Source organism: Rousettus aegyptiacus, unplaced genomic scaffold (assembly GCF_014176215.1).
Source record: "Rousettus aegyptiacus isolate mRouAeg1 unplaced genomic scaffold, mRouAeg1.p scaffold_m13_p_17, whole genome shotgun sequence".
Classification (NCBI taxonomy): domain Eukaryota; kingdom Metazoa; phylum Chordata; class Mammalia; order Chiroptera; family Pteropodidae; genus Rousettus; species Rousettus aegyptiacus.
In genome coordinates this window covers 755,465-1,037,655 of record NW_023416292.1, presented here as the reverse complement: position 1 = coordinate 1,037,655, position 282,191 = coordinate 755,465, and the positions used below count along the sequence as shown (strand labels likewise).

Sequence of the window (282,191 nt, the reverse complement as noted above, 5' to 3'; positions counted from 1 at the left end):
AGTAATCCGGTCAGTAAATGCTGTAGGAGCCCAGAGCAGGGATGTCACTGAAGCTAGAGTGGCACGAAGAGACCTCATAGAAAAAAAGAGACTTAAAGCTGGACCTTGAGGGTTGGAAGGGGCTTGAACAAGAAGTGACAAAAGTGGAGGACAATTTCAGTCAGGAGTCTGACATGCCAGGAATGGGGCAATGCAGCTTGGACAACGGAACCCAGGGGACAGCAGGGAGCCAGTCACTGCCTTGTCTTCAACAGGCAGCGACAGTTTGCTAGGTAACTGATGATCAGAGAACTATCCATTCCAAGGAACCAGTGACATGAGCTGAACTCATGGTTCTTCCTGGGGAGCTGTAACAGCCATGGTGTTCATCCTTTAGTCAACACCCAACCTCAGGTCCTGTCTCATGGGTCCTGAGGGATGCTGGGGATAGGGCTAGGGTGAGGGGGTACCCATATTCTGAGCTGTTGAAAATGGAAGTAAGGGGAAGAGATGCTCAGATTACCTGGTTCTGTACAGACTCATTTTTCTGAGACATGGGATCTGTGTGCATCCAAAGCTCTAGTGAATTTCTTAAGGCCACCTGGGAGAAGGATGAGGAAGCAAGACTTATAATCAGTCTCTCGTTCCAACCCATGCCTGGGAGAAAGGAGTGGGATCAGAAGAAAAGTCAAGGGAAGAGGTGGTGGTACCTGCAGTGAGGACAAGAGGAAACTTTAGGAAGGAAGGGGGTGGGGACACATGCTACACACCTGTTTCAGCTCCACGAATGAGTCAATGTTTTCTAATCGTATGGGAAACTTGCCCTTTTCCATATCATAGACCATTCTCGAGCTGCCAATGTAGTCAAAGGTTTCCTGAGGGGCAGAGATGGTAAGAAATGGAAGAGAGATTCCAAAGGGTTAAAACAGCCTTGGTTCCTTGAGGCCAGATCATCAAAGCTCTCGGCATGAAGGCTACTGTCTCATGCCATCTCAATTGCTGGCAATCATGTGACTGTGCCCTTCTCCCTACCCCCACTCCCCAGTTGTGACCATCCATCACATGTATCACAGGACTCCTTGAGCCTAGAAATGGGTAGAGCAGCGGCAGTAAGGCCCAAAGCAAACATTGGCTGCTATATGGCTGCTTCTTGCCCCTCCCACACCTCCGCCAACTCAGCCACAGTTGCTGTTTCCTTATTCCAGGGCTAGGCTGTGGGGATAGTGGGGGAAGTCAGGAGCTTCAGGGCTCCTGGATAGAGATGATAGTATAAGGGGTCCAGAGGATGCCTTAAGTACAGGGGAAAGAGGGGTAGGAAGTACACCATCTCCAGGTCCTAAAATAGGGGAATCTGAAGTGCAGACACAAAGAGACATATCCAGAAGCTCTCTGCTAAATAACAACTTAGGTCAAGTGTTGAGATCTTACCCAAACGATGGCCACTCTCACCTTTACCCCCTACTCCAACCCCATTCTCTGTCATTCCGCTCTCGTCAGAGAGCCCTTACCCCCTGGAAGAAGACAAACATGACGTTATGTGGCAAGGTGGTCACATCAGGTGCCTTGTGCAGAGCTTCCGCTGCAGCCAGCTGGGTGACGAAGGAGGCAACAGCACTCTCAGCCCCTGGGGCCACATTCCAGAAAAAGGAACGACTGTCCAGCTGGATCCAGCAGAAAAAGCAGGGAGGTACATTTTAAAAATGAAAATTAGGACCAGACCCCAGGCACCCTTCCTGTACTAGCCAAGAGAACACTCATGTCTTGGAGTGATGGCTAAAACCAGGAGTCTCTTGGCCCAGATCCCTCTCCATTTGAAGCTCCCTACTGTAACAACTCTGAAACCTGATATGCCCAAAAGAGGCCTGCCAGCCTTTTCTGTGCCAGCTCTGCCCACCATGACCAGGGACTAACACTTACCTGGGTGGCAGCTACCACAACCCTGTCATCAGGCTCTATTGTCCCAGATGCATTTATAGGCTTAAGCATGCTCCATACGTTGTAGTCGGACAGGGGATCACAGACAATTTCTGAGCAGGACACAAACAGTGAGACATCAACATATATAAGAGAGAAGGTAAAAAGCAAGCATGGAATATCTGACTAGTGCCCCATGGACTCTGTGAGTCATGTTCTCTATCTCCACTGCTCTAGGTCGGTTTCTCTGCTGCCATACCTTCAGGGACAAGCTGTGATTGTTCAGAACTGTTTCCACTTCTCCCGCCTAGTGCTCCTTACCTGTGCTCATTCCTTCCCTACAGTAGTCTCCCAACATTCCCTGGCTTGGTTCGCTTATGCTCACCCAATGCACCCAGTATGCCTCAGATATGTCCTACCTGGGTTGATGCTAAAGGTGCTCTGGATGGAGCTTCGCCTCATGCAGGTGACAGTGCTGATAACAGCGTGCATGTGTGAGAAGAGCTGCATGGCACACAGTGGAAAAGCTGGTGCTGAACCATTCTGATTCAAGTTGTGATCTCGATAGCACTAGAAAGGGAGATGGAACCTGCTGAGGCAGCTAGCTGTGGAGTCCCTCCCATACTTCCCAGAAAGAGGGCCCAACTCTATCCTGAAGCCACTCCCTCATCTGTCCCTGAGCTATAGTTGTCCAGGTACAAACACAGGATCTATAAGGTCAGAGGGAAAAACTTGTCAAGACGTACAAAAGGGCACTGACTCAATTATTTATTTGGGGCAGATGAAATTACCCTGTACCAAATGACCTGGCCCAATTGGGAGCATTCAGCTACTGTTCCCAATGTGGTTTGATGTAAACAGCACTGAACTGGAGATCAAAAATCAAACTCAAGACAGCTTGGACATCAATTTACCATGTAACTTTGGACAAATCTCTTAACTGCTCTATGTGTCAAAGTGAAGAAGGTAGACCAGAATTAGAGAATATCAGAGATAAAAAGAACTTCAAAAATTATTGAATTGAATCTCTCAATTCTTAGTATAATGCTTTTTTTTTTTTTTTTTTTAAATCATACTGTGGGTTCTTAACTGGGGCTCTATATTAAATACCTTTTACATTTTCTTCCTGTCTAAAAGCCTTTAATGCTATTAAGGTAAGAGAGAAATGACGGAGGGAAATGTGAGAAAAATAAACTTCTTGGCCCTTATTGAAGTAACTGTCTTTAAAAGGGCACGCTAGTAGAATGAAACGCCCTCTGAACAGGAGGAGAAGCTATAAAATAATTCTCTAACTGGAATTGTAAGGAGCTGGCAGAGTTGTTACCTGCTTGATGACATTGGTTTCATTTTCATCTTCGAGAAGAAAGATGGGGAAACTAAAGTCTTCATAAGCCAAGCCATTGCCTAGGTAGTTCCACTGTATTTCTCCACAGTGCGCAAACTCTGGACCATAGGAGTTGGAGTAAATACCTAAAAGGGAGGAGGGGGATGGGATGTTGGGACACCAAGCACCTAGATAGCAGGTGAAGAGGAAGGATAGGATATCATAGGGTTGGGAATAAGAGTTTTACAAGAGGAGGACTCAATGAAGCAAATGTCACCTTGTCATCACCCATAGTAAAATAAAACACCAGTATCAGGGAGCCCTAGGCTGGCCAATTAGAGATCTGAGCATGTGACAAAAAGGAAAAATGGAGGATTAGAAGAAGGGAAAGGAGAAGTGGCAAAGACAAAGAAACATTATTTTGTGTTTGGGAGTCAGTTGCTCATATTACACTCAGACACAAGACAGAAAGATCTCCTCCCCCACTCCCCGGCTACAAAAGACACGAGACTGATGCAACAGTGAGCTTTGAGTGACAGTAGGTTCCCTCTTTTGGAGGCTCTTACCAAACCCATCATTGGGACACTGCACACTAGGAGAGAAGCCTGAGGGAGGGCTGGGCTTGGCCAAGGACACTGCAAGACCAGCAATTCGACTGGTGCTCCCCTTCAGCTTCTCCATCACCTTCCTGTGACACAGAGGGAATGTCATGAAGGAAGACAGGAGGGTTGTCAGGTAGCCCAATATCCTGGCCCAAGGATGGAAACAAATGGGAAACTAGGGGAATCAAACTGCTGACTCATTTCTTTCATTTTCAGTCTCTGATTTCTGAGGGGACTATGACTCCATCTGAGCTCAAGGCTTAATCTCATCTACCCTGTGTCTGAGTGACCCTGTATAATCCTCCTTCCTCCCTGGGGTGCTTACTCACTAGAGCTCTACGTATAAGGTCACCGAGATGATTCCTTTTGATGGTGCATCTTTTCTTCTAAGGATCACCCTATCCCCTGTCCTGATCAGGCCAGGGCAGCCAAAGTAAGTTTTCATTCATAAGTGTGAGGACGGCTCACTGAATTTCCCCCTCTCTGCATGCAGTTTCCAGCAGGTACATGCAGTTCTTACCTGGTAAAGAGTGTGCCCTCCAGAAGAACCACATAAGGGGGGTTGGGGCCATCAGTCAATACCCATTGCAGGTCCTCTTCTTTTTCCACTACATGGATAACCCCTGTGTCCCCACTAATGGAAGCTGCCAGGACAGAATGGGTCAAAGTAAAGCTCTAGACTTTACCTTACTGATTCTGCAGATCAGATCATCTATACCCCAAACACATCACAAGACATTTGGGTAAATGCAGCCATGTCTAGACTCGAACTAAAGAACTGAAAGACCCCATTACACCCGAGGGCTACCTGGAGGAACTGGAAGACGAAAGAGCCCAAGAAGCCTACTCATGAGGTCTTATTCATTAAAGGTCAGAAAGGCTCTGTGATCGTCATTTTCTTGCCCTCTTCTCTCAACCTCATTTAACCTATATACAAGATTCTATGACAGCAGACACCAAAGTAGTCAAATCTGTTATTTTCTTCAGGAAATGGCAGGCTCTAAATCTCTAGCTCATTATTCTAGTAGTGAATCTTCCTTTCTGAAAATATATGTGAAGATTCTGTTAGCCTCCCTGGATCTCCATTCCTTTGCCCTACTTGGGAATAACTTTATTTGCTTTTGGCCAGTTTTAGGTAAATTTTATCTAGAACTCTGAGGTCTCTAGAACACAGCTTCCCAACTGATGAGCCTTAAATGGACCAGAGATGTACCGATATTGATTCTCTTCATTTCTGGGGACCTAGTGTTTCCAAAGACCCCAGACTGGTCAACCCCAGCCAGGAGCAGACTCAACCACTACTCTACAAATGGATGCCCTACAAATATCATCCATTTCTGTATGTGTCAGAATGCCATACAAATAACGTTTTCTATGTGCCTCATGACATGACAAAGATCAGGAAGCACTGCACTAGAGGATGGATCACCTTGAGTTCTATGTAGCAACACCTCTCAAGTCCTTAGTGATCCATGTCTCCCCATAAGTCTTCTCCCCAAACATAAATGTGTAATTCATAACTTGTTTTAGAGTAGTAGTTCTCAACCTGGGCTGTGTATAAGAATCACTTTGGAGTTTTAAAAAATAGATACTTGGGCTTTATATCAGATCTACCAAATTAAAATCTTTAAAAAGTGAGGCCCAGGTATGTGAATTTTCAAAACATGCCACTTGTGGTTTTTTTATTACACACAGCCAATCATGAGACTTATGGCTCTAGACCAAGGCACTGAAATACTTTTAACTTGCATGAGACAAAAATCATAAGCACTTTCAGATTTCCAGCGAGGTAGTATTTTTCTCCCATGGGATCTGGTAAAATCTAGACATGGAAGCAGGTCTCCAACAGTCAACTATGTCTTACATACACCAAATACTTATGTTCATGTTAACTGTGACAATAATAAAAGACAAAGGGCTATCAGAATCTGGAATAACTTTAGTAAAGATTTACCTGCGAACATCTGAGATCTGAGATCTTGCCACCAAGCATATGTCATCAGTTTGGCTCAAATAAATTTTTATTAAGAAAAAAAAGTTCTGCCTACCAATGACAGTACTAAGTAAAATAAAAGATAAAAGAGTCCTTGCCACAGCATTTAAGACACGGGAAAAGAAAAAGTTAGTCTGGCAAATAAAAAATACATAACTTCAGCTGCAAAGAGAACAGATAGAAGACAAGCTGTGACACTAAACTGAAAAAACCTGGATTCTAATCTGGGCTCAAATGAGTGACTGCAGTCTTAAGTAACTTGCTTACTTGCTGTGGGCCTTCAACAAAGAACTTTTCCATCCCCATTTATCTCACACTATGGGGACAAATTAAAAAAGGAAAGGAAAGAAACCTACATAAGCCCTTTAAGTATTTTAAAAGGGTCCAAGAGACACAGAGCATTATAATCAGAAAAGCAAACCTGGGTCTTTCTCCTTAATTTTATCATGCTAGCAACCCTAATTAAAGAGGGTGTAGCTTGCTCGGGACTGGCAGGTATGATGAAGTAAGACTCAGAAATGAGGAGGTTGAAAAAGAAATAAGACCTTAATGAGGAAGGAGCCAGAGTCCAGCCCCTCCACACTTGTTTCTTTATACTGGCACTTGGCTTTATCTCTAGAGGCTACTGCTCTGCTTCCCACAGGGCTGCTCTAAAAACATGCAGCAAAGTGACTTATTCCCAAAAGGGGTATCTTGGAGGCCAGCTCCAGAAGGATGGGGTCCTAGCCTTTTGCAATAAAATGGGGTTTCAGCAAGACCGGCTCCTTTCTACCCACAAACCCAGTTTAAGAAATAAGTTCAACAAAAATCTTATTTGGAACTGTATGGAACCAGTTAACCTACTTCAAGTACTTCCTATAGCAGAGACATGGGACAATGAACATAAGAGTATAGTATGGGAAGGATAGGTAGAAAAGTAGAAACTGCCTTTCACTTCCCAGTTGTCCCAGTTTTCTCCTATGAAAATTGAGAAGTTTCAGAAAATCACACAGTACTACTTAGCATCATCAATAAACATCTACTACTAAAGGTTGTCTAACTTTCAGCTTTGTGCAGGTATATTTGAACCATTTTCATAGGAGTAAACTGAAATTCAGAGGTGACTAATTTAATCAAAGAGCCAAAATCTGATTCTGTGTCCTGCTTACTTGCAAAACTATGTTCTGATAGAGCTACTATCCACAGAAGAACAAAATCTGAAGATAGCAAGTTAAGCAGAAGAGGAACAGGGATTCTGCCTTCAGATCACAACTTTTTCCCCCTTTCTTAATTTTATAGCCATGTTGTCATGGAACCGTTTTGGAACACATTTACAAAGCATAAAGACAAATCCAAATGCTTTATTAATCCCCCTTACAATTATTTGGCTTTATCATTGCCTTCTCTTCAAATAGTTCATTGCCTTAAAGAAGCCCACTTTGGTTCCAAAAAGTTCAGAGTGCAGGTGATAAATGGACTCCATAGAATGAGGTTTCTTTCTCCTCAGAAAACAGTTTAGTTCCCTACTTGATCTACTGGGTGGTTAAGAGTCCTGGCTTGGAACCTGGACCACCAGGGCTCAAATCCTGGCTTCATCACTTAATAGCAGGATGATGTTGGAAAAGTTACTCAACTTCTTTAAGCCTCACTCAGTTTCATCATTTGTAAAATGAGATAATAATAGAACCTACACCATGGGGTTGTTGTGAGGATTAAATGAGGTGCATGTATAAGAAGCTTAGTATGCATCAATTACTAAGTGTTAGCTGTAATTATATTGCCTAGTTTGACAAAAGGTTCTCTACCAGCTCCCACCTACATAGCCTAATTTGTGTGCTGAGACTCCCGAGGAGAACTTGAATCTATATCTAGGGCATAGGCTGAAATGTCAACGGCCATAAACACAAATTCCAACCTCAACTCACAATGGCAGCCAATCTGATGAGTGGCATTCAGCAGACGGACACAGGGAGCTGTTTTATTTAAGGGGATGTAGATCTTCCTCTCCACTGAATTTCCCCTGCACAGACCTGATCAGAAGATAAAAGTGTTAGAAAAAATTGAGAGATGATAGTACTAGCCTCCATCCTGTTATCAGCCCACTGTATGGCTTGGGCATATCATACTTTCTAAAATGGGGCTAATGTACATTCTTCTCACTTCTTGGGTACATTATTGGAACACATAAAATACACCCAACTATGTGTCTCAGAAGGGCTATTACAAAGTCTACATAGAGCAACTGACAGTAAGCTAAGAGAAAATTTCATTTGTCAAAGGAAATACATTTAACCTTAGGTGTACCAGCTTCTGGTTGCATGGGTGACCACTACTTTTTCATCCTGTATGTATATTACTCATTAGTTAATAAAAAGGGTCCAGTCTAGGACTATAGACTACAATTTAAATAATTTTTCTGAGACATTTTTTCAGGAGTCTGAACAGAACTGGGAGAAAACTTATGCCACACACCTGTCAGTTAATCTAACATTGGTAGCTCATTTATGTGTGCCCACAGTGTGAGGCAGCTACAGTTTCTCCTTTGGGGACTTTAAAATATAATGTTATCTTGGGGAAAGGTATGGTCATGGTTATATACAGGCACATGCGCATTTTAGGGCTTGACAAACTAGAAAGCCACATACCAGAAAATAAATGTTTGCATGTAAGCAAAAACTTATATACATTATAAATGCCTGAAGTTCCTTAACCATTATTTCATGTTTGAAACAGTTAAAAGTACCCATATCCTACCTTTGTCTCACTTTACTGATAAGACAAACTGAGTCAAAGTATGGGGACGCGGGTTTATGGCGGTATCAACAAAGAAATAAGGAATCTACTTTCCTAATAAGTGCTGCATTGCACGCAGTGAACAATGCTGCTTCATTTTGAAATGTCTAAACGCTTTGGGAAGGACGCTTGAACTCTGACATCTGTCCTTTCTGATTGTGGGTGGGGTGGCTGGAGCCCTGGGGAAAAGGAGGCATCAGGATAAAGTGGGAAAGTCGGGCTGGGAGTCCAGAAGGAGACCTGCAAGAGGAAATAGGGTGACCCGACGTGCTGCGGTGGAGAAGAGACCTTAAGGTTCACGTAACGGGGGAACTTCTGTCGTGGGAAGGAAAAAGAAAGCAGATTTCCAGGGTCGGGGAACAGAGGGGCAGCGGGAACGAGAAGAGACGGCGACGCTCGCGGGTAGGCCGATCCGAAGGGTTCTCCTTACAGAGTGGAGCTCACGGGTGGGGGAGGCCTCACCTGCCAGAAGGGCGAAGAAAGACAAAAGGTGAAGAAGACCCGGACTTCCCAGGTTAGCCACAAAGCCGCCCGCAGCCGTGGCCATCTTGCCTCTCCGCAGAGTGGAAGCCTCTATTCTCCTCCAGTCCCGCTGTGGCCTCTCTAGGGCCACACTAGCGCCGTCTCTGTGACCCGGAGCTTCAGGGACCGGAAGCTCTTGTCTAGAGGAACTTCCGGGAGGAGTCGCAATAGAGGGCCGCTGACGTGGAGGCAACCGAAGGGCCGCAGGGAGTGGCAGGGCTCGGACTGGGAGACCGGAGCCTTAGACCTGAAGGATGCTAACCAAATTCGAGACCAAGAGCGCGCGGGTCAAAGGTAGTAGAGGAAAAAGTGAGGGGTAGGGGGTGGGGGGACACAGTGGCTGAATGTCAGGGCTGGCGCTGTCATGGGGGAAGAGAGAAATTAGACCTGTGGGCCTAATTGGACCCACGGAACGAACCCAAAGGAAGATAGGCAGGAGGGAGTTTAGATCTGGCAGGCGGCTCTCCAGCTCGCTTTTCTTTGGCGTGTCCTCGGAGTTTGTTGTACCTATAATGGTTTCCACACCTCGGGAGATCCTTTAGGTCCCTTCCCCATTCTTTCCCTTTCCTTCCTTTCCTGGGGCCTGTATTCTCTACTTTTATTCCTCTGCCCCCAAGGCCCTGTTCCCTGTTGGCTTTTTGATGACCGTGTTGTAGGGAACGTCCCTGGGGATTGAGTCGCAACCTCCGTCATTCGCATCCAAGTACATAACGTTTTTGGAAAGGAACACTGGTTACCTCGCTTAAGGAGGCCTTGGTGCACCGGATCAACATCCAGTGACTCCACTGGGCTTTATTTCTTATCTGGAGATAGGACATTTAGGCCTGTAACCCCAGTAAAGTCTGTATTGTTTGTGTTTTAAATCTAAAATTTAAATTTAACTAGGCATTTTTATTTCCTAAATATGGCAACTCTAGAGTTTGAGTATCAGTGGATGGGAGTGGAGGGCAAATGACTGAAATTGCAGCAGTAGTTTTTTAGAATGGTAAAGGCAGAGAAGTAAGGTCTTCTGTGATTTGGAAAAAATATATATCGTGAACATTTACTAAGATGCTGCTTAGCAAAGTGGTTGGGAACTTGGCACTTGGAGTCATATGAGCTTGGCTTTGGAATGCTCAAACATCCGTTAGCAAGGTGTATGACCTTGAGTGACTTACTTAACATTTCTAAATCTCTAGTTCTTTATCTGTAAAATGTAAATAGTTAATGTTCTCTTGTAGTGAGAATTAAAATGGGAAAGTGTATTAAAAGTGCTTGTTATAGTGCTTGGCATAGACCCAGCTCAAAAACCGGAGGCCATTTTTAATGTGAGAATAGATTTTGAGCAGTTTCTAAGTCTCGTGGGAATCTTGATCATGAAGAGTACCATTAAGAATTCCCGGATGGTTGTCACGGGCCTTTATAATCTTTGTGTTTTCTCTTCTCCTGATTTCTTATTGGGCAATAAAAGAAGGAAAATGGGGGGAAAAAGGTGTCAGTATATTTGAGAGTTAATATCTATTAATGAGTGTTTTTATGTATCGTAAAGAAAAAGTAAACAACCTAACGGAAAAATAGTTTAGAAGAAGAAATGTAGATGTTCAATAAATAAATGAAAATATTACATGACTCACTAGAATTAAAGATATATTTTTTAAATAAAGATGAGAATATCTTTATTTTTTGGTATTAGATTAATAAAATAAACAAAACAATAACCGATAACATCCCATGTTGGCCAGTGTCTGCAAATGGATACTTTCAGGAAATGTATATTTATATATTTGTTTTGCAGTCAGATAATAACCAAAATGTCAAATGCACATACCGTGTTCTTGAACAATCCCACTTCCAGGTCTTTAGCCTAAAGCAGTAGTAATGCAAATAGGCTGTATGTTGAAGTATCTCCTTGTTGCCCTATTTTCAGCTGGAAAAGTTAGGAAAAAGATTTAATGCCTGTTAGTAAAATAATTTTAAGATGGCGCATTTGTACCTTGCAGTTGTTAAAAAGAATGAGGTTTTGTTTGTATATACTTAAATGTAATGAGATCCACGCCATATAGTTAAGCGATAAAAGAAGTTTGCAAGAAAACATTATAATCTTATCATTATTTTCGTAAAATAATATGGTCTGCATTAAAAATTTGAAAGAATACACTCCAAACTTTTGACAGTTTTTACTTTCTTAAAGTTCCATTTCCAGTCATGATAGAGTGACAGAGACCAGATTTACCTTCCTACCTTAAACAGCTGCACAACTGAACAAAATGTATAAAGCGAAGGTGTTCAGACATTGGATGACAGGTAGTGCAGGAGTGCTTCTTGAGAAAAGGGAAATAAACAGCATGAATCCTATGATTGTTTTTAGCTTACCACCTGGGTAGAGTTTCCAAGCTGCAGTACAGGGAGTGGGAAGAGCTCCATGGTCTCACTGAGGAGATAGAGTTTAGAGTTCAGGGAAGCCATGACAGAATTGCTGGGCAAAATACCAGAGAAGAGGGAGCTGCTCAGAGAACACTGGAGAGTTCTGCTGGGGATCCTGTCACATGAATTCACATGAATTCTAATGCTAATCTCATTAATGTGAAGAAAGGACCCAAGTCCTGGGAAAGAACCATTGGAGAAGGTGGACACTCCCTGGAGGTAGGACTGGGAATAATTCGTGTTCCTACTAGTCAGGATGGAAAGACCTTCTAATACTACAAGGCATCGTACAGAGACCTCAGAAGCATATTGCCTTAATAGTGGTACTAAATTAGACCTACTCTAAAGGCTGCTGTGGACCCACCCTAACAAAACTTAAAAAGCAAGCCTTGAAAGGACCAACTGATTCCAAGTAACTTAACTGCAAATTAAAGCAAACCCCAAACATATTTAATGAAACATAATAAAAATCCAGCACCTTATAACTTAAATTCACATTGTTTGGCATCCAGTGAATGAACGAATTAACCTAGGGTTAACCTAACTGTTCCTTTTTCTTATCAGAATGGACAGGAAGGTGACATTGTTGGGCTTACTTCATTCATTGGATCATTCTCTGTTTTTTTTTTTTTTTTTTTTCCAGGGCTCAGTTTTCACCCCAAAAGACCCTGGATCCTGACCAGTTTACACAATGGGGTCATCCAGTTATGGGACTATCGGATGTGTACCCTCATTGACAAGTTTGATGAACATGATGGTAAGATAATAGTTTCTAGGAGGAAGTTAAAAAAAATAGAAGTATTTATTGTCCTCTAGAGTAGTTTAAGCCTTGTTTGACATTGCTTCCTTTAGGTTTAAAGAATAGGGTAGAACTGAAGATCCTGAATAAGAATCACCTTAGCAATTAGGAAGCATAGCTCTCTTTGACATATATTGTCTGCCTTCTTCCCCAGGTCCAGTGCGAGGCATTGACTTTCATAAGCAGCAGCCACTGTTTGTCTCTGGAGGAGATGACTATAAGATTAAGGTACAGAGAGTCTGTCATTACTGGGAATAAAACACAGAGGATATGGAGTTTGCAAATTGTGGAAGGAACTGAAAAACAGTACATCTTATTCATACAGAGCTCAGGCTTTTGACAACGTTATTCAGAGCACTTATCCAGCAACATTTATTGAATGTTTACTATGTACCAGACACTGTTTTATTTTTTGGGAATATGAAATGGTCTCTGTTCTCGAGGAGCTTTTCTTCTCATAGAAGAGATAAATATATACTCAAATAATAGTTGCGTAGTTTAATAAGTGATACAATAGAAAGATAACGAAAGTGAAATAGGGAAGGGCAATGCAGGTACAAAAACAAAAAGGTATGAGGTAGCTGGATACATCCGAGAACCTATAATTGTTTTTGTGTGGGTAAAATCTGGAGAAATGGAGAGAAAAAGGGCCAGATCACGAAGTTTGCAGTGTTCAGGATTTTGTATGTTATACAGATAACAAAGAACCATTAAAGGGGTTTAAGTAGAGGAGTGATAATCAGATTAACACATTTTTTAAAAATTACTTGGGTGGTAGTATAGAGAAAGACTGAATGAATTGGGCAAGACGACGCAGATACCAATTAGAAACTGTAGAGATGAGTAGAGCCTGAGCTTAAGCAGTAGCATTCCAAATGGAGAGAAAGATAGATGTAAGCGCTTAAGGAAATGAATCAGTAAGTCTGTTCCATGGGTGTGATGATAAGGGAAAATAAATGAGATTACTTTATCTCAGGCTTCTTCTAGCTTAGGTCACTGGAAGGAAGGGGTACCATTAACTAGGAAAGGAAAAACAAGAGGAGGTACAGTTTTCTGGAGTAGAGGAGGATGGTATCTCAGTCTGTTTGGGCTACTATAACAAAAAAGATGCCTTATAAACAACACGAATTTATTTATCACAGTTCTAGAGGCTGGAGGTCCAAGATCAGGGTGCCAGCATGGTCAGTGTTTGGTGAAGATCCCCTTCCATGCTGCAGATGGTTGACTTCTCACTCTGTACTCACTTGAGGGCAAGAGATCTCTGGTGCCTCTCTTATAAGGACACTAATCCCATTCCTGAGGGCTCCACCCTTAGGGACACCTCTCGAATACCTCATCTCCTAATTTCATCACCTTGGGAATTAGGATTTCAACATAAATTTTGAAGAGGACACAAACATTCATTCCATACCAGATGGGTAGTAATTACCATCTTGACTCTGATTAGTTTGGGTTACCCGAGGGACAGTCTAGTGGAGATATGTCTGCACTGGAAATATATTTGGGAGTTGCCATCTTGAAGGAGGGAGCCAAAACAGAAGTAGTTAGTACATATCACTCAGGATTATGTTGAATGAAAAAACAAACTTATTTAAAAGAGAAAGTAGAGCTAGTATAGGAAAGAAGAGGCTGAGAGGTTGAAGATGAATCAAGAGGGAGAAGCAAAAGCCTTTTGGACACCAAGGAAGGAGAGAATTTTGGAAAGGAGAAAGTAGTCAAAATAAGATATGAAGACCAAGTAACCTTGTATTGCTTAATCTGTGGGCATTAGTGATCTTAGCACTTTAATATGAAGTGAGGAAGCATAGACAGAATAGAGGCTCCCCCCCCCCCTTTAATTTTCCCCCAACACACACACACACACACACAAAATTCTACCCCTGACCTATGGATGTTGCCGTTTCCCCTTAAGAACTGGGTCTGTGAAGGCAGGGTGTCTTCTCCCACATGCTCGCAGCGAGCACCCGGCGCCTGGGGCACCCGGGGCCAGGTGCACCCAGGGGCCTGGTGCCCCTGAGACCTGGTGCACCTGAGACCTGGTGCACCTGGGGTATGGTCCGCGACTCCACCTGGAGCGTGAATCCAGGAGCTTCTTTGTAAAGCAGACATGCTAACCACTACACTATGGAGCCACCCCAGGTATTTCTTTTAAGAAGCTCGACTGTGATAAAGGCAAAAGCTGGAGCCAGAGACTTTGCACCTATATTTAAAAAAATCAAAATTTGTTCTGTTTACTTCCACAAAGTTTTTCCAAAATGATTAATATGTTTAAAAAGGAGTTACCTTCCCCTTATGTGAAATGTCCAGAGTAGGCAAATTTATAAAGCAGAAGGCAGATTATTGGTTGCTTAGGGTCGGGAAGAAATCTGAAGTGACTACCAGTGGGTTGGGGTGATAAATAGTTCTCAAATTGATTGTGGTGGTTACATAACTATGAATGTATTAAAAACCATTGAATTCTATACTTTAAATTGGTGAATTATATGGGATTTGAATTATATCTAAAGGGATGTTTCAGCTAGCAGATAGATATGTAGTGCTATCATGCTTTGGTTTTATATTTCTCTCATAAAAGGGGGATTATCATATTGTTTGCTATATCCAAATTTACAAAGAGTAAGATAGGAAACCCAGCAAATGGTCAGAGTCTACAAAACCCTATAGTTCTTTAAGAATTCAGAGTTCCGGAGTTTGATAGAGGACTGTAAAGGAGTCAAGATGATTTGAAGTTAGATATATGAAAATTCAAATCAATGAACTTTATAAGGAGAAAAAAGACTACAGAATAGTATTTATGATTTGACCTAATTTTTGTGTGAAGGTCCTACTCTGCTGTATATGTGCTATTTATTTATAGATTATTCAACAGATGAAGGTGGGTATTGGCATACTTTCACTTTTCATGTTATTACTTTTTCTACACATACCTGTTGGGCACCTACTAAGTGTTAGCCACTGTATTATGTGCTAGGGGTATAGTGTTGAGCATCATGGATAAGGATCCTGCCTTTAGGAAGCTTATATTCTTATTTGGACAATCATAGTTTTGGGTTGTTTGAATTTGTTATGGAAAATGCTGTTACTTTTTAAATGTAATTTACAAAAGAAAATTAAAAATTTTTAAAGTAAAAGAAAAGAAAGAATAGTAACAAAGTGGCCCAGAGAGATTATAAACAAGTATTAAATGTTAAAAATGCATATAACTTCTCATTTTTGTACTTTGAGCGGGGTGGGGGTTTGGATGGGGAGCATGGGTTATCTTACATTTATGGTTCTGATTTTAGTGCCTTCCTCAGTTGTGCCCACTGATGCCTGATAGTTGACTCAACTTTATTTCTGAATGTGATGTTTCTCTGCTTTGCTCGACCATTAACAGAGCATGTAGTATTTTCTATAGTAATGAGTTAAAGTTTGTTTACATGGTAGATTAGTAGAGATCATGAATGTTTGGCATCATTTGCCACCAAGTTAAGAGTCTAAGAGAAGATGATATCATGTTATATTATTGTTTCCTTGGGAGTTATGGTATCTGTCCTTTTTTTATCCTGAGCAAAGATGATAGCTAAAGCACTAAGAATCTGTATTCAAGCTGAGAATGCAGTTACTCAGTAGAAAGAATTCCAAGTTAAGCCTGGATAAGCATCTTGTGTTATATTATATTTTTTAAAGTTTTATTTATTTATTTTTAAAATTGAGTTCAGCTTTTTATTGAACGTATTACAAAAGAGGCTTAGTCAAAAAAGACCAAAGCCCATGTCATCATTGGACTCCTCAGATTCTTCTTTCTTTGCTTCTACTTTCTTCTCCTCAGCTAGGACAGCAGCAGTGGAGGGGGCAGGACCTCCTGCTGGTGCAGCACCAGCTGCTGGAGCAGGTCCACCAGCCCCTACATTGCAGATGAGGCTCCCAATGTTGACATTGGCCAGAGCCTTTGCAAACAAACCTGGCCAGAAAGGTTCAATGTTTACACTGCTGCTTTAATGAGGGCATTGATTTTATCCTCCATGACTATCACCTCATCGTCATGCAGTATGAGGGCCAAGTAGATGCACATGAGCTCTGAGATGGAAGCCATAGTGCAGGCGGTGCTGGGTGAGCGCTGCCGGGCGTGGAGCTAGTTGCCGGATCAAGTGAGGGCCTCACCTCAACGTGGTCTTAGCTTCCTCAGAAGGACTGAGCACCTTGTCTCATATTATTAAATAGAGATGGTTTCTCCCCAAAGAAAGGAAAAACCTTTTCCATAGCTTTAGCTGTAGGTTTTCCCTAGCCTTGCCTTTTTTCCTCCACACATGCTATTTAGATAACTTACATTTTCATTCTTGTTCTTTTTCCCTGCAACCTCAAACGAGATTCCTTATCACAGTTCCCACTTATTTAGAAATGCCCAAATATAAATCCAAACTTGTTTACTGAGAAATCCCAGCCTTTTAGAGTCTTAAGATCCTCAGGTCCTATTCCTTAGCTGTACTTCCCTCTTTGCAGGTTTGGAATTACAAGCTTCGGCGTTGTCTCTTCACATTGCTTGGGCACTTAGACTACATCCGCACCACGTTTTTTCATCATGTAAGTAGCCATGGTGCCTCTAGTTTTATAATATTCTTCATTTTTCCTGTAGGAATCATCTTGTACCTCAAGAACCCATGCTTTGATAACAATTATGTTATCAGAGTGGGTCTTCTAGGATCTATGTAGTGTTGACCTTCCTGCTTTGTTTCCTTCTGTTAAAAAAAAAAAGCACTCAGGGTTATATTGAATAAATCAGAAGCAGCATTCCCTTTATTAATATAGTTGAGATGTTGGACAATGGAATGCTCCCTCCAAAGAGAGAAGTGGTTACAGGAGTCTGAAAGAATACTTTGGTTAAATGTCAAACCCTTTATCTGGAATATCTTTCAGGAATACCCTTGGATTCTGAGTGCCTCAGATGATCAGACCATCCGAGTATGGAACTGGCAGTCTAGAACCTGTGTCTGGTAAAGCAATGGACAGAGGGTTCAAAAAGTGTCCTCATTCTTCCTAATGTTTTTGTCATCACCTTCTCTTTAGAACAGTCATCTCCCTTCTCTAATGGGCAGTGTTTGCTGATAATAACTACTGATTGTATCTGTACAATGCTTTTACATACAGAATGATAAATATAGAAGCAATTTCATAAGTAGTGTATGAATCTGGATTTTCTGATAATTACTTACCAAAGAAAGGTCATATAGCTAGGCTTTTAGAACAAAACTTCTAGCTGGTTTTCACTTCTGTTTCTGTGAAACCTGAGTCAAGGTACAGACCTCTGTCTTGCTATGTGTTTGGATCTCAAGCTTTCCATGAAAATGAAACGACCATTTAAGAGGAATATTCTACTAAAATACAACAGATAGTTTCTAGTACAAATTACTAAGATTCCGTTTATTTTGACACTTTAATATATTTTCAAGAAGAATGGTACAGTCTCAGTTCTCTTAAAATTAGTAATATTAAACACTAAAGCATTAGAGGTAAAAAGAGAGCTATTAGAACAGCTGACCTTGCTTTTATGAGTTCAGAATTGTTAGGATGACTTGCCTTTGCCTCAGAAAAGGTATAATTAGATCTGCACCTGTCGAATATGGAGAATATTATTTAGTGTGTAGGAGTCTGTTGATTCCTTTCTCTAATTTGGCATTGTCTTTCTTTTTTCTTCTTCCAGTGTTTTAACGGGGCACAACCATTATGTAATGTGTGCTCAGTTCCACCCTTCAGAAGACCTAGTTGTATCAGCTAGCCTGGACCAGACTGTGCGTGTTTGGGATATTTCTGGTGAGCTGCCCAAGTTCAGGGGACAGCCTAGTCAAGTTTGCTGCAGAACTGCAATTGCTTAAAGTAGTGAGGGTAGTTGACTTAGAACGTGAAAATGTAGAATATTCTGTTCCCATATGATAGCATCTTTGTTTCTGAGGGTATTAAATCTGCTTGATGATTTCTCATGTTAGGTATTTCCTTAAAAGAGTGGTTGCTCCAGAAAGTTCATTTGATTTTAGAAAGTTTCACTTTTTAGTTAGATCAATTTTAGTTAAAATCTATATACTATTGGCAGTATTTGATTAAGAATTAAGCTTTCTAATAAAATAAAATAAAATAAATTTTTGACAAACAAATTTGGGGAATGAATTAGTATAGGGAAATAGGACTCTTGGACCCTGTGGCCTCATTTAGAAATAAGAAAATCTCTCTTTTATATTTCTTCTAACATGAGGAGCATGGGAAGGTGTGAGTGTGTATGTGTGTGGGGGGGTGTTTGTCCAGAATACCTTATAATATTAGGATAGACTTCTAGGACCAGAAATTAAAATAACTTGTAGATTTTTGGATAGTTAGAATATTCCCTCCTTTCACAGCTTATATATCTTGATTTTGTGATTGTATTTAAATGTTTAGTGCTGTATAGAGAGCTGACAAGTTGCTAACCAGGAAATTTAAATACAGAAGCTATGAGATTGAAATGCTGGAGAAATGAAAAATGCTTTGCTGAGAGTCGGAATAGGGAAATGCAACTCTAAATGCTCTTATTCTCTGCCCAGTTAAGTTTACTTGTCACCTGCCGAATCATCTCTGTTCGTTACCTAGAAATTGTTGGAGATTGGGTTCTCTGAAAGGTCATTGGCTAGACTATAAAACAGTATTTTCATTCTATTAAAGGAAGGTCCCCTCATAGGTCCTTACCTAGTTCTACGGTAATAAAGGAGTCACCCATTTGTATTGTATGGCCGAAGTGATAACTTTTCCCCAACTCCTTTGTGGCATGGTGGGCTGGGGAAGTGTGATCTTGCTGTTCCTACAAGCTGTTAATGAACAGCAAGTCGAAAATTTGTGGATTCGTGGGTGCAGCATTTGGAATGTTAAGATAGCAGTTGTTTAAGATTCATGTAGCATAGAAACTAGCCAAAGGGAATATGAAGACAGTCAGCGAATAGAACCTCTAGAGCATATGATGGGTGTTTGCACTTTTCAGAGATTCTGAATTAGAAGGGAGTGGTATAAACAAAGTTGTACTGGAGATAGGGCAGTTGGACCTTCTTCAGCTAGAACTTTTGCCATTGCAGTTTTTTTGTCAGACTGGCTAGGTGTTTTGAAGTACACCCAGATGTGACCAGTCATGCCAGCAGGAGGAGTTAGGCACAGGAGTTAGGAGCCTGTGCCGCTCCTCACTGCTTGTACAAGGGAGCTTATTATTCATTCTCCCAGTAACCTATCTATGGCTTTTCATGGGTTTTTAATATGCACACATTCAGAGCACCCTCTCTATCTCAGAATGTAGGAGTTGGATCCTAGCTTATGTTGATAATTACCCTAGATGATCAGGGGTAATTATTTAGAATAGCTTTTCCTAACTGGGTTCTTGAGAGAATTAAGACTACTCAAATACTTTGACCGTTTTCTCAGTTCTAAGAATGGTGCTCCACTAATGCCATTCTAGGTCATAAAGAAGTTAATTTGTTACATGCATAAACTGATGCTTTGATCATTAGGGCTTAAGTCTTTCCTGGAGCACTGGGTTGAGAAGGGCTTTATACTGCTCTACTCTAAGAGTTTATGCCACCTGATGGTAACCGCACGGCATTTTCCCTATAATGGCTAAAGCAATTTTGGGCAGTCAGGTGGATGGATTCTCATTGGTGATCATGAAATGCTTAAGGCAAGACGAAATCCTTTTTTTCCTTTTTGTGACAGGAGAACATCTTTGCATCAGTATTAAGGGTCTTAAATCAGAGAAGAGAGGGAGAGAGTATGACCCCAATTGGGGTTTATACTTGCTTTTGAATGTGTGAAATGCAAGCGTTACTATACTATGTAGTAACGTTGTAATTGCTATACTTAGTATCTCTGATATTGAAAAATCTGTGTTAACTGCTACTCTAATGTTATAATTTCTGTACCACTTTTAAGTGTTTTTCTCTACTTAAAACTCTTGATTTCCAAAACTCTTTAACCAAAGTAGAAGGGGATGCTTTGGTATTAACCAAATGGAAGGAGCTTTGGGGTTAGACTTTTACATGTATTCTTTCCTTTTCTAGAAGTAAGCATACTCTTTTTAGCAATTATTTTTGCCTGAGTTCCAATAAGTCTGAACATAGGAAGAGGAATTAGCTTTCAGGTCTATTAAGGCCTTTTCCAGGAAAGGAATAATTAGTTGTGAGTCAGAGAATAAATACGCTCACATTTAGAGAACTGGTGAAAATTCTAGTTTTTCTGAGTGTCTGAAAGGAGATACTCTGAACCAGGGAAGCAATAAGAAATCTTTAATGGAAAACCTGTATTCTTCATACCTCTCCCATGAGAATTGAGCCCCATGGGGCTTAGCGTAACCTGAACCTTTTGTGTTAGCCTGTCAAAAAATATTTGGTTAAAAGAGAATGTATTTATAACCTAGATATCAAAGATAGATTGCTTTTTTACTATGAGCTTCTAAGTAAATTGAAATTATCTTAAATGTGCTTACACCTTTGCATGTCAAGCCCATGTAATTCAGTTCTAATCTCTGAAATGACAACTTAAAAAGTATTAATTTGCTGCCAACTCCTGTCCTCATCTCTCTGTCTCTTTTCACTACTTCCCTTGGTCTCCAGTGGGAGGCATGCGTCAAACTGGTCCATTCTGAGAGTGTCCTGTCCTCCCTCTGGATTTGAGTAGCTGCTGTAGAAATTTTCCATCTGTTGTTCACTCCTAGTGAGTGGATTGTCAAAGGCTCAAATATTTCTTCTCTAAGTATCTTTTCACTGCCTGTCACTATTCATCTATCTGTTTTTGCCCTTCCCTTTTTCCTGGATCGTTATAAGCAAGTGCAACAAAGGCTTCCATTCTATTGTACAGCTTTCCCTTTTACTGTGTTTGTTGAAGCTTATTGGAGTTGAAGTTCCTCACAGTGTTCTGTCTTTGTATCTTTCTTTGAATCTGTTTGGTGCCCCAGAGTCATTAGAAAAAGTTGACACATCACAATTAAAGGGACAAGCGAGATAAGTGAAAGGAGGCACCCCTGTAATAATGTATTTATGAAGCTTTGGGAGAATGCCGTTTTTTTTATTTTGTTTTGTTTTGTTTTTAAAGCATCAGCTTTATTTCTCTCTAACTATTGGTTACATGCTTATCTTGGACAGGGTCAAAATAATTAAAACTGTCATATCCTTTTAAGTACTTCTCCAATGCTCTTATTTAGTGCCACTATAATAAAAAATATAATTTTAATACAGTAAAGGTAAATATTATCATTAAATTTAATGTTTGTATTTTCTTACAGATGCTAAAATTTAGGCTTAAAACTAAGTTTTATTTTCAATGATAGCTTTTATTTTTTTCTCCATTATAGATTTTTGTTTTTTGTTTTTTTGGTTTTGTTTTGTTTCGGTTTTTTTTTTTTTTTTTTTTTTTTTTACAAATGCCAGGAATTTCATTTTCTTCTTTGCCCCTCAAATACTTCAAAAAATAGTATTTTAGTTCTGATCCTATAATCTCATCTATAAACTGGTATGCCTGTCTCAAAGATTATCAGAATCAAATCATATAACATGTCAGAGTGCTTTGAAGACCACGAAGTTCTTTTCAAATGTGAGGTAGTATTGTTATCATAATTTTGATTCTGACCATAGCAAAATAGTTAGCTTTTAAAGATAATTGTAGTTTTGCCATAAATTTGGGTCCTGTACAAATAAAACTCTTATCCTTGTGTCTTTTTTTTCCGTTCTTTTCAAATTATGGGCTAATTCCTCCCAATGAAACCAGCCTCCAAAAGTTTTAATGGCAAAATACACGTATTCAGATCTATTATCAGCATTTTAAGCAAGAGCTTCAAAGGACATGACAGTCTTAACTATTTTGTTCCCTGACCAAGAGTCAAGTAGAAGACATGAGTACACTTTTTGTGTAGTTTATAGTATCTTCCACCAAATAGCCATTTTATATTTAATAGGTCTAGTTTCCTTAACTCCTTTACAACTTCCCCATGAGTCACCTAAAAGCTTCTAGTTATAGAAACACTGAGCTGTGGCCTCCCCAAGTGGCTTTTCCTTGAAAATCCTTCAAGATGATGGAAGAAAAGTTGCTATAGATTTCTTAAGGTTGAAAGTGGAAAAGTGGAAATTGAATGTTTACGTTTTGAGGCCACATTTCAGGAACACTGACGAATAGAAATGGTCAAGTAGACAATTCTTAAGGTGAAGTTTCTTGAAGAAGTTAGCTGTGTCGGAAGTTTAGATCGTCCTTCTCTGGAGAGAAATCCCAGTAGTGGGTCTATTAAGTGTTAAAGAAGCAAAAAAGAAGATAGTAAACATTTTTAGAAAGAAATGCTTTTGAGTCTCTCTACGTTCTTCAGTCTCTCAAAATGTTTCTCCTTTTTCTCTAATGTTAGTCTGTCACTGTACCTTTCTGTGTTTCTGTTACTGTGCTCTTTTTGGTAACATGTTTATATCTTTTATCCCACTCTTTACCCCTTCAAAGGTCTAAGGAAAAAAAACTTGTCCCCTGGTGCCGTGGAGTCAGATGTGAGAGGAATAACTGGGGTAGATCTGTTTGGAACTACTGATGCAGTTGTGAAGCATGTACTGGAGGTAGTTATCTTCTTAACCATTGGCTGAATATGGGCTCTTCTCTGGGGAAACAGTGATAGTATATTGTTCATTCCTTCAAGAAAGGTTTATGCAGTGCTTAGGCACTGTTTTGAAACACTGGAAATAGAATAGTGGGTGAGCCAACAGAAATGAAGCTTATATGCCATCTCAGAGAGAGTCATGTTACCTTATAAACATAGTGGGAAGAGAGTTAGAAAGCTGCCATAGACTCCATCACCATCCCAAAGCAGAGCCCATTATCAAGCCTTTTGTAAGGGAGGAGTGGGGGAGAATTTAATGAAAGGTACTGAGAACCAACTAACCAACCATGTATAAGTAACTCTCATGCATAGTAGGAATATACAAAAGCATAAGACAGGAAATAGATTTTTTAAAAATATCTAATTTAATCCTTATAGCTATTCATTGAAATAGACATTACTAACCTAATTTTACTGAAATGAGATTTAAAAATAGAGATTTAAAAAAATTAAGTGGTTTACCAAAGTCCATGTTTATCTTATAAATGGATATAAACTTAGATCTGTCTGACTCCAAAACCTACATGCTTTTCACCACATGTTATCTCAAAAAATACTGCTAATTTGAAACTTCCTTATTCATGATTATATCACAATACAAAGAACAACTACATAAATAGGGTATAATATATCTTAAAATTATCAGTACTTAAACTTTTTGGTCTGAGGACCTCTTATACTCTTAAAACTTATTGAGTACCCCAAAGTTTTTGTTAATATGGGTTATATCTGTCAGTTTTTATCATATTTGAAATTAAAACCAAGAACTTTTTAAAACATGAAATATATAAGCACTCATTCCTTTAGCCATTAAAAGCAGTGACATCATCATATGTCATATGTTCTCTGGAAAATGCTACACTCATGAGAAAATAAGAGTAAAAAAGCAAATAATGTCTTAGTTTAGTTTCTCAACTATACTTTGAGAATTTCTTTATTAAGTTATAAAATTGGTCTTTATTCTTGAGATGTTATAATTAGTTGGAGAAATTTATAAATAGATAAGTAACAAATAAGACAGTATATTCCAAATACAAATGAAGTAGGAGAACTCTCAGAATTTGGAGGTAATATTGGATAGATTGACATAGTAACTCTCATGTTCAAATCTTAGAGCAGCATAGTCCCTGAAGAGTAAAATCAGAGACATCTTTTATAACTATCAGAGTGGTCCATTGGTTTGCTTTGGGTAATGGACATAAGCCATTTTAGAAGAACCACTTTTTTCCCCCACAGGGTCATGATCGCGGGGTAAACTGGGCTGCCTTCCACCCTACTATGCCCCTTATTGTATCTGGGGCTGATGACCGTCAAGTGAAGATTTGGCGCATGAATGGTGAGTGAACAGTGACGGTATCATCATGTCTAAAAAATTGACTGCTGGCCAGCACAATGAAATAGCCAGGTCTTCTGAACTTCGTGACCATTTTTCTACCTTAGGTGGTTATGCTAATCCTGGGAGCGTAAAAATTGCCTCATTTCCTGTTTTTTCTTGGCATGTTGATTTTGAGGAGTATGAACATAGTGAAGAATAGGAATTCATTTACTCAACACATTTATTGAGTACCTACATTGTTCAAGGCTCTGGAGATAAAACAGTTACTAAAATAAAATTCTTACCATATAGAGTTTACGTTGTAAACTCTAGTGACAAATAAGTCTGGGTAAGGGGATAAAGAATGATGGAGAAGAGGTACCATAATTGGTAGGAGGGCCAAAGCAAAGAAACAATTAAATATGTAAAGATTCAAAGGCTTAAATAAACAAAATTACCCTATTAGAAGTTGCTAATTTATCACTTTGTGGTAATACCTAGCATTTGGTTAGATGATGTCATAATTCCAAATCTGAAACTTAAAGTAGTAGGGAGTTGTGATGACCTAATTCTTTTTTGTCCTTCAGAATCAAAGGCATGGGAGGTTGATACTTGCCGGGGCCATTACAACAATGTGTCTTGTGCTGTCTTCCACCCTCGCCAAGAGTTGATCCTCAGCAATTCTGAGGATAAGAGTATCCGAGTCTGGGATATGTCTAAGCGGTAAGGAGGTTAAGATTTCGTGGGACCAAACCCAAGGGAAACCCCTTTTTCTTTCTTACTTTCTCTTTTTAAAAATTAGATTAGAATACTTCTGTTAGTTTATCATCATCTTCAGCATGCAGAAATTTGAAGCATATACAGGCATAACTCAGAGATACTGTGGGTTCAGTTTCAGACCACTGCAATCCAGTAAATAGAGCAATACAGTAAGTCATATGAATTTTTTGGTTTCCCAGTGCATACAGAAGTTATGTTAACTCTCATATGAGCCTATTGGAAAAATGATGCCCATAGACTTACTTGACACAGGGTTGCCACACACCTTCAATTTGTAAAAAACACAGTATCTGCAAAGCACAATACAGCAAAGCTTGGTAAAATGAGATATACCTGTATTATGAAAACTTTTGAAGAGGTCTAGAGATCAGCCAACATTTACAGATTTTTCAATAAATAGAAATCTGCATGTGTATTTTTTCTTTAAATTTAAGCATGTTCTAATGTAGCCAGAGAAATAAGTTGAAATGAAAGTAGCATAGTAGAAAATTATGGATGGAGGAAATTGAAATATCAAAATAATAATCAGTTTTGGAGTTTCCTCTTTCTGTTTTTTGGTAGAATTTATCATGATTGCCTTTACTTAGGATAATGCAGTATACTGTCCCTGATTTAAATCAGCATACTGGCTTACCACGCAATACTCTTGTATATGATAAGCAGAAGACTTCTTAGAAATTTTTTTGTGCACCTTTTGTTTTCCTAGGACTGGGGTTCAGACCTTCCGCAGGGACCACGATCGTTTCTGGGTCCTAGCTGCCCACCCCAACCTTAACCTATTTGCAGCAGGTAAAGGCCGTATCTTCTCTTTTTTTTCTTGTTTTAGTTCAAAGTTTATAAGACTTGAGAGTGATTCTCTATTAACTTTTTCTCCAGTAAATGCATAGTAGGATGACAAGGAGAAATGGAATCCTCAGAGCCACATAACGAGGCTTTTCTTCTTTTTCCCCTTTACCGTCTTGGAGTAGTATTCTTTTGGTGTTCTTTTTCCACCAAAAACCACTTAACCATAAAGCCTATTAGTTCCTAGGAGACTTAGGGAGCTAATACTAGACACTTGGAGTGAAAAATGCTTTGGAGAAAAGTTAAGCAAAAGTAAGGGAGATAGAGACAGATGAATGTGAGAACCGCTACTTCATATTGGGTGTTCAGAAATGTGCAGGGGATGACAAATGCATCGACAGTGGGAACAGCAAATGCGAAGACCATGCTGTGAGGGATGCTGAGCATGTTTGAGGAACATGCCAGTTAGGAGCACAGTGAGTAAGGGGCTAAGTAAAGGAAGGTGAGACCAGGCCAGATTATGCAATTTACTCTGATCGGAAAGCCATTGGAAGTGACATCTGGTTTATGTGTGAAGAGTAGGCTAGAGGACAAAAGTCTAAAGTTTCTCCAAGGATAGGTGATGCCAGGGAAAAAGCAAAACATTTTGAAAAAACAGAACCACAAAGGCTTTTAAAACTAGTATCCATTTGTTTAGCAAGTATTTTTATGTTCTTATAAGCTAGAGACTGAGGAAGGATGGAAATTGTAATTTCTGCCTTCAGAGAGCTCATGACATAGTGGAGGTGATAGACCTACACAGTTAAACTCTAGGGTGATAAGTGCTATGATGGAGGCTTGTACAAAGTGTTAGAACACAGAGGAAAGCACGTCTAAATGTGGCAGTGTGATAGAGTACAGCAGGTCTTCAAATAACATCATTTGGTTCAGTTTCATTTTGTTATAATGTTGAGATGCCATAGGAACTTAACTCTTGTTTATATCAATTACCCTACGGTAAAATTGGTTTCATTATATGGTTTCGCTTAAACTTGCAGAACCTACCCACTAATTAAGTGAGGACTTACTGTATTAAAGGATTCACGGAAATTTATATGAATAAAGATTCCAAGAATCATGATAATTTAGGCAAATAAAGGATGCATTTAGATGTCTTCTATTTGTTTTTAGCATATATAGATAATCCTTGTCCTGTGTATCTCCTGTTTTTAGCTTGCTCTCTTGCCTAACTAATTCTTTCCTCTCTTCTCCCTGTGTCCCAGGCCATGATGGCGGCATGATTGTGTTTAAACTGGAACGGGAACGGCCAGCCTATGCTGTTCATGGCAATATGCTGTATTATGTCAAAGATCGATTCTTACGTCAGTTGGATTTCAATAGCTCTAAAGATGTAGCTGTGATGCAGCTGCGGAGGTAAATCAGACTTGTTTTTCCCCCCAAACCCTCTCTGTCACCATGATATATGCACAAATCATACTGTGTTCTTTTAACAACATTTTGGATCTCATCTCCTGTCGCAGATCAAGCCCCCAATGGCCAAAGCTGCTCATTTTAAAGCTCAGGAACATGGTGGGCAAGGAGGTGGCCCTGAGGGGAAGGGAAATTCCCCTGTTGAGAATGGTAGTGACTCTGTGGAGAGGAAATTATCCTGCCACAGCTCTTCAGGTCTCTTACAATCTAGAGAAAGCTTCCTGGTAGAGAATAGTCCAACTTGGTGATAGGCCCTTTTGCCTTTTGCATTTCTATAACTCATTTTTCCTTTCCAGCAAAATACACGCAACTTTAAACCAGAAATATGTCTCTGGAAACTCTTTAACTCTGAAGATATGATATGATAACCTCCGGGATGCCTGGCAAAAGGAACTGTCCTCTTAGAAAGCCAGCTGCATCAGCATGCTGAAACATTCATTGTGCAAACTTTGGCATGCGGGTTTGATAATCACTCTCTAGCATGACTATAATAAAAAGATGGTTTTATGTGAACACTTCAAGGGATATGAGAAATTAGCCAGAGACATCACATCATGTTACTCTGTGTCATTTATGTGTAGGAATTTGTACATATAAGAACCAATTCCACTCACTATAGTAAATGTTAACCCTACCTTCTGTTGAATAATTTAACTTGTACTAGAGTTGCATTTTAAAGACTGTTTATGTAAAGCTGAGATAGAGAAATCCCCAAACCTTAAGGGAAGGAAGAAAATAGATGCAATATTTATTTATTTTTTTCCTAATTGTAGAAGTGACAAGCATATGTGTAAAGATTAAATAAGTAGGAGGTATAGGAATAATTCCTTTTTTGTATTCTTTATGCCTCTTTCCTTTTTTTTCCCTCTAAATATTTCTAGTGGTTCCAAGTTTCCAGTATTCAATATGTCATATAATCCAGCAGAAAATGCAGTCCTACTATGTACAGTAAGTAACCATGGAGTCCTTTTAGGGCCTTCCCATTTCCTGTAGGTCTTTTTCTCATGCTTTTGAAATCTCTAATGTATTCTTAGAAGCTATTTAATGGTCATTTTGAGAGAGCTAACACAGAAAACAGAGGCTCACACTCAGTAGGTTTTAGTTGTCATAAACATGTTAAGGGTTTGTGAACCTATGTCTTTCTTAAGGCTGATATCTTCTAAACTTAATGAAGCATTAAGATGAATGACTCAAATCATTAAAAGTAATTCGAGAGAATGTTTAGGACTATATCTTAGGTAAAAACAATGCTTACCTTGATCCCTCTGGGCAAAAACAGAGCTGATTTTGAGAGGGATTTCTTTCAGTTCAGTTGCCTTCAGGATCATCAAATAGCCTTTCTCATTTCTTGCCTTACAATTCAAAAAAGAAATGACATTCTATTTTTAGAGCCCTGGATGCCAAATTAAAAATAATGACAACCTGTCTTTCCCTTTATGACTTCTAGTGTTGGTGATCCCCGCCCCTTTTCAATATCTAGTAGTTCCACATTTGCCCCCTGGCCTTTTTTTAAATGTCTTTTCTTTGATGCCTTTTTCCCCCCTTCAAACAGACTTTCAAGTTGTTGAGTATATTTAGGTGGGGCACTAGAATATTGAGGTTTTAGTCTGTTTATTTGTGAAATAGAGAGTGATCCTAGCTTTCATTCAAATAATATCTGCATATTTGGAGGATAAAATAGAGATGGGAATGATGAGTTCCTTGGCAATGAGCCCTATTTGTTTTAGCTGTGGAGATACTCAAATGCCATCTGGGTGAAGGGTGAGAAAAGTATAGTTTCATGTTGTTGTCTGTGTAATTGTACTGTTTTCTCTGTCAGAATAAACTGGTATCTTGCGTGCCTCTCACTAACAGTTTAATTTCTTCCTTCTACAGAGAGCCAGCAATTTAGAGAATAGTACCTATGACCTGTACACCATCCCCAAGGATGCCGATTCCCAGAATCCTGATGGTACATGTTCTATTTGTCTACCCAACTCTGCTTCCACCTCTCCTTCCCCACATCATCACTCCTCTTTGAATTTTTCACATTCCTTCCCCAGGCTGTGGCTACATCACTCAAGTCTATGGCAGGTGCTGCTGACAATTGCATCAGAGGCGACCATGGTGTGAAATATTCATGTTCCGCCTCCATTTTATTACTCCAGTTAGATATATATATTTTATAATTTGGTTATTAGAAACTCTCCAATTTCTTTTTCAGCGCAGCATGTTATCCTAGTTTATTGTCAGTTGATATGACTTTCACCCTGGTAATTTCATTTATTTAAAAATGTGGTTCCAATCTTGCAGTGTTTCATCCTGGCAGTAGGGATTTATGCTCTCCCATCCACATCCAGATCCAATTTGCTTTCTTTTGCATGTCAAAAAGATGGAGCTGATAACAGCCTCACATTCCACCAGGGATCCCAGAATCCAGCTGAGACCCCTGCTTACCTCTTCCATCACCACCATCTCTTATTGATATACTTACTATTAGAACTTGCTGACAAAACATTCTCAGAATAGATTTGAGTCTTACTAATACTCCTTTCAGTGTACTTTCTCAGGTGGTATATAGGTCAGAGGTTTAGTCCTTGGTCCCCACTCTTAATTAGCATACTTTCATGATATTTTAGACCCATCAACAAATTCTGAGAAATATTTTGCTCACTCTGTCCCTATCGAGTGCCATTGTGTCATTGTTTCTGCTAATATAATTTACTCTCTTTAAATGTGGTTATAGCCAGAAGAGAGAAAACCTATAGTCTCTGATATCTATAAATCAAAGTTTCCATTATAAATTAACTAGCTAAACCATTTCTGACTGAATTTTGTGATTTGGCTCCTCCCTACCCACAGACTTGCTTTTTTTCTTCCATGTGTTTACAGTGAATAGAGTTCAAAATATCTTAGTTTTGTCTTCTTTTATTTTTGCTTCTCCATCTTTTGAGAGAGATGATAATTAGTAAAGGAGTAAAGGTGCATTCCAAAGGTAGGCAGCAGAGAGGAAGAAGAACAAAGCCTGAGTAGCGAGGTTCATCGGCCCCTGGAAGATAGGAGTGTTGGTTGTCATAAGAATTTGTTTTGTAAATCACCTGTCATCCCCAGGTGCCAGAGAAGTACAAAGCAAGTCTGGCCAGCACATTCTGACCAGTTTTCTGCTGATGGTAATAGATAAAAGAATATTTTAGCATACCTTTTCTTGTATCCCCCTTGAAGTTTTCCAGAGTTGAGTGCCGACTCAGCATTCTCATCAGCTAGTGAAATGTTTGGGTACTGAGGAACATTTTTTAACTTTTGTCATGAGAATGACCAGCTGACATTTATAGAGCAACAGCTTGGTGCTAAATACTCCCTAGCATTGAGCTTGCCTGTCAAGATTTGTTGGGAGCTCTATCCCACCTTGTTCTATTTTGAGGTCTACATTTGCATATTAAAAGCAGCAAGCAGCTGCATCCTGAGCAGGGGGCTCAGTCTCTACTACAGCTTGTTGAGATAGGAGGTCCTATGACACTGACAGACTGTTTAAAATGTGCCACATATTGGCCAGCAAGGCCCTGCTCGTTAGTTTGATGGAGTGTGCTGTCTCCCAAGATGGGCAGTCCTTCTGCCAGTACATGGTATTGGCTGAAATGCAGCCACTTGGCCTAGAGAAGAGAGGCTTGGCAGGGGTGGAGGTTGGAGTTTGGAGCGAACTGGTGGGGAAAAGTCACTGACAATAGCCCCAGGTTATGGCTGAATTAGTTATGAAGCAGCTGAACTGGCAAAGCCAACATGGCAGCCAGCAAGACTGGTGGCTCCATGGCACCTGACTTTGTCACCTGCCAGTGGCTCACCACATGCTTCCGCCCTTCAATTTTGTTCTTCTAGCTCCTGAAGGGAAACGATCCTCGGGCCTGACAGCTGTTTGGGTTGCTCGAAACCGATTTGCTGTCCTAGATCGGATGCACTCAGTGAGTTAAGACTAAAAGGGGAAACTAATTTGGGGGGTATGATAGCAATGGCTGTGTATTGCAGAATAAAGAACATTTTTTTTTGCCTTTCTGTACTCTGGGCAGCTGTGTTCCTTATGTATCATCTCTACCTCTATCCTTAGTACTATCCCTATCCTCCCAGGAAAAAGACCTTAAAATTGATTTGATTGGGTCAATGGTCACTCTGGTTCTGGGCTTAAGAACCAAGCTAAAGTCACTTCAACAACCCAGGAGCCAAAAAAACCCCATCAAATTTTTAAAAGGTGGGCTGGATAAGAAGTTGATTCTTCTCTTTATCTTACTACTTTCATTGGTACTTAAAATGTAATAGGTCCTAAACAAAATAAACAAAGCTCTCTCAAGAAAATATTTAACAAATGCAAGCTAAGAAGCACTGTTCTCTCTGGTTGATTGAGGAATTAGGACTATTATTATTAGGAATTTGGTTGGACTACTCAGAATATTTCAATTGAAAGAAAAAAGAGCTATCAGGGCCCTTGGAGAGAATCTTGGTTGGAGGGTCTACCTAGACCGCTGATTTACCTGCACAGGAAAAAAAGAAAAAAAAAATGTTTATCGACGCTAAGGAATAATGGGTAAAAGACATTGTCGACTGTTGTCGTTTTATATACACGTACTTAAGCCTCTCTCTAATACTCATTTCAGCTTCTGATCAAGAATCTAAAGAATGAGATCACCAAAAAAGTACAGGTGCCCAACTGTGATGAGATCTTTTATGCTGGCACAGGCAACCTCCTGCTTCGAGACGCAGAATCCATCACACTCTTCGATGTGCAGCAGAAGCGGTAACATGTCAGCTGTTCTGGGTAGACAGGCATATGGTGGGGGAGAGTAGACATCTTTAGTGGGAACTTTTTACCCCCACATGAGTTTGCTTCTTGGCTTGACCACTTCTTGTGCTGTAATTCTAAGACTTTCTAGCCATGTTTTTCCCTCAGTGATCACTCTTTATCCTGTACATGAGCATTAGCATTACAATGAAGGGCTTGTATTTAGATCACTTACCTAACAAGAGTACTCTTCAGACTTAGAATGACAGGAACACAGGAATGAAAAATGCAGTTTCTGTACTTAAAGGAGCTTACAGTTTAGTGTTGAAAACAGCCATACAGAAATCCCTAATAATACTTGGGATAAGGTCAGAGAGATGAGGAAGAGAGAAGTATACAGTGGGAGCCAAAATGTTATAAGTCACTGCGCTACATTATAGAGAATTTTTATTTGATATTATTTTAAGAAACTGGAGTTTATATTAATTTGGTGGTGAGAAGGAGGTGTAGTTCACAACCTGGGACAAGGGGATCAGATCCACTCATGTTTGCCTTTCTCTCTGTGTCCCAGAACTCTGGCATCTGTGAAGATTTCCAAGGTGAAATATGTAATCTGGTCAGCAGACATGTCCCATGTAGCACTGCTGGCCAAACATGGTAAGTCTTCATATATCCACCCTGATTTGGAGACCAGTCCCTCCCTCCCCATCCCTGCCAGTCTACTTCATTCACTCTGTCCAGCAGAACACTCATGCCCTTTGCCTCTTACAGCCATTGTGATCTGTAACCGCAAACTGGAGGCTCTATGTAACATTCATGAGAACATTCGTGTCAAGAGTGGGGCCTGGGATGAGAGTGGGGTATTTATCTATACCACAAGCAACCACATCAAATATGCTGTCACCACTGGGTAAGTTAATTATCTGAGATACAGAGTGGGAGAAGGTGCTTCTTGAAATCATTGTCCCGTCTCAAGAGATATAACTGAAGTCCTCCCTGAACTTTCTTCGTGGAAAAGCTTTGTCTAGCATATATGTGCTAGGGGCATGAGAATATGCTTTATTCAGCTCTTTTAAAATTGTGAAATATGACACAAATATAAAAAAACAGATTTTATATATACAGAATAGCAAATAGTTATGTAGTGAACATCTGTACAACTGCTACCGGAGTCAAGAAATAGAACAGTTCTGACACCCCAGAAGCACCTTACCATGGGGTCATTATTGATCACAACCTCCTCCATCCCCCATCCAAAGATAACATTATTCTAACTTTCTAGTAGTTTCTTCCTTGCTTTTCTTTGCAATTTTAGCACCCAGTGTGTGTCTTAATATGATTTAATTTTGCATGGTTTTAAATGTCATGTAAATGAAATAATACTGAATACATTATTTTGTATTTTGCTTATTTTGTTCAATATTTTATGAGATTCATTCATCCATGTTATAGTTCTAACTTATTTACTTTTATTGTTGTATATATTATTTTATATGAACATACCACAGTTTATCAGTTCTACTCCAGAGGGATATTTGAATGATTTCTAGGTTTTGGCTATTAAGAAAATGTCCTTTTAAATATTCTTTCACATGTACTTTGGTACATATGAACATACATTCCTCCAGGGTTTCTACTTAGAGCAGAATTGCTGAGTCATGGAGTGTACATGTCTTTATATTTTCTAGGTAATGTGAAAACTGCTTTCCAAAGTGGTTGTACCAATTTGCATGCCACCAGCATTGTGTAAAAGTTTATTTGTCATCCTGGCCAACACTTGCCTTTGTCAGACTTATTTTTGTCTATCTGGTTGATGTGTGATTGTATCTCATTGTAAGTTTACTTTGGTATTCTGTGATTCCTAATGAGATTGGACAATTTTCATTTGGCTATCAATCAGGATTTCATATTCTGTGAATTCTGTTAAAATCTTTTATCCATTTTTTTAATGAGTTATCCTTGTTAATTTTTAGGATTTCTTTACTTACAGTTGACCTTTGAACAAGGCTGGGATTAGGCACACTGACATCTTCCCACCCTGCGCAGTTGAAATTCCTTACTTAACTTTGACTTTCTAAAAACTTTACTAATAGCCTGCTGTCGACTGGAATCCTTACAGATAACATCAGTAGTCGATGACAAATATTTTGTATGTTATATATATATTCTCATGAAAAAGTAAACTAGAGAAAAAATTGTTATTTATCATAAGGAGAAAATACACTTATATTATATACCCATGCAGTTCAAACCCTTGTTGTTCAAGGATCAAGTGGATGTGAATATCATTCCTTTGTCAGTGCTATGTGTTGCAGATATTAGTATCTCCTACTATTCTATAGCATGTCTTTTGACTCTATTAATGATATCTTTTAATGAACAGAAGTTCCTAATTTTAATGTAGTGAATCTATGAATCTTATCCATTATAGATATTGAATTTTGTGTTCTATTTAAGAAATCTTTATTAACTCCAAGATCATAAAGGCATTCTTTTTATATTCTCGTATAGAAACTTCATAGTTTTGCCTTTTATATTTAGGTCTATAATCTACCTGAAGTTTTGTGTATGGTGTGAGGTATATGGGACTCAGTTTCACATTTTTTCTGATAACTTTAATGCAATGTGTCTTGCTGAAGGCCTTTTTAGGTTGAGATAATTGGGTGTTCTGTTGACTTCTTGAATTCCAAGCTCCAGTTCATTTCTTAGATTTGGGAAATTCTCAGCAACTCTTTGTCTGAAAATGCTTTCTAGTCCCTGCGCCTTTCCCTTGCCTTTGATAATGCCCATTATTCTTACGTTTCTCCTCCTGATGGTATCAGCTAGTTCTTGTATTTCTTTTTCATTATTTTTCATTCTTGAGTTTCTCTCTTCTTCCTTCTGATTTATTTCTAGGTTTCTGTCTTTGATATCACTGATCCTTTCCTCCATTAGGTCAACTCTATTTCTCAAGCTTGCTATGTCATTTTTCAACTCTTGCAGTGTGCTTTTTATCTCCAGAAGATCTATTCTATCCTTTTTTAGGGTTTCGGTCTCCTTGCTAAAGAACTCATTCTGCTGATCTAGATGTTTTTTCAGTTCCTGAAATTGTTGATATGACTCGTTTCGGAACTCACTGAGTTTTTTCAGAAGTAACATCCTGAATTCTCTGTCATTTAAGTTGCATATTTCTATGTCTGTAAGCTTATTTTCTGGAGATTTTTCTCTTTCTTTCTGAGATGCTGTCTCATCTTGGTTGTTCATGGTGTTTAATGGACTATTTTTCAGTCTGGGCATTAATGGAAATGTATTCTGCTTCCTCTCCGAAAAAACATTTACTATATAAAGGTCTCTCTTTAGCCTGCTGCAAAGAAGGTGCCTTTCTTTTGGTTTCCAGTAGGTGGCATCTAAACCTCTTGCATTCTACTTTCTATAAAGTTTTAATAATGCCTTTTATTTTCTTGTAGATATTTAATCACGCTCACTACCCTCAGTCTCAGTCCCTGTCAGTGTTAGTGACAATGTCGGTAGTGTTTGCTTAGATTCCCCTGGGGCTCCATGCCATTTGGTCTCAGAGGATTTGGGGAAGGGGCCCTCTGGGTTGCAAGTTAGGGGTTGCAGCTTAGTCTCAGCTTTCCAACCATGGCTAGTAAAAATCAACTGTTGTTTCTCTGCCGTCCCGCTTCTCTGCTTTCTGCCCTGATGACTGGGTACTGCCGCCAGCTGCATGAAGCTCATGACTCTCCCAGGCAGGGCAGTCTCCCAGGCTGGGTTGTTCAGGGAAGTGGCTGCACCTTCGCCCCTCCCCCTCCTCCTACAGGGAGCTCCAGTGTCTGCAAGAGGCAGCTTCTTTATTTCTCCCAGTCCACCCGGGGTTCTGACTTGTGGTAGCTCGTAGGCGCAGATCCCATGTTCAGATGTGCTGGTGGGCAGTTTGGGTGAATTTTAGATGTTTAGCTTATTGTTGTTTCAAGGGGAGAGATCTGGGGATATCTCTCACTCTGCCATGTTTCTCCAAATTCCCACATTTTTAAAAATTAAGACACTCAGCTGTCTGGTTTATTGTCATATATTGAAAAGACCAGCCTTTCTTTATAGTTCTACAGTTCCATCTTTGTTGTATATAAATTATGTTTGCACAAATGCAAAGATCTGTTTTCTATGGACCGTCTATCTCTGATCTAATTCTATACTTTAAGTATTATAGCTTTATTAGCCTTCACATCTGATAAAGCAGGTCCTCAAATCTTTCCCACTTTTATTTTTTTTAGTTATTAGACTATTTTCAAAATAATTTTGTCTTGAAAAGGAAAATTTCAAGTAATTTTTTGCCTTGAAAAAGTAAAAGTTTTAGAATCATGTTATGAAATTCCACACAAAATGAAACAAAAAAAAAAACTTTGTGATTTCAATTTGGATTACATTTATCTCTATGTCATTTTGGGCATAATTGTCATCTTTACAATATTAAAATTTTCTAATCTGCAAACATCGTATAGTAGTTCTTCATTTACTTAAGTCTTATGAAACATCTTTCAGTAAAGTTTTATGATTATCTCTATAGAGAATGTGCATTTCTTTTTTAGATTTATTCTTTGGCACTTGATACTTTTTATTATCCATTTAAAATTTTAATTTTCTAATTTTTGCTGATATTTAGAAATAGAATTAAACTTTAAATTGATTTTATTTCAGAGACCCTGCTAGACTTGTATTAATTCATTTGTATTTTCTTTACAAACCATAGCAATTGTGAGTAATGTCAATGACAGTTTCATTTATTCTCCAATACATATACTCTCATATGTATATATATATATTTTGTCTCCAGTGTTGAATAAACATTGTGGTAGTGAACTTTTTTGTTTTCTTTGAATTTAAAGGGTGAGCTTTCATTGTATTGGCATTATGTGTACTTGTAGATTTTTATAGATGTCTTTTATTAAGGAATTTCCTTGCTGTATCATGAATAAATACTGAATTTTATTATATACCTTTTCTGCATATACTGAGGTGGTCATACAGTTTTTCTCTCCTTTCATTGATTAATTAGTAAATTAAATTGATTTTTTAAAAATGTTCGACCAACATTGTATTCCTGATACAAATCTAATTTGGTCACAATGTTTTACCTTTTTCAAATATTGCTAGTTTTAGTTTGCTAATATTTATTTAGGACTTTTGCATCTGTAGGTATGTGATTGGCTTCTGATTCCCTCCCCTCCCCCTTTTTTTCTGTTCATGTCAGATTTTGGTATTGAGGTTGTGCTTTATTTCATAAAATAAGCAAAATAATATGCTACCTTTTTCTCTTATCTTAATGAGTTTGTATAAGATTAGAACTAATTCCTTGAATGTAGGGTAGAATTTGCCAGTGAAGTCATCCAGGACTGGGACTTTATGTATAGAAGGATTTTTTTAAAATCTGATTCAGTGTTTTTATGTTGTAAGTATACAACCGTATGAGTTTTCTATTCCTTTTTAGTAAGTTTGGTAAATTTTATTTTTCTCAGAATTAGATCATTTTTATAAAGTTTACACTTAGCCTCCTCATTCTGCAGGATCTATAGGGATATCCCCTTTTCCATTCCTATTATTGTCATTTTCTCTTTTTTTAATAAGCCTCACAAGAGATTTATCCATTTTATCAAGCTTTTACTTTTATTGAACTTCTCTATTGTATTTTTGTTTTTTTATTTCTTAATTTCTACTACTGGCTTTATTATTTCCTTCTAAGTATACTTCTTTAGTTTAACTTCAAAAAAGAGCAAAAGTTTCGAGATAGGTGGTTAGTAATCTTTAGTTTTTCTCCTAAAATATGCATTAGAGCTCATTAGTTTTCAGTATTCTAATATAGTATATGCATTTTGTGCTATAAATTATCCATCGAACATTGTGTTGGCTATACCCATAAGTTTTAATGTGTAAACTTTTTATTTTCATTCAATTTAAAATATTTTGTGCTTTTTATCATTTCTTTGTGTGTCAGAACTCTTCACCTCTCTCTTCTACTTTCTCCTGTAGCTTAAATAGTGGCCTAGTGATTATTTAACTTTTAGGTCAGATTCCTATAGCCATATCTGTTAGCTCCTAGAGTAATAGTTTATGAAGAAAGAATACTATCTGCCCCATATTTTCCCACTTCATACAAAAGAATAAAATAAATAAATATGGCATTATAGTTTTCCTTGTTTTGAATCACTTTCCATCTGTGTACCATTGTTCAAATGGCACTTGACAAAGGTGATGAGAAGATAAAAAGCTGTGTCCTAGGCTTGTTCCATTTTTTTACAGGCTGGATTTTCCCCCTTTATTCACTGAAAGTTGTGCTCACTAACTCCCTTTCTTAGGGACTATGGGATCATCCGAACTCTGGATTTACCCATCTATGTCACGAGGGTGAAGGGCAACAATGTATACTGCCTAGACAGGGAATGTCGTCCTCGGGTGCTCACCATAGATCCCACTGAGTTCAAGTTCAAGCTGGCCCTGATCAACAGAAAATATGATGAGGTATGAAAGGAGAGAGCATACTGGGAGTATAGAGAGGGGCAGCGCTTTCTTTTTTCCCTATAAGTAATTTCTATTTGTTACACCCCAAATGTCTAGGTACTGCACATGGTAAGGAATGCCAAACTAGTAGGCCAGTCTATCATTGCTTATCTCCAGAAGAAGGGCTATCCTGAAGTGGCATTGCATTTTGTCAAGGATGAGAAAACTCGCTTTAGTCTGGCACTGGAGTGTGGAAACATTGAGGTGAGAGAAATGTGGTATTAAGCCCCATATCATTGTAGAGATGGTAAGAGGGTTAGGGTGGCACTGAGAAGGCATTGCTCTGGGCTTGTTTTTTTAGCCAGTATAATATAATTTGGGATTTTTTAAGTTGTTAGGTATAGCCATATTTCTGTTGCTGTTCACCCATCTCTACTTTTCCAATCTGTTTCCGCCATAGCATTTCTACTGTTGTCATGCTCAGTTATTATGAAGCCAGTAATTTCTAGAATGGGAGTGAGATAGCAATGGGATTTGAAAAATCTTATTACTTAATTAACATTTGACTTTACTGTTTGGTTGCTTAAATGATGGAGTACTTATTAAATATTGAGCATAGCGTCTATAGGCATTATTTTAAGTGGTAGAGGGCTTAGGAACTTTGACTTTCCAGTTCCAAACTTTATTATTTTATTTCTTCTGCCTTTCCTAAAGCCCCTGTGGATCTTCATACTTGACAAGTAGGAAATAGGTGGCTAAGAAAGAATTGGCCCTATGGAAAAACAACTACTATGAGATAATTTTGTTGTAAAAATAAATTTCTGAGGAAAGTAATGTGATGCGATTCATCTATCCATGGATCCTATTTGTTAATAGGATTTTCAATACAATTCGACTGAAAGCTAGATGTGATTGAAAGTATAAAGTGTTGCTTGGGAGAATTATTTAGAGATAGACACTTTGTACTCCCTGGTTTGGAGCCACACTATCCTCCAATTTTTAACCCTGACCCTGGGGATTCTTTAGATTGCTTTGGAGGCAGCTAAAGCACTGGATGACAAGAACTGCTGGGAAAAGCTGGGAGAAGTGGCCTTGCTACAGGGTAACCACCAGATTGTGGAAATGTGTTACCAGCGGACCAAAAACTTTGACAAACTTTCCTTCCTGTACCTTATCACTGGCAACTTAGAAAAACTCCGCAAGATGATGAAGATTGGTGAGGCCCCAGAAACTAAGAGTTGGAATAGGGATTCGTGGGGGAAGGAGGAAGGCAAATAGAGGAGAGAACCTAACTTGGTTCTGTTATTGGCTTGGTGCAGCTGAGATCCGAAAGGACATGAGTGGCCATTATCAGAATGCCCTATACCTGGGTGATGTGTCAGAACGGGTGCGAATCCTGAAGAACTGTGGGCAGAGTAAGTATTCACTCATAGGCTCCTTTGGGGAGTTATTTTCTCTTCATGGTGAGTTATTCATGTATAACAGTGAGGGATTTGCCTTCAGTGTATTTTTTTTCAGAAGAGACAATATTCTCCTTCCATGCTCAGAAGATTTTCTTGAAAGCCAAATAGAGGTACAACCAGAAGATTCAGTCTGGCCAAGCACTCTTAGGAAGATAGTTAATAGTCATGGAGGAGATAGTAGGTTTTAAAAGGTTTTGGAGCAGATGCCCTAGTAAATACAGTTGGTTGGATGCCATTAGAATTTTATTCTTTCACTTCAAGTCTGAAGGTTTTACTCATATATTTCTTTATATATTCAAGGGAAATTTTTCGAGAAGCCACTCTATACCAAACATTATACTAGCATTTGAGATATATTAGGACAGGAGTCTCCAACCTCTGGGCCACAGACCAGTACTGGTCCGTGACCTGTTAGGAACCCGGCCGCACAGCAGGAGGTGAGTGGCAAGTGAACAAGTGAGTGAGCCAGCGAAGCTTCATCTATCTGTATTTGTAGCTGCTCCCTAGCACTAGCATCACTGCCTCAGCCTCACCTCAGATCATCAGGCATTAGATTGTCGTAGGAGCACTGGCCCGTGGTACCAAAAAGGTTGGGGACCGCTGCATTAGGGAACAAGAAAACTAAAAGATGTGGTTTTGACCAAGGTGCTAGCAGGGAGGAGATGAGCAATGGTCAGATTCAGCATATAAAGGTAGATTCAACACGATTTATTGAAGGGCTAGACATAGGATGTGAAAAAGAGGAGTCAGAGGATCCCAAGATGATCATCAACACTGATCTCAAAAATAAGCAACTCTATTAGTTATCTATTGCTGTGTAACAAATTACCACAAAACTTAGTAATTTAAAACAACAAACATTGATTATCTCAGTTTGCAGCATAATTTTCTGGATGCCTCTGGCTCAGTGTCTCATGAAGCTGCAATCGAAGAGTTGGCCAAGGCTGCAGACATCTCAAGGCCAAGTGGGGAAGGTCCACTCCTCCACTCACTACATGTCTACAGGCAGTCTTAGGTCCTCGCTGCTGTTGACTGGGAGATGACAAATTTCTGCCATGTAGGCTTTTCCATAATGCAGATCACAACATGACAGCTAGTTTCCCTTAGAGCAAGTGAGCGAGAGAGGGTATCCAAAATGGAAGCTATAGTCTTTATATACTAATCTTGGAATTGACATCTCATTACTTCTGTGTTCTATTCATTAGAAGTGAGTCAGCAAGTTCAGCCCACACATAAGGAGAGGGGATTATGCAAAGACTTGGATACCAGTAGGCAGGGATTACTATGGGGACGTCCTGGAGTCTGCGTACCATAGCAATATTCACTTGGAAATGTACTTATACCATAAAGTCTGTTTTCTCGGCACAGAATCACTGGCCTATCTCACAGCTGCTACCCATGGCTTAGATGAAGAAGCTGAGAGCCTGAAAGAGACGTTTGACCCAGAGAAGGAGATAGTGAGTCTTTATTTACATGAATGTCTCTGATTACAGCATTAACTCTGAGATCTTGGGGCAGTTTAAACCAAATGTCACTCTCCTACATGATCTTCTATAACCTTCCCTACATGATTTCTGAAAGCTATTTATTTTTAACCTTCCACCTTTCAGATCCCAGACATTGACCCTAATGCCAAGTTGCTCCAGCCACCTGCACCTATCATGCCATTAGATACCAATTGGCCTCTACTGACTGTGTCCAAAGGATTCTTTGAAGGCTCCATTGCCAGCAAGGGTAAGTGCCCACTTCTCCCATAGCATTTTGATTGGTTGTTCATTTTTTGAAGAACTGTCCCAGAGAATACCATTGGTCTTTCTGACTTTCTGTCCTTTTTTTTGTATGAAGCCTCATGGAGCACTGAGATGCCAGAGTTATGGTACAGTCTTTTTAAAATCTAAATAAAAGCATTATGAGATCCTTGACTCTTAGGCATTTTGTGCCTAGATCTGCATTTTCCTCCATCTCCTCTTACCTACTCAATGTCTCATGCCCTGTACACACCGCAGTGGTGATAACTTAGCAAAGATCCCAGCAAGAAATTCTAAGAGTTGGTAGCCAAAGGTTGGTAGGTAAGTAAAAACTGATTTAAGAGGCAGTTTTGGGTAGCAGGAAGGCCAATTTTTCCATCTCTTTTCTATTTCCTTTCTCTGTGAAACCTACTGAAAGTTAGCATAACATATATATTGCAAAAATAAATAATAAACAAAAACAATAAATGGACAGGACCTTGACACCTGTGTTTTTAAGGATGCAACTTACCTGAAGAGGAAGCCATATCAGATTTGCCAGACAACAACCAGCTCCTTTTTGTCCCTTTCCTCTGTAGGGAAGGGAGGAGCACTGGCTGCTGACATTGACCTTGACACTGTTGGTACAGAGGGCTGGGGAGAGGATGCAGAACTGCAGCTGGATGAAGGTAAGAATGCTGTGCTAAGATTGGTCTAGGCAGATGGACCCCTTGGGTTGGGACTGGGCTGTGCGCAGTTGCAGGGTTCCAAACCATGGGACCAACAAGGATTTCAGCATTTTGCTTTCCTTTGGCTGAGATTGTGTCACTACGAAGATCTATTGAGACTGGATTTTTCTTACAGATGGGTTTATGGAGGCTACAGAAGGTTTAGGGGATGATGCTCTTGGGAAGGGACAGGAAGAAGGAGGTGGCTGGGATGTAGAAGAAGATCTGGAGCTCCCTCCTGAGCTGGTATGTGGAATTCTTATTCCAAGGTTCTCTCTATTTCTCCTTGTGGAAGCCAGTGGCCTTATTGCCCCTGACACCCTTGTCCTGAAGTCCCCAAAAGGGAAGGGGTCTAGATTCTCCTAATCTGATCCTTATCTCCAATTTGAAAAAAAGAATGAAATAGTCAGGTTGTGCCAGTGGCAGCTTAAAAAAAGGCAGCAAGCTTTTTTTGTCAACAAGCTTTTGGTATATCACCAGCAGTTAGTGGTGTAGCTCCTCCTCTTTTGAGGGTCTTCTCTCACCAGTGCCACCCTTCCTCCCTGAGAGAGGCTGGGAATAAGGTGAAAGGACTCTGTTTAGATTTATAAGGACAGAATGCTTCAGTGGTTTAAAAAATGACACACTTTTTGTTTTCCCCTAGGATATACCCCCTGGGGCAGCTGGTGGGGCTGAGGATGGGTTCTTTGTGCCCCCCACCAAGGGAACCAGCCCAACTCAGGTAAGCAGGGATACACAGCTCTGTAGGGATGAGTGTTTCCGAGATGGCTATATTTGATTAATATGTAGGAAGTGCAGATACTTTTCTATTGTAGATACAGAGTTAGGATAGTTTGGGTAGAGAAAGAGCAAGATTTCATTTGATTTGGATTTTTTGTCTCTTGATAGATCTGGTGCAATAACTCTCAGCTTCCAGTTGATCACATCCTGGCAGGCTCTTTTGAAACTGCCATGCGGGTAAGTCTTAAAGTAACTTTTATTGAGTATGGCTTGCCTAGGGCCCCAGAGAGATTCACCTTAACCAAATGAAAATTGTCCCACCTGCAAGGGCAGAGGCATGTATTTATCATGGAAGCCCTTAGTCTTGATTAAGGAAACTTGCATCATAAGGCCTTCCTCTTAACTGCTTTCCATTTGCCTTAGTAATCTCTTAAGGTGGATCCTTCCAGCCATATTCCACTCATTTTATAGCCTGATTTCTGGTTCACATTAGTCAAATCAGCACCCCTTCATGAACAGATAAATGTTTTGAACACTAAGCTATGTGTTATAATAGCAATAACAACAATCACCACAACTGCAACAACAACTAACATAGTCACTGTTGACTATGTGCCAAGCACTATCCTAAACGCTTTATAGGTATTATTAAATGAAGACCCTATAATTTAGTATAATTTACTGAGGAGGAAAAAGTACAGAGGAGTTAAGTACCTTGCCCAAGGTCAACTAGTTTTTAAATGGTATGGCCAAAATCCTTATATATCTCTTTACTCCTGTATTCCAGCTCCTTCACGACCAGGTGGGAGTAACCCAGTTTGGCCCCTACAAGCAACTGTTCCTACAGACCTACGCCCGAGGCCGTACTACCTATCAAGCTCTGCCCTGCCTGCCCTCCATGTATGGCTACCCTAATCGCAATTGGTAAGGCCCCTTGCTCCTGGCTTCTATCTATTCCAACTTGGGGTAGACGTTTCAGGTGGCAGCCTGAGAGACAGTCACAGTTGTCCCAGAGCCAAGGTTTCCTAGTCGGAAAAAATCTTTGGCCACTTGAGGTTTTGTTTACACCTTCTGCATCTATTCCCCAGCTACTTTCACAACAGAGTGGTTGTGATCATGTTGCCAGAAAAAGAAATTGAGTCCTAGTGGGCTTCTGATTATCCTGTCTTCTTACTACTTTTCCATTTCTAGGAAGGATGCAGGGCTGAAGAATGGTGTTCCAGCTGTGGGTCTGAAGCTTAATGACCTTATCCAACGGTTGCAGCTATGCTACCAGCTTACCACAGTCGGCAAGTTTGAGGAGGCTGTGGAAAAATTCCGTTCCATTTTACTCAGTGTACCACTCCTTGTTGTGGACAATAAACAGGAGATTGCAGAGGTTAGGAAGGGTCTGGCCACTTGTCCTAGTCAAGGGCACCCTCACATTTCTTCTCTGTACCATGACCTTTCCTCTCTCTCCAGGCTCAACAACTCATCACTATTTGCCGTGAGTACATTGTGGGTTTGTCCATGGAGATAGAAAGGAAAAAGCTGCCCAAAGAGACTCTGGAACAGCAGAAGCGCATCTGTGAGGTAAGTTCTCTGAGTTTTTGAGCAGTACGGAGACATCCTCCCCTTCATCCTCCATTAGGTCTGAATTCTTTAATTCTAAACCCCAGAGTTCAATCTGAAGAGTTAAGAGAAATTTGGTCCCGTTTCTTTGAGGAGAGAAATGTATATCTGTCTCCACCCTTCCTCATTCCATCGTCTTCCATACCTAGAAGAAGACTTCTCTACTTTATAGCCTGTCCTGTTTTTATTTTTATTTTTATTTTTATTTTTAATTTTATTATTTTTAAGTAGTTTTTTATTTTTCAATTACAGTTGGCATACAATATTACATTAGTTTCAAGTGTACAACATAGTGATAAGACATTTATACAACTTGTGATCACCCCAATAAATCTGGTACCCATCTGACACCCCAGATAGTTATTATTACAATATTATTGACTATATTCTTTATGTTATACTTTACATCCCTGTGACTATTTTGTAACTACCAATTTATACGTCTTAATACCTTCCCCCTTTTCACCCACCCTCTTAGCCCCCCTCCCATCTGGCAACCATCACATTGTTTTCTGTGTATATGAGTTTGTTTCTGTTTTATTTTATTCTGTATAGATTCTACATGTAAGTGAAATCATATGGCATTTGTCTTTCTCTGTCTGACTTGCTCCTCTCAGCACTATATTCTCTAGGCACATGCATGTTGTTGCACATGACAAGATTTAATTGTTTTTTATGGCTGAGTAATATTCCCTTGTATAGATGTACCACTTCTTTATCCATTCACCCATTGACAGACACTCAGATTGTCTTCATATTTTGGCTCTTGTAAATAATGCTGCAATAAACATATAGATGCACATGTCCCTTCAAAGTAGTGTTTAGGGTTTCTGCAGATAAATACCCAGAAGTGGAATTAATCGGTCCTTCTTTGTCTCTTGTTATAGCCTTTATTTTAAAGTCTGTTTTGTCTGTATTGCTACCTCAGCTGTTATTGTTTTATTTTCATTTTTATGAAATACCTTTTTCCATCCCTTTGCTCTCAGTCTGTGTGTATCTTTCGATCTGAAGTCCCTTGTAGGCTGTATATGTAAGGGTCTTGTTTTCTTATCTATAAAAGCATCCCATCTTTTGATTTGTGCATTTAATCCATTTACATTTAAAGTCATTGTTGCAAGATAGGTAGTTATTGCCATTTTATTATATTTTTGATCTTTTATTTTTCTTCTTAAAGAAGTTCCCTCCCCTCCCCCACCCCCAACATTTCCTATAATACTGGCTTGGTGGTGATGAACTCCTTTAGCTTTTTCTTGTGTGGGAAGCTCTTTATCTGTCCTTTGATTCTACATGATAACTTTGCTAGGTAGAGTAATCTTGGTTTTAGGTACTTGCTTTCCATCATTTTGAATGTTTTATGCCAATTCCTGCTGGTCTGCAAAGTTTCTGTTGAGAAAACATTCGACAGTGAGTCTTATGGGAGCTCCCTTGTAGGTAACTAACTGCTTTTCTCTTGCTGCTTTTAAGAGTCTCTTTGAATTTAACCTTTGGCATTTTATGTATGATGTGTCTTGGTATGGGCCTCTTTGATTTCATCTTGTTTGGGACCCTGCACTTCCTGGACTTGTATGTCTATTTTCTTTGCCACGTTAGGAAACCTTTCTGTCATTATTTCATGAAATAGGTTTTCAATTCCTTGCTCTCTCCTCTTTTTGGTACCCTTATAATGCAATTGTTGATATAATGATGTTATTCTAGAGGCCCCTGGATTTTTTTTTTCTTGTTGCTCTTTTGATTGTTTTCTGCTACTTTATCTTTTAAATCACTGGTTCAATACTCTACTTCATCCAATCTGTTGATTCTCTCTAATGTAGTCTTCTTTTCAGTTATTGTATTTATTTTTGATTGGTTCTCTTTTATGTTTTCTATCTCCATTTTGATGTTTTTTGTCTCTTTGTTAAAGTTCTCACTGAGTTCATATACTTTTCCCCTAAGTGCCTTGAGTATCCTTATAACCAGTGTTTTGAACTCCGTATCTGGTAGATTGCTTGTCTTCATTTTGTTTAGTTCTTTTTCTGGAGCTTTGTTATATTCTTTCATTTGGGTCATGTTTTTTTGTCTCTCCATTTTTCCTATAGCCCTTTGTTTGTTTCTATGTACTAGATAGGGTTGCTATTGTCTCCTGGGCTTAGTAGAGTGGCATCATATAGCAGGTGTGCTATGGGTCCCAGTGGCACAGTCTCCCTAATCACCTGAGCCAAATGCTCCAGTTATGTCTTTCATATGGATTGTGCATACCCTCCTGTTGTAGTTGACCCTTGGTTGCTATTGCATATCAGTGGGAGGAATTGACTATTGGGCTGATTGGTTGTGAGGACTGGCTAGTGACTACCATAGAGGAGCTGTAATGTAGGGGCTGACCCTACAGAGCAGGATTCGTATTAGCATGGCTCTGATGTCTGCCCACTCTGCCCTTTGCGTGTGTTGTCCTTAGATGTGGCCCCAGGTGGTGCTCTGGCACAGTCCAAAGCTGGTTACCAGCTGTGATGGCCCTAAGGCCTCCTGGAAAGGGTTCATCCATGGCCTGTGCACTGCCTGGAGCCATCTGGTATAAGCCACCAAGCAATCTGCAGTTTGCCACCACCCACACTGGGCTGGTGGTGCCTCGAGAGGCCAAGCTGTGAACTGAGGCTGGCTGCCACTAGTGCCCAGCTTGGGGCTGCTCAGCAAGAGGTATGGGGCACATCAAGGCCAGATGCTGCTTATTTGGGTTTCGTGAACCTTTGAGAGATTTTAGGAAAGTCCACAGCATGAGCCAAGACAGGCCATTTGCATGGAAAAGCCATTGGAAGCAGCTTGGGTGAGCTTGCAAGTTGGGAGGGGTGGGGTCTCAAAATCACCAGGACAGAATGACCAGTGTTAGCTTGGTTGATGAGACTCAGATATGGTATCTGCCTGTGTCTGCATGCCGGGTCAGGGGAGGGCTAAACAAAGATACTGCCAGCATTTCTGTCTGAGAGAAAGCTACTCCATCAGCCCTCGCCCTGAAGCCAGACAACTCAGTTTCTCTCTCTACGTCCCTGGCACCTTTCAAGTTGCTGCCCCAGTGCTAGAGCTCAAAGCAATTGAGTTCATCAGTAAGTCCACATGTGGGTGCTCTAAGAGGAGCGCCTGGGAGTCCAGCTGCCCTCTGTCTCACTCATCCACAATCTCTGTTGGTATCCACAGCCAGCATTTACAGGAACTTCTCTCCCTGGCACTGGAACCTTGAGTTGGGGAGACTGGTATGGGGCTGGAACCCCTTGCTCCTCAGAAGAGGACCTCTGTAGCTGGGATATCCCTCCTAATTTTTAACTGTCACATGGGTTTGGGGCAAGCTCATTTTGCATATCTACCTCTCCTATCAACCTCAAAGTGGCTTCTGTGTGTCCTTAGTTGTGGGACTTCTGTTCAGCTGGACTTTGGGCAATTTTGATGTGGTCATGAAAAGAGGCGAGCACAGTATTTACCTTACTTTGCCATCTTGACTGGAAAAAAATGCATGTATCTATTTTTTGTTTTGTTTTTAATGAATGTATAGCAGCTGTGATTGACCTGTAGCATCAGCCTGGCATATGTTCTTCTTTTTGTCCACCAGATGGCAGCCTACTTCACCCACTCAAACCTGCAGCCTGTGCACATGATCCTGGTGCTACGCACAGCCCTCAACCTCTTCTTCAAGCTCAAGAACTTTAAGACAGCTGCCACCTTTGCTCGGCGCCTATTGGAACTTGGGCCCAAGCCAGAGGTGGCTCAACAGGTGGATACGAACCCCTTCAGTGAACCAGATCTGCTCTTACATGAGGGAGTAGAAGACCAAAGCTCTTGACTCTGAAACAAAGCACTGAATGACATTCAACAAAAAAGAGCCAACAGAGTGCCCTCCTATGTTTACTTACTGGCATGGGTGCCTCCTTTTTTTCCTGGAAACTGAACTTATAACTTATTCAGACATGGTGCCAGTGTGACGTTGACTGGCAACCTAGAATAGCTCCACTGCACTTGGAAAAAAACCCATTCCTGTAGCTCCAGATCTCCTATAACCACCACCACTAACCTCCGCATACATGTCCCATTACTTGTGTGCTCCAAAAGCATTCTTGGGCAGTGGAAGCCGGTTCTAACTCTTTCAGGCCTGATAATTCCCAGGCTTGGTGGAGGAGTATAGGTATAGATCCATGGAGCCTCTTTGGTTTTGGGAAGGGGAAAGCTTGATACCATAGGAATAGTGATTGTTATCTCTTTATAATGTCCTATACAGAGGGCATATTCTGTATTAATACAGTACAATTGCAGCTTGTATCAAATAAACTACTAAACCGTAAAGATGAGATCATTTGAGTTGTGGTGTGCAGCTTTTGGTCCTCTTAAATAAAATATTCCTTCTCTCCCTTAGACCCGCAAAATCCTGTCTGCTTGTGAGAAGAACCCCACAGATGCCTACCAGCTCAATTATGACATGCACAACCCTTTCGACATCTGTGCTACATCTTATCGGCCCATCTACCGTGGAAAGCCGGTGGAGAAATGTCCACTCAGTGGGGCCTGCTATTGTCCTGAGTTCAAGGGTCAAATCTGCAGGGTCACTACAGTAAGTACTGTCCTTGAGAAATGTATCTCGGATATTGAGGGAGGGGGAAGGAGAAAGAAACACGTTGGTCCTATTTCTCCTGTATTTGCCCCTAGCTTCTTGAGGTAGTGATACTCGAGAAAGCTAGAGCTTCTCCCCGCTGCTCTTTACCAATCCCTCTACTATGCTCATTGAGGAGTGGAGGGAGTAAGCTTTCTAGGCTTCTCACCCTCACAAACCTCTAACTTTTTCCTCTTTCCTCTCCACAGGTGACAGAGATTGGCAAAGATGTGATTGGTTTAAGGATCAGTCCTCTGCAGTTTCGCTAAGGCCTGCTTTGAGTGTGTAGAGTCAATCACCATATTTCTCCCCATCTTCTCTCTCAGATAATTAGTCTCCCTATCCTTGTAACTCCCTGTTCTTTAACTGCCTTTCAAATTGACATTTAGCTATCCCTGCCCTAAAAATCTAGTGTCTTTTTCTCTTCAATGGCTAGTCAAAAGTCTAAACTTGACCTTTTTTTTTTTTTGCTTCTGAGAACCTTTAATTCTCTCAAGGTCACTACAGTGAACTTGCCTTCCAGCTTAGCTCTTTCAAAGAACAAATGAAAACTTAGTGGTGAAATTTACTTAGTAAATTCCTTCAATATTTATCCTTTTCCTCCCCACCACCTTTTTATCCTTTTTTGCTAGAAAGAAGTGAAATGTAATAAGGAAGATAGTATCTTCTACTCAGCCACAGCTGTTAGCCGTTGCCCAGTTTAAAGTCCCAGGCAGGTATCCTCTGTGTGCCCAGAAATGTAAAGTCTGAGAAGAAACTGTTTGGTTTTCCAGAAATGCACGTCACTTTTTATTGACTTGTTCATATTTTTGTTTACAATCATTGTTCTTATTTTTTATTTCTCACACTAAATAAATTTCTGCAAGAGTTTTGTGGTTTGTCATTTGTTTCCTGGACACTCTTATGTTCCTACTTATTCCATGCAGCTGCCCCACCAAAGCAGATATCTTTCCTTTAATAATCATCTTTAATTACAAAAGAAATAACCATTTCTTTTTAAAGCACACATAGGACATATTGAACTGCTGTGAGAATGGTAGAAGTAACTTTCCTAATCCATTATTGATTGCATCCTTCCATCTATTGCTAATTATAGCCAGTATTTATTGAGCGCCTATCATGTACCTGTCACTATTCTAGATATTTTACATGCAACATATATATCTAAGATTAATTAGTAGTAGATACATTGTATTTATTATAGTGATTACATTGGCAGTACATTGTATTGCTTGTCATGTGCTAAGAATGAGTAGAGTGACATGCTGTGACTTCGATTAAAATATGTACCTTTTTTCTTCATTTTAAATTAATGTTTTCCATAAATGGTACACTCATAGTTCAAAAATCAGTAAATGTAAAAAGCTGTTTTATGATGTCTTCTTCCCACCCCTTTCTTCAGCCACCCAGTTCCTAACACCTTCCCCAAAACAAATAGCAACTGTTGTTTGCTTCCTTATCTTGCCAGATATTTTTATGTGTATACAAGCAGATATGAATACATTTTTCTATATTCTCCTGTTTTACATGAGTGGAAAGTATAGTATTAAATGATTTTGCACCTTATTAGTTTTTTCACTTAACATATTGAGATTTTTTTAATTAATTATTTTTCAGTTATAGCTGGAATACAGTACTAGTTTCAGGTGTACAATGTAGTGATTAGGCATCTATATAACTCACAAAGTGATCACCCTAATCTAGTGCCCCTCTAACACTATACATAGGTGTTGTTATTGGCTACATTCCCTTATGCTATGCTTTGTATCCCCATGACGATTTCGTAACTACCAATTTGTACTTCTTAATTATTTCTCCTCTTTTTACTGATCCCCCCAACCCTCTCCTGTCTGGTAAACCCTCAAAATGTTCATTGTATCTGAATTGTTTCTGTTTTTTTGTTTGTTTATTTTGTTCTTTAGATTCCACATATACATGAATTGTGGCATTTGTCTTCCTCTGACTCCATTCAGGACACTACACTCTAGGTCCATCATGAAATATCTTTCTCTGTACCCTTACTTTTAGTATGTGTGTCTTTAATCTGAAGCGAGTCTTTGTAGGCAGCCTACGTAAGGGTCTTCTTTCCTTATCCGTTCAGCCATCTTATATTTTGATTGGAGCATTTAATTCTTTTTCATTTGAAGTACTCATTGATAGATATGTAGTTATTGCCATTCTTTGTTTGGACCTTTGATACATATTTCTTTTTTCCTTCTTAAAGTCCTTCTAACATTTCCTGTAATACTGGTTGAGTGGTGATGAATTCCTTTAGCTTTTCCTTATCTGAGAAGCTCTTTATCTGTCCTGCGATTCTAATTGATAATTTTACTGGGTGAAGTAATCTTGGTTATAGGTCCTTGCTTTTCATCACTTTGAATATTTTGTGCCAAGCCCTTCTGGCCTATAAAGTTTCTGTTGGGAAATCAGCTGTCTTATGGGCATTCCTTTGTATGTAAATAATTGCTTTTCTCTTGCTGCTTTTAAGATTCTCTCCAAATTTAACCTTTGGCAATAATTATGATGTGTCTAGATGTGGGCCTCTTTAGGTTCATCTTGTTTGGGACTTTGAACTTCCTAGGGCTGTATGTCTATTTTACCAGGTTAGGGAGGTTTTCCATCATTATTTCTTCAATTAGGTTTATCTCTTTGTTAAAGTTTTCACTGAGTTTATCTACTCTTCCCCTATGTTCTTTGAGCATCCTTATAACCAGTGTTTTGAACTCTGCATCTGGTACATTGCTTGTCTCCATTTAGGTGAACTTTTTCTGTAGCTTTGTTCTGTTCTTTCAAGCAGGACATGCTTCTTTGTGTTTGCATTTTGGCTGCCTCCCTATGTCTGTTTCTATATATTAGGTAGGGGTCCTAAGTCTCCCAGTCTTAGTAGAATGGCTTTATGTAGTAGTTGTGTTATGGGACCCCTTGGCACAGAGCTGGGAAGGGTCCAGCTGCAGGCCAAGTTTAGTTGCAGCCTATGTACCTCCGGGGCCAACTGATGAGAGTCACCAAGCAATCCACTTATAGCTGCCGCCTGTGCTGGGCTTATAGGTGCCTCAAGGGGCCAAGTCAGAAAACGAGGCTAGCTGCCACTGGTGTGGGTCTTGGAGCTGCACACTAAGGGGTACAGGGCACGCTGAGGCCAGATGCTGCCGCTTTGGGTTTTGTGAGCCTTTGAGAGATTCTATGAAAATTTGCAGGTGGAGCCAAGACAGCTTGTTTGTATAAAATAAATCACTGGAAGCTGCTTGGGTGGGCCCACAAGTTGGGAAAGGGGGAGTCTCAGGGAATTCCTCTGGGTTGAGGAACCTGTTATCCAGGTTGATGGTGCCTACATCTGCAGCCTGGGAGGGGGAAGGGCTCAACAAAGGAACAATGGCTTCTGCCTGCACTCTATCCAGGGGCCAGCCACTTCTCCTGGCCTTACCCTGAAGTCCAACAGCTCAGCATCTCCCTGTATGACTCTGGAACTCCTTGAGCAGCTACCCCAGAGCTGGAGCTCAGAGCGAGTGAGTCTTGTCAGTGAGCAAGGCTGGGCGTGGGCCCTTTAGAAGGAGTCTCCATTTCCCGCAGCTCTCTTTCTCACTTAGTGGCATCCACTGCTGGTTTTCATAGCCAGAGGTCATGGAGACTTCTCTTACTGGCACTGGAATCCTAGGCTGGGGAGCTCAGTATATGGCCGGGACCCCTCACTCCTCAGGTAGGAGAGGGGCCTTTGCAGCCAAGATAGCCCTCCTAATTCTTGATCGCCACACATAGTTGTGGGACCAGGCCTTTTGGCATCTCCGCCCCTCTTAGCATTTTGAGGTGACTTGTTATTTGAGGTGATCTAGTTGTAGGGCTTCTGTTCAGTCAGACCTCTGGCGATTCCATGAACTGGTTGCTCTGTAGTTTTGTTATAATTTTGGTGTGGTTGCTAGAGGAGGCGTGTACAGCCTTTACCTTCTATACCATCTTGAATTGAGAATCAGAAATTTTGTTATATCAGTATATTGAAGAGCTTCACATTTATTTCATACTTCTCTGCGTAGTACCATGTGTACATGTACCATGTGTTATTTACTATAATTTATATAAATTGCTTTCTTGATGGATATTTAAGTTATTTCTTCAGCTATTATCAACAGTGGTACAATGAATAACTTGAACGTACATTGTGCATGCGAGGGGAAGTGTGTTTGGAGGATAAACTAGAAGTGGAATTCCTATGTCAAATGCATGGCCATTTTTTTTTTTTTTTTTTAGCTATGAGAATCACTTTCTTTAACATGGTATCCCCTATGAGCCTGCTGCCTCAAAAATTTTCATATTACTTTGATAATACTTTCTCAAGTTATAAACATTCTTTCTGTAAACATTGGCAAGTTGGTGATAAATTTGAGCAAAAAAATCTATTGTAAGTTTAAAGATTAAATTACAAATATAACTGTATATAAACATAAACATTATTCTGAACTTAGGGATATGAAAAAAAGTAGGCAGTCCATGCTTCTTGAAGCTTATGGAATTAGGGAAACAAAATAGATATGTGCGAAATAATTGTGAATACCAGGTAAGAATTTGAAGTTAGTCAATAAATAATGGAAAACCATTATGTCCTTAAACGAGAAAGTGATATAAAGAGAACACAGAGACTGCATTTCATATAATCAACTTTTGTCACTTGTGTCCATTTTAATAGGTTCAAAATGATTTTATGTCTACCCAGAAATATTAGAAGTATATGAGGTGACAGATAAAGATGGAGTGCCAAATCAATATTTTTTCCATGTGAAATCCCAATTTGCTAAAATATGTACTTTTGTCATTAAATGGTTTATTCTAAGTAACTAAAGTACAGAATATTAGAATTTTATAGTTTAAAACCATTAGCATGACTAATAATGCTAAATCCTATTTTTCCTTAATATTCTTCTATACCAAGTTTTAAAAGTGAAAAAAAAAAGTGCTGTAAGTTACTGTGTGCAACAGTGTTCTCTATATATTAGAAAAGCAGAAAGTGAGTAAAAATACTGAGATGAGGTGTTAAGAGTATCAGTAGTAAAAACAAAAGCAGAAGCAAATTTATGAATGCAAAAGAACCATGCTCATTTTAAACTCCATCTTAATTTTCTCAATTACTATCTAGTATTTTCCTTATTAATATGATCATATTACTACATTAATGAAAAATGTCATTTTTAAACATGTTTGATATAACTATAGTCATTTTAGAGATACACATGTAAATTTGGAGTTGAATGAGAAAGTTAGCCTGTAATAGATTGTTACAGGTGTTGGGGGAGAAAGGTTAATCAGAAAATTAGAATCGATACAGCCAAAGTGGATCTGCCTTTTGAGCCAGCAATTATACTTCTGGGTATTTGTCCAAAGAAAACCAAAACACTAATTCATAAAGATTTATGCACCCCAATGTTCATGGCAGCACTATTTACAATAGTCAAGAACTGGAAACAACCTAAATGCCCATTAACAGACGATTGGATAAAGAAGTTATGGTTCATATATGCAATGGAATATTACTCAGCTATAAATAGAAATCCTACCATTTGCAATGACACAGGTGGACGTAGAGGTTATTCTGAATGAAATAAGTCAGAGAAAGACAAATACCACATGAGTTCATTTATGTGTGAATCTAAGGAACAAAAAAACTAAATGAAAAACAGACTCACAGAGGGCTTTTTGTGACTGCCAGAGAGGAGGGGGTTGGGAGGCCGGGAGAAAGAGGTGAAGGGTTAAACAGGTACAAATTAGTAGTCAAAAGTGGTCATGGAAATAGGGAGTACGACATAAGAAATGTAGTCAGTATTGTAGTGGCCATGGGTAGAACCAGATGGGTGACAGAGTAATCGGCGGGATCATTTCATAAACTGTAAATGTCTAACCAATGTACTATACACCTGAAACTAATAAAAAAATTTTTAAAAAGATTAGCGAAGTTTAGTATTGAAAAGGATCCCATCTTTATTGTTACATATTTGTAATCTGAGTCCTAGAGTAGTGAAGGGTTTTCAACAGAGTAAATTTTTGACAGAGTTTGGACTAGAATTTAAGTCTTCTGACTTCTAATTCAGAATGTTCTCCCAAGCCACACCACTTGTGCTTGGAAGAATATAGTAGTTTTTGCACAAATATGATTTTATTAGTCTGTGCCCAATTTGTAAAGCAATGAGCAAGTACCTAATCTGGTGCTTGACCCATTATTCAGGTGTGTGTTTGGGAAGCTAAGGATGAAAACCATGAAGTGACCTTTTTCATTTTGAGGTGATTTCTCCCTTTTAAACTTTATCGGACTTTACTCTTACCTCTTTTAAGACACTTACCTTGTGCCATTCTTACTGTATGTCTGTTTCTATCTCCAGCCTAATTCCCAGTCAGCCATTTTACAGCAGGGTCTGCTCCTGATTTATCTCTGTCCTCCACCATTCACGGCACTGGGTCATAAACCAACAGTAGATGTCTTTAAGTGCTAAAATAGATTTGTGTCTGAGATGGTTGATGTATGGTGACAGATATGAATAGGAGAACAAATCCGGTGGGGGGGGGGGGGCTGGTTCCAGAGTTGTCTATTTGAGTCTCCACAACTTCACTCCATTGGAGGTTCGGTTCTGTACAGAGAAAAGGAAACAGATCAGGTAAGGCAGGTCTATTACAATATTCAAATTGCCCTCTTGCTCCATCTAAAGTCCCAGAGTCGCTTTTCCTGGCTGAACCGATTCAACCGACATTGAGTTGTAACTAAGTTCCTAGCCCTGTGTCCTTTAGTCTAACAATTCTAATGGAGAATAGGAAACCAGAGATGTCCATTAGATTCTGAAGAGAAACATGCTTCATACGGGGCTGAGAGAGCAAAGTGTGGCCAACGAGTGCCTACTAAATTTTAGACCCGACCCTACAGCAGTGAAGACACAGGACTAAAATCCTTGCCATCATGGTGCTGAAATTCTAGGGTGGAGGAGTGAGGGCGGGGAAAGAGGAGGCAATAAGTACTATAAGTAAACTATACAGTATGTCAAAAAGTGTTGTGTTGAGAAAAATAATGGAAAAGCTACTTCTCTGGATAATATGATAAGTTGAATGAACACAGGCCAGGCCAATAAGAAACCTAGCAAAAGATAACAGGAAGTTCCCTTCTGTGGGGTCAATAATTCCTGGTGAAAGTAAAAAAAAAGAAAGAGAAAAACAAAAACCCCCAAACCAAAACTTCCTGTCCCTTTAAAAATGACGGTTCCGCACTGGCCGAAATTTCCATTGGTCTCAGAGACGGAAAAGGCGTGGCGTGGCGCTGCGGAGTCCCGCCTCCTACGGCGAGTCGAAGGTAGCAAGATGGCCGCCGCGGAGGAGGACTGTCCAGGCGTGACCGAAGCGGACCAGGAATTGGAAGAGCTTCTAGAAAGTAAGAGCTTATAATGGAAAGGCCCGTGGAGGGCGAGTATGAGGACCTATTCACGGGGTCAAGTGAATCTGAGCTATTTGGGGCAGGACGGGGAGGCTGCGCAGAGATTGGACGGGGGGCGGAGGGTCTGACTGCGAGTCCGAAGATCTCTGGGTCCCCCTCTCCTACTGCTGCGGCGGGAGCTGGGAAGTTCATGTTGGACCTCTGAGAACCCAGACCGTTGATTTCTCTGTGAGAGGGGAAACAGTAACCCAGAGTTCTGCGTTTCACGTTCTGGCTCTAATCCGGCCCCCATCTTAGTTAAGATTAAGTTCTTGAGAACTAACTTCATTCAGTCCTCGGTGGGCAGCGAGCCCGACACTCACGGACAGTTTACATTAACTCTTAACTAGCCTGCGGTGCGTCCTTCTGTGCAGTGTCCTGTCCTCCTTAACGCAAAAGACACTTCTTTCCTTCTTAGTCCTTTCATCTTTCTCTCACCAGGCCTCTTTCCAGTTCTTTCATCAGGTCATAGCTGAAACCGACTCTCTTTCCATTATTTTTAAAAAGTGAGGATGAGAGGTCTTAAGGGGACACAGTTCACCCTCCCAAAAGAGAATGTATGTTCTTTTCTTCCTTAGCCCTGCCATTCACTCATCTTGGCTTCTTGCCCAGAGTGGGACCAGTGCCCTTCCCCTAGGCCTGGCAAGCAGAATGTGAGGACAGGCTTTTCAGGACAGAGGTCACAAAGATGTGGGCAGGTGTAAGGATGAACACAGTGAAGGGTGCCAAGTGATTTTGTGTGAATTGGCACATAGTTATTTGCAGAGTTGGGGCCAGAGGGAGCTAGTTCTAGGAGCTTTGCCACGGAAAGTTATGTTGGAGGATAAGAGATGAGAGTTTGATGCCATTCCATGGAGTACAGTATAGAGTCCCTCACTCAGTTTGTACTAGTACCAGGGTACATGGGAGGTTAGATGGGACATCTTGTCGCTTATGCCCTTTCGTCAAAGATTATTCCTTTTAGGGCTCCAGAGGGAGTTCAGGGGGTTAAGGACATCTATGTTCTCTGATCCTGTTGGATATTTGTGTGGGGTTCCTAGGGAATCATTAGAGTGTGGCAGGGAAGGCACTGTAGATGGAGATGTCTCTGTAGAACTTCCTTTAACTCCTTCCAGCTCTGAGAGAGACACCTGTTCCACCTTAAGGCATTTCTTCCCCTTTGATCTTAATAAATTAGGTAATGAGGAGGGAATTGGGAGGCTTACTGAAAAGTGGGCCAAAAAAGGGAGACTCAAAAGAAAAATCTAGGAAGGCTGGCAGTTTGGAAGATTGTTCTCTCAATGCTTTGCTCAGAAACCCCTCAGCTTTCCATCATCGTCCATCTTCAACACACATACCATGTCTCTTTGTCTCTGAAGGTGCTCTTGATGATTTCGAAAAGGCCAAACCCTCCCCAGCACCCCCTCCTACCACCATGGCCCCTGATGCTTCGGGACCCCAGAAGAGATTACCAGGAGACACTGCCAAAGTATAAATTCCACTCGCTTAAGGGAAGGGGTGGGGATAGCATGCAGCTCTGAGCAGAGGTGTGGCAGGCCCCTGTGGGCCAAAGGGAGTGGGGAGGCGGGTGCCTTGACCTCACATTGCTGAGTGCTCTTGCAGGTTTCAGTCCTTGTGAAACAAGGACTTAAGGTGGAAGTGAGAGATCTTAAAGAAGTTCCTTGAGAAAAGAGAAGGTTGAAATTGTTTGGGAATACCACTCCATACCCTTCCTTTTCTTTCTATCCTCATTAAGAGAGTGAGTTAGAATGTCCAATGGAGGTGAGTAGGAGAGAGGCACTATACTTCCAATAGCCTCTGCCTGTGGCTTTTGTCAGAGGCCAGCTGTAGTGCAGTGCCAAATAAGAGATTCATTTGGCTACTTCTCCCCTGCAGGATGCCCTCTTCGCTTCCCAAGAGAAGTTTTTCCAGGAACTATTTGACAGCGAGCTGGCTTCCCAAGCCACTGCAGAGTTTGAGAAGGCAATGAAGGAGTTGGCTGAGGAAGAGCCCCACCTGGTGGAACAGTTCCAAAAGCTCTCAGAGGCTGCTGGGAGAGTGGGTGAGGGGGGTGCCCAGACAACTAGAAATATCTAAACAAACCTCTTAAGTCATCGTTGCTTGAGTACACCAAAATTCTTAGTAAAGTTGATAGCAATCATAATACCACTGCCATGGGGTGGGGCAAGGAGATGGGAGGAAGGATGGGAACCCTTTTTAATGAAAGGAGTGAGATAAGTAGAAAGTAATAGGAAGAATTATTGAAACCTTTTAAAGGTTACAATGTTATTTTGGATGTTCTCATGGATAACAAATTGATATACAGATCATGTAGTTTTGTGAAAATGACTATAAAGATAACCATAGAGCATTCAAAGATTTGGAGTGCTAGTGACTCACTAGTAAATGCTCCATATCTAAGCTCATAACCAGGCCAGTTTAGATAAGCAAACAGTTAAACTCCTAAATGACTTTGGCTCTTTCGATCTCTACTAGGCAGTGATGCAACTTCCCAACAAGAATTTACTTCTTGCCTAAAGGAGACACTAAGTGGACTAGCTAAAAATGCCACAGATTTGCAGGTGAGAGGGAGGAGGAGGTAGGAGTCTACAAGGGGCCCACTCCCAGACACTTTACCAACAGAGTCTCAAAGATGGACTCTTTTGGGTATCATATCCCTGACACACTCTTTTGCTACAGGCAAGTTTAAATGTTCTTTCCCACCTGAAAGGGTAGTAAGCATCCCAATGAGACCTTATACTTGCTTATATTTCTCTTTCTAGAACTCAGGTATGTCAGAGGAGGAGCTGACCAAGGCCATGGAAGGGCTTGGCTTAGACGAAGGGGATGGGGAAGGGAACATCCTCCCCATCATGCAGAGTATCATGCAGAACCTACTGTCTAAGGATGTGCTGTACCCATCACTGAAGGAGATTACAGAAAAGGTTTGTGAACTTCTATTTTTGCTTTTCCTCCTTGCTCTCCATTGTATCAATTCCTTTGGGCTACTTTGTCTGCTTAGAGCCTGCAGAGATAGAGAAATTTGAGTACACAAGTCCATTTGTTTTTCTTTTCTCTTTTGTTTATTTATTTGGAGTGGGGAGAATTGGAGAGGAATTGTGTCTTTAAGAGAATAAAGCTACCACACTGAGGATATATAAGGTAGAAGAGGAAATCCTTTAGCTCTCATTTTCTGTAAACTGATTTGAAACTCTTTCATTGTCTGATCAGATCCTTGCATTTCTAAAGGTCGCAGATCCAAAACAAAGAAAAAAGAAGGAAAGAATATATGACAGAGACTATATGTGGCCCTTAAAGCCTAAAATATTTACTATCTGGCCCTTCACAGAAAAAGTTTGCCATCCTCTCATGGCCATGAATGCTCGCAAAACCAGAGGATCTGGTTGGAGTCAGCACTACTTCTCATTCTGAATTAGCTAATTTACCTTTTCCTTCTGTTATGTCTTTCTTCCCTTCATACTTTATTTTTCTTCATATTTTATTATCCTGTCTTCCTCATTGTTCACTTAATTCTTCTCCTCCCATTTTCTCTTTCCTTAGTATCCAGAATGGTTGCAGAGTCACCAGGAATCTCTACCTCCAGAGCAGTTTGAAAAATACCAGGAGCAACACAGTGTGATGGGCAAGATATGTGAGCAGTTTGAGGCAGAGACCTCTGAAGATAGTGAGGCCACTCGGAAAGCTCGTTTTGAGACAGTGCTGGATCTTATGCAGCAGGTAAGGCTTCCTTCTTCCTGCCCACTGGTGCTGTTTGCTTGAGTGTTTGGTGGAGGAAGCATCTAGAAAGGAGGCCACATTGCCAAACCCAGGTGGAGGAGGATGCACAAGAGAGGCCACATAATACGGTCCTCAGGAGAGAACAAAGATCATGGCTCAGATTCTTTGCGGCTGCTATATTGTCTTCTGAGATTTTCTCTGTCTCATGTTCCTCTCCTTATTTTCCAGCTACAGGATTTGGGCCATCCTCCAAAAGAGCTGGCTGGGGAGATGGTGAGTATATCTTCCAGATTTTAATTTGAGCCCAAGTTTCCAGAATTCTTTAACCTTTAGTGATTCTACCTCAGGTGATAATTGTGGCTACTAGGGATGGACCTTTACATACTGTGACCTGAAATACGAGTAGTTGCCTGAGTACCTTCATCTCTCCCCAGCCTCCTGGCCTCAACTTTGACCTGGATGCCCTCAATCTGTCGGGCCCACCAAGTGCCAATGGTGAACAGTGTCTGATTATGTGAAACACAGCATGTTTTTTTCCTCGCTTCTCAGTCATGGGGAACATCTGGAGTCAGCAGAACTACTGGAAGCTGAGGCAGGAGTGTCGTCTGCAGGAGTGGTCTGCTCATTGCCCTCTGTCATCCCACCCAAGATTGTGCCATACCAGTTCAGGCTTTTTCTCTGTCTTTTCAGGAATTAGACCTGTTGAGCAGGCCATTTTTGTGAGCTCTTTCAATTGTGGTTTCTGCTGCTAGCAAAGGTCCAACTACCTATGAGGTGAAGGAAGGCATCCCTTTTGGGACATGTATCTTCCTTCTTCCAAAGTAATGTTATATTTGGCCACATTGATGTTCACCTTTGTACCCGGAGTCTTTGTGCTTTTTCTCTGCTTTCCCTCTTGGACCTGGGGAAAGGGGACAGAGTCCTGTGACTCTATTTCTGTGGTTTTCTTGGACAGAGTCTTTGGGAATGAATGGGGAGAAACAGCTTAGACTGGAGCTATAGGTTTGTTACCATGCCATCTTGCCTTCAGACAGACCTTTGAGAATTCTCTGAAGGGAAAGGAAGTGGAGGCTTTTGTATTTAATCACAGTAAGGTTGAGAGAGAAACCCTGGTATTCCTTCCTCTGTGGGTGCTGAGTCCTCTAGTCCCTGTTCCAGCCTGAGAATTCAAGTTGCTGCCTTGGTTCTTTCTACAATGCTGTGTGATCTGAGTGAACCCAGCCCTTGACCTTCCTTTGTCCTTTGCCTCTCCTCTTATCTCCTCTCTTGAAAAATACCTGTTTATTCCAACTCTTCTCTGAGCCCAAACTGACAAAGCAGGGCCCATCCTGTTTCCCATTCATCTAGTCCATCTACCACTCACTGGCCCCGTCTCCCTGGAAAACACATATAATTATACTATCAGGTCTAGGAAATGAATGACTGCTCTTCCCTAGACATTCTGGCTTATTTGAGCCATCTCTTTCCTTTGAATCCTGTCCCTTGATTCAAAGAGGTAGCTTGGGAAAAGGGTTGGGGTGCAGCCTGGGTCCTTTTTCTTAACTAATAAATATTCTGAGTGAGGAGTGTGGCCTATTTTTCATCCAGGTCTTTTTCTGATCTTCCACAGCTTCTGTAAGCTGCAGCTTGAGTAATGTTAGACTAGTTCTGCATAACTGCAGTGCTGGGTTCCACCACCATCCCCCTTCTCCAGCTCAGTCTGCACCTCATTTGGCAAAGGAGAATGAATGGCCTCTCCTCATTTCCTCTGAGTACTTCAGTCTGGGAAGTCCTTTAATTAGTATTGATTTTAACATTTCACATTATTGATAATATATTATTAACATGTTTTCTAAATTATTTTTCTTTGAGCTGACCATGTCCTCCTCTATGGGAGCCAGTGGATCTATGGACCTAGGCTGCCTTATGTTGGTATACTCTGGTCAGACCAGCTAGCTATCCAGTTCTGCACACAGAAAATAACTACCAGAGCAAATTCACATTCATCATTTGAGTCACTTTTGAGCTCCTGACATGTCACTTTGCCCCGGGATAAGACTTTTCACCCCTTAAGATCTCACATGTTCTGTGGTATTCGCAAGGAAGGAAACATTCTTGAGCCCTCAGGCTTTTTGGGAAAGTCTAGCTGCTGTTCCTAATCAGAGTATGAAAGAGCCCAGGTCTAAATCTAAGACTCCTTTATTCTCCATGAGATGGGAGACATATTGACAGATTTGTGATTATGGTTATGGGCCTAAATGGCCCAAATTCTCTCCTTACAGCTCTAGCCAAAAGCTGAGTGAGGATAGAGGTGGGAGGGAAGCACAAAGGGATCCTGCCTCTTGAACTGTGTGCTTGCTGTCTTGCCAGTTTTCATTTACAATTTCTCACTTTTTGCTGGTTAGGGCTTAATCCAGGAATCTGAATAGATACCCCAGTCCACTTTAGTTTTGTTCTCAAGCCATTTGTTTTCACTTTTATTTTGATTGAACATGAGCAAATTGACCTCAGGGACTCTCTGTTCTAAAAGCACTATTTGAATTATTCTAGGACTTGTGGTAGGATGGAGCACTCCTCATACTGTCTGTGGTAAAGGACCAGGTTTTTTGTTTTATAAATATCCAATTCTTCATACACCAATATGTGTTCCTATTGCCCATGACAAGTGTGCAGTTCACACTGTATGCTCCTCGCAACGCAAGTTTGTCAACACCCAAACTGGCCAGACCTCATTCACCAGGATAAGTCCACTGATCAAGCACTTGTATATCACAGCAATATCAAAATGCTAAAAAGTTTCTAAGCTCTCAATTTCTAACTCATGTTGCAGACTGGTAAAATGTTCACAGACCAGTGTATATCTTCTAATCACCTTTGAGTAGCACTGCTCTGGGGCCCTCCTCAATCTGTTAGCTCCATCAGCCAAACATACGTTTCTATTTGTAGGTCTCTCCCTCCTCAGTGCAGATTGCTACTAAGTGAACTTTTTCTTCAGCAAGAATATGTCACTGTAAGGACATTAGTGTTTTTTTTAGTCTGCATTTTCTGTGACTTAAAAATAACCATTACAATGCTTATGTTTAAGCTATATTTGAAGTGTTCATGCTACTCTCAAACTTAAAGGAGGTACCTCTGTTCCAAAATTCTGTATGTTAAAAAAGAAATTTGTGGTTTGGATTTATGAATTTAGAATCAATTTTGTACAGAATTTGTGATAATAGAGGTATTTTCCTGAACATCCTTAGCGAGGCCCCCATGAGGTGTTTATAACATACTTTGGAATTGGTTTTGGGGAGCTTGGGAAAAGTGATGACCCACAGTAAATGAAGTGGAGAATACAGACTATAAGAAATAATCAAAAAGAGGAAGTGGGCATGTGAGAATTAACATATATTATGATGGAAAACCCACCAGCTGACTATATCCTTCAGGAAGGCCTGGGAAAAACTTAAAGGAAAGGCACTAAAAAAGGGATCACCAGCATCTTTGAGAAGTTTAGAAGTGTCTGTCTCTGGGTGGAGGCTGGTGGAAGGGAATGTTGTTTAACATCTGGTTTTCCTAGTAGCAGTCAGGATGACAACTCTGGCATAGCAGAGGCCAAATGGCAACACTTAACTCTCAGAGGCAGGGTGAGTGGATTTCCATAAGGGCAGTGGAGATGACTAATGGAACATGGGTGGTCTTAGGGATTAGAAAGGTAGGCAGCCAAGGAGGGTACTGATTTCTATATAATTAAAAGATCAAGAATGGTTGACCAGGACACTGAGGTGACTAACTTCAATGAAAAGATAGAGTTCTCTGCCCAATTTTTAGGTCTGAGAGAGTTCTCAGACTCAGCCTAGCAACTGAAAGGAGCCATTTACTTAACCATACACTAGAGAAAGGATACCCAGATATTTTGAGTTGGAAAACAGATAAGGGGTCTGAATTGACACCACCAAGGACCCAAAGCATCATCAAAGCGCCTCCCCTACCCCAAGCTCCACACTCCACCCTTATTACAGTAGGAAAGTAACGGGGTCAGGTAATAAGTGAAATGCTTACCCAAATCTGTCTCACAATTGGTCCAGAAAACCACTTTCGGTCATTTTTCCAGTTTCTAATGTATAATCAGAATAGATATATGCGGCGTAGTTTGAGAGAAAGGTCAAGTAGAATCCCCTGAAACTGCATTCCCACCTCTACAAGAATAGTAAATAAAAAATTTTACATTCTGGGGAAATGACAGATTAGTTCTGCCTTTAAAACTTAAAAGGATGCAAGGTATTAGTCTCCATATCATTTACTTTCACATGTGTGGCCCTTGCAAAAACTGGATGGCCTGTGGCGGATTACAGAGGACTACTACAAAATTAAGCAAGTAGTAGTACTACTTCAGTCCTGTACTGGATGTGTTTTCTTTACTGGAGAGAGTAACATAGCTTCTGGTATGGATATGTAGCATTAATATGTACTATCTGGTCCTTTACAGAAAGTTTGCTGACATTCCTAATGATAATAGTGAATACAGTAAGTCTTCATTTATTGATGTCAGTAGGTTTTGTGACTTTAAGGGAAATGACATATAATGAAACCAATTTCCCATAGGCTAATTGATACAAACAGGAATTTGATTCCTTTGGCATCTCATCAATGTTATAATGAAATGTTATTTGAGGACCTGCTGTATTCTAGATTCCTTGGTAAGACACATACACTACAGAGGGCAAAGATGCAGAGCCCTGTCACATTGGTTAAGTTTACCATTCCAGCAATCTGGAGCATTCTGCAACATCCTCTCCAAAGTAAGATAAGTTATTGCATCTTGTGTTTTTTACCCCAAGAAATAAGTACAATGCCTTGGTAGGCCTCTTTCAGTTTTGTAGGCAGCATATTCTGTACATGGGAATGCAAGAAAGGCCTCTGCAGCAGGTCCAGACTATGATACAAGTTGCCCTCCTGCTTGGGCCATATGACCTGGAAAATTCCATGGTATTAGAGGTATCTGTGGAATGAAAAGATGCTGTGTGAATTCTCTGACAATCCACAGTACAGATCTCTAGGTGTGAGTAAGGTGATGTTATCTGCAGTAGAGAAACTTTTACCATTTGAAAAGCATCTCCTGGCATACTGTTAGGTTCTGATAGAGACTCAGTGCATGACCACAAAATGTCAAGTTGACTGTGTGACCAGTTACTCATATAACAAGCTGGTTCTTGTCAGACCTGCCAAGCTGTAAGATAGGGTGGATACAACAGCCATCCATGTTACAATAGTAATTGTACATTTGGAAAGAAGCCCAAGCAGACTTGGTGGGCGCAAGTAAGTTAATTGAACAAGGGGCCCCAGACCTCCCTATTACCTACATCTGTTGCACTGATAGCTAGCTTTCTTTTAGTTCATACCTATAGCAACATAAGAATTCCTTCAACCATTGGATAGAGAAGGAAAAAATTCAGGTCTGGTTCGTGGGTAGGGTGGCTTGATATGTTAGGGCAAGCCAAATATGGACTACTGCTTCTCAACAGCTCCATCCAGAGTAATCCTGAAAGACAAAGGGGAAATTCAATGAGTAGGTCTTTAGACAATGTACCTGATCATCTACTTTGGAGAGAGGAGTGGCCTGAGGCAAGGGAATACAAATGAAGCACAGTCGGTGGGCTAGTTGGTCAGGGGCCCAGAGAAGCTAGACAGGAAAATGGGGGCAAATAAGGTCTGGCATGGAGCATTTGGGTGATCTATGAGAGTGAGAGCTATTAAAGTATTCACCAGAAAAATACTAAATAATAACCAATATAAACAAGATGATTTCAGGACCACCTAACCTGTCCCAGTTCTTACACAGTTTGCCCATAAGTAGAATCACCCCAGTAGCAGATACGAAAGCTCTTGACCGACCTATTAGCATAGACTCCTCTCTCACCTAAAGCTAACTTTGCTAGTGCTACCAACCTGTCAGCAACAAAGCAATGCTGATCCCTTAGTCCCACTGCTCAAGAATAACCAGCCGCTTGGTGACAAGTTGATTATATTGAACATTTTCCATTCTGAAAAAGGCAATAATTTATTCTGATCAGGACTGATATATGTTTTGCTTTGCCTATCAAACCTAAATGCCTCAGCTCGTACTACCATCCAAGGACTCAAGAGATGCTTGATCTACTGGTGGCATAGGGTCCTATATAATAATGCCTTGGAACAATGGACCCACTTAATGACAAAGCAGGTGCAGCAGTGGGCACATGACAGTGTGATCTGCTGTTCCTACCAAATACTATTCCATCCCAAAGATACTGACTTGGCAGAGTAGAATGACATTTGAAGGTGCATTTGTGGTGCCAGCAAGGATGGGGTGCTGTCCTTTGCAATATAGTATAAACCTACATGACCATAGTAAGGTGGTTTATCCTAAGTAGAATTCATGGGCTCTGGAACCAAGGGGTAGAAATAGGAATGACCCTATTCAAAATCATCCCATTTGTGCTTCCCATTCCTGCTACTTTAAATTCTGTGGGTCTGGAGGTCCTGGTTCCCAAAGAGGGGATGTTTCTACCAGGCACAACATAAGAATTTCAATAACCTTAAAGATACGGTTGCCGTGTGGTCACTTTAGGTTCCTAATGCCAGCAACTATCAAGCAAAGAAAGAAGTTACCAGATCATCTGGGAAAAGTGACAATTTGTTTTGAGGAGGTAGGGCTGCTGCTACATTATGAATGCAGAAAGTAAAGTGATGCACATGTGATCCCTAGGATATTTCTTGGTCTTCCTATACTCAGTTTTAACTGTAAATGAGTAAGTAAACTATTATGACCTAATAAGGACATCATGTCCAGGGGCTCAGAACCTCTTTTTGTAAGTTTCCCCAGAAATTGTGACTAACCAGAACACTAGAGCAACTGCCTGGATAGAGTAAACTTAATATACAAAACAAATATATCTGACTGATGCTAGAGGTAGACTGTAGTAGACATTGCTGGTACCCTGTCCAGGAAGTCTGAGTGTTAGCTGCTAATAGCTTGCATCTGCATCCTCTTGAGAATTACCCTCTGTGCCAGGAAGAGCCATTTCTGGAAACTTCAGGAAGGTTATGCCCTCCCAGAGACAGCACCACAGCCAATGGTATAATGTCAATTCCTACAAAGTCGTCAGTTGAGATTGATAGGGATTGTATTATCAGTGATTAAGTTATCAGTAAATGATACTAGCGTACAAAATTCCTTTCCCCTTTTCTCAAGGTGGGACAAATGTGCCATTTGTGTGCCAAAAGTTCCCAGTGGGGGCTAAACCAATCAGCTTAACCCTAACTTTTCCCCTTGTCCTATCTTTCTTCCCTCATTACATTACAGGTTTTACTTGAGAGCACTTCATCAATAAACTACTTAAACAGAATCCCTTTCTGAGACTCTGCTTCAAGGGAATCCAACCTAAGATAGGAGAAAAGTACTGTCAACTAATAAGAATAGGAGCAGTTAGAGTTTGACAGAAAATAGAGCAAACATGAGTTCAGTTTGGTAATGTCGACGTGCTATTCTCTGGAATAGAAGGGAACATTCTCAACTTGATAAAGCGCATCTACAAAAAAGCTACAGCTAACATCATACTTAATAGTGAAAGACTGAATGCTTTCCTCCTAAGATCAAGAACATGATATCAGCTCTCACCACTTCTAGTCAATATTTTGCTGGAGGTTCTAATTGATAGAGCAATTAGGAAAGAAAAAGAAATGCATTAAGATTGGAAAGGAAGAAATAAAACTATTTGCAGATGGCATGATCTTGTTTATAGGAAATCCTAAGGAATCCCCTAAAAAACTATAAGAACTAAGGTATTCAGGCTGCAGGACATTAACATCAATATACAAAAATCAGTTGTATTTCTACAGATTTGCAATGAACAATCCAAAAATGAAAATAAGAAAGTTCCATTCATAATAGCACCAAAAAGAATACTTAGGTTAAAAAAACAATACTTAGAAATAAATTTACAAAAAATTGCAAAATTATAATGTGAAAACTACAAAACTTAGTTAAATGAAGACCTAAATAAATGGAAAAACATCTCATTCATGGAGAAGACCTAACATCATTAAAATGGCAATACTCCCCAAACAATCTACAGATTCAATGCAGTTACAGATTCAGTGCAATCCCAGCTGACTTTTTTTTGTGGAAAATTTACTAGCTCATTCTAAAATTCATATGGAATCACAAGACTCAGTAAGAAAATGACCATGAAAAAGAATAAAGAGGATTCACACTTCCCAATTTCAAAACTTACTACAAAGTAATGGTAATCAAAACATTATGTTATTGGCACAAGAACAGACACAGATACCAGTGAAACAGAATAAAGAGCCCAGAAATAAACCCATACATCTGTGGTCAACTGATTTAAAAAAAAATTTTTTTTTTAATTTCTTTTTTTATGGTGACATTGATTAATGAAATCCAGTAAGTTTCAGCTGTACATTTTAACAGTAAGTCATGTATATATTTACAATGTATGCTCACCTCCCATAGTTATATTTCTGTCACCACATATTTGATTCCCTTTTACCCCATCTACCTTCCCCCTCCCCTCTGGTAACCACTAGTCTGTTGTCCATGTCCATAAGTCTCTGTCCCGTTCATTTGTTGATTTTAGGTTTATATCCTACATATAGGTGATATGTGGTTTTCAACTTTTTCTGTCTGGCTTATTTCACTTAGCATGGTTATCTTGAGGTCCATCCATGCTGCCGCAAATGGCAGTATTTCATCTCTTATTATGGCTGAGTAATATATTCCATTGTATAGATGTACCACAGCTTCTTTCACCAATCATCTGTCATATGACACTTCAGTTGCTCCCATATCCTGGCCATGGTGAATAATGCTGCTATGAATATCAGTGTGCAAATATCTTTTTGGATATGGGTTTTCAATTCTTTGGGGGCTAAATACCCAGTAGAGGGATTGCTGGGTCATATAGTATATCAATTCTTAGTTTTTTGAGAAAAGTTTTCCATAGTGACTATCCCAATTTGCAGTCTCACCAGCAGTGTATGAGGGTTCCTTTTTCTCTGCATCCTCTCCAACACTAGTTCTTCTAACAGGTGTGAGATGTTACCTCATTGTGGTTTTGATTTGCATCTCCCTAATAGCAATGTTGAGTATCTCTTCATGTTTCTTGGCCATTTGTATGTCTTCTTGGGAGAGATGTCTGTTCAGGTCTTCTGCTTGCTTTTTTAATTGGATTGTTTGGGATTTTTGTTGTTGCTGTTACTGAGTTGTATGAGTTCTTTGTGTATTTTGGATATTAGGCCCTTACCGAAGGTGTTGTTTGCAAATACATTTTCCCATTCGGATGGTTGTCTCTTTACCTTGTTGATGGTTTCTTTTACTGGGCAGAAGCTTTTTAGTTTGATTTAGTCTCATTCATTTATTTTTGCTTTTACTTCTCCTGCCTTTGAGGTCAAATTAATAAAATCCTCTTTAAGTCCAAGGTCCCGTTCCTATGGGTTTTTTGTTTTTGTTTTTTGCATTTTATGTTTCACATCTTATATTCAGGTCCTTAATCCATTATGTGGTCAACTGATTTTTGGCAAGGGTGCCAAAACCATCCAGTGGGGAAAGAATAGTCTTTTTAACAAATAGTTCTGAGACAATTGGATAGCCACATGCAAAAGAATGAATTCAAACCTTACTTTGCACCATATACAAAAATTAACTCAAAATAGACCAAAGATCTAAAATTAATAAAACCATAAAGTTTTTAGAAGAAAACACAGGAGTAAAACCTTCATAACTTTGGATTTGGCTGAGGATTCTTAAACATGACACCAACAGCATGAGCAAAAAGAAAAAAAAAATAAATTGGACTCAACAAAATTTAAAAAGGACACCATCAAAACAGTGAAAAGACAGCCTATAAAATGGGAGAACATTTTTGCAAGTCACATACCTGATAAGGGACTTGTATCTAGAATATATAAAGAATTTTTACAACTCAATAATAAAAGGACAAATAACTCAACTTAAAAATGGGCAAAGGATCTGACAGAAATTTCTCCAAAGAAGATAACAATGTTAAATAAACAGGAAAAGATGCTTGATCTCGTTAGTCATTAGAGAAGTGTAAATCAACCACAATGACATAAACACTTCAAACCCACTGAGATGTCTAGAATCAAAAAGTCAGATATCAAATATTATTAAGGATGGTGAGAACTGGAACCCTTATACATTGCTGGTGTGACTGTAGAATTTTATAACTTCTTTGAAAAACAGTCTGCCAGACCCTCAAATGATTAAATACAGAGTTAATTATCTGACCCAACAATTCCATTCCTGGGTATATATACCCAAGATAAATGAAATGAAACATCCACATAAAAATTGCACATGAATGTGCAATTTATAGCAGCATTTTTCATAATAGCCAAAAGGTAGAAACAATTCAAGTGTTCAACAACAGACAAATGGACAAACAAAATGTGGTACATCCATACAATAAATATTTGGTTATAAAAAGGAATAAAGTAAGCATACATGCTACAACATGGATGAACCTTGAAAACATGCTAAGTGAGAGAAGCCAGTCATAAAAGACCATATACCATATGGTTCCATTCATACAGAAGCCCAGAATAGGGAAATCTGTAGAGATAATGTAGATTCATGGTTTCTTGGAGCTGGAGGGGATGAGAAGATGGGCAGGGGCGGGGGGTGATAGCTAAAGGGTACTGGTTTTCTTTTCGAAGTGATGAAAATGGTTGAAAATTGACTGTGGTGATGGTTGCACATATCTGTGAGTGTACTAAAAGCCATTCAATTGTACATTTTAAATGAGAGAATTGTATGGTATGTGAATTTTATCTCAAGGCTGTTTTTTAAAAAAGTGCCATTGTCAATCAGGTATGTGAGTCTAAAGCTTGAAGAAGTCTGGGTTGGAAATAAAGACTTGGGAATCATCACTATGTTGTTGGTAGTTTAAACTGATAATAAGTTCACTTTGGAAGAGCATTTAGAATTAAGAGGAAGAGAAGCTTAAAAAATAAATGGGCAGAGAAATATAAATAGAACTACGGAATACAGTGTCACAGAAATCAGTGGGATTGAATATCTTAGAAGGGGTAATGATCACGACAACCTCAAATGCAATAGGAAAGCCCAAAATAAAAGAAGATATGGTGGTAATAACAATTAATTTGGTGGTGTCCATCAAAGCAGTGAGCACAGAAACCCGATCACAGAAGATCTTTATAGTTCCACTAAAATCACTCTTGTTAAGATCTTAAATAACATCCATGTTTCTAAAGGAGTGGTCAATTTTCAGTCATTTTCAACCTCAAACTCTCAAACAGGAATGACAGCTTATAGTGTCCTTCTGGAAATATTTAAAACATTTATAAGACCCCTTGCTCTCTTGGTTTTTAAATTCTTCCTATTTTCTGGTTGCTTCTTTTAAATAAATTTTGCTGGATTTTCTTTCTCTTTGCCATATACTAGTTCAGTGCCTCAGGATTAGAGACTCAGTCTATAGACAATCTCTCTTTCCTTCCACATTAACAAAGTGAGTGCTCCTCATCCCATGGCTATCTTAGTGACTCCCCAGATAATATCACCAATTGTCCCTTCTGTTAAATTCAGATTCGTATTTCAATTGTTTACTCAGTAGCTCCATTTGGAAATCTAATAGGTATCTGCTGCTTAACGTGTCTAAACTAGAATTGGACAATTCCCCTTCATACCTGCTCCTGTCCTCCTACTCAGTAAATGGCATTGCTATTCATCCTGTTGAAGTAAAAATATAACTGAGATATCTTGACTTTTTATCTTGCACCTAAAGTATATCCTGAATCCAACCACTTCCATTGTAACACTAGCCTTTTAGGTCTGCAATAGCTTCCTAACTGGCCTTTCAGCTTCTATTTTGCCTCTCTACAGGCAGTCAAAGAATCAACCAAAGTAAATTTCTTCATTGATAAACTGGATCATAGCACTCTTTTATGCAAAATTCTCCATGGCTTCCTAGCACTCTTAGGGGAAAACCCAAAGTCTGGCTTCCATCTTGTTTCCCTGAACTAATTTCTAACCTGCTCTTTTGCCTTCCTTGCTATTCTTTGAATATGTCAAGCACACTCAAGGTTCAGGGTTTTTTGTTTGTTTGTTTGTTTGACCTTCCTGTTTTCTCTGCCTGGAAGGTTATTTTCCCAGTATGTATGGCTCACTCACTTCAGATCTCTATTCAAATGTCACTTCAGCAGAGGGGCCTTCCTTGAATCCCCTATAAAAAAGAGCACACTCTGCTCTCCTTTCCTTCACAGTGCTCTCCTTTCCTTTACAGTGCTCTTATCTGTGTGTCCCGCTCTTCCCCCTATACTCCCAACTCCTACACTAATAAATAAGTTCCATGAATGTAGGAATCTTGATTTGTCTTATTTACTACTGCAGCTCCAGCACCTAGAACAGGACCTCATATGTAGTAGGAATTCAATAGTTGTTGATGGAATGAGTGAATGAGTAGAATGGTAGGGTATTAGATAGCTTTGTGCTTTGGCACTTTTCTAGATGTTGGGGTTACAAAGATGAAAAACACAAAGAACCTGCCCTCATAGAGCTTATATTCTAGCAGTACAATTAGATTTAAAAACATTTATAATTATAGATTAAATGTTACAGGTAAAAAATGTTATGGAAAAAATGCAGAGTAAATAAATGCAGAGTAAACATGGCTGCCTTATGTTTAACTAACAGGACAAAAAAAAGATGGTGGTGTAGGGTCCCATTTTAGTTGTAATAGTCAAGAGCTGCCTCTCAGAGGATGTAGATTTGAGTAGAGAGCTGATTAAGCAGAGAATGCAAGTCTAGTAAAGATGTGTTAAGGGATTTAAATTGGTGCAGCCACTATGGAAAAATAGTATGGAGATGCCACAAAAAATTAAAAATAGCTGCCATATGACCCAGCAATTCCACTTTTGGGTATTTATCTGGAGAAGACAAAAAAACTATGTTCATTTCAGCATTACTTACAATAGGGAGGTAACCTAGATGAATGGGTAAAGATGATATGGTATACATACAATGGGATATTACTCAGCAATAAAAAGAATAAAATCTTGCCATCTACAACAACATGGACAGACATAGAGGGTATTATGCTAAGTGAAATAAGTCAAAGAAAAATTTGTATGATTTCACTTATATGTGGAATCTAAAAAAAAAAAAAGTGAATAAACAAAAAACTGAAACAGACCCATAGATATAGAGAACAAGCTGATGGTTGCCAATGTGGAGGGAGGTGGGGAGATGGGAGAAAAGTTCTGTTTTGGAACATAAATAACACCAGTGTTCTTAACTAGTATACTATGATTATATATGTAGAAACCCAAACGAACCTACAAATGAACTATTAGAATTAGTGAGCTTAGCAAGGTTACTGGATACAAGGAGAGCACACTAAAATAATTTGCATTTCTAAATATCAGAAGAAAAGATGTTAGATGAACATTCCAAAAAGAGGGAACATGTGCAAAAGCCCCCGGCTGCAACATGTTTGGGCCTGCAACATGTTTTGGTTGGCATTACAGGGGGAAGGCCAATAAAGCTAGAGCAGAACTGGGCAGCATGGTAATTCATATCGGAGAAATAGGTGCCAGATCATGGAAGGCCCACCTTGAAAGCCATTGTGATCATTTTCATTTTTATTGTGTCATGGGAAGCTTTCGGAAGTTTTGAGCAGGGAACTATGACCTTGCAGTTTAAAAGGGCACTCTGGCTGCCTTATGCTGAACTAGCATGACAATAATGGAAATACACAAAACAGCTAGGTGTCTATTCCAACAGTCTAATACATGACTTACAATAGGAGGGTAGCTGTAGAAGAGGTGAGACGGAGTCAGGTTCTAGCACCTTGCACCTGGGAGTAACTTTGTCAGGGATCTTCTGCAGCCTCCTTAAGGTGTCGGAAGCAGAGAGTACATCACTGGGCCCATTCTTGGGAACCTTCAACACACCACCACCCTTTAGAGAAAAAGTCTCTAGTAGTTTAGCTGCACTTCGAGCTTCTGAATCCCTTCTTAAAAAATGGGTAAATAGAGATTCTCAGGGGGAAGTCGGCCTCAAAGGTATAGAAACCACTTAAGAAAATGGTCTTCATAGGAAGTACGGTTTTCAGAGAAAAAATGGTGAGAACTGCTGGTCCCAGTATTCAAAAACCGGGTAGAAAATGGAGGCCGCCTGCCTGCCCGTTAGGACTGAATTTTATTATTACCACAACTCTAAGCTGGCCTTAACTTGCGTTTGTTCTTAATATCGCAAGGGATGCCACCCTCCGAAGGACTACAAAAACAACGTCGCCTCCTAGGTAATGCGCACGCGCCCCCTCGCCCTGTTTTCCGTTACCCTTAAGCCCCGCCCCTTACGCATCCTTCGAGGAGAGTTGGGAGCCGTGATCTCGCGCGACCACTCTTGCCTCCGTCTTTTCCAGCATCGTCGCAAACGGGGCCGGAAAGCGTGGCAGCGCAGGCGCAAGCGCAGAGAGCGGAGGCGGTGGTGGTAGTGGTGGTGGTGGCGGCCGCTGGCCTTTGTAAGATGGCGGCGGCGTTGGTGGCGGCAGTGGACAGGGCGGCTGGGCCTGGAACAGTCGGAGCAGCTGCTAGCAGAAGGATGACCCGAAACGGGAAGCGGGCTGCTGAGCCTCGCCGGCTCACATGCTTGTAACTGCCCCAGCCGGACACCCCCCACCCCTTGACCTACCCGGTCCGTGTCTCGTTCCGGCTTGGCCTGCCCCTCTCTCCGCTGGTCCATTCCCCTTCAGAATAGGTTTGACTTCTTTCCCAAGCTCCCCGGGCTCAGGTCCTTTTCCCCTGACCCAAGTCTCCGCTGGGAGGACTGGCTGCCCTTTCGTCTGGTCAGCCCTGGGGTTGCCCCCAAGAGCCTGCCCCATAATCCACTGGGACATCTTCCTTCGTTGGGTGACCCATTTGTGTGTGTTTTTTCTCCCTCTTAGATTGAGGGACACGGCTCGCCCTACGTTTCCCGTCACCTCGGGGCCACCGGGCAATGCGCACCCTCCCCCATCCCGAGTTCTCGGGCCCAGCACCTTGTACGGAAGGCCGAGGTCCAAGAACCCTGGAGCCAGTTGTTGCAGGCTGGTCTTGCACCCTTTGTAATATAATTCTTAGTTTACCTTCCTTCACCCTGAGATCTTTCAGGACACTGTAGAACGGTCCTGTTTGGTCCCTGTTAGTTGGAAAGCATCTTGTGGCTTGAATTTCTGACTCATGATTGTTGCTGGAGTCTGTAAACAAACCGGCCCCAGCGCTATCACGTTCTCTCCAGGATTCACCCCCACCCCCGACTGTGTGGCTTCTTTTGAGAGGTTCGCTTGTGGGTTAGGGTTGAAAAGATTCAGGTTTTCCTTTTAAATGACTTTTACGCGTTAGTGGAGCTGGGAGATTACTTGCCTGGTTCATTTTATTTCTGTAACTTTGTAGGTTATGTACTCACTAGTAAGGATTAGATAAATTAGATACTCTGGATTAGATACTCTGGTTTTAAATAATTTTGAGGTCTAAAAATGCTAAAATGTAGGCATCAATTTTTTTTATTATGTGTAGTAGAGGAGACACCGTTGCCATTTAAACTTTAATTTTTCTCAGTCCTTCAGTGAATCTACAGGCCTATTTTCTCAGAAGCTCAGCTTGGCCCTACTTCAGTGATAAAGGAGGAAAGGTGAGTAGGAGTTGAGGGCATTTAAATTCCTGAATTCAAGATCCCCCCCCCCCCCGCCCCCGTGTTCAAGAGCTGACCACTAAAGTCACAAAATTCTTACCACAAGTTCCAAAAGAATTGGGGTCTTGTTTTTGGTTGTGTTCCAGCTCTGGTTAAATTACTTTTACATGTTTGATTGGCTGTTGGCGTCTTGACTTTTTCTGTCCAGAACTATTGTTGTATATCTTCAAATGACTCAAGCCTAGAAGTAAATGTGTTTCCCTCACTTGCATTTTGTTTTGCATTTGTGGATCATGTTTCTCACATTGTTAAAAGCTGGGAATTAGTTTGCCTGAGTTCTGTTTAGCCTTTTGCCAAATCAGATTTCTTTGAGAGCTTTGCGTTGTCAGTCCTTGCAATTTAGAGGGGAATATTTAACTGCTTGTCAATAAAAACTGGGGAGTGATGAGTGATGCTACCTTTAGCTGGTGTCTGTTTGAGTTCAGTCCACCAACTTTTCAGGTCATAGTAGTAAATTTTGGGTAGGAAAAAAGTGGCTGCTTTTTGTAGCTGATATGAAGAATTCTTGGTCAGCAGAGGAATCATCCTGTACATTCAGCAGCATGGACAAGTGCCAAAGAGGAAGTCGGAACATACTTGTAAATGTAATTTTTGAAAGACTTGGGTTTTGGTAGTAGAGAATAGTGCTATGGTGGGGGTTCATGGGATGTGACAGAAGAGCTGAGTGGCCCTGGAAGGGAAGCCTGGCCGATTCTTAATATCTTCATGATTTTATAGTAGGAAAAGATTGAGTGTGACACTGGTGAGCTTTATTTCACACGATGTTCTGATTAGAAAATGCTCGTTATGAACTGGAATAAGGTTGTTATTAGAGGTATGTATTTGCATCAGTAAGATATGAAGGGAAAAAGTACAGTCTTTAGAGCTAGACAGGCCTGAGTTTAAATACTATGCTAAGATTTATTAGCCATATGACCTTGGGCAAGTTACTTAAACTTCTGTCTTAATTTTCTCTAAAGGTGGGATAAATACCACTTACCTCCTAAGGTCAGTGTTAGTATTATATGAGGGAACCTATATAAAGATTATGCCTAGCATATAATAGACACAAATTTTTTTCCTCTGTTTTTTTGGTACATCTTCGATATGACTTTGACTAAGTTAGTTTACACTTCTTTGCATTTTGCTTTTGAACATGTTTTCCTGTTTATTTTTTCAAATTCGCTTTTAATTGGTCAGCTTAGCTGTTTGCTTTGTAGGTGCCCACCTGGGGTTGGTTTTCTTCTGAGCATGCTTCAGGTCAGTTCATGACCAAAGGACAGCAGGAATATTAGATATTGGTGTATGTATATCAAAATGCATTTTTAAACTACACATTGATAAGTTTCTTTTGTTCATTTCTTTCTTCCTCTGGTCTCTCTATTATTACACCTGATCAAAGTTGACACAGGTATTGTGCAGGCATATATCAGAGAGATTATGGGTTCTGTTCCAGACCTCCGCAGTAAAGCCATAATTGCCATAAAGCGAGTTGTAATCTTTTCGATGGTAGAGAGTCTTGTCTTTAATTTGTAAAAAACACAACATCTGGGAAGCACAATAAATGAGGTATGCCTATAATTCCTTTTCTTCCTGCTTCAGTGCTGTTCACCACCTCTGCTCCAGCAATATGTATGTCTTTTCCTTTTTTGACATACAGGGAATACATTTTTTTCTAAGTTGTTGGGCTCTGCAGTGGCCTTCATCAATAGATTATCAAAGAACTAGACCATGAAAAGGTCTCCTTTCTCTCTGAAGTGACTCTGGGCTAGGGAGTTAGGCGTGCAGAGTTTTTTATTTCATCTCCCAGCTAGACCATCTTAATAATATGACAGCACAGATGAAAAGTTTTTAATCTTATTGGCTTTTTTCCACATCTTTTGGTGTAGGTAAAGGCACATGAAAGTGTTAATTATATTGTGATGAAAGCAACTATATTCATTCAGGCCAGTGATCAACTTAGAGTTCATCAACTTGCATTACCACCATGCAGGGTCTAAGTTCTCTCTGTTGAAAGGTAAAGCCTTGAGATGAAGAGTGGTGAGGTGGGCCAAGACTGCATTTTTATTGTTTGTGTTTTTACGAGATCTGGAGATCTATGTTGGGTAAGAGTAGAAAAGGAAATATATTGAAAGAGGCATAACTGTTCCTTACTTTGTTTGTTGGTTAAGATTCCCCCTCCCCTGTCCCCAAGGAAGGGTTTCACATAGTATGCTCCAGGTGACATCTGTGTATACAGTGAATCAGTATTCTTAGTCTGCAGACCACAACTTTAAAATTCTTATCTTTCTGAAGCTATTTCATATTTCAGGGTGTTGCATAAGAATTGTCACATCTTATTAGGAAGTATTATGGCTGGAGTGGGAGAGCATACTTAATTTCCAGCCTAACAGAGCATTTTATATAGCACTCTATTAAATGTATAAGATTCATTTCCATTGCTATGATCCTTGGTGTTGACAGGGATCAACCTAAGACAGACGTTTGTCTTCAGAAAGGGCTAAAAGAAAGCAGCTTTTTTGTCACCAGTTTAAAACACTGGCATTTCAAAAGCAAACGGACACTAGAAGAAGGCGTTGTATAGAAATGCACCCTGTTGTGAGAGACAGAGATCTTCAGAGTTTCATACTCTAGGTCCTGTATTCTGTCAATGAGTTATAGGCTTTTGAAATCATGAAGTGACTAGTTAAACTTTGTTTTCAGTAAATAGATTTATTTCTGGATATAATCTACTGTAGAAAAGTTATTCTAAACATGTCTAGGAAATGTCCAGATTATAAAAGACAGTTATTCAAGCAGAGCTCTTTATTTAACATTGGTGTTAAAGCTAGTTTTTTATTTAACATTGATGTTAGAGCTAGTTTTTAAAATCAAATTAAGATTTTTTTTTTTCTTAAGTAGATTATCAGTGAGCCAAGATAATCTGTTATTTATCCTCACCCATTTGGAACCCAGGCAACTGAAAGAATTGAATCACCAACAGGCATAGAGGTAGTGACTATGCATATCTTAATTTCAGGGCCAAATGTAAGTGATTTTAGGTTAGCTATACAGTAAATTGAAAACTTCATCTTTCATTTTCGTGAATGTACCCAAGAAACTTCATCACTATTAAAACTGGTCAGAAAAAGGGGCTACCTGTCTTGTTTACTGATTCAGTTCTTTTGGAGTGAGAAGAAAGTCCTTGAAAGCTCTTTAAAAATTCGTGTGTGATGAATTTTTTGAGTTCGTTGCTTCTTTACAGTAGTCTTTTATCTCTACCTCTACAGGGCATAATTTCTGGGCCCGAAGCCCAGTTTCTCAAGTACTACCTTAACCCCAAGAATGTGTATGTGAGAGATAAATTAATGAACTGAGTCTGTTCTGTGTTTGCGAATTGAGCATGATGAGTGATTAATATGACAAAGATGGCATTTTATTAATGAAATATATGGTATGTCTGATGGATTGGGTTATTACAAAAAATTTTCATCATTGTATCTGAGAGGTTAGGTATTTGCTCTTATCCTCTGAAGATACTGTTTAAGGAGGTTTAGCCAAGTTCTGATATGAAGCATCCATGCTTGTCTCACATGTCATTTTTTTGTTGTTCTTGGTTTTTCTTAGTTATCTGGAAAGCTACTATAGGATTTACTTCTAGTGGTAGCCAAGAGGCTGTAGTTCTCTAGTGTACTTTAAGCACTGCCACAATCTCAGATATGTCTTGTGATGTTTTTAGTCTCTCTTTATTATTTCATTGTAAATTGCACCTTTGGAGCATCACCCTTTTATCTCTCTCATGTCCTTTCCAGCGATTTGAGAAAAATTTAGAATGTGAGTGGCAAAAACTGGTAATGGGGACTGGGTTCTGAAATAAAGGTAAATCATTTCATAGTGGAAACACGATGGAATTTCCTCAGAAATGGATTTTCTTAAGAATCATTTGAATTGAGATAAATGGATTTAGCCATTCTAAAAAATTCCTTAGCTCTACAGCTAGAGAAAGCATACAGGGTTAGAGTTCTTTCCTAACATACCTGCATACTGTTATTGGAATTAAAACCAATAAGCTATAAATGCTGGGCATTGGGTACCATCAACAGGGAAAGGAAGTATTCATCCAAAGGAGGAACAAATTTCCTTGTTCATAGGATAGTTGTGGTAGGACTTCCTTATCTTTCATCTGTGGTCATTTTGAAGTTCTCATCTTGGCTATCCTTTGAACCTTCTAGAGGAAGAAGACCTTAGTGGGAGGGTTATGTTGTGGGCTTCTGGGTATATTGCTTTATCCTGGTTCTTAGAACATGAAAGTGCGCAAAAGATGATGTTGACAGAGCTCTCTGAATTCTTTAAAAGGCCAATGAGAGCAGGTAAACAGATTTCATAGACTCATGATTATGTCCTAAGTTTTGTACCATTTTTGGAGGATCATTGCTGTGTGGCAAAGAAGCCCAGGTTTCTCTAGGAAATGCATTCTGGAACCAGAGATGAGAGGCTAGGAAAATAGTATAAATGCTACCATGTACAGACAGCCTCTTTGCAAACATCATCTTTAATCCTCTAAACCAATTTCTGGAGGGTAATGGCATTATCCCATTTTACAAAAAAATAAACACTCAAAAGTAGGTGGGAGAAATAGAAGTCAAACCCAGGTCTGACTGACACTAAAGCCCTTTTCTTTCTATTATACCATATGCTGTCTTTAAACATGGCTGTTCTGCCAACTGATGAAGCAAATGAGCGGAAAGGTAGAATTCAGTATATTTTTAAAAAGCATATGTAAGTTATAAAAGGTCTGTCCAAATGACAGCATGAAAAAAACATTTTTCAATTGTTTAAATGTGGAACTCAAGTTATGATTAATTGGTAAGCCAAGGAGTTTTTTAAAGAAATAATTTTAATGGACTTAATAACTAAACTGAAGAGATGGCCGAATTCGTTTATAATCCTTGAATAGGGAGAACACGAGGATTCTGTCTCCATAACTGAGGTAATCCCATAGAAAAGCTGTTCTGACTCTTAATGGCCTTTTCTCAGTATGCATGTTTCTATATTTCTCTGTAGCATTTGAAACATAGACCATTCCTGCCTTCATGAAACCTTTTTATCTCTTGCCTTCTAAGGCATTTAACACCCTCATTATTCCTTCTACTTCTCTGAGCATTTTTCTATCTCCTTCTCCTTTTTTCCTAAGGGTAGGTATTCCATAAAATTCTTTCCTTGGACTCTCAGAGCTTCCTTGGGTACTTAATTTACTTATTTGTTTTTCAAGTGAGATATTATTTACAAGGTATTTGATTTTGAAGCTTCTCTGTGCAAATAATTTCCAAGTCTGTATCTCTGGCCATAATTTATTTCTCAAGTTTTCAGACCATATAGGTCTAAAATCAGCTTCGATTTTAAACAATTAAAATCAAATTTATCTCTTCCCCCATGTGCCATCTTCTCATTTATGGCACTTGATTCCCTCTGGGTACCCAGACTCAAACTTGCCTTTTTGACTTTTCGAGCCTTATTGAGCTAATCCTATTAAATTTTCCTCTATAATGCTTCTCACATTGATCCCCTTTTAATTTTCTCTGTCATCAGTCTAAGACAGGTAGGAACTTCATTGCTTCTTACCTCAGCAATGTAATAATAACTTTTAAACTTGTTTCTCCTTTTTCTGTCCATTTCAGTCCACCTTATAATACTTGAGAAAATAATCTTTCTGATCTCACACACACACACACCCCCTCCTACTAATACTTCTTAACTAATCAACTACACCCCATCATCTAACCAAACCAGACTACCCATGTATTTTCTTGAACGTATTAGGTTTTTCATCTTTCTCCTTTTTTTCTCATTCTTGTCCTGGTGGAATGTCTTTGTCACTCTACTCATTAAAAATTATTTATTAGCTTTTAAGACCAGCTGAAAGCTAATTTCTCCATGGAAGCTTTTCCTTTCTCCCTGAAACTAATTCTTTCCTCTGTTCAACTACAACTGAATTTTTATATATATATATACATATATGTGTGTGTGTGTATAACTTTTTTTAATGATACTGATACTTGTATCTCTTGTATCATAGTTGTATACTCATTTTTTTCTAATTGATTATTGGCTACAAAAGGGATGGGAACTGCTTTGTTCATATTTGTAGCTCCTGTATTGTCTTGTACATTATTGCATTACTAGGATGTCTATGTACAGATGGGCCACTGGGTGGTGCCAGATGCCTCTAATTTGGATAAACAAGGGAGGCTAGAGCAGTGGTACATTGGGTTTCCCTGTGTTGTCAAATCTTCTGCACAACAGGAATAGAGATGAATTTCCATGATCCAGAAACATTCATAGTTTCTTTCTGCTCTTCTGTTCATTCTGCAACTCAAATGCCCAACTCTCCTATATAGACACCAATATTTACATAATACAAAGTTTTACATAATACAAAGTTTACCAGAGGAGATAGTGTATTATATTTTAACTCCTCCAAGTACTTAATAGAGAGTCAGATCTAAAGGCCTGTTCCCTTATATACACGTTTTATACAGTCTCAGCTTCCTGGGCGGGGGGGCGAGGGGAGTCATCCTTTGAATTTGAGTGCCTGTAGGTCTCTGATTAATAAACACTGTATTATTAGAGTGGCTGGGTGCCCAGAGGAAATCAGTGCCATAAATAGGAAGCTGGCAAGTGGCTGGTAGCAGGAGTCAGTAAAGTTGGCTTGGAGAAGTGTTTATTGTAAAGTAGGAAAATAGCAAGGTAAGAGGAATGAATTTAAACCTCTTTCAGCTTGAAAACAAAAATTGGGGATGGGGAAAGTAGAACTGGTTGATTCCAGATGGACTGTGGGACTTAGGACTGAAAAGCAAATTTGTACTTTGGATGGATCTCAGCCCTGAACAGCTGTTCAGTTATGAGTGGTATGGGACATCTGTCCTCCCAAGAGGAACCAGGGACTGACTGTGTGGTTCTCAGATATCTGTCTTAATAATAATGGAAGCATTTTCTTCTTTTAGTTTCAGAAGAAATTCTAAAACTTTGTATTATGTAAATATTGGTGTCTATATAGGAGAGTTGGGCACTTGAGTTGCAGAATGAGGGGATGCCAGACGAGACTGCTGGATTGGCTTGAGAGAATGCTGGGATTATGTAATGCATGGGGACTCACCGAAAGTGAGTTTAGATCTTAGTAACAGAATAAAGGATTAATATTTAGACATTGAAGTTCTGTTGGGTAAGGTAGAGTTATCAGTTTTCAGAGACAATAGACTCCAAAGGAATTAAGATGAACTTGAGAGAAATTTAAAAATGAAAATGAAAAGCATAAGTATATGGACTGCAATCACTAGAATTACTTTAAACTACTTTAAGCCTCTGATTATCTTAGTTGTCCATAAGGTTGGATGCCTTATGAGTTCATCTTGTCTCAAATGTGGTTGTTGCTAAATCATACAGGCAGCTTTGGTTGCAGCAAAAATAGTCGTGCACTTTAATTTTTAAATAAGAAGACCTGACATTTTTCTCTCATTTACTGTAGTATATTGACCAATTTAGGTAACTTCTATTCATAATCACAGCCTTGACAATTTAGTATTTTTAATTGTGGGTTTTATCTGTCATTTAATACTTGACATGATTTCTCCCCCTTCTTCCCCTTCTCTCATTCTCGCTCGCTCGCTCTCTCCTTTTTCTTTTTTTTTTTTTTTTGGCCAAATTTATCGGGATATGATACATGTACAGTAAAATTTACCCTTTTTTTAGTAACCCATTCTGTGGATTCTGACAATTACATTGTCATGCAACACCATCTCGAATGAGGCATAGAACAGTTTCCATTCCAAAAAGTTTTCTTATGTCACTTCCCCCATCCCTAACCCCAAGCAAATGATGTTTCCTGTCCCTGAAGTTTATTTTTTCCAGATCGTCCTATAAATGGAATCATATTATGTAGCTGTTTGAATCTTGCTTCTTTTACTTAGCATGATATTTTTGAAATCCACATGTGTTGCTCTGTGTATCAGTAATTCATTCATTTTTATTGCTCAGTAATACTCCATTGTGCGGATGGACCACAGTTTGTTTTATTCATGACCAAGCTGAAGAACATTTGTTTCCAGTTTTCGATGAAGCTAAATAAAGCCACCAAAACATTCACCTACAGGTTTTGGGTAGACATATATTTTCATTTTTGAGAACATGCGTGAATGGGATTTCTGGGTTGTTTGGTAAGTGTATGTTTATAAGAAACTGTCAAACTGTTTTCCAAAGTGACTACCATTTTGCGTTTCTACTAGCAGTGTATGAGAGTTCTAGTTGCCCTACTCCTTGTTAGCACCTGATAAAGTAAGCTTTCATTATTTCTAAAATTTTAAACATTCTAATAGGTGTGTAAAGGGTTTTCATTGTGGTTTTAATTTTTATTTCTCTAATGACTAGTAGTATTGAACATCTTTTCAAGTGTTTATTATTTAGTTGTGAGAGATTTGAAATATATTCTGGTTGCTGTCCTTAATTAAATATCTGTTGCAGATGTTTTCTTCCAGTCTGTAGCTCGTCTTTTCATCTTTTTAACCGTGTCTCTTGAAGAGTAGATTTTTAATTTTGATATGTCCAGTTAATTAATTTTTTCTTTGAAGGTTTGTATTTTTTGTGTGTATGTCCTATTCAAATAAATATTTGCCTAACCTGGTGTTATAAAGCTTATCTCCTTTGTTTATTCTGGAAGTTGTAGTATTTTAACGAAAGTTGTATTATTTTAGCTTTTACATTTAGGCTTATGATCAATTCTGAGTTACTTTGTGTATACTATACAAATGTAGCAATTAAGTTTATATATATATATATTTTTGCATTTGGATGTCCTATTGTCCTAGTATACATGGTCCGTTATACGGATCTTTCATCAATATTAGGGAAAGGAAGCAGCCCCATTAATTTCAAATGGGAGACATTGACACAGTATACTTACTTATTGTTCTAACTCCCTTGGGATTATGTAACACATGGGAACTCACTGAAAGTGAGTTTAGATCTTAGTAAAGGAATCAAGGACTAATATTTAGATGATGAAGTTCTGTTGGGCATGAGGTAAGGTAGAGTTATGTTTTCATAGACTACAAAGTATTACTTAATATTTTGTTATGTATTTGGTTAAAAACTTAAGGCCTTTTTAAATTTAGACAAGAAAAATTCAGATCACTGGAATTTCTTAGGTAGAAGTTAAAATGACACCTGCGTCTTTTTCTCCCATCCCCCAATAGTTTATGCTTTAACCTTCAGTTTGGCAGGGATTGTAGTTATTTTTAGAGTACAGGCAGTAGAGCCAATCTAATTTAAACTCCCCCAGCTACCTGGGGCAGTGAGCTCATCAGCTCTTCTAAGCTCAGTCTGGTTTGCTCTGGACTAGATTGTACCTGGACATTAATTAAGCATTTGTTAGGAATATAGTACATTAAAGAAGGAGAAAGATAGTTTGGGTCAAGTATAGTCCCTAACCTCAGTTTACAAATAAAGTTGTATTTTTTTGGTGATGGATGAGATTCTAGAGTAGCCCCTATACTTGAGACAGTCATAGCATCTTAGCTTGCTTTAATGTGGGCACTTACGCTCTTAATTCCTGCCCTAGAGTTAAGATTGTTTTAAATTTCTTCATTTTGACTGGTTTATATGATAAGAGTAACAGTTCACTCACTAAGCAATTGAATTTTACTATTGTCATTGTTCTCGACTTTCTAGAGAAGTGGTCTCTTGAAGTGGGAATGTATGCACCCCAAGGGATATAGAAGATGATCCAGTGGTATACAGAAAAAATGTTGACATTTCTATTTTTTCTAGAAAAATTAAGCTTAATATTTAATGTGAATTGATTAAATGTACGTATACACATATTGAAAGTTCCTGCTCAGAGTTTTCACTGGTGGAAGTTTATTAATCAGTTTTGAGACCACTGCTCTAGAGCATCCTTCTGCAAAAGTTTTAACATGTGATTCTGTTTACTTTTACCATCTCCAGAATTACTGATACTGTTGTACAAAAGAAGAAAATGAAGTCCAGAGACAATTAAGCAGCTCATCCAAGGTCACAACATATATTAATGGCTTAGCTGATACTAGAATCTTGGACTTTAAATTTTCATTCTAGGATAATTTTGCTAAATTCTGTGGCCCCTAAAATGTGACCTTTAGAAGCCATCTGCCTATCAACTTACTGATTAAACAGAGTTGACATAAGCATTCACAGAGTTTTCTCTATTTCTGAATTTAGCAATAAATTTGGTCAACCTTTTTCCTCAAAGAGGAGATCCCTTCTTGCAAGAACCTTAAACCAATATCTCCAAAAGATGAGGTCTGCAACCTCTGGGTGTGGGTTAACTAGGCTTTGGTTTCTCCTGGCCATTGAGGCTGGGAAAACAAATGTGTTTTCTAGAGTCAGTGAGTCTAAAGTTCAGAGAGTCTGGGCTTCTATAGACGTTGATGAGATTCAGTTTTGAGAAAGGTTCTCTGGAGCTGATTTTTTTTCTCTGAGAGTGGATAATAGTAGGGTGGGAAATATAGTATGGTTGACAGTTTTGATTCTAAAGGCCAGAAAACATTAGCTGTGTTCTCATTTGACCATGTATGCTTACGACCTTATTTTTTAATCTTAACAGTAGTACAGTTGTTTTCCCGCTTTTGCAATTAATATAATTAATTAAAACTATGTGGGGAAGAAGATATTGCTGAGATATTAAAGAATATAAACAGGGACTTCTAAGAGGGAAAAACAAGTGCAATGTGAGGAATGTTGTACAAAAATATATCACAGAAGTAGGAGGGAAACAGGTTGCTCTGCAAACAGCTCTTCACTATTTTCCTTTATGTTGCTTCACAAATCTGTTTTTGTTGTTGTTGTTGTTTTGGCTTTGTTTTTCATCATCGCTCTTTCAGGTGTTCCTCCCTCAAATTCAGCCTTGGTCCTGCTCTTCCATTATTTCCACTCTCCTGCCTTGGCCTACTATGAGCAAGCTTTGGGCAGCTGTCTCTTGGCACAGGACACTTTTTTGGATTTCTGTAGGGGAAAGTAGGGGGTAAGGATAAGGATGGGGCTGGTTCTGTGATAATTATTATGAGAACGAAAAGGCTTTTGAAAGATGAGAGGCCAGAGTGCCTGGGTATAAATAAGTATTGGAGTCATAACCATACTTTATCTTTTCCCCAGTGTCTTTTGTCCAAGGGAGTGAAAGGGCTTAACAAAATTCTGGTCTACATAATATTTTTCTTTGCTCTTTGGAATTTGCTCTAGGGGAGTGAGGTCCTCAAAAAATAATGTGTTACAGTGATATAAAAGGAAAAAAAGCTGATTCTTAGTGAGGGCTTTGTCAGAAAGATAAATCTGTCGAAAGTTGGTGGAATTAGGTGAAATAATGATTGTCATTTTATGGAATGGACTGAGATGTTTTAATGGAAATTTCACCTTTTTCTTCAGCTTTGCATTTGGTGACTGACAATTATTAGTTATAAGAGGGGAAAAAAAACCCCAACCTTTACATTCTTTCTTAGGTAGGGGGCTTCTGAGTTCTAATTAGGCTCTACTTCGTATACTATCTGTGTCCTTAAGTTTCAAGCTAGGCATGTGAGTGAACATAAAGCCCAAGCTCTTACTCCATGAACTTGAATTCTCTGATCTGTTGGTTTGTGTAAAATGATAGTCTGACCTACCTCTTCATGTTGTGAAGACAGTGTTTTATAGAGTTGGATACATATGACTAATATTAGCAGTGGAAGATTCTTGCATAGAGGGCAGTGCCGAAGCTAGCTTTTTGTATCGAGTTAAGGCTCTCTGCTTGCAGTACCTGTCACATGATATATGCCTGCTGTTCCAGGTTTTATTTCAGTTCCCTCTTTTCCATCTGAAAAAAAAATACTACCAGTTACTCAGTGAGTAAGGTAAAGAGATTGCAGTTGACTTCCCAAAGATATGTCTGTCTCTTTACAGAGTTTATACATGGCAGGGAGGGGAATCTGGTATGTTCAGCAGTCGAGAAGCCCTGTTTGAGCACATGCACAAAAATCATTTTTTTAATAAAAATGACAAAGGCTATACATTGTTAAATCTCATTATTCCTTTTATCATCTTTTCCAGGTTATTTCATGATTGTTTCATTTTCTTCCTCTTCCATATCCAGGCTGGCTACAGTAAACATCATTCAAGATGTCCAGCAAAGGGAGCAGCACAGATGGCAAAACAGACTTAGCTAATGGTAAGGGGCCAAAATGAAGGAGAGGCTATTTTTGCTATCAACTGAGGTTCTCTTCCCCTAGAGAGAGTGGAGACATGGATTTTAGTGGAGGGAGGGAAATCTTTCGTAAGAACGAACCCTTCTTGTATTGTTTTGAGTACAAGAAACTACACAGGAAACACCTTGCACTGTCTGGTACTTTTGCTACTTCACATTTTATCTGATTGTTTTCAGAAAATCAGTAATAGAACTGTGCCTCTAAGAGGCCAGATGGTTTGGAATTCTGAAAGGTAGTAAGGGTGGATAAAACCTAGGAGATGCTGTTAATAAAGATGGTGGGAAGAAAGGGGTTGCTGGGACGGTGAGGGTCCCTAGTTACGAGAAGTCTCTTTCCATGATCATAGTTTGAGAGATGTTAGAGGAGTGATGAAATTATAACCTAAAACAACTGGTATTGGTCCTGCTGGCCTACCTTCCTCTCTCTCTCCTTCCCTCCCTTCCACCTTTCTTTCTTTAGTAGCTGCTGCTACTAAGTGTTAAATCGTTGGGCCTAGGGCAGATTTCAAGGCAGGATATCAAGATTTTGATAAAGTTAGCTACTACCTGGGTTATTCTACCAATGCTTCAACTCTGAGCCAACTTCTAAACTAGAAAAATGTCCTTCAAATGGACGATATATTTGGGCAGCACAGCGTCCATCATTCCTCAGTACTTTGCAAGTCAGGATAATAGGCTAAAGTCTAGTTAATGTGATTGGCAAAGTAATGAAATTGAGGACAGAAAATGAGATTTTTCAACATGTTTCAGTGCCTTTTTCTTAACCACTGTTTATTCATCTTCTGTAAAGGAATGTGATTCACATTTTTCACTGGACTTAGTTGCAAGACATAGGGTTCTACAGGGGTTTGAGTTATACAATTGATTTGGAGTTTGGCCATGAGCTAGATCAGGAACTGGCAAACTATGCAGGCCAAGTCCAGTTTGCCAATGTTTTTTAAAAACTTGTTGGAACATAGTCACGCCCCATTATTTACATAGTCTTTGGGATTGCTTTTTTGCTACAGCAGTGGAGTGGAATAGTTGTGACAGAGATCCATATGGCTACCTGGCTTTTGACAGAAAAAACTTACCAACCCTTGAGCTAAATCTGATCATTGACCGTAGAATCTTCTTGTTGAGCTTGTGATATGCTCTGGCCTTCATGTGAATATGATAGGCCCCCAGAGTTGATCATAATTTTAACAAGTGCTAGGAGTTCTGAAGTTTTATTTTTCCTTCTCCCCCTGAAGTGGTAGGTGTAGTACTTTATCTCTTCTCACCACTCCCAATCTTAAACCCAGTTGCATTTAAAAAACCACACTGTTAGAAACAAAAACAAAACAAAGAAAACCATACTATTAGTCTTTCTCAGCATATATAGCAGTCTCAGCAAATGTGGTTCCTAGGAACAAATTGCTGCACTTTTCCTCTTAGCCCATTTGTTTTCACACTGTGTTCTTAGTTGAAGTGCTTTTTGCAGAGAGCTTTGGTTATGTGTCTCCCAACCTTCTATCAGTACTTGAACCTGTGTTCTTTATTGGGCATTGAAAGCCTTGAGGATTGTTTAAAATTATTCTTCCCCCATCCTTTCTTCACGCCTTGACCTTAGGCTGGAAATTGTGGTCTAGAACATTGCCAAGTGTTTATTGGAATATGATTTGGCTATTGTTTGATAGTAGAATGCAGTATTTAATTGGAAGGGACTATATCACTCAAAATGACCCAGTTATTTTTTAGCTACCAACATGGCAGACCTAAAGATGGTGAACTTTTCTCTCAAGTACCACTGTAGTACCCCTCCTTTTTAGCATTTTTATGTAGCTCCCTGATAGAACTTTGTCTCAATAAACAGTTGGTATAACTAAAAATAGTATTAAGGTTATTTAATTAATGGAAGTGAGAATACATTTATTAGCAAAGAGTGAGCAAGAACCCACTCAAATGATCACAGTTCTCATTTGTCACTTCTCCTTCCTAGATTCTTAGTGGACTTTTAGGACATTGGGGAAAGAAACTAGGATTTAGGAGTCAAAAAGTAGGTAGTGGTGCTTTTTTAAGTGGGGAAAAGTTCAACTCCACATCCACTGTCAGAGTGATTTTAATCAGTTATTTTCCATCCTTCTCTAAGAAGATGGCTATACTAACTCTTGTGAGGATGGCTATTCTTTTTCTTATATTTAGTTAAATTATTTGCTGTAACTAAGGGATCCAGCAGAATAGAGCCTAAAGTAGTTATATCAAGCATACTTTCATCCAAATCTGCCAATGCTTTGCCTTTCAAAAATTTATCATAATCTTAGGTTCTGGATTTCTTCACTTCTGTTGAAATACCTTTATTCATGTGTGGCTTTGGTCTTAATCTTTTAAATTTCTTTTTCTTTATAAGATTCCCCCTCAAAAAGTACTCTTTATAAGCATTTGTAATGAAAACACTTTGAGCAAAGTTGGTTACTGGGTTTTTTCACATGATAATTTCTTAGACTAAGGAGGGAAAATGCTTCTGATCACTTTCCTATTTCCTCCTTTTTTCCTCTCACCTATCCATTTTTCACTTACATGCAGGAAGCCTGTCTAGCAGTCCAGAAGAGATGTCTGGAGCTGAAGAGGGGAGGGAGACATCCTCAGGCATTGAAGTGGAAGCCTCAGACCTGAGCTTGAGCTTGACAGGGGATGATGGTGGCCCCAACCGCACCAGCACGGAAAGTCGAGGCACAGATACAGAGAGCTCAGGTGAAGACAAGGACTCTGACAGCATGGAGGACACTGGCCATTACTCCATCAATGATGAAAATCAAATCCATGATCGCTCAGAAGAAGAGGAGGAGGAAGAGGAGGAGGAAGAAGAGCATCCTCGGCGTCGTGTACAGCGCAAGCGGGCCAACCGTGACCAGGACTCATCAGATGATGAGCGGGCCCTGGAGGACTGGGTGTCCTCAGAAACATCAGCCCTTCCCCGACCTCGCTGGCAAGCCCTTCCAGCCCTTCGGGAGCGGGAGCTGGGTTCAAGTGCCCGCTTTGTATATGAGGCTTGTGGTGCAAGAGTATTTGTGCAGCGTTTCCGCCTGCAGCATGGGCTTGAGGGCCATACTGGTTGTGTCAATACTTTGCATTTTAACCAGCGTGGAACTTGGTTGGCCAGTGGCAGCGATGACCTGAAGGTGGTGGTTTGGGACTGGGTGCGGCGGCAGCCGGTACTGGACTTTGAGAGTGGCCACAAAAGCAATGTCTTCCAGGTGAGGCAAGGGAGCCAAATAGCTATTTAGAAAATCAGGCATGAATTAGACAAATCTGAGCTGTTACCTGGAGTAGTAGCTGATAGTGAGTCATAGGAATTAGACATCAGAACTCGGTCCTACCTTGGCTCCCATGATACTCTAGACGAGTTAAATACACTGAAAGACCCATGGCAGCCTTTTGTTTCCTTGAGCATAAAGACTGTCACAAGTCTCATAAGTAGGAATCTTGGAAATCATTAGGAAGGTACTTAGTATATACGTACCCTGGTAGGAGGCACTTGTGCCAGACTCCTTGGGTTCAAATCCTGGCCCTACTCCTTACTAGCTTTGTGAGTTTAGGCAAGTTATTTAACCTCTGTCTTCAATTTATCGATAATGTAGGGCTAATAACAGAATTTTAAGGATCAAGTAAGTAGAAGCTAAGTGTTTAGTACCGTGCTTGGTACTTAATTAACATTTGATAAAAGTTAATATTATTATTCTCTAGAAGTTTTACTTATCAGCCCAATAAATCATACTGGTTCTGGCCATTCCTCAGTAAGTTCTCTTTCCTCCCCCAACATCCTCTCTAGTTTTCTTTTTCTTTGTAGTGAATTTATGTTTGCTTCCTGAATCAAGAGTTTCCTCCTTTTTTCCTTTTATTTTCTCCCCTAGTAGGTAGAGTCCTAGTTCACCTGAGCATTTATTCTGTACCAGCTTAACCTTCCAGAGTCAACTAAAATGCTCTCTTACATCAGATAAGTTTTTTCTTTTCCTCTCCTTTAAATCTTGGAAGGAATTGGACTTTAGCCAATTATGTGAGAGTAGGGGAGCTAAATTTCCAACTGTTGTGCAACAAAAGGGGGTGAGTTGGGGTTGTCATCACATTTTTTCCTCTCATATTCACCTCAATTTCTTGTATGACTCTTTTTTTATTCTTAACAACCAGGCCAAGTTTCTTCCTAACAGTGGTGATTCCACCCTGGCCATGTGTGCCCGTGATGGGCAGGTGCGGGTAGCAGAGTTGTCTGCCACACAGTGCTGCAAGAATACAAAGCGTGTGGCCCAACATAAGGGAGCGTCCCACAAGGTAAGCAAGCCTTTGTCTCAAAGGATGTGAAATCCAGTACCTCTAAATCTCAGCCAAGGCCTTCTCCTATCTCTGCTCATTGTGTCCCCTTTGTGTGGTCACCTGCCTCCCTCCTTTCAGTTCTAAGATTTGTAGATTGGAAGGGAAGGAAATCAGCCACCACCCTAAACTTCTTGGAAAATAAGTATTTGAGAGATCTGTAGATCTTACACAGGCAGTATTTAGTTGATTATACCTAATCCCTAAGGTGAGCCAGGGGTTTAGTTTGGAGATGCTTGAGGTCTCCTAGGCCTTCCAAACCTTTAAACTTTACTCTGATCATATTTAGAACATCTCGTTAACAACTCCAAGGTGCTAGTGGTTGACTTATCATAAGTAAGAACTTCAACTTTTCTGCTTACAACTCTTAGTGTACAGACAGCACTGTTTTTGGAAGCTCTATATAAACCAGGGAAAATAGGCCAAATAGTCACGGTGGCAGCCAATGAGGAGCTAAGAGCTGTCTAGTTTCATAGTGGGTACCAAGTTCTTTTCATGCCATGGAAAGAATGGTCCTCTCTTCTTACAAAGCCTAAGTAAATATGTAGTTGGACCTAGAGTATCCTTTCCTAGATGACTCTGCCATTGTGGAAATTACCTGTTTCTTTGAATCCTAAGTATACCTCCAACCCACTAGGTAACTAGTTTTTAGAACTGAGATGTAGAGAATGAAACTTGGGCGCCATTTCTCTCCCCACCTGAGGGTGTGGAGCTGATTTAATTTGAGAATGAGGACTAATGGCTGATGTTTTCCTTTAGTAGCACTGTTTACAACCTTTGGGTACTTAGTTAACATAGTAAAGCAGCTGTCCTTTTGACTTGTATAGAGTAAATAAGCTGTAAGTAATTCACATGGAAACAGAGAGGGTGGACTTATTAAATTATCTCCTTTTGGGGGATTTTACAATGACATTTTTCTAGATGAGACATTTGATTTTTTTTTTTTATTATTTTTTGATGAGGCATTTTAAATGCAGCTCTTCCTAAAGATAAATGACTTCTAATTCTAATCTTTAAAAACCTCATCCTTTCCCTTTTTTCTCTTTCAGTTGGCCCTGGAACCAGACTCTCCCTGTACGTTCCTATCTGCAGGTGAAGATGCAGTCGTCTTCACCATTGACCTCAGACAAGACAGACCAGCTTCGTAAGTATAGCAACCATATTTTTACAGAAGTGCTCAGCTTTCTGGTCCATCACAATAGTCCATTTGTGCCTGTGATAAGCAGATCAGGGGTTAGGGGAATTCATTACTACTTTGTTCTTATTTGTCTGTCAGCAGTGAGTATTATTCAGTCTACCTTTATTTTTAAAGCAAGGTTCAGTTATCTTATGCGTGGGCTTTAATAACTCCATTCACTTAGGTACAACTTAACTTATCCACAAGAATCATATTACTCTACAAAGTAGCTTAAAGATATGGTCCTATGTAGTTATCAGTTCAGTTACCTATAAAATATGTAAACAAGTAAATGATAAATTTTGAACAAAAATATTGGTAGTTATAGTAGAACTCATAGCACAGCTTATTTTTACATGAATTTGAAACTTATGGAAAAATTATATCCCTTTTAGCTGTGTGATATCATAGCATCTTGTTTGGATCCAGGCAGTCTTGGGTGGGTAGGTGTGTTTGTGTGTGTCTATCTGTGTCTGTCTCAAGTAAGAGATTCAAATAATAAAGTATATGGACAAAATGTAAATGCTCCCTCACGTACACCTCCTCTGCCCCCTACTTTTTGGGCTACTGGTAATCATCGTTAAAATTTTTTAATTTTGTGTATTTTTATGTATCTTAATATATGCATTTACACTTTTCCCCATAAATGGAATAATTATGTTTACATATATAAACATGTATGTGTATAGAAACATGCATGTTCCTGCAATTTTCTTTGTTCATGTTATCATGTATTTTAGAGCTCTTTCTCCATCAGACCGCAAAGGGCTACCTCATTTTTAACCATGACATATCTGTTACAGCATTGTCGTACTACAGTGTGTTTAACCACAACCTCGTTGGTGCATTATTATCTAGAATACTTACTGTCTTGTTCGTCTTAAAAATTATAATAATAAATTACAATAACAAATCTTGAATGTCAATACCAGTGTCGAATAAGAGATGTCATTGATTTACATAGCATACATGTAAAATACAAGTTAATTTAGAGAACATAATCTTAAGGCTGATTAAGATTAGACATAAGTATAGAAGAAGTGGAAGAACTTAAAAAACTGATTAAGTGATGGCAATGTTTTAGGCTTGTGGAAAGGATATAGTGGTTACTTATATAAACTTTTCTTCGAGAGGATGAGGGTTGAGAGATACCGGGTTTATACTGGAAAGGGAATAGGCCTGGGTGACAAGGGATGTGCCTTCTAGTACTATCTTGCAATTATTTAGCTTTCAGAAAACCATTTATTCTCTTGAACTGAATGGTGTTAGTTTGAGTTCTAAAGTTCCATGGTTCTGTGATGATAATGGGATATTAGTGAATTTTCAAGAGGGGAGAGGAAGGGCAAAGATGGGAAAAATAGTAAGAGTTTGTTTGGCCTGTCTGGTAGAGAGAGTTGTGAAGCAGAGTGAGATCTTATTCTGTGGATCAGGGTCTGAGGAAACTACTCTTAGGCGACAAGGAATTGGGAATCTATTTCTAATGATGGAAAGAGCAGATAACTTTGGCAGATTATTGAATTTGGAATGAAATGAGGTAGGCAGAAAAATCTGGCTGAGAGATGACCAGTGGATCTAGATGATAGATGGACTAGAAACTAAGAGGGGAAACATAGGAGAAACTTAAAGTAGGAAGAGGCCCAAATTCTGGATTTGGGAAATAAGAGACAGCCTTAAAAGAGATTTCATTTTAGGTGTTGAAAAAGTGGTAGAAGGCTAGAGTGCAGTGGGAGGACTGAATGTGAAGGTCATGGCCAGAAAATTTAAGCTATCCTTATGTGTTAAGCTGATGCCTGACATGTGCTTATCTCAGAGGCATTGTTGTGTGAAGTTGGCAGAAGGGAATTTTTCTTTTGTGTATATGATAGCTGAGTCTCTGGAAGCTGGTGAAACTGGCTAACATCTCAGGAAAAAGAGTTGGATTTGAATCTGTGGGTAGATAGTCCTTTAGCCAGTGGAAGCCAGTTTGAGATATTCTTCAAAGGAATCCTTTGGTCTGATCTATAATTATTTTTCCATTTTTGCTGTAACATACCTGCTCATTAAAAAACTGCAAATTTTAAGGCAAAATTTGGTTAGAGAGCTCAAGGTACTCTGTGCATTTTACATTGGGAGAGAGAATTACTTGGTTTAAGTGAGTATATTGAGACATGGAAAGATTGAGCTCTTTTTCAGGATTACATGACAGTGGAGCAGGTACTTTATAATCAATTCCTACACTTTTTTCATTTTGCTTTCGTACTTTTATATTTGTCCGACCCTCTTCAGAAAATCCAAATTGCTGATGAAATAAGATGGTCTTGTGAAAAGGAGCAGCTTTTGCTCCTACTACTTGTCCCTGTCTAAAACCCAATAGAGCTGCCTTTTATCCATTGCTAACTGTGTTCTCGAAATTCTTTTTTTGATGTTTTCTGCCTGGTGTTTTGAGGGTTGTGTGTGTATGTGTGCGTTGTCTGTAATGGCATTGATTTTTAATGACTTTTATACACTATTCTTTTAATGGATGGCTATAGAGATTTTAAAATCAAATAAAATCTCTCCACTTTACCTAGAGCAGGTCTAGGCTGGAGTGACTGACCATGCAGAGAGGACTAACATTGTGTCTTTACAAGAAACTTGTTGTCATGGTTATATTTCTTTCAGTTTTCATAGCAACCAAAAATGAGCAAAATCTTAGATTAAAAATGAAAGCTAAAGACCAGTTCCTTTTTTTCCTGTCTTTCCTTTTTCTGTAAATTTATTAATCTTTATGATGTCATATTTGACTGGTTGAACACTTAGATCTGGGAAAAGTATTCTTAGTGTTAAGCTGGAACAACTTATAGCTGAAAGCCAGAATTTTCTAAAACTCTGGGATTTCATAGCATTTCCTCAGGGCCCCATGCTCTTCTGAGGAACCCCACTCCCCTTTTTTTGTGGTAAACTAGAAGAATAATTTAGAAATTATTTTCCAGCCTTAAGAATAGCCATCTTCATAAGAATCTTCTCTCAACTTGTTTCAGATAAGGGAAGCAGAATGCTATTTTCCTTTGGATTGCCCCTGTGCTGGAAAACTGTAGCTTGTCATTTCTTTGCATTTTTAACACTGAATTTTAAGTGACATTATTCTGAAATCTAGGAGGTAGACTCTGACCTTAAAGGTCTTTTATGTCCATTCTGTGATTCATCCTTCCCTCACTCCTTGCTTTCAGATGATTGAGAACATGTATTTATAAATGAGGGATGGGAAGATGTGGACAGTATTGTCTGTTTAACGATTGGTTATCATGTGGGACTCCAGCTAAACAGACTACTTGAGGAGCAATACTTTCATATACCTTTAACTTATACTTCTTGAGGAACACCAGAAAAATGATTTCACTACATTTTTTTCAATCTCCAAAGTAGCAAAGTGCTTAGAACGACTATAACCACTTTTTTTTTTTCTTTCCAAATGAGAATCTGTTTGGTTTCTTATTAGCCATGTCTGCATTACTCTCTGCTCTCACTTGCTGTGACCATCTGGATCTTTTGAAGAATATAACTTCTTTGCTTTTATACTCTTCAAGGAAACTGGTGGTGACAAAAGAGAAGGAGAAGAAAGTGGGACTGTATACAATCTATGTTAATCCTGCCAATACCCACCAGTTTGCAGTGGGTGGACGAGATCAGTTTGTAAGGTGAGTTTGAGACTCTGATGCATTGTGTACTACCAGGTGTCCTTTATGGAAAGGTGTGAATTGCCTATGAATCCATTAACCACCATCTTGAGTTTTTTACCCTTATGAGTTATTCTTCTCCCTAATAGAACAATCTCTGAGGAATAACTTAACATAGAGATTATGAAGTTTTAAAGAAGTTTAATGAATTAACCAAGGTCCCCAGATAACATAAACCCAGGTTTACTAGTAAATGCTATATTAGTGAATGTCTTCTACTACTTTTCAAATATATGCTAACATGCACTAGAAATTTCGAATGCTGGTTTCATGTACAGAAATGATGTGACTTGGGAATACTCAGTGTGAACTCAGATTTTTGGCTACCATTAATTTGAACTATCCGTAGTGATATTTTTGTTACTGTGAACACTGTGTAACACTGGCTGTTGAAGGCTTATCCTAAGGAAAACAGTTTATGGATTCAATCCCCATGTATACCAGTTTCCTTCTGGTCCTTAGTCACAACTGTATCCCATCCCTATCCAATTGGCTTATTTTTAACTATATTTCTTCTTTCGCTGAGGGATTGTCAGTTTGATGGTAAGTGAAAACCATTATCTTTCTTTTTAAATGACAGCACATTTTAAATAATAAATGACAGCACATTTGTACAACTATATTCTGAAATTAATTTTATTTATAAGAGGAGAAAAGGTAACTATTTCCCCATAAAGAAGGACAAAGAGCGTTAGATACTGAAGAACACAGAATAGTCCATACAGCAAAGTATTAAATATTCAAATTTTTAAAATTAATTTGCTGACTTGCTGAAGTTTATGACGGCTTAGTGACATTTAAGAGCTGTGATTTAGACTTAGTTTAGAGGGGGGGAAAATCTGATTTTCAGCTGATATATGTTTGCTGAAGAGTAGTAATTGGTAGTATAGCAGTACTACTCTTTTCTTTTTCTGATTCATTTAGAATAGCAGTCCCCAACCTTTTTGGCACCAGGGACCAGTGCTCTTATGAGAATCTTAATGCCTGATGATCTGAGGTGGAGCTAAGGCGGTGAAGCTTTGCTCACTAGCCCTCTGCTCACCTCCTTCTATGTAGCCCAGTTCCTAAGAGGCCACGAATTGGTACTGGTCTGCAGCCCAGGGGTTGAGGACCTCTGATTTAGCAAATGCTTCCTGGATATTCTCTTTATTCAGGATATTAAACAAGGGATTGGTGGAGAATACAAACATATATTGATTCATTTATTAATCTAGCATTTACTGAGCATCTGTTGTGTGCTAGATAGGCACTTGGCTAGACGTAGTCTCTGTCTTCAAGGAACTTTTTGGAGAAACATATAAGTACTACAAATATTAAGTACCCAATATTACTCATCTAGTAAGTGGCAGAGTTAATATTTGAACTCAGATCAGACTCCTTAAATGTAGTAGAAACCATTTCACTATGCTGTTCTTCCTCACAGAAGTATTAAAGACAAGATTGAAATATTCAAATTAGTATTGATATTCAAATGAGAAATTAGTATTTCGGATAGAGGAACAATATGTGTAGAAGTAAGATTACAAGATGTGACATGGTATGTTCAAGGAGCATTGTTTTTTTGTTTTGATTTTTATATAATGTATGGGATCTATGAGAAGTGGTAGGTAGCCATACTAAGGAGTTTAAATTTTATTTAATAGAAAGTACAAAATCACCGAAGAAATTTAATCAGGAAATTTACATAAAATTTTGCATTTTGGTCATAATTCTGGTGACAATATAAGCAACAAAATCAGTTTAGAAGGATGCTATATAATCTAGGCAAAAATTGGCTAAGCTCGAAGAAAGCAGATATAGTCAAGAAATACGTCCAGGTAGTTGGATTGACAGGACAGAAATTAGTTGCATAGGAAAGAAAGGACCTGATTTCTGGTTCGACAACCTCAATTTAGGATAGTGCCATTAACAGATTTAGGGGAAAGGGTAGGTTTAGTTTTAGAAGAAGTAGCTTTAGTTTTAGAAGAAAGAGAATGAGTTTACTTGTGGGCATCCCATTACAACATCCAGTTGGCACGTAGTTATGAATCTGGAGCTTAGAATAAGTGTGGGCTGGAGACAAATTTATGAAACATGTCTGCATATAGGTGGTAGTTAAAGCATTGGTAATGGAATTTGATCACCAAAGGAAAGTGTTAGAATTCTTTCCCCCACTCCTCTTTTGATTCTGTGGTCTCTTTGAGAACATAAGGAGAACTGATCTCTTCTTCCTGGAAAAAGCACATAAGCACAGTTTCTGGACATTCACATACTAGTTGGACACTAGGTTAAAATTTCCTTAAGAGTCAGTTGAGAACTTAAGATCAAACCTCAGGGGAATGTCAGCATTTAAGGGATGGACCCAGAAAGACAAGCCTATGAACAATAGAGAGTGGTTGGACATCAAGGGAAGAAAGTATTTCAGGGAAGGAGTAATGAACAATGTCAGGATGAGAGAGAAAGGCCTAAAAAGTATCTCTTGTTGGCATTGGCAGTTAGGTTACTGATGACTTTAGCCAGAGAGGTTTCAGTGGTGAATAGTCCAAAGCTAAATAGGAGTGGATTAAGGAATGCGTAAGAAGTGAGGAAATGAAAATAGTGAATGTAGATTATGTAATTTGACTATAAGGGGAAGGACAGAAAAAGCTATAATAGAAAGGACAGTCAGTAAAAGGAGGATTTTTAGGAAATGGGCAGGGAGAGTGATGAGGAAGAGTTTGAGAATGGACTAATCAAACAAGATCCTTGGAGGGATGAGCTGCTGTGGAGAAATGAAACTCTGAGATCGGAGGAGACTGGTAGGTGAGGACAGTGATTAGATCTATCTTGCCCCTCGCCATATTTTCAGCACCTAGCATAATACTTGGCACATAATATGTGTCATAAAAAATTTGAAGACATGATTAAAGTTTGGATTTGGAGAGATGAGGGAAAGTTTGATGCTTGATGAAAATGAAGGGAGGAGAGGGGTTTTTAGATATAGGTAGTGGTTTATAATAGTTGTGCGGTATGATAGAGAGAACTGGCCAAATGTTTCAAGAAGAGATTGAAGATCTACTAATATGTAAAGCATAACCTCTTCCCATGAGTAATAAGCCCAATTGGGCAGGCAGCAGACACACAAAAAGCTCTATAATAATGTTATTTATATGAAAATAAATAGTGATATAAACGCTGAGAGGAAGGATAACCCATTTTAAATTGATATAACTGAGGCTTGATTACCACGTGAAATGAGAAATACCTGGATAAAAGAGTTAGGGTTTGGAAAGGGAGAGATAGAGGAGGACCTTCTGGCTTGCTTGGGGAATGTTCTTTATCTGTTGTGACATCCCACTGACAGCTGTTCTGCCACTACATTGAATTGCATCTTTTTAAGGGATCAGTTTGTAACTTTTGACATTTTCATTGCTTCTTCCACCGCAGGATTTATGATCAGAGGAAAATTGATGAGAATGAAAATAATGGAGTACTCAAGAAATTCTGTCCTCATCACCTGGTAAGATTCATGAAGGGCCAGTGGCTCCAGGCTTCCCTGCCCAAACTTGTTGATTTGCTGAGAAGAGCTTGGACATTCAAGTCAGATACCTGGATTTGAATCCTGGCTCTACTACTTAACCAACTTTGTGGTCTTGGGCAGTCACTTCACCTCTGTTGGCCAGTTTTCTTATCAACAAAGTAGAGATAATTGCCTTGTACTGTGATGGTAAGGCCTAATGAGATAATGTATATATAAAAAGGCTAGCACGCAGAAGACAACCAACAGAAAGTCTTCTCCCCCCGAAAGTGGTCACACTTCATCAGTTGTATTCCTTTCTCTGTCTCTGTCTCTCAGTCTGGGAGAAGATATAGGGGAATTTGAAGGAAAACCTGTTTCCTGAAGATGGTATAACAAATGGGGGGAGGGGGGTGGGGCATCAGTCAGTATCTGCTCCTTATTGCAGGTGAACAGTGAGTCCAAAGCAAACATCACCTGTCTTGTGTACAGCCACGACGGCACAGGTACGTGAGCAGGGCCCAGCTCCTAGGCTGGCACGCCCCCTCTGTCTGGGGAGCTGCTGAGCAGTGAGGCATGCGCCCTCCAGTGCTCACTGCTGTGCTTTGGCTCCAAGTGGAGCAGCTTGGGAGTAGTTGCTGATGGTGAGCACACAGTGGGAGGATGCAGGAGATGACCCTTGGAGATGCCAGGCACCACGTGCAAGAATGCTACAGATGAGATTTAGCATTGCCTGTCCTCAAGTCCAGGCTATTTGCCTAAGCAGGTTCTTAGACCTTTGACTCATTCTTGAGTTTTGGGTGTGATCTTTCTGAGCATTCTGCTACCCCTGGGTTGGCAGTGTGTTCCTAGTCTACTCTAGACACTTGACTTGCCTGCTATTCCGGTTGTCAGATGGGTGCTATATACCTGGGTATTAAGAGGGGGCACTACTGGCAAGAAGCCCCACCCCAACCCCCAGCTCCTGATCCCAGCTTTTTTCAGCCTTTGCCTTCACTGCTGTGTGCTTGTTCTTGGCAGAGCTCCTGGCCAGTTACAATGATGAAGACATTTATCTCTTCAACTCCTCTCACAGTGATGGGGCCCAGTATGTTAAGAGATATAAGGGCCACAGAAATAATGCCACAGGTGAGGCTGTCTTTCTAGGTTTCTGTAGCCAAGTCTCTTGGCTTGGAGAACCACAGGTTCTCATTCAGGTTGTACAAATAGGAACTACCTAAAGGAGTAGACTGCTTGCCACTGAGGGTGTAGGAGGGGATCCCTAATTGGGCTGGAGTTGCCATGGGCTACTGTGCTAGAGGAGAAGGCTCAGGGGCATCTCTCACAACTGCAGTGACATTACTTGGTTTGAGCATAAGGAGACTGATTTTTCAGTTAACTTCAGAATTGAAAGGCTTGTAGGGAAGTCAGTGGTATTGAACTTCCTAGAACATGGTGAGCTTATACCTCTAGGGAGGAGTAAGTCAGAGGAGGAGGAACGGTGAAATCCCTCTCCCAAGTCTGCAATGAAGATTGGCATTTTTTTGTTCTGTCTGTGGTTCTTCGCTATGCATTGGAGCCACGTGACAGTCATAAAAATAATGATGCCTGGCTCCTATCCCCAGGCATTCTAATTTAATTAATATTGGATACAACCTGATTGGGATGTTTAATTCCAGTGTACAGAGAAGTTGGGAAATCACTGCCCTTTGTTGTTGCTACCACTTCTAACAAATGTGTCATAATTCTGACTTGGAGAGAGCAGTTCATTTCTTTTTTTCTCTTAGGCCGGTGAGATTAAGAAGGAAAAACCTGTGTTTAGGTCTTAGTACATGGGCATACTAAAGGAGTGCCAGTCTCAATACTGGTATGAGACTGGACAGAGAATGGAGCCCTGTTGTTCAGAGTCTTGGTAACAAGCACAGTTCAAATGCTTCTTAAAGGCAGTTGTGGTATGTATCCCTCCAGTGTCATGTCAGCTGATGACCCAGGAAGCATTGATAAGGTACCAATGAAGTACCCATCCCAAGGATAATCCTAGGGCATAGGACAGTGCTGACAGTGCTGGGACAATTCAGGTTGGGAGGGTAAGGCATTAGTGAGGCCTGTGGTTGCTTCCTAGGGTGTAGACTAATGAGACTTAGGCTGTTGCTGAGAGACTGCCAACTTCTTAACCCTTGGAACTCTTCAGGGGAATAGAAATAGTCTCAGGGACTAGTGTGATTGTTATATCTGTCTGTTATGCATGCATAATCCTTTGATTGTTTTGTGAAAATGAAAGGAATTCTTTGGCTCTTAACTGATTTAGAATTTGTGAATAACTAAGTTCCCTGTGAGGTAAATACATATAGGCCTGATGCCAACCCTCATGTGGTTTATTCCCTCATTTATCATTTCAGTAAAAGGCGTCAATTTCTATGGCCCCAAGAGTGAGTTTGTGGTGAGCGGTAGTGACTGTGGGCACATATTCCTCTGGGAGAAATCATCCTGCCAGATCATTCAGTTCATGGAGGGGGACAAGGGAGGTGTGGTGAGTATGGTGTGCTGGGCTGGCTTGCTCCCTACTCTCTTCAGTCATTAAGGTAGGTTTTGGCAGGGCCACTGAATTCCCACTGTGAAAATGTAATACCATGTCTTATAGGGCTAGCCAACTAAGAGGCAGTGTGGTCTGGGGGTGCTAGGGTTTCGATGGGGTGTTTTCTTTCTTCTGCTCCTCTAAAGCACAGTTTATTGAGAGGAGAAAGTGATCTTAGGGAAGAACTTATGGCCTGACTGAGATATCTCTAGGTATGGATCTCCCAAAAGAAAACATCGGAGTTGAGGGCATACCATCCCACACAGTGCCAAAGCTGTCTCCATGTCTTACTCCTGATGAGCAGCTAAATAGTGATCTTGATTATAAGATTCTGGACCAGCAGATACAAGTTGGAAGGAGCATTGTTCAGAATATTGGGAAAATCAGAATATGATCTATACATTAGATAATGTGGCATTCAATGTTAAATTTATTTGATGTGATGATAGCATTCTTTTTATGTACTTAGGAGATACATATTAAGTAGGATGAAGTAGTGAAGTGTCATGCTTACATTTAAATGTATAAAAACATAATATATATGAATATACAGAGAGAGAGTAAATATGGCAAAATGTTTTTGTTTTTGTTTTTTTGGAGAATGACTGGCCTGCTGTACAACCCATGATCATATCACAATCTGCCTGTCCTTGAATTCTACAGACAAATAGGGCATAAAGGAAGCATGAGGATTCTTGAGTTGAGGAGTGAAGCATGGTCAGCTCTTAACATGTATCTGGCTAGCCATGTATATTTTTGCTTTTTTGAGAGAGCGTTAGGCAGTAGTTCAGCAGCTTTTCAGAAGATGTGACAGTTTAGGAGACCGCATTATAGTGATTACCCAAGGTAGTCTGGTCAAAAGCCTCTAAGGAATGGCTGAGACAGCTTAGGCTCTCTTCCTTTTCATCCTTCTAAGCTGTGGGGAGTTGTAAAGAGCCCAGCCATCTCTTGATGAGTTTTATTGAGAGAGTGGTTTTAGAATTTAGAAGGATTTCTTGCAGTCAAGACCCCATTCCTTGTATGGCCTGCCTTGGTATGAGACTGAGATTTTCTTTTGGTTTCCTCTAAGTTTCTGGTACCTGTGACCAGAATAGATCCAAAGCTTCTAGGCCTGAGTTTAAGTAGAGAGGACTGCAGAACTTGAAGGTGTATATCACTGTTATCTGCTTCATTTCCTTCTCCTCCATAAGTCCTCTTGTATCAGCTGCAGTGAACAAACCCAAAACACTGGAGTATTAATGAGAATTCTGCAATAGGCATATAGTCAGAAGGTAGTCAAAAGGGGCCATTAATCCTTTCTTGATCATAAACTGTTGTGTTGAATTCTGCTCCAGATTTGCAGGCCAGTTTGCTTTCAGTCTAGCCAGTATTAGGGTTTGATGATTAAACTAGGTACTCAGGTGGGGAGGGCATCTGGTTGGGGTGGGTGGGTCCCAGACCTGAGTTTTAGTAGTCATAGGAGTGAGGGGTTGTACCAAGAAGTATAGAGACTGTACCCTGAAGTGAATTTCCTGGCTTATTCTTGTGTAAGCTTAGTGGTCCATGTGGTCCTCACTTGACTTTTTTTGTTGTTTTGTTTTGTCTTAACCTCCCAGCAGTGGGGTCACCACGCACCAGCTTCAGTGCAGACTCACAGCAGTTTTGTATCATAAAGTAGAATGTTAGAACTAGAAGAGATCTTAGAGATTGTTGTCTACCTTGCCTAGGTTTCTTGACTCTGTTTTTGGCTCAGACTCTAGTCGTTTCTTTGTTCCTATTCAGGGACAAAGGTGGGAGATGATATCAAGGGACAACTCTTTGTCTCCCAAAAGCACTTTGCTGCTTCATCTCATTCCCTGTATCCCCTAGACCAGTCCTCTAAGGCCAGAGATCTTTTCTCTGCTTGGGCATTATTGACAGGATAAGTCCTGGCATTCAGACAGGTCTAGTGAAGTGACCAGGTAGGTACCCTGGCCCAGAAGCTTTCTGTCGGCTCCCCCTGCAGGCTCCAACTCAGGTACTGTGTGTAATTTATTATTGCTCCTTTTGCCATTGGCTTTGTCCTTAATCTTAAGTTCCAAGGAATTTCTTCTCTGTGCTTTTTTATTTTACTGACTTGTCCAAGCAGAACTAGGTCAGAGTAGAGGAGTAATGGGCTTATCAGGAGGTGGATGAGTGAGTGCAGCTTTGTGTGTGTAAGTTGTCACATTATCTTTTGGTAATGTTCCTGGGCAGTGGAGTTTCTCTCTAGTGCCTGCTCATACTTCAGATGCTGGAACCTCTTCCACATTGCCTTAAAGAGCCCAATAAAAACGACATGAGCTGGTAACGTAGAGTGAGAGAAGAAGGGGGGAAATGAGGTTTCTATGTTCCTCAGGCTCAGACTTAGCTTCCAGCCTTTTCTCAGCATTTGTTTATTTGTAAAATGGAAGACAAAGAAGATTGGAAGTCTGTAGGTCAGTTTTATTTTCCATGCTGGCCCAGCTTCCCCTCAGCTGCCTTGTGTGTGCAGGCGAGACAGAGGAGGTTGGTCCAGAGAGAACTGAGCTAGGCTTTTTGCCAGGGGTTGTTTTCTTGGACTATAGGGCAGCTGCAAGGCGGGGTGGGGTGAGGTGAGGAGTGGGTAGGACCACACCTTCCTTTTGGGTGCCTTTCTTGTCTATTCCTCATCTGACTAAGAGACCAAAAATGCTTTAGCAGCCCAGTCTGGACTAGCTCTTTCCGCGGGGATGGGAGCTGCCCTGCCCTTGCCCTGCTTTGTTAGGAAGGCTGAAATGTCCAAGTCAGACAGCAGGGGGCATGGAGGCCTTCAGACAGAAGGAAGCCGCTTAAGCCTGCCCTAGTTCATTTCTCCTGCTGAGTGAATATACCCAGAGGGTGGCTGAGATTGAGGCTGTGGGCACCCCAGGAAGCTGCCCTGCTATGCTGTGCCGTCCTATAGCTAAGTCTGTTGTGCGTTCAGGGCAGGTACCAGGATGCTGTCCCCTGAGATGTGTAGGGTCCTCAACCAGATATGAATGTGCCTCCATTGCCCCACTACTCCCCAGCTCAGACTCTTTCCAGCCTGTGCTTTCCTCCAGTTCTAGTAAATAGTGCCAAGTGAATATAATTGTTCTCTGACTGACTCTTCTCTGGGGGCTCAGTGGCAGTTTCTGCTTTCTTTTTTAAAATTTATTTGCCACTTGGTGAAAACCACTGAGATGGTTTTTTCAGCCTTGGGCAAATTGTAGCTGTGGACTCCATAGTGAATGAGGTCACCTGGACCTCATTGCCTTTTTGTGAAGCTAGCAGTAAGCTTGGCTGGTCACCCCTTACCCCTAGGGCTATGTCTAGGGATGAGGCTATTCCTGCCTATATGTAGGAAGTGAGAGATGGGCCTGGTGTTATACCCAGTCTGTGTCCAGGGTTTCTTCCACCTTCAGGGTTCTTTGGCCTAGCTTCATAATGGGTGGGCCTACCTTTCCAGCAGCTGCCTCAGTTCTAATTGGAGATAGTGATTTGGCTCAAGGTGAGTAGAGGTTTTTAAACCCTGCTCCCATATACCTCAGCCTTTGCTTTCTCTTCCTCCCGATCAGGTAAACTGTCTTGAGCCCCACCCTCACCTGCCTGTGTTGGCAACCAGCGGCCTAGACCATGATGTCAAGATCTGGGCACCCACAGCTGAAGCTTCTACTGAGCTTACAGGTTTAAAGGATGTAAGTAGCTGACTGCAAATGTTCTTTTTCTTTATTTGCATACTGTTTTGAGTCTTTTTCGTCACAGGAGAGAATGACTTGCTGCCCAGTTCTTTCAAGGCACTGATCTAACACCCTCTTCCCCGACACCTCTAGAAAGTCCTATTCCAGGGGGCAGCTTTGAAGTGCTCCTAATTCGTGCTAAAATGGGGGTAGGGGGCATTTTTAGGAAAACTCATTCTGTTTTAAAGCTGCCTATCTTCTCAGTGGATGAGCCTGTGGCATCATTTCCTAAATTAGCTCCACATCAGCTTAACAGTTCCTAAGGGAAGTTTTTATTGGGATAGAACACCAGCCTTTTCTGATCAGGTCCAAGGTCCCTATTCATTACCTATTCCCCACATCCGCAACCCTTTTTGGTTCCAGGTGATTAAGAAGAACAAGCGGGAGCGGGATGAAGATAGCTTGCACCACACTGACTTGTTCGATAGCCACATGCTCTGGTTCCTCATGCATCACCTGAGACAGAGACGCCACCACCGGGTAAGCTGGAGTGTGAGAACTAAACTCCCAAGGTCCAGTGCATACTTAAAGAGGAATCATGTGGTCTTGGTTGGGTTTCCTATCCATTGTCCTCCGTCCCCATCAGAGCCTTTTGTAGCCTTAGAAGAGCCACCAGCAGAAATGGGTGGTGTCTGTTTTGTTCTGTCACCGTGCATTCACAGTGCTGCCTTCATAAAGGCCAAGGTCCTGAGGGTGGGTAAGGAGTTGAAAAGGATTAAGGTCAGGGTGACCTTCCTTTTTTTCCTTTCATGCTAGAAGAGGTCTAGGGCAGAGAGGTTAGCAAACCATGGCAGTTGGTTGGCTGCCTGTTTTTATAAATAAAGTTTTATTGGAACACAGCCACACCCATTTTATGTATGGTCTGGCTGCTTTCACACTACATCAGCAGAGTATTTGCGACAGAGCTAATGGCCCGTTAGTCTAAAATATTTACTCTCTGGCCCCTTAAGAAAACTTCTGCTGACCCCTGGCCTAGAGCATCTGAATTATAGCTAAAACACCCAACAAGCTTATCCTTGTTCCGGGGAAGTTACTAACAAGCCTTTCCCATTTTACAGCGCTGGCGAGAACCTGGGGTTGGGGCCACAGATGCAGACTCGGATGAGTCTCCCAGCTCCTCAGAAACATCAGACGAGGAGGAGGGCCCTGACCGAGTGCAGTGCATGCCGTCCTGAAGCCTCGTACCCAGGAGGGGCAGGCTGGGGCTGCCAAGCCGATCCTGCCTGGGAGCCCTTTCCTGTCCCAGGCCCTTACATTCAGCAGAAATGCACTTTGGACTTTTTGCTTTAGATAAAAGAAAGACATCCCAGGAGAAGGACAAACTGGAGAGGAGTGAACCTACAGAGAGTACCTAGGGGTGGGGTTGAGCCCTGGAATGGGGTTCCATAGAAAGGTCCATAGGACTGAGCAGAAATGGCCTCTCCCAATGCCTTTTTTTGGGAGGGAGTGGGTCGTCTATCTTGTTAACTGCTTTGGGATAGGGAATGGGGTTTCCTTTTCTTTAATCTCCCTTGTTTCTTGGGTGGGGGTTGGGGATATAACTGGCTGTTCAGTACCAACGGGCCAGAGTGAGGGTGGTAGAAGTGCCACTATCTCTTTGGTTTAGGTTTTTTGACTTTTTTTCTCCTTTATTTTTAAAAAATCTGTGACAGTTTTATTATTCTTCCTCCCCACCCCCTGCCCCAGCAACCCCATCCCAGGATCCTGTTTTCCTGGGAAGTCCTCAGAGCCCCTAACTGTCCCATACTCTTCACTTTCTTTTCCACCCCATTCATTCTCTGTACTTACCACAGTGTTTTGCACTTGATTATGTATCCTTTACTTTCTTCTCTTCATCCCATCACCCCCTAAATATGTCTGGCGAGAGAAATTGGGGGCAAGTGGGACGAGGGGCAGAAGTGGAGGAAGAATAGGAAGGATGTTACCTCTTCTGTTACTTTAAAAAAAAAAAAGTTTGATGGCAGCAATCTCCCTGTCCCTATCACTGTTAGAGGCCTAATTTTATATCTATAAATATATTAAAAAGCAAGTCAAACTTGGATATATGACGTTAAAATTATTGTCAAAGTTTAATACCTATATATTCTCAATGACTGCAATAAAGGGACTTAAAGGAGAGAGAGTGAAAATAATGATGTGGACGTGACACCTGGGGTCAATGTACCCTCTCTGTATGGCCATTAGAGGTTGGGGTTTACTCCTTAGGTTTTAGGAGGCTCAAGAATGGAAGGATCCTCAATTTTGCCCTTCCCTGCTTCCTTGCCATGGTTTCAGGGTTCGGGAAATGGGAAATTGCTTTCAGCTCTTTGCCTCAGATCTACCTCTCCTTAAGTCTTGTGGAGGTTCCCAGGAAGGTTCTTCTAACCAGAGACTGGCCTGTCTTTAAAGCTTGACTGAACTTTGACTTCAGGAAAGATCCTGCCACTGCAGGCTGTCTCTTTTAATATCTTGTGCGACAGAAGACACTCACTCTGGACCTTTAGCTGCTTCATTCTTTACGCCATCCAACCCCATACCAGCTTCCTTACTGATAATGGAAGAGTATATATAGGAGAAGACCTGTCAGATTTGACTTTATACCTTTTCCACCTCTTAATATCTAAGGATTGATTAAGATAGCTGGGCCTTGGACACTTGTCTTATCACTGGTCACTGAATATGAAAGTCCCAATTAAATTCTTGCCCTTAAATGCTTTTGCTATTTCTTTGCGTCCCAACATTCTAGGTAGGATTCTGCATTCTAGGACAGTCAGATTCTATTAGAACAGGCCAGGAAGGAAGGGAAGAGTAAAAGGATGGGATTCCCTGACATCTTCCTGTCCCTTTTCCTAGCAGCTTTCATACCATATGCTAGCTGCTGCACTTCCTTTCTGAGGTAGGGAATGTGGTATCCTAATGGTCTGTGCTCCTGTTGCTAATAGGGTGATGGAATGGGCTAAAAAACCATGCACTCTGGAATTTGTTGTGTATTTTCTTTTAGTAAAGCTTCCCGCCCCCCCCCCCCTCCCCGCCAACTGCTGCTCTGTGTGATATGTGAGCCATTCACTTGTGATGGGCTGATTTTGCTCCTTCCAGCATAGGTACCTGGCCCTGCCCTTATTATAGTTTTAAGAAGCCCAGTCTGAGATAGCCGTGTTTCGTCTTGGAGTCCAACTGGAGACTGCTGTATGTGGAATAGGCCCCATGGCTCAGTGATATATAGAAGATGAGGACAGGTAAGGTACTATTAGAAGTGTTTTCCTGGCTTCTTTTCTGGCGGTAGTGAGGGATTTGGAGGTAAATTTTGCTCCCCCTCCCTTCCTAGTTATCCAAAATCCTGATCATTCATAAAAATTCTAGAATAAGTCAGGTACATTTATAGTCAATTACCTTTATTCCAGGGTTAGAACAAGGCCGTGCACATCACACACAGGAGCACAGGACGGAGCAGTCTCACAGCAGTACAGGGGTGGGAGGGCAGGTTAGTCTTTTTAGATTATTTTGCCTTACAGAGAAATTACTAGACTGCTAAAAATGACTCTGTCTTCCTTCTCCCATCTCATTCTCTCCTCTCTTCAAAGGAAGGCTCCCTATTCATTCTCATTCATGTTCTCTCTTGCTTGCTCTCTCATATCCTGACTGGAAAGACAATTCATTTCCCTCTCCCAATTCTACAAGTATCTCTCCTTGAGGGAGAAGCCCAGACAGGGTTGGGGGAACTTGGGGAGGTCCTTTAAGGCAAAACTGGAGTACTCGAGGTTGCATGTGTTAAGGCAGGTGTCCGCAGCAATGGCCAGAGGGGACAGACAGGCTGGGCTAGGCTAGGAGTAGAGGGTACTCTCCAACCAGTCTGGCTTCTTCCCTCTTCCATCAACCAGGCCTCCCTTCCAACTAGAGTTTTGCTCCCACATCCTAAAAGCCCCTAACTTGAACTTTCTCTAAATAGTGTTTTGAGATTGCATGTGAATTTAAAGTTTAAAAGTTTTCTTTTTGTTTTGACTATGTAGCAATTTGACTCTGCCACTGTGGCATTCCCCCTCCCACCTCCACTCTGGCCTGGACAATAAGTTAATGCTAGACACCACAAAAAAGGGCAGACATGGCAGTGTGGGTTTAATATACATATATGTAGAATATATATGTACACACAGTTAGCACGGTCAGGATAGGGAAGGGCATCCTGGGACAGGCAGGAGGCTGGGGTCACGGTACTCTAGCAATCTGTCTCAGAGGTGATCACAAGCCCAAGTCTCCAGAGTATTGAGAGAGTGTTACCAAGTCTACCGGATTGAACTGGGGATCGGTGCAAAGGAAACACTAATTCTTCACTTCTTTCGGACTTGTGGTGTCCTAGACAAGGGAGGAAGGAAGGTTGCCTACAAAAGCACACTGGGATCCTGTAGATGGGGGCAGAATTAGAGTTAAATCCTAGGAATCTCATTCCCCAACCTCCCTAGGTCAGTATGTGCAACAGTCTGAGTAGGAATAAAGGAGTGGAAAAGGGGCCCCCTCTCTGTCCCTCAGCCCCAGCTTGCTCAGTGGGGCATTCATTCTCCCAGCAGTCTCTCCAGGGCAGAGGTGGACAGAGAGTTAACTAAAGATGGGTGCTCAGTTGAGTTTGAACTTTGGGGCCAGGAAAGAATCCAGTGGTCTTCTGTCATTAGGTCCCTGGCTTATACCCTGCCTAAGCCCCTAAGAGGGGTACAGTATGGGTTACAGACACTGAAATCTGGCTTTTCTTTGCTTCTCCCTGGTGGCAGTTGGGTAGCCTCTTCACCTTTCCTCCCACTGCTCTTCATTAGATCCACTTACCTCTCCTGTACCTCACCCCCACCTCAGCTGCTCAGTGTAGGAAAATGCAGGTCCTTTCTGCTCCCACACTTGAGAGATGTTGGGGAGAGTGGAGGAAGGGGAAATAGGAGGAATACGCCCATTTCTATATGCATAGAAGCAGACCCTACCTCCCCCTAGAGTGGGAAAACAGTCCCCCCAAGCCTCTGACCCCCAGCTCCTCATGAGGAAGAGGAGCTAAATGAGCTAGACATGTAGACAGACAGCCAGAGCGTGCGCACACGCACACACACGCGCACAGTAAGGGGGTTAGGACCAGGTTAGTAAGTGGGTAGATTTAGGGGGGAGGGTTGCCCTTGCCCCCTTCCCTGCAGGATGGGAGAAGGGAGTGGTTCGATGAAGGTCCGACCTTCCTCCTCTTCCTCCCCCTTGCTTAGGCTTTCTTCGGTGGAGGAGCCAATTTGATGATCTCTTCCTCAGAGGGCTGCCGGATAATGTCTGGGGGCAAAAAGGATGTGTCCAGGGACAGAAGTTGGAGATACGAGGCAGGCCCACTGAACACCAGCCATCATGCTCCCAGAATTCAAGCACTACAAGGATCATCCCTGGGAGGGGGCAGAGGTGCTCAGTAAAGGCATAGCCTCTTACCTTTGTACTTCTTGGCACTGGGGATACGAGTTAGCTTGGTGTCCAGCTCATCTTCCTCGGAGATCTTCAGAACACGGGTTCTGTAGTCAACCACCATAGTGAGCAGGTCAGGACGGCGAGAGATCTCAAAGATGTGCTCAATGTAGGAGAGGTTGTCTGGAGCAAGGCAGGAGACTGACGGTCAGAGCGAAGCTGCAGAGGTCAGCTTCCCCCATTCTCTCAAACCAGGCTTTTGGAACCAAGGCTGAGTTGCCCACAGTGGTTATTGGAAGGGGCAACACTGGAAGAAGAGGGCCTACTAAGCCAAGAAAGAATGCTACGACATCAAAAAACAGTATAGAGGACTGTTCCATGAAAGGCAGATCATTGATCAGTGGTTTCTAGATTATGGGTTTAGCATGAGGTTTAGCAACCCTCCCACCTAAATCTGCCCAGTTCTGACATTGGGGGCAAGGCAAAATTAGAATTAACTGGACTTCAAAATATCCACCTCACCTACTCTGTCCCTCTTTACTTTTCCTCCAAGAAAGCATTAAAATTTCCTTATAGCAAAGGTGGGACTTGGAGGGGTGGAATCTCTAGACAACCTAGACAGCTTCTGCGCCTAGTGAGAAAGGTAATTCTCTATCAGAGAAGGCACAGCCGTGATCACAGGATGATCTCCATGGCTTGACCAGTTCTAGGAGATTGCAGGCACCCTTGGACCTTCTTCCCTGGCCTCTCTCTGACTGCTGCAGTAGTCTTCACTGTATTCCTCCTCAGCCTTCCTCCCTGCTATAGTCATATTCATGTCTCTAAAGGGCCCTCTGGTCACCTATCAAATATCCTATCACACAAAGCCCGTATAGCACAGACTTAAGTTACCTTTCTAGACACTTCTAAACATACCCTGTGCTAAGCTAGACAGGACCTCTTGCTTTTTCGAACATGCCAGGCACTCCTCCACCTCTGTGACTATGGTCCTAGGCTGGGCATGCCCTTCTTTGGATCCTGCCTCTGAAATCCCACTTGTCTTTTAGGCCTTCTTACATACCAATTCTTCCATAAAGCCCCTCCCACAGCAGTGGTCTCTAAAAGTGAATAAGAAAACCTTCCAACTTGTTTTATTTTAAATCTATCACTTTTGACTTGTTTTAATGTTTTATTATATATGTGCTAATAGCACAATCATATCTGAATAACATTTTTCACCGACAAGTGACACAATGAAGAATGTAAAGACCACGGCCCTAGAGCCCCTCCAGTGGTTAAAGCATCCCTCTTCTCCTGCCTTGTTGGAGAGGAGTGCACGTTGTAGGTACAGGAGCTCTGAGCTCATTTCTATTTGCTGAATGCACTGAGCCCTGAGAACGGTTGCTGGCAGGATGCCTGTGTTCTCCCCCACCTTTGTCCAGCTTGTTGTGGCTCTCCAGGAAGCTAAACCAAGCACTGCCTGTTGTGATCTCCTCACTCTTCTCACTGGGGATGTCCTCCTTGCAGGCCGATTTGAGCTGCTCCAGATCTTCAAGAGTGATGTTGTTGGTCAGATCCTGGAGGAGGGTCCCGTACTCGGCCATGACTAGGGTTGAGAAGAACGGGGAGAGGAGGCTGAGCTTGAGGTTTGGGATCTGGTTCACTCACTAGCACTTCCTACCCCCTACACTGTCAGGCAAGTGCCTATAATACGCAAGTTGGGGAGGGCCAGTACTAGAAGGAGAAAAGACCAAAGGGAGGTGGGAGGTGGGAGTAGACAGGAAGATATTTGGAAGCTAGGGACCAGGCTGGAGCCTAGAGTGACAAGTCACACCTCCTTCCCCCTTCATTTTCCTTCGTCTCCCCCTCTCCCCCCATAGTAACCCTGGCAACAACTTTCCTGACTGAGGAGGTAGTTACCATAACAACCAGCTCCAGACTTTCTCACCCACTGCCTCCAAGTCCCCCCCAGGATTGCCTCACCCACCTGCAACGCCCCCCCCCATCAGGAAAAACAAACAAAAAAACCCACTCCAAAACAACCACAGAGAGAGGCTTGCTGTGGCAGTGAGAAGCTAAAAAGAGGGGGCTAGAGGGGATTGGTTGGATCTCATGTGTTCTAGCTTCCATTCTTCCACAGAAGCAAAGGGATCTCTCACTTCAACTCCCCTCCACCTCATGAATGACTAATTCTGGATGGATGCCTAGTTGCTTGGTCTAATGGCCCCTGGCCCCTCTATGCTCAGCATTGTATTCAGTCATTAGGGCTTAGGGGTTGGGGCAAGGAGTGGCGAAAGCAATGAGCCACCCCCACCTTGGTGAAGCCCATTTTCTCCCTTGATTGCTGCTGGGCCTCCGCACAGCCCTCTCTCCTAGCCTTTGTGCTGTGCCTGCAGCCCCCGCGCCCAAGAATACCAAGCGGCTGGCTCTGGCCCCCTGCCCAGTTCCCAGACCGGCTGGGTGGCAGGGGTTTCGATACAGCTTTGGGAGAGTCTGGCAGATAGGGGCTGCCACTCCTGCTTGCACCAACATCTGGCTGGCACTATCTTCAGTATGGCCTTCCAAAAGGGGCTGAACAAGGCTAGATCTCACCTAGGCTTTTCCCCACCCCTCTTCACGAAGATCCTTGGGTAGAGAACATTCAAGGCCTGCCTTCTCCTCACTACGGGAAGAACTGTGGCTATGACAGGAAGGTCAGACCTTAGAATGAAATTTCTGGATTTGATAAAATGTGAAACTCTAGTGGTGAGTTTAAAAAGGGGGCTTTTTTCTCACAATGAGTATTTTGTAATCAGAAAAGTAAAGTGTTTTTAAAAAGTAAATTGTTACAAACACTCCGACTAGAACCAGGGGTGGGACAAGGAGCTAGATGACCTTGTACTTAACTGAGACTGCCCACAAATCATCCCAACAATGGGCTGAGAATGTGGCAGATAGAAGGAGGCTGGTTGACACCTCGATTTCCTTTTCTTTCTGGCCTATAAGCAGAGAAACTGAGGCAGAGTAAGAGGCATGGAACCAGAAGTCCTCATTCCCAGCCCCCTACTAGGACCAGAACAAAGACGCTTTCCCTTGGTGGCAGGCACTGTGACACAAACAATGAGCCAGGCAGCAGGGCCAGCATGAACGACCCCCACAGTAAACAGGCACTTACAGACACGCTCACTTGCACACCCAGGTACAAAGAGAAGGGCCCAGCAGTGGCCCCGCCAGGCCGGCCCAGGAACAATGCTCTCTGACTGTCAGCACCAGGAACCGTGTCTGCCTTGAAATCTAGGTCACAGCAGCAGGCTCTGGAGCCCAGCTTCCCCCTCCACTGATAATCCGAGGACAGAAAGGGGCAGTGCAGAGAGGACAATAATGGAGGCGGGAATATGAGAAGAGATGAAAAGGACAACACGAGAAGGAGGCAAGATGCTTCCATGAAGACCCAGCCCCAATGGAAGAGACCCTAGGACCAAGTCCTCAGCTGGAAAATGGGACAGAATTTAGGATCATTCTGCCCTGCCTTCATATGAAAGAGTGTAAAAGGACAGATCTAGTTGGTGGGGAGGAGAGAGTGAGAGGGAAGGAGGGGTGGGGAGAGAGAGAATGTGTGTGTCTGTGTGTGTGTATCTTCTGGGAGGAGTTAAGATTTAGGGCTCTGAATCTAAAACAGATTTACAGGGGAGGTGGGAGGGAAGGGATTAATATGTGTGAGACTCACCCACACAGGCTGGGGGGTGGTGTGTAGGAGCTTTCTAAGAGTGAAACAGAGACAAGTAGGCCTCTAAAAGGGAGGGTGGGCATGTTAAAGTGGCAGGGGGAAGGAAGCATGTGCCGGGGTTCCACTGATGCTCACCCCTGGGTGTGGGGACAGGCATGGGAGGAGGCGTGGCTGGTTCAGTGGGTATGTGGGTATACTAGCAATGGATGTGTACCTGCTAGCACTGGATAACGTGTGGCTTTGAGTGTATGTGGTCTGTGTATGTGTTCGAACCAGCTGAGAATATGTGTAAGAAGGTGGATAACCATAGGCTCACATGAATAGAAAAGGGAAGGGTGAGGGGATCCTATGGAGTTGAGGAAGAGCTGAGGCTGAGAGAGGGAAGGAGGCTGCGAATAAGGAATGGGGCAAGAGGGCAGGGAGCAGAGTCCAGGAGAAGGCTACCACCTCAACTTAGTGTTACCATGGCAACCTCTTTTCTGGGTGCCCCCACTTCGGTCCTTGGGACAGGGATACCACTGGAAGGGAGAGTGTGGGGAGTTGTAAGAAAGGACAGAAAGCAGGAGTAAGGCCTTTGAAGGAGCATGTACAGGTCCCTGGGTTGCCTCCCTCCCCAGAGTCCATTTGCCCAGGCTTCAGTGAGGCAGCAGGGGAAAGAGCAAGACAGTTCTTGGGGAATTTTGGGGGTACAAGGAGGTAGAATCTCCTTACGTAGCTTTCAAGTCTCGCTGATCATGGTTCCGGGAGTGTTCTGGCCATGCTGGGGCTTGACAAAAGTTTGGCTCCTTCACCCTCCATGTCACTTTCCTTACTGAGAATCAGATCCCCTGGGGCCTATGGAGCAGTCTCCTGCCCTCGTATCTCTGAAGAGTCCTCCTGATCTCTAGAGCAGTGCAGAGGTTGCCCATGGAAACACCAGGCAGCCTGGGTGGAGGCCATTCCTGGGACAGGATACCAGGGCAGGAACCGGGAACCGGAGCTGAGGCTGCCAGGAAGTCAGCCCCTTCCCTCCCAGATCATTCTGTTCTCTGCTCGCATGGCTTCCTATACCTTCTTTTCTTCCTTCCTCCCTTGCCTTCCAAGAAGGCCCCAGGTGAAGCCCTTTCAAAGGTCCAACCAACTTAGGACACTGAGGCAGAGGGGCAAGGTGTAAGACCATTATATACTAGACTATAGGGGAGGAGTTGGGAGTATGATAGGTGCTCCGTGGGCACTCGGGGAAGAAGGAGTAGGGCCTAAGGGGCACTCTGAAAAGCCTAGTAAAATGGGATAACCACCTGTGGAGGAGGTAGCATCACCAAAAGTATTTGTGTATTTTGACATTAATTCATGATTATCCCCTCTCACTAGCATTTGCTTCCAAATCCTCAATATATTTAAGAAAGCCTGAGAATTAGGAGCTGCTACCCACCCCCACCCTCTACATCTGCTGCAGGTGCCAACAGCTGTGGAGAGGGCCTATCCCACACAGCTGCAAGGGCCTGGCGATCCCCAGAGTGGGCAGGAGGGGGCTTGTGGGCACGCAAGTCTGTCAGTCCTGTGTGTATGTTTTGGGCGGCGGGGGGGGGGGGGGGGGGGGGAGGGGACAGTGGTAATCAAGGAGAAGCAGAGGGGTGGGAAGGGAGAACACAGGCTTCTATTTTAAATTTTGTCTAGGCCCCAAATTCAAGCAGTCCTGTAGTTCATCCCTAATTATTCCATTAATATGATACTCAACTGACTTGTTCCCTTAACTTCTATTCAGCTTTTTTTCTTTTTTTTGAAAGGGAAGGGGTTGTCTTTATTCCTGCAACCAAGAAAAATAAGGCTCTAAGATTCTATAGTCAGTGAGAGTGAGGGGAGGCAGGATACCTGGGTTTCAGGATGTTCAGTTCAGTCCAAGAAGCAAAATGGGTCATCCTTGGGCACAGGGATAATGCAAAACCCTTAGTCTAAGAGAAGAAAGACCAGAACAAGATGGGGCCATAAGGAGATACTGAGCATTGGACCAGGCAGGGCAGAGGGCCACCTGATGGTGAGAAGGGGGTGGACCCTGTGCTGCTTTCCCCTCATCTGATAGTGTTTCTCCCTACTCCTGTTTCTGCTCTGTCTCTTCCTCAACCATTTCCTCTCTCCCTAATCTCTCAGTCTCTTCCTCCTTTCCTTTCAATGGGCTTTCATCCTACCTCACTTGGTGGTAGCCATGGATACTGAGGACTCCTGGGTTCTGTGACTCAGTGTCCGCATCTGAACACCAGCCTGTTAGGAAGGAGTGAGCTTGCTGCTGTAGAGAAAGTCTGTGAGGAGGGGCCTGGATTGGCTGGCTGCATACAAGTTGGTGATGTCCCCATTGCACTGTGTGTGAGAGAGACTGAGGGGATGGCATGGCAGGTCATGACGCTGTGGCTCTCCATGCCTGATAATGCACGTATGCTTGATGGGCACAGGTGTCAGGGAAGTGAGGAAGTAGGCAACAGGGGCAATTGGCAGCCTAGGGCATCTCTGGCAATTTCCCCAATACAGTGTTTAACCACAAAGGGAAAAGCAATTAAAGCTAATCGCTCTGACAGCCTGGGGGCAGACACTGTAGTAGAGAAAACACACAGATTCAGCATGTTTCCCCTAACTCCCTGTGGCCTCACCCCCATCCCGCTTCCGTCCTCTCTGCTTTCTGACTCCCTGTTGTCCGTTCCCCAGTACTATTCCCATTCCTCTGACCAGCTCTGTCTCTCACTTCCTCTCTCTATTTCCTGATTGTATCTCTATCCTTCTCACACACATTCCCCTCATTCCCTCTAACTTGGGCTCCATCCTTGGCTGACTCATACTCATTCTTTTTCTCCCTCTCCCTTGCTTCTACCCCTCCCCTCCTCCATCTGCTGGCCACTCTGATGCCCAGAAACCAGCCACTCCCAGCAACCTAAGCTCTAACTGGACCCAGCAAGACTGGCCAGCAGCAGCCCCTACTCTCCCTGCTCACCCAGTTTCACAGCACCAGGCTCACTCACACTCACCATCCTGTCAACCTGTCCTGAAGTGAGACCAGGATTCTCTCCCATCTTTCCCCCACTGTTTTAAAGTGGGGCATTCTGGGAGAAGATGCCCAGAAAATTAGGCTGGACTTGGGGACAGTGGCCCCCACTCTGCTGTCCTGTTAAGACTGATGTTCTTCCAGGAGACTTGCGAGCGGAGTGAGGTGGGGATTGGATGTGTAGTGCAGGGACGTTTGTGATCTGCTGTGTGCAAGGAGTCACATGGGTGTGTGTCACCGTATGTGCTGGCGTGTCTCTTGTTGGTATGTGTCAGTTTTGACACAGACTATATTAAATTAATTAGGGGTTTTATGTTAGCTACTTCAGTTCTCTGCACCCCCAGCTCCTTCCTTCCCTCCGGACATGCTGTCGCCAAACACCTCTTCCCAGGTGCAGAGGGGGCAGGGTGGGAGCTCACGGTGCCAGCGGGGCTGCTGGAGGGCTGAAGCGGACTGGGACAGGAGGGAGGCCACCCCCGACACAAGTCTGCAGCCAGAGGAAGGGAAGGCGGTGGGAGCTGGCTGCCAAGCCGGCTGGGCGGGAAGCAGGCCCGTCCGACTCCCAAAGCCGGCCAGCGGGGACTGGTTGGCCGGAGCCGCGTCGCCTCTGGCACATGCTCGGGGCGTCCCGCCGGGGTCGGAGCCCTGGGGCCTGACCCCGCGGACCCGCCCAGGGCCCCACGCTCCCCGCCTCCCCGGGCGTCCCGATACACACCCCTCCAAACCAGACGCGAAATCGGCTCCCTCCCCGCAACTCGCCCCTGTGCACCCTCTCACCGCCTCGGGGCTGAGTGCGCAGGGCACGGGCACTCCGGCGTCCCCGGTTTCTGAGCAGCGTCCGGAGCCTCCTCCTCGGGTCCCGCTGCCGCGCCGCTTCCGCCCGCGGAGCCCAAGCCTGAGCCCAACGCTGCCTCGCCCCACCCGGCCGGCCGTGACGTCAGAGCCGGGGAGGGGCGGGGAGTAGCGGTGGGGGGGGGGGGAACCGAGGGGCTGGGATTCTGGAAGACTCCTGGAAGGGGGTTGCTACCTTCTCCCCTAAACCTCAGAATCCAATTCCCACATTTCTTTCTCAATAGGGCACCCTCCTCCCATGATGACCTATGACTACAATGGCTAGGACCCAGGGAGGCACAGAACAAGTAATGGTCCAGGGGTTTGGAAGGCCTTTGGGCTCTGGGTCCTCTTAGCTATCTGACTTGGTATTTGGAAAAACCTCTTTTCCCCCCTTATGGGTCAGGGGTAATGACCGCTCGGACTATCCACGTCGGAGGGTGGGAGTGGAGGTAGGCGTCAGGGCCAGAAGCAACACTGGCACCTTCTTCGCTGGACCTGGAGCCACAGAGCTCCCTCTAAGATGAAGCCAGCTGTCCCCCTTGTGTTGCTCTCATCTTTCCCAAATATACCACCCTGCCACCTTCCCCCCATCATGATGTCATTTTATTTTCTGGGGAGAAAAAGCAGCAGTGAGCTCAGCATGTAAATATAGACAACTTGCAAGGCCACACTTAGCTCTGTCTCCTAGCTCTGCCCCTCTGCCAGGCCTGGTATAACAGCTCTCACTTCCTTTCCACCCCAGGGACTTTCCTACCCCAGATTCTCAGCCAGACTGAAAGAAGGAAGGAAGGAGTGGAGAAGAATCCATTTTCACCCCTATCTCCAGCCTAAGGAGTCTTGCCTCAACTCCAGCAGAGTCTGATCCTGGGAAGAAGAGATCTGAGCCCCGCCAGTGTCTGGGACAGCCCCGGCTTTCCCTCAGTTCCAGCCTGGCAGAGACCCCTGAGGAAGCCACAGGCAAGCACTCCTTCTAGAGTCCACACTGCCCCTAGAAGAGGCTCAGGCTCCTGCTGCTTTAGCTTTCATACTCCTTCTCTTTGCTCTTCACTCTGTCCCCTAGTATGCCCTGTCACTACTGCCCCTTTGTTGGGAACACACTCATAATTTGCCTTTGTATGCATCTCATCTGTTCTGTGTGGTAGGGCCAAAATGATTTCACTGACCTATCTTTGAGATTCAAAAAAACTAAATGACTTATCTGTATTAAAGAAAGGGTTCAGGTTTTCAGAAGCAACCAGATCCAGGAGACTTGAGTTTCATGCTCCCTCTACTCTTTTCTTGGGCAGGTTATGCTTCTGAGCCTGAGTGACCTTGTTGGTAAAATGGGGTTCTTCTGAGATTTAGAAATTGCCAGTCTCTAGGGGCTGGCACATTTGGGGGCTTAAAACATGGGAGCTTTGGCTTAGTCCGGGCTTTTCACTGACCTATTGTATTGGCACAATGATCATGCTATGTATTAAACAAGTTGGATGAATATACATGGTTTCTACTCTACACTCCTGCCACCTTCTCTAGGAATACTTCCGGTATTTGTCTGTGGAGGGTGAAAATTTCTCTTACTTTAGATTTCATTCTTCCACATTCAGAAATCCTCTAAGCCTCCCAGCAACACCCTTGCACCTGATTCATGAAAACTGTCTATTAGTTATGGGCTTGTTCCGTTGCTTGGTTCCCTGCCCCCACTCCTGACTCCTTTACACATACCCTGGCCTGGGCTGTGTGGCCTGGGCTCTGCTGGAGAGAATGTGGATCCTCCCTCTTGGGAACTCCAGTGGGCTCAGGTCTAGGGGATCCTCAGTGTACAAAACTCAATATCTCCTCTCCATTCCCATTACCACCACTCAGGTTCATGTTCTCCCAACTTCACTGCAATGATTATTACAGCCTCCCTGGGCTCCCTATTTCTGGTATCTCTGTTGTCTTCCCTCTCTAGATCCATCCTGTCCGTTACTGCCAGATTAAATTTTGCCTTTCCTCCCCGGCTCACAGGGTTCAATTCAAACACCTCTACAGCCAAGGCGCATCATGCCCACCCCATGTCACTGCCACCACTTGAGCTTCTCTTCTTGTCTCTCTGGTCTCCTCTGTGGCCCCAGTAGGACACATGCATTGTTTCTGGTGCTTTTGATGTTTCTGCTGACTGAAATGTCCCCTCCCCAATTCTTTGCCCTTAATCAAATCGCACTCTTTTATTTAAGACCTATAAAAATATTTACTTCCTTTATAAGTCCATTAAAGCCCATTCTCATCTCTCTCTCCTGAGCCCATTCTGTTCATTTTTTCCTTCTTTTAACCAACATTTATTAAGGACTGATTTTGTGTGCCAGGACCTATGGACACAAAGAAAAGGCCTGGGTTCCTGCCTTCGAGCGGACACAGTCTAATGTGAAAGACATATAACTGAAGACTTAGGATAGAATGTGCTGAGTAGTAGACTAGCGATGTATAGAGAGGGGGCATTGTGAACCCAGAGGAGGGAGATGTGGAAGGGGCCGCCTCTGGAAAGGCCTCACTGAGGAAGTGTTATTTGGGCTCAGTGTTGACATTCAAATAAGAGCTGCAGGGAGGGTGCTATCAAGCAGCATATAATCACTTAATTACATATTGCTTTGTATTTTTCTTCAATTGTTTAGTGTGCTTGTCTTGACTTCCCAGTGAGGCTAATCAGCTCAAGAGCAGGGACAGGCCCAGCACTCTCTGTTCTCTCAGAATCTAACTGCGGTGCTGGACAAACACCATGTGTTCAGAAAAGGCTTGTTGGCTTGCAGCAGATAAATAATCCAAGCTTCTCTGGGATAATTGCCTAGAGGGAGCCCCAATCCCCTGCTATTGCAGCCCCTAATAAGGCACTCACACCTAAGCCCCTCTCTGGCTGCCTCTCTCCTGCCATAAGGACAAGACCTTACCCTACAGACACTTGCTCAGCCACCCCAGATCCTTTATTGAGGTCTCTCATTTGACCCAAATACATTAACAAGAGATCGCTGAGATACAGCCCCAACTACAGTGCCCTCCCTTCCTCCTGGCCAGGGCGAGAACCATCAGAAGAATATAGGATTTGAGAGAGTGGGAGAAGAGTGTGCATAGGTGGAGGGAACAGAAGAGAGGTGGGGGCCCAGAGATATGGCAAGAAGAAAATCACAAGAAATAGTTCAGGGAGTAATGGAAGAAACAAATAATAGATACAGGGACATTTTTGGACAGGAAACAGAAGTTGGATGAGATAGCTAGTATGTTGTTCAGGAAAAAGTAGCTCCTTTCCTCATTAGGTGAGGGGGACCAGAGTCTGAGCACTCAGCATACAGATCCCCAGTGGGCCCTATGACAGAAAATGAGCTAGTGACCCTGGAGGAGCTCAGGGAAGGACAGGGAAGGCAGGAAGGAGCATGAGGAGAGCAGGTGGGGCAGGGAGATGGTTGTCATAGCAACTAATCATCATCATCATCATCCTCGTCCTCATCATCATCGTCTTCTGTGTTGATCTCGCCCTCTAGTACATCCTCCAGCCAGTCCTCCAGCTCCTCAGCGGAAGGCAGGTCCTCTTCATCATCCATCTCCATCCATATGCTGTCCGCCTAGGACATGGCACAGACAGAGGGCTGGAGCTAAGCCTGACTCAGGTGTTTGAAGCTGTGTTCCTACTCACTGGACTCTGTATATCCTTCCCTGCTTCCTCTGTCCCCTCCCTTCATTTGTCAGTGGACAGGGATGAAGGTCTAGGTTAGAATTAGTGATAGTGGGAGTAGAAAGAATGGCTGAATTGGCAAATAGAACTTCTCCCTTCAATCTTTCTTCCATTCTCTTGTGAGCTTCCTAAACAGACCTATCATGCCCTTGATGCAAGAGTACAGGTGTCTCTTCATGGCCTAAGGAATAAAGTTAGAAACACTTCAGCATTCAAGGCTTTTCATAACCCGCTTTTCTACCGCCATCCTCAGAAATCTCTAGACTCTCAAGCCATAAGAAACTACTCGCCTTTTCCTGAACCTGATATCTATTTTCCTACTTTCGACATTTTGCGCTAACTTTTCCATCAGTTTACAAATGACTTGATTTTCACTTGTAGAACAACTATGTATTGTACATTCTCCACTTTGAATGCTGCTCCTTTAAACCTTTCTCTGATTCTCTCAAGCAGATATCACTTTGATTTCTGTGCTTTCCTAGCATTTTATTTGTATTTTTATTACAGAGTTTATCAGATCTGGCCTGGTAGTTAATGGAATGCCTGGCTCTCCAGTTAGACTGAGAATTGTATGAAAGCAAAGACTGCGGCTTATTCAATTCAACCTAACAATTTCAAAGTGTGAATGAGAAGATTTCTGCCCTCAAAAAGCTCAAAGTCTACTGGAAGAGACACACATAGTACATAAATAGCCATATGAAAGTCATGTTCTCAATGCTGAATAGGATCTGAGAGTTCAAGAAAGGAATGATTCCAAGATCTTTCCAAGATCTGGAAAGACTTTATGGAGAAGAGAGGTTTCGAACTGGGCCTTGAAGGATGAGCAGCCAATTCTAAAAGGTGGAGATGGATGTGTTCAGGGCACAAATTTCTCCCTCTATCCAGTTGTTAGAGTGGGCATGTCTGATTCCTCTAGAAAGAATTCAGCTCCTTGTTAGCAGGGCAGAGGAGAGCCAGCTACGCTGGGAAGCAGAGTTGGGGGGCAGCTGGAGGTGAGGAAAGGAAACTTACATCAGTAACATTGACAACTCCTATTTGTGGAGCTGACAAGTCGATATCAAATGTCTTCTCCCAGTACGGAACCAGCTGTAAAGAGACCATATGAAGCAACTTAATGAAGTTGATGAGCACATGAGTCCAGAAGAGTGAATATGAGGGTCAATCCAGGGACTGAGGGGATACTATGCACCCATGGTGGATGGGGGATGAGTCTAGCTGCAGGGCCTGAGGAAAAGGGTAGAGTTAAGCAGTTAATGGGTAGAAATTCCAAAGGGAAAGTAAGGAGAGGCTCAGCTAGCACTACTGACCCCTCCTTTCTAAGGAAACTCGATAGGAAACCCCTTTTCTGATCCTAGATCTGCTACTGAGTGACCCTGTGACTTTGGGCAAGTCACTTCTCCCTGGTCCTCAGTTTCTACATCTCTAAACTAGGTAGTTATACCCGATAATTGCCGATTTCCTCACATTTCTGTTTCTTCATTCAGTTAGCCTTTCAACATTGAGTGCTGAGTGTTGGTGATTAAGCTGGGAACAAAGCCATCCCCTGAGACATGGAAACTCTTTGCTTTGATTCTGTAATTGTATGCAGTCACAGGCAGGGTTAATGTGCCCATCTGCTCCCCCAAACACTGGTTTTCTCTAGGAGTGAGCCCTGGGCACATGAGTTCCCTGCCCAGCCTCTGCACTTGGAGTTGTGTGGGTGATGTCCTATGCGGTTCATTTTCTATCCTGCTCCCCTTTCTCAGGCTCTCTCCATGCCCTCAGTGTCCTTGAGCACACAGCAGGCATAATTTCCCAGGGCCCCCAGCTAGGAGATGAGGTAGGAACTCTGAAACAAGCGCCCCTCAGAACATGCCACAGTCTAGGTCCCACCTTAGGATAGCTTTGCCTGAGTGGCAACTCTTACCAGGGGGAAGTCATCAGGGTCAATCCAGATGATGCTAAGATCAGGGTTTTCAGTGTTATCTTGGGCTACAGCCTTGAGAGTCTCTAAGAACTCATAGCCATCTTGGAGGGAACACAAGCAAGAAATGTGAGGTGGGGTGGAGAGGGATGGGACACAGAGAACACAGTAGTCCAAATCACTTTCTCTGCTTCCTACACTCCACATTTTTAGCCCCAGGCCAGTTGCACTCTCCTAGGAATGCCTCCCAGAGCGAAGACTGTGCTCTAACCCTGTCTCCGCCTTTTATCACCCCACCCCCAGCCAGTATTCCTTTCTCACCTGGATCAGCTTCCTCTGCAAAGGCCACAATATGGATTCCATCCAGATCATCCTCCTATTGTGGGGAGGAGAAGGTGCTTAGGTATACTCTCTGAAATGAGAGAGCCCAAAATGGACTCTAGATCTTTCTTGGACCTAAATTTTATGGAAATTCAGTTTCTGGATAAGGTATATTCTTGTGGTGGTGACCCTTTTCCAAGTGACACTGCCCTGTTCAGCTCCAGGGCTCCATACCTCCTCTGGCATAGTCTTCAGCCCAAAGTTTGTGGCTCCTCCCTTTTCTTCTTCACTAACTTATGTGTGACCATTTTTTAGAACAAAACCCCCCAAAGTTTGCTGGTGCATTGTCTTTCCTACAAGTGAGGCATGAGGAACAGCAGGGTGAGATGTCTCTAGGACTCGAGTCTGCAGCTAGCTACCCATGCGCCCCCAGGGCCTGGCCCCATCCAGGGGCACTCACCCAGGTCTCATACATACTCTCAGGCTTCAGTTTCCTCAGGGTTGACCTAGAACAGAGACAGAGTCACTTCTCAGTGGGTGAGAAGGACACCTTCCCCCAGAGGTCCCCATAACAGAGGCTGCCTCTGGGTCATGCCTAGGGCACAGACAGCTCGTAGCACAAAACAAAGCCTTCCAGCAAAGTCTAAGCTCTGGGCACCAGGCCCAAATCTTTGCATAGTTAAAGCAGGTGGGAGAACAGAGGGTGGACAAAGGGACTGCGTAAGAGATTTTTGAGAGAAAGGTAAGAACTGGACATCTGGGTATTAATTTGTTCATTCACTCATTCTTTTAATAAAATTGAGTGTCTGAGATATTCTAAGCCCTGTGCTAGGGGCTGTGTAGATAGAGTTGAACAAAGCAGACATGTCCCTGCCTCGATGAACAAGACCATCATCTAGGAGCAGAGTGCTGCGAATAAATGTAGTTTGCATTGATGAAAGGGTATTTCCAGCTGTGGAGCACTGCGAAGGAAGAGAACTATGTGTGAGTGCAGGGCAGGGCTTCTCAGCCTCAGCCCTACTGACATTTGGGGCCAGGTAATTCTTTCTTGCGGAGACTGTTCTGTGCACTGTAGGACGCTTAGCAGCCTCCCTGGCCTCTAACCATTTAATACCAGCAGCACGCCCCACAACCAAAAATATCTCCAGGCATTGCCAAATATCCCCTGGAGAGCAAAATTCTTCCCCTCCCTCCCCAATACTTCCACTCCTGTTGAGAACCACAGGTGTAGGGTAATGTCTAAGAAAGAACACAGACCAGATCTGGGTTGTAATCCAGTTCTGACCCTTACCGACTATGGAACCTCTTTAACTGAGGTTGTTAAAAGGATTAAATATAATAATAGATATGGAAAGCACCTCTCAGTTCCTGGCAGACCACAGGCACTCATCACAATCAGCCCCACAATGAACTATACACATTTATGGAAGACCTCCTACGTACAGGACTCAGGGCTGGATAGAATGCAAAATACTGTGGGAAAGGGTCAGCATATCATGAGCACTGGCATCCAGAAATGTATTATCTCCAGGAGAGAGAGCAGCTCCCCGGTCGGCTGAGGTTCCCCCAGCTCATGTCACAGGCGGGTGTTCCAGCCTTGCTCAGAGGGTTGCCCCTGCCCCCACCTCCTGTGCTCCTCCACGAAGTTGACAATCTCCTCTTCACTGTTGGGCTTGTCTGGGATGGTCACAGGCTCTTCCATGAAGGCTTCATAGAAATCGATCTCATTCAGCTTCAAGGTCAGCTTCTTTGCCACCTTTGGGGTAGGGTGAAGCGGCGGGGGGGGGGGGGGGGCGGGGGGGGAGTGGAGCAGGGCATGTGGGATCACAGTAAGAAGCAGTATTATGGAAGAGCAGGTATTAGGAAGGGAATCAGATACTCTTGGCCCTTGTCACTGTCACTGGGACATTGGAAAAGTGTCTGCGCTTCTCTAGCCTTTAGTGGAACATGAGAGGAGTGGGTTAGATCATCTAAAACCTTTGGGGTGGGGGAGGCCCGAGGTGGGTGTGGGAAGTGTCAAGTGTAGGGAGGGACCAGGTCCCCCATAGATTCTGAGAGAGGGGCTGGAGGGCCATTGAAGAGGGTGAGGCAGAACCTTGCTGTCGAAGGTGGCGAAGAAGGGTATGTATGGATGAAACTCCTCCGCGGCATCCTCGTAGGCTTTGAAGTCTGAGGGGGGAGCAGAGTCAGTCTCCGGGACAGCAGGGTCTTCCAGGGAGCCATCTCCCCTCTATCTCCCCCAGTGCTGCTTTGGCAGGTGGGGTTCATTCTGAGACCCACCCCCTCTAGCCCTCTGAGTGTGATTAAAACATGGTGTGGGGGGAGGTGGACTGCTGGTGGGGCCTGTTTGGGAGCCTCCAGAGTGCAGATCAGAGCAGTTGACAGAGCTAACCATGGCAAGAAGAATTAGGAGGTAGAGAGGCTGTGCAGTGGGTGGAGTGGGGGACCCCGGGAGGAGAACCGTGGTGTCTCAGGGTTACCCACGCTCTGAGTCTTTGTTCTTGAAGTAGCCAATGAGTTTGTTCTCATCCTCGATGTTCTCAAATGCCTGCAACTCTCGTTCACCCTCAATCAATTCCACAGGGTCCTCTAGAACCTGGAAGAACAGGGACATTGAAGGAAGAGGGTGAGTTTCTGTCTTCACTGGTGGAAGCAGGTAGAGGGATGAGGGAGAAGGGGGCTGGGGAATGGAAGGAAGGGGCTCTTTAGGGTGTGTGTGTGTGCACGCGTACGCGCACACATGCATGCACGCACATGTAAGGTTGGGGTTGGTTAGGGATGGGCATGCAGGTCCAGGGTAATGAATCCTCTCACATCAAGCAGAAACTCCACCAGGGTGTCAGCAGAAAGCTCGCCATCATACTCAATTACTTCATCTCCTTTGAACACATAGATGCTGTCCTCTTCAGTGAGTCCTAGGGAGTGGGCCAGAGGTGGTCCATGATCCCAACCTTCCCACAGGGCCAAGGGTCCAAATCTAGGGCTGCAGCTCACCCCATAATCCCACTGGACCCCACATCCTCCACCTCCCCTCCCAGCCTCGCTCACCTCCACTGCCCCTTAGACCTACATCCCTTTCTGACCTTAGATTTACCCAGGCGGCTTCCCTGGCCCCAGGGACACTCCAGGAAGAAGCTAGGATCAGGTGAGGGTGTTAGGGGAGGACTTAGGGAGATATAGAGTCTAGCAAGATTTCTCCCTTTCTGTGCCTGCCATACTAGAGAGAGACATGTTAACCTCCTCTGAGGATTCCAGTGGCAGCCAATCCCCAGTCTAGCCCTTTAACCTTCTGCTATTACTGACCAGATGATTTCATCACCGATTACCCCTCCCCATCCACATCCGGAGTCCACTCTCAGGCATGTGCTGCCCCCTGGTGGCCGTGCTGTAACAACTTAGCTACGCTCTAGAGGGGGAGGAGGGGTGGGTAAAGGATATTGCAGTCTTCTCCAGTCCCACTTGTTTTTTCTGATTCCCCCCCTCCCCGCCCCCGCTCCTCAAGCATTTAGCCCTGATTTTTATTTACCTCAAAAACGTATAATGAAGACCACCTCTTTTTGAGATTTGAGCATGGGTCTCTATAAGGAATAGAAGAGAGTCTGGGACCCTCCTAATTTTAGTATATTCTCCCCACCTTTCAGGTGGGGTCCCTAGCCTACGCAAGGGCCGGCCTTCCAGTCTCCCATTCCATCTTCCCCTCCCTGCATCCCCATCCAGCCCTTACCTAGTTTCTTGGCTACAGCTGCATCCTTCTCAGAGTCCACCATCCCGAAGCCAACACCCTTGTCTTCTAGGACTTGGGCTGCTAACTGCAGGGAGGGTTAGCGTAAAGTCAGCCCTGGGATTCTTTGTAACCCCTCCTTCCTATCTCATGCTTTCAAGTCGGGTCATTTGGGATGCAAGGGATACAAGAGTTGACCTTGATGCTGTGCAAGTTAGATCCAGAATATCTCCACTTCCCCTATAACCACACCCTTTTGGTCTTTAGCTCATTTTTAATCCCCAAACATTTATTGCTCATTTACATGTGCTTGTCATGATGAACTTTGAGGTGCTATGCAAGATAACTGCCGGTTCCTCAGGGATGCTGAGGAGTCGGGCTTTGGAGGGACTGAGGTCCTTCACTGGCCCGGAGCTGAGCAGTGTACTCCATCCTCATCAAAGGCAGTGCTGAGTATGGGGTGCTAGCAGTTCCTGAGATTCTCCCTGGAGCACCCCCCAGTGGTAAGAATTTTGGAAGGCTGGAGGATGGTAGGGGTCTGGTCACATTGCTAAAAGAATGGAGAACTTCAGAAGAGCTGAGAGTAGAGGTCACTGTGGTCAGGGCTCGTCACCTTCAGAGGGAAAGAACCAGAGACTAGAGGTGAGACAGGGCTGATTCTCCTCATCTGGATGAACCTTCCCCTTCACTCACTGCCTTGGCCTGTCTGTGGACAGTCACACCCCGTGTCTCTCTCCTCTTAGCCTGCTAGCTGAGCTCTCAGCCCTGTCGTGCTCTGCCTTGGGCACAGCTTGTGGCTTAACCTAACTAACGCAGGCTCGGCCTCTGGAGTCTCAGGAGGATGGGAAACAAGGAGGTTGGCAGGTGGATGGCCACGGATGCTGAGCGCTCGGGATAAAAATACTCAACTCATTAATCAGATAGCAAGTTCTAGCACCCAGCAGCATATAGAAGTGAGAGCCTGTGGTCCTGGTGTCTTGCCCTGAAATACTCCTAGCTTGGGGCAAGCAGGGGCCTTTCTGTACTGCCAAGCTAGAGAAGGAGCTGCCAAAGCTTGGACAATGAGCCGCTAACATATGCTGGTGCCTGGAGAGGTGTATGTGACCACATAGCCTGCCACCCCAAACGCAGGTTGTTTTTTTTTTTTTTCTTGTTACAATAGACCCTCTCTCCTTTGGGCCTGAAGTCAGCTTAAGGGTGAGAAAAATCTTCCCACGAAGAGAAGTTGGGTCATTCCAAAGCCTCCTCCAGCTACAAGAATTTTCTGATCAGAACTTCTGGCTTGAAAAAATATAAAAGAACTCTGGCTTGATCCAATAGGGGAAGATGGGGAGTTACGGAGGAGAGAAAGAGAGAAGCCAGTGGGGGGCATAGTGGTCTCGAGTAAACCTTTAGCCATGAAATAAATGACATACAAGTAAGATATTAATAACATTTAAATTTATACTTAGTTTGGATCTCTTTGAGGTGCTGCCCCTACAGTATATGGAGAGGGGGCCACTCTGGCTAGGAAAGTAGATGGATGAGTGTAGTCCCTTTTCCCCTGAAGAACCTCTCTTTTCCTTTTTTATCTTCCTTTCAAGGACACCCCAGTCCTAGCCAAGCCTAGTACAACCAGCCTCCTATAGCATGGAGACATCTCACAGTCCTCCTCTCTCCTAAAATTGCCTGACTGGTGGTACTTTTAGATGCCCAAGTCTCTGTTTCTCAAATTGACTAAGGCCACATGCCACTTGGGTCCCGTTAGTCAAAACAGGGATCCTGCCACAATGCTCCTGGCCCCCAGACCCAACCCTCAAAGACTTGCACGGGGTTGTACGATGGGGGAATTTCAGAGGGGCTTAGTGTGTTCTGCAGACCTGCAGACCCCACCACTCACCTCCAGGGTCAGCTCTTCCATCTCAAATTGTCTTTGTGAGGCCTTGTCGTCTTCGGGGGGCTCGTGGTAGAGCAGTGCCAGCACCTCGTACTTCTTGAACACATTTTTGTAGTTCTTTGCGTTGACATTGACCACACGGTCCACGCCATCATACTGGGGAAAATCCAGCCCGTCCTCCCCCTGCACCACTGATGTGGGTGTCCCAAGCACCAGCAGTAACAGTAGTGCCAGCCGCAGACCCAGCATAGCCCTGGCCCCCATCCTGTCTGCAGCACGTATGGAGATAGTGCGATCTGAGTCAGCAATCCTGGTCGAGAAGAGGTTTGCTGGGGTAGGGAGGGGCCCCTGGGTCCTGAATCCTGAGTTAGGGGCTCACAGTGGGGGTGGTGTAGGGAATGGCCTAGAGCAGTGGACAGAGGACACTGCTGGGTCCTGAAGAAATTGTCAGCAGAGCCAAGAGAAAGAGGGTCAGGGAGAGGAATAGGAGCAGGGGGCGGGGAGGGAACTGGAGCTGCCCTGGAGACTGGCACCCTCTGGCTCCACCTGGTCCTGTCTAAATATGTCTCTGGGGTTGGCAGGAGTGATGGGTAACCTTCTGAGGCCAGGACAGCTCCATGAGGCAGGAATCCTCCCACCTCCTGCTCCTCTCCCCCAGGCTCCTAGAGCCTCCTTCCCCTCCCCTTGCCACAATGTTCAGGGCTCCTCGGCCCCTGTCCCCACACTAGCCTAAGAGCTCAACTCCATATTAAGAAAGGAAAAAGCTAGAGCTAAAAATAAGACCAGATGAGTCTGGAGATAAATGAAGCTGGGGCTGGGGGAGGGGGAGGTTGGGGTAATTAGGAGAAGTGAGGGAGAACAAGGGGACTGAGAGAGAAGGAAATGAGGGTAAAGAGGAGGAGATATTCTGGGTCAGAGGTTAAATTCATAATACAGGAGACTGTATTGCAGTGTTGACTCCGAGGCTTAAAACACGGAATCTCTTCTAGGTAAAGTCTATTTCTTTGGTCTTGTGAAGAGGGGGCAATGAAAACGTAACCCAGGCCATAGGAAAGAGACCCCCTGCACTTTCCTTTAAAGAACAAGGACCAAGGATGAGGTCATTCTCTGCATAAAAGATGAAGCCTTGTCCGGGGCTGGCAACTGGGCTCAGCTCCAGCCTGTTTCCTTTACTTCACTCAACACTTCTAACTCGGGAATGCAGGCGAAGGACAGGCGTGGGGTAGGAAGTGCTGGCCATAGTTGTCCTGTAGAGGCATGTGTTTGGGCTTCATATGCTCATGAGGAAGGGGGAAGCCCTTGGCTGCTGCCTCCTGTCTGAGCTTGCAACTGATCCTATGGGCTTGGTTTTCCTGTGGTGCAGTGGGGAGGGAGGGTCCCCAGACCAAATGGTTCCGAGGAGAGGAGTGAATAGTGGTCATTCGTTCCTACATCTTTGACAAGGAGGATCAGGTATAAACACTAGGGGAAAAATTAATATTGGGAAATCGTGAAAAAATATGGGCTATATGCCCAGAGCCAAGGATGTAGTTTAATTCTGTGCACCTGAGAGCCAACCAGAGTTGGAGGGGAAGGGCTCTAACTTCTTGGAACTCAGCTTGCGGATGACGACCTAGATGAGTTCAGCTCTGGGTACCTAGAAAGAAAGAACCACTTTTATGACCCTCCAGGGCTCTTACAAGAAAATTGAGGCATGAAGGAGATCATGGAGGGGCTAGATCACAGTCAGAAGCCTCTCCATCTCCGTCCTGAGATATCTCTGATTTTTTACTGTGGTGTTTATTTTGCACGCAGACAGTGGCATGAAATTCAGTTATAAGGGTAACCTTTTCACATTCCCATGGGACAAATCTTACACAGCTAAATAAGGAAGGCCATGGAAAATCTCGGGATTGTGGCAGGAGTTGGTGCAAGAGGGACAGCTGTCACTGGAGCTGGAGATGCTATAGCTAGCCTAAGGGAACATGTTGGAGCCAGAGGAAATCAGAATCCATCTCCTGGTCTCACAAGAGAGTGACTAACGTGTCCACAGCCCCACAACCAGAGTAGACAGCAGGACAGATGGGCAGACCCCCCCATGAAAGTAGGCGATCTAGATGACATCCAGCCCTGACTTCTCATTTCTGCTGCACTCTGGGGGAGGGGAAACATTTGGACAGGACAGAGACATTGGAACATAAGACATATCTATGATGCAGCTGACCTTCTGTACCTACAAGGGTATGAGATGGGACTAAATGGTAGTTCAGGCCTGCTCCATTTCCTCAAGCTCTCCTGCAGCCACAATACCTTTCATCCCATCCTGCTCCCTCTCCTTGTCCTTGGCTCTCCAGTTCTACCTTATGCTTTCCAGTAGCTGCACCCCCTCCATCCTCCTCTCTCTGATGCTTTGCTCTCTACTCAGTCCCTTCTCTTTGGTCTGCTGCCTTCAGGCCCTCGGACTTAGCAGGCTCAGCCACTGGTATCAAATGACACTGAGTTGGGACCTCTGTATTTTTAACCCACCAGACACCCGAAGCTCCTGCTCCTGAAACCTGAGGAGCTGACCCCTCCACACCTCACTTCCATACACCCTGGCCCTCCATCTTCCAGGGTCTGGTTCAGCCATGTCAGCAGCCAGAAAAGGACCCCAGACCGATATAGTCCTGTCCCCAAGAGACCTTTCATTGGAGGAGGGAGGGGAGCATGGGTGGGGAAACCTCTGAGGAGGGGCTGATATAGGGGGAAAGTGGCCGAATGTACTCTACAATAGCCTTCTCTTTGCTAGCCCATGGCTTCCCATCCTCCAGACCTGTCTATGGCCTGTCAGACTATCCTATTTTGTTTTGTTTTGTATTTGTACATTTTTTCGGCTCAGCCTTCATTGTAAGATTAGTCTGAGAAGGGCATAAGTTCTGGAATCAGACAGACCTTGGTTTCCTCATCTGTAAAATGGGGTGGAGTGATAAGAATATATTTATTGTGTGAATTAATGGATGATGTGTGTAAGGCCCTTGTCCCACTGCCAAGCATAATGAGCAGTCACTGGTCACATGTGCCTTGTTTTTGGTGACAGTCTACGATTTCCCCCAGCTTTCCTTAGCATTTCTCTCTTGCTCTATATGTTTTTGGTCACAGCCAGCCCTCTCCTTTAAAGAAGGCCTAAAAATGAACTGACCCACAGGGCAAACTGAACCAACTCACAAAGCAAAAGCCAATGAGTGAGTGAAGAAGAAAGAATCGCTGTCAAGGGTGGACAGGAGAGAAAGTCTCCCCTGGAACTCCTCAACCACCTGAGACACAGCAATGTGTGTGTGCCCAGGCTCAGACTCCAGGCATTTGGGAATGTCCATCACCCTTTGTGAAGCCTGGGGCATGAGATGGTGTGGTGCTTCCCCTAAACTAGAAGCTACAGGGATTCCGTTAACATTGTTTCAGCCTCTCTTTCAAGGCAACATCAGAGAAAAGGGACAGAGGGGTGGGATGGGTCAAGATAACTCCCTGATGGCAGAGAGTGGAGGGCAGGGACAACTAGTGCCCTCCTCAGAGGAGGAGCTGCGGCCCCACATTCACCACTCGTCATGCGACCCTTCCCAAGTCATTTAACCTCTCTAGACCTGATTCTCATTGATGAAATAAGATCTCTTCTAGGGCTCAAACTTTGATTTTATAAGCTGATCTGAGGAACTGAATTGGGAGCTAGATGAGTACACTTGCCAGCACTGGATGTAGGTGCTGGGGTCCCCTTTATAGGTTGTGGCTCTGCTAATCTTTTCTCACCCCACTCCCATTTCTCTGATCCCAGCTTGACTTGTCCTATCTTTAGCCTCCACTGGGTTGGAAAGTGGCTTTAAGATGGGGATAGCCCTCCAGGGCTTGATTCTGATCCCCTCCCAACCTCAACTGTGGTCCCTGACTTCCCCAGCTTGGCTGCCATGAAGATCTAGACTGAGAGCATCACAGTAATCCCCACTCTCCCCAAATCAGATGTGACACAACCAGCCAGGTGAGAGATGTGGAAAAACATTTACTCTCTAGACTGGCTACTCATTCAACAGGACAAGGCCCTTCCCTGCTGGGCTCCAGTCAGATGTAGGCTAGGCTTCTTCTGTCTCAATCCACTCTATCTCCTACCCATGATGCACTCAGTCCAGCCCCAGGATTCCCTGTCTTTCTCATCCAAGGTGATTCATCCCAGCATCATTCTGTCCCAACTCAGATCTTGTGCCAAACTCATAATTTTAAACCCCGTACCCAGCCCTCAGGACACCACCGTGTCATGTGAAGCTCTTCTTCTTACGACTTTAGTAGTACGTCTCCCTTTCCAGCCAGCCTGTGGAAGAGATGAGACTAGAGTGAACTGGAGAAGGCAGGAGGGCGGCAGCAAGAGGGGAGGGCCAGAAGGGTAAGTGAGGACCCGGTGGGAGGCCTGAGGCTGGAGCAGAGTGGTAGAATCAAGAGCTCGAGGACTGGGTTCCACGCACAGGCCAGGCAGTGAGAGGGGTAGAAGGGCAATAGACCTGGAAGGACCAAGCGGGATGGGAGAACTATATTTAGGAGGCTTGTGACCACTCAGTCAGAGTGAGGTACAGGGATCCTCACCTCCAGGATGACGACGGATGATGAGTTTTCTTATTTCATCATAGATAAAGATAAGAAGGCTGTAGGGAGAGGCACAGAACCACCATAATATCCTGTAGAGAGCAAGAGTTAGTCAGCGTGGCAAGAAACAGAGGGACCGGAGTAGGGCAGGCACAGAGAACGGGCATTGAGTGTAGGGTTGATCCCCACCTCTGAGGAGGTCAGAACCTGGGGCTGAGGGAGGAGAGGGATAAATGTCACATTAGAGGTAGAGGTAGTGTTCATGGAGATGATCTCTTGAGTTTGTGAAGTTGCTAAGAGAGGTCCCCTATGCTTTCTGGGCACTCTAGGTCTTGTACCCACCAAGGGGAGGTTGTCCACGTAGGAGGGGTCTATCTGAGAGTTATTTCTTTAGGGAATATATACACTCCTTCACATTGCAAAGATGGGGAAACAAGTTCTTCCTGAACCTCTTCTATAATTAGAGAGCAGAGAAAGATGGACTGCGGGGAGAAGTCAAAGTAGAACCACGTTTGTTTTCTTTGATAACAGAGAGACAGTCTAGGCCAGTGCTGTCTAATAGAGATGTATTGCAAGCCACATGCAAAATTTAAGATTTGCTAGGAGCCACATTAAAATAGATAAAAAGGAACAGTACAATTAATTTTAATAATATATTTTACTTAACCCAATATATACAAAATATTATCATTTCAAAATGTAATCATTATCAATGTTATTAATGAGGTATTTTTTTCTTTTAATTCTAAGTCTTCAAAATCCAGTGTTTTACACTCTTAGCACATCAAAAGGCAGACACTAAATTTTCAATGGTTAAAGGAAAATGTAGTCCAATCAAAACAGTAAAATTGTATTTAATAGAAAACATGTTTGATACTGCTTTAGTTTTTAACTTTAAATTTACTAAAATTAAATAAAATTACAAATTTAGTTTTTCCGTTTTACTAGCCATGTTTCAAGAGCTCAATAGGCACATAAGGGTAGTGGCTACCATACTGAACAACACAGGCCTAGGCCTTGGTTTCTTCCACACACACACATACATACATACACACACACACACACACACACAAATATAAACAGTTATAGACATACAGTCACCAATTTATTCAACAACAATCATTGTACGTCTACTCTGCGTCTGTGTTAGGTCCTGGGGAAATAAAACTGATGACGTGATGGTCTTTGACCTCAAGGAGCTCAGGTGGTCAGAAAAAGAGGATAGAGAACCACACAAAGTAAATAATCTCAATATTACGTGATGAGTTTTATGGTCAAGGTATATATAGAGTGTTTGGGACACAGGTAATGCTCAACCGCACTTACTCTTTCTTATATATTGGCATTAATGGCAACAGTAACAGAGCTACTTTTAACAAAGTGCCCACCATGACCCAAGCTGTGTGCTTGGTGTATTATATGCATTTCTATATGTAATTCTCACAACAATCCTCCTGGTTTGTATTATTGAGACTTTGCTGGTGAAACTGAGGCTCAGAATGGTTACGAAGTTGTCCAAGCTCCCAGAATTATACACCATAGAGTTGAAATTCAAACCTGGGTAACTATGTTTGGTGGCAGATGGTTCCTAGACTTATTGTGGTGATCACTTTGTAAGGCATGTAAGTCTTGAATCGCTATGTCATACACCCAAAACTAATATAGTATTGTATGCCAATTATAATAATAAAATTAAAAAAAAAGAAATTCAAACCTCTGGTTGTCAGTTTCTAAGGTCAATGCCAATGTCTTTTATTAAACATTAATTGAGCACCTACACTATACAAAGCATTATGAAAAACACTGTAAGGGACAGAAGAGTAAGCAAAGTATGTACATGCATAGAAAATGAGCTAGAAGAATGCACACCAGCTCATTAACAGAGGCTACCTACGTAGGGGCGAGGGAAGTGGGAGTAGAAGTGGAATGGGAGTTTTGCTTTTTTTCTCTGTAAACATTTTAAATAGAATTTTTTCATACGCATATAGTAGTGTAAAAAATAAAAAAAAAAACATAGGACTTGAAAAAACAAGGTACCAAACAATGAGACTTTCAATATGCCCATTCATATAACGTGCACATTAAAACATATTTACATAAGTACAACAGTATTAGCCATGCATATTGAGCTAATTTTATGATTACTTCAGCTACAAGCAATATATATTCTTGGGCAGCTAACCACACATCATCATAAAAAGATGCCACTTTGGTAAGTCCTGGTAAGTCTGCAAATATTCATGTCTAGTGATTTGTGATCACTTGGCACAGTGTCTAATTCCTCCTTAAATAAGCAACATTTGTCAGATGATTCTCCTTACATCACTGAGTGTAGCCCTGCTAGTGGTCCTCAGCTTGGGACTTCCCTATTCAGGCGCAGGTTCCCTGGGTCCCTGAGACCCCCTTACTTGCACCCTTCCCTTACTCACTTGAGTGGATACATTCTCAGGGCCACATCCATGCCTGGAGTGTAGGACAGAAAGGCAGCCAGTAATGTCTCCTCCAGGATCCCAAATATTAAGATCTTGTTCCTGGAAGAAATGTTTCAGGGTGTGTTGGAGACAGGGAGGGAGAAGTAGGGATAATGGCATGGCCCTGCGTGCAGGCTTGGGAGAGCACTGGGACTCTGAGGGTGCTCACTTCATGCCCTGCTGGAAGACTGAGTTACGACGAGTCTTGCAGATGATGAGGTCAGCCCACTGCACGATCACGATGCTGACAAAGAAGGCCGTTTGGCAGGTGAACTCCAACACCTTCCGCTGCTCAAATGTCTGCAGGAAGGGCAAGCAGTGTCAGAAGGGATTCAGATATATCTCAAAGTTTTATTTCCTCTCTTGCCTTCCCAGACCTCAGGGCCGAGGTAGGTCTTGAGATGCTCGTAGCACTTTGCTCCTATCTCTGTCTTAGCACCTTTCATGTCATATTATAAGTGGCTTATATCTTTTCTTTACCCGACTGAGAGAGTTAGCCATAAGACATGTCTTATTTATCTTTGTGTCCCTCTCCATATGCTTAGTTCAGTGCATGGAGTGCAGTATGGCTCAGTAAATCCTAAGGTAATAAGAAGGGTGGTGTAAGAGAAGAAGGTGTACTTAGAGCGGAAAGCAAGATCTGGAGAAATAGGTCAGTAAGGAAGGTGGGGCCAGAAGAGAATCTGAATGCAGAGGGAGAGGAATGTCTGAAGGGTGGTACCAGATAGGAGACATAATTCACCCATTCATTTATTCTTTCATTCACACTTTTCATGTAAGGAGCTTAGACTCTTGTGGGGAAGATAAATATGTTATGTCAGCACAATAGGTAGGATATAAGAGAGAGAAAACAGAGGGTTATGGGAACACAGAGAAGTATATAAATGAGACTGGAGAAAAAGCCCATGTTTTAAAAAAATAAAATAGCATGTTTATAAATAACTTGTAGACTGAATAAAAAATTTGAAAATATATAGGACTGAACAGTAATGAGATACCACATACAGAACCTCATGGGATATGGTCAAAGTTGTACTTGGAGGGAAATATAGAGCCTTAAATGATTAGAACACAAAGGCTGAAAATTGATGAGCCAAGCATCAAATTTAGAAAAACCAATTAGCTTGTTAGTATGCATAAGATTGCACCACAACTATCCTTCATTGCATTCAGATGATGGCACTCTCATCATCATTTGAAGAGTTTAGTGTCTGACTCACTGTCGCTCTAAGACACTCCTAGCCTCCTTTTTGGAGATTTAAATATCAATGTTGATGATCTTTGCAATATTATGGTCTTACAGTTCCTTGGCTTCTTTCTCCTCTAGGGGTGTTATCGTCTACTCACCTGGGCTGCTTGCTCCCGTGGTTAAACTCCAGGTATTGTTCTTTTCAATAGCTACAATTTCTTTGTAATTTCAATCTCAAGCATTTCTTTCTCTCTGATCACCATCTTTACTTTTCCATCTCATTGACTCTAATATCTCAATTCCAACACCTCTTGGACTCTACTTGCATTTACAATCCATTGACCCAGTATGTTCTATATTTGGTTATTATCTGTCTCCCTTCTGAGAGTAGTTACCCCTGACTTGAATATAAGCTCCACAAGAGCAGTAACTTGGTTATTTTTGTTTATTACCATATCCCCTGGGAGGAACAGTACCTGGTACCTAGAAGATGCTCAAGAAATATTTGCTGAATGAATGGATGAGTGGTGATCAATGGAATTACTGAAGAGAGATATTTAGAAGGTAAGAAGCTAACCCTGTTTCTAGCAGTATGTAGAGAACTTTTGGGGTGAGCAGCTCTGTACTCGACTGTCTAAGAGTTACAGCACTGGAAGAGATATAGACTCTGCCTCTTTAGAGTTTATGTGTCAGGGTGATCTTAACTTGCTTTTCAGTACCTCAATATATTTTTGATGTAATTTGATGTTATTTCAAATTAATTTTAATTACCTTTAATTTATTATAAACGAATGTATGTCAAGCTGCATCTTGGCAACAGGGAAATGGTATCAAGATATAAAACTAACAGATGCTTGAGTTTAGGATTGAGGTGAAGTGGACAGGTGCACAGCGATGAGGACTCTGAGCATCACTGGATCCTGGAGCAGTGTTGGAGGCTGGGAACATTGACATCTGATGGCCACATGAGACTCAGCCAGTACAAGCCAAGTGTGTATGAGGGGCATCTTTCCAACAACCCAGATTTTGACCTATTTTTGAGAAACCTGAAATTCATTTGGTTGGAGGTGTTAAGGTGAAGAAGAAAAGTGCCAGACAGGAATAAATCAAGAATTCTGGTCCAACTCTTCTAGGATTCACTATGGGACTTTGAGCAAGTCATTCCAGACTCGGTTCCCTCATTTACAGAATGGTGATAGTAGACTATGTGTCCTCTATGTTGCTATGATCATAGCAATAACACATATCCCACTGTCTTAATACTTGGGACAGAAATATTCTCAGATACAAAGAAAGCATACTTACTAAAATTCTTAAACACATAGTGTCAGTTAGAGGGCTTCAGTTTGGGGCCTGATTTATCTTGAGTGTTAAGAAAGACTACTGCAGAGAGCTATCCTCTAGATTTAAAAAGTTTAAAATGACAAGGAAAGAATATACAAAGAAAATAGGTTTTCAGATTTAAAATAATATTATTTGAACTCCCATGGAGGGAGGGAGCATAACAGGAGAGAGAAGACCCAGCACTCATTTCTGGGGCAGTGATAGTTAAAAGTTAGAAAAACAGAAGTCAGACCCCAAAAGTTGTCATGAAAAAGAAGGCTTCCAGGTCCAAGAAAGACAAAAGGAAGGCAAGGACAGACGACAGACAGTAGAAAAGAACACAAATGAAGTCACTGAAAACAGAGAAGAATATTTGCTTACACGATCAGAGATTGAGGTCAAATGTTAGAATGCTCAGATAGGACTGAGAATAAAGCATCAACTCTGTGTGGTTCCTCTATTCTCCCACTCTTCAAAAACTTACTGGTCACTATCTACTACCCTACCCCTTTTACTCACCCATTGCTGTCCATAGCTATCTTCCAGGTCATTGAGGTATTTATTTTCCCAACTGAGGCGGATGCCCAGAAGATCTAGAGGCTTAAAACCATTCTCAGCCAGGACCACAAAGTAGGTAAAGAATCCAGCTAGAGCCTGGATCATCCCTGTGAGTGGTAGAGTCACAAGACAAGCGAATCTGGTTCAGAATGAAACCTCAAAAGGCAGACCTTGGAAGGAATGGTTCTAGCTGTGTTGGTGTATGTTAAGCTGCAATGCTGATCTGATCTCATGATTTCTGTAGGACTGGCATCCAAGCCTCGACGTTTGTTTCTAACCCAAAGTCATCTTTCAATCATATAATCTTAAAACTTGAAAAGACCTTAAAGAGGATTTCTTCCTTTTCCCCACTGAGTGCTGAACTCCATCTTCTCCATTTCCTCTGACACTAGGACACTCATCAAGTCCTCTCCTCCCCTCCTCTCTCTGACCCTTGCCTTTCCCTTAATCAAAACCTCTGTCCCCGGACCCCATGCTTGGAACACAATGATAACCTACTAACTACAAAGCTATGCACTGTGTAGGTACCCATGGACACTGGTCCTCACAACAAGTCTGAACTATTACTTACATCTCATAAGTGGGAAAACTAAAGCACCGAAAAGATTCAGTCATTGTCCAAGGTCATGCAAGTAGTAAGTGGTGAAACTGGGATTCAAACATAGGTCTGCCTCCTGTATCTGTGCTTTTTCTATGTGTTTCCTCCTCTAGATATTGGGATAGTTTCCCCTGTTCTCAATCTCTTTCTTGTCTAGCCCTCAATCTACTCCTTGAAACACCTCACTGAACCTGGTAACTCAAGAACAAAGATCTCTAATGGCTCTCAAGTGTCTTTCAAGGCTGGCCTCGGTGTAAACGCTACTTGCGTCTATAGCCTTATTTTCCACTACTCCTTATTCAGGAATAAATGTTCCACCAAACTGATTTATTCACTCTTCAACAACTAGGTCATGTGAATTTCCCCTCTCCTCTGGACCCCCATACCTAGCCTTATCGTCCAACACATTTTAAGTAGTTTCCTCCACAAGGCCTCTCTGACAGTCCTCATGATTGGTGAATCTGCTCACTTTGTACTCCAGTAACATTCCTGTCTATACTCATTATTTGGCACTTTGAAAGATGCTATCACGTCATGTATGATCGTTCCTTCCTGACTAGCATCTTAAATCAAGGGCAGATCAGAGATCAATGGTTCTTTGTGTTCTCAGGGCCTAATACTCTTGTTAAGAAAATATCTCCCTGACTTCCACGCCAAGAAGGCTCCAGTTACTAGACAGGTACAGCCATCGCCCCTTCCCTTCACCCCGCATTCCTCTGGCCGCACCAATCTGTCCATAGGCCATGCCGATGAGACGATGGTTCACTAGATTATCAGTCTTTGGATTCCGTGGAGCCCTCTTCATTATGTCACTTTCAGCTGACTCATAAGCCAACGAGATAGCAGGGACCTGGAGAATGGAGGGTGGGAGTAACAAGAGACATACAGTTCAGAAGTAATTGAGCTCTGTCCTTCTCCCTGGACAGAGGTTCTTCCTATTGCTCAGACCACCTCACAAGAGCTGCATGAGCTGGCCTCCAGTTTGGCCCTCACCATGTCAGTGCCCAGGTCAATGCAGAGAATAGTTATGGTGCCCAGAGGCAGGGGGATGCCGAGGACGATGAAGAGCAGGAAGGGGGTGATCTCGGGGATGTTGCTGGTCAGGGTGTACGCAATAGATTTCTTCAGATTGTCAAAGATGAGGCGGCCTGGGGAGGATGGTCAACCTTTTGTGAAAAACATAAAGAAAACACACCTCCCACAAACCAGCTCCTGGACAGAGAGACCACTACAAAGCAGTGCCACACTCCATGAAAGGGCATGGAGAACCTATACCTGGGCAATCCCAGTTTTGTTTCTAAATTGTGACTATTGATTAGAGCCAGGATTTATTAGCATACCATATCTGTGTACTCTTTGTTCTTGGATTCAACCTGGCTAATGTTATCTGATCTCTAAAAAATTAAGCAGGGTTAGACCTGGTTAATACTTAAAGATGTTCCAATACAAAAGCCATTGGAAGATTAAGGCTGAAGTGGAAAGAACCTGGGCTTAGGTTCTAGTCTTTTTTTCTGCCATAACTGGCTTGTGACCTTGAACACCCCTCAATTCTCTGAACTTCATTCCTCCTGCCTTGCAAGATGGCTTGACACTTTCTTTGATGACCCCTTCTAAAACTGTAATCCCTCCCTATACTTTCTGCTTGATTTTTTCCATTGAATTTAACTTCTTTTAATATACTATGCAATTTACCTTACTGTCTGTCTCACTCCACTAGAAATTAAGTGACATGAGAGCAGGGATGTGTGTCTTTTTAGTCCCCACTGTCACATCCCCTAGAACAGTACCTGTTACATAGTTGCTGCTCAAAAAGTCTATTGAATTGAATAGATACAAAATACAGGATCATATGAAGTCTCAATAAAATGGTAGTTATTGCTGTCATGTGAATTGTTATAGGTTTTAATAAGATAGCTCCAGTCAGAAAGCAGGGAGACTGGGGTGCAGAATTCTAGGGTTCTCCTATCCACCAATTAGTATTATCTTCTGAATTTTGGCTCATGCAGTCAACTTATAGATCAGGCTCCAACTGGTCTTACTATGTCAACATCAGTCAGATGTCGACTGAGAAAGGGGGGCTCCTGACGTTTATGGAATATGAAGTAGTCCCAAGTGCATGGCTACATCTTGGAACTTACTGTGGACCTACTTGAATTTCCATGAGAGAAGAAGGAAGATACAATATTATGCCATAGGCCTTGTCTCCCTAGCAAATCTGGATTTTCCTTCCATCTAATAAAAATGGGCTCCTGATAGTGATGTTCTAAGTACCTGAATTTAATTTGCAAAATTTTGTCTTCCAGTGATTTTCCCCAATCTCTTCAGGATCATGGAGGTTGGATGATGGGCAATGGGAATGAGAGTACTGCACACCACCTCTCACCTGAGTCTGAGAATCAAGTCCCAGCCCTGCTTCCTCACCCTCCTCCACGCCAGTGACAATGGAGGCAAAGTTGTCATCCAGCAGGATCATGTCAGCCGCCTGCTTAGAGACGTCGGAGCCAGCGATGCCCATGGCAATGCCAATGTCTGCCTTCTTCAGCGCGGGGGAGTCGTTCACACCATCCCCCGTCACGGCAACAATGGCTCCCTGGGGGTGAAATAATTACCATGTCAGATTCAAGGTCAGTCCCAAAGATCAGTTTGATTTCGTCAGCTCTTGTTTCTTGATGTAATCATGCTTGATTTCAGCTTCTTAGCCCTTCCTTCTCCTGCTCCTCCTGATATTAAACTCTCATGGAGCCCCCGAACTGATGCCCAACTCTGAGGTTCAAGACAGGATACTCTCTGGAGTCTCTTTTAGCCCAGCACACATTCCTCTGCTTGATTTAAGGCTGGGCTATATGCCGCAGCCTTATTCCCCAATGCTCCTTTGTCTCCCTTACCAGCCTTTGACATCCCTCTACAATGATCAGCTTCTGCTGAGGGGAGGTTCGAGCAAACACAATCTCCGTGTGGTTTTGGAGGATGTTATCAAGGTCCTCTGAGTTCATATCCTTCAGTTGTGAGCCATGAATCACAATGGCTGTGGCATCCCTGAGAGAAAAGAATTTCAAAAGTTTAGTTCAGAGTGTTAAAAATTCACCAGGGGTCCTGGTGCCCTCTAAGCAAGTTTACTATGACCTCCTTTCTCCTTTCAACCAAATCTCCTCACTTGTCTACAGTCATTCACTATCTCTATATTGACACGTTTTATCCCTTCCCTTTTTCCAACTATTGCTCCCTGTTTTCTGCTTCTTTCTTTGTCCTACTTCCTCTAAAAACCTACTTGACCATTAGTTTTCTATTAGTTTACTTTGTACTCATGTATACACTGCATATCCTAGCTACTGAAGGAGACTTTAAGAACTTTAGTAAGTGGGATCTGGGTGGGGCAGGCCGACAATGGGCGAAAGAATAGCAAATCTGATCTCTACAGGAGTCTCACTTGGTATCAATCTGGCTGACAGGAACCTTGAGCCGGGCAGCAATGTCCTCTACTGTCTCAGCGCCTTCTGAGATGATGCCCACACCCTTGGCAATGGCCTTGGCTGTAATGGGATGATCCCCTGTTACCATAATCACCTGGGTTGGGAAGGGAAGGCAAAAGAGTAGAATCATCTTTAGGAAGGTCCTGGGTCCTTCATCTTTCTAAGAACTCACAGATTACTGCTTTCATTGTGCAGAGATTTTAGTAACTTATTCCCAAGAACTTGTGTTTCAATCCTTAGGAGTGGGTCAGGACTATCAGACCATAAAACATAGGACAATCTGAGGTCAATGTTTCCCTGGAATAAATCAAGGGTTTAGGTAAATTGCTACATTCAGAATTTCATTCAATTGCTCCAGAAGCTATTCTGCTTCTTAAAGCTCAGAGATAGAAACACCTACACATAGAAGAAGTGGTAATAAAGGAACGTCTAGAAATTTTGCCTAGCAAAATTTCATCTAGGCGCAGGTACATTCCAATCCTCACTCTTCCTCTCTTCTTCCCACTGCCTCCCTGAACCCCTGGATTCCAGTACTTTTTTGATATCTAGTACCAGCCCCAGTCCGGTCTCACTTTTTCCCAAAGATCAGGTGCCTGTGCTCTGCGCTTCCCTAGCATTCTCTACTTTCTGTGTGGTGATTGCTTATCTGTCTTTCTCCCCTGCTGGACTGAGAGTTCTGTGAGGGTAGAGCCATGTCTAAGACTCCTTGTTAAGTTTCCTGCCCTACACAATGCCTGGTACATAGCACTCTGTCAATAAACAATTATCGAATGAAGGAATGAGGGAATGATCGCTTCCTGGGGACCACTACCCCTGGTTTCCAATTGCCCTTCAAATATGATTTTCCGACTCCGATAGGAGGAAGAAGGAAACTCTCTGATTGTGATTGAACTATCCAACTGCTTGTGGGAACAGAGGTCCTAGAAATGTCAGTCTATTTACTTTCCCAAAAATAAGCCTTGGAGGAGTTTTCCCATGAACCTTCATCATTCCATACTGGCACCCCTGGTTGGCTGGAAGAAGAGTGAAGTGTGACTAAGCTGTGATTCCAGCGACTGAGGAAAGTTGCACTATGAGTTGTTACCCACACCACTAATTTTGAGTTTTCTGGCTCAGTTGTGGGCCACTGGATCCTCACCAAGCTTATGTAACTGGTGAGAACCTGAGAGAGAACTGCATAAAAGATTAGAAGATTCCAGATGTGGTTCAGACTGAGCCCTCAGTGATGTCTTTCAGGCTTACAGTGTCCTGACCTTCAGTAGTGACCTGGGACCTATAAGACAGGTGTAGTATCGTCTGGATATTTGCCTAGTACCTAGACCAGTTTGACCATTTAAATGGACTATTCTGTAGAAGTTCCTGGCAATATCACCTCCATGCCGGCTTGGAGAAATGGAAACACAAAGTCAGTTGCCCAAGAGTAAATTTCTAGTACAGTTTCACAAAGTGTTGAGATGCACACAGACAATAAAAGTGTGGTTCTACAGAGAATGACTCCCTTTGAGGTAAAGGGCATCTAGCAGTTTCTGGGATTCATTAAGTACTAAGGAAATTTCATTTCTAACTTCTTGGTGCTAACTATATGCAGTCTTGCAAGCCGCCCTTTTCTTCCCTTGTACCCTCTTCCCCCAGACTGGATCCATCAAGAGGAACATTCCAGAGTTGGTGATGTTGCTGTAGGCCTGCACTGCTTGACTGTAGTTCTTAGAGGCAACCAGGTTCATAGTTTTGTACCACTGAGAACCTCAGGTAGTGCAAATGTAATGGGATAATTTTATTTTCGTTTTTTTAAAAGTACATTTATTCTAAAGACCTGAACACATGGCTCTGCCTGAGAAATACTAGGCCCACAATTATTTCTTGTAAAAATTTGCTGCCATGCAACTGTTATCAGACCTCTTCCAGCAGCTGTGTAATGTTCTTCAGCTCTGTGCCAACACCATTATGGAACAGAGCCTGGAAGGCTCTACCTTGTGGGACAACTCCTTGTGTTGTCCATTACATTTTGTTCTTGAAGGATGACATCAGGGTAAGACTTATACTTCTCTGTAAGGAAAAGGGATGAATCAAAATTCCTCACCAAGTCTGACAAATTTCTGTCAGCTTAGGGTCCAGAAGAAGTGAGAAATTGTAAGACCTATAAACCTGTGCCCAGAACAAGGACTGGCCCAGAAAGCAGAGGCTTTCTGCTTCTTCACGAGTCCTCCTAAGACTATCATGGGCTCACTCTGCCTCAGGCTGTGACCATTTCTGATGTGGTAGGGATCCTGGCTAAAATCACCCCTTTGTTTCCTATTTAGGCCTCCCCACGTGGGGGCACAATCGTCACTTCTTCTTGCTAAAGGAATCCATAAATTCCCAGGTGAGATCAATTTTAGACTTCATCCACAATGTTATTCCTCACTCTAACAGCCCACTTCAAAGCTCAGAAAATTCAAATGAAGCCCTTTCCCACTTATTTCCCACAATGTGATGTGGTAGCTAATAGAGCCATGGGAGACTATCAAGATAACTTGGCTATCCTGTGAAGGTGTGTTATAATAATGACATCTTTGCAAAGAGCTGTATCACCCCAAACATCTTAGGAAACTCAGAATAATTTCTTATGTCCATTCCTTGGCTCCCACTCTGTTGACCAATCATTGAACTCAGCATGGCCCAGCCTACCCCTGGACAAACTGCCAGCAGTCAAAGGTCTAAGATAAAGCCAACGGATAGCACCTCATTTTCCTTAAAAACCTTTAAATGACCACCCCCCAATCCCACTGTAACCTGCCTTCCCCCAAGTCTAGGATCCAGCATATCAGGTATGAGCAGGGAAGGTGTTGATATCCCCTGCACATTAGTTTGAGAAGCGCTGTCCTAGGACACTGGTTCTCAAACTTCTCTGCACATTGGAATCTCTAGGAAAGTTAAAAATTACAGATGCATAAGTGTTACCCTGAGAGGTTCTTATGTAATGGGTCTGGGGTCTGGCCTAGGCATTAGATTTTTAAAGTTCCCTTGGTGATTCTAATGTTCAATGCAAGATAGACATCTAACTATAGAGGAAATTTACTATAAGGTTACCTCTTAAGACCAAAAATCCTAAACTAAAAAAAACAGAAATAAACTAAGATTATTAAGAATCAACTCTATGCAAGGCTGTCTACTGTTGCTTCAGTTTGTGACAGGTAGGCTTCTGGGGTGGTCAAGGGTTTACCTTAACCCCTGCACTGCGACACTTGCTCACGGCATCAGGCACTGAAGCTCGGGGCGGGTCGATCATGGATATGAGCCCCACAAAACAAAGGTCATTCATGGGAAAATTGAGTTCATCTGTATTAAACTTGAATCCCTTGGAGAAAGTGTTAGGCAGATTCAAGAAGCAAAACCCTGAAGAGAGGCAGAAGAAGAGACCGACAGTCATTTAGCTATTTGTGTCCCTATCTCACTTTCCCCAACATCCTAAATTTTTCATCCCACAAATTATAACCACATAGATGCCATTCTTGCAAAGGCTTCCCCTCACCTAGCACGCGTTCCCCTAGACCTCCCAGCTCCAAGTAGGCCTCTTGGAAGGCTTCTTTCATCTCGTCGTCCATTGAGTACTCCTGCCCGTTCAGAAGGTAACTAGAGCAAAACCCCAAGATCCTCTCAGGAGCCCCCTTCATCAGCAGCACATGAGCCTGGGAGCTGTCTTCCCGAAGGTGGATGGACATCTAGGGGAAGGAGAGGATGCATGGGTGGAATAGGAGAGAGGGACAAGGGCAGGAGGGCAAAAAGCAAGAGAAAGGTTTTTGAGGGTAAAACACACAGGGGACTTGTTTCATACTCCTCCATTTTCTTGGTCCTCGAACCCCAATGCAGCCCTTTCCCTCCATTCTTCCTCCTTTCCAGGAACCCTCCAGGCATGGTATTATTTGCACACACATCTTAATCTTCTCAGCCCCACTAGAAACTGAGGGCAGAAGCAGGCATCCTCACTTTTCCTGCTTTCTCTCTGCCTGGATGGCTAGAGAGTAAGAGTGGTGGGGTGGATAAAGACAGCAGAGTGGGCAGGAGAGAAAGTTTAGAGCCCAAAGACTTTTGTTCTAGCACCAGCACAAATACTTTATGACCTCAGGTCAATCCGTTTGACATCTCAAAATGTTGGTGGCTTTGACAAAATGGGAAAGATTCTGTGATGATTATTTCGTTGTTTTTTTTTTTTCTTTTTGGCTAGGCAACCCTTGGTTGCCCTCACAGATTGAAAGAAGTTTGTCAGCTTACAACTCCTTATATTTTTATTTTTTACGCCTACAGCACCTGGTCTTCCTAGGTGTTCTCCCATCCAAATACTAACCAAGCCCAACCCTGCTTAGCTTCCGAGATCAGACGAGATTGGGCTCATTCAGGGTGGCATGGCTGTAGACAATTGTTTTTTTATGAGATAATATTTGTAAAAAATACTTTAAAAACTGTTAAGCACAATTCAAAAATAGGTTAGTTGTTTTAGTCTCCTTTCCACTCTCTCCTAAAAGCCCGAAAAGTTTCCTGAGGGGAGGTCAAGGATCAGAGTCAGAGTGGCTGGTACGGGAAGGGCAGGGAAGGTTCGTGAAGGGAATCTGAAGAGACAACACACACGAAGAGAAAACAATAAGGTCAGCTTTAGTTTTGCATTATCCCTTGATCTCTGATCCATGAAAAGGAACTCTCTCTGGGGTCCCTCTTAGGGTCCATAGGAAATGCCTGCTACTCAGCCTGTTGGGTAACAAAACCAGCACATTGGAAGGAAGGGAGCTGGCGCAGAGGCGGCCAGACTACACTGCAAGGTGAGAAACCTCTGTGTAAAATGTGTTTAAAAGCATTCCATCAGGAACTTTTAAAAAACTGTTCAATTATATTCAAAATATGCTTAAGCAGTTAAGAGGAAAAGCCTTAACTCATTTAAATGGAAAGCTGCAAAAGGTTTAAAAAGTTTAATATTCTGAGTGCTTAATACATATTTTTGTAGGCTTTCTGAAATTATTGGAGTTGACAGCAAGGCCTGCATAAGCTAGTAACTTGGTCACAGAAAAATTGCATCTTGAGAGAAAATTACAGATAAAAATCTGGAAATATCAGAACAGAGGAGCTTCTTTGTTTCATTTCCATCTCAGAGAGGGAAAGAAACCAAGCTCTGCAAACCACCAGCAGGCTAAGAAGCCCCTTGCAGATGGGAGCCTCTCTAATAAGCCATCTACCAGAGTGGAAGTGGCCAGAGGGGTTTTCCTGGTGTCCCCTCAAAGCAGGCCCCACCAGAGCTGAGCAGAGCTGAGCAGCTGGCGGGCTGGCTGAGCACACTGAGTGCACCATAGAGGTGGATTTTGTCTTTTGAATTTGATATTCAATAGCTTGGAAAAGGCACTAATGTAGTCATTTTTGGGAAAGTTGCTATTTTGTTGGACATCGCAACAAATGTTGTGGCTATGTTTTGCTTTTTATCTGAATCCCATAGAGGGAAAGGTACCTAATTCTTTCTGGTCAAAGGCTTTAATCGGACCCAGCCTAGCACAAAATTCCTATCTGGTTAGTGAGGCCACTAAATGTCAGAAAAAAATGGAAGTAAGTTTGCAGTTTGGGCCTAGGAAACCTATCTTATTACACTGACTAAAAGCCAGTTGAAATAAAAAACTATGGATCTGTTTCTTTAACTCTTACTTTAATTCAGCATTCAATGTGAAAATATAGGTAATTGGGTTTTTAAAATATATATAGTTTTTGCTATTTTTTAGTTATTATTTTTAGTTAAAATATTTTTTGTTGTGATGAAAGCTTTTAACATCTACCCTCTTAAGCAGCTTTTGAATATAAAATTATGGAACAATTCACTAATTTGCATGTTATCCAGGGGCCATGCTGATCTTCTCTGTATCATTCCAGTTTTAGTATATGTGCTGTAGACATATACTAAATATGTGTTTTTTAAGACACAAAAACAAACTGACTTTTGTGAGTACAGTTTCTTCTCTGTTACCTGTATCCGAATGTCTGACCTTCACAGTAGTGCATGAACTTGGAGAATCCCACTCCCCTACAAGCAAATCACAATTGTCCCATAGAACTCAGATCTTAGCTGGTACAGTCCCAGTTATGGCAATGCTGCCGCATCCTACTTTCCACCAAAACCCTCCTTCCAAGTGTCCCAGGATTCTCACATGAGAGAAATACTGTTTTCTGTCCCTGTTATGGATTTTATTGTTAGTTCCACCAGTGTCCCTCACATATTTCTCCTTCCCTTGTTACTCCTCCCTGGATAATGGTAAAATGCTCCTAGGAAATTAACTTCACAAAATGGTGGAGACCCCTGATCACCTACCTGACAGCAGCTGCTAGAATAGCAGGCATGGAATGAAAATAAATATTTGATGATTAATGGCGTAAGGCATGTCTGAGAAGTATTATGTAAATCTAACCTTATTCTTCCATGGCTAATCTTGCAGTAGCCAGAGATGCCTCCTAACAGCTGCAGAAACTGTACCATGACTTACCAGCCTTAAGAGAGCATTTTATGACTTGCTCTCTCCATAAATAGCATAGCCTGGAGCTTCTGCTTAGGACTGAATGGCTTTTCTTTTATCAACTGCTCCTCTTTGCACCTGTCACTTTCTCTTGAGGTGAGCCTTCCTCCTAGTTGGGATGCTGGTTACTCACTGCTTATCCTACTGCTCAGAGGTGAGGTTGAAGGCTAATGCATAGCTTCCATTCCCCAAACGATGAGCCTATTCCTCACCCCCTACCACTCTCCTACCTTTTCGGTTCTGTACCTGGTACTTGTTGGTAGAATTAAAGGGAATCTCTGCCACCTTGGGGCTTTTCTCTCTCATTTCCTTCACAGAACTGTAGAACTGCTCGATGAACTTGAGGAGGGCTGACTCAGAGGCATCCCCTGCTGTTTCCCGCTGACAGGATGGGGTTTTGTATATAAGCTAGAGGGGCAGGGCACCTGGGCTTGCCCGTGGGACAGGGAGAGGGGCAGAGTAGAGAGGGGGTGCTTGGGGAAATCACTGAGCACCAGGAAAGAGATTTTTGAGGGGAGAAGTTAGGTTATACTCTGGACACTGAGGTACCCACTACCCCCTTAGCCCTGACACCTTAGCTATGGGAAGGTTCTCCTGATTAGCCTTAAAGTCAGCCCGGTTGCAGAGGCCAGCAATTTGGGCCAGGATAAACCAAGTATCAGAGCCTTTGTCAAATGTATTCCCTAGAGAGAAAGAACAGACTGTGAGCAGGTGAGAGGGAGTTATTCCCATCCTGTTCTGTACTTCAAACTTCATAGAAACAAAATCTCCTTTCCTCTACACCCCCCTTCTCTCATTCACTTTCCAGCTATCTTTGTCTGAACTCACCATTCCCCCTCAACTCACTCATCACATCCCCCAAATCCATCCACTCTTAGCCCACCAATGCTGCTAGTCACCAATATGTTCTCCGCTGGTATCAGCCTCATAGATGGTCTTATCGAACCATAAGTGGGCGACGGTCATGCGGTTCTGGGTGAGGGTGCCCGTCTTGTCGGAGCAGATGGTGGAGGTGGAGCCCAGTGTCTCCACCGCCTCCAGGTTCTTCACCAGGCAGTTCTTCCTCACCATGCGCTTGGCTGTCAGGGTCAGACAAACCTAAGACCATGAACAGGTGAGAGAATAAACAGAGAGAAGATGTTTCTTCTCATACCACTTTTTTAATATATATATATATTTTTTTTTTTTTTGCTATTTTAATTTTTTTGTAGTAACTTCCCTTTTGTTTCCACCTAGTCTTTAGAAACTCCATCTGTGGCCACAGTATAGGAAATTGGGAAAGTGATTTTGGTTTGGGCTTTATGGCACAGTTTCAATGCCAGAGTGTATTCCTTTGCCAAGGTATAATAGATTAGGATTTCCTTATTATCCCCAGAATATTTCACTCCTCCACAATCCTTTCATCTTTTTTATTCAGTAGCCTCTTTTTCGTTCAAGTTCCCACCACATCTCTTTCTCAAGTCATTGATAGCTGAACTTTTATTGTGGTAAAGATGCTGTGTGTGGAGGGGTGTTGTACCAATAGTTTTAAAAAATGGAGAGAATGATGAAATGAGAAGGGATATTGCAGCACTAAAAAGGATTTGTGGAATCATTTAAGCCAGAAGATTTTTGTTGACCATACGCTCAATAAAAGTCAGATGTGTGGCAATGTTGTTTTAAAAGCTAATGAATTCTTGGGCTGTGGTTATGTAAGTGCAGAATTCTAATCATGGGGTCATGGTTTACTTACATAATATCACTAGTCTTGATGTTTTTGTGCTAGTCCAACCACACTCCAAGTATTATTCTCATTTCCGTTTTAGGAAGGGTATTGGTAAACCAGAGCATACCCTAAATAGATGATCAGCAAGACAATGGGCCTGAAGATAGAGTCATATGGCTAAGAGAAAGGGATTATTTCACCTCACACCTGGGGAATGTGAGGGGACATAACCACTATTGCAAAAAATCTAAAGAGTGGTTTGTGGGAGAGAGAGAATTAACTTACTTTGTTTTCTTCAGATGGGAAAACTGGGACCAAAAGTGGAATCATATTTCTGCTCAAATAAAGCAATCAAACTAGAGGAGCTCAACAATGAAATGAACTGAGACAGAAAGGGGCGGGCCTCCCATAACTCGAAACAATTATCATCTTCAATGGACTTTGTATAAGACAGTCGGCAATGGTTGGAAGGTGAATTTATATGGGCTTTGAAATCCTTTCCAATCAGATTCTGATTCTAAATCAACCTTCCTTTATAAACTGTTGAGTAAATTGAGTCCTGGAGTTAAACGATTTGGTCAAGTTCATCAGCCAGTACACCCAGGACTGGAATTCCCTTCCAGAGACTTATAATCTAATGCTTTCTGCATTGCAACTCACTTCCTTTCTCACTGAAAAAAAGAAAAGTCACCAGAAAATATGGGTGGAGGAAGTCAGCGTAATCTGGGAGCTAAATGATTTGTACACACGTCAAGAGTATGCTGCGCTTGAGCGGTTACAACAAAAGAGATACTAGTGATTTCATTTCCCTGTAGTGGTTTGTCTGCCCTGAGGTAACCCTCCACCCTGGCTACTCACAGTGACAGTGGCCAGCAGCCCCTCAGGCACATTGGCCACAATGATGCCAATAAGGAAAATGACAGCCTCCAGCCAGCTGTAGCCCAAGAAAAGGGAGAGCCCAAAGAAAGCAACACCAAGGAAGATGGCCACTGAAGTGATCAGATGGATGAAGTTCTCAATCTCTATAGCAATAGGTGTCTTGCCAACTTTCAGGCCTGATGTCAGGATGGCAATGCGGCCCATTATTGTAGAGTCTCCTGTGGCGATCACGATGCCTCGGGCTGTTCCTGCGGACAAGGGGACAACTAAGTGGGGAAGGCTGTTGGGTTGGTTTCTACAAAGAGAAAGCTGTCAGTGTTCAGAAACAAGGTAGAAACTCAAGGTCCTCTGAGAGGTTATGTTCTATTTCCCTCATATTTAGTTTATGCAAATAAGGGTCTCCTAGTCTGAAAAATCTCTGAAGAGATCTCATAGCTCTCCAAATATACCCAATTTTATTGCCTGATTGCCTTCATTGTCAACATCTTCATTACACTTAATCTAAATATCTTGTCGTCTGTATATTTCTCATATTGCCTTAAGGAGCTGAAAATTTCTAGATCCCCAGGAATAGTGGTTACCTCCCTGCTAGAGTCCTATGTTCCAGTATCTCCTAGTCCTCTAACTTACTAGTTCTCAAGTGGGGGCAATTTACCCCCCCAGGAGACATTTAGCAATGTCTGGAGACAGTTTTGGTTGTCATAACGGGCTGGGAAGGGGTTGCTACTGACATCTAGTGAGTAGAGGGCAAAGGATGCTGCTAACCATCCTGCCATCCCCAGGGCAGCCCTTCTCTCCCCTTACAAAGAAAAATTATCCTGCCCAAAATGTCAATAGTGTGAGGTGGAGGATGGGGAAAATGGCATAGATTATAGAGGCTTTGTTCATCCCTCTTGCAACCAAATCAAAGTTGTGACAGCAACACGGAGCAAACGGCACATAAAGTCACCTGGGATCTAGGTGAACAGAAGCACTACAACTAGGAAGAGAAATAATTAATCAATCTGCAATAGTAGAAGGTAGGCGGGGGTAAAGACGCGAGGCTGCCTGGACCTGAGAGGCTGAGTGGGGCAGAGGCTACGGCAGTGGCAGCCAGCAGCTGCAGACGTTTCTTAAGGGGGCCACGTGCACGAGCAGACTTTAGTGGTATTATACTTGCTTGCTCTGAACACCAGTGCCAGGTTGGCTTTATAGGGAGCACCAGGGACTTACAGGGGGACACTGAGTTGTCAGAGTGAGGGCCTGAGGCGAGGCTCTCTTGCCAGCAGAAGTGCTGGCATATCCATTGTTCCTCTGTTGAGCCCTCCCCTCTTCCAGTTTGTGGACCCAGCACAGCCGTAGTGAAGACGGCATCCAACTAGAAAACAGAGGTTGCTCTGCTTAAAGGATTCCCTGAAACTCTGCCTCCCTCAGCTTGTGGCTCCACCCAAGTCACATCCAGGTGTGTCCTTTGCGAGTCCAGTGCTCCTTGCTGAGCTGCGCTAAGACTCACACTGGTGGCAGCTGGCCTTGGTTTCTGGTGTGGGTTCTCGAGGAAACTATAAGCACAGCATCTGTGGATTGCTTGCTGAATCTTAACAGGTGGCCCCAGAGGGGCACAGACTGAGGCTAAACTTGGCCTTCAGTTGAACCCCTCTCAGGACTGTGCCGCTGAATACTCACTACACAAAGCCAGGCTAATAAGACCGAGAAACCAAGGAGCTTTACTTAGTACACAGAAACAGACATAGAAAGGCAGCCAAGATGGGAAGACAAAGAAGCAGAACCCATATGAGAGAACAGAACAGAGATCCAGGAATAATGGCATCAAGTAATCTAACAGATGCAGAGTTCAAAACACTGGTTATAAAGATACTCAATGAACTTAGGGGAAGTGTAGATGAATTCAGTGAGAACTTTAACAAAGAGATAAAAAAAACATAAAAATGGTAATGGAAATTATAAAAGAGAACAGTCGGAAATGAGAACACAGGGTCAAACCACTGATATACGGCATGGGAAAGCCAAAGACACCTAATCAGAAGGGCAAGAAAAAAGAAGCTAAGACTATAATAATAGTTTAAGAAGTCTATGGGACACTATTAAATTAAAAAATATCCACATCATAGGGGTATTGGAAGGAAAACAAAAGTTGAAGAGCTATTTGAAGAAATAATGACAAGAAACTTCCTTAACCTGGTGAAGGAAATAGACATACAACCCCAGGAAGACCAGAGAGTCCCAAAAAAGAGGAACTCAAAGAGGCCCACACCAAGGCACATCATAACTAAAATACTAAAGGTTAAATACAAAGAAAGAATCTTAAAAGCTGTAAGAGAAAAGCAGTTAGTTACTTATAAGGGAGCACCCATAAGACCGGCATTTGATGTCTCAAAAAAAACTCTGCAGGACAGAAGGGCTTGGTATAACATAGTCAAGTGATGAAAACCCAGAATCTACAACCAAGAATACTTTACCCAGCAAAGCTATCATTTCAAGTCAAAGGACAGATAAAGAACTTCCTAGACAACAATAAGCTAAAGGAATTTATCAACACTAAACCAGTATTTGGTGTTGGAAGGACTTCTTTAAGAAGAAAAAACATGTATCAAAAGCATGAACAAAGAATGTTAACAACTACATTCCTATCAACAAGTACTTCAAATGGAAAAGAATTACGTGCTCCAACCAAAAGGTAGAGTGGCTGAATGGATAAGAAAACAAGACCTCTACATATGCTGCTTACAAGAGACACACTTCAGATTAAAAGACACGCACAGACTAAAGGAAGGGGATGGAAAAAGATATTGCCTTGATGGACCTAGAGGGTATTGCACTGAATGAAATAAGTAAGATAGAGAAAGACGAATATCGCATGATTTCACATACATGTGGAATCTAAAGAACAAAGTAAACAACAACAACAAAAACAGAAATAAACTCATAGATAAAGAAAATATTTTGAGGGCTACTAGATGGTTGGGGGTTGGATGGGATGGTGAAATGGGCAAAAGAATTATGAAGTACAAATGGATAGTTACAAAATCAACATGGAGATATAAAGTGTAGCATAAGAAAAATAGACAATAAAGTGATAAATATGTAAGGAGGAAGAGGGGTACTAGGTTTAGTGGGGTGATCACTTTGTGAGTTAGATAAATCTCTAATCGTTATGCTGTACAACTGAAACTAATATATTATTGTATGCCAACTATAATTGAAAAATAACTAATTGAATTGTACAATGTAAATACAAGCAACTAATTGTCTATTACATTCAATAAAACAGGAAAAAAAAAATGTGTGGTGAAAAACTCTGCTCTGACCTGAATCCTCTCTCCCTGCTGTGATGGCTGGAGCCAGTGTGACCCCTGCTGGGTAGCATAGGTCATCACAGCAGGGCTTCTCTGCTCTTGCCTCCACCAGCACTGTCATGTTTGACCTTGTACATACATGATGCAGGCCACTCACTTAAATGGCTTCTAATGAGGGGCCTGGAAAGGTTCTTTGCTCAAAACAATTTTTCCTGCTTTACCATAATGGCTGAAATTTCTACCATTAAAATCACACCCAGTTGCTCAGAAAAGCAACATATTATAAAAATAGTACTTATTTTAGAATCGGAAAGACTTAGGAAGTTCATCTTTCCAACATTCTAGCTAATGGCTTGGGGAAAGTTGCTTAAAAGCTCTGAGACTCAGGTTCCTCATCTTTAAAATAGGATGAAAGCTCTAAGGAATAAATATTTTTAAAATAGCTTAGAAGAGTGTTGAGTACATAGTAGGCACTCGAATACTAGTTTTTTTTTTTTCTTCATTTAGATGAATTTAGGGCCTCCAAAATCACATGTTCAGTTTGTAGAGGCAGCTCCAATCTAGGGTTTAGCTTCAATGTGATCCTCAGGATTTTCAGTGGATTCTTCTTCAGGACTATGCGATGAATCTCGTTGTGTGGTGCTTGGAGGGCTCTTTGGGTCTCTGGGCTTTTCAGGATTCTGCTAAGGCTGTATTGAGCATCTTGCACATGGGAAGATGGTAGTTACTCTTGAGGGAGGCAACTCTATACTAAGTGCCATACAGATCATCTAACTTGTGGAAAGAACTTTCAGTCCAAATGGCCCACATGCCCACCAGGAGCAAGGTTCAAAATGTTCAGTTTGCTTACATTAAGCAGAGTAATTCCAGGTATTTTTGGAAGGCTTTAATGATGCCATTGTCCTCATTATAGATGATGCAAGGTCTCCTGTGCTGTATATGACTATGGTTTCTCCTTTTGCCTTTGCCAACTCTCATTTGCTGATATCATTCCAGGCTTTAAGTTTTTAAAGAAGCAAAATAGCTTCCTTGATTTTCTTGTAGCCTTCAATTTTACCTCCAACCATCAAAGGAAGTTTAGAAACTTCCTTGAAATGATGATTTTTAGACATGATCAGTGCTGGTAAGGCTGGAGCAGGCAGGGCAGAGCAGATGGCATATCACTTCTGTGTTGTGTTCACTCTGCAGTGTCAATGGTGCAAGGTTTTAATTGATGAAACGTGTGACCCCACAACACATATTGCCAAAAGCACCCTGGCCAGAATGATGAGTCCCACCACCTCGAACATGGAATTCGAGCCACAGCTCTGCCAGTACTCCACAACAAGCGTTGGTTTGATGACCTGCTAATTCACTGACAACATAGGGCTATCTATTGTTTTTGCACAAGTTGGTGTGAACAAAGTTCACAATATCTGGCTGAATGGGAGCCTTGAACACGGTAGTCAAAAAAGTGACATTTTCCCAGATGATTTCCTCTTTTTGTACTACACTGATGTCAGTGGACAAGCCCAGGCCGCAGCAGGGAGAGAAGGCCATGCTCCCCTCAACCTGGTGGCCCTCACAGGAATAGGCTTCTTTAGTTTTAACGTTACTCTTATCCTTTAGGGTAATTTCAAATTAACTAATTTTATTACCAGAGGAGTCATTAGGAAGCTTTATTCCAGAGGGGAGACTATGGAAAGAGCATGGGCTTTGGAGACAAACCTGCATTAGAATTCTTGGTCCTCTCCTTTTCTATCGAGTTGTGCCCTTGAATACTGCATTTGATTTCTTTGAACCTTAGTCTTTCATGTGTAAAAGAGGGGTAATATTTGTTGTATAGTGTTGTGAGAATCAGAGCTATCTATAGCACTTGAAACATACTAAGCATTCAATTAAAATAAAAAGCTATTTCTTAGATACCCAAATACTTGTTCTTAAGTATGAATAATGGTTTAAATTGTGTTCCAGAGAGTCTTGCAGATCTCCTTAAGATGAAAAGATGAAGAAATTGACATAATGTAATTGAGTCACTGTTATCACTTTGGCCATAGCTGTCTCCCAGTGCAAGGATATCCTAGATACCAGGAACAAAGCCAAAATGTGAGTGGCACCCCTGGGAATGAAATTTCCAATGCCCATACCCTCTTTTGGAATAGTGAGAAGATGGGGCTTACCTCAGGAGAATGACCTAGCAGGGCTGAATAATTTTCAGGGGTGAATAATTTTCTTCCCTTCTGTGCTGTTTTTCAGCCCATAGAGCATAGTCTATTCATTAGCTAGAATAATAATAGCTAGCAATTATAGGGCACTTACAATGTGCTAGGTCTTGTGCTAAGCATTTTATGTGTATTATTCCTTTAATAATTATATATCTCTAAAGTAGCAACTTTTAGTATCATCGCTGTACAAATGTGAAAATTATGGCTTTGACCTTTTACCAAAGGTCATACAGCTAATGAATGATAGAGAGTCTAGACTATTTACCAGCCATTATCTACTCTACTACTTTTAGAAACTAAAGAGTTCCTGAAATCATTCAATCTCTGCTTTTGAGTCTAGTCTATTTATGATGCCATATTCACCTTCCACACAATTGGTGGAGAAGAAGCAGATGTTTCGGGTCTCCAGAGGGTTCTCATGTGTGAAATCAGGGGAGCGTGTTTGGGGCTCTGATTCTCCAGTCAAAGATGAGTTGTCCACCTGGGATGGGAAGAAGAATGGGTTGTAAAGTGAAAATGTGGGGGAAAAAGATTTATCTATTAAGATGATACATCTTATTTGCTACCAACATTATCATTATTGACATGCAGAGAGAAACATAAATTTACATGCCAGCACTTTATTGTCTTTCATCTCAAATTTGCACTTGTAACTTCTCAAGATTCTGGATAATAAGATCATACTTTCTTTCACTAAGCCCAGGTCACCACAGTGCCCTAAGGCCATGCTTAGCCCCTTCCCCTAGCTTTCCACACCTCACTCACCTTGCATCCTTGTGCAGAGATAAGCCGGATGTCAGCAGGGATCCGGTCTCCACCCTTCACTTCTACCAGATCTCCCAGTACCACATTTTGTACATCGATCTGTATCTTCTCTCCCCCTCGAATTACCAGAGCTTGCTGCGGGAAGATAGTGCAGGGACATTCCCAAAGTTTTCTGTTTCCCTCCTCCTGCTCCTGGCCTGTAACCTCCTATTCCTGGTCAACTTCTCTAACTCCAGCCTTTCTTACATTGTCACTTCACCACATCATCCTTTTTAAAAAAAATTGTTATTTTGAAATGTATTGGAATAACAATAGCTAATAACATATCATTTTCAGGTGTACGAGGTTATTATAATTCTTGAAGGGCTCTTTGGTAGTTTGCAAATTCTTACCATTGCTATCTGTAGTGCTTTTGCAGTGTGACTTTGATGCTTCTCACACTAAGAGACAGGGTTTACTTCTCCATATCCACACGTAGGCTTAGCTATAGCCTGCTTTGGCCCATAAGACATTAGCAATTGTAATGCAAGCAGAGGCTTAAAAAGTGCTTGCACACTGGGGCTTGCCCTGTTGTTTCTGGGAACCCTTCTGCCACCACACTGGACAAGCCCAAGCTAGCTTCCTGAAGGAAGAGAGATCATAAGGAGAAAAGCCCCAGTTGTCCCAGTAATCTCAGCTGAGGCACCGGATGTGTGAATGAGGTCATCTTAAACCATTCAGCACCACCTAAGCTCAGCTCAAATCAGAAAAATACCCTGGCTGTAGAATTATGAGAAATAATATATTTGTTGTTTTGAGCCACTAAGTTTTGGGTTAGATTGTTAGGCAGCAAAAGCTAACTGATAGTCTCCAAACTCCTAGTTTATTCTACAAAAACATTTTCCTGAAACTTTACCCAAGGAAGAAATTAAGTTATGTTCATATCAAAGGGAGATGATGAACCTAGTTTACAATGCTAGAACATGATCATATTGCCGGAAATTTCAGAACCTGTTCCATTCCTTTCCAGCTTTCCAGCCCTGTGCCTGGGAAACTTTTTTCTACTTCATATTATTTCCAGGTACTTAAAAATACTTTTTATCTGAAAATAATCTGAACCTTTGGAAAAGTTGCAAGAATAAAAATTGTACCAAGAACACCAGTATAACCTTTACTCAGATTCACCTATTAATATTTTATTTCATTTGCTTTCTCATTATTCCTTTGTCTTTACATATGTATACATGTGAATACTTTTTTTTCCCAAATCACTTAAGGATGGGTTACACACATAATGATCTTTCATTCTACATACTTCAGTGTAAATTTCCTAAGAATCAGATTTCAAACAACCATAACACGGTTATCAATTTCAGTAAATTTCAAATTGACATAATATTTTAATCTATTGTCTGTATTCCAGTTTTGTCAATTTGACCCAAAATACATTTTATAGAACTTTTTTCTCCTCCAAGACAGGAGTCAGTCTAGGGTTAGGTATGCCATTTAGTTGTCATGTCTCTTTACCCTCCTTTAATCTGAAACATTTCCACGGCTGTACTTCGTCTTTAAGGTCATTGACATTTGAAGAATCCAGCCTCCCCAAACTCCTTTGCCCTTTAAAAAAATAGAATGTTCTTATTTGGGGCTTAACATAGTGCTCATTAGATTCAAATTATTCACTCTAGAGCACACTACTTCATACATAATGCTGTGTCTTTCTCAGGGTACTTTTAAGGCCAGATAGAGTAAAATCAAAGAGTACTTTTAAGGCCAGATAAAGTATAACCAGCCTCACTCACCTCACTCATTGTAGGATATAATTCCTCCAAGGGACTTAATAATTACGTATTTAGTCACATTCTATACCTCCTCTCACTAGATCCTCCCATACCAATCCTACCTGAGGCACCATGCTCTTAAAAGACTCCATAATCTTGGAACTCTTGGCCTCCTGAGAATAGGAGAAGCAGCCAGTGATGACAACCACAACGGCTAGTACAATGCCTAGGTATAGCTGGGGGTAGGGAAAGAAAGGGCTTATCAGTAGGTCTTTCTCTTCCTCTTCATCCTCAGAACACTGCAAGAAGATTTGCCATTCTCCAGGTGCAAGAAACTATAAGACTCAGTTGAAGAGTACAGAAACTGAGACGAGTCCGAGACAGGGTTGGCTTACTCAGCTTCTTGGTGAAGGAACCCTGAGCTACAGTGAAGTAGCAACAAAATCCCAGATCCATGAAGGCCTATATTTTCCTCTCCAGGTAGGCTGTTTATGGGGTGGGGGATGGATAGTGAGGGAGATGGAGAGGAAGTTGGTGAAGAGATTAAACTTCTGGGAAAGAGAAAGGGGACTGCAAAGTGCTTGTGATGATCAGCTGAGAAGATAATCAAAGGAGAGCAAGTTTCTGGGGGGAAACCATGCATCTCAGGGAGCCGAATCAGTAGCTTTTCAAAGAAAAAAAAACTAGAGAAAACATGAGGGACCGTAGACTCCCTTAGAAAGTCCTGAGAGTACTATGGATTTGGACCAGAGGGCTTCAGGAGTCTAGGCTGCTGAGCAGAAGAGTTTCAGGGGCTAAGCAGACACTAGGCTCGGCAGTAGTAGTTGAACAGACTCACGTTGTCTTTGGTAGGCTCCTCATTGAAATATGCCTGGATGCCATAGGCCACAAAGCAGAGAATGGCACCAGTCCACAGGAGGATGGAGAAGCCACCGAACAGTTGTTTACAGAATTTGACCCATTCTGGAATGGTAGGGGGTGGGGTAAGCACATTAGGTCCATCTCGAATCAGGATTTTCTCTGCCTCTTCGGAGCTAAGGCCCTGTGTGGAAAAGAAACAAGGATGGGTAGAAAAATCACAAAATAAGAAACAGCTATAGCAAAACAGAATCCCACTTCAAAACTCAGATCTATCATTATAGTGCCAGGATGGGTCTAGAGACCAATGAAATTCTCTTAAAAGTCAGACTGGGAGTTCTTTCTAGATAAGCAGGTTTTAAAATTTGCATTATAGAAGAGATATCAGTTAGCATGCTAACATAGGATGAGTTTTTAGTTTATGGATTGATTTACAAACCTTTTTGAACACCCATCTTGGGCCCTGGTACTGTGGTAGGATGCCAAAATAAGTAAGAATGGTCCTTACACTTATGGAGCTCCAGCTCTAATGGAAACAATTTATAATACAGAAATAATGTGCAAGGCTAATGTTAATGATGGGATAAAATACAGAATGTTGATAATATGTAAACTGTTCATCCTTTTGGTTCTATAACTTAGAAATAGGAAAAAAACCCCAGCTAAATACATGAATGCATAGGCTCTCACTTTAGGCTTGTGTACTTTTTTTCTCTGAATGAAAAGGACATTAGAACCTATTAGAGTATTGTAAAAGAAACTCTCCTTAATCCCTATCAGCCACTCCAAGCAACCTTATCAAACTCTCCCTAAAAAACCCCACAATTTTAATAAAAACAAGGCAAGTCTCCTGTGCTCCTCCTTGGATACCAGACGAAGAAATTCTAGAGCTAAGAAGGGCTTACATTTTGAGGGCTTGTATTTAAAGTTTTTTATTTAAAGTTTTTTATTTGTAGTCACTGTATTAGTGGTTATAGTAGTAGCAGTAGTAATAGTAATAGTGTAATATATGATTTTACAGTTAAACCAATGATTCTCAGTGTGGTCTGGGACCCATGGGGTCCCAAAACCCTTTAAAGATGTCCACAAGTTCAAACAATTTTCATAATAACACTAAATCATTGTTAGCCTTTTTTTTACTCTCATTATCTGGGTATATGTTGGAATTTTCCAAAGGCTACATGACGCATAATATTGTAATAGATTTAATACTGAAAGTATATGAGAACCCAATTGTCTTCTATTAAAAAGCTAGACATTAAATGTTTGTAAAAGTTTGAAATGTCACTAAATATATTTATTTTGAAAAACATAGTTTTTTGTCATAAAAATATTTATACTAATATACAAGGGGTTTACCCTTCCTTTATTTTTTTATTTTTTAATATTCATAGCCTTTATTTTTATATATATTTTTAATTTTTATTTTTAATTTTTTTTCAATTATAGTTGACACATTATATTAGTTTCAGGTGTACAACACAGTGATTAGACTTTTATATAACTTATGAAGTGATCACCCCAATAAATCCAGTACCCATCTGACACCATACATAGTTGTTACAATACTACTGACTGAATTCCCCATGCTATACTCTACACTTTCATAACTATTTTGTAACTACCGATTTCCAAGTCTTAATCTCCTCCCCCTTCACCCCTACCCCACTCCCCAACCTGAAAACCATCAAAATGCTCTCTGTATCTATGAGCTTGTTTTTGTTGTTTATTTGTTTATCCTGTTCTCTGGATTCCTTTCTCTATCTGACTTACTTCACTTAACACAATACCCTTGAGGTCCATCCATGTCGTTGCAGAAGGCAAGATTCTAATCTTTTTTAGGGCTTAGTAATATTTCATTGTGTGTGTGTGTGTGTGTGTCTGTGTGTGTATCACTTCATCTTTATCCATTTATCCATTGATGGACACCCAGGATATCTCCATATCTTAGCTACTGTAAATAACGTTGCAATGAAAATATGGATTCACATGCCCCTCCAAAGTAGCGTTTTGAGTTTCTTCAGATAAATACCTAGAAGTGGGATAACTGGGTCCTTCTTTATCTTTTGTTATAGCCTTTGTTTTAAAGTCTATTTTGTCTGGTATAAGTATTGTTACTCAAGCTTTTTTTTATTTGTTTCCATTTTCATGAAACATCTTTTTTCATCTCTTTACTTTCAGTCTGTGTGTATCTTTCAATCTGCAGTGAGACTCTTGTAGGCAGCATATGTAAGGGTCTTGTTTTCTTATCCATTCAGCCACCGTTCAATTGGTGCATTTAATCCACTTACATTTAAGGTAATTGTTGCTAGATATGCAGTTATTAACATTCTATTATTCATATTTTTGTAGTGGTGATGAACTCCTTTAGCTTTTTCTTGTTTGGGAAGCTCTTTGTCCTTCGATTCTAAATTACAGTTTTGCTGGGTAGGTTGATCTTTCTTGTAAGGCCTTGCTTTTCATCAGTTTGAATATTTTGTGTCAAACCCTTCCAACCTGCAAAGTTTGTTGAGAAATCAACTGACAGCCTTATGGGAGGTCCCTTGTAGATAACTAACTTTCTCTTGCTACTTTTAAGATTCTCTTTCTTTAACCTTTGGCACTTTAATTATGATGTGTCTTGGTGTGAGCCTCTTTGGGTTCATCTTGTTTGGGACTCTCTATGCTTCCGGGCTCATATGTCTATTTCTTTCACCAGGTTAGGAATGTTTTCAGTCATTATTTCTTCAAATAGGTTTTCACTTCATTGCTCTCTCTCTTCTCCTTCTAGTATCTCTCTGATACAAATGTTGGTATGCTGGATGTTGTTCCAGAGGCCCCTTAAACAATCCTTATTTTTAAAAAAATTTTTTTTCTTGTTGCTGTTCTGATTGGATTTTTTTCTGTTACCCTTTCATCTAAATTGCTGATTTGATCCTCTGCTTTATCTTATCGACTGTTAATTCCTCTTAAGGTAGTCTTCATTTCAGTTATTGTATTCTTCATTTCTGACTGGTTCTTTTTTGTTTTCTATCTCCACTTTTATGTTTTCTATCTCTTTGTTAAAGTTCTCACTGAGTTGATCTACTTAAGTTCATCGAGCATCCTTATAACCAGTATTTTGAACTCTGCATCTGGTAGATTGCTTGTGTCTATTTGTTTGTCTCTTTTTCTGGAGTTTTGTTCTGTTTTTTCATTTAGTCATGTTTCTTTGTCTTCTCATTTTGGTTGTCTGTTTGCATTTCTTTCTATGTATTAGGTAGAGCTGCTATGTCTCCCAGTTTTAGTAGAGTGGACTTATATAGTAAGTGTGCTGTGGGTTCCAGTGGCACAGTCTTCCCTGGTCACCTGAGTCAGGTGCTCTAGGTATGTCTCTTGTACGGGTTATATGTACCCTCCTGTTGTAGTTGAACCTTGGCTGCTGTTTGCTCATCAGTGGGAGGGATTGACCCTTGGCCTGATTTGTTGTGATGACTGGCTGTGACCAATGGAGAAGCCGTTGTGCAGGGGCTGACCCTATAGAGCAGGACTCACTTTAGCAGGGCTCTGGTGCCTATTCACTCTTCCCTTTGGGTGTGCTGTCCTCAGATGTGATCCTAAGTAGTGCTCTGGTTCAGACTAAAGCTGGACACCAGGCATGCAGGCCGGGGTCTCCTAAGATGGGCCCTGCTGCAGGCCAAGTTCAGCTGTAGCCTGTGCCCTGCTGGGGCAACCTAGCATGAGCTACCAAGCAATCTGCAGATGGCTACCTCTCACCCTGGGCTTGGAGATGCCTTGAGAGGCCATGCTGCAAATTGAGGCTGACTGCTAGTGCTGGGCTTGGGGCTGCTCAGCGAGAGGTACTGTGTATGCCAAGGAGAGATTTTAGGAAAGCCTGGAGCATGAGCCAAGACAGGCTATTTGTACGGAAAAACCCACTAAAAGTAGCTTGGGTGGGACTGCATGCTGGGATGGGCAGGGTCTCAGAAAATCATTAGGGCGGGACGACCAGTGTTAGCCAGGTTGGTAGAGACTCAGATATGTCGTCTCCCTGGGTCTGCAATCTGGGTGAAGGAGGGCCCAACATAGGAACAATGCCTTCTGCCAGCACTTCTGTCTGGGAGAAAGCCACCCCTCCAGCACTCTCCCTGAAGCCAAACAAGTCAGTTCCTCCCTGTATGTCCCTGGCACCTTTTGAGCTGCTGCCCTAGTGCTGAAGCTCAGAGCGAATGAATCTCTCAGCGAGTTGGTCTGTGTGTGGGCCCCTTAATAGGAAAGTCCATGATTTCTTCAGTCTTCTGTTTCACTCAGCCACAATCTCTGCTAGTTTTCACAGTGAAAAATTGTGAGGACTTACATTCCCAGAACTGAAACCTTGGGGAGCCCAGTGTAGAGCCAGGACCTCTTGCTCTTTTGGGGGACCTCTTGCAGCTGAGGTATTTCTCCCAATTCTCAATCACCACATGTGGTATGAGACCAGCCTGTTTTGCATCTCAGCCCCGCTACCAGTCCTGAGGTGGCCTCTTCTACGTGTCCCTAGTTCTAGGACTTCTGTTCAGCTAGACTTCAGGTGACTCCAAATGATGGCTATTCCGTAGTTCATTTCTAATTTTGATGTGGTTGTGAGAGGAGGCAAGCACAGGGTTCACTTACTCTGCCATCCTGACTGGAAGCCCCAGGTTTACTAGTCTTTTAAAATGAATTAGGAAATATTTTAAAATTTCTTAATTTTAACTTTTAATACCGTAATTATAGATGATGTAACACACACGCGTGTGCGCGTGCGCGCACACACACACACACACCCAAAAAATATCTTTGGGTTCTTTGATAATTAATGATTATAAAAGGGTCCTAGGGACAAAGGTGTGAGAAGCACTGCCCTTATCTAATTCTGAGCTCTCTTTGGGGTCATTCCAATTATCATCTTTTTCTGAGTGTGTGGCCTGTGAAACTTGACTGGGCAGAGGTTAAAAATGGAGGTTAGGGGGCTTTTATCCTGGTAGCCTCAAAGTTGGGACAAAGACCCTCAGCCTCCCTCAAGAAGTTCCTTGACTCACCTTTGTCAGGTCCACAGAATACTTGGTGCTTAGCTGTTCCAAGGTTAATTTATGATCGTCCTGAGGAGACAGCAGAGTCATTGAGGGGGAGGTGGTGACTCCTGGTCATTTCCAGGAAAGAGAGAGAAATACTTGGGGAAAGAGGGATTGCTCTGGCCTTTGGGTAAGATGTTAAAAAGGCTGAGGGTTGAGGAGTGTTTTCAGAGGGCAATTGGTCAGCATCCATTTGGGTGTTCTCACCAAGACCACTTCTTTCTTCAGGTCCTCCACATCTATCTTCTTCCTTTTCTTCTTCACACGTCTTTTAGCCCCTTTCGGTCTCCTTCTAGGTTTTGGGCTTGGATTCTGCTCACGAGGCATCGCCATTCTCTTTCTACCGCCAAGTCCCATAGTTGCCCCTGGATATAACTGACCCAGCTCAATTTGTAGGAAGAAAGTATAGTGAGGGGGGATGAAAGAGTGGAAAGTAAGGAGGGGGTGAAGGGGTGAGAATGGGAGAAAGAGAGGAGGAAACAGGGCACTGAGAAGAATAAAGTGATGGGGAGGAAAAGAGGTTGCAGAGAGTAAGTAGAAGAAATGGAGGAGTTAGACAGTGAAGACTAGGGAAAAGGGAGAGAGGGAGAAAAACAGAGAGAGGAGTGAAGAGGCCAGAGGAGGGAGTTGTGAAATAGGACAGAAGGGTGAAGCCATCAGAGGTGGGAGGAAGTGTCATGAACAGGGAGGGAAGGGTGAGAAGAGCCTAGGGCCTGAGGGAAGCTGAAGGGTGGGGGGATGGAATTGAGGAAATGAAGGTGAGGATCTGGGGGTACGACAAGTGAAGGTAACTTTGTGCCTTAGTGAAGATGCCACAGGGTGCTGAGCAAGTGGGAAATGCAGAGGGAGTGAAGGGGCCAACTGGGCTTCAGGGCATACCCACAGCCCCAGGCCCTGTGGGTACCTTGGCAACAACCAAGTCTGCCATCACAAAGGCCTCATGAAAGTTCTAAGAAAACTCAAAACTCATAGTCTCTGGGTGTGAGGATGATTGAAGCAGGTTCTGCCACAGAGAGAATTACAATCTGAGGGGAAAACTAGAACGAAGTCCTAGCTTGTACTTAGAGGTACCTTAGATAGCTGACTCAAAAAATAAAGCAGGCCCTCTGTGTGCAAGTGCACTTTTACTGAGGCACACTTTTCTACCAACATTGACTTTGAGCTTTTAGTTTAGGAGATCAGATAGCAAAATAGGTCAGATCTTGGACTTTTAAATCAGTCCATGAGTCTGAATCCTGGCTCCTATGCTTACCAGCTGTGTGGCTTTGGGCAAGTTACTTAACCTCTCTGTGCCTTTCTTTCCTCATCTATAGAGGAGGACACCATTTACTCCCAACATGTCAATAGCAGGGATTAAAGTGAGGTGCTCTGTGTAAAGCTCAATGTCTGACATATATAGCATGTATTCAATAAATAGCTTGAATTAAATATTATTAGTTTTATTGTAGTTTAATGGGCAGCTTTTCTCAGTGAAGGTATAATATGCTTTTCCATGTGATAACACTGCATTTTTCTCATTTTAATATGACATATCTATTGAGTTTTTTTCAGTTATGCACATAAATTTGCTCTTTTTATTGTTTACTATTTAATTAATTGTGTTTTAGTTTGGCATGTGATTTAAAAATATGACTGTATCAGACATATCAGACAATGTTCATCTTGGTACTGACAAATGCTCCGTTGATATTCAGAAATAGAAATGTTGCCTTCCCAGCTGGGAAAAATGATAGCCTGTTTCTTTAGTAGATTAGATTTTTCTCCTTTTTTAAAAATGTATAAAATAAAAGCTGAAAGTTTTACTTTCCCTTCCTCTAAGCATAGATTGCCCAGCACAGACATCACTGCCACAGTGTGCCTTCCAGTCTTTTTTCTGTTTATACAAATAGATATCTAAAAGGAGATATAGTCTTAATTTTCATAGAATCATTCAACTTTCTTTTTATTTATCAATCTATCATATGAGCATCTTTTTTTTTTTTTTTTTTTTTTAGTGGCTGTAAGGCATTCCACATTCTCTAGTGACCATAGCTTATTTAATCATTCCCATGACTAATGGATTTATAGAATATTTTCCACTTTTATTTTTGACTATTAAAAACTTTAGTTTGATGCCATCCTTATCTAGAGCTACTTTTAGGCCCCTGAGCTTCGATTTCCATAGAACTGACTTCTGTTGCTGATTCATAGGATACTCTCATTAAAAATCTTAAAAGATTCTACCAGATTTCTCTTCAAAAGAGATCTTCCCATCTGTATCCCAGCAACATGTGGCAAGGATGTCTACTCCCCACATCTTTGATTACACTAAAGATCTTGATCTTTTACATTTTTACCATAGTAATTGGTGAAATTTGGTATGGTATAGTTTTAATTTGTATTTCCTTATTGGCTAGGGGAATATTTTTTTCTAATATTGGCTTTCTGGATTTCATTTTTCTTTTTGCCCACTATTCATTGTTTTCTTTTGCTTATTGATTTATAGGAACCCCTTGTCAAATACATTATAAATATCTTTTCTCAGTTGTTGTTTTAATGTAGATCATAAAATCTTTAAGCACCAAGTTAGAATTAAAGTTCAAATTGCCAAGTTCGTCTATGCATCATCCATGTGAACAGCATTCAGCCCAGACTTGCATATATGAGGTCCCTCAAAGCAACTTTATTCACATATAATCCACTGAAATTATTTTTGGAAACCCCATTTTATTCTACAGATCTTAGCTCAAAAGTCTACCTCTTCAGAGAGGCCTTCTCTGCTTGCCAAACCCAAAAGAGCTCCTCTCACACACAGCCCTCAATCCATCACTTCACTTGTGGTCTTCACTGCACTTTCCACTCTCTAAAATTATCCTTTCCACTTATCTCTTGACTTGTTAATAGTCTGTTTCTCTATTACCTTGGGGAAATTTCCTTGCTTTTTTATAACTGTGTATGTACCCAGATCCTAGAATACTGCCTGGCACAGAGTGGTTGGTTTACAACCACTTCCTCCTCCTCTCTTCCTCCTCCTTCAGAGGACGAGGGAAGCCGTCGGAGGACAGAGAATGAAGCGTCAAGGCGCTGTCGAATAAGCATGGGCAGAAGATAGGATCCTACATCCTCCTCACGCCCTCCTCACTCCTACCCCTCCTACTTCCTCCTCCTCCTCCTCTTCTTCTTCTTCTTCTTCTTCTTCTTCTTCTTCTTCTTCTTCTTCTTCTTCTTCTTCATGGAGTCTCTAACATTTCTTATAATGCTGGTTTGGTGGTGAACTCCTTCAGCTTTTTCTTGTCTGGGAAGCTATCTGTCCTTCAATTCTAAATAATAGTTTTTCTAGGTAGAGTAATCTTGCGTGTAGTTCCTTACTTTTCATCACTTTGAATATTTCATGCCAGTCCCTTCTGGCTGCAGTTTCTGTTGAGAAATCAGCTGACGGCATTATGGGAGCTCCCTTGCAGGTAACTAACTGGTTTACTCTTGCTGCTTTTAAGATTCTCTCTTTGTCTTTAACCTTTGGTATTTTAATTGTGATGTGTTTTGGTGTGGGGTTCTTTGGGTTCATCTTGTTTGTGACTCTGCATTTCCTAGACTTGTATGTCTTCACCAGGTTAGGGAAGTTTTCAGTCATTATTTCTTCAAATAGGTTTTCAATTCCTTGCTCTCTCTCTCCTTTTCTTTTTTTTTGGTACCCCTATAATGCAAATGTTGGTATGCTGCTGTTATCCCAGATGTCCCTTAAACAATCCTCATTTTTTAAAATTCTTCTTTCTTTTTGCTGTTTTGATTATGTTGTTTTCCACTGCCTTGTATTCTAAATTGCTGATTTGATCTTCTCCTTCATCTAATCTGCTGTTGATTTTTTCTAATGTATTCTTCATTTCAATTATTATATTCAATGTCTGACTGGTTCTTTTTTATGTTTTCTATATTCACTTTTATGTTTTCTATCTCTTTGTTAGAATTCTCATTGCATTATCTACTTTCCCCCTAAGTTCACTAAGTATCCTTAAAACCAGTGTTTTGAAATCTGCATCTGGTAGATTAGTTGTGTCCATTTTGTTTAGCTCTTTTTCTGGAGCTTTGTTCTGTTCTTTCATTTGGGACATGTTTCTTTGTCTCCTCATTTTGGCTGCCTCCCTGTGTTTGATTCTATGTATTAGACAGATCTGCTATGTCTCCCAGTCTTAACAGTGGCCTCATGTAGTATGTGTTCTATGCAGCCCAATGACACCGTCTCCTTGTTCACCTGACCTGGCTACGCCAAGGGTGTCCCTTGTGTGGGTTGTGTGTGCCCTCCTATTGTGAGGACTGGCTGTGACTATAGTGGACAGACTGTTGTGTAGGGGCTGACCTTATGGAGCAGAATTTGCTTTAGTGAGGCTCTTGTGCCTGCTGAGTTCACCCTTTGGGTGTGTCATTTGTGGAGGTGGTTAGGTGGTGTTTTGGTGCAGTCTGAAGCTAGCCACCAGGAGTGTTGGTTCTGGGGTCCCTTGGGAGGGGCTCCCACGCAAGCCAAGGTCAGCTGCTGCCTGTGTCCAGGCCAGGGCCATCTGAGAGGAGGTACAAAGTGATTTGTCATTGGTAGCTGCCTGTGCTGGGCTTTGTAGATGCCCTGGAGTGGTTATGCTGTGAATCGAGGCTGGCTTTCACTGGTGCTGGGCTTGAGGCCACTTAGCAAGAAGGGTATGCTGAGGCCAGCTGCTGCTTATCTGGGGTTTGTGGACCTTTGAGAGATTTTAGGAAAATCTGCAGCTTGGGCCCAGGCTGCAATTTGTGTGAATTTGCCTCTGAGAGAATTTTGGGCTGGGCTTGTAAATTGGGTGGGTTGGGGTCTCAGAGAATCACCAGGGTGTAGTGAAAGCAGTGCTTTGGTTGACTTTCTTGGATTTTTTTTTAGATATTTAATTATATTGTTTACCAAAACATATGTTTTTATTTTTTCTAGTTTGCTTCTTTATTTAAAGCATTTAAATTCAAACTTCTTATCTGTAATTTCAAATGTGATTGTTAACTCTTTTGTTATGGTTGCTATTGTTATTAGTTGTCTAGACTTAACACACCCCTTCCTCTCTTCTCTGAACATCATTACATTTTCTTATATGCTTTTTTCTTCTAACATTTAAATCTGGAATAGATGTTGAATTTTGCTGATAATCTTCTCAACATTTTTGAAATTATTTAATCATTTTTCTAGTGAACATTAATTGTTAGTTTTCGGTATAATGTACTATTCTTGCATTTCACTATTTGGTGATAGTCAAACTATTAAACATATCTTTTATTAAATTCTATCAAAACTGTACTTGTCTCATAAAATAGGCTGGGGCAATATTAAATTATATATATTTTCTATATTCTGGTACAGTTGAAATAACAGAAGAATGTTCTTTGTGGAATTTGGAAAAAATTATCTGCTGAAATCGTGAAAGCCAGGGATGTTTTTGAAAGACTCGTTGTGTATTAAATGTCTTCCTTTGATATTGACTTAATCACTTATTTATTTATTTATTTTTGCGTCATTCTTAGCATTGTGAATATTTAGCTTATCTGTCTCTGATGAATCATCACATTTCCTATTTAGTAAATAAAGGGATAATGCCATGAAAAGCATTTCTGCTTGGGCCAGAGGTTGGCCTGATTTGACAGTATATCCAGCAGTAGGATTCTGTTATCTTTTTGCTAAGATTCTCTAGCTGATTGTCAAGTGTGTTTGTATCTTTTTTCTTAACTCCTTCCTGCATCTTTAAGATTATGTCCTCTCCCTTTCTCTGGTTCTGATCACAGGGTTCATTTCCACAGTTTTCTGGCTTCTTTTGCAGCCTCCCCAGTTCACTGAACCATAGGGAGCTGATCAAGCTCCTTCCATGCCCACAGGTTTCCTGTGCCTGTGGCTGCAGGTGACGGTGACACAGCAAATAAGAGGGCTGGCCCTGGAGCCAGATGGCTGTCGGTTTGACTCTTGATGCTTGCCACCTCTGAAACTTTGAATACATAATTTAACCTTTCTGAGTCTTAGTTTTCTCATCTATAAATTAAAAATAACAATAGTTTTCATCTTATTAAATTATGAGGATTGTTTTAGTCATCCCCCCATATTTATTGTCTAATATGTGCCAGACATTGTGTTAGGTGCTAAAGATAAAGGTGGTGAATAAAAGAAAAAGAATCTTTGTGTGCGTGATACATATTCTGAGGAAGGAGTCAGGTAAACAAGCCAATAAAGTATAAACCAATAAACTGACAACAACTATATAGATATTTGAATTATGTGTATATATTTTTATATATTCTCTGTCTCTGTCTCTCTGCTCTTTGTCTCTCTGTTTCTCTGTCTCGGCCTGTCTCTCTGTCTGTCTGTCTCTCTTAATTTAAAGTAATAAATATTTACGAATTAAAACAAAAGAATGGAAAAAGAGGTGTCAGAGTGTTATTCTATTTGAAGTGGTCTTTGAGGGTCTTTCTGAGGAGCCCATGTTTAAGGAGTGGCCTGCAGGAAGTGAAGAAGCCCTCCTGGCCTGTGAATAAGTAGGGAATTGTGTTCCTGGCAGAGGGACTATCAAGATGGAAGGCCCTTGAGGTGGGATTAAATGAGTCTATACAAATAAAGATTTGGTATAATAATGGCACAAAGTGAGCTGCTGTCAATGCTCTCACAACTACTGCTACAATCATTATCACCATCACTGTTAGAGTTGTAATAAAGGGGCCAAGAACCTATTTCTGACTGCTATGTCAAGATCCTGGCAGAGAGCTGTAAGTGTTGGTGTCTTCTTCTCTTCCATTCCCAGGCATTCCTAGAAGAATGCATACTAACCATCCACCCCTCCTTCTCCAGCACACAAGCATCCCTTCCTCCTGCCCATCACACCTTGTTTGTGAAGGTTTCCAAAGTCTGCTACATGGTGAGCCTCAAGGATTGCATCTACTTTTCCCTTCATCCCCCAAAGACAGCACCCAGAACAGGGGCTTTGCACACACTATAGATTGTTAATTGGTGCTGACAATTGGGGCCCCTCAGCTTGAGAGTGGCCTGATTTTGGTCTGAAACAGAAAACGCAGAAGTGGCTCTGAGGATTTGGGCCCAAATAGACTCATAGGCCCTTCTCTGTCCTGGACAACCCTTTGTGGCCCTTAGGGTAGGTTCAACCATGAGGAAGGAGGCCCTACTATATTTTTTTCTAGGTCATTTTGCAACCTAACTTCTTCATCTCTAGCTTTCTCCACTGATATCATCTACTGGATTATTTTCTTTCTATCCTTATCTCCTGCTCTCTCTTTATTGTTTTCTCTACAAGCCAAGTCCTGCCTCAGCACTTATTTCAATACCACAATTTTGGAGAGAGGCAAGTATTAAGTATAGAAATCTGAATTATGGAAGAGATTTCTTTTTTCATAAAGAAATGCAATTTTATTATTTTCAAGTACATATACAGTGCTTCAAATTAATGTCTTACAAAAGGTCACCAAGTAAAGGTCTTGCAGATGTTTCTTTAACAAACACATAAGAATTGATGATAATTAGCCAATATACTCACTACTTCTAAATAGAGATTCCTAAAGTGCCAGAAAAGTATTGTTTTAGGTAGACTAAATATGCCACCCTTAGAAATATTGTTTATGCTCCTAATTTTCTAAACAAATACCATTTTTATTGATTGCATAAGGATAAACTTTTGCCCATAGTCACTAAATCTCAAATTAATCAGGCCCAAATTATTATGGTTTCCATCTCAGTTTTCTACACAAAAGGCGATGACTCATTTATTTCAAGGTACTTCTGATAAAGTAGAATTCCAGTGTAATGAAGTAACAGACCTTGGCAGGTAGCTTATAGGCCCGATCTAACACTTGTCTTATGTACTTCCTTCCTTTCTGCCTTAGATCTTCCTTTTTCCTTAGGTGTCTCTTACTTGTTTTGATCATCTAGGTCTCTCTTTGTAGGATATTCCCAATGCCTTGTAAATCAGCCTCAGAGAATGGGCAGAGCTGCCTGCAGAGCAGAAGTGTTAGGTGGGGAGGGAAAAGAGAAGAAAAAGTATATCTTGTAGAAACAGAAACCAACCACTCATCTCAGGGGAAATGAGCACAATGAACATCAGCATGAAGGACATTTGCCTGAGAGGAGTGACTTTGCTGACTGAGAAGTCAAAGGCAGGTCTCCTAATGCTTTACCTCTTATCTAGAGGTTCCGACCTTGTTCATGACCTAAGCTGATTCTGCATGTCCCTGCAAGACAGGAAGGTTCAGAGAATCTCTCCACCCCAATTCCAGCTGTTGGCTGGGAAAGTATGGTTTGGCAGTGCATAAGAATGAGGCAAGTTTATCAGCATTGGCATAAAAGAGAAAGAGGTGGGAGTGGCAGGGAATGAATCGGTAGTTATCCCTCTCAGATCAATATGTAACTTCTGAGTTCTTAGCACTCTAAAGGGCAGGTGTTACCAAGCATGTGTGATTGAGAGAGCTGGAGCATCTGTGACACCTGGGCCTCCTGGGCCAAACAGACTACAAAGCAAGAGTCAGTGAGAACTCCATGGCACATGGGTATGGGATCTCAGTGAAGCTCCCCAGATCGCCTCTGGTCCTGCCTCTGTTGTTACTCTGATGACATTTGAATTTGGTATGCAGCAGGGCACTGTAAAAGGTCAGGACACAGAGCTGGAGCCTAGACATCTATCTATATGTCAAATACCATGTCATTGACACTCTCTCCTTTCTTATCTCTCTCCCATTGTTGTTTGCCTCCTCTGCCATACCAACCTCCCACCTGTCTGCTCAGCTCTCCTCTAGAGGTTTCTAACTAGCTTGGACTGGGAGACAACTGGCTTCTCCATCCAGCTTCCCTTTATTGCCTCACCAGGACAAACCATTTGTGCTTTCCAGGTTGGAGGTGGAAGTAGGCGACAGGGTTGGGGAGGAAGCAAATGAGAGGTGAAAGTAGTAAGTGGGATGAGGCTGGAGAGATAAAGAGACACTGGTGATCTGAGATGGTGTTCCTCCTCTTGGTTAGACAGGTTCTGTCTGTGGGCATTGGTCTGTTCTAGTGGGAGGTGGGAGTGAATGGATAAGGAATGGGAAGGGGTAGGGTAACCTTCAGTTCCACATGAAAGTAACACAGTGGAGTGGGATGGAGCAGGATCTGGGGAGAATGTCTAATCTGACGGTTCAGAGTTGGATTTCTGGGGCAATCCCCCCCAAGCTTGTTTACCCACTCCTCCCAACTTAGCCTGCTGAGTTGCCTCATTCTCTCTCCCCAAATCTTTCCCTAAAAGCCACCCCTGTTTTTCCACCCCTCCCCATCACCATCCCCGCAACACCTACAGAGCACCCCATCTTTCTCGTGCCTGGTTCTTCTTTCCAGTGGGCTCAGTAGTATGTCTCCTTTTCCACCCAGCCTGTTAGAGAGATCAAGGGTTGTAGGGTAAGTTTAAAAAAAAAGGCAAGAGGTAAATTTTCTATGAGCTTGGGTGGTTGAGGCCAGGTGGATAGGAACCTAGGGATGGGGGCCAAGGGGAGTAGCCTCAGGGCGGGGTAAAAAGGGGTGGGGGATGAAACCTTATGAGCTGGGGTAATAGATTAGGGGAAAAGAGAGACTTGTATTTAGCATAGTGGAATGTGGGTATAGAGTAGTACTTGGGGGTGAAAATGCAACTGTTTATAGGAGCTATTCAGGTAAAACAAATGAGTTTCTAAAGGGACAGTCACCTGTTGCTGCTGAATGGAAATTTGGCATCTCTTGTAATTTTCCAGAAGAAGTCAGAAATTTGGATTCTATGTGAAAGCCCCTAAGTTTTAGATATTGGGTCAATTAAAAACACACACCTGAACAATACAGGGCAAGGCAAGCCAAACACTATCCATGGACCGTGTTTGGCTTATAGGCCATTCTTTTTCAATTTCCAGTAAGTGATAAACACGCTTGTTGAAAAAACAAAATAAAGCATTTGTTTGATGCTTGGGAATCAGGAGGCCTTAGTTTCCAGTGTCAATTATGCTGCTCCTTGCTTTATGACTCTGAACAAATAAATTCACTTTTGTGCCTCTTTTAGCTGTCAAATGTGGAGGTGGGATTAGATGACCTCAAGGGCCTTTCTAATTCTGGTATTTTGTGATTCTGGGTGAAAGGTGCAGGGCTTCAGAGACCAATTGCATATTAAGGTGTGACCAGAATCTGAGAGGAATTAGGTGTCCTAGAACCTGGAGCCCAGGATCTGAGGGCACTGGGGAAAGGAGCAGGGCTCCGTAGTTGGAATGGAGTTTGGGTTGGGAGCCCTGGAGGCATAGCCAACATTGGAGGTCACATTTCCTGGGGGTTGGAGTGAGATGTGGAGGTGCTTACCACCAGGATATCGTCGCAGGATGAGCTTGCGGACCTCATCATAGATGAAGATGAGGAGACTGTAAGGGAAGGCACAGAACCACCAGGTGACCCTGAAGGAAGCAGAGGAGAGTATTAGGAACATTAGAGGCTGGTCACATAAAGGAGGATTTGAATGGACCAGAATTTGGATCCTAGAAGGTGCCCTTCTAAAGAGACACTCACTTGAGCGGGTACATGCGGAGGGCCACACCCATGCCTGGGCAGTAGGACAGAAAGGCAGCTAGTGCTGTCTCCTCCAGGAGCCCAAAGATCAAAATCTTGTTCCTGGAGGCAAAGAAAGGAAGGTAGGTAGAATTTGAAGGGAGGGGAAAGAGGAAGAGATCCAGGGAGACCCCTGGTGGTGGAAGGGAAGGAGGGGAGAGGAAATGTGAGGGAAGGATCATAAATGACGTCTTCCTGTGCCCTCTTCAGATATTCTCTTCTCGTTCTGTGTGTAACCCAAGAAAAATTTTTCTTTATTTTTGTGCTTATTGATTAACTTCTGATTCTTGTCTATAACACATATATTCATTCATTAAATAAATGTTTCTATGTGTGGGCGATGCTCTGTTTTGGAGATGCCATGGTCAACACAAGCTTCCTTCTGGAGACATGGGGCCTCCTCTTCAGCATTTATAATCTTGTTATTGCTTCAGGCAAGTGGTCTGTGAAAGTGTCATCTCCCCAGCATGGTGCCGTGAAAGCTCCTTGAGTTCAGGACCCATGTATGTCTTCTACATTCCCAGTGTCTCCTACACCCCCTGGTAGCTGTCGGTTGTAGATATTCAATAAAGAAGAGAATGTGTGTAAAGGACTTAGCAGAGGGAGAGCTCACTGGAGAGTATGTGTTAAATATATATTTGCTATGGTAGGATTAAAAAGCAAGATAGAATAAGGTTCTGAGGGCAGTCTCTGGAGTCAGGAGCACTGCCGCTTACTAGCTTTTGGTTATAAGCAGTGTTTTGTTACTTCTATGAGCCTCATGTTCCTTCTCTGTAAAATGGAGATATTACCTTTATATCATAGAATTGCTTGGAAAATCATGGGAGATAATGTGTAGAAAGTGCTCAGTCATATTATCATTACTCAACCTTACACACTTCACTTCTTTATGGCTTAAACCAGTGGTTCCCAAACTTTTCACTCACTCTGGATCCCTTCTATTTTTCCTCTATAAAGGCCAAATTTTAATTGATTTTTGCTTTTCAAGTTACGTTTGTTAATAAATAGTAAATATGTTTCCCCAATTAAAATTAATTAGAAATATACCCAGCTTCCAAACAGAACTAACTACACTTGATATGATCACTATGCTGCATACCTAGACTTCTGCCCAAGAGTGACACTTAAGTGGGCTTAGGGGCCTTCTCACAGGGAGGTGCTTAATTTCCGTAAAGCCTTTTGAACAATGTGAATAGCATCCTGGAGGACCCCTTGAGGGCCCAGGGACTCCAGGTGGTGCCTGAGGTGCTGAAGCTGCCTCTGGCCAGGTGATCGGTTGGTATTAGTACTCCCCCGTACCCAGCCTGACATTCGTTTCTTTCCATTTGCCTCTCAAATGGGCTACATTTAGCCAGTTATGTTCCACCTTCCTATGTCCTCCAAGCACTACACAGTAAGTCCCAACTCAGAACTGTACCCAATTTCTTGAATTCTCTGCTCTCTGTTGTCTTCTTACCTCATCTTACTTGTTAGTGTTTTTAGCTCATTGGAATCACCTTCCTTCATGTTACCTTTATTTATCTAACAGACTTTTCACTTTTTTCTCCCTAGGATCTTAACTGCTATTAACTTTACCAGGATTTTGGCATCTTAATTTTTTCCCTTACTAAGAAATTATGACAAAACTCACTTGGGAAATTGTGGCCATTGTTTCCAGTAGAAGACAATAAAGAGAACAGGCCTGATAACTTCAGGACTTACTACCACCCATGTGACAATCACAGAGTGGTTACTGAGCACCTCCCAGGTGCCAGACTCTGTGATAGGTGAGCTACCCAGTGTAGTGGCAAAGAGCTTGGGCTTTAGAAGCTGATCTGGGTTAACCCTTACCAGCTGAGTGACCTCAGGCACATCATTTAACTTTTTTGGGGTCTCATCCATAAATTGATGGATTTATAATATCTACCTCATAGAGCTATTGTGAGGTTGAACAATGTCTTTGAATCACTTACCTCAGTAATTGGCACATTGTAACTCACAATATAAGAAGGTATTAAAGCTGACCCTGAATGGCTCACCAACCCTACAAGGATAACACCATCACCACAAGGCAAGAGCTACCCACAAATGCAGGGGAGCATGTGAGACCCTGTTTTTAGGGCTGAGCAAAAGATGAGGTGTCAATAGAGTAAGAGATGGAGGAAGGAAGGAAGGAAAAACATAAGGAAGGAAAGAAGTAAAGAAGGAAAAAAGGAAAGAAAAAAAGAAGAAAGGAAGGAAGGAAAGAAGAGAGGGAGAGAGTAAGGAGGCATAGAGGGAAGATGAAAAGGAAGGAAGGTAGAAGGAGACCTTAACAAAGTACATTTTAGGAACAAAATAAAACTCATCAGAAATAGTCATATCACCTCATCTTCTCTCAACTATTTCAAACATGGCTATGGATATGATGTGCCCCCAGCAGAACTGGGCCCACGGGCTTGAGGTGAGACAGCATGGGTTGGCGAGTGTGCCCAGAGCCGACTCTGCCTGGGGGAACGGGTGCCTGGCAGTGGGGGCACTCACTTCATGCCCTGCTGGAAGACTGAGTTGCGGCGGGTCTTGCAGATGATGAGGTCGGCCCACTGCACTACCACAATGCTGGCAAAAAAGGCTGTATGGCATGTAAACTCCACCACCTTCCGCTGCTCATAAGTCTGGGACAGGGTAAGTAGACAAGTGACAGTGTGAGAAAAAAGGACAGGATCAGAGTGTAAAATAGCTCAGGGCCATTGTTAAACCCTAGGCTCTAAATCTACCCTTAGCCCCCAATCCCAGTTGGCCACTACTGACTACCTCCGCCAGGCATTTAGCTCACCTCTCATATACATATGTGTACACATACGCAGCCCCACTCACCCACTCCTGTCCATAGCTGTCCTCCAGGTCATTCGTGGACCGGTCATCCCAGTCAAGGCGTATTCCCAGCAGCCGTGAGGGCAAGAAGCCGTTCTCTGCCAGGATCACGAAATAGGTGAAGAAGCCACCCAGTGCCTGGATCATCCCTGTGGATCGTGGGTGAGAGGCAGGGCCTGGGTCAGAGAAGGAAGCTGGAGGGGCCACCCTGATAGGCCACAGCAGACATTTCTGACCCTGGGGGAGCTGGACCCTATCCTGGACATTTGCCAGGAGCTCCTTTCTCTAAAAGCTAGAGAAAGCATTCTTTGAGGTCCCCACTGGAACCCTAGGGCCCTGCCGCACCGATCTGTCCATAAGCCATGCTGATGAGCCGCTCATTGACCAGCTTGTCTGTCTGTGAGTTCCTCGGCTGTCGTTTCATGATGTCACTCTCAGCTGCCTCATAGGCCAAAGAGATGGCAGGGACCTATGTGAAGTGGGGAGTTGGAGTGAGAAGGGTATGGAAGGGAGCCTCCTGCTTGTTTTCTCTTCAACCTGCAAGCCTGGACAGCTGCCCCTGGCCTGCTGCCCATCCCTTCTCACTGTGCCTACATGTTGCCTTGCCTGTCCCCTACTTCAGCTCTTGGCCTCACCATGTCAGTGCCCAGGTCGATGCAGAGGATGGTCACAGTGCCCAGTGGTAGGGGGATGTTGGCAATGATGAAGAGCAGGAAGGGGGTGATCTCAGGGATGTTGCTGGTCAGGGTGTATGCGATGGATTTCTTCAGGTTGTCAAAGATGAGGCGGCCTGTGGGGAAATTCTGAGGGCATTAGGGAGATCAGAAGGACCCTTCTCCACCCTTAGCCCCAGAAGTGTGGTTGCTTGACTTCCTGAGAGAGGAAGATTTTGTGTGTGAGGAAAGCTAAAGCCAGGAGTGGATGCCTGGAACCATGAGGTGACTTTGTGACTGAGGTAAAAGGTACAGGAAGCACAGGAAGCAGGCATCCGGGCATCAGACATCCTGGTTGCCACCCCAGAGCAGAGCAGAGCCTCCTCACCCTCCTCCACGCCTGTAACAATGGAGGCAAAGTTGTCATCCAGAAGGATCATGTCGGCTGCCTGCTTAGAGACATCGGAGCCTGAGATGCCCATGGCAATGCCGATGTCTGCCTTCTTCAGCGCAGGGGAATCATTCACGCCATCGCCTGTCACCGCCACAATGGCTCCCTGGGAGAAGGTACAGCCAAGCTGAAGGGTCAAGGCCCTGCACACAGCATGCCCACCCTGTCTCATGCCACTTTGCTCACCTGCCTCTGACACCCCTCCACGATGATAAGCTTCTGCTGCGGAGATGTCCGCGCAAAGACAATCTCCGTGTGGTTCTTGAGGATCTCGTCCAGCTGCTCTGACGTCATGTCCTTCAGGTCAGAACCATGCACCACACACGCCTTGGCCTCTCTGTAGGGCAGGGGCAAAGGTGCTGATTCCTGGTCTACCAGCCTGCCATCTGTCCTGACTGCCTCTGGGGCTCCGGTCCCCCGGGGCCTCATCCTCCTCTCCCTCAAAGCTCAGTGACCTGTTTTTCCCAGTTCTCTCTCTGAGGAAGTGACGCTAGACTCATCATGCACATCATCACAGTCAGTATAGTTTGCTAGGCGTGTGTTCTATCCCTTATACATATCTCACTGCTGTAGCCACCCTGCGGTATAGATCAGATCCTATTTTGTATTTGAGAAAATGGAGACTCAAAAAGGTAAGATGATGTCTCCAAGGTTACACAGCTAAACAGTGGCAAAGCCTGGACACATTCAGAACTGAGGAACCAAAGGAAAGGCCTGTGTAGGTTTCAGAGGTGTTAACCTGATATCCCAGGCAAGACTCAGGTACCCTGTGGTTGATCAGGGATATAAGGGGTCCTGCAAAGGCCTCACCTTGGGTTGACTTGACTGACTGGTATGTTGAGCCGGGCTGCAATGTCCTCCACAGTCTCATTGCCCTCTGATATAATGCCCACACCTTTAGCAATGGCCTTGGCTGTGATAGGGTGGTCCCCGGTCACCATGATCACCTGGTGGGAAGAAGAAAGAAGAAAAGGTGAAAGGACAGCAGTATTAAGATTTCCCCCTCCTTCTAGTTCTTTCCCAAAGACAGGAAAAGCCAGGCCACTAGATGCTGAGGCTGATAGATCTCAGCCGAAATAATGGAACGTGTGCATGCGTGTGTGTGTGTGTGTGTGTGTGTGTGTCTTTGGGTGAGTAGGTGAGGGGGAGAGACAATGACAAGTTATATTCTAGGGATCATAAATAGTTTGCTTAAATGAAAGAAAGCTGCCATGACAAAGTAACATGTTGACAAGGGTCCCTTGGAAAAGAAGCCTCAAAGATTGTTTAGGAGTCAGGATTTCATGGGATACGAGGCTATCAGAGCTAGAGGACCCTTAACAGCTCCCTCCTGTTTACCAACGAGGAAACAAAAACTTACGAAGGGCCTGTGATTTGCACAAGGTTGCAGAGAGCCAGAATTAGAATGTGGCCTTCTTACTGTCCAATATAATTGCTACAGGAAGTCTCACTGGACAGAGTAAGGAGGACATGAAGACGGTCCTCCTTCCCTCCCCGCCGACATTACTCCATGATGTGGGAAGAAGGTGATTCCTACCCTAATAATAATATTCATTGTAGTGTTGCAGAATGGTTGAGTTGGTTGGAGAGGATGGTTGACATCTGAGAAGCTACTTAAGAGGCTATTATAAGCAGCAGATGATCAATACTGGATTAGGTTAGCATTTGCATGTTTTGGTTCATGGGAACAAACCAAATAGATATTAAGAGAAGGAAGCCCCTTTAGGTCCCACTGCCTTCTCTCACAGCCCTACCACTTCACTGAAACTACCCCCCAAAGGACACATAAGCCTCTAAATTGAAAAACAATAGCATCTTTTCAGTACTCCTCCTCTTGACCCCTCTGAGACATTTGGCCACTGTTCACTATCCTCCTTGAAACACTCTCTTCCCTTGGGCCCTTTACTTCTGGTTCCCCTCCACTCCCGCCATGCACTTCTCACCCTCCTCAGGGAGGCAGCCAAGAAGAGTGGAAGAAATAGCTTGGAATTGGAAGGCTGACCTAAGTGTAAACACTGACTTTCCCTAGCTCTAGGACCTTAAACAAGTCCTTTCACTGAGTCTCAGCACATGGAGAAAATGAGTCCTGCTCTTTCTGGTTGTCATGAAGAGTAAGTGGCATTGGGTAAACACCTAATAAATGTTAGCTGTGTCTTACCACTCTCTTCCCTCAGTCACTGGTTCTTATTCCTCTACTTGCTCCTAAATGTTGGTGTGCCCCAGAGTTTCATTCTCCTCCCCTTTCTTGACTCACGCTCTTTTTCTGGACAATGTTAAACATTACGATTTGTAATTATCAAGAATTTAACTGAACTACTTCATTGTATTGCTGCCTTGACATCCATTTTGTTAGTCAAGGTGTTTTGTTCATGGGCAATATAATAAAACGTCCTAATATGTCTTTATTTTGCACTCATGGTCTAATGAGACTCAAAGCTTCAATCCTGACAGTCTTTCTTGAGCTGTAAACCATATTCCAGCTTTTTTCAGAACATCTTTACCTGGGCATCTTACAGAGTCTTTAAATATAAGGTCAAGTTGAACTCATTATTTCTACTCCCGCCATCCATACCAAGTCTGTTCCACTACTCCCTACAGTTGGAAATACCCCTTATTCAGTCAGGCCTTTTGCCTCCTATATCCTCCTCATCTTCCATATTCAGTTTGGCACCAAGTCCTCCAAACGTTTCCCAAAAGTAACAACTCTCCTCCACTCCCTTTGTTACTGTCCTCGTCCGGGTCATCATCCCTTGCCTGCACTATTGCAATAGCCTCTTGCCTGTCTCCATGACTCTAAATCATCTCCAAATCCAGGTCTTCCTTCATTCAGGTAGCCTCCTAAAAGCTAGATCTGCCCTGTGGCACCTGTGGCTCTCTGTGGACCTCAGGATAAAGCCTAAGTCTGGCATTTAGGCAAATGGCCCTGGCCCAAAGTTCCAGCCTTAATTCCCAGTGGTCCTCTGCCACCTTTCCTTGTAACCACATGCTGGTACCGTCTAACCATGCAGGGAACACCTTGTCCCTGCTTCTGACATGTCTTCCTCTTCTCTCACTGCCTTACGAAATACTTGTCAACTGCTGAGGCCCAGATCAAATATCCTGCCCTCTGTAAAACACTGTCCAGTTCCCTGAGGCAGAATTAATTGCTCCCTGCTCTGACTTCCCATGGAGGGACTTTCCCCAGGCCTCTGAGGTAGTTCTAATCACAGCAAGAGGCAACCTGATGAGCAGTGGCAGTATGTGCCTTCCAGAGAAGCAGGCCATGCTTCATACAGCCAATCCATTTCTTACTAGCAGTTTTATTTTGGGAAAGCACTTACCCACTCTGAGTCTCAGCTTATTTTATTTTTAAATGAGAGTAGTGATCCTTACCTTGGAGACAGAGTGCTATGGGATTCAGAAAACACATATATATGCATATATACAGACAAATCCTCTAGCATGATGGTTAAGAAATAGCTGACTGCCTTGGTTCAAATTCTGGCCCTACCACTTACTAGCTGTGTGGTCTTGGGCATGTTACTTTGTGCCTCAGTTTCCCTTTCTATAAAAAGGGAAAATACTAGTGCTTGCTCATAGGGTTGTTATGAAGATTAAATAGATTATACAGGTTTAGTACTAATAGCAGTTCACAAAACAATTGGCTGTTTTTATTATTAGAGTATCTGACCCATAGTAGCTGCTCAGCTACCCTAGCTATTATGATTGTTTAGAGGTTAATTGTAAAGGCATTTGTTTCCCCTGAGAGACCATGAGCTCTAGAGGCCAGGCTATGTCTTATTCATTTTGTATCCCCAGCACTTAGCACAGTATCTGGACCTCAGTAGACAAGGTGAGTTGAACTTACATGATAATAGGCGAGATGCTGAAAAAGCAGAAGCAAGTGAAGGCACCAGAACTGGTGAGGAGCTAGGTTAAGGGGAGTGGTAAAGAGCTGTATGTTGGAATAGGAAAGTAAGCTTCAAGATTTATGTTTGTTTCGTTCGTTTGTTTATTTGTTTGTTGAACTCCAGCACCTTGAACACTGCCTGGTACACAGTTAGCAAACTATAAATATTTGTTAAATGAAGAACAAATGTAGCACTGAGGAGGGAGCAGACATTGAGAAGCAATTGCAGTTGAACAAGAGAACCCAAGAGAGGTGTGCTGGGTGGAATGAGGTCTGGACCCAGTCTACAAGGTTCTTGGGGGAGTGAGTGAGTTGGTGCAGACAGGAGCCTGATAATCCATCCCAAATGGCTAGAGAAAGTGAGCAGTGGTTGGGAAGAGTAGGACAACTGTATTTCCAAGATAGGGGTGCGAGATCAGCTTGACATCAGAACGGAATGTCAGGGAGGGAGAGGACGAACGTGAGAAACTGGGCATTCTGAGCACAAGGGACAGAGGTGAGTACTTCAAGGCCGTGGCTGACCTTTCTTTTGCAGGTGACAGCTTCCTCACAGTCAGTGGGAAGGAGACCACCATGGCCTGGGTGTCCCCAGGCCAACAGCCCCTGCAGTCCCTTGACCTTTGGTATGTGGATGGAGAGGGTGGAGGAAAGGAAGTGAGGCCAGTACCTTGATGCCTGCACTCCGACACTTGCCCACAGCATCTGGCACAGCGGCCCGGGGAGGGTCAATCATGGACATGAGACCCACGAAACAAAGCTTCTCCGTGGGAAAGTTCAGCTCATCTGTGTCGAATTTGAAGCCGCGAGGAAACTTTCCAGAGGGCAGATTCAGTTGACAGAACCCTGAAGATGGGCAGAAAGGAGGAGTGAGACAGCAAGATGGCTGCCTGAACACCACCAAAGCCCCTAATCTCAGGGAAGCCACTGAGGTTTGGGGATCCCTTTCTCAGCCCTGCTCCTCGCTCTGGCCGCTCACCCAGCACTCGCTCCCCTAGCCCTCCCAACTCCATGTAGGCATTCTGAAAGGCATCTTGCATCTCCTTGTCCAGAGGGATCTCTTTGCCCTGCACCAAGATGGAGGAACACCGGTCCAGGATGCGCTCTGGGGCTCCCTTCATCACCAGCACGTGGCTCTGGGGGCTGTCTTCTCGCTCATGTATGGACAGCTGGAGAGAAGACAAGCAGTTACAGAGGGACCATACTTGTCTTGGTAGCTCCAGTGCCTAGCACAGGGTCTGGGACAGAGCAGAGGCTGGTAAGAAAACTTCCTTGATAAGTCTTGACCAATCGATCCTTGTCAGCATAGGGACAGTCTCTATGTGTAGAGTGCTGTTTGGGCCTCATAGTCTTAACCCTGTAACTTGAGAGTCACTTTCTCATAGAACATTCATTGACTCAACAAATATTTATTAAAATCAGTTAAGACAGACACTGCCAAGGGCTGGATGGCTCTCTTGTCAGCATCCTCCCCCACCATCATGCTGGCCTTATTGGGGCTTTACCTCTATGACCTACACAGGACATAGCTGATACTGTGTTTTTGTCATTTAACAGATGCCTACAGTCTGAGGGATACCCTCAGGAAATTCAAAAGTATGTTTCAACTTAATGGGATAGAAGAGCAGGGGGACTGAGGCCCAAGGATGGGGAATTCTGGAAAGAACAGTCAGGTGTAGTTTGGGAGTTAAGGGGTAATGGTAACCAGACATATATTCACTCAGGTTGCCCTAGGGGATAAAGCCAGGGTGAGAGAATATGATGCTCTGATGTCCCTCCTCCTCATGTGGATGACTGCCCCTTGGCTTTTATGTACCCCCTCATTTCTGTCCCTCCCTTCCCCTTTCTGGTGCCCTGACCAGACCTGGTACTTGTTGGTGGAGTTGAAAGGAATTTCTGCCACCTTGGGGTTTCTGTCTCTCATCTTCCTCACGGAGCCACAGGACAGCTCAATGCACTTCAGCAGGGCTGATTCAGAGGCATCACCAGCTGTGTCCCGCTGCCAGAAGAGAATTCAGTGTCACGGGCTGGGAAGGGTGGAGGACCAAGGCGAGAGGGCACTGAGCCTCAGAGGCTGCCACAGAGTGTGAGAGGGAAAGCTGAGTGTTAGCAAAGTGGACAGGCTATGGAGACGACCCTGACCCTCTACCTTAGACACAGAAATGTTCTCCTGTCCGGCCTTGAAGACCGCACGGTTGCAGAGACCAGCTATGCGAGATAGGGCTGTCCATGTAGGGGATCGTTTGTCAAAAGTGGCCCCTGGAAGGAAATGAGGGAGAATCAGGAGCTTAGTTTCCCTTTAGAGCCCTTATCTCCCCCCACCCACCCACCCCGCCAGTGTCTTGGACATCCTCCAGCCCCCTTCGCTCTTCTGCAATGCCCAATCACCAGACTGGTCTTCAGTGGTATCGGCCTCATGGATCTGGTTGTCAAACCACATGTGGGCGACAGTCATGCGGTTCTGGGTGAGGGTGCCCGTCTTGTCGGAGCAGATGGTGGAGGTGGAACCCAGCGTCTCCACTGCCTCCAGGTTCTTCACCAGGCAGTTCTTCCTTGCCATGCGCTTGGCTGTCAGGGTCAGACACACCTGGTAGAGAGAGAGGAAATAAGAAAGGTCTAAGCTTGAGGTGGAGATGTCTATGACCTTTCCCCCAGAGCAGGGCTCTCTCCTTTCTCCCTTGATTCTGCTCCACAAACATAAGTGGGACCTAAGTGTGAGCAGTTGAACCAAGATCACAGGTGTATATTTAAGTGAAACGTCTAGTTAGGAGTTGAAGACATTTGGCTTGAGCTCCAGAAAGGGCCAGTGTAGCACTGTGTGCGGGGATGTGAGAGTTGCCCAGATCGGGCCCTGGAAACTGTGCTCTCTCTAAGGGTGTAAGGGGAGAGCAGAGAGCTGAGGCTTGAGAATTAGCATCAGGGAGAAGGGGAAGACACTGCTGGGGACAGAGAGGAGAGAGCCAGGATAGTGACATGTCATAGTGATCAATGAGAGAGAAGATTCCAGGCAGTTGGACAGCAATATCCATTTCAGCAACAGAGTTAAAGATTGAAGCTGAGAAAGGTCACTGGATTTGCTAGTTAGTCACTGGTGACCTTTGAGAGAGCTTTTACCAGAAGAGTTGGCCAGAATGAGCTCCAGACTACAAGAAGCAGATGAATAGTTTGTGGTTAGTGAAAAAAGGTGACCATGACAAGCTCTAGGAGAGAAACTTTGCGCCAAGGTATAGCCCAACCTGAGATTTTTTCAGACTCAAACTCTGAGGCATGTATTAAAGAAGAATGTGTTATGTGATTTTACGGGTTGGCAGTAAAAAAAATTACTGAGAAGCAATAAGCCTCTATTACTTTTGAGGAAAGAGTAGCAAGACCCTCCCCTGGTGGCTTTTCAGCTGGACCACTCACAGTGACAGTGGCCAGGAGACCCTCAGGCACGTTGGCCACGATGATGCCAATGAGGAAGATGACGGCCTCCAGCCAGCTGTAGCCCAGGATGAGCGACAGCACGAAGAAGGAGACACCCAGAAACACAGCCACCCCTGTGATCAGCTGGATGAAATGTTCGATCTCCATGGCTATGGGCGTCCGCCCAACTTCCAGGCCTGAGGCCAGAGTGGCTATGCGGCCCATCACCGTCCGATCACCTGTGGCAATGACGATGCCCCTAGCAGTGCCTGAAACATAGGAGAGGACACCAGGCTGAACTGAAGTACTGTCCTACTGTCTGAGAAAGGAAAACCATCCTGGAGTAAATGAGCCAAAGACTCTGATCCTGGAGTTTTAGTAGACTGGCTTACTTTCCCTGCATAGATTGCCAGTCCCAAGCTCAGTACAACAACAAATTATTTTCACCTACACTTGCGCCTGTGGAAAAACCTTGCAAATAATGTTCAAATTTAAGAGATTCAATAAGTGAAATAAAAATATTGCCTGCAGTGTTTTAGTAAAATCAATCTCACACTTGTTATTGAAAAGTATATTATGAACACAAAATAAAGCACTTATGAATTTTCCATGTAGTCTTAAGATTCTTTTTCTCAACATTAGGCATGAATCTCTATAAAAGAAGCTAGGCAATTACTGACCTTTATGTAGACATTAAAGAGGCCTCCAGGGGAGGAAGGGTGGGAAATGGGAAGAACATGCATGTAGGAGCCAGCCAAATCTGAGTTTGAATCCTTGTTTGAGTTCCTACCTAGGGGCCATTTCAATAATTAAATGAGAGTGCTGAAATGCACCTAGACCAGTTCCTGGCACATAGTAGGCACTCAACAAATGTTAGTTCCATTTATGACCTACACTCTCTTCAAAGCTAATTTCAGAATAAGTAATGGAAATATTTTGCTAGGCATTTTAAACAATTGTGGGACATGTGGAACAAACTTCGGAATCTCAGCATGTTAAAAATTTAGGAAATTTACTTTTTGATGATTTTCATTTTAATTCCAACTTGCTGAAGGAGGGGAAAAGCCCAGAGAAACATAACGCACTCAAGAGAAGTGACGAAACAAGAAAGGAAAGGTGTGGAGTTGGGGCACAAGGCTTCCTTTATCCAACTTTCTGAGGCCTATGGTCTGGTCAGGCTTCTTTCTCCCACCAGCTCTTGCTCCCTATCCAACTTCCAGTCAGCCCTGACTGGGATCACTGGCATAACCACAGAGGGCACAGGCTTCAGTTGTACTTGGACTCCTGCCACTCGGTGGTGGCAGCTTCAGAAGCTCTTACTGCCTTCTGGTCACCTCTAGAACAAGAATGGGTCAAACTGGGCAGGCAGTGCATGACAATTTCTCTCGGTGATTCTTTTTCTCAACATTAGGCATGATGTACCCTGAAGGAGGGCCCAAGTTTCCACCTTGCATGGAAACTTCCCACCCCTCCCCCAGCCTGGGGGGTCCAGTCAAAGCAAGAGCCACAGAATGAGGCAACTAGTCCCAGACCCAGGAGAAACAGAAGGTATCAGTCAAGCCAAAGACACCCAAGTATCAAAGCTGGCTTGGGATGTGTGTGTGTGATGTGTGATGTATGGGAATGTGTGATTTTTGTTTGTGTGAGGTTTGTGTGTATAAGTGTGTAATGTGTGATGTGTGTGATATGTGTGAGTGTGTATGAGTGTGTGAGATTTGTGTGAGTGTGTGATGTGTATGTGATATGTGTGTGATATGTGTGAGTAGGTGTGATGGGTGTGTGTGTGTGTAGGGAGTCTTGGCCCAATACCTGAAGGCTTTGGAATCTGCTCAGTCTTGGAGTGGATAGAGCAGAGCTGCCCCAGCAAATACCCTGCTCTCTGGAAGGGACTATTTTTGTAATATTCAGGGCTCTCAATCCCTGAACCCTCAATTCCCTTCTCTATAGCAGGCTTTTGACAAGGAAGTACAGCCAGAGCCCCCAATTCTGACTGAAGATTCAGGATTCAGACTCCTCCCTCAGTGGGGGCTAGGGTGAGGAGTACCCCCACCAGGCTAGCACCTCACCTTCCACACAGTTGGTAGAGAAGAAACAGATATTGCGAGTCTCCAGGGGGTTCTCATGGGTGAACTCAGGGGAGCGGGTCTGGGGCTCTGACTCGCCAGTTAGGGATGAGTTGTCCACCTGGGGAGAAAGGGGAGGAATGTAGCCATCAGACTGGCAGACACATTTGTGCATACACAGCTGTCTCCTGACTCCAACTGCAGTCAATCTTCATGACACAAGGGACAAAATTATACTCATCCTCATCACATATTTATAGCATTACTCAGCTATTGTCCCTGCACTGGTTTGGAATCATAGCTCTTACTAACTTCTTCATGACCAGAGCCTTCATTTACTCACCTGTAAAATGGGGAATTCCAGAATCTCTGCATTGCACAATTGTAAGGGGTGCCGCCAACCCTGTAGTCTACGAACATGGCACCACCTAAGGTTGTACATGGCACAGCTTATGTGGCCATGATTAGATCATTCTTACAGAGTTAAATTACATGCCATAGGTGAATGTACATAAAGCATCTGATAATAATTGGAACTCAATACAAGATGGCTATAAAGTAGATATCAAAAAATACCCGGGGCACAGAGCATTTATCACACAGATATAAGGAGGCAATGCACTATATATGAGACAAGGCGAAGCTGGGAAGTATGAGGGCATCGGTTGGCATTTGGACCTGGGTCTCCCAATCTTCAAACCTCTAACCGAGTCCCTCTCAGCTCTACACAACCTTCTTCTTAGACCAACCGGTCACTCTGCCATGGCCTCCTCACCTTACAGCCATGAGATGAGATGATCCGGAGGTCAGCAGGCACGCGGTCTCCACCCTTCACTTCCACCAGGTCTCCTACCACCACCTCCTCCGCATTGATCTGCATCTTCTCGCCCTCCCGCACCACCAGGGCTTGCTGTGGGGAGGCCATGCACATCTCATGAGGTGCTCATTTCTACCTCTAGCTTCCTCTCCTGCTGATATCCCACCTCTCCTCCAACCCCACTAAAGAGGAGGAGAAGCCCTGCACCCTTAGCAACAAAACCAGGTCCTGACGTGGATAATTGGAGGAACTTCTCTGCCCAACCCTCCAACTCAGACCCCAAGGAGTTGAGAAGAGATGAGCTGGACCCTCCCAGAAACCTTATGCCCTAGCCCCGAGCACAGCTAAGCCATCTACCTGAGGCACCATATTCTTGAAGGAATCCATGATCTTGGAGCTCTTGGCCTCCTGGTAGTAGGAGAAGCAGCCAGTGACGATGACCACAGCTGCCAGCACCACACCCAGATACAGCTGGTAAGGAGAAAGGGTTTGGGGGACCTGCCCATCTCCCAACCATAGAGGAGCAGCTGCCCTTGGGACAAGCATTAAATGCCACCTTTGTCTGTGTCTGGAAGTGAAAATAGTAGAAGAAAGCTCTTCTCTTTAACCTTCGCCTCAAATTTTTGTCCCCAGCCTCCTAAGATTGGAAAATATGGGGAGTCTTAGGGAGCTTTCAGGACTAGGATTTCTTTAGGGGGTAAAGACTGAGGAATGCAGACAAGCCCACTTAAATGTGAAGGAACAGGGAAGGGCTTTCTCATTAATGAGTGATTATGATTGTGCATGTGTGCATGTGTGTGTGTGTTGGGAACGTTTATGGATTTGTATAGAAGTCTCACCCATTTTCAGCCTAAAAAGCACTGTGACATGCACTTCTTGTTCCCTGTCCCCCCCAACCCCAACTGTACTGGAGATTTAGGGTTGGAGGACAGAGTTATGGGCTGGTTCAGGGGTCAGACATCCCAGCTCACATTGTCATTGGACGGTTCATCTTCCATGGCAGCCTGGATACCATAGGCCAGAAAGCAGAGGATGGCACCGATCCACAGAAGGATAGAGAAGCCCCCGAAAAGCTGGCGACAGAACTTGACCCACTCAGGGGTTGTTGGGGGTGGAGTGAGGGCGTTGGGTCCATCTCGAGCCAGAATGTCCTGGGCTCGCTGGTTGGTGAGGCCCTGAGGGAGGCAAGGAAAAGGGTGGGCTCACATCCAGAACAAACCCAGCCTCTTACCACTTTCCACCAGCTCCTTGGCGGGGAATAATGTCTAGGTGGAGAGGAAAATCCCACCTGGTTGTAAGGGTTAGGGGACCATCAGGAGAGGCCACACGAAAGAGGCAATGTTTGCAGTGGCTGTTGGAAGCCTTGAAGGCTGAGGAAGGTTTTGAGTGTGGCCTTTCCTCTGGTTATCATTGGATTCAAACACATTTTCGGCCACAAGAATCTCCTCTTGAGGCAGCCTGGCTAAGGCTCCCTGGAAAGACATTGCAATTGGCTCCTCCCCCTATTTCTCTTCCAGATTCCCCACTTTGCCAAAGATTCAAGAAGAGTCCTACATTATTGACCATCAGTGTCACACAGCTTTGGCAGTCACCTATCACTTTCTCTAGAAAGTCTTGCCTGGCCCTGCTCCCCTAGCCCCAGGCTGGTTCAGATGCCCCTCTATGCCTCCCATTTTATCTCAGGCATTTGTCTAAAGCTACTCTCACCATATGACACTGGAATTCTATGTTTGCATTCTTTTCTGCTATGAGATGTTGCATTCTTCAAAAGTAGAGGCCACTTCTTATATACTTCTCTATCTTTCCACTCATTTATTTAATAAATGTGTATCAAGCATCTACTACATGCCAGGCTCTATTGTCAGCTCTGGGGACCCAGAGATGAAGAAGATTCACAAAGTCCCTACCTTGTGGATCTAGGTAGGTGCCACACAATCAGTAAATGTTACTGCCAGAGAGTGAAAAGTGTTATTAATGAAAATGAAATAAGGTAAAGGAATGGGGACATAAAATTTTCAAAAGGTCAACCTGCAAGAGGAGGTTACACTACCACATTTTTGATTAATAAATTTTTATTTTTCAATATGGTGGGTTTGCAATCTTATTGTGCTGCTATTAATGTGACCTTGGGAAGCTGCTCTCTCTCTCTCAGTCTCCTTGCTGTAAGAAAGAGGTCACCAGGACCTGTCTCTCAGGGTTGTTGTAAAGATTACAGAGATGTATGTAAAGCATCTATCACATGCCACATACATAGTAGGGCCCCAACATCCAACTGTAAGAATAGTAGGGGTCACCCCACAATTTCACGTATGTCAGTCCTATGAAAGGTTGTTCATTTATCACTGAGGCTGCTAAGGGTAGAGGGAGAGCCCTACCTGAAGGCCTTCTGGGGCCTGGGTTCTAAGGCAGAGGTCCTTGACCCTCCGGGCTTTGGACGGTATTGGTCTGTGGCCTGTTAGGAACCAGGTTGCACAGCAGTAGGTGAGCAGCAGTGCAGGCGAGCAAAGCTTCATCTGTATTTACAGCTGCTCCCCAGTGCTAGCATCACTGCCTCAGCTCCATCTCAGATCATCAGGCATTACATTTTCATACGACCACCGGTCCCTGGTGCCAAAAAGGTTGAGGACTGCTGTTCTAAGGAGTCCTGGCTTCCAGGTACACAAGAAAAGAGTCATAGACTAGGAAGCAGGGGATCTGGCCTCTAGTTCTGGCCCTGCCATCAACTAGTCACTTGCTTCTGGGCCCCAGTTTCCCGGTCTCTGACGAGGGATGGATTACAGTTTTAAGGTTCCTTGCGCACTGCTGCTGCATAGTTCTCTTACCTCTTTGGTGTCCTCCCCAGAGCTGCCCTGCCACTCACCTTGGACAGGTCCACTTGGTATTTGCGGCCCAGCTCATCCAAGGACAGCTTGTGATCATCCTGAGGAAGGGAAGCAGAGTTACTTTGGGGAGGAAGGCTGAGTTTGTGTGTGTATAGAATGTGCATGATGGCACCAACAGGCAGAGGGGCGAGGCAAGGAGCATGGGTGGGGTGGGCTTGATCTTATCTGAGTGCACTGGGCTGTAGGGTAGCTCTTCTAGCATGGGACCCCTTTTCTATAGTCTGGCCAGGTTTTGGGCCTCACCATGGCCACCTCCTTTTTCAGCTCATCCAGCTCCTTCTCCTTCTGTTTCTTCTTGCCGCCCCCATTCTCCGCAGTGGTGGCTGCAGGAGAGTACTCGCGTCCAGCCTGCAGGAGAAAAGGAGAGCCCAGAGAGTCAGGGAGGACAAAGGCTGGAGCCTCCACTCCCTCCTGACTGCAGACAGCCCAGGTATTGGGAGTGGGGGCAATGGATTCAAAGCAGTGCTCTTCCCAAGGGAGGAAAAGGGGAGTGGAGGGCAGAGGGGACCCCAGATCCTCAGTTTGCAAACTATTGGCAGAGCCATGGGGCTCTGTGTTTAAATTTCAGAGAAATCTGAGGGGCTCAGGACTCAGGAGCTTGCTCTTAGATGGGCTTCTGCTAAAATCTTGTTTGTTGAAAGAAACCTGCTACTAAATACAAACCAAAATATACAAAAACTTTAAAACCACCATCTTACACCATTTAGAATCCTGGAAGGGCGTGGGCAGGCTTGGGGGTTGGTGAGGGGTAGAAGCACCCTGTAGGGATGTCTTTGTCCCTACACCATGGCTACTTTACTCACTGAGGAGTAGAGATAGTTAGGAATTTGGGGGAATAAGAGTCTTTGCAGAGCCATAGGTCAGGGCAGGAAAGTGTCTGGAGGAGGATAGGGTACTACAGGGCCTGGTGGTGGCATGTGGAAATGGAATGATCAAAACTCATGGTCTGACAGAAGTCAGTAGAAGGAGGGTCAGAGTGCGTCCAGTAAATGGGGCCACGAACTTGTTGAGAGCCCTCTGCCCAGCAAGAGGCATTTGCAGGACTCGAGGCCCCAAAGCACAACTAGGTAATGGGGCTCACAACCTGAGCCTCATTTGTCCAAAAAATAAAATAAATGGTCTCTGAGGATAAATCTAAAACTAAAATGCATATAGCTCTTAGGTCTAGGCATTCCCCGGTCCTCTAGTGAAATCAGGTAAACATTTTAGCAGGATCCTCATGAGGCCACCATTTTCCTCTTCCTCTCAGGGCCTGTGGTTTCCTCACCACCACCAGGCTTCCGGAGTCCCATAGAGGACTTCTGGGGGGAGAGGGCAGGAAGTTTTTATGCCTTTTTACTCCCTCTTCCTCCCCAGGCCCCTGTCCTCCCCATCCCTCAAGATTATCTCATCCTTATCACTGGGTCTGCCCAGTTTCTGTCTCTATGCTGGGTGTTTAGGGATGAGCTTTTCTATTTTATGGTGTAATTTTTCCTTTTTTTCATAAGGAAGGGATACCTGGGTGAGATTTATGGCCAAGGTTTTCTCTTTTTATGCATTTTTTAAAAGTAGATTTTTCTTTTAGAGCAGTTTTAAGTTCACAGCAAAATTGAGCAGAAAGAACAGAGATTTTCCAGGTAAAGTGTCTATGGGTCAAATATAATTTTGGCTTCCTAAAGGCTGATCACCTTGAGGAGACTGAAACAGCCCTACAGATAGGTGAGGAGGGCTTCTGAGCACTTCCCCCTCTCCCTTCCCCAGGTGACCTAAGAGAGTTCATTGAATGGATTGAAATGCTTTGGATTCACGAATTCTGTCCTTGATGGGACAGGGCTGAAAAATGAATGAAAGGTTAACGATGGCTGGACGAGCTTCGATGTGGCCCTCTGGAGCTTTAGGGGCAGGAATTGGCCTGGTGCACACAGTAGAGGATTGCTGTTGGGGCAAAGGAGCAGAGGCCCAAGAATTTCTGTACATTTAGATGTAAAATAAAGTTTATAAAGCTTAAAATCCAAAGCATGGTTTTTAAAAAATTGCCAGCCCACGCACTTTGGGCATATTGGATGGTGGCCAAGCTAGCAGCCCATGCAGAATGCGGCACCCCCTTCCCTTAGCTCCTACTCTGCTCTCCTTCAGGCAGGCACAGAGCTTGGGACACACGGCCCTTCCCCCTCCCCCTCCCCTGGCAAGGATCTCAGCCTCTGTCGCCAGGAGCCTGCAGAGATTTGGGGCCAGCAGGCTGCCCAGGCAAGAAAGAAAGAGAGGAAGTAAGGACCACCCCCCACCACCACCACCAACACTCTTCTTCCCTCCCCCAACCACAAGTCCCAGTCCAGGGCTTGAATGCTAAAGGAGAACAGAGAGTTCTTTCTGAGAAAGCCAGAGGCTGGGACAGAGTGGGGGAAGCTGGAAGTCAGCCACTGCTCCCCCCCACTGCAGCCTCTCAGTGGCAGCTGGAGTAGGCTGGGTTCCCTCCTACCAGTGCTGTCCCTTCCCCCAACTCCCACGCTGCCCTTCAGGGCCACAGTGTGATGAGGTGACAGTTAGGCCTTGCTTTGGAGGGAAGATGCAGGGGAAAAGCGATGGAAGCAGAATTAATCCCAGCAGGGGGATGAGGGTAGGGGCTGCTTCACCTCCTCAGAGGTCTCCCAGCAGATCGAACTCCAGGCTTCAGCCCTAAGTCCAAGCACAACTGGATCTGCTGCCTGACTTGCTACTGGGGGTAGTAGGGAAGGGGATGCTAGAGGAGAAGCACAAACCCCCAAGCAACTGGAGTCCCCTGAAGGAGTCAAGGTCAAATGGCTTCTCAAGCAAGACCTCTTGAGCTAAGTCCACCTTGTTCTCTGGGGAGCAGGGTAGAAGGCTGCCTCCCTCTTCTCCACTTCGGGTGAGGCAGTGGAGTGTCACCTGACCTCCCCTCAGAGTTCTGGCACCTCAGCTGGGACTCCCTTTCACTCGGAGAACAAGAGATGCCAAGGAGCAGTTTGACGGTCTCAAGCAGCATATCAATGCCTACGCATGCTTGGGGACCTGTACATTCCCAAATTTGCCCGCTGAGACAAAAACACAGGTGCTCATCCATGAATATCTGCATCATCTCCAGCTTATGGAAAGCACATGGGTTGCAGGTGCATGCGCACACATGTTCTATTTATGGCTCACACCCTAGCTCAGGAACCCTGGTGTCCAAGTTCGGAGTTTTCCCAGCTGCTCAATCTCTGCAGTAGCACGTCCTTGCCTGACCCTCCTGGGCGCAGAAACTCCCCACCGTCCCCACAGCCCCCCTCTTCCCTCAGCATTCCCCCATGGCTCCCTGTGCCCATTCCTTCTGTGCCCAGCATTGCGTAAAAGGAAAGCAGTGGGCACAGTGTGTAATTCTCCATACAGAAATTTCATTTCCAAGAATCCAAGGCTTGGTGCTTCCCTCCACCCCACCCCCACCCCCACCGCCGTAGTTGTTAACTTCCCTTTGGCATCCCCTTTGCTGCAGAATGCCATAGGCAGAGGTGGACTGGGAGGTGGGGGAGAGGCAGACCTCACCTCTGGGAAAGTCCTCAAAGCCCATGGCAGGACAGTGCTGCCTGGGACATCTGGAGTGGTGCTGGGCTGGCGTCTGGGTGCACGTGACTCTTTCCTCGCACCCCTCCCAACTGTCCTTGGGACTCAGGGCCCCTGGAGCTGGTACCCAGAACTTCTTGGACCCATATCTTCTCAGGCTGGGACTCTCAAAGAAATGAATATTTTCAGATGGTGGCTGAGACAGGCAGGATCAGCAGTGCCAAAGAACCCTTCAGCTGGGAAGTCAGGAGACATGGAGAGGAGGGACTGTGCTGGGTATGGGACAGAGATGAAGAACGCCGATGAGGGAGAGCTGGAGGGGGTGGGTGTAGTGGGCTGCGGAGCTGACTGTGGGGGTGCTGCAGAGGAGGGCACTTGGGAATGTGAGCAGTGGATCCGTGCACGCCTTGTAGCATAGTAGCCGGGAGACTGAGTCCCAAGTTCAAACCACCCCAGCAGATGGGCTTCTCTCTGACCCTCCTTCCACATACCATCCCACCTCATCATTTCTCTCTAGCCTCCTTCAACCTCCAGAGAGCCTTTCTCCTTCCCACAAAGCCACCCCTGCTCTTTGGGGATACTCACCCCACGGCCCATCTTGGGGCAAAGTGGCTGAGGGGACCTAGGCTGGAGAGATCAGCAGGAAGATTCCCAAGCCCACACGGTGGTCTGGGACAGCCAGAGCCCCGGGGCAGCCAGACAGAGGGCTGGCAACAGGGTAGCTTTAAATAGGTCCCTTCCCCCGCCTACCCCCCCTTCCCTCCTTGGAAAAGAAACGTTTGTTGAAACAGGATCCCTGAGGACTCCTCCCCTCCCGCCCCTTAAGCAACTGGCAGTGGCCGTCAGTTTGTCCCACTGCGTGCTCCCCCTCAGCATGCTCTTGTCCCTCCTCCCGCCCCCCCACCCCCCCCTCACCCCCCGCAAGGCAGTATGGATCAAGAGCGTGAAAAGGTGTCTCATAGGGATGGACAGAGGGGAGCAGTCCCCTAAGCCTCCCAGGATCCCAGAGGCTACCTGGTTCACTCTCCTCTTATTTTCCCTGTGGGAAACTGAGGCCCAGAGAGATTAAACAATACAAGCTGTAGAATTAGAACTCAGGTCTCCGGAGCCTACATCCAACCTCCCAGGGAAAGTAACAGAGACTGTTCCCTCTACCATGGAGACAGAGGGGACGCTGAAGCAGAAAAAGGAAGCAGAAAAAGTAGCTAGCGCTGGAACCCAGGACAGGCTCTGTATATGAGGTGCCTCTGAGGGACCCTGGTCAAAGCCAAAGGTGGCTCGAGGGGCAGCAGGAAGTCTGGAGATGGCGGGGCGGTGGCGTCTCCTCTACTGGTAGGGGTGTCTGTGACGTTATACCAGCTAGCTCAGGTGGGGGAAATGGGACACCAGGTGAGACCAGCTGGTCGGGGAGCATTGTTGCTACCCATTTGATAAAAGAGCCAAAGAATGAAGGGCAAAGGGAGAAAGGGGGAGCTGGAAGGGGCAGAGAGGGAGAAGGAAAACCCTACCATCGCCTTCTGCTGGGAACAGTCAGAGGAAGGGTTCTCCTGGAGGGCCCCCGTTTCCTGGGCACACAGAGGGCAGTGTGGAGGGAAACCAGTGAACTGGAAGCAGGTCTGAACACCCTGAGCCCAAGGAAGCTGGGAGGGAATAAAGGAGGGGCTGAGGCCTTCAGTCCAGAGGCTTCAGGTGCCTTTGGCTGGGCTGGGTCCCTGCCTGGCCGCAGAGGAAACTCCCTGCAGAGGGATTATCTACCCGTCCTCTCCATCTCCTCCGCCAAATCCACTCTGAGGGCACAGAGCTCAAGTCTGAATTCCCTAAATAACTGGCCTCCTCCTGGCCTTCGATGGAGATTTTCCATTACAGGGATCCGAAAGGTCACATCCTGCTTCCGCCCTCGCCTCCTGTGTTACAGCTGGAAGGGTGGGTAGGATGCGGCAGACACCTTCTCTCTATGGGCCCTCAGCTAACCTTGAATTTGGGCCTGGGGGAGAACAGGCAGTGTGAAGAAACAGAGAAAAACAGATCCCAGTTCAAACCCCTGTGCGTAGAGGAGAGTGAGAAAAGTAGCTCAAGGTGTATGTAGTAAGAAATCTTGTGGTTAGATATTAGGAGAGAATGCTTAGAGAAGTCACTAGAAGGGTGGCCCATGGGTGGCTAGGTCATTCAAGACTGGGGCAACTGAAGGGCAGCTTTGCCCTGGGGTCAGGGTAGACTAGAGGATGACTTTGGATTTAGGAAGCACCTCTTCCTTAGTTCCTGGGTTATCTTCTGCGCAGCCCGCTCCAAGACAAAGGTGAGACAGACGAAAAAACTAGCCCTAGAACCTGAAGATGGGTAGACGTCAGGCGCTGGCTCTCACCCTTTTTACTCCTCACCCTCTCCCTGTTGGTACCTCCAAGGCTTTAGCTCTGGTCCCTGTGCCCAAGCCCTATACCAAAAAAGATCGTCCTTCCTGTGCCCATACAGCATAGTGCCTCTGCTATGCTCTGCACTGGGGCCAGTATGCAGTCCCAAAGGCACTTCTGCTCCCATGTTTGGGGCTCAGACAAAAGGAAGGGTGAATGGGACACCCAGGGCCCATTCCTTAGCACATATTCCTGAACATTCTTCCTGCCCAGGTGAGTATGAGAGCCCTGGGAGTCTACCTCTTGTTCCTCCACTTTGGACCTCAGACTCCAGGACATGGGTATAGATACCTGGTCCTTTGATCTGGGGTGCCTGGATTGGGCTACTGCTTCCTTCGAACATAACCAGTGGTGCCCTTGGAATGAGAGGAACAAAGCAGAGAGTAAGAAAGACTTGAAAGCAGGAGGTGGCAGAATCAGGGTGACTCATCTGGGGAGTGGGTTTGCGAGAAAGTCATAGGGCAGAGAGGAGTTTGACAAAAGGCAGGATGGAGGGTCCTGAGTCAACTGTGTGGGTGGCATAGGGAGCTCTGGGAAGTAGGTGTGTGTGTGAGAGAGAGAGAGAATGAGAGAGAGAGAAAGAGACAGAGACAGAGACGGAGACAGAGGCCAAGACCTAGAGAGGGTCAAAAAGAGACAGAGGAATGTACACTTACATACATTTGTGTGCATACTGTGTCCTAGCAGCTGAAAGGGACAATGGTGTGAGGTTCCGTGTGTGGGGAAGAGACCGCAGGAAGCTGCCAAATGGTAATTCCGGAGCAGAAGCTCCGTCAGACAGGAGAGGGCAACACTCATTGGAATGTGTGGTCATCTTGTTAAAAATGTTATTTGTGTACCGGTGTGTGCAAGTGTGTTTGGCCAATATGGGTGTACGTGAGAGTTCGTGGGAGAATGTTCATGTGCGTGAGGGAGGAGTGGGGATGCAGCTCAGCTGCATGTGGGTTTTCAAGGTCTCCAAGAAACAGTTTTGTTTCCAAAGTGACTGGCCTCCTGGGGCCTTCAGCCCAGACTTGAAGGTTGTTTCAAGATCATGAAAGAGAAAGAGGGAGGGAGAGTGGGAAGGAAGGAGCACTTGGAACCTCAATCACCCCCACTGTCCTTCCTCCCGCCCCCTCACCCCACTTCTCTGCCGTAGTCCTGACTTGGGCCAAGCTCACCAACCCTGCTTCCTCTCTTCCTCCTCCCTGGGGCCAGCCCTCTCTGAGCAGTCTCTCCTTTCCCTCCTCCTTCATTCTCTCCAATTCTCCTTTCCCTTTTTCCTCAGGGCCTGTGGTCTTATCACCACTGTCAGGCTTCCAGGGCCTTCTGGGGGTGTGGGCAAAAATTTATTTTTTCAAGGAGAGGCTGTCTTGAGGTTATAGGATGGATGGGGAGTCTGGGAAGGCCTGGAGTGGCCATAACAAGTGTCCGACAAAGGTGCTTTTCCCTCCCCCTTCTTCTCCAGACCTCTCTCCTCCTACTTCCCGAAGATTATAGTAAACTTGTAGTAAGAAGTTTGGGCTCAGAGCCACAGAGTGGCTGTCCAAGTCCTGCTGCATCCTCAGTTTCCCCACTGGATCACAGGGACAGTGCTGGGTTTTCTCTCTATCTTTCCCTTGATATCTGCTCCTCAGCTTTTTTTCTGGTCTTTCTTTTCAATCTATTCCAAATGGATTATAAAAACTTCTTTCTCTGTCTCTCCTTGCTTTTGTCATCTTTCATCTTTTCCCAGATTATTCTTATCATTTTTTATTGTTAAAACCACTTTTAGAAAGGATTCAGAAAATGGAGAAAAGAGCACTCAGAAGAATTTCCCTCAGCTTCTCTGCCTCTGCTCCAATTCCACCTCTTTCATACACTTGCTGCTCTCTGAGTTGGATAGCTTCATGTTCATGTGCCCCCTAGACATCCAGGTGGAAGTCTAAGGGAGAATAAGGAAAGGATCAGCAGTGTAGCCCAGGGCCTGTGTCAACCTTCCTCCCTGAGCATGGTGGCCCAGGGTTGTCCTGGGCACTTCTTTCCACCTTCTCTATTATGCCCTGATGAGAAGGGTTCATGCCTGTAAGTCAGGCCAGCTGAGGTTGGTCCTGGTGGGGCCACTAGCCAGCTGTGTGACTTTGGATAAGGGCTACTCTCACTCTGGCCTTGCTGTCTTCATCTGAATAATGAGGAGCAGAGATAGAAAATCTCTGAGGTCACTTTGCATCTCTGACGATCCCCAAATTCCAGGCTTCTTCCTCCTTAGCTCATAGCTCAGCTCAGGTGAATCAAAGTTTCCAAAGGTTTTATCTGTGCGACAACCAACTATCGGAGACCTGGGTTCAGGAGATCCAAGTGGCAGATACCCCTATTTTGTTTATTAGTATGACCCACAGAATTAAGTTTAATCCTTTTAACTCCTCTTGGCATAGCAGCAAGGAAGGGCTCTGGGTTTGGGCAGAGACTACCCTGGTTTCTTACAGAGAGTTCCTGTGAGAGAGAACAGGGTCTGAATACCTTTGGGGGACAATGACAGGGCTGGGGATGAGGATGGAAGAACCTGACATTTCTTGGCTGGCTTTTAATCAGCAAATACCAGATGAGTCTATTTACACAGAATCTTTGGGCTGGGAAAAGTATGTCGGGGGTGATGGGGAGGCTGGGGTTAATGGGCCTTGCTGCGTGTGGGGGCAAGGGTCACAGCTGGGCCCTCTAGGGTTCCTGTTTGTCTTTGATTCCATCTGGGTTGGGAGGGAGCGGCCCCCCAGCCTCCTGAGGCAGGTTTGCTTTGGCCAGAAATCTGACCCAGCCACTGGCCCAGGGCACCCCGCCTCCCCATTCTCCCTATCAAGAGGCAGCATGGCTCGGCCCTCCCCCTCCTCCTTCCTACCTCCTTCTTTCCTTACCAGACCCCCTCCACTTGACCCAGGATATAGCTCTGTTTGTCCGGGCTAGGACAGGATGCCCTGCAAACATCTGGCACACAGGGCTGCAGCCTTACTCTTATATAACCAGCTCTCCTTGGGGCTGCAGGGAGCTGGGCCTCCTCTGTGCCTCAGTTTCTCTGCAAGTCCAAGATCCTTTCACTCTTGCGCTTCTGTCTGGATGTTCTCAGCACTTCCTGTTGGGAATGTGAGTGTCCCCTGGCAGACTCAGTCAATAGTACATACTCATTTTCATGACATTGCATTATTCAGACTTTATCCCAGGATTTGTAGAACACTTACTGTGTGCCAGTACAAGGTACTGGAGAGACTATTACAATCAAGGCAAGCAAGGTTCCTGTGTCATGTTCTGTTAGAATCTCATGCCATTTAGTCCCCAAACCCCTCCACCCCATCCCTTGACCTGATCTCCCCAGGGCCAGCTCCTAGCCCTCAGGGACTGTTCCTCATTTCTTCAAGCTCCCCTTACTTCTTTACCTCCATTTCTGCTGAGTCATACTGGGTGGGCCTGGACTCTGTCTCCCACCAGGGTGATTATCCTATCCCAAAGATGTGGGAGTAGAGGCTGGACCATGTGGTACTGGAAATCACCCTGGGCTGGACTGGAGGGAGGGCGGAGCTTGCCATATAGAACTTGATCTACCATTAACTAGCTGTGCAAACTTGAATAAGTCCTTTACCTCTCATCAATAAAATAAGGGCATTGGACTGGGTAGGAGTACTCACCCCCGGCTGTATATTAATGTCGCATGCTTGGGCCTCACCTCCAGGGATCATGTTTTAATTGGTCTGAGGTAGGGCCCAGGCATCTGTATCTTTTAAAAGCTCCTCAGATGATTCAACGTGCAGGCAGGGTTGAGAACCACTTAGCTAGACTGTCCCTAAGATCTCTAGCTCCTTGGAGCTAACAGTCAATGATGCACTATGCTGAGTCAATGATGCACTTTGGTACTTTGCATGTTTTACCTAGTTTAGTCCTCACAATAGCTCTATTTTGTAGATGGGAAACAGAGATACAAAGATACTGGGAAGCTTCCCCAAGTAGGGGATGCAGGCTACAAGCTAGTAAATCCAGGTCCATTCAAAGCTGTGCTGTCTGGTTCTGACTTTCTTGGGAACACAGAAGCTTTATTTCACATGTCTTAACTCCTGATTATCCTGCCTAATCTTCTAATTTTTAGGTTTGTTCTATCCAGTTCCCTATCCCCAGGGACATCTAGTTCAGGAGCTGCCATCCTCAGTGCCAATGCTTGATGCCTCAGTACCCACCTGGAGCAGGCAGTATTGCTGGCGTGGATTCCCCATCACCCTGTTCTGCCAGCTGGCTGGACCTATACCCTTGTCATTACCCCAGGCCCCAGCTCATTCTTGAGATGACGATTTGTCCTATACAGACAGAGGCAACATGGTAATGTGGTCCAGATTGCTGCAGGGTCAGAAAGCCTAGATAAGAAATTCTAGTCTCCCACTCACTGGACAAAGTTTAGCTTCTCTGAGCTTCGCTTTTTTTTTTTTTTTTTTAACAGCTCTAATATATAGGGTTGTTTTGAGAACTTAAATGCTCCATTATTTTCTGCTCTTGCTTTTCAATGTCCTAGCCTTAGGACTAAAAAGTTCCTGTTTTAGATGAATCAGATTTCCAGCACCCTTCTCTTTCCGGAGCATAGCCTAGGTTGTTTCCTGAGAGATGGAAAGTTTAGGCTGACACAGGTGAAGCTTTTTGTTGGCTGTGAGTGGAAGTTACCAGTGTGAGACAAACTCTGGAAGGAGCAACAGTGCCCACCATGGAAATGATCTGGTTACCAGAAACAAAAGACCCAGCTTCCCTCTCTCTCACTCATGCACTTGCCCACTGTCTTGCTCAATTACTTGGCAAATATCTGTGGAGTTTCTACTCCTTGCCAGGCACTATGCTAGGCATGGGGGCGGAGCCAAAAAGAGCCAACAGTGACCTTGAGATGCTCACAGCCAAATGGAGATGCAGATATAAATAAGCCCTGGACAACGCAGAGCAGGAAGTGCCATTAAAGGGCTGAGGACAGTGTGCTGTGGGATCAGGGGTTACAGCAGTGTCAGGACTCTGGGCCCACTCTCTCCCATGGTGAGCTCTTTCATCCATACCCTCCTGTCTGTTTCTTTGTTTTTTGTAACCTTTATTTCTGGCTTTGTTTTCCCTTCACTTTCCAACAGAGAGCTTTTGGGAAAATTCCACCTTGTTTCAGTTGGACTAGGGAGAAGTTGAATTGTTCTCCCTTCAGCCAGGGCAGCCAAGGGGTGCCAGGGCCCTGGAGAGTCCAGGTGTGGACTGCAGAGGAGGCAGTGGCTGCTGTCTAGAGGGAGGCCTGGGAAGAGCCTGTGACACTGGGCCAGAGAATGGTGACAAGCAGGACCCAAGTTGGCTGAGATGGCTGTGTGCTCCCGTACTCTTTCCTCAGACTTCTCCTCAAATTCCCTGTCTTCTGATCGGTGGGGAGAGTTAAAGTTCCCTCTACCTCAGGGATCCCAGTGAACCACATTTCTGTTTCCCCACCTAGGATACTCCAATGGGCTGGGACCTCAGAGTTAGGTGAGCGGGTGTGTGAAATTCCCCCATGTCCCTTTCTGCCCCTGTACCACCACACACATACCTCTCTCACTGATTCCTCTTTTCCCAGGCCTCCAGCACTGCATTCATTCATCCAACAAATATTTATTGAACTCCCATTATGTGCTAGGAGCTGAAGATACACTCGTGGAAAAAGTTATTTCAAAAGGTTGCATAGGCACCAGGTATGTGTGTATATATGTGTGCTCACATGTGTGTGTATATGATTAGGTGTGTGCAGGTTGGGGAAGCACAAGGAAGAAGAATGTTAGGAGCTTAAGTTCAGGTGTCAAACATCTTGCATTTGAATCTTGGAGCTACCACCTGCTAGCCAGGTGATTTTGAGTAAGCAAGATCATCTCTCTGGGCCTCCTTCTCTGGTCTGCAACACAGGTAACAATCGTGCTCCCCTGTGGGTTGTTGTGAGGACTGTGTGCGGATACATGCAATGCTCAGAGCGCAGTCCAGTACAGAGCAGGTGTTCAGTAAATATTAGTGAGTACTGGTGCCCCCTCTTTGCCTCACTCAGAGCTGGGTATGGACAAACTTGTAAATGACCTATTCACCAAATCTGTCTTTTGCCCAACCTCAGTGACTCAGAGGCAGCTACCTCAGCTAACCCTCTTCCGTCCCCTGAGGCTCATCTCCAACACCTAGCTCAAAAACCTCTGTCTAGCCAAACCTCTGCTATCTTCCATCCTTGATGGATACCCCTCCCCTGCCCCAGGCTGCCTGGTTGGGGAAGACATATCACATAGTGGGAGTTGCCTTAGCCCATGCCACCCTCCAGACATATGTCTGTGCCATCGGCTCCCTCTTAACTGACTGGAAATGGAGGAGAGGGATGGGGTGTGCATCTGGGGTGGAGCCCAGATGCCCAGCTTATGAGCTGGAGAGCAAGAGACTTGTAGTGGAGGGGATTCCGGCTCAGAGGGATCCATCCATGGCCTTCTGGAGTGGGTGGCAGCTAGCACTAATCCTGGGCATATAAATGGCAGGGCCTTTTCAGGAGTCAGTGCTGGATTGTGCCAAGGCCAGCAATGGTATTGTGGCTCCTCTATTCCTTAACAGCTGTTCCACACCCTGGGCATAAAGTTTAAGTTTGAGTACTTGGGAAAGAGTGTGGGCTCAGCTGGGGCAAGAGGAAGGCTCAGGGAGTACACACACACACACACAGACACACACAGAGGACACCATAATGATGTGGGTGCCTGGCTAGGGAGGAAGGAGGGAGAGGGTTCAGTGTGTATATGTGTGTGTGGGAGATGGCTCCGTTATTCTGCGAGCGGGTTTGGGAGCGCATGATGTCTGTGTTTTTATCATGGTGTGTGCCCAGGTATTCGAGTGTAAAGTTGTTTCAGTGCATCACTGTGTAAGTTGGTTGTCAGGTTGAAGGCAGGTTTTTGCTCCATCTCTGCCTTGCCTCTTTGCTTGAGCCTCTCAAGCCTCTCAACAAGTAGACAGAGAGAATGTTCCCTTTGGGGTGGGTGGAAAACATGGCTCATTATGGCAGTGTGGGTCAAGGCTTTATAAACATTCTTGTGTGTGATCTTTAGCATCCATCAAGCTAGGATTTATATGCATTTAAAAGAGAGAGAGCTAAGTACTATGTGTGTTTGCGGCATTTCTATATGTCTAACATCTGGTGGGTATGTGTGCTTGTTTCTTTGATGTGTTTGTCACTCTCTTTAAGGTGCTGTCTGTGTCAATAGCTGGGTGTGTATTTGTGAATGTTGGGTCCATGTCAGCTTTTAAGAAGCCATGTAACATGGGTTAGAAAAATAGACTCCTCCACACTCAGACAATCCCAGGTTCAAATTCGAGTTTGGTCGGTAACTAATCCATTAATCTTGCACACGTTCCTAAGCTTCTGTACACCTCAGTTCCCTCCCAGATAATAGTAGCACTGACCTCACAAGGTTCTGGTGGGGATTAAATGAGATCATGTTATGGACCTGGCACAGGTCAGAATATGTTGATGGACCTGTCTTTGAATGTGCCTCTCTGAGAACTATGTGTCATGGTTGTGCCATCTCAGCCAGATGATAGACTGTTTTAGGACAGCATCAGTCTTAATTATCTTTAATGATACTCAGGACATCTCAGTGTCACCTTGGTACCTTGTACATATGTCATCTTGAGGGATAATTAAACAAGCATGTGAAACACAGGCCTAGTGCTCATAACTGGTTGTACGTGGAGGGCGAGCGGAAAGCAGGTGATGGCAGTGACTACAGGCCCTGTGGTCTCTACGTACCCCTCACCCACGACTCTGTAATACCAGGCTTCCCCTCCCTCTTGTCTCGGGCTGGCCTGAGGCCTATGGCAAGGCTGCCTTCTTCCTTTCTCTGCTCACCCCACCACAGGCATCAGCCAAGGTGCTGGGTAAGCCTGTGCAGTTTTATCACGGGCCAGATTGGGAGGATACAGGAGTGTTTTCATGTCTATACCACATATCCCTCATTGGCAGCATATGCATGTGTTGTGTGTGTATGTGTGTGTCTGTGCATCGCTCTGTGGGGATGTGTGTGTGATGTCTTTCTGCACGAATTTTTCTGTGTTATCTCAGGTACATGCATCTGTCTGTATGTGTGACAAGCCTCATGCCTGGGGTTTGCTCTCCTCCCCACAGTTTTCCAAGTTACATAAGCGGCTAAGAGTGACTCAGGCCTGGGCTATGGGCTCCCCCTGCTGGCAGCCACTGGAACTTACAGTCTGGGGAGGAGCAACCGAAGAAACTGCAGTTTCCTCAGCTTCATAACTGCTGGAATCACAATACAAACCTACCCCCAAATTCCTGAGTAAACCTCTCATAACACTCGTACTGGGGTATGTTATTACTTACTTATGGTATGTCTCCCTGGTACCCCTGCATGTTCCCTGAAGGCAGGGGACCATGCTGGACTTGTTTCCCACATATTGAGGTCTGGCCTAGTCAGTATTTGTTGAATGAATGAATTTATAGGGTAGAGAGGCTTGGGAAGAGAGACAATTGGGTGTGGGAAAATTTGGGACTTTGGGTACGAGGTATGAACTCCTCATACCTTGGCTACTTAAAAGCTATGTGGCTTTGGGCAAAATGCTTAACCTCACTGAACCTCAGTCTCCTCTGCTGTTAAATGATACCACGTGACAAAATATGCTAGGAAGATTAGAAATAATATCTGTGGATGAAAAAAGGGGCTACATGTTAAATCTGACAAGCTCAGTGGAGGCCTCGTGGCAGGCCCTACAAACTTGGAGACTGTAAGTAACCACACAGAATGATTTAAACACAAAAATTCCTAACTAAAATCAGCTCATGGCAGGTAGTCCCATCCTAGGCCTGTAGTTAGCTTCCTTAATAAGGGTCAATCTTTACCTTAGTGAGCCTGCCTCTTGTCTTTTTGCATCTAAGATAACATACCTTTGAAAGGTCAGACTACTTTTTTCTAGGCCCCTCAACGTACAACCACCAGCAAAAGAGCACGAGACCACAGAATTCTCATTGTTATCTTGTTCCTCAAATACCACCTCTACGTGCTGTAAATGTTAATTATTAACTATCTTGTACCCATCAAAGTAAGAGTAGTATGCATTTCTCTATTTTGCCTTTTTATCCAATCCCAGAGATTTCCCCCAATTTGCTTTCTCTTGTTCCCTTAATCTACCACCAATGGATTTTATGTAACCCTCCTTTTGTCTCCTTCTTTGATTCGAATGTATAAAATGAGCTGCAAAACTGCCATTCTCTCAATCCATTGAGAATTTGCTTCTGGTAATTGTCATGTTTGGCTCAAATAAACTCGTAAAAATTTTCTACAGGTTTGGACATTTCTGATGTCAACATATCCAAAAGGGCCTTATCCTGTAGGCTTCCCATAAATGGCATCTAGGATGATGAGGAAGAGTTCTGGCAACATCTCTCAAGCATCAGCAAGGCATTAAAGCCACTCTACTTCCAAATAAAGGGACTGGTTTTCCTCCAAGAAGTCCTCTGTGCCTTTCAGTTTTCATACAGCTCAACCTGGCCTGTGCATGGATTTAGGTGAAATGAATATGGGGAAATCAGGCTGTGCATATGTCAGAGTGGGAGGAAAGGGGCATCCACTGCCCTGCTCCTGGACCTCTGATTTCCCTTGGTGGTCCCCAGCATTCTGCCTCAGAGCTTCTCTGGTCAGTCTCTGAATGTAGCTTCAATTGAACACCTCTGAGCCAGGAACTGTACCAGGCTCTGGGAATAGGAAGTCTGGGAAGGTCTGGTCTGGCTTGTGCTATGTACCCTCTCAGGGTCTGTTTCCTCCTCTGCTAAGGGGGTGGGGAGTGAGTAGAAGGGTGTTGTGGGAGTGGGAGTGGGGGTTTGAGGGTGAAGATGTTGGATGAGCTCCAGGGTAACCTCCCACAGAAGGTCACTCTAGCAGCCTTAGCTTTGTGGACCTGGCTTCTTTTCTCCCCATTCTGGCCACAACCTTCCTGCCTCTCCCTACTCTCCGCCTTCTATTTAGTGAAGAAGAGACAGAGTCCCTAGGAAAGAGGCCTCTTCCATTCTCCCACCTCCAGGGCAGCCCCCACCCCTTTCCAGTGCAGAGAGAAGACCATCTTTCTTCACTGGAAATAGAGGCTCCTTCACCCGAACCACAAGTTCACCCTCTTAAGTCTAAACAAAACCTCTTAGTAAGCAGTTTAAATAATTTAAAAAAGAGAACATCCTATCTCCTATTTTATTTAAAAACAAAAACACTTTATCTCTTATTTTGCCAAGCACTTTATGTGTATTATCTCAATTAACCCTCACAAATACCCACATCAATTTGCCAACAAGAAAACTGGGGTAGAAAGAGGTTAAGCAAATAGACCGGGATCACCAACCAGGAAGTGAAGGCACCCAGCCGGCCCGCTTCCTCTGATTCTGCCCTGAGGGAGTGGCAAACAGGTCTCCAGTGACCTTATGGGCCCTGACTCGCCCTTCGGCCCAGATCCTCCGTGTCTGGAACTCATGGGTCCCGCCCATGCCCACTTTAGCGGAGTTTGCAATGAGGCCTAGCGGCTCAGAGCAAATAACTGAATTTTAAGTGCGTGGCCACAGTCACCTTAACGACCTCAGAGCCCCTGCACCCAACTCTCATGGAGAGGCCGGCAGGTGCGAGGCAGGGTGCACTCTTACGTGGCGGATGGGGTTTCGCTGAGTCCAGGCGCTGCGGTCGCACATGGGTTGGAGTGGGGGCAGAGCCGGGCCCAGGTCCAGGACCGGGTTCCCAGCAGAGCCAGGGATAGGGGCGGGGCCAGAAGGGCGGGGCCAGGACTGAGGTGGGCGGGACAGTGACAGGGTCCGGGGTCCGGGACTCGCGTCTGGGAGGAGCCGGGAACAGGGGCGGGGTCGGGGCTAGGGCCAAAGTCGGCGCGGAACCGGGAACCGGGGATGGGCCGAGGCCCAGGACCCAGGAACAGGGCTGAGAAGGGGTCAGGAGGGGTCGAGAAGGGGTTGGGGACCAACACGGGACCGGGGCGGGGCTGGTAGCCGGCGACAGGGGCGGGGGCGGAGCCCGGGCGCAGTGGGGCGGGAATGATTTCCCGAGTGGTTGAGGAGGGAGGAAAAGCAGTGGGAGGAAGAGGGAGGAGGAGGGAGGGGACTTGGAATCTCCCACTCGGCTCAGCTCCGCTCCGAGAACCCACGCCTTGCGGCTGTGCTTTGCGCCCCCCACCCGGGCATGCGCCCCCCGAACCCCTGTCAGTCCAAAGCCCGCGCAGCTCCCTGGAGCCTTCCAAGCGCCGGCCTCGTAGGATGGGCTCTCTCGGTCCCACGCCGCCGCTGCCTACGCTGCTGCTGCTGCTAATGCTGGGTAAGTCCGGCCCCTGCGTTAGCCCCCAGCCCCGCCCGGCAGGTGTCTGCTACCTGGCACCCAGCCTGGCCCTCCTCTATCCTCAGAGACCTTCGCAGCCCCCTGCGTCCTCAGGGGGCACTTCCAGACCGCCAATCCAGTCTGGGTGGGTATAGGCACCCCAGCTCTAGGCCCCAGCCTTGGGCACAGTGAGGACCCACTGAGGTGCCAACCCTAGGGACCACCAGGCTCCCGAAGGCCAGGTTCCATCTCTCAGCCAGCACACTCGGATCCTGGGGTCACTGCACCCAAATGGTTTGACGCCTCTCTGCTTCACGCTCAGCTTCAGACCCAGCCTGAGGTGCCCGCCCTGCGTGGGCAGTGCCTGCCAGTCTTCATAATTGCCCCGAGTTGGCTGGAGGCCCAGGGGCTGATTCTGCCTAGGATCTTTGAAGTAGGTCTCCCCTAATTGCCCCCCCCCCACACACACACACATACATTTTATCCTCTGGGATTGGGCCCAATTCCCTCTCTCAGCCCCATCTCTGACCTGGGCTGGGTCCCTATCTGCCCCACTTGCCTTCTGCCAGATGGCACTTAGCTCTATAGCCTCCCACCAGTTGTCACTTAGTCTTAGTCCTCCTTAGTCTCAGCTTCCCTGCGTTGGGAGAAACAAGGTTCCATGGAGATTGATGCTGGGATCTCTAAGCACCCTGTCTCTGTCATGGTGGGTGTTCTGCTGCAAGGATGCGTGAAGGCAGTGACTGTGCGATTGCTTTGGGCATGAACTGGAGGGCTCCCTGTAGGAGACGGTCTAGGGAGGAGTAATGGCATCAAGACAGTGAGACTGCTTGTACAGATGTTCAGGAGACTGAAACCCTTGAAGTAACAGCACAGGGTGGGGAGCGAGGGTGAGGGTGGTGGTAGTCGGGCCAACAGGATTTGGAGCCGCCATAGTCTAGGAGCAGGCTGACAGTAGGTAGCCCCAGCTGCCTTTTCTAGAACTGCTCCACAGTGGCACCAACCAGTTTGCCTGCTGCATAGGTCCCTGGGCCCTGTGGGACTAGAATGAATCCTCCTTAGGGCACTGAGTGGGAGGCAGGAGGATGTCAGAGGGCCTGGTTGCCTAGCACTTGGATTGTTTTTCCCAATGGGCAGTGTAGAACAGAGATGAGCCCAGGGGAGGTGGGTAAGTGAGATGCACAGAGATGGAATAGCCTGTTGAGATCTGTGGGCACTTACATTTCATTTTGAAGATGAGGAAAATGGAGTAACTTGCCCAGATAACACATCTCCTGAGTGTTGGGTCTAGGATTTGAACCCAGATGATCTGTCTGACTGCAAAGAAAGTCTGTTTGTTCTCCCTTCCCTCTCTGCTAACACAGAGGGGACCTGGCTAGGGAGAGAGCTGCCTGGCAGCTGGTTTCCTAAGGTGGTGGGGGTGACTTTCCCATGGGATCTCCAAGCATCAGCAGTTGTGGATCCAGGAAGGTGGGAGGGGGCCCCTCTGAGCAGAGTCTGCCTGGAGGCCGGGGGTGATGGAGGCTGGGGGAAGGTGTCATCGCTGCCACCCTGATTGTGAAGTGCTTTCAGGCAAGGCCCTCCTGAGTCACACTCACTCACTGTCAGTGTAGAAGCTCTTAGCTCTCTTCAGTGTGGAAATTGAAGCCTGGGAGAGGAAGGGATGGGTCCAGGCCATATTGCTGCAGAGAGAAGTGGGGCTGACTCTAACCAGTCTGTGCTCTAACCGAGCTAGCACAAGTTCTTCCCGTGACTCAGCCACAGTAAGGAGCCTGGCTCAGTAGGAGATTTCAAAGGAAGCGCTTCTGGAGGAGCCAGAGGGCAGAGTTTGACCCCAGACTTGGTGTTTTCCTCTAGCCCCTGCAGGCAGGCCATGGGGATGCCCCTGGGAATGACATTTTGTTTAGTGAGGTCATCCCCTCAGGCCTCACTCACTTTGGAGCTCCCCATCTTCCTCTCCAGCTTTGCTCCTCTGCAGGGACTTCTGGGAGCCATCCAAGGACAGTAGAATCTTGGCCAAGACAGTGTACTTCTCTTGCCTTACCTTTTTCATCTGTAAAATGGAGGCAGAGGTCTGCCCTAGCCCTCCTTACATTCTATTCTGTGATCTCTTGTAGTGGGGCTAGGTTGGAAAGTGAGAAGCTGAGCCCTCCAAGCCACTGGAGTATCTTCTGGGGCTGGGTAGGACCTGGGAATGGGGGTAGGGTAAAGAAGAGAGTTTTGGCATGAGGAGAGAAAGATGGGGAGGAGCAGCTAGAGAAAGGGAGCCATATGTAAATGAATGCACACCAAACGCAGATGAAGGCTTTTGTTAGGGAGTTGAGGGCGGTTGCTTTGTGCATCAGCTGGGCCAGCATGGAATTATTGGCAGGCACAGGATGGGGGATCTTCTGTCTCCAGAGGCTGGGGCAGAGGTCTGTTCCTGCTTCATAAGCCTCAGCTGCCTCTGAAGCTCTGTAGGGTAGGAGAAGCAGTGAGCTCATAGCACAGCTGGAGGGGGGAGGGCAGTGTGTGGCGAGAAATGACTGGGTCTGTGCCCCGTCCTGCTCGGGCCACTGGCTCCATTGTCTGGAGTTCCCTGGCCCAGGTGACACAGCTGAGCCAACAGCCCCTTCTGACCAAGATTTTGCCAGCCTCTCTCAAGCGAAAGGGGGAACATGTGGTCTCAGAATCTCTTAGCTAGAAGGCTGCACTGACCAGGCCAGAGTCGGAACCACAGACATGAGTGGGGGCTGGGGGGAGAGAATCAAGGTACAGCTAGAATCAGGAAATGGTTAGAGCAGGAAGCAGATGTTCTTTCTGCTTCTCACCTGCCAGAAATGGATGTTTCTGGGTTCTGAGGCAAACCTAGCTCTATAGCAGCTCCTCGAGACCTAGGTGTTTTACCTCCCAGCATCCTTTCCCTGTTCTCAGAACACAGCCCAAGCTGCGTACCAACTTTCTCCATATTTCCTTTCCTCTCAGGGGCAGGAGTTAAGAATGGTGCTGGTAGTGGGGGTATACAATGGGGACCCCGGCATTTCTAACTTCTCTTTTTCTTCCCTACAGGAGTTGGGTGCTGTGCCCGGGAGGTGCTGGTCCCTGAGGGGCCACTGTACCGCGTGGTTGGCACAGCCATCTCCATCTCCTGCAATGTTACTGGCTACGAGGGTCCTGCCCGGCAGGACTTTGAGTGGTTCCTGTACAGGCCTGAGGCCCCAGAGGCTGCCCTGGGCATTGTCAGTACCAGAGATACCCGGTTCTCCTATGCTGTCTTTGGGCCCCGTGTGGCGGCTGGTGAAGTGCAAGTGCAGCGTCTGCAGGGTGATGCCGTGGTGCTCCAGATCGCCCGCCTGCAGGCCCAGGATGCCGGTGTTTATGAGTGCTACACACCCTCCACTGATGATCGCTACCTGGGCAGCTACAGTGGCAAGGTGGAGCTGAGAGGTACTGCGTCCCAGGAAGGGGCAGGGCCACTCCCCTAGAAAAGGCAGAAAGTCAGGGTCAGGAGGGACCTATCTAACCCCTCCCTCAGGTTTTGCTGCTGAGGAGCCTGAGGCCCAAAGAGGTTAAGAGACTTGCATAAAGTCCCCAACAAGTTAGTGGCGGTTCTGGGACTTTAACCCATTCTAGTCTACTGCTCTTCTTATTCCATTAAGCTACCTCTCGGTAGAGGGAAAGTGTCCTTAAGCTGTCTGGTCCCCTCTCCATTCCATGATAGGGTGACTCAACTCCATTCCTAGAGATGCCAGGATCTAAATCTGGGGGAGGAGGGAAGAAAGCAGAGATTGAGTAGGAGGAGTGAAACCATGTGACATTTTTGCTCTCAAGTTTCTTTGTCTTCTGAGAAAGAAGACAGAACCAGTTTTCTGATAGGGGTCAGTCCCAAATATAAGGGTGAGTAGGCGATGGGCTGGTTCTCTGAAATTTGACAAGTATTTATTAAGTGCCTCTTAGTGCCCAGCACTGTGCTTGGCACCACTGAGTTACAGCAGAAATAACATATCATGAAATCTTTGCCCTCCAGAAGCTGACAGTCTATGTAGAGAAATAGGTCATATGTAGGAAACAGTAAGGAGGGCTGCCAGCTCTCAGCCTCCCCTCAGTCCAGGTGTTCTCTCCAGTTCTTCCAGATGTGCTGCAGGTGTCAGCTATTTCCCCAGGGCCCCGAGGCCGCCAGGCCCCAACTTCACCTCCTCGCCTGATGGTGCACGAGGGGCAGGAGCTGGCACTGGGTTGCCTGGCACGGTCGAGCACAGAGAAGCACACACACTTGGCGGTGTCCTTTGGACGCGTTGTGCCTGAGGTGCCAGTGGGGCGAGCAACTCTGCAGGAAATTGTGGGACTCCGGCCGGACCTGGCTGTGGAGGCTGGTGCTCCTTATGCTGAGCGGCTAGCTGCAGGGGACCTGCGACTGGGCAAGGAGGGGGCTGAGCGGTACCGCATGGTGGTGGCGGGTGCCCAGGCGGAGGACGCCGGAACCTACCACTGCACTGCCACTGAGTGGATTCAAGATCCTGATGGCAGCTGGGCCCAGATCGCAGAGAAGAGGGCTGTCCTGGCCCATGTGGATGTGCAGACACTGTGTGAGTGTGGAAGCTGGGAGCCATGGTATCTCAGTGGGCACCGGCAGTAGGTGGTCATGGCCTGACCAGGGAGCCCACCTTCCCTAGAGCGAGCAGTCTTGTTAGCATCACTTCCCTCTGTACCCATGATGGGTTTTCTCTGCTCCGCGTTGGGCATGGAGATAGGAGGGCTATGGTTGAGGGGTGAGTCAGGCCCCTGGGTGTTGGAGATATGCTCATACCTGGGAGGGTCAGATGAATAGCCTCAAAGTTGCTGCTTTCAAGGGAACTACAGTTGGGTAGTCAAGCGTTCTGTGCCTCCTCTTGCTTCTGACATCCCTTCCTCTTCCTATGTTTCAGCCAGCCAGCTGGCAGTGGCAGTGGGGCCTGGTGAACGTCGGATTGGCCCAGGGGAGCCCTTGGAACTGCTGTGCAATGTGTCAGGGGCACTGCCCCCACCAGGCCGTCACGCTGCATACTCCGTAGGCTGGGAGATGGCACCTGCAGGGGCACCTGGGCCTGGCCGCCTGGTAGCCCAGTTGGACACAGAGGGTGTGGGCAGCCTGGGACCTGGCTATGAAGGCCGGCACATTGCCATGGAGAAGGTGGCATCCAGAACCTATAGGCTACGGCTAGAGGCTGCCCGACCTAGTGATGCGGGCACCTACCGATGCCTTGCCAAGGCCTATGTCCGAGGGTCTGGCGCGCGGCTTCGTGAAGCAGCCAGTGCCCGATCCCGGCCCCTCCCTGTGCACGTGCGGGAGGAAGGTGAGAGGGGATGGTTGGGCTTGTAGAACTCTTTTCCACTATGCCTCTCTCCTTTTCCATCAGCTGCCTCCATGCCTCAGTCTCATGCTCCTCTTCTTTTAAGATTGTGGGGACACCTTGAGTTTCCTTGGGTGTTGCTTGAACAGTGGTCGTGACCCAATATCCTCTGACCCCTCACCCTCTGACCCCATGGCCTTTTTTGTACAGGTGTGGTACTGGAGGCTGTGGCATGGTTGGCAGGAGGCACAGTGTACCGTGGGGAGACTGCCTCCCTGCTCTGCAACATCTCTGTGCGGGGTGGCCCCCCAGGCTTGCGGCTGGCCGCCACCTGGTGGGTGGAACGACCTGAGGATGGCGACCTGAGCTCAGCCTCTGCCCAGCTAGTGGGTGGCGTGGGCCAGGATGGTGTGGCAGAGCTGGGGGTCCGGCCTGGAGGAAACCCTGTCAGTGTGGAGCTGGTGGGGCCCCGAAGCCATCGGCTGAGACTACACAGCTTGGGGCCCAAGGACGAAGGCGTGTACCACTGTGCCCCCAGTGCCTGGGTGCAGCATGCCGACTATAGCTGGTACCAGGCAGGCAGTGCCCGCTCGGGACCTGTCACAGTCTACCCCTACACACATGGTGAGTGACCCCTGCCTTCACTTCCACTCACTGCCTTCCTCCAGCCCCATGCTCGTTCTTCCCTTATCATCTGATCCTCCTGTTACTGTCCCCTCTTTCCCTCTACATCACCTCACACGAAGAGTTCTGAAAATCCAGCTTTTTCCCCCCGTGTGCCCATCTGCCACAGGCTTCTTAGTGGTAGAAGTTGACATGTGTGCAGAGGGAAGGGAGCAGGCCAGAGATGGCTCTCTGTGAATGGGGAGGAGGTGGGTGCAGACAACTTGATAGAGAAGGTGCTGGAACTCCAGTGGAACAGTGGGTGGATAGTAGCGGCACCCAAGGCTGAATACAGCTATTCTCTCTCACCTAGCCCTGGACACCCTGTTCGTGCCCCTGCTGGTCGGTGCAGGGGTTGCCCTAGTCACTGGTGCCACCGTCCTTGGCACCATCACCTGCTGCTTCATGAAGAGACTCCGAAAACGGTGATTCCTTCCCCACCAGGTGAGGAAAAAGAACCCCTAGCCTTGCCTTCCCAAGCACTGAGATGAGCTGCTTGCTCCCCAGCCCCACCTGGAGGAGGAGCCAGTTCACAGTTCTGTAGGGGGCAGGACTAAGGGCCAGGAGGGAGCCCCACTCAGGCCTCTCCTTAGCCCATTCCACACCACATGCTCTCTCCAGTTCTTACAGGTGTTGACTGTCTTCCAGCCCAGCACCAAGCCCACCTCTGGTTGCCTGGATACCTTCTCCCTCTGTCCAACGTTCTTTTAATTTATTTGACCTACCCTTACCCAGAGTGGGGGGCATGGCCTCCATTCCCCACTCCTTCCTTTCCGATTCCTTCCTCTGGCCTTCTGTTGATCTCATACCCAGCCCTGCCCTAGAATTAGTTTTTCTAAAATGTGAATAAATTTGTTTTATAAAATCTAGGCTGGCTGTGTCTTCCCTGTGATGAGGCTGTAAGAGGCTGAGGGTGTGGCAGGGAGGTTGTTGGGGGTTGACAACCTATTTTGGATGACCCAGGTCTCTGTTTTCACCACAAACGCCATCTGGCCTCTGTGGGCCGTGCCACCCACCCCAGGAAGGGACACCTGGGTCCCATCTGCTGCCTAAGCTGTCAGTGCCAAGCCAATTCCTGTTGGGAATCCTACTCAGGAAGGGGAGCATGGAAAGGGTGGTCCCCTCTCCCAGCTTCTCCCAGGTTGCAGGCACGGACTTGCAGGGGCCAGTGGCCTTTCCAAGTTCCCTGCATCACTCTGCACTCTCATTCTGCTGGTCCAGCTGGTCTTGGACCTGACTCCTCCCACTGGCCCTGGGGACTCAGCCCTTTTCCTCCAGATCTTCATTATGCTGCCTGACAGCAGCAGAATAGAAGGCCCTGAACACAACTGCCTGGGTGGCGAAAATGACAGTAGTCAGGGGAGGCCTTTGTGTCCAGGGCCCCTGCATATATCTACCCCCATGGCCTGCATGCACTTCCCCGCCCCAGGCCTTGCCTCACCCCTCTGCCTAAAGATTCTCTGATGTTAGAATTCTTATTGCACTGCACCTTAAGAGGCACCCAGTTTACCTCCTTTAATTCAGTTATTTAAACATTTAATAAGCATTACTTGTTTGCTGACTGTTATTTTTACAGATGGGGAACCTGAGGTCCAGAGAAGTGATGTGACTTACCCAGAGTCACAGAGCTAATTAGTGACAGTGTGTCAGGGCTAGAACCCATGTCTCTTGACTTCTTGCACTATACCCAGTGCAAGGGGCCCTGACTAAAGATATGGTGGGGTCTCAGTGACTTCCATCCAGCCTCAGTTTCTCTGCCTGTTCAACTGCCATAACTACTGTGTGGGTGTGGATACAGACAGCACAATCCCTCCTGCCTATACTCCAGCTTTTTTACCAATTTAAACGAAAATTACTCCCCATTCTGCAACCTAACATTTGTTCATGGGGGGAACAGGTGATGCCAGGGTTCTGGAACCTCATCTTTGATGGTGACCCAGGTGGCACTGTGACTTGAGGCAAAGACTTCCTGTCTAAGTGGACCCAATGTAGCAGGGGCTCCCTCTGGGATCCCCATTCCTGTTTCCAGGAGACACAGGTCCCACAGGACCTCAGCTTCCCAGCCTGGAATAGAGAAGGCTGGGGTGATTTCCCCCAAGGTGCTCAGACTTCTATTAAAGGACTGGAGTGTAGTATAGCCAGTGTTGGAGGGTGTGCCTGCCTGGGTACACACTCTTCTCCCAGGAGGCCAGCCTCACATCCCTTCTACTTCTGCCCCTTCTCAACTTGCCATTGCTCCCGCCTCACCATCCTGGGGGGCTGCCCCTCGTTACTGGGATGACATCAGGAGGGGGTGGATGTAGGATGGGAAAAGCGTCTACAGGGGCTCCTGTTCTAGCTGAGTAAACCGCAGGCCACAGACACAGCCATATGTTGGAACCTTGTTTCTCTCTCACGTTCTCTGCCACATTTAATCCTGCCTCCAAAGTTCTATGAGGGAGCATCCAGTATGTTCACTATAGCACCTTTGCTGCAAGCTTTTTTATCCCAAACATCTTCACCACATAACTAACTGGCTGTAAGGCAATTTTGCTATGAGAGAGATAAAATAACTGGTTGACAGGGACGTGTGTGTGTGTGTGTGTGTGTGTGCGCGCGCGCGCGTGTGTGTCTGTGTGTGTTTGGTTTCATTTCTCTACTGACGAAGTTCCTGCAGTTACTCCCATTTTTACATTATATATAAATCTTAGCTAGTTCTTGTAATGGTCTTTAGTGACAAGGAGATGTGGTGGTGGCAGTCTTAAAATAGGATTTTTCCATAGGACGATGATTTCCCAAGAGTTTGTTTCTTATTTTAAAACACACCACATCAGGAGGAGAGAGGCCTAGGGCCCTCTTTGAGGTCACAGAATTGAACCCACATTTCCTATAGAATTAAGACAAATGCTTAGGTACAACCATAAAATAAAATCAGGTATTTGTGCAGTATTGCCATAAATCTATACACTTTTAAAATATATTCAAATACTTTGTATTTCACAATAAAGTCTTTAATTATGCTCCTTTTTTTTATGGCTAAATTGCCTTATAACCAATTAGTTTGTGGCGAAAATGTTTATGGCAAAGATGCTACTGTGAAAGTAAGAACCTATAAGGGAGTACCCCCCAACCCCAGTTGCTACTTCCTGCTCCAGCTCCCCACCACCTCCCCAGGAATCCCCTCAAGGCCTCTTTATTGCCTCCTCCTATCTCTCTTGCCTACTTATCTTCCCCAAACACCATCTCTAGTTGTCATTGTCTTATGTTCACTGATGGGTAAGTCCCTGGGCCCAAAATTAAACTCATCAGCCTGGGTTTCAGGGTTCCTTTTTTCTACACACTAGACTCCATCCTTTATGTTTCAGTCTCCACCCAAGGATCCTCAGCTTCTCCATAGCTGTGTGGCTCACTTCCTGATAAGACTCTAGATCTTTGCTTAGAGCAGTGGTTCTCAAACTGTGGTCCCCATTCCAGCATAGTCAACATGACCTGGGAACTTAATAGAAATTCAAATGTTTGGTTTCCACCCTCGACCAATTGACTCTGAAGCTCTGGAAGTGGGGCTAGCAGTCTGTGTTTCCATAAGCCCTCCAGGTGACTCTGATGCAAGTGTTAGAGCTGCTAGCTTAGCACATTCTCTGTGCCTTGCTCAATCCCTAGCTTTCTGATCACCAAAACTTCCCACCCCTGTTGGGAGAGACTGCCCAGGTTTTCAATTTGAAACAATTACCTAGTTCTGTGTTTCTCCCATGTGCACTGTATTCCAAGATAGGAAATGGGTCTCTGACTGTCCACCCCTCATGTGCCTGGTTCAGTGCACTATACTCAGTGGTCACTGAATGAACGATCTGAATGACTCCAAGACTAATTCTGCTTTTCCCAAGGTCCCTGTTCCAGGTCTATTGAACTCACTCTATCTCACCCTGGCTCTCCTCCTCAGGATCTCTCTTCCCTCCGACATTTGCAGAGGTACTTATGAAATCTCACTCCACTGTCAGAAAAGGGCTGTCCTTTCCCAGGGCCCCAGTTCTGGCAGCTCCCTACTTCCTGTTTCCCTGTGCAGTAGACAAGGTCATTCACACCCTGCTGAGCTGCTCCTAAAGCCTTTCTTTCTCTGCAGAGCCCACCACAGCGGTGGGGGTGGAGCAGGGAGGGCACCTTCCTCATCTCTGCCCACTTCCATCCAGCTTTCTCTCCTCTGGGTCAGCTGGGGCTAATGTGTTCAGCGAGACAGGTGTGCCATACACAGGGAGGCTGGCTGAAGAGGTGAATGGGGACTAAATTCCAGCCCACACTGTGGTTGCTCCCCTGGTTTGGGGTGGCATCAGCCTGGAGGAAAACGGTGCTTTTTTAGAATTTGCACAAAGATACTTTATGAATTAGCAGCAGCCTTGAGTGCACTACCTGTCTGTAGGTCCATTTACCTATCCACCTGGTGTCTCTATCTGCTTCCACCTTCCCATCCAACCCACATAAGTCTATCCTTCTGTCCATCTATCTACCCATGAACAGATGTGAAGGTCAAACACAGATAGGCTGGTAACTTCATCTATCCCCACCCTCCATTCTCCTGAAATTAGGATCCCTCCCTTCCACATTGGATCCTGGACTCAAGGTTCTGTGCATTCCCAGGGACCTTGCCTGCTTCTTTCTCCATCTCCAATATCCAGCTCCTCAGGTACCTGTGTCTGGCCCTGCTGCAGAGGTCTGGAGGAAATTGGTCACACCTTGGACTCACTCTCTGGGGGAGGCAGGCAGCCATTCTGTTCCTTGTCAGCCCCAACTCCTCCCCCTGCCCCCTCCCCAGCCCCTTCCTCCTCCACCTTCTCATCCAGCCGACTGGGGATGGACCAGTAGAGATGGGCATCAAGGCGGGCTGCTGCCTCAGCCAGTTCCCGGGCGCTGCACGAGGGTGTGGGCACCTCAAAGGTCTGGTGGAAGCTGGCATAGTCCACCTCGTAGAAACCGTCCTCCAGGGTCAAAACTGATGTGAAGCGGTGACCCCACAGCACCTCATCCACCAGGTAGGAGCTCCGAGCTTGGCATGTCATTCCTGGGGGGAGGGGCATGGGTAAGGGGGATCCCAGCCCCAGGCTTCCCTCTCCTGCCTCTTGTTCCATAGCCCCATTCCTAGCACTCTTTTCTAAATCCCTCCCCAAGGGTCTCACCTCTTGGTCTAGCCTACTTTCTCTCCCATCCCTTCTCCCCTACTTGCTCAGTCTCCCACCTTTCCTCCAACTGCCCAATTTCCCTTCATCTCCAGCCCATTCTCTCTCCTCCTCTGTGCTGAAGATGCCAATCAGAGCTTAACTTTGAAATTGGCCTCGGGAATCATCAAGTCCAACTTCTCTCTCCACACAGGGCATCCTACTGGAGCATTCCCAGTTATGGGCATCTGGCTTGTACTTGATTATCTCCCAGAATTGAGAGCTCACCATCTCACAAGGCGTCTACTCCTTTGCATGATAGCTCTAATAGTTGAGTCATTCTTCTTTATACAGAACTAAAATCTGCCTCCAGGGATTTTGACCCTTTGGTTTCATTCCCCTACAAATGGCACCCCTTCAAGTATCTGAAAACTGGAGTCTCAGATTCCATCATGTCTTCTCTTCTTAGGCTGAACATCCTTGTCACTCTTCACCATTCCTCATGTGACCTGGCTTCCCAAAATTTTACTTTCTTGACTATAAACCAGAATGACAAAGAGGATCCTTTAAGCACTTTGCGATAAATACTCCAATCATGGCCTGATCCTTGCATAAGAAGGAGCACACCACCTCTCTCTTCTGGCCATGATGCTTTAGCTAATAGGGCCCAAGATTACATAAACATTTTGGAAGCTGTGTCACATTGCTACGACATTAAGCCTGTGGCCAACTAAAACCCTCAGTTCTTTTTCACCAGAGCTCTTCCATGCTGTGCTTACATAAGTGATTTTTTAAAAAGCCTAAATGCAGACTTTTATATTTATTCCCTTTAAATGTCATCTTGTTGGGTTTTGGCTCATTATCCTTGCTGTTCAAAAGCATTTTGGATCCTGACTCTCTCACCCAAAATATTACCTTCCTTTCCAGCTTTGTTTCTCTAGAAACGTCAGACAAGCTCCCTCCCTATCTTCTTCACCTTACCCTCCTTGCCCTGGCCTGTGTCCTGTCCTCTCTTTGGGTGGGTATACCTCCCAGAGCAAGTGATTTTCCTCCTACTACCTCAGGGTCTCTTCTAGCCACCTTAGCCCATGTCCGCCTCAGAACAAAGGGCAACAGAAGAGTGGCTCTCACCATGCAAGCTCTACCCTGAGACATCTTAGGGTCACTGGTACCCTTTATTCCTTTGATGAAGGCTGAATAGGAAGTATCCAGTGAGGGAGTGGAAAAAGAGGCAAAAGGGACCCTGGGGAGAGAGGGGATGAGAGGAAGAGAGCAGGGGCTGAGGTTACAGAAGGAGAACAGGGGTAGGCAGGGACTTCTAGGTAAGGGGAGGGGCTGCCTCAGGTACTGAAAGGAAGTAATAGAGAGGAAAAGGGGTGGGGTAAGTGAGGGAAAGAGCTGGGGTTGTGGAGTCTGGGGTTGGTGAAGAAGGAACAGGGAACACTGAGGCAGAGGGTGGTGCATAGAAGCTCAGCATGAAGGAGCCAGGAAGGGTCTGAGGGCACCAGCTTGTGGGAGGAGCCAGAAGAGGGCAACGGCTGAGACAACAGGAACAGGAGACAACACGGGCCTCTGGTTATCCACCCGTAGTGTTCTAATTCTTCTCCACTCCTAGATTCCAAGCTGTAAAGTACCTCATTTGCTGCCCTGGCACTGGCCTTTTCCTACCTGCTTCCAAGCCCTTCACTGTGCAGGCCTGAGTTGGAGGTACTGACATCACAGGTGTATTACCAGTTCCTTCTGGGAAGCCACTAGAAATGCTAAGATTAGCTGTCTCCTTTGTCAGTAGAGGTTGAGAATCTTGATGGATGGTGAAACTGAGGCAGAAGTGAGACCAAGTATCAACCTTTTTCTAAAGTCCAGACTAGGACTAATTCAAGTCACAGATAACCCTCCCCACTAAATTCCAGGGACCTGGACCTCTCAGAATGACTAAAACCATAAACCTAATCCTCACTTCCAACTCCATACCACTAAACACTGAAGCCAGACTGCCTGCGTCCCATCCAGGCATGGCCACTTAATAGCTCACAGCTGTGGACAACTCACTTAACCCTACTTTGAGGGCAATCTCTTTTCTGAAAAAAAAAAATGAACACAATACCAAGAAGTTACCTTCTTGGGGTTCTCGTTAAGATGAAATGAACTGAGAAAGGTAAGGTTCTTTGGAGTTGTGCAGGACAGAGTAGCTGTGATCAGTCCTCTCTCCTACTCCCAGTGACACAGACCTCTCAGCCAAGAGCCCCAGGCAAAGGCCACTTCAGAGGATTCCCCAAGATTTCTCTGCACTCTCTGTGGGGTCACTATGCTCACATGCCCTTTCCAACTCAGATATCCCATCTTGGCACTCTCACTCCGCCAGCCTCTCTGTCTAGCCTCTCCCCTATGCCTGGCCCCTCCTCTTGCTCCTGCCTTTCTCAGCCCTGCCCGCCCTCGCCCTTGCCCTTCTAAGTCCAGTTCCCAGCCCACCCCATTCCCTTCCTCGGGTCCGCCCGCACCCGTGGCTTCCACCATGCCCTCGAGGATGACAACGATCTCGAAGTCGTCCCTCTCGAGGGCGCGGCGCGACGCCTCCCAGAAGGGGCTGGCAGCATCGATCTCGTGGCTGATGACGAGCGGTGAGACAAGGAAGAGGCGGTCGTCGCCCGTCTCGAAGCCCACGCTGAGGTCGGTCTGGTGCAGCGGGATGAACTCGCCCTCAAGCGTCTGGCGCGAGCGGATGAGCTTAGCGCGGATGGAGGCCTCAACGATGTGAGAAGAGCGCAGGTCGCCCACGCGGAACATGAGACAGAGGCGGCCGTCGCGCAGTGACACCACCGCGTGCGAGGAGAAGACGAGCGTGGCGGCACGCTTGTTGGGCTGTGAGATCTTGACGAACATGCAGCCCACCATGAAGGCATTCACCATAGAGCCCAGGATGGCCTGCAGCAGCAGCAGCACGATGCCCTCGGGGCACTGGTCGGTGATGACGCGGTGCCCGTAGCCGATGGTGGTCTCTGTCTCGATGGAGAAGAGAAAGGCGGCCACGAAGCCGTTGAGGTTGTTGACGCATGGCGTCCAGGTCGTGTCCTCCAGGTGCTCCAGGTCCCCGCGGCCATAGGCGATGAGCCACCAGATGGCGCCGAAGAAGAGCCAGGTGAGTGCGTAGGCGAGGACGAAGAAGAGCAGGCTGAGGCGCCACTGCAGGTCCACCAGAGTGGTGAACAGGTCCGTCAGGTAGCGGTACGTCTCGCGCACGTTGCCCTGCTGCACGTTGCACCGGCCGTCCTTCTCCACGTATCGCTGGCGGCCGCGACGCCGCGGTGGCTCCTCGGGGCCAGCGGCGAAGGCGGCGTTCTCCTGTGCCATGGCGGCGACTGCTGCGGCGGCGGCAGCACAATAGGTCACGGTCAGGGTCGGGGTCAGCGACCGCAAGCGCGCCGGGGATTGCGTCGCCGCCGCCCGCCGCCCCTCGCTCGGCTCCTCGGCGGCCTCGGCCTCGTAACTCCTACAGGGACTTAAGATTGGCCGAATTAACCGACTTGCTGGAGAGGCAGAGCCAGGCCAGCACCCAGGGACTGGACAACCCTGCGTGAAGCCAACCTTTGGGGCCTCTCGACCTCGGTTTCTGCGTCGCTATTATGGGAACAATATATACAACTCTCGCTGCCCTGCTAGCTCACAGAATCGTTAGGATTAAATGGTATAACGTATTTGAACTGGATAGCACTATGAAAATTTGAAGATTAATTTTAGGGAAAGGCGGTGCCAGAGATCTTGTCCCTACCACCTCTGAATGGAGTGTGCAGCACTCCATAGGCAAGAGGCCTAGGCAGGGGACAGTTTCCTGAAATCATTAGATTGTGAACTCCATGGAGGCAGGCAGTTTATCTTCCTCTACTACACCTACTCTCTGGCTGTTGTCAGCGCAGTCCCCTAATTGTGTTCTCCACAGTCCAACCCGATGAGCCTAACCAGGCTCTTCTGAAGTTCACCCCAAGACTGACATACAGAAAATCTTTACCATTCCTCCCTCCCTGGTCCTCGCTTACTCTATGGCCACCTGCATCTTCCTCCTCTTATCAAGCTTACAACGGAGAAATGGAAGTGGTGTAGAGTAAAAGGAAAATCTCCAATGGGCAAAGATTGAAAATTCCCACACTAGGAAATTCCCACTGGAAAACTTCCCTGAGGGCTAATCATGCTCATTGCTGCTGTAGAATCACCCCCATTTTCCCTTTGTTCCTTCCACAGTGGAGACAATCTGAAAATTGTCTAGAGGACTGTGCCATCAACACAGACACCTGGGTGTAAAGGTAGCACAGAGTTCCTCAGGAGTTAGGCTTGTATCCCTCTACTATTTTATTCTTAATGAGATGTAGTAACTCAGATCCAGCGGAGCATTAAGCACTCACATTTACCTCCCACTTCCCTCCAGTTCTTTCCCCCTAGCCTCCTATCTCCCACTGATTTTCCTAACAACCCCGCCCCCCCCGTGTGCACCAAAGCTCACATTCCAAGGGAACTCCACCTGATTTTGCCTCAAATTCTTCCCAAGGAGGAGCTCTCTGAGTTGCAGTTTGCGTGGAGAGAAAGATCCAGGGCCCTCCCCCAGGCATCTAGGGGCCCCTAGGAGATGTGGACCATTTAAGGAAAGATTTAGAAAAAGGATTCTGGACTTTCCGACCTTCCCTTCTTCCTGGGAATCATCCTCTCCCCTCATTTCAAGGAAACCTGCACTGGCTGGCGCGGCATGTGGGAAGGGAGGAGTGTGACATGAGGATCACTGATGGCCTGGATGTTTGACCAGGTCCTGGGGAGAAACTACCTGAATATGTCACTCCAAACCCAGTGCTCTAGAATTCAAGTTCTAGAGTTAGGCGCTCTGCAGCCAGACCTTTGGAGGCTGTGTGAGTGTAGATTGGGGCAGGAAGAGAAACCAAGAAGAGATGGCTTAAACCTTAGATGCACCCCCACATTTATTTTCTGGGAGGAGTCAGGGGACCCAAGGTCCAGGAGCCCCAGTGCAATGGCAGATTAGGGTCATTCCCTCCCCAGACAATGGGCTTCCCTTTCTCTCCCTGCAGCCCATGATGTCCTCAAGAAGTGATCTCTAGATACTGACAGGCTAGAGACCCCAGGTCTTGCTGAAAAGTATCTGGATCCCACTTATCCTAGTTTCAGCCTCACATTTGGGCTTCCAGATGTTTTCTTGGGGTATCAGGTAATCTGACCTCTAGTTAGCCTACTGAGCCAGACCTCTTTGCCTAGCGGTGGGGAAGGAACCCCAGGTCTGATCACTCCCAGAACTCTCTTGCTCTCCAATACCCCTGAGGGTCTGGGTGAGCCTTACTTTGATTGTGTCTCCCCTCCTGTCTTGCTCAGTGGGAGCTGCATTTTTATCAATGGGGGAAAAAAGTGTGAAATTGTTACCTCTATCCCAGGATCAAAGGTTTGATTTCTGCACCTTCGCCTCAAAGAGTCATGTTCCTCCAGCCTATTCTTTATTTCTTGTGCCTGCTCTGACCTGTTTCCCCAAGATCCCAGTGCCACATTTTCCTGGACCTCCCTTTCTCCCTCTTTGAAGTGCTGGCTAGCAAGGGGGCTTATTTTTTGGAAGGGGATCTGGGGAAAACTCCCTCAGGAACCAGCTCTTCCCAAACCCCCATTGCCTTGGACATAGGGGCCCAAACCCAAGTCCCCCACAACTCAACTCACAGTGTGTGAAGAGGAGAGCAGCCGGCAGCAGAGACCCCTGGAGGGGAGCGTCCATACCCCTGACACCGCCCTCAACCCCAGGCCCCCTTGGAGGGTGGGAGCCGCAGACACTGCTGTTTATCCCAAATGTAGCGGCAGCTCTGACTAGGACTTGCTATCTGTGTCATCCCCACTTCCCAGGCTCCCCTGCTCCTCTCCCGTTTCCACAGCAACCAGTCTGGTGACAGCTCTAGAGCATCCCCCTCCCCTCCCCAGTCCTGGGTACCACTAGAGGCTGAGCCACATGCCATTGCTATTTTTAGCCAAAGTCCCTCCTCTTGGACAACTCAGAGGTTGCCTCTTCACTCCCTCAGAAAAAGAAAGAAAGAGAAAAGCCAGCGTGCTGACTCTTTCCTAGGAAGCTCCTTGCTCTGGGAAAATATAGGCTCCAATATGTTTGAGAATAAGGTGTTTGGTTCCTGGGGATTCAAAGGCCATCTGGAAGCTGGCAGCTCATCACTTCCAACAGGGGCCTCTGGGTGCAAGTGCTGTTCTTGGGTCAGGTCCACCATCATGGTCTCCATTTTTGGGGAGACTACCCTGATCCAGAAAGAGGTACTTACAGGGAAAAAAGATCCACTAAGGAAGGGAAGTAGGGTAAGGAGTTTTTGTCTTAGTCACTAATCTGATGTGACCCATAAGAGTCACTTAACTTCCCTTAACCACTGTTGTATCTATTACAGGGTGTGGATATGTGCAAACAGCCCCATTCTGCCTACTTCACAGGTATGCAGATCAAACGAAGTAATATAAATAGAAGGGCTTTAAAGTGTATTTTGTTAATAACAAAAAGTCTAGATATAATTCAAATGTCCAATAGAAGGAAAAGGCTAGTTTAGGGCTCACTAACTATTAATTCAACAAACCTTTACGGAGTCCAAGTGCCAAGTAATGTTCTAAGTGGGGGTGGTTACAGAAATGAATAAGTCTCTGACTGGAGGAGCTCATAGTCCAATGAGAAGAAAGACACCGAAATACATAATACTAACATGACCACTAATTGTTTGTTGATCATCAGCTATGAAGTATATATACACCTCATTCAAAAACCCTATGAGATGCCCTATGAGACAGGTATTATTTTCTTCATTGAGAAAACTAAAACTGAGAAAGGTTAAGTGATTTACCAGATATCTCAGAATTTAGATAATGGCAGAGACACTAGTCAAACTCACACATCTTTGTCACCCCTCCCATGCTGTTTCTAGTTTTACTGCCTCAGTAATGTAATATCTGTAGCATATCAATATAATCGGATACTATGTATATGTGCATGTAAGTACGCTGATATATGAAAAAGCAGAACATAAAAATATTCTTATAAATTGAACATAACTTCATAAAAATAGCTGCAGGAACACTGACAAAAACAAGGGGGCAATTTAGGTGACTGGAAATACTTCGGTGTTCATTTTCTCCAGGGAAGTAATTAAAAGCAGAGAGTGGTATACTAATGCCAGGTGTTATTATCAGTGTTATTATACCCAAGATATTGATCTATTCTCCAGATTCCTTAAAGTCAAAAACAAGAAGATATGAGCTAGAGAAGAGCAGGAAGAGATAAAAATGGACACTAGAGGGTTAGAAGTTCGTGAAATGAACTCCCAAGATGGTATAGGTGGTACAATTTCTGGAGGCAGTAATACAATTTCTGGAGGCAGTGACCTGGGATCAAATCCCAATTCTGTCCATTACCAGCTGGGTGACTTTGAGCAAGCTATTTAACCTCTTTAAACAGTTTCTTTACCTAAGAATTGAGACTAATTGTATTACTCATCTCTCAGGGTTGTCGTGAGGATTACATGAGGCAATTCCTGGCACATTGTAAGTACTCTGTAAATGCTCACTATATCTTCATCCTCCTCCTTGTCATCATGCTCATCAACACAGGCATCTCCTGAAATCTCCATCCAGCCTGCGCTACCTTTCTCTGTCCTGGTATCACCCAAGGAGACCTGCAGGGGGCACTCCTGGTACATGGCCTTCCTCTCCCCAACCCTCTTGCCCGTGTTTCTTGTTCCAAGTGGAAATATTGAGTTTTCAGCCAAGATTGGCATCAAGAGGACTGTTAAAGCCCCAGTCAACATCCCTGTCTTCTGGTCCTGGTCCTGTCACCTGAGCCATGGGACTTCTAGTCTGTCCCTCTCTGTCCTGCCAAGCAGCTGCTCACATTGGTTCTGCTGCGCCAGGAGCTCTGAGAGGAGAAACCAAACTCCTGGGCAAGAACGCATTTGCATAGAACTAGCCCCATTTCCTGAAGGGGGGGGGGGTGCATCACAGGATAGGCAAGGCCTTCCAGAAGGTGGATCCACCAGCCCTCTGCCTCAGTCCTCAGCCTAGCCTAACTAACAAGGAAGAAGACCACCACCCTCTCCCTTGATCTACTGATCCTGCAGGTTCTGGATTTTACTTGGTATATAATCTCAATTCCCATTTATCATTGAGCTTGAAGAGAGGAGGGAAAAGAAAGTTTTCTTAGGTACCAGTATGCAGAAAAATGGGCAAGATCCCAGCTTTCAGATATTATGAGATAAAGAAAGTAACTTTATAAGGAATCAGTATAATACATCAGTACAGTTGTGATGTTGGGAGATTGGGTTTGGAACTGGAGAATATTGAGGGCAGGAGGGCACAGCCAGGGTCACATAACTGGTTTATGAAGACCCTTGGTACAGACTTCTTTAGGCAGATGTGTTCCTTATGGCATTTAGCTTGGAGAGAAGGTGGTACTTTGAGGCAATCATCATCATCATCGTCATCATCACTCCAGTTGACACAGCTCTGAGCCACAGCACAAGAATTGGTAAGTAAATGCAGTTCAGTTCTCAGCTTGCCCCCTCAGTGGGTGACCTTATACAGTCCACAAACTGTACAACTATGTATGGAAGCCCTGGGATCAACCAATTTGTGAAGCTTTTCTTGAACAAGATCATGAGACTTCTTGGGTAAAAGCTTGGAGGTGGGGGAGGAAACATGATGGGGAAAACAGCAGATGGTTGAGAATATGAGTATAATGGACCAGGGAGGGCTATCTGGTAGATTATAACAATATCTATAAATTCAAGGGAGTTGAGACCCTAGAAAACTCCAAGCAGAGGGAGGATATGGCTGAAGGAGTGGATGTGGCTGGAGATTAGAGTGAAATGGGAGAAGCAGGGGACAACTCCAAGACAGATGGAACCCCACTGGGCTCCTGAGGCTGGGAGGCTTGCTGGCTTTCTGGTGTTTTCAGCAGAGCTAGAAGATGAGAAGGCTTCCTATACATGACTCTATCTTGCTTTATAGGATCGCGTGGTGGTAGACCAGGATTTACAAGCCATGGCTTTTAGAGGTAGTCCAGAATTAGTCCTCACTTTATAGGCAAGAGATGTGTCCCAGAAAACAGACAGGACTAAGACTCAGGACTCCTGAGTCCTAGTCCCTGGTTTTTTATTTCCTGTTGCCTTCCTCCTACCTCAGTGCATTGGGTGTTAATGGAATTTTATCCATTGGACTCAATTAGAAAGGTATTAGAGGAACCACCTAGTTGAAGATATTCTGGAAAGAATCTTTTAGTAATGTGATTAGGCATACCCTAATTTATGTCTTATAAATGTGAGTTTGTGTAGGTTGCATTTACTGAAAAGGGTAGTATACCTAAATAATGATCTTCAGTGACTGGGAGATGGGGGTTGTATTTCAGCCCATCTCTTAGATTTCTCCTCTGTAGTATGAATCATCTATAGGCACCCTAATATTCATGGAAATTGTTCAGCCTTGTGGGGCCTGAACACTAAAATGTCACTTAGAATCCTGTGGTGAGCATTGTCAGTGTCTCTACTCTTTCCAGCCAACTCCTCTGACTGTGAAATGTTGCCTGTTCTGAGCCTTGTCATCCCTCCTGACCCAAAGCTTCCCTCATCCCTTTGCCCACACCTGCTTCTCCCCGCAAAATCCCCTCTTGTGGATTCTCCTTCCAGAACAGGTTACTCACCCCTGCACCCCTCCCGCATGCTCTGAGGGAAACTGCCCCATTACAAACAAGGTGAAAGAAGAGATGAGGCCAAAGTTGGAAATAGTGAGTTTGAAAGAACCGGCCAAGAATAAGAAAGACACAACTTTCTAAACTAAGAGAAGAGAGGGAGGTCTTAAAAGAAAGATGGTTCCCCTGACTGCCATTTCGTGTGGTGAACACTGGACATCACAAATCTGGCAAATTTTTCATGCCACCTATACTCATGTTGACAATGATGATTATGTTTAAACCATGCAGATTCACCCTAGTATTACACTGAGACAAGTTTTGGAGCCAAACACACATGGATTCAAGTTCTGAATCTAACAAATTTCTACCTGTATTACCTTCTCTGAACCTTTTTCCCATCACAAGTAATATCTTTATCATGCATAGTAAACACTCACGAATACTAATTTCCTATGCTCTTTTATCATTGATTCCCTATTGGAACCCTAGTGACTATTCTAGGACTTCTCTTTTGTAGAAAAACCTAAAAATTAAAAATTGACATTTGATATGTACAAAGGAATATACATGATAGATGGATATATATATATGTTATAAAAGATAATTAAGGACAAAAACTCAATTTAAATTACTTTTACAATTAGAAAGCTACAGTACCATTCAAGCTATCTGTGCACTTTTCCACAATCTCTCACCCCTGTACTTCTAGAATGTCTAAACTCTTTTTAATTGCCCAGCCCCACCCCGCCCCGAGTTTTAGTAAATGACTCTTCTGCTCTACAGAAAAGGTAAAGACCATCTGGAAGGAACTTCTCTAGAAACTTTTCCTTCACCACAAGATATCTCTTCGTGCTTCCTCCCTTTGATTCTTCCCTCGCCCTCTCAGAGTCTTGGGTTAAGGAGTTTGAACTGTGACCAGTAAGCAAATGGCACCTGTTTGGAGTTTTGCTACAAGGGCACAAGGACTGACATAATGAATACAGGTTACCTTTTCCTTTGAGACTAGAGAGAAGGATGAAGGGTGAGTCAGTGTCCTGGGGTGCTAGTAATCTTCCTGATCCTGGTAGTAACTCTGGTGAGAGGTGATGGTGTTCTGGACCACAGCCATGATGAGATTGAGAGGAAAGGAACAGGATTTAGGTGATTTAGAAAAATAGAGGCACTGTTTAGATTAGGGAGATGAGGTGAGGAGGAATGAAGAAACTAGGGATTGCTGTCATATTTTCCCTTCATTCAAACCATCTCACTCACCTCCTGATTAATTTTTCTAAAATTCCACTATGTTCGCCTCCCCACCTGCCCTACCTCCCCCCCCACCCCCGTCCCCCTGTCCCCCTTGAGAATATGCAATTGCTGTCCATTGCCTTCAGAGGCTCAGGGCTGCCCAGAAACTGGCACAGCTCAATATTTACTCCAAGTCTTCCCCACAACACACTCTGCCTGTGGTGCCTGATCTGTAGCCCAGTACCTTTCTGCTTAGGTGCAATTTGAAATGTACATTTATTCATCATATGGCTTTTAGAGGCTGACCGAAGCTAAAAACGTCAAGTTTCTTTGCTTTTTTTCAAGATTTATATCAACTCAATGTGATAATACTGGTTACTGATTAGGAGTTAAATGTCTATGATGAACAAACATGAGGAAATAATTATTTTCTTCATTAATAAATGCCAAGGGTCGGAGATTGGGAATAAACACCTCTCAAAACATGGATTCTGATGATAATGAAGTCCTTGGTGATGAAGAGGTTGACAAACACCACCACCCTGTCCTCTAGTCCAATGGATCAGCTTGCTGCAGTTTTCCAAGCAGAGTTATATTTTCATTTTCCCCCCAGGACTTTGTGAATGCAGTCCCTCTGCCTTAAATGCCCTCCACCATCTCCCAGTACCTAAGTCTTCCGCATTCTGATAAGGGCCCTTATGAGGGGCCTCCCACATCTCGGAGGACCCCCTAAATAGAGTGATCTTTCCCTCTCTGCAGCCTCCAGCTCCCTATCTCTCTTTCCAGACCCAGTGTTACATCTCGCATCCAGGATCCCACCCAGTACTTAGGGAATGGTGAACAACATGGAAATTGTGCTGAACGATATAACCCTGTAGCCCTCGGAGCCCAGCCCCTGTCCGCCCCACTGGGCCGCATTGAATACATTTCCACCTCATTAACTTGGCCCAGGCCTGCCCCCACTGGCTCCCGCTCTGTTCTCCACTCTGACACGACCGCCTCCTTCTCTCTTCCCTGTCATCTTGCCAGCACAGCTTCTATCGCTTCGCGGATCGTCTCATCGTTTCTCTTCCCCAGAGCCTGTCTGGGTCTCTGTCTTCGGGTGTTGAGCTCTGCCCTGCGTCTCCCTCCGTCTAGGCTCCGCTCGGTAGCACCCTACGCCCCGCCTCCTGCCCGAGCCCCTCCAATCCCGGCAGCGCGGGCCTGGCGCTCCACGCTCCCATTGGCCAGTCCGGAGCCCCCCGCCCCGGCCGTCCGGCCCCCTCCTGCAGGCCCTCCATTCACACAAAGTTTGGCTCCGGCGTTGCGGAGGGAGGGGACGGCCCGGCTCGGCCCAGCTCTACCCCTAGCCGGCCCGACCCCGGCCCCCGGCCCCTGGACCAGTCCTTATCTGATCCCAGCTCCACTTTAAGAGTCCTGGCCCTGACCGTGGCACAGCTCGTTTCCTCACTCCTGCCCGCCCCGTCTGTCTGTCTGTACCGCTGCCCATCAGAGGGGCTACTCCACCCGGACCCAAGGTAAGTCCCCGGCCCTGATGAGGGAGTGCTGCCGCTTCCTCCGGGGTCCTGTCCACTTTACTCTCCAGAGTTATAGGGGCCACAAGCCCCCCCACCCCCTTTCCCTTCCCTGGCTGGCCTCAGCAGTGTGACCCTGTTCCCCAGCCTCCTGCCCTAGGCCCTCCTCGGAAGGGCTCCCCAAGAAGATAACTTTACCCAAGCTGGTTACCTCAGCTCTGTAGGCTAAGGAAGGGGCTTTCCTGATGCCCATTCCCACTGACAGACCTGCAGTTACATCATAGCTCCTCCAACAAATATAGTAACCACCACCTGTAACCATGCATCCCCCACACTGGCACTCCAGACAGTGCCTTCTTTTCCCAGGGTCGTCAGGTTACTTCTACTCCCATTCCCAGCCCCTTACCCCCTCCACATAAAGTGTCACTCACATAGTGACACCCACGGATCACTCGTTCACATATGGAAAGAAAAACACATATAGCTTAGGTTAGCCTCAGTAGCCTGGTGTGCCTGAGATCCCTGCCCACCCAGTCTCTTCCTTCCATTCTGACTTGCCTTCCACTTCAAGACACCCCTCCCCATTACCGCTCTTCTCCCCCAGCTGTTTCACACTGAGATCCCCAGGAGGAAAGCAGCAGGGCCACTCCTGCTAGAGGATGAAGGACAGTTTGGGCTCTAGCATTTACTTTCAGATGGTGATGACCTTCCCATCCTATCCCTTCTCCCCATCAAGAACTAACCAAGGGCACCTGTGATAGGAAAGAAGTGAGGGTTGGAACTTCCTGATTTGGGGGAGGTGAGCTGAACCCTGGAATGGATAAAAGGACAAAACTGGCAAAAGTGGGAGTAGGGCCTCTGTTATCTTGAGATTTCATTCCTGTTAATGAAGTGCCCCAGGCAGAGTGAGGCATTTAAATGGGGCAGTGGGGGTGCTGAAGAAGCCAGTACAAATTTGGACCCAAAGGGAGCCAAGGCTTAAAGCCTGGTTATGTTGCTTATCAATATGAATTCTGCCTAAAGATTTTTGGCCAGTCTGCCTTGGTTGTGGGGTTTTAATTTTTTCCTCACCAGGTCTGCTTCAGGCATTTCTAGATGGGGGCGGAGATGATGTGGGAGAGTTGGTGCCTTTCTGTGAGGGGTGACACTTGCCAGGGGTGCTGAAGAGGGCCTGGAGTGGGTATCAAGAGACCAGCCTGAGAGGGGCCAGCAACCACAACTGGGTTCCTTTTAGTTTCATCTCAAAACCCTCTCTAATCTCCAAAAATTTCTGAACTCGTCCCTGGCATGATGGAGGGGACCATTCTGTGCTGAAGGGTAGGGCTTGTTAATTCCTCAGGGTATAGGATGGGTATGGTGGACCAAGTATAGAAGGAAGCAGGTGTACTGGTTCATAGCTAGTTTTTCAGGGAGGAGGAAATAAGGGAAGAGGGGGAGGGAAGATGCCACGCCTGGGAGAGGAGCCAGGGCTAGTCTGCAGAGGCAATAGGCATGGCCCAGGCAGTGCCAACTCCTTTCCCCCGCCCCATCCCAGTTCTTTGGTGGTGGTGGTGAGGGAGGGAGGGGGTGTTTGGGGGTGATCTGGGCCAGTCCAGCCTCCCAAAGCCCTTGCCAACCTGGGTCCTGAAAGGAGCTGCTGTTTTCTGAGCCATCCCCCCAACCCCCACCCAGAGCCCAGCAGCCAACTTGTCTCAGTGGATATCAAATGGCAGTGACTCCACTGAGTGGGGGTGGGGGTCAGGGTTATGGTCCCATTCCTTCTGTGGTTGTAATGAAGAATCCCACTACTGCCCCCTACCCTGAGGAAGAAAAAATCTATCTCCTCAACATCTGCCCCACATCCAGTCTATTGACACATATATTTGTGTGGGACGATTTGTTGTCTGCCCTCTGGCATTCCCCACCTACCTGCTCCCTGTGCCCCACACCTGCATCTCTGTGCATGAGCTCATTTATAGCTCCAGTTTTGTTGGCTTGGGCTATAAGGGAAAGGCCTGGCAGAAGACCCAGAGGCCTCCTTTTCTTGCCCTCCCTAGAGACCAGAGAGGCTAGGACACTAGGATCTGGGTGGGTGCAACTGGGGTCATCCTGGGAGTGGTGGGATAAGGAGTTCAGGGCTCTGGGGCATGAATCATGCAGAAACACTGACTTTCTCAGAAGAGAAAAGGCCTCCTGGGCCTCTTAGCAAAATGCACATAAGACGGAAGATAGGCATTGGTGGCGAGGGAAAGAGATGTTGGGCAATGGAGCCCCTCAACTTTCCTGACAAGAGTTATTTAGGACAAAAGGGAAAACCTCCACTCTCCCTCCCCTTCCTGGCCTAGATTATTCTCTTTCCTGACTGGTCAGTGCTACTGTCCAGGCTGAGACCAAGCTGTCCAGGATAGAGGTGAGGCCCTGGAAGGGGGCAGAGAGAAGGGATAATCCAAGGCAAACCATTGAAATGAAAGAGCAGAAAGACTGGAGAGAGAGGGAAGATTGGAATCCAAGTGTTTTAGCAACCAATGAAGAGTGGCTGGCCAGGAATCAGAACTTTTTGAGTTTACCACATCACCCTACTCTATCATAGCCCAAATTCAATGCTTATCTTTCTTCATCCAAGTTTAATATACATGTTGTCACCATTTTTTTATGGAGACAATGCATTTAGGTGGCCCCTCTTCATCACCTCCCCCTATCAGAACCTTGAAAGGGCAAAGAGAAAAGGATTGTGGGCAAAACTCTCTCACGGGTGTCTGCCAGCTTAGAGCTGGATTTGAGGTGGTGGGGAGTAGGGAGGGACTTGCTCTGGAATGTGGGAGAGAAGTAAAAACTGAAATGCATGGCCTAGAGAAAGAGGCTGGAGAAGCAGGACTCTGAGACAACTGAATTAACACTTAGGCTTCTAAAAAGATGTAACATAGGAAGGGTGTATATGGCCATTTGCTCCTCTTCCAATGGTAGAAAATATGGGAAAGGGGCGAGGCTGCAGCCAGAAGAACTTAAGTTAGATTTCAGGAAGCACATACCATAAAAGGAAAGAAATCTGAAATGAAGATTAGAAAAGAAAGGGAGACCACCTTCTGGACCAAAAAAAAAAAAAAAAAAAAAAATCCCCAATCAAAAGAGCCCATCGTGAAGACTTCTGAGGGGAGCTGTGAAGCTCATGTCAGTGCAGGGATTTTGTGGCAGCTGTCAAGAGGTCTCTCCTAGATGGCTGTCTCATGCCACAGTGCTGTCCTTGGGCTCCTTTCTGTTCTGGCTTTGTCTGAGCAACAGTAGGCATAGTGGTTAAGGGCACAGCCTTGGAGTCAGACTTCCTGGGGTTTAAATCCTGGTTTCACCACTTAGCTACACAAATCTCCTGGTCCTTACAATGAGGCTAATAACAGTTGTGGATTGAAATAGTCAATATTTGTAAAGGGTTTGGAATGGTGCTTAGCCTGGAGAAAGTGCTCTCTTTCTACTATTATCCTTCCTGATTCCTGGGCCTTGCCCCAGCCTTTCACTGTGGTTTTTCTGAGGTTCTCTCCTAGGTCTCCATCCCTCTACCCTTCTAAACTTTGGGATGGTGGGAGAATTATCACATAGTTTAAGATGAGGTTTCTATCTTTATTCCAACAGGTTGACTAGCACCAGGGCCTGGGTCACTTTCCTCTCGTACTTTTGACCAAGTAGATGTCCTGTCTTCAACTTAGATTCAATAAATGAGGTTTTGAGCTTCCCCAAGATAGTCTCTTTTCCCATTTTGAGCAGCTTTTCTCTACCCCCTTCTCATCCCTGTCCCTTCCCCCCATGACCCTGCCTGTCCCTCTCCCTGACCAGGTATCCCCCTGCCACCTTCTCTCAGGTGTATGTGCCTTCCTCTTCTTCTGTCCCCCGGTCAGCTTGTCTGTCTCATCAGCCTGGATACCCACATAATGACCTCTCTAACTCCAGCCTGTCTTTCCTAGATTCCCTCTCTACCACAAATTACCACTAAAATTGTCACCATGAAGCATCAGTTTTATCTTGCTCCTTTCCTATCCAGACATCCCCATTGGTTTTCAGATAAAAATTCCCATAGTCTTCAAGATACTTTATATAAGCCTTTTCCCCATTCCCTCCAGCAACCCCGTATTTTGGGACTCCCCCAGTCAAACCTTGTTCCAGGGGACATATTCAATGGCAATTGTGCCAAATTCTCCCATTCTGGGCCTTCATAATCTGAGTCCTACCCCTACTGCCAAGCTTCATTCCCATTTCCCTGTCTGCTCTGTCATCTTGTGCTCCCTTCTCCTCAGCATGCTTGTCCCTTGTCCCTTGTCCCTTGTGTCTGACTTTTCACAGGATGCCAATGCAGTGGCGATGTTGAAGGGGATATCCTGTCTTCCTTGTTGCATGGGGGCTCCTCTAGGGTTGGGGCTCTGCCCGTGTCAGAATGTGAACTTCCTGAAATGAAGGTATCTCGTTCTGCCCTGAGCCCTCAGCCCGAGAGTGCCTGCTGACCAGTTTAGCTCTAGCTAGGAGACTTTTCTGATTGCTGATGCTGGGGCTAGGACCCTGGTTTTAGAGGCCAAGTGTCCTGGAGTAGGGTATATGTAAGACCCTACTTTCCAACTCTCTAGGGAACCTCAAGAGAAATCCTTCTTCTACCAATTGCCCCATCCTGTGGAGACAGTGTAGCTGAAGATTATAAGCAGCAGACCCCAGAACCCCAAATTTACGGTCCTTTAAATATTGTTGGTCCAAACAGAAAAATCCATGTGGGTATCTGGGCCCCACAGAGCCTTTCTCTCCTCACCAGGGAGGGCTACTCCACCTGATGTGGCTTGTCAGCAGGCATACAAGGTAGAACAAAGGCAAAGATGAGAGTCCAATCTAGGACAGTCCCATTGTCTTGAGCATATATCTGAGCAGGGGATTGCAAGCTGGGACACCTTCCAAGTGAGGCCTAGGCCTGACCTCTTAGTCTTACATTCCTCCAGGGACTGTCCCCTCACTAGCCCATCAGCTAGTCCCAGCTGTGAGATCCTGGCGCACATCTCCTCCCCAAGTGTAAACCTCCCTGTTTGACCCTTTGATAAAAAAGACGTGGGCAACTCGCAAGAAGAGAGATAGAGTATATCTTAGTCTAGGTGGTTCTCAAACTTTCTGATTCCAGGACCCCTTTACACTCTTAAAATTATTGAAGGTATCAAAGAGCTTTTGCTTATGTAGGTTATTGTTATTGATATGTTAGAAATGAGAACTGAGAAGACTTAAATAGTTATTAATTCATTTAAAAATATTAAACCCATTGCCTGTCAGCATGAATGACATTTTTAATAAAAAATAGCTATATTTTAAAAACAAACAAAAATTTTAGTAAGAAGAGTGGCATTGTCTCACATTTTCACAGAGCTTATCTATGTCTGGCTTAATAGAAGACAGGTGCTTTCTTGTGGCTATGCCTGTATTTAACACGTCGCAATATCATGTGTCCCACAGCTTCTGGAGAACTCTGAACACTCATGAGAGAATTAAAGTGATAAAAGCATTATTATGAAGATAGATTTGACCTCAGAGAGCCTCTGAAAGGGTCTCAGGAACCCTCAGGGACCCCGGACCACACTTAGAATTACCAGTCTAGTGGAATCTCAGGAAATGATTTCAAAACACACTGGGCTAATCTGGATATCCTAACTGATCTCCCCCAGTCTCCCATGGTCTTTTGAATGTTTTCATGAGGGATTAAGTACGGGGCCATAGTTAGTCATGTCAGTTCTGGAAACAGACTACCTACCTGAGCTTGAATCTCAGGCCTACTACCACTCACTAGCTGTGTGACCTTGGGCAAATTATTAACATCTCTGTGTTTCAGTTTCCTCATCTATAATATAAATAGGCTTTAAAGAAGTGCCTACTTTTTGAGTTGCTGAGAACTAAATGACAAACTAGAAAGGGCTTAGCATACTGCTAAATAATGTGAGCTTTTATTAAATTCCAGACCCTTGCCCCCAGGGTCACTGCCCATCAGCCAAGAAGGCAGGGAGCTAAGCTACAGAGTTGATTCTTCCTGCTTTACAGATGGGGACTTCTTGGCCCAGGGAGGGAAAGCACTTGTGCAAAGTCCCAGGGAAAGTTAACAGGGTTGTTGGGCTCTAAACCTAGGAGTTCTAACTCCTAGCCCTATGCTCTCCTCACCAGACTTTTCCAGTGGGAAAAAAACCCAAGGTCCTGCGAGGGGTAAGGAAGCAGACCTTACCTTTCCCCCAGCAATCCAAGTGAGCCATTCAGGGCCCACGGTAGAATAGGAGGAAGCCTTCAGGGCAGATTGCAGGGAGGACTTCCTGACATCACAGCAACTAAAAAGAGGAGAAAGAATGCCAGGAGAAGACATTCCTAAACCCAGAAGATCTTTCTGTCTTGCCTTGTGGGGAATAGTTCTGTAAAGCAGCCCCAGCCCTCTCTCCTGGGGGTTACTGGCCGAGGGCAGAAGAAGTCTGTGAGTGGGCAACGCTGCCTCTCCTGTGGTACCTGCAGCCCCTTCCTCTTAGAGCCTGCTCTCAGCACTTCCATCACTCCAAGCCCCACTCCTTTTCCCAGGCTTTCCTGACCTGCTCTCTGCTCTGAGGGCACTGCACCTTAGGAAAAGCAGCTGGTGGTTCTGAGCGTGTTAGTGGGGGTGGGGGAGGGGCTGGGGTTTCCTTGGGCAGGAGAAGAGAAGCCTCTCCCACAGCATGAGGAAGGGGATGAGGCAGATGGGGAGACAAGCAGACACACCAGGGAACAGCTAGTTCTGGCTCTTGGGCCCATCAGCCAAATTACTCTGAGCTGGGTGCAGGAGCTGCCTTCCTCAGAAGCCCAGCTACCCTAGTCCCGAGCGCACGCCCTTTCTGCATTCCAGAGGTTCGGATCCCACCCGCAGGCCCCAAGACAGCTCAGATGCTGCGGGCTTCAGTTTAAGATCTTGCTGTCTGTTGCTCCGTTTTTCTTCTCCTGCCCACATAATTCTCTTGAATAAAGGGTAAAACTGAGGCAAAAGGTGGGTGGGCTCAGACTGCCTACAGCTTCTTTCCAGAACCTGCCTGGCCTCCCACAGCCCCTCCTCCCCTACCCCTACCAGTCCCCCGTGGCTTTTTCCACTTGAAAAGTTCTTTCTGGCGAGTGGCAGGTTTGGGGGCGCTAGTCTCCTGGGCAGTGTCCCCTAGGGAGCCCCTGTGGGCCAATATTGCTTCAAACTAGCCCTGTCCCACCCCCTGCCTTCACTGGAGCAGCCAGCAGCCCCTTACTTCCCGCCCCTGGGCTGTGGGACAGGGAGAGGGCTGAGGGGCTGGCTCTGCATACTAATGACCTGCCCATTGTCAAAGCCCCTTTGTGCCAGAGAGCTCCATTGAGGCGGCTCCGGGGCGGGCACAATGGGGGCTCTGTCCCCAAGTTCCCCCAAACAGTCACCTGCTTTCAGAGCCTCCCCCCACCACCACCCTCCACCCGCCCCAGTGTCGGGAGGGCCCAGAGAGCGTGAGGGAGTGGGCCCAGGGCCAGGGGGGATGGGCAGGAGCCCACCCCCACCGACTCTCTGAGCAGCCTGAGGAAATGGGCACTCGGAGGGGAGAGGCCCCAGCTGACAGGGCGGGGGCAGCTGTGGATAGATTTGGAATGTAGGTTCTGAGCAGCCAGCAGAGAAGGGGAAGGGGCACAGCCTGCCCACTCCTTGGTTCAACTTGCCCAGCTGGGCCTGGCTGCTGCCTCTCTTCCTCCTCCTACCACAGGACTCATATATGCAGAGACACACAGGCACACACTCATCTATGCGGCCCCACACAGGGCACAGGGAGTGGCCTCCCTAGGCACACAGACCCCCATGATTGCCGCCATCCACTCACAGATGCCCCTGAACACTTGCCCTTGGCCCAGCCTCCCTTTACCCCTGGCGCCCCAACTGCCAGCCTCAGCTGGCTTAGCACCATCCCCCACTCCATGCCCTCGCTGCCCCCTGCTGCTCTGACACAGGTTATAACAAGTTTGCACTTGTTGTGACCTCAAGAATGTAGCCCTGAGGCAGGGAATGTCCCGCTGCTGCCCCAGACCCACCTGCTTATACGTTAACCACAGACAGGGCCTCTGCTGAACTCTGAACATGGCGCTCCCATGTCACCAACCATGGAGAAGTTGGGTGGGCCAGGACCCCCACCCCCAGAGCTGAGCCATGCACGCTGTAGGAGCTCTTTTTGAATGACCAAACCCTGGCCTGCTGCTGCAGAGGCCCAGGGGAACAATCCTTGCATTTGTCCCATGAACTCAGGTATGTCACAGCCCCTCACAGCCCTGTAGATGGGACAGTTATTATTTCCCTTGTGAAAGCTGACATGATGTATCCAGGTGGCAGGGCTAGGGTGACAATGGAGGTTTCTTGCCTCTAGGTGTTTCATTTTGTTTTTTTGAGGGTCACTATCTGCCTCCTGGCTTCACTCAGATGACCCGCAGGCATGTGGAATTTCCACAGAGCTATCTTTTACCCACCTTTTTTGGGAAAGAGTAGGGGCATAGTAGGGAGGTGGGGAGGTGTGAACAACAGGTACAGGGACCTTAACTAGGATTCTGAGTCTAGAAAGAACCTCAGAAGGTCACCTTGACCTGTCCACTGCCTCTAGGCAGGGGAGCCTACCTTCTTTCATTCCCTCTCCTCCCCTCTGACTCTGGATGGCTGGAGAGAGAAGCCCCATGGCCTTCTTGCTAGGGTTCAGAGTTTGAGATCTCTATTGATTACAAGTCCTTTGTGATGCCTGGCTCTGACCCTCCCTACTAATATCCTATTTTTATACAAAGATCTGTAGTTCTATGCCTCTCCTACTCTTCTGGTCTGGGGCATCTTCTAGAAGCTTGGAGCAGGAACCTTAAAAGAGGAGGAAATGGAGGGCACACCAGGTCCCCAAGGATTTGAGAGCTGCTTGTACGATGCTGTGCCTGGACCTGGGGTGGTAGATGGAATCACAGCTCCATCAGATGGAGAGCTATTGGTTTGCTTAACTGCAGATATTATCAAATTCTGACCTCCATGATGTTTCCTTACATCAGAATGGCACATGCCCTTGCAGAAGCTTTCTATTTCTTAACCTTGCTCCTCACCTAGAATGCCCCCACTCTGGCTGCAGGGTTCTGCTTAAGCTGCCTCATCCAGAGCACACTTCCCCCACCCTTATACCCTGCTATGATTCTTCTGCCTCCAAATGCCCCTTTAATGTCCCCTGTTGGAGAAAGAAGCCTGCTCCAGTAGAATTTCAACCCCTCCAGCTGTACTCAGGCAATTAGCTACTGCAAGAGAGAAAACAGGGACATAGCCATCTCTGAATCTAGTTCTGCATCTAGTCAGGGTCTTCATGCCACCCCTACCTCAACCTTCTCTTCAAACAAGGAAGGTGGATAAGGAATAAGTGGAAAGTTGGGGAAGGGATAGAGAGATCCCTTCCGGGGTCACCCCCTTAAATTTCTCTGTGTGAGGGTCAGAAGTCACGCTCCATACATGAAACAATGATCCCTGAGAAGAAAAGGGAGTTGACAGGACTCCTATTGGGGAAGGTGGCTCAGTTCCCTGAATATGCATCCTAAGTCCAGGGTATCTATTGGGTCTTCATCTCTACTGAAGGTACAAATAAGAATAAACTACTTAGGCAGCAGCAGGTAAATTTTGACATAACAGGAAGTATATCTGTGGTATAAGGTAGTACTAGGCAAAGGGAAAGGATGGAAAAAGGTGGAGAACTTACACCTCCTGACGAGAGAGATCTTCTACTGAAGAAAGGTTGGTGGCCAGGGAGGGGAGATAGTTTCAAGGCCACTCAGAGTCCCTGTGGGCCATGAGATTTGCAGCTGTCTCAAAGTTCCTTGCCTGTTTTCACACCCCTAGCAGAGAGCATCATTGAATCCATCTCCCGCCATGAGCCTGCTATTTACTGTTTTTTTCTTGATTTTTTTGTTGGTGCATTTTTGGGCCAGCTGCTGCAAGGATGAGGAGGATTCCTGACATCTGCTGATGTCACACTGGACACCTCCTGGGCTGCGGCTGTGGTTGGACAGAGAAAGAGCTCAGTGGATGATGTTCCAAGGTTGGCTCCACAGCACCTGGCTCTTCAGGACCTCAGGGGCAAGAAAGGATCTTGTAGGAAGGGGGAGGCTAGGATGGAAAAGAAGGCCAGGGATATTGCTCTGATTCTGATTAAAACAGCCTGTGCTACTAGCCAGCTGCCTAGTCATGGGAAAGTTACTCAGCTTTTCTAGGCCTGGGTTTTTTTCTTTAGTGAAATGAGGGGATTGAATGGGATGACCACAAGGGCCTCCCAGCATGGACATTCTATGACAGTACAGTGACAAGGTGAAAAGCACGAACTTTAGTTTAAGCAGGCTTAGATTCAACTCATAGTCAACCTTTACTTCCTAATCGTCCTTCTGGGCAAGTCAGATACCCTTTCTGAGTCTGGTTTCCACACCATCAATATGAGGAAATGGAACTGCTTGCCTTCCAGAGAGGATAGGATGACATGGTGTGCGAACACTCAGCGCAAGGTCTGACTCATTGTAGGGGCTGAGGTGGGGACGTCTATAGCAATAGCACCGTGAGAGCACAAAGGAGGGGCCACAACTCCTACTGGGTGTGTGGACATTGAGAAAGGCTTCCCAGAGAAAGTGGCATCTAAGTTGAGCCCTGAAAGGGGCATCAAAATTAACCAAGCAAAGAGAGGAAAGGAAGAGTGCTCCATGGAAGAGGTTTCATTATTTGCCAAGAACTGTTCTTGGTAAGTGAAAGCTGAGCCTTGTCAAGAGAAGCTTAGTGTGGCTGGAGGGCAGAGTGTGTGTGTGAGGGGGTGGGCAGAGGGTGGAGAACACTGACATTGGAGAGGTCAGCAGAGATCAGGTTATTATGGCCTCTGTTCCACCTGTAATTCTAGGGACATAGGAGCTGGTGCCCCTCTGCTTCCATTTTTCCCCTACTCTTCTTTCTCCCTTTGTCCCAAGTCTCAGTCCTCTTGTCCTTGGTCACATGGACACAAGGAAGCCCCAGGCTTCCCAGAAGGACCTGTTTCATCCATGGAGAAGCTCATGTCTAAAGTTATCTGACTCTGGACCCATTTTGGCCCAGGTCTGAAGTTTTATGCCTCTCTCCCACCATGAAAGAGAAACCAACCTTCCATGGAAGACTGGATTTTTGGCATTAGGGCCCTCTTGTTAAGTATTGTGCACCCCCTTTGGGCCTCGTTTTCCTCATCTGGCCCCCTCATTACAGAGAGTTGGAAGAATGATGCAGGTGGGCTGAAGGGAATGCAGAGTGAAAATTGAGGGAAACTAGAGAAAAGATGGCTCTGCGGCCTGTAGTGAAGGCCAATGGGGAGATCTAGTCAGTGCCCCGAACTGTTGGGAGATTGAAATTTCAGTGGGAAGCTTAAAGGGAGAACTTCCCACCGAGGAAACTAGTCCACACACCAAAAAGAGGACTGAGGGAAGAAAAATGAATAGAAATCAATCCTATAGGTTGTTTTAAATCAATACTCAGCCAAAGTTCTATACTAGGCACTGAGGAGGACATAAAGATGAACAAAACACAGGTTAAGAATCTGTTCAGAAAAGATTCTCTTGTTTGGGAAGGTGGGCGTGGTCCTTCCTGGAAAAAGTGGGGAGATAAAATGGCCCCTATGGAAGCTGCTTCTAAGGGTGCTTCCACACTGTGGAGTGGTTCCTGCCTCCCTGCCTGCACTGTCACTTGGACTCAAGATCAACCAGGCCCAAGCCCTCCCTTATCGTTAGCCAATGCAACCTCTAAAATCACAGATGAGAAATTGTATGGAGAAGAGGCCTTCGGCTGGGACCTAGTTGGCCTGCCTCTTTTCTCTCAGGTAGGTAACCCTACTGGTCCCCCCGTCAGCTTGGCCCCTCTCTAGTTTCTCAGACTCTGGTGGCAGATCTGGTGACAGCTCGGTGGCTCACTGGCCTCCAATCCAAAAATCTTATCTCCTGGGGCCTGGCCAACCTGGGCTTTGAGAAGCCTTCTAGCTACCTGGAGCCACCAAGGCTAGGGACAAGCAGGAGGGCAAAGAAGAGCTAAAAGGAAGTAGTTGAGGAATTTGGCTCCATGCAGCATCCCTCACTGCATACCTCCCCTATCTTTCAGCAGGTTGGGAGGGTTATAGAGGAGCCCTCCTCTTGAGAATTATAGGGAGGTGGGATAAACACGGTGAGTTGGAAGCCTCCTCCAATTCTGGGGCTATGGTAAATCCTACCCCACGAATCATTGTTCACCTAGATAAAAGAGAAATAAGGCAGGGGTTTACACTGAACATCATCAAGCCCACTAGGTATGACTGAAAGTTCATGGGACTGGGGACAGGTTCCCGGCTCAGATGTTAAATAAATGTCAGCAAGTTATTCCACCTGTCTGAGCCCTAGTTTCTCTAATTCAGTAGATACTTTCCTTCGTCTACAAAGTAGGATAATAATAATATCTTATATTTGCCTAAGGCCCTTAAATATTTCACATACTTTATCTCATGTAACCCTGACCACATAATGGAAGATTTTATTGACTCCTTAGGTGAGAAAACTGAGCCCTAGAGATTTAAGAGATTAACTGAAGTTCCCATAGCTAGTAACTGACACAGACCAAGATGGCAAATAGTGGGAAAGAAGAACAGATAGGGACATTGGCTGTGACCCAGACATACCAGGATAACAGGTTTCATTTGCTAGGCTAACACCATTTGATTGAAAATGGCTCTCTGTATTGCCATGTTGAGAAAGATTCTGAGATTTAATGAGAAAAAAAGTACTATGATGAATTAGTGATATCCGTTAAGGGTGGGGGGCAGGGTGAGTGGTGGCCCCATGCTGTATGGTTAACATCCCTAGCCTAGAATGAGATCAGGGATTTCAGGTCCAAGTTCTTTCTCTATACTAATCAATTAAGTTAAATTCAGATACCAGTTTTAAAAGAGAAGCTCTCTGCCTTCAAAGAGCTCATGATCTCTCGAGAAGGACAAAGATATGCTATATTGTTGATGTGGCAAAATGTTCCAGGAACAAAGAGGGAGAGTAAGTCCTTCTGGAGGGCATTCTAAGCAGATGGAATTGCATGAGCAAAGACATGGGACATGTAAGTGGAGTGCAGCCATGTTTGAAGAGCAAATGAAAATGTTGTGTAACTAGAAGATGGGGGACCGAGGGGGAAATATAAAAGGAGAGGCTGTGAAAATCAGGGTGGAATCAGATGGTGAAGGGTTCTGAATGCTATATCAAGAATTAGAGTTTCATTACAAAAGCTATGTAACTCATTAAAGAATTTAAAGCAGGACTGATGGGAAAGGCCCCATGGCAGCTGAGGCAGGTGGAGGTGAGAAAGGTGAGGCTGGGGTAGGAAGAACAGGAGATCGTTGCAACATTTCAGGTAAGCGTGAATATGAGGTGGAACTAGGGTGGGCTCCAAGGAGATTTCCACAAGAGGAGTCTACAAAGGCAAATTTGATAAGACCTAGCGACTAACTGGATGAGGGGCAAGAGAGAAACCCAGGGTACTGAATGGATGGTAATGCTTTGAACAAGAGGGGAAACAGAAGAGACTCTCTTTCGAGGAGAGAGGACATGAGTCTGAACATGTTAAAACTGGAATGCTCCACATGGGGGAAACCTGACAGTACTTGGACAGACAGGCAGAGGTGAAGTGGAATCCAGGAGAGGGGTTGAAACAGCCCAGGAAGGGAGAGTGGAGTGGTTAGGGATGAGAACCAAGGGTGCATCCCTGAGAAACACCAACGGTTAAGGGGCAGAGAAGAGACCACAGCGAGAGAGGCAGATCAAAAGTAAACAGAGAGGGAACCTGGACCGCAACATCAGAGAGTAACAGTGAGGCTCTCCACGTACTTAGTGCTTCACAACCCATGAAATGCTCTCACGGATCTGCTTTCATCTCATTCTTCCAACACCGTAGTGAGGGAGGTATTCCTTAGGTCCTTTTTGCAGATAAAGAAAATGGAAAGTCAGAGAATTTAAGTGAATCATGAAGCCTAGAAGTGGCAGGGCTACTACTTAATGGCTATCAAGGTCTACAAAATCAGTGGATTCCTACTATATCACAGGAAGAGCCAAAGGGAAAAGTGTCAAGAACAGATGGGCTTGTCATCTGTTTCAAATGCTGCAGAGAGGCTGCTGGGGTCAAAGACTGAGAAAATGCCCTTGGATTTAATGACTAGAAGGTCAGCTGTGAACTTGGAGAGAGCTTCGTGCTGTCAAGTGGAATTGTTTCTAATATGCTTTGTAGACTGCAGAGCCTCATGGTCTGAAGGTGGCTATATTCTTATATTATTGTTATTAAATATTAGTAGATTGAATCATTTGCTATTGCTGACATGGGACCCAATTTTTTAAATTGGCAATTTCATATGGTTCAACCTAATAGTCAAAGGAATGGGCTGGGTGGGGTGTGGATGCAGCAGAAACAGTCTATGAGAGAAAGCAAGCTGCAGAGATGAGGGCAGCCCCTAGGGGCTGGCAAGCCCTGCCCCCTGGTGGCTGGGAAGTAAATCTCCAGTGTTGGGCAGAGAGGGTTAGATATCTGGGGTGCTTAGTTTGCAGGAGTTCCCTCTCACCGCCTGGCTTCCCCTGTCCCCATCTTGCCAGCCCCCTCTGATGTAAGTGCTGCTGGAGTGAAGGTGAATTCTCCTGAGATGGCTCTGTCCAGAAGAACACTTCTAACCTCTAACCCTAATCTAGTATGAGCCCCTCTACCAGTATCTTTGGGAATCAATTGGGCATAGAATCCCACTGGGCATAGAGTCTCAGGAGCTAAGGCCATATGATGAATGATTAGACAGCCAGGGCAGGCTGGCACATGACCGAGGTCTCCTGAACAGACATCTCTGTCATTGTTGCAGCCCAGACCCTCTGAGATCTCTTCCAGTCTCCTTGTGAACCTCTTCAGTGTCTCATGTCTTACCGATAACAATAGAATAACCATGGCAATAGAAGTTATTCCTATTAATATCATTGCTTCCAGCTGTATCTTAGCATTTATACTGATTTTCCTGGCTCTTCAGTGGAAGTGAGGAAGTATGGGTCAACATCTCTAAGTATATGTTTTTCTGAGGACCCAGATGGGACCAGGCCAGGAAGCTCTTGAGATTCCTAGAACTAGGCCTGGGGAGGCAGTGGTGCATCCTTTGTCCTCAGTTGAACTCTGCCCAGTGCCAAGCTTATCACTCAGGACCAGGATTTGCAGGACCAGACAGTGGGTAGGAGCAGACCTGGTAATGACTTGGAGTTGGGGCTGCTGTGAGTGTGGGGTGGGGCATGGTGGGAGATGCATCAAAAAGGCAGTGCTCATTTGTGTCAGGTGCCAGGAAGATATTTTTCCATTCCAGCTGGGAAGAGGGGATCCCTGAGGTGCCCACTTCTGAGCAGTTTTCTGTGGGAACACTGTTCCCTACGTGCAGGGTGCAGAAGGCACTGCCTGGGGACTGAGGTGAAGGAAGGGGCAGTAGTCCTGATCAGCCCATACTGACAGGCAGGTGTGGTGTCTGGACAGAGGAGAACATCTGACATGGCCCCATCTCCGTGTCCCTCCCTCTCTTGGCTAGAAAATACACAAGGAGGTCAGAAGGGCCAGACAGAGGTCACAGGCTCCCAGGAAATGCTCTAAGAGCTTTTATCCCTTCTTTTGATCAGACTATGAGAACTTTCCAAATGTTGACACAAGGGAAGAAAAGCTTATTCTTCCCTGGGCCAGGGACTTGGTGTCAGGCTGAGGCTAGAGGATGGGAGGGAAGGGGATGGAGACCTGAGGGTGGGGGACAGAGGCAACAGTGACTAAGCTGTCAAGGCAGGCCTTGGACGCACACATTGCTCTCTTTTTCTCCACCTCAAGATTTGTGTGCATCTGGCTTTATCTCAAAGTGTTTATTTCCTTTTGGGGAAGGACAGGAGGGAGATTAATGAATAAAGACATCAAGTTTGGAAAGAACCCCAAACCCAACTCCATTCCTCTTCCAACCTTGAGGGCTTACATAATCCTGCTGTGCTTTTCTTACTGGCCTTCCTCTTATACTCCTTTCCTTTCTCTTCTCTTCCTCTCTCTTTCTCATTAAGAACCCTTGGAAACTCAGAAATGCTTCTTTTCAGTTCCCAGTGTAAGCTGATCTCCTTCTGGAGGCCTCCAAGGTTGCTATTCAAGTTGGGCTTTGTATTCAAAAAAGAGATACATGATTGGTGAGAGGAGGCTGAGTAACTGTTTTCTCTCTCCACTGAGGCCACTGGAAGGGATGGGAATGAACTGCAGTGGGAGGGGCTCAAGTTGGATGTAGAGTTTTAAAGCAGGAAGTGACCTTGATAGTCTTCAAATGTGGCACCTCCCAAATTGACTCAGCAACTCATTCTGAAAGGCAGACGATAGAGAATTATACCCCTAAAGATACAAGGATGAACCACACATTGGACATCCTTGAAATTTGTTTTGTCTTTTACATTATGTAAATTTTAATTTTACTCTATCATGCATCATATGCTTAATATTAAAATAAGATTTTACTTCAAAATCTTTGAGTAAAATTGACATCTCAGGAAAATACATTAAATTTAATCATGTGGCTTTGAATCATGTGCTTGTTTGAGACATGCGGAACTAAAACAACACCCATATTCCACAAATAAGTAAATAAAGGCCTGTGAGATATAGAGATGTGCCCAAGGTCACCACTAGTCCATGGCACGGTTGAGATTGGTCTCTTGCTTCCCGGTCCAACCCACTTTCCATGAGGCAATGCTGCCTCTTAGTTCCTGGCAGGATCTTCAAATACTTTTGTACCTGATTCTCTCACTCCAACTCAGAATTTTATGCTGGGCACATACCTAGCTCAGCTAAGATGAGTGTGGACTTAAAGACCAACCTAGCCTCAGCTTTGAAGGCTGATAATGCTCCAAACCCCTCTCTATACAGGGCGCTCCCAACACATAGCACTTAAGCATGATGTGCAGATTTTGGGACAGAATGAACTGGTATCACCACTCCCTATTTCTATACACCTACTCATTTATCTAAACCCTACAGTGATTGGTTCAGGAATACACTCAAACTTAAAATAACTAGATTAGTTAATACCTATAGCGGAAACTGCCTCCCTTTCTGACCCCATTTCCAAATCCCTAAATCAAGAGGCTGTTTTCTGGAGGGAAGAAGTAGGGAGAAGTAGGAGACTGTAGAGCTTAGAATGCCTCTGTTGATGTGGACATGTCAATGGAGATACAGCGTGGTACAGAATTAGAAGGTCAGATTTGTGATAAGATGGATAGCATACTATTCCTTTATGTCACCATCTTCAAAATCAGCTCTTCGGGATGGGAAACAGGAAACTGAAGAAACTATGAGGAGAAGAAGGACGGTCCAGACAGATGTGTAGGGAATGAAAGGAGAAAGAGGAAGATGCAAAGGAAGACAGAGATGGAAACACTTTAGTAAGAGCATGAAATACAAGAGGAGGCAAGCAGGGGAGCACAGAAGAAATGGGAAGAGAGCTGCAAGCATAGCCCAAGGGAAGGAAATGGGGAGGATAAAGACATGCCATGCAAACCCAGGAGGAGGAACTTGGGACAAGGCAATGACAAAAAGAGCATCACTACCAACCATCAGACACACCCCAGGTGGCATTGCTGGGGAGTTTTCACAACAGGTGGGCTCCTGCTCACTGCCTAGCATGTTCTAGGTGTCGTCTTCTCTGGCATTGGATTTGCTCAGTGAAGGCAAATTCACTATAAGATTCACCTGAAAACATAGTGGAATGGACTTTGGAACACAGCCAGAACTAGGTACTAATTTCAGCTCTGTTACTTGTAAGTTATGTCACTTGGGCGCTCTGAACCTCAGTTTCATCCGTAAACATGAAAACTCTGTTTTACAGAGGCCTCGCAGAGACAAAATGTGAAGTACTGGTCTCAAGCAGTCATTTCAGTAAATGGCAGTCCCCTCTCCCTCTCTCCTTCCATTTCCCTGAACAGAACGTTAGAAAGGACTCCACAGTCTAAAAAAGAGAAATCACCTGGGAAAGGATGTCCAGCGGGCCAGAACACTGTAGGGAAGAGGTCATGGTCTCCACTCCCACAAGGGGTTGCTGTTGCCCCTCATTCTAGAGATCTGACTTTTAAACACATGAAGCAGGAGGGTAAGGTGTTAGAGATCAGAGCACATTATTGTTTTCCCAGTTTGTTTTATTCTCTCATGTGCTCCCAACACTTCAACCAAAACGAATGGCTCCTGCCCGCCGGATGGTTCTGGATTTCCTCAATGTTATATCTTTTGCTCATACTACTCCCTTTCCTGGAAAGGCCTTCTCTTTGACCCCCCAAACCCTAATTTCCAAGGGTCCAAATCTGGCCTATTCTTTAGGCCCAGTCCAATTGCCACCTTCCTCTGTAAAGTATTACCTGAGTGAGACAGTCATATATGCAGGAAAAAACTCAACTCCTGGTTACTTACTGATTGTTTCCTGGTATAAATGAGGATAATAGCATTTTGATAGGGTTGTTTGGGGGATTATATGAGCTAGCATGAAAAAATCTCCAGTAACCTTGTCCAGTGCCTAACACATAAGAGGCACTCAATCAGTACATGTTAGTTTCTTTCCCAGCTCTGTTCTCTTAAGCTAGATGTCACCTTTCCCTTCATAAACTTCCCTAGCACTTCAGGATACCTCTTCTATGGCACTTATCACTTCCTGCCTGTTTTATGATTGCCTCCCTTATTAGATTATAAGGTCTTCATTGTCAGACTCTACATCTAATTCATCTCCATATTCCAGTGTCTTGTTTCAAATCTGGCACTAGATGTTTGAAAAATGTTCATGAATGTCTGAAAACACAGCTGGAACTGCATGGGTTTTCCTGTGTGGCAGGCAACATCATTACAAATGAGAACGTTTGGTTCATTTGCATATTTGTTAGAGTTATTGAGTTTCCGTAGGAAAAAGAGAAAACATTATAAGAAAAATCAAAAGAAGAGAAGCAAAAAGGGGGATTGAGAAGGCCCCAGAGTGGAAGAGGCCCTACCTGGACCAGAGGGAAGTTCGATCTGTCCTACCCAGGAAAAGAGCTTCCACACCTCCTTAACTCTATTGTGGAGATGAAGTCCATTCACAGTTCTCTTAGATTGGTCCCTACAAAGAGAGTAGTTTGGGAGACCCCTTCAGCTCATTCATTCATTCATAAAATACTTCTTGAGCACCTACTATGTGTCATACATTGTGTTAATTGTACCTCAGGCTAATTAAAACATACACCTGAATCTTTATTTCAATAAGCTTATTTGTAGTAGAAGACACATGATATGCCAAATAGGTGCAGCATAAATGGTATAGCTGAATATACACTTGACACTCGAACCACGTGAGGGTTAGGAGCACTAATCCCCACCTGCCTGCATAGTCGAAAACCCACATGTAACTTTTGACTTTCTCCAAAACTAACTACTAATAGTCTACTATTGACTGGAAGCCTTACTGATAATGTAAACATTGATTAACACATATTTTGTATGTTATATGTTATATACTATATTCTTACAATAAAGTAAACCAGAGAGAGAATGTTAAGAAAATCATAAGAAAAATACATTTACAGTATTTATTAAAATCTGCATATAGGTGGATTCACACAATTCAAGCCTTCCACGTTCAAGGGTCAACTGTATTTCTGAACCACGGTTGGGAATCTATGTAAAGAGCCGACCCAAGTTTTTGACTTCACAGGTGTTTGGCATCCCTAACCACCACACTGTTCAAGGTTAACTGTGTGTGTGTGTGTGTGTGTATTTATACATATTCAGAGAAGGGAGGTATTAAGGTTATAGTGATGAGAAGGCTTTATGGCAGAGGGGTCATTTGAACTGAAATGACCTCTGGAAGAGATCTTGGATATGTAGAGACAAAAAGGGGAGGCCAGGAAGAGAGAAGAGCAGGTGTACAACAGGATGTATACAATAGGATGCAAGGAACAGTTGGTTGGCCTGAAGCTTGCAATAGAAGAGAATAGGTGGGAAATAAGGCTGGAAAGGAGGTTTAGAAGCAAATCAAGGAAAGCCATATATGCCAGACTGAGTCTGGCCTCTCTGGTAGATAATGCAGAGACATCACATTATCTTTTGAGCTGGGGAAGGAACTGAGACAGTTATAGTATGATGAAAGTGGATGAGTTTGGGAGACAGAGGACCTGAGCATGAGTTCAGTTCTACAATTTACCAAGTCATGTTTTCTCATTCATAAAATAAGAATTATAATCCTAATACTTTATAGGAATGCCAAGAGGATGAAATGCTTTGTAAAGTACTGGATACATGCTCATTGGCTCATGATCAGAAGTGTAATTGAGGAAGAATAATCCAAGAACAGTGTAAGATGGATTTGAGAGAAAGAATGGAGACAAGAGATGAGTAGGAGGCTGATGAAGTGATTCAGCTTAAAGACATTAAGATAATTGAGGAAGATTGAGATGCAAGAGAATTTGAGATGATCCCAAGATTTTCAGGGTAGTAACACAGAGGATGATGGCACCATTAACTGTTTCAGAAACTAAAAAGGTAGGAGAAAGAGGATTCATTAATATTTGGAAGTGAATGCATTTAGTATTAGTACTGAAAGCTCCTTCCAGTCAAGTTGCTCTTGCCTTAGAGAAAACATAAAATTCTGTGCTCAGGGTCATGTCTCTGCCCCCTCTGCCACTGCTCATGGAGGGGGTTGAAGCATCCTTTCTAGTCACTTAATCTGACACAGTCCACTCCAATGCCCATGACTACTTTCAAGGATTACTCTCCTTCTCTATCCACTTGCAAAGGGAACACCTGACCCAGAGGAAAGCTGGGCATGATGTCTTGGGGCATGCTTCTTCCCACCTTTTGAAAAAAGGATTTGTAGACATCTTCAGGTTTAGTGTAAACTTGTGTACACTTGAATTCCTTCCAATCTGCCATGGTGCCACCTGAAAGACTCCATAAACTCAGCATCTATTGCAAGGTAGACCAAGACTGTAGCCTTCACTCAGGCTTCCGTCCATCAAGACCAGGCTTTCAGTCATTCCTTTACTCAGTTTCTCTTAACAAACTGTATTTGGTGCTGGGGAAACAGATGAAAGTCACAGTCTATGGCCTTAAATTGAGAGCTCACAGATGGCAGACAATGGTAACAAACCACTGCAAAGCACTATATCTTAAAAGAGGAATGTGTACAAGACCATGCCTAGTAAACTCATGCTGGAGTGAGGCGAATTGAGAAGATGAACTACTTCTTCGATCGTTGGAGAAAACTTTGAAGGGGGCAACTAACACTTGAATTTTGAAAGATAAGTAGGATAGGCATGGAGCAGGGCAATGTGAAAGCATGTCCAAAGACAGAAAGGATGGAACAGTGAGGCTTTTTATGGGGCTCGGAGTCCAGAGTCTATGTAGAAGAGTGGTAAAACTAAAGCCAAAAAGTCAGCAGAGACTAAATCAAGGAGGGCCTTGAATGCTTTGCTCAGAGGCTTGGAGCTTCTCCTAAAAGCAGCAGGAAGCTGTGGATCAGTTTTAGTTATGAGCAGCACCAGAGCAGTGCTTTTACTCCAGAGCAGTCCGGTACTCAAGAAAGCTCTGATAAATCCATTCTTTCTGGAGAATAAATGATTCATGAGTTCTCAGGTTAAAAAAGCACACTTTGAGTTAATCTATAGACAAGAAGCAGTAGGTGAGAATGAGGGAACATCACTGTAGGCATGACTGGCCTTTGTTTCAGGAAAAGAACCATTAGTTCAATTTTTGGAGAAGAAGGTGATTGTCTGTTTCTGTCTCTTTTCACCACTCAGAGTCTGATCATCAGAATTCTTCAAATCCTGTCCCTGCACCTGGCAGGCACTGTTTTGGGGGAAAACAGCACCCTCCAGAGGAAAGAGTATGTGTGTTTCAGGTGGGGCACCAACCACCATTTCCAGAACTTTGACCTGCTCCCTTCCCCGGGCCTGGCCGGCAAGGGGTGTAGTGTATCTGAATGTTTATCTACTTCTCTCACCACCACAGAGAACAAAACTGCTTGGCTGGGGGCGGTGGCACAACAGCTTGAGGAGGCAGATCTAAAGGCTGGCAACAGTGGGGTGCACAGCTGGAGGGCAGCAATCACAACAGTTTTAGCCAGTAACCCAAATCTCCAGTGCCCATAAGTCTGCAGCCTTAATACTGGGCTCTAGAAGCTCCAGGCTCTGCATTCTCTGTCTCAGCTTTCATCTCTTCTAGAGAATCTCTGCAAAGTGCTAGTCCAACTTGTTCTTGAACGCTTCCAGGGAGAGGGCACTCACTACCATTTGAGAAGCTCTCTTCATGTTTGGATGTCCTGATTGCTTTATCAATCTGTTGTCATATCAATCTGGACTCTTTTTCTCTGTGGTTTGAACTCACTATTCCTGGTTGTTCCTTTTGCAGCTCAAAGTAAAGTCCAAACCTGTCCACTTGACAGCCCTTCAAACCAAATATTTGCACACAGCCATCATATCCTTCAGATAATTTTTTTTTCTGACTAAATTCCATTTCTTTCAACTGTTTCTTATATGATCTGGTTCTGAATCCTCTCATATCCTGATTGTTCCTTGATACTCGATATTGTAGGTGTGAGATAAACAGAGCAGAGCAGAATCATCTTCTTTATTCTAGATACTTTAATTCAACTAGTCTAAGATAGCATTGCTTTTCTGGCAACCAAAACACATAGGTAACTCATACATGATTATTTTCTGGTAAAATTTATTTTCTTGGTTCTACTTACTAAATCACATCTTTCCAATCCAGAACTTGCTCAGGTAATTTTTTGGATGCAAATATATAACCCAATATATATCTTTTTTGTTAAATTTGGCCCACTCATCCGTCTCCTTTTGGATCCCAGTTCTGCCCCCGACCTTGCATTTGCGATCCACCTCAACTTTATGTCATCCACATAATTGATGGCCATGTGTTCCATACTTTGAATAAAATTAGTTAAGGACATTGAATAGGGCACGGCCAAAGATAAACTCTGGTACATCACTAGAAAACTGATTGCAGGCTGTCACGATCCTCTCACCTGTACCACTGATTTTTTTTCAATTAGAGTAGTATTCTGTTCATCCCTTCCCCCCCACCCCCAATGTATCCCCAAGGACATAATGAGAGATCTGGTAAAAAAAATCTTGCTTAGCTACTTCATTTCTCTGATTTGCCACTTTGGTAACCTTGTCATAGAAGGAAATAAGGTTAGTTTGGTATGACATGTTCTTAGTAACCTCATTCTAGGTTCTACTGATAACTGCCTTTCCCTCACTCTGCCCACATACCACGATCTTAATGTTCCATCCTAGAATCTTGTCTAGGATCAATATCTCACCTGTTTGTTTGTAGTTTGTGAAATGTACCTCATTTTTCTTACTGAAAATTAAAATTATGTTCACTCATCCACAACTTTTTAGTACTTCCTCTGTTCTCTAACAGTTCCTCAAAAATCTCTCATGGAGGTTTTACTTTTCAAGAGTTTGAGGATCAAAAGAAAAGCCATGTTAATGCGTAAACTTTAAAATGGTATATATACGTAGGCATCATGGTGGTGGTTTCTTACTACTGGGTAATGAATGGGTCTTTACTTGGGATCTAAATAAGAATTCTTCAAACTTCAGAATTACAGAGCTTCCCTTATGCTCTAAAGTAGCTAAGGATATTGGGCAGCAGATGGAATCCCTGTTTGGCTAAGTAGTCTCACTTGGGCAAATGTTCCAAGCAGTGGGGGCTAGTAAAATGAGCTCCTGGTTGATTCTGAACATTTGGGGATTCTCACCCTTCGGTAATCACCACTTTAGTGCCTTCTTGGGTGGATATATGAATGGACCCAAACAATTTTGAGTTTTCCAGGCTGTGGAGAAGGTGGAGTAGGGGTAGTATGAAGAAGAATGTCAAAATGCAATGGCTCAGACTTCTCAGAAAGGAGGATGTGATGAGCCTCTGTCCCCCAAGGATCAAACACCCCTGAGAACACACTGCTCCTTCGCAGAAGATCCCGCCATCAGATCCAGAGTCAAAGGGCTCAAGTTATTAAAATTCTTTCTCTGCTGGAAAAGTACAAGTTACTCCTTGGGCAGGGATGTCAGGCACCTTGTACTAAGTGATCTCCTATTTCAGAGACTTGTCCTACTTTCTTCTATCAGGGCAAATAGCAATCTTGAATTTGTTTATGCAGACATAGCCACTAACATACACTCCTAACTCTCCTACTTTACTCAAAACAATTTTGCCACCTCCAATCTGGATTTTCTCCGTCCTTGGGAAAATATTCTAGTGCTGCCAGAAAGTTTCAGCATGTTGCTTCTCCTTTGCCATTACTTCTTGCTTCTTGTTCTTTTTGTCCTGTCTGTGCTCTTCCTAACACCAATCCAGAACCTAATTCAGCCCAAAGTTCTCCAGATGATAGCGATGATGATGATGATGATGATGATGATGATGATACTGACACATAGACACATAGTGAAATGGGCTGGGTGCTTAGAGAACATTTTGAAGAGTATATTGGGCAGTTTCTGTTATTTTCTGAGCCAGATGAATATCTTAGTATCACCAGTATTATAGACTTGGAGTTAGGAAAAAACATGGAGAAAGGGTATGTATGTGTTAAGGGGGATACTTAACTGAATAGTCTTTCTTGCTGATGCCATTAATGAGGGTAGGGAGGGATTCTACTTCAGAATTAGAGATCTTCACAGGATTTGTTTTGTGGTAAATGGAAATCAGTAGAGCCTTCTTTACTCTGGCCCCACATTCAAGAAACTATGAACTTATTAAACTTTTCTCTTGGCCTCTCCTAAGAATTACAAATATCAGACTGCATTGAAATTATTTGCTTATTGAATACCTCTTTCTCACTAGGCTGCGAGTTCTTGGAGAGCAAGGATGTCACTTTCATCTTTGACTTACCACTATCTTGTACAGTGCCTGGCAAATAGCAAATGCTCAATAAACATTTGCTAATAAAAGAACAAATCAGTGGTACCAAAATGGATGTTACTTCTTCCTTTCCAAGGGTTGGAGGTTAGGAGTTGGCTGGATTTCTGCAATAACCACCATTATACTGTCTTGTTCCCTCTAGATGACATCAGTTGCCAAGGTATATTACAGTCAGACCACTCAGACAGAAAGTCGGCCCCTGATGGGCCCAGGGATACGACGGCGGAGAGTCCTGACAAAAGATGGTCGCAGCAATGTGAGAATGGAACATATTGCTGACAAACGCTTCCTCTACCTCAAGGACCTGTGGACAACCTTCATCGACATGCAGTGGCGCTACAAGCTTCTGCTCTTCTCTGCAACTTTTGCAGGCACCTGGTTCCTCTTCGGCGTGGTGTGGTATCTGGTAGCTGTAGCCCATGGAGACCTACTGGAGCTGGGCCCCCCAGCCAACCATACCCCCTGTGTGGTACAGGTACACACACTCACTGGGGCCTTCCTCTTCTCCCTCGAATCCCAGACCACCATTGGCTATGGTTTCCGTTACATCAGTGAGGAGTGCCCACTGGCTATTGTGCTTCTGATTGCCCAGCTGGTACTCACCACCATCCTGGAAATCTTCATCACAGGTACCTTCCTGGCAAAGATTGCTCGTCCCAAGAAGCGGGCTGAGACTATTCGTTTCAGCCAGCATGCGGTTGTAGCAGCCCACAATGGGAAGCCCTGCCTTATGATCCGAGTTGCCAATATGCGTAAGAGCCTCCTCATTGGCTGCCAGGTGACAGGCAAACTGCTTCAGACCCACCAGACCAAGGAGGGCGAGAACATCCGGCTCAACCAGGTCAATGTGACTTTCCAAGTAGACACAGCCTCTGACAGCCCCTTCCTCATTTTACCCCTTACCTTCTACCATGTGGTAGATGAAACCAGTCCCTTGAAAGACCTCCCGCTTCGCAGTGGTGAGGGTGACTTTGAGCTGGTGCTGATCCTAAGCGGGACAGTGGAATCTACCAGTGCAACTTGCCAAGTGCGCACTTCTTACCTGCCAGAGGAGATCCTTTGGGGCTACGAGTTCACACCTGCCATCTCACTGTCAGCCAGTGGCAAATACGTAGCTGACTTTAGCCTTTTTGACCAAGTTGTGAAAGTGGCCCCTCCTAGTAGCCTCCGTGACAGCACTGTACGCTATGGAGACCCTGAAAAGCTCAAGCTGGAGGAGTCATTAAGGGAACAAGCTGAGAAGGAGGGCAGTGCTCTTAGTGTGCGTATCAGCAACGTCTGATAGCTTGGTTTCCTACCTCCCTGTCCCTCTGGTTTCATTTCCTCTTTTGGTACTCTGGGTGAGGATATTGCCCAGGCTTACTGGAGAGTTCCAGAAGCACTCATTGCCTATTCCCTCTCCTTTAACCCATTGGCCTGTGGGTAGTCTAGGCCAACTGGAGTCCAAGTTTTCCTCCCATTCTCTCCTTTCACTGTACCCCACTTCCACCACATTATACACATCTCTTCTAAGCCAGGATGGGGAAGGAGAGGGAAGATTAGGTTGAAGTGGTTTAGAGGCGTCAGCCATGCTTGGAGACTCACGTTAGGAGGACCATGCAGTTGGATGGAGACTCCCCCCACCTCCCGCCACCACTAGAAAGTTTGCTGACTTGAGGATGAAGCCCCCTCCCTCTCTAACCTTCCATCTAGCAAGTTCCTTAAGGCAAGATTCTCTGATAGTCCCTTTGGGGTCTGTGCCCTCAGAAATATAGGAATCTGCAATCAATTTATCCTGGGGTCTCTGCCAACCTGTTGAAAGAAGTCAGGGTTTTTCATGGTGAATTTCTGTTGGGACCTCCTGACTATAACCTAGGACCCTGGTCACCTTTGTTCTCTTCTTTCTAAAGTAGACTCTCTCTTAGGATACCCAGTTCTCTCACAGATACCTGTGCTCTCAGAGAATTAGGTTGACCCAGGAAATAGAAAACCTATAGTCACAACCACACCTGCACCCATCTTGGATTCTGAACTCTTCAATGTGGAGTGACCAATGCAGAGCTGTTGTCCAAATCCTTAAACCTGTCCTCCAGGCTGCCCTGGGAAGATTGGTTTCCCTGTGTCCTGTGAATGGGATGACCCTCGTCAATATGTTCCCCTGGAGAGTCCAGCACCTAGACCCCATGGAAAGCTCTGGAAATGGTGTTCCAGATTACACTCTCCCTGGCTTCTCTTCTGCTCAGTCTACTCTTCCCTTAACCCCAAAACTTCAGAAGGAAGGAGTGAAAATGCAAGGGCCTCTCCCTCTTAATACTGATGTTTGACTAAAACTAGATTCACAGGGCACAAAGTTCCAAGGGAAGTTAAACCAACCCCACTGGGAATGAGTAAATTCTCAGATTTCCAGACTGCTGTATAGAGCCTCTGGGAATTGGGAATGCTTTGTTAAGGTTTGGGCAGAGGCAGAGCTCTGTGGCTGGCAGACACTATTCTCCCTGTTACCCCTCACAGTGCCCTCTGAAAAGTGCCAGCTATTTCATTTGGCAATGCTGGGAGGGAAGGAAATTATACCTCCTGATCAAATAACTATGGTCTCCCTTGGCTATTTCTGAGATTTGGTATAAAGTGAGTATCGGTCTCATCTCTCCTTTGCCACAAGGCCAGTTTCAGGCAAGTTAAAGGCATACTTTAAAAGATCAGACTCAGGCCATCCCTTTTTCCCTCTGGGACTAGAACTTTCTCTAACGCCCCAAATCCCAAGAGTATTTCCCGGTCTCATTTATAAACCAAGGAAATACTTCCTATGCCCCAAAGTGGTTTGGCATAGAATCCCTGTATGAATCAAGTGGCAGTTTAAGGTGGACTCAGCCAATTGTTATAAGCTACACGCTTACTTAGAATGTGTGCTGCATCAGTGCACAGAGCCATGCAAAGAAAATCACAAAATTCTGAGGCTGGAACCACGGTTACCACTTACTACAAAGGCACAAGATCCTCTTATATTGATCTCTCTTTGAACTCCTATTACACCTTGAAAATGAAGACCCTTTATTCTCCACTTACTGTAAACCCCACCATTACTCCCTAGCTATAAGAAAACAAAAACCAGAAAAGCTTGAAACCTTGAAACAGAGAACAGAAGGCAAAGAGCCAGCTTCTGGTTTCTCAACTTTGTTTGTTAAACTTACCCGATTTCTTTCAATGTGCAAGGGCAAAAGGCACTGCAGTGTGTGTGTATGTATTCTTATCTATTAGCAAGTTATCCTCCATCTAGTTTCTTTTGTACACAGCTGCTTCCCTCTTGAGGGAATCACTCTTCCCACCCTCTGATGTCTATTCTAAGCCCCCAGATTCTCCTCACATTCTTGGATGACAAAATTAAAACATTTTCTGACTTACCCTTTCTGATTCTCCACCACGACCCCAGACTTTGCTCTAAATTGCATTTTAAATCATACTGTCCTTTTAATTCAGCCTGGCTTATTCTCTCATAACCCGCCTACTCCCTCCCCACCAACCCAAATGGCTCTTTAGACAGTAGCCCCCATCTCCTCTGAACTGAAATCCTTTTAGGCTATTGGATGGGCTTCAGAAACAGCCAGGCCTGGTGAGAAATGGGGCCCCTGACAATACCAACCAGGGACTTGGCATGTCAGGAGAACACAAGGCACAGAAGTTCAGGGGGTAGATTTCAGAGGATGGGCAAAACAATTGATAAGGGCAAAACAAAAGATGAAAAAGGCCGCTACTGAGGAACTTAGTGAAAATGATGACAGAGTTTTACTTGAGCTAGCAAACAAGAAGGTAGGTAGAAGCTTGGGGAATTAGGATATGATATATATGAAGGGGTTTATCTAAGAAGAAAAGAAACATAATATATATATATATATATATATTTAGAGGGATGTATATAGGACCAAATATGCTGAATATACACTTCCTGCATGGGGGCAGATATGGTTTTAGGATAGGGCTCCCCAGATTCCCAAACTTACGACCAGTGATCCTGGTTTCAAAATGGAAATGAGATACTCGATGAAGATTTTTAGGTTTGATGATGGGAAAGTGAGTGGTGGAAGCTTCAGAAATAAAGAGGCACTCATGAGGCTTTCTATAAACCCTGTGCTGCTGCTAGGACCAGGAAGACGGAAATCTAGGAGAAGCCCTACTTATTCTGTGTGCTCCCATCCCCAGAAATGTCCTGTCACTGTAGCACTTTTTAAAAATTTTAAATAAAAGCACTCTTCTGTTTCCCTCTTGAAGTACATGTATTTTCCTTCTTCCACAGGGGTGGGGGCAACTGCAGCTCCAGCCCCTGGAGGCAATGGGCTATTCAACTGAGAAGCTGAACACTTTGTTGTGCGGAGGCACTAAAAAGGAGCCTCAACCCTAGAAGGCAAAGACCAAGGATGAAAATGATGTTGAGCCAAAGAGAGGCAGAGGCCCAGCTCTCCGTGTGTCTGTGAGCAGCCCAAAGTGAATGTCGTCTGTTAGAGGGGTCCTAATCCTTTGGGCATGGGGCGCGGTGCTTTGGCTTTGATGCTTCTGTATGAAAAGGAATGGGCTATCAGATGCCCTAGGAGATGGTGCAGTTATATGAGAGGCTTCTAAAACCCCTATTCTATGCTTCACCTCATTATTCTCCGACCTCTGTCAGTTAATAGACCATCTGGGGATTTCCCTATGAGGCCTGACCAAAGGAAACCAGTTTTACTATTGCTACAAGCCAGGACACTGTCCCCTCTCCAAGGCTGCTACTCTGGTCCTTTACCCCTGCTAGTTAACCTAGTTTATTTGTAAAATAACACTCTACCTTTGCTGTAAAGTTAGCATGGGCCTCCAGACTCAGGTAGTGGCCAAATCTACTGAAGCAGAAGTATTTAGGGATAGTTTTCCCATGCCTTGCATTAAAGACTAAACCAGGTCAAATTTACCTAGGAAAAAGATGTGTGAGATTTTTTTGTTTATTTTAGTCTTTTCAGAACAAGCTACTAAATAAAATGAATGATCTGACCTTCACTCTACCTTCTTTCAGAAATCCAAACCAGCCCTATTATTAAGGCCTGAACTCACAGGCTTACATATGGGAAAGGAGGCTGTGCTGGGAGAACTTCTGATCTCGGGGCCAGCCTTCCCTTTACTGTTATCATCCATTCCCTCTACTCCTTTCCCATACCTCCTTTCGTTAACTTTAGGGTCCTTTGGCAAATACCTTTCAAACTCAGTTTTAAAAGGGTAATATTTAAGGAGACAAAAAATTAAGACCCAGAAATCCAAAAACTGACTCAAGTTAATCCAGGAAAGTTAAGTTTCTTTGGATCCCAGGCATTGTCCTTTGTGGCCAGTGATCACATGGCCAGTTTCCCTTCCATGCTACCATGGAGACGTTCCTTATTTATCCTCAAGGCTCTATAAGCCTACTCATTTTATTGTTGGGCGTTTATTTCCCCAACTCTTAAATAAATGGATTTGTCTTCTTCTCATATCTGTTACTAGCCTGAAAAAGGCCTGGTTGTCAGTATCTAGCCCCGAATTATCTCAGACAAGAAGTAACAGATTCCAGTCACTGACTTGTTTCCCAGAAATGGAAGGACTGAGGGAGGATGGGGGAGGAAATACGGGCTCTCATCATCATCAGTAAATACTTATCTATAGTGTCTGGGAAACACTAGTTTACGGATGAGTCATAAGACATATGAGATATATAAGATACATGAAATATGTAGTCCTTTAAAGAAACTTAAGAATCTGTGAAGAAAAGATAAAATAACAAGCAGCATACCCTAAGGGCGAGATATACCATTAACATGTTCCAAAGAGTGAGATCTCTTTGGAAAATATTTTATAGTGATAGGCACTAAGCAAGGGATGGTTTCAATCTAAGAGCTCTGGTTTGAACACCTCTGACATGGGAATCAAGAAAAATCAGCAAATACTGAGTTCCTATTACATGGAAGGTACAATTCAGGTAACAGAAATAAAAGACATGATACATGCCATAAAGGGACATAGAGACTTATTGGGCTTTGCATCTGCTGTTCTGTGAAACTCTCTCTACTACTTGCCAATCCCCAACTCTTACTATACCTATCTTACAGCAAATACCTGTTAAAAGCTATGAATGTACCCGTATCCTTCTTTCACAGTACTTACCACAGCTGCAATTTTATATTACTTGTGCATCTGACTAATGTCTGTCTTGCTCAGACAGTGTCTCATGGCACTTAAGGCCATGTGAATAGGATTCATGTCAATGTCTGGTCACCAGGGACCCAGTGACAATGTGACCAAGCTAAATACTAACCATCTGGCATGTCTGATGTTCAATAAATACAACAAAAGGTAAAGAGAGAGAGAAAGAACTTGCCTAAAGTTCACACAGCTAGTACGCAGTGGAGCTGGTATAATTGTTAAATAATCATAAAAAGTTTAGAGAACATATTTCATAAGGCATGACATCATTAACTGTTAAAAAATAGAACAGACGATAAACACCATTTGGGGGAGGGGGAGATCATTTCTACTTGTTAAGGTCTGGAAAGAGTTTACAGGGTTGAGGTCTAAGCTCAGCATTAAAGGACAAATAATATTTGAATAAGTGCAGAGAAATACAATTACTTGTAGGTGGTAAGCATGAGCAAAAGTACTGTAGGAAGAAAACAAGGCGAATTTAAGGGACAGTTAATAAATGTAGAATTAAGGGCTTTACAGGTTGTTCACCTACAGATTGAAAAGGTAGGGTAGTGGAGGGATTAAATATCAGTATAAATAGTTTATTATTTTTATAGGCACTTGGGAACTACTAAAGTTGTATGAGGAAGGACAGAACCTAATTAAAGTATTACTTATGAATATCGATCTGACAGTAGAATTCAGAGATAGGAGACACTAAACCAGTTAAGAGACTTGCAAAAGGTTGTTGGAAAGGTAATTGTCACAGATCCTAGTATAGTACAGGTGTTCAATACCTATTAAATTGAGTTGTTGAAGGTCTGGACTGATGATGGTGAGAATGAAAAGAATTAGAAGTAGAGTCAAAGGACATATAAGCAAGATCTAGGGGAAAAAAAAAAAAAGAAGTGATTGAATTAGTCAGGGCTCCAGCAGGAAAACAGATGGCACACTCAAAGGGCTAACTGGACATGGTTTAATAAAAGGGATTATTTACAAAGGTGTGGCTTGGGTTAGTAAATCAACAAGGGATAGTAAAGCATCCAGGAACTCCAAATGGTAGGAAGCCTTTAGAAGTCTTAAACCTACAGGGACAGTTATTGGACTTTGGTGGGAGTTGTAGACAAGGGAGAGGGTTACAGCTTCAGTGGAAGTCATGGCCTTAGGTAGAGGAACTCAGCCACTAACAAAGACCTGCTAGCCCTCCCATCAGCCTATTCTAATGTGAAGGCCCAGGGCAAGGGAGACCATGTGATGCTGCCCATAGAGGTTAACCACGTAGAGCATAGACATGTGGATCTGGAAACATAATGAGAGCATGTATAGCAGTGACTGTCAAGGTCAAGGTCCTAGCTGAGGTTGGTAGCTAGGGATGAGCTATCCACATGTGCTTTCCCTAGTCACTGGTTCTAAAAGGATGGAAACCTAGAGGTAGAAAAGTGAAAGGGGAAATTAGGGAGGACTGTAATAGTTTAAGAGGTAACTAACAGTTGAGCATATGCACCAAAGCAGCCCTTTCAGGCAGAGGTCAGTAGAATCCCTAAGCTCAATGCAAAAAGCTCAATATGGGGTCCTTAGACTCTGTGATACTTCTGTATCACCTAGAAAGTAAAGAAAATCAGACCTCCCTGTCCAATTTACTTTACTGGACTCAAGTCCCTTCTTCATTCCCGCAACTACTATCTACATCTCACTCATTTGACTTCAGTGATCCAAACTTAGTTTCTTGTTTAGTTGTTTTTTTTATCTGCCCAAATTAGGTGCCTCCCCCTTCTTTACTAGGTCAGCTCTACAGGGACAAATTGGCTGAGGCCTTTCTGCTATAACACCTAAACCAACCCAGCCAAGGGTACTCTTAGTTAATCCTCAGACATTTACCTCCCACATCCTCTACCTTCTGGGAGTAAGTCTCACTTTTATGGCAGAGGAAAAGAATAAGTCAGAGATAGAGTCACAGAAAGATTATCAGAAATATTTGGACAAGAGATCAATGAGAGGAGGCAGAAATTAGAATTCATCATCAACATTTATTTGTAGGTTTGTCACATAGTGGTTAAGATTATTCTGGGCTGATCAGAAAAAATGAAATCCTACCATTTGCAATGACAGGGATGGACTTAGAGGTTCTTATGCTGAGTGAAATAAGTCGACAGAGAAAGATAAATGCCATACGATTTCACTTATATGAGGAATCTAAGGAACAAAAAGAACTAATCAAAAACAGACTCACAAATATAGAGGACAATTTGGAGATGGACAGAGGGGAGGGGGGTTGGAGGGCTGAGACAATGGGGTGAAGGGTAAAAGAAGTACAAATTAGTAGTTGATAGATGGTCATGGGGATGGGGAGCACAGCATAGGGAATGCAGTTACATTAATATATTGACTAGGTGAAAACCCAGAGGAGAGAAGGAGCAATTAAGGGGGTCACTTTATAAACTATATAAATGTCTAACCAATGTACTGTATACCTGAAACAAATTTAAATAAATAGATAGATAGATAGATAGATAGATAGATAGATAGATAGATAAATAGAATACTCTGGGCTGGAGACCTGCTTTTGAGTTCCACCTATCACTAGATCACTATATGACTTAGAAACATTACTTAATATCCATTTGCCTTGATTTCTTCATTTGTAAAGGTCAGAATATCAACCAAACATGATATTTAGCACAATGACTGGCACACTGCAAATAATTCCTTGACAAAGCTATTAAGGAATCATCACCAGCATTATTATTCATTAAATGGTGATGTGCTGCTACTGCATACATGGCTATCGTACTGCCAAAAAAAAAAAAAAAAAAGTTGAAAGGAATTATCAATATAAGGCATATAATTACACCAAGGCACATAAAAGGGCAAAGATATCAGGATATGAATATGGAATGTAAAAGATTAACATTGTTCCTCCAAAGAATAACTACAAATTGTAGATGGATAATGGAGGGTGTAGTCTTGGGACCTGCATGTTCAGACTGGATGGAATCTCCTACTCTCTTTATGCTAGTTTAGAAGACTCCTCCTAGGAAATTAGATCAATCTGTAAAATCAAGTAAATTAGTATTTACTGAACATTCACTATGTACCTAAGACTGCGATAAATATGAGTAATTTAAAAAAATTAAGGATAAGATATAATCTCTATCTCAAAAACCGTACAATCTAAAATAAAATATGAAATTTTACAATGCAGACTGTAAGTGCACTAAGTGCCCATAGAAGGGAAAGAACTAACGGGTTGGAGTCCTTCGTGAAAAATGCATGGAAGTAGGGTTGAAGTGGGGTGGCTGAAGGGGGCAGAACTGAGACAAGTAAAGGATATTTGAAAGAAAAAAGGATTGGGAGTTGGGGGCATTCCAAGGATGCCATTCTAGAGGTATTTTGGTAACAGGAACATCTAAAATCTATTCAACTATTATTGAATGTCTACTATAGGTCTGGTAATGTGTTAGATGCTGAGGTACAGAAAAGAACAGGGTTATCTCTTTTCCTAAAGAACTCAAAGTGTCCTGATGGGACACTAGAAGAAACAAACAAAAAATTCAGTTGTGACAAATGCTATAATAAAGGGATGGTTATTCCAAGAGGTAGTTTTGCAGCACTGGAACAGCAAGCACTGGACAGGACTTTTATGTAACAGGGTAGGGTCTTCTGTGTGAATGACTTTCTAGAGTTTAGAGCCTATTTGTTCCTGGTATCTAAGTCATAGTTAACGCCTGAGGGTTAAGTAGGGACCTGGGGAGGGGAAAGCAACCTCGGCAGAATAGCAAAAACAATGGCACAGCGGCTTAAGGGCCTGACGCAGTTTAGGGATGTTATCAAGCTTCACGGTCCTCCTTCCCACTCCACGTAGGGTTGGATAAATTTGAATTTAGATATACATCTAATAATTTCAAAGTACGTATAACTATGTCCCAAATATTGCATGGAATGTTCCACACTCTGGGCTCCCTTCAACTCATCCCAGTCGGCCCTGGGGCCTACAACCCCCGCAGGATTACCGGCGAGCGCTGAGTAGAGCATGAGAAACTATCAAAGGTTTAGTTTTCCTTCACTTCTACATTTTTCACGCTTTGGTCTCCTTCCCTGCCCTGAGGGATATAACTCGCAGCTCCCTGCATTCAGGGCTCTGGCTTCAATGACTGGAGTTGGGGCGGGAGAAAGAAGGGTTCACTCACACGAGAAAACTCGCCGATCGGTAAAACGCGGGTCACTGCGGGACTTCCGGAAAGCGAAAGTCGCCTTCCCTAAGGACCGGAAATTCGCCCTTTCGGAGGCGGAGCGAAAGCGAGACAGCCAATAAAGAGGAAGGTAATTTTCTGGCTCGAGTGATTGAGAGCCCGGTGTGGAGCTTGCGACCGGAAGCAGTGCGGGGGCGGGACTTCATGCCGGAAGTGCTGGTCGGCTGTTGTTTCTGTTGGCAACGTGGCTGGTGGGAGATGCTCCGGCTACCTGAGTCTCGGAGCCGTAGTGAAAGTTTGCGTTTCGAAGGCAGTCTGGTGCTGGGGCGGAGCGGCTGTCTCGCAGCCAGATCATGGGCTCCACCAAGCACTGGGGAGAATGGTTCCTGAGCCTGCGGGTGCCCCCCGCCGGGGTATTTGGTGTGGCCTTTCTTGCCCGAGTCGCCTTGGTCTTCTATGGGGTCTTCCAGGACCGGACTCTTCTCGTGAGGTACACAGACATCGACTACCAAGTCTTCACGGACGCCGCGCGTTTCGTCACCGAGGGGTGCTCTCCTTATCTGAGGGCGACCTATCGTTACACTCCACTGTTGGCGTGGCTGCTCACTCCTAACATCTACCTCAGTGAACTTTTTGGAAAGTTTCTCTTCATCAGCTGCGATCTCCTCACCGCTTTTCTCTTATATCGCCTGCTGCTTCTTAAGAAGCTAGGTCGACGCCAGGCATGCGGTTACTGTGTCTTTTGGCTTCTTAACCCCCTCCCTATGGCGGTATCCAGCCGAGGCAATGCGGACTCGATCGTCGCCTCCCTGGTGCTTATGGCCCTGTACCTAATAGAAAAAAGACTCGTCGTGTGTGCCGCTGTATTCTACGGTTTCGCAGTGCATATGAAGATGTATCCAGTGACCTATATCCTTCCCATAGCCCTCCACTTGCTTCCGGAACGCGACAATGACGAAAGCCTCTGTCGATCCCCGTATTCCTTCCAGGCTCGTTTTTACGAATTCCTGAAGAGGCTGTGTAATCGGGCTGTGCTGCTCTTTGTAGCAGTTGCTGGACTCACATTTTTTGCCCTGAGTTTCGGTTTTTACCATAAATATGGTTGGGAATTTCTAGAGCACACTTACTTTTATCACCTGACCAGGCGGGATATCCGTCACAACTTTTCTCCATACTTCTACATGCTGTATTTGACCGCAGAGAGCAAGTGGAGTTTTTCCCTGGGAATTGCCGCATTCCTACCGCAGTTCATCTTGCTATCAGCAGTGTCTTTTGCCTATTATAGAGACCTTGTCTTTTGTTGTTTTCTTCATACCTCCATTTTTGTGACTTTTAACAAAGTTTGCACCTCCCAGTACTTTCTTTGGTACCTCTGCCTACTGCCCATTGTGATGCCACTAGTGAGAATGCCTTGGAAAAGAGCTGTAGTTCTCCTGATGTTGTGGTTTATAGGGCAGGCCTTATGGCTGGCTCCTGCATATGTTCTTGAGTTTCAAGGAAAGAATACCTTTCTGTTTATCTGGTTAGCTGGTTTGTTCTTTCTTCTTATCAACTGTTCCATCCTAATTCAAATTATTTCCCATTACAAGGAGGAATCCCTGACAGACAGACTCAAATATGACTAATATATATGTACTCCAGTTCTTCTGCCACTTCTATTACATTCTGATTGTTCTTAATGGACCAGAAGAATGCTTGGGAAAAATTTTATTTAATTTCTGACGAAAATTAAAATGAATATTTGCCTCACAAAGGAGACTTAATAATTGAGGTCCATCCTTTAGGAAATTTTAGGACCCATTTATCTGGGAATGGTAGGAAGTAAAGCTTACTTGTTTGAAAGTAGAAGAGCTGATGAAGCTGTCAGATGCTAAAAGGTTTTTGTAGAAAAATACAGGAATATAGTCAGAGACATAAAGTCTAAGCCAGTATTTGTTCCAGTTATGCTATGCTACTCTCTGAAGCTATTTTATCTTTTCTTTCTAAAGTTTTCCTGATAGCTGTGAAAACTCAAAATGTTCCTAAAGTACAGCTTTTAGATATCAAGTGTTAAATAATACTATTGTGCTTAGGTTGGGAAAGTTAATTCTGTATTAAAAATGGAGACATAGATAAAGAATCCAAAGAATTAAAATTGTAATCATGTTTCATGTATTTGCTTTATAATTTAGTTCTTCAGCGCTTAGTCCCAGTGGAATTAGACTAACTTTTGATTTTATAAAAAGATTAAATTCATCCATCTTTAAACTTGAGTTATTACGTATTTTAAAATAGCATCTTGCTTTTGATGTTTGAGGTCCACAAACGATTAGTACATTTTCATGTTATGCCCCATTGTTAATTTTCTGATTGTTAAAAAAAATTTTTTTTATCTTGAATTTAAGTCCATCAAGTGTTATTTGTGTTGTAAAAATGAATATCAGCAGATTTTAGGTGATAGAAAAATCAAATTGTTAGCCATTTCCCAGCTTAAAAGTACTCCACTTAAGAAATTCCATGGTAGAAATGAAGACCTACTTGGGAGGCCCCTGGAAAACATGAGGCATCCTAAGTATGCATTAGTCTTCTAGACCAGGAAATTGAGGGAGAGATTGTGGAAATAAGGCTTTACAGATTCATTTCCCTTATTACTATAATATTTCTGAGGAAAAGTGCTTTCAACCAAACAACCAAAAAATTTTTTTTAAATCTTGCCCATTAGGTTGGGGACTCCCTAACTCTAAACTGTAATAGCAATATATGAGTTTGATTTTATGATTGTGGTTTTTAAAGTTGAGTAATTTAATAACATTGTTCTTTCACAGTGAAAAACCAAACCAAACCAAAATAAAAAAAACTCCAGAGAAGTAGTATGTTTTACGTTGGGTAAGACCTACAAAAGCCTTTGAGAACAAGATGTCTGTAGGCTGGTCATAATTAAGAATGCTGTTACTGGCACCATTTTGATGAATATCTTTGAGACCTGCCATTAGAAGAGAAGAATGGGTGGCTTTGCATGGGATGCTGTTTGGTTGAAAATAGCAGAGAATTAATTGTTGAGCACAGTAGTAACCTTTCTTCTAACATCTAGTCTCATATTCCACATTAGGTTTTATCTTGAGGGCTTTTTGTATATGACTTTACTAATTGCCTTCCAGCCATGGCATTCTTACCTTTTTTTTTTTTTTTTTTTTTTTTTTCCATAATAAAAAATTCTGAGAGTAGAATGGGTGGGGCAAAGGATGGGAAACAGAAGTAGAATTTCAGCTTCCCATATTGTCTTTTTGATATTCCTGACTTTTAAAATAGTTACAAGTATATTTACTTATTCATTTCCTTATTTTTTTACTTTAACATTTTTTGTTGTGGCTCACTCTTCATACTTACATTGAAATTGCTGAGTAATATTTCATTACATGGATGTTTACCTTGTAAATGCATCATTCTTCCACTCATTAAGATTGATTCTAATTTTTAATATTCTAAATAAGATTTTAAACATTTTCCATGTTTTAGATCATTCCCTTAAACATTCTTAAAAGTCAGTTGAGTTTTTTGGGGGGTCTCTGGAGGGAATTTCAACTCTAGATCCTGCCTCGAAAGAAATTCTCTACCAAGGAACTGCAGGCATTTCTTAAAAGATGCAGAGTATTTTGTAAAAACCTTAGTAAATTAACTCAAATTATTTTATTTGGTCTCAGTTTGTTTGTTTTTTTTGGGGGGGGCGGTTCTGGTTTTATAAAATTTCTTCATTTGCTATTTTTTTGTTTATTGGTTCTTTAATCACACCTCAAAATTATATAGCACTTTGACGTATTTCCTACATAATTCTTTTTGTTTTAATACCGCACCTTAAGATCAATACACCTACTTACAGATAAGCATTAATTATTAACATGAGGATTGGTTCTCAAGGTAGTCTGTGTTCTAAACAGAGGGGGCTACATAACTTATTTTCTTCTGTAGTTGCCTTAAGGCTTTCCAAATGTGGTCCCTAAATATCCCTAAATTCCCTGGATTAGGGCCATTGTAAAGGCTAATATATCCCCTACCTCCACACAAAAGAATCTCTTAAAACCACAGATTTTAGTTACTGACTTCTTACCACCTGTCTGAATGACTCTGTAAGTGACAGTTTTGTGGGACTTTCAGTTAATTGATTTATGGCTTAATATAGAATATATTTCCTCATCAGCTGTTTCTGTACTACCAGCCTCACCTCAAACATCTGTACCATGAGTGGAAAAGGAAAAGATGGAAAATTTCACAGGGGACAGTCCCTAAATGCAACCTCTTTTCCCCTAGTACTTTTTTATGAACAATTTTAAACATTACCCATCTGCCTACCATCTAAGATCAACAATTAACATTTAGCCATATTTGCTTTGTTTATATTATTTTGTTTATACAATTTTTTTCTGAACCATGTTGGAAACATCACTGAACTTTACAAAATACTTGAGCATGCATCTCCTAGATATATTGTCTTAAAAATCTTATTGAATACAATTTAACATCCTGTCAAATTCTCCAATTTTGTGTTTAATCTTAAAGAATAGATAGATATTCTTGGATCTTAAAAATACCCTGAAAGAATGCATGGTTGATAATCCATAATTAAGAAGTTTGGATCTTTTCCTGGTCTTTAAAACAAACAAAAGTGATTTGCTTTCCATCAAGTTGAACAAATAATTTTTTTGTGTAAGTCTTTCTGCCTCCTAAGAAAACATAGGGTAGTAATCATCCCTAAGAAGTTTTCTAGATAAAAGATTGTATGTGTTTGGATTCCTAATATCCAGCCCCTGCCAAAAAAACCCACAAAAAAACAAAAAACCTGGTTAGCTGATTTTACATCTTGATGATGGTAAGTTCTGGCTTTTCATGATTAACTGATTTGGAGTACCTATTCTGCGGTATATGGTTTCATGCAATTTTCACAGCACCACCTTAGAGATGGTATTTGCCCTCCCCATTTTATAGATGAACAAAGAAGCTTAAAGATTAAATGACTTACTAATAAGTGACAGGGCTAGAATTTGAAGTGAGTTTTCCCTGACTAAATGTCATATCCTTTCCACTGTATTATGTTTTGGAATTTTCCAAAGTGCCCAGACCCAACAGATGAAGATTGCTATTGGAATATAAATGGAACTCAACACTATAAATGTCTTGCCAACCAATTTGCCCCTTCTAATCTTTTAGATATTTGCTTAATGGGCAGTTCTCTTGCAGTTGGGCAAAAGTTTCTGTCATTCCCAAACTTTCTTTTCAGTAATTCCAGAACTTCAATAACCTGCTCCCACATCCAAACTCTCACCAAATTGTATATTTTCTTTGTTGCTGCTTCCATAGCCTGGTCTAAGAAGTTGATTTGCTAAACCAAATGGTAGCCCAACTATTTGTAAATCAAACTATGGAAATATTGTGGCCATTTCACTATGTAAATGATCATTGTTAAATTTCTCCTGCTGTCAGTGTACATCTTGCAGTGCGTATCTACACAGGTAAAATTCATGACTTAGACTGATAGCATAGCATGAGAGAGAGCTCTGATTCACATAGCTTAGGTTCAAACCCAGTGTGTGACTTCAGGTGAGATTCTTTTAACTAGATAAATTAGTTTTCATTCTGTGAAATGGGGATGATAATATAATCCTCATAGAATTGTTTGTAAGGGTTAAGTGAGTTAATATACCCAAAGAGTTTATGCTGGTACAGAGCAAGCTATTCTGCATCGCCTCCCCAGCTTTTGACATTTATATACAAGTCTTTAAAGAAGGAGCAGCTTTTGGAGTTTAGACTTAACTTAAACCTTTTCCCCCAAGACTAATGGATGTAGGAAAAGAACCTGAATTTATACTAAATAATTGTTTTAACTATAAACTCTTCTAATCTTGATCTGGTTCTTTGAAAAGATAGCAGTTTTATATGCAAATATATGTACAGATTTTTCAGATGTCTGGTTCCAGCCTGACAATTTTGTATTTGTGTATTCCTGTCATACTTTAGCTAACTCTAAACAGTGAAGGTTTGGTTCATGCCTCTAAATTACATAGAACTTCTTCTCTCCATTGTATTGAGGAGTCATTCAAGGGTTTGTGCTCTGTCAATTCTTACGTGGCTACTGCCTGGGTAAGAATTCTTAGAATAGTACAATCATATTCAGCACTGAGAACCAGGAGAACCATTCATTTAGTCAAAGCAAGCATTCATATTCATTATTCTGAACAAAATCCAGACTAAATGAAAATATTTCTAGCTGCCCAGATACTTTGCTAATTATGTCTTGTATAAAAGGAAATGATACTAATAGTGACTATTTAAAAATAATTTAGAGTATGAATATTTGAAGCTCATTTTATGAATATTTGAAGCTCATTTCATTCCATAAGGAAATTTCCAACTTTCTCTGCTTTCCAGTCTTTCAGCAATTATTTATAGATTCAGGCCCTGTGCCAAGTCTTATAATAGTTGAGTAAGACAAGGTCTGTGCTCTTGTAGAGTTAACAATAAAGACAGAAATGCTACATGATATAATAAATGATATAATATAATGGCACAACCATTCTGTGATTTATAAAATGGGGAAGTAGAGGATAATACTGTTTCTAGTTTATAGATTAGAAAGTTGGAGCTCAGAAGTAAGTGACTTTCCAAGGCCAAACACCTTGTTAATAGCAAGACTAGGTCTGATTCTGTATTTTGCAAGTCCTTAAGTCCATATGATGGCAAGTGATTACCATGAAAAAGTTCACTTATTTACCAAGTGTCATTCATTGAGGAAACCGCCTAGCAAAAGACTGTGTCTTCTAAGTGCCAGGCATTTTTCTAGGCATTATTCTAGGCATTGTGAATACAGCTGTGAGTGGGGCACTCTTTGCTCATGGAGCTTACCTTTTCATGGGAGACAAAGAATAAGCAAGTACATGATTGTGATGATTGTCATAAAGAAAAAATAGGGCAAGCTATGGAAGTAGCAAGTGATGGCAGTGAAGAAAGGAGTAGGTGCTGTTTTAGATGAAGTACTTAGAGAAGGCATCTTGAGAGGACATTTGAACAGAGACCTGAAGTGAAGACATTACATTCATGCAACTACCTGGGGAAAGAGTATGTCTTGCTAAATGAGTAGCTGTGTAGACACTCTGAGCTGGAAATGAGTTAGGCATATTTAAAGTCCAGCAAGAAGGTGAATATAACTGATTGGAGTGAGCAAGGAGCAAACAATGTAATTTGCAGTATCCAGTAGAACTACGTGAATTCTAGTTGAAAAATACAATTTACTTTAGCATTTTTAGTGGCCTATAATACAGTAACTGGGTTCTATCTATTTTTTCCTAACTTTTGAGTACAGGTTAATTTGTAAGGAAGATGAAATATATTTAAACAGCTTATATCAGAGCAGTGCCATGAAGTACTTTCACACATTGTTTTGAGATATGAGGATTTTAAAAAATACCATTTTACAGATGAGAACCCTAAGGCTCCAAATATATGCATTTTGCCTAAGAGGACCAGAATCCAGATCTTCAGGAACCTAACTTACTACTCCTTTCCCTGTACTCACCTTATTTAGATATGGCGAGAAGACTATCCAGTGGACCCTAGAAGGCAAGAAATTCAGGAAAAACTTGTTCACCAGATCATTCATTCATTCATTCATTTAGTAAACACTTATTAAGAGCTTACCTTGTGCCAGGCACTTGGCTAGGCTGGGAGGATAAGGATAATTATGAATAGTCCTAGTTTCAAGGAACTTACAATACATAAAAAAGGACACAGATGGAAATGTGATAACTCAATGTGATAACAATGGCTAGAGTAAAGTACATATGAAGTAGTTGGGAGCACTTCACTAATACATCAATTTGGCAAGGCTAGTACAGAACTTAGTACACACTAGTGTTAATTAAACAAGGAAGCCGTTAGACCGAGGTGGTTCTAATGCCTTAGCAGTCTTTGTAAGCAAACCAAAACTAAGCCTGTAAATGCCTCCAGGTTGAGGAATCAAAACCCGAGAACAACCCAAACATCAACAGCCAAGATGACTTTCCCAGATAACACAAGAGATTAAGCACAGCCAATCAAACAATTTCCCTGCTTTGCTTCTGCCTCCTCTCTATGCAAGTCTTTCCCTTAGTTCCTGTCAGTGAAGCACTCCTGGACACTTCTAGTTTGAATTCTTCAATTCAAATCAATTTTTGCTCAAACAAACTCTTAAAAAATTTAATATGCCTCACTAGGTACTGAAAATTTTGTTATCTTACCTGTTTAATACTAGTTAAGTTTGGCATGTGGGGGCTGTTCTTTGAAACTCCCTTGCTGAAAATCACTTGGTGACTTTTGCTAATCCTTAGCTCACAAGACCTTTTATGAACTGGCTCTACATCTCAAGCTTCATCTTCCATCTCACTCAACTCTACAGTTACACCAAATTAACCACCTCTTTGCCTTTGCATCTGCTGTTTCTTTGGCTAAAACATTCTTCTCATTCCCATATCTCTCTGACCAGCTCCTGTTCAGTTTACGAATGACCTTCACAGGTTGAGTACCTCTATTATATAGCACAGACCACATTGTACTGTGTATCCCATTTGTGCATCTTGCCATCTAGACTGTGAGCTCCCTAAAGACAGTGATTATTTCTTATTCAATGATGATATTTTCCTGGGGCTTTCCCAGAACCAAGCAAGGGCAGACAGGAGTAACAGTGTCATCGAGCTGCTGGATGTGCCCCATACTCTCCTAGGTTTGTTGAATTGAGTTGGACTTGAATTTGTCAAGTGAGAGCTGGAGATGGTGAGCCCTTTTGCATGGTTAATGGTGGCAGCTGTGAAAAGAACAGGACCAGTTTCTGGGTGCCTGTCATTTCTAAATGCCATCAGTATCCACCAAATTTTCTAAGTTAGAATCTTATAATCAATCACTTCCTATTCCTTCTTCTTCACTGGCTACATTCCTCTTCATCTATTCAGTCACTAAATCCTGTCAGTTCAACCTTTTAATGTCCGTCGAGCCTACTGGCATCTTGCCATAGTCATTGCAAAGTCTGCAGTTCAGGCCCTCATTATCTCTCATTTGGAATGGATAGCTTCTGACAGGTCAGTTGTCTTGTTTCCCATCTCTCTCGCCCTTCATTCCACTTCTCATTTATCTTCCCCACTGCTGCCAGAGTGTGCTTTCTAAAGCAGATCTGATCCTGTCACCATCCTGATAAAAGCATCCTAGAAGACTCCGTGACCTGCAAGAAAAAGTCCAAATTCCCTAGCATCCTCCATCTTGCACTGATTTCTCCTACTCAGCTCACCCTAGACCACTGGATAACAACACAGTTTCCCGAAATTACCAGACTATTAAGCTTTTGCTCATGCTGTTTCTCTGTCTAGTGTGCTTCTGTTTTTCAGATGAGCTGCCACTCATTTTTCAAGACCTAATTCACAGGCCACTTTCTCTATCAGAAGGCATGCAAGGTGAATTCTGGAAAGAGGTTAACTATTAAAAAAATTAAAGAAAAATAGGGCCAGAATTGTGGAAGATCTGGT

At 43.9% G+C, this 282,191-nt stretch overlaps 12 protein-coding genes, 2 long non-coding RNA genes and 3 pseudogenes across 28 annotated transcripts in view; 8 read left to right on the top strand and 9 right to left on the bottom strand.

Moving 5' to 3' along the window:
* The window catches only part of NCSTN (nicastrin), a 14,088-nt gene extending 4,873 nt beyond the window's left edge, over window positions 1–9,215 (bottom strand). The window contains exons 1-10 of the mRNA XM_016139546.2: window positions 9,047–9,215; window positions 7,717–7,821; window positions 4,340–4,463; window positions 3,784–3,905; window positions 3,218–3,363; window positions 2,313–2,463; window positions 1,897–2,006; window positions 1,488–1,640; window positions 750–854; window positions 503–580 (exon numbers count right to left, since the gene is read on the bottom strand). Coding sequence (XP_015995032.2) covers window positions 503–580; window positions 750–854; window positions 1,488–1,640; window positions 1,897–2,006; window positions 2,313–2,463; window positions 3,218–3,363; window positions 3,784–3,905; window positions 4,340–4,463; window positions 7,717–7,821; window positions 9,047–9,131 — 1,179 coding nt within the window. The 5' untranslated portion in view covers window positions 9,132–9,215. The remainder of the gene's footprint in view (window positions 1–502; window positions 581–749; window positions 855–1,487; window positions 1,641–1,896; window positions 2,007–2,312; window positions 2,464–3,217; window positions 3,364–3,783; window positions 3,906–4,339; window positions 4,464–7,716; window positions 7,822–9,046) is intronic.
* A 34-nt stretch (window positions 9,216–9,249) lies between these two features.
* Window positions 9,250–50,212, top strand: COPA (COPI coat complex subunit alpha). 5 transcript variants are annotated; one of them, XM_016139533.2, is made up of 33 exons: window positions 9,250–9,400; window positions 12,153–12,266; window positions 12,463–12,536; window positions 16,791–16,871; window positions 17,205–17,281; window positions 17,989–18,098; window positions 22,770–22,879; window positions 24,157–24,256; window positions 24,823–24,958; window positions 25,722–25,804; window positions 27,061–27,211; window positions 28,150–28,216; window positions 29,144–29,219; window positions 31,121–31,203; window positions 31,891–32,030; window positions 32,587–32,672; window positions 32,787–32,925; window positions 38,345–38,507; window positions 38,604–38,750; window positions 39,513–39,702; window positions 39,806–39,901; window positions 41,318–41,406; window positions 41,560–41,683; window positions 42,276–42,365; window positions 42,541–42,650; window positions 43,048–43,125; window positions 43,293–43,361; window positions 43,912–44,048; window positions 44,316–44,502; window positions 44,586–44,696; window positions 48,310–48,471; window positions 49,108–49,302; window positions 49,551–50,212. In XM_016139533.2, the coding sequence occupies exons 1-33, from the start codon at window positions 9,361–9,363 to the stop codon at window positions 49,608–49,610; spliced, it is 3,675 nt and encodes a 1,224-aa protein (XP_015995019.1). In that variant the 5' UTR covers window positions 9,250–9,360; the 3' UTR covers window positions 49,611–50,212. The 5 variants fall into 5 exon arrangements, with proteins under 5 accessions (XP_015995019.1, XP_015995010.1, XP_015995000.1 ...); XM_016139524.2 differs by having other exon boundaries at window positions 41,300–41,406; XM_016139514.2 differs by having other exon boundaries at window positions 32,760–32,925.
* Window positions 16,043–16,383, bottom strand: LOC107508042 (annotated as a pseudogene).
* A 6,429-nt stretch (window positions 50,213–56,641) lies between the features above and the next one.
* Window positions 56,642–63,664, top strand: PEX19 (peroxisomal biogenesis factor 19). Its single transcript, XM_016139497.2, has 8 exons — window positions 56,642–56,737; window positions 58,138–58,247; window positions 58,655–58,820; window positions 59,255–59,340; window positions 59,542–59,703; window positions 60,320–60,496; window positions 60,725–60,769; window positions 60,931–63,664. Exons 1-8 carry the CDS (start codon window positions 56,668–56,670, stop codon window positions 61,012–61,014), a joined length of 900 nt encoding a protein of 299 aa, XP_015994983.1. The 5' UTR covers window positions 56,642–56,667; the 3' UTR covers window positions 61,015–63,664.
* An 11,340-nt stretch (window positions 63,665–75,004) lies between these two features.
* On the top strand, window positions 75,005–110,085 carry DCAF8 (DDB1 and CUL4 associated factor 8). 6 transcript variants are annotated; one of them, XM_036235301.1, is made up of 14 exons: window positions 75,005–75,024; window positions 76,100–76,172; window positions 88,342–88,416; window positions 90,997–91,667; window positions 92,599–92,739; window positions 93,828–93,922; window positions 97,501–97,611; window positions 101,056–101,128; window positions 101,574–101,631; window positions 102,146–102,253; window positions 103,504–103,634; window positions 107,234–107,353; window positions 107,759–107,875; window positions 108,454–110,085. In XM_036235301.1, the coding sequence occupies exons 3-14, from the start codon at window positions 88,368–88,370 to the stop codon at window positions 108,568–108,570; spliced, it is 1,791 nt and encodes a 596-aa protein (XP_036091194.1). In that variant the 5' UTR covers window positions 75,005–75,024; window positions 76,100–76,172; window positions 88,342–88,367; the 3' UTR covers window positions 108,571–110,085. The 6 variants fall into 6 exon arrangements, with proteins under 6 accessions (XP_036091194.1, XP_015994945.1, XP_015994963.1 ...); XM_016139459.2 differs by lacking the exon at window positions 75,005–75,024 and adding an exon at window positions 75,031–75,197; XM_016139477.2 differs by lacking the exon at window positions 75,005–75,024 and adding an exon at window positions 75,031–75,197 and having other exon boundaries at window positions 88,299–88,416.
* A 660-nt stretch (window positions 110,086–110,745) lies between these two features.
* Window positions 110,746–120,394, bottom strand: PEA15 (proliferation and apoptosis adaptor protein 15). Of its 2 annotated transcripts, none has more exons than XM_016139488.2 (4): window positions 120,259–120,394; window positions 114,198–114,371; window positions 112,814–112,969; window positions 110,746–112,663 (listed from the first exon to the last, which is right to left on the bottom strand). In XM_016139488.2, the coding sequence occupies exons 2-4, from the start codon at window positions 114,367–114,369 to the stop codon at window positions 112,599–112,601; spliced, it is 393 nt and encodes a 130-aa protein (XP_015994974.1). In that variant the 5' UTR covers window positions 114,370–114,371; window positions 120,259–120,394; the 3' UTR covers window positions 110,746–112,598. The 2 variants fall into 2 exon arrangements, with proteins under 2 accessions (XP_015994974.1, XP_036091195.1); XM_036235302.1 differs by lacking the exon at window positions 120,259–120,394 and adding an exon at window positions 118,323–118,374.
* A 91-nt stretch (window positions 120,395–120,485) lies between these two features.
* LOC118612954 lies at window positions 120,486–121,718 on the top strand. Its single transcript, XR_004955309.1, has 2 exons — window positions 120,486–120,620; window positions 121,058–121,718. It is a non-coding gene; the product is annotated as an uncharacterized LOC118612954 (long non-coding RNA).
* A 1,525-nt stretch (window positions 121,719–123,243) lies between these two features.
* On the bottom strand, window positions 123,244–132,405 carry CASQ1 (calsequestrin 1). The gene is made up of 11 exons (XM_016139448.2): window positions 131,825–132,405; window positions 129,949–130,033; window positions 129,039–129,139; window positions 128,709–128,820; window positions 128,320–128,393; window positions 127,850–127,980; window positions 126,685–126,730; window positions 126,225–126,279; window positions 125,907–126,007; window positions 125,012–125,086; window positions 123,244–123,890 (listed from the first exon to the last, which is right to left on the bottom strand). Exons 1-11 carry the CDS (start codon window positions 132,083–132,085, stop codon window positions 123,744–123,746), a joined length of 1,188 nt encoding a protein of 395 aa, XP_015994934.1. The 5' UTR covers window positions 132,086–132,405; the 3' UTR covers window positions 123,244–123,743.
* A 3,418-nt stretch (window positions 132,406–135,823) lies between these two features.
* Window positions 135,824–169,404, bottom strand: LOC107507966 (sodium/potassium-transporting ATPase subunit alpha-4). The gene is made up of 22 exons (XM_016139435.1): window positions 169,255–169,404; window positions 169,015–169,074; window positions 163,977–164,180; window positions 163,261–163,374; window positions 161,379–161,513; window positions 160,977–161,094; window positions 155,096–155,364; window positions 153,432–153,630; window positions 153,106–153,215; window positions 152,779–152,913; window positions 149,523–149,712; window positions 149,214–149,386; window positions 145,969–146,105; window positions 145,427–145,577; window positions 144,963–145,131; window positions 143,535–143,689; window positions 143,268–143,391; window positions 141,905–142,050; window positions 139,043–139,173; window positions 138,832–138,933; window positions 136,403–136,494; window positions 135,824–136,133 (listed from the first exon to the last, which is right to left on the bottom strand). The coding sequence occupies exons 1-22, from the start codon at window positions 169,402–169,404 to the stop codon at window positions 136,105–136,107; spliced, it is 3,093 nt and encodes a 1,030-aa protein (XP_015994921.1). The 3' UTR covers window positions 135,824–136,104.
* Window positions 150,287–150,405, bottom strand: LOC118612984 (annotated as a pseudogene).
* LOC118613216 lies at window positions 151,824–151,922 on the bottom strand (annotated as a pseudogene).
* Window positions 169,405–176,414: 7,010 nt separating the features above from the next.
* On the bottom strand, window positions 176,415–200,834 carry ATP1A2 (ATPase Na+/K+ transporting subunit alpha 2). 2 transcript variants are annotated; one of them, XM_016139415.2, is made up of 24 exons: window positions 200,720–200,834; window positions 196,841–196,945; window positions 196,576–196,635; window positions 194,687–194,890; window positions 194,073–194,186; window positions 193,674–193,808; window positions 192,902–193,019; window positions 190,836–191,104; window positions 189,819–190,017; window positions 189,580–189,689; window positions 189,295–189,429; window positions 188,410–188,599; window positions 188,101–188,276; window positions 184,355–184,491; window positions 183,731–183,881; window positions 183,482–183,650; window positions 183,076–183,230; window positions 182,786–182,909; window positions 182,444–182,589; window positions 182,111–182,241; window positions 179,570–179,671; window positions 179,366–179,457; window positions 178,348–178,421; window positions 176,415–177,019 (listed from the first exon to the last, which is right to left on the bottom strand). In XM_016139415.2, the coding sequence occupies exons 1-23, from the start codon at window positions 200,729–200,731 to the stop codon at window positions 178,393–178,395; spliced, it is 3,063 nt and encodes a 1,020-aa protein (XP_015994901.1). In that variant the 5' UTR covers window positions 200,732–200,834; the 3' UTR covers window positions 176,415–177,019; window positions 178,348–178,392. The 2 variants fall into 2 exon arrangements, with proteins under 2 accessions (XP_015994901.1, XP_015994909.1); XM_016139423.2 differs by having other exon boundaries at window positions 194,073–194,123.
* A 6,638-nt stretch (window positions 200,835–207,472) lies between these two features.
* LOC107508928 lies at window positions 207,473–211,826 on the top strand. Its single transcript, XR_001596415.2, has 3 exons — window positions 207,473–207,549; window positions 208,103–208,217; window positions 210,665–211,826. It is a non-coding gene; the product is annotated as an uncharacterized LOC107508928 (long non-coding RNA).
* A 1,727-nt stretch (window positions 211,827–213,553) lies between these two features.
* IGSF8 (immunoglobulin superfamily member 8) lies at window positions 213,554–220,688 on the top strand. The gene is made up of 7 exons (XM_016139352.2): window positions 213,554–213,851; window positions 216,900–217,277; window positions 217,955–218,416; window positions 218,756–219,163; window positions 219,371–219,784; window positions 220,137–220,267; window positions 220,445–220,688. The coding sequence occupies exons 1-6, from the start codon at window positions 213,575–213,577 to the stop codon at window positions 220,250–220,252; spliced, it is 2,055 nt and encodes a 684-aa protein (XP_015994838.2). The 5' UTR covers window positions 213,554–213,574; the 3' UTR covers window positions 220,253–220,267; window positions 220,445–220,688.
* Window positions 220,689–220,803: 115 nt separating this feature from the next.
* KCNJ9 (potassium inwardly rectifying channel subfamily J member 9) lies at window positions 220,804–257,154 on the bottom strand. Of its 4 annotated transcripts, none has more exons than XM_036235300.1 (3): window positions 256,402–257,154; window positions 227,448–228,445; window positions 220,804–224,855 (listed from the first exon to the last, which is right to left on the bottom strand). In XM_036235300.1, the coding sequence occupies exons 2-3, from the start codon at window positions 228,295–228,297 to the stop codon at window positions 224,524–224,526; spliced, it is 1,182 nt and encodes a 393-aa protein (XP_036091193.1). In that variant the 5' UTR covers window positions 228,298–228,445; window positions 256,402–257,154; the 3' UTR covers window positions 220,804–224,523. The 4 variants fall into 4 exon arrangements, with proteins under 4 accessions (XP_036091193.1, XP_036091192.1, XP_015994866.1 ...); XM_036235299.1 differs by lacking the exon at window positions 256,402–257,154 and adding an exon at window positions 243,593–244,749; XM_016139380.2 differs by lacking the exon at window positions 256,402–257,154 and adding an exon at window positions 230,647–230,871.
* On the top strand, window positions 237,173–266,561 carry KCNJ10 (potassium inwardly rectifying channel subfamily J member 10). Its single transcript, XM_016139408.2, has 2 exons — window positions 237,173–237,390; window positions 262,476–266,561. The coding sequence occupies exon 2, from the start codon at window positions 262,476–262,478 to the stop codon at window positions 263,613–263,615; it is 1,140 nt and encodes a 379-aa protein (XP_015994894.1). The 5' UTR covers window positions 237,173–237,390; the 3' UTR covers window positions 263,616–266,561.
* Window positions 266,562–272,811: 6,250 nt separating this feature from the next.
* PIGM (phosphatidylinositol glycan anchor biosynthesis class M) lies at window positions 272,812–276,342 on the top strand. The gene has a single exon (XM_016139366.2). The coding sequence runs from the start codon at window positions 273,027–273,029 to the stop codon at window positions 274,296–274,298; it is 1,272 nt and encodes a 423-aa protein (XP_015994852.1). The 5' UTR covers window positions 272,812–273,026; the 3' UTR covers window positions 274,299–276,342.
* The last annotated feature ends 5,849 nt before the right edge of the window (window positions 276,343–282,191 follow it).

What these genes read in the sequence shown, in the direction of transcription:
- COPA (XM_016139505.2), top strand. Translation starts at nt 9,361, where the DNA reads ATGCTAACCAAATTCGAGACCAAGAGCGCGCGGGTCAAAG. An exon ending in GCTGTGATGCAGCTGCGGAG is followed by an intron (nt 27,212 to 28,149) that starts GTAAATCAGACT and finishes AAATATTTCTAG; the next exon opens with TGGTTCCAAGTTTCCAGTAT. An exon ending in CGATTCCCAGAATCCTGATG is followed by an intron (nt 29,220 to 31,120) that starts GTACATGTTCTA and finishes TTGTTCTTCTAG; the next exon opens with CTCCTGAAGGGAAACGATCC.
- PEX19 (XM_016139497.2), top strand. Translation starts at nt 56,668, where the DNA reads ATGGCCGCCGCGGAGGAGGACTGTCCAGGCGTGACCGAAGCGGACCAG. An exon ending in TACCAGGAGACACTGCCAAA is followed by an intron (nt 58,248 to 58,654) that starts GTATAAATTCCA and finishes TCTCCCCTGCAG; the next exon opens with GATGCCCTCTTCGCTTCCCA. An exon ending in AGAGGCTGCTGGGAGAGTGG is followed by an intron (nt 58,821 to 59,254) that starts GTGAGGGGGGTG and finishes GATCTCTACTAG; the next exon opens with GCAGTGATGCAACTTCCCAA.
- DCAF8 (XM_036235301.1), top strand. Translation starts at nt 88,368, where the DNA reads ATGTCCAGCAAAGGGAGCAGCACAGATGGCAAAACAGACTTAGCTAAT. An exon ending in CAAAACAGACTTAGCTAATG is followed by an intron (nt 88,417 to 90,996) that starts GTAAGGGGCCAA and finishes ACTTACATGCAG; the next exon opens with GAAGCCTGTCTAGCAGTCCA. An exon ending in ACAAAAGCAATGTCTTCCAG is followed by an intron (nt 91,668 to 92,598) that starts GTGAGGCAAGGG and finishes CTTAACAACCAG; the next exon opens with GCCAAGTTTCTTCCTAACAG.
- PEA15 (XM_016139488.2), bottom strand. Translation starts at nt 114,369, where the DNA reads ATGGCCGAGTACGGGACCCTCCTCCAGGATCTGACCAACAACATCACT. An exon ending in CCACAACAAGCTGGACAAAG is followed by an intron (nt 112,970 to 114,197) that starts GTGGGGGAGAAC and finishes GCCTTGCTCCAG; the next exon opens with ACAACCTCTCCTACATTGAG. An exon ending in CAGTGCCAAGAAGTACAAAG is followed by an intron (nt 112,664 to 112,813) that starts GTAAGAGGCTAT and finishes TTTTGCCCCCAG; the next exon opens with ACATTATCCGGCAGCCCTCT.
- CASQ1 (XM_016139448.2), bottom strand. Translation starts at nt 132,085, where the DNA reads ATGGGGGCCAGGGCTATGCTGGGTCTGCGGCTGGCACTACTGTTACTG. An exon ending in TGGAAGAGCTGACCCTGGAG is followed by an intron (nt 130,034 to 131,824) that starts GTGAGTGGTGGG and finishes CCCTCCCTGCAG; the next exon opens with TTAGCAGCCCAAGTCCTAGA. An exon ending in ACCCTGATGACTTCCCCCTG is followed by an intron (nt 125,087 to 125,906) that starts GTAAGAGTTGCC and finishes GTCTCTTTACAG; the next exon opens with CTGGTTCCGTACTGGGAGAA.
- LOC107507966 (XM_016139435.1), bottom strand. Translation starts at nt 169,404, where the DNA reads ATGGGACTTGGCGGTAGAAAGAGAATGGCGATGCCTCGTGAGCAGAAT. An exon ending in TGAAGAAAGAAGTGGTCTTG is followed by an intron (nt 169,075 to 169,254) that starts GTGAGAACACCC and finishes CTGTCTCCTCAG; the next exon opens with GACGATCATAAATTAACCTT. An exon ending in TTGACCTGGGCACTGACATG is followed by an intron (nt 143,392 to 143,534) that starts GTGAGGGCCAAA and finishes TCCATTCTCCAG; the next exon opens with GTCCCTGCTATCTCGTTGGC.
- ATP1A2 (XM_016139415.2), bottom strand. An exon ending in CTCTACCAACTGTGTGGAAG is followed by an intron (nt 191,105 to 192,901) that starts GTGAGGTGCTAG and finishes CCTATGTTTCAG; the next exon opens with GCACTGCTAGGGGCATCGTC. An exon ending in CCTGCGACGATATCCTGGTG is followed by an intron (nt 178,422 to 179,365) that starts GTAAGCACCTCC and finishes TCTCTCTAACAG; the next exon opens with GCTGGGTGGAAAAGGAGACA.
- IGSF8 (XM_016139352.2), top strand. Translation starts at nt 213,575, where the DNA reads ATGATTTCCCGAGTGGTTGAGGAGGGAGGAAAAGCAGTGGGAGGAAGA. An exon ending in TGTGCACGTGCGGGAGGAAG is followed by an intron (nt 219,164 to 219,370) that starts GTGAGAGGGGAT and finishes TTTTTTGTACAG; the next exon opens with GTGTGGTACTGGAGGCTGTG. An exon ending in AGTCTACCCCTACACACATG is followed by an intron (nt 219,785 to 220,136) that starts GTGAGTGACCCC and finishes TCTCTCACCTAG; the next exon opens with CCCTGGACACCCTGTTCGTG.
- KCNJ9 (XM_036235300.1), bottom strand. Translation starts at nt 228,297, where the DNA reads ATGGCACAGGAGAACGCCGCCTTCGCCGCTGGCCCCGAGGAGCCACCG. An exon ending in GGGCATGGTGGAAGCCACGG is followed by an intron (nt 224,856 to 227,447) that starts GTGCGGGCGGAC and finishes CCCTCCCCCCAG; the next exon opens with GAATGACATGCCAAGCTCGG.
- KCNJ10 (XM_016139408.2), top strand. Translation starts at nt 262,476, where the DNA reads ATGACATCAGTTGCCAAGGTATATTACAGTCAGACCACTCAGACAGAA.
- PIGM (XM_016139366.2), top strand. Translation starts at nt 273,027, where the DNA reads ATGGGCTCCACCAAGCACTGGGGAGAATGGTTCCTGAGCCTGCGGGTG.